Genomic DNA, 232,518 nt, shown 5'->3' with positions numbered 1-232,518 from the left:
CTGTATTCATAAAAAATCTCAAGCTTTAAATATAATATAGGATAACAAAGGTCATGTCACGTATAAATAACTCTTAAAATGGATAAACTAAAAAAAATCTTATGCTTTCTTACTCTAACTAAAAAAACCCAAAACTTTGAATTATTAAAATTAAGTTAGAATATCCGCTGTTGCTCCTCAATATTATCCTTCTACAAAACACGAGGCGAGCATAAAGAATAAACAATTAAATTTTAATAATTACAATACATATATATATCTAAAAATGTTTATTGCAAATCTCCACGAAATACTGATACTGTAGATATGTGAAAGCGTGTAATTGCTGGTAAGTATTTAAATTACACCTCACAACAGTACCATCGGTATATAGTACGTGACAGCCGATAGCCAGCGGCGTTACAGACGTAATAAATACAGATAATAGTGTTTAATCGACGCGTATTGTCGGCGATGATGTGGAACCGACAAGAGGCTGCCAATGAATGACCAGCTAATAGTACGAGCCGAACAACAATTAACTATCGACATATAAAGGTAAGCGGTGCCGGGAGCTTTTCTTTGTCGATGAATTAAAATGTAACGATGACTGTATGGTATCAATCTCATCAGACAGAGCGGTTATTGAACATAATTTTGTACGTTTAGAAATAGACAAGTGAAAATAAATCTATATGGTGTGCTATAATTAAGAATTATAAAGAATTTATAGTAACATAACTGTAATGTAGATAAAAAAAAAAGGTGTAGTTATGTACAATATACTGAAAAGGCATCCAAATAGTGATAATTTAAAATTCCAAACAAAATAGTAATTACTACTAAATAAACTTGATATATTTTTCTAGAAAATATCTAGCTACAAAATCTGTATAAATAAATATTTAAGGACATAAGTTAAACTTACGGTACAAATAAGGACCCCATTTCTAGCAACTCGGAACTGCTTGAACACTTCCATTCTCTGCTCGTGGGGCATAGAGCCATGAAGACTGAACATCTCCAACTCTACTGGCACTAGGCCACCCTCAACCGGTTCTTCATAATCTATTTCAAACTCTGAACTTGACGATGACGATTTGTCCTAAACGAAAAAATAAGTTTGTATATAAATTTTAATTTTATAACGAAAAACAGTTAAAAGACTCTAAATCCCTTTAAGTAATTGTAATCAATGGTTTATAATGGTAAACTTTAATTTTGTAAACATTATGTGTTTTATTACCTCATCATTATCATTTTCAAGTTTTCTTTTCTTCATTATAGATTTTTTTGTTGAATTCTTTTTCTTGTTAACTTTAACATTTTTCCCACATAAAACTGTCTCTATTAATTCCGAATGATAGTCCACCATTTCTAAAGTTGCCATAAAAACAATCATTTTACCGCCCTTTTTATTCAAAACACAATGTTCCACAATAAGAGAACATAAAGTAACCAAACGTAGTTTCATTGGAACAATAAGGAATGTCTGATTTACAGTTGACGGCAGAATCAATTCATCTTCAACTATTGCTGTTTTTACAGCTTCTTCAAATGTATTACCAGTATTAGATGGTTTAACATCTTCTTCGTCGGATTCTACTTTTTTTGTTTTCTCTGCTAATTCTTTTTGGACTTTGAAATATTCGTAATCGGAATCACTATCGGATTCTTTATTAACATTTGATTGATTTATTACATTATTTAATATTTTCGAGTCACTAGTTTGGGTTTCATTATCATTTAAAAAATAAATCTGAGTAATTTAATCCAGAAAAGGCTTTCAAACCTGAAAAAATCTGCATTTAATATCTATAGAACAATTATTTAAGGATTTGCATTAAAATTAAAATATTACTATTAAATTTATTAAATTATTTAAATTAATTTTTATTACATACCTTTTTTAGTCTCTGGAACATTATCTTCAGGAATGATATTATGAACCTTATCATCTAGCACAGGCTTGTTTTTACACTTTAAATTATTTTCATTGCTTGTCACATTCATGTTTGTAATATTTACTTGATCTAACATACTATCATCACGCTGCAATTTAAGTGAGTCAGCAACAACTGCTCTTCCTTCAGATGTATCCACAAATACAGGATCCACCAATGTAATTCCAGCCAAATTTTCTACTGCCTATGAAAAAAATATTTATTATTAAGAATATATTATTTGTAATGACTTTAATAATATACGCTAAATTAATTTGTGAGTTTATACCTTAGTAAGTGTAGCTGATAACAAAATAGTCTGTCTCTGTTTTGATAGAAACACTTCTGTCAAATGATGTTTGATTTCGTTTTTTTCCTCTGGTTGTTTCTCTATTGTTTCCTCTGCATTGTCTTTAGTTAAATCTTTTTTTATATTTTGTTTTATAAGTGCCATAGGATCGTATGTAGCAGCTTTTTTATGATCTTCTATAGATTTTACTATAGCTGCTACATCTTTTTCATAACCCATGTCTAGTAATCTATCAGCTTCATCTAGTACTAAACAACTAGAATAAAATAAAAAAGTAACTACTATAGTAAATAATCTAATATTGATAGATAACTTAGACCTTACAATTTTAAATAAATAAAATTTAATGCATTGTCAATAAATTTACATTCTTGATTATAAATGAAAACTTGTCAAATAAGGATTAAATAATAATTAAAGCCACCAATATTTTGCAAGCATATTCACAACTATAAGCAACATATTAAAATAGAAACATCTTGTCAACAAAGTATATTTGCCTTTGTAGCAAAGCTTACAAATATTATGTTTGTTTTATTCTGCTTTATGTGAAAACTTGAAAACATTCTTTGTAATCATTTCAAGATTTAACTTACCCAGTTTTAGCAAAATTGAGAGATTTGGTGTGTCTCAAGTGATCATTTATCCGACCTGGTGTACCAACTAATATGCTCAGTCCTTTCCTAAGCCTCGCCTTCTCTGCTTTTCTTTTTTGTCCCCCACTTAATAAACCAGGAACTACCCAAGTAAATGGCTAAAATAGAAAATAATCCTTTTTCCACTTACTACTATATTGACAATTACTTTGACATCATAATGATAACTAAAAACCATAGTATTAAATGGTGTGTGACTCAAATTATTTAAATATAAATATCTTATTCTTTTGTATTGTTTAGCATTGTTATAAAAATAATTTCCTATATACAATATATTATTAGTAGCAATTAGAAACACTAACTTGTAGAAATAAAAAACTAATTCAGATTGTTACCTGTAACTCTCCAGATACCATTTTACCAATACTAGTTTTAGGAGTATAAGATAAAAAGTTTCAGCATAATGGCACAAATACAAAAGCAGAGTGATTTTAAGATAATTTCTAATGATGTCAACATCTATGAGTACTTTTGATTCATCCTTTGTCTTTATAGTATATATTACTAAAGTAATACATACATACATACATAGATATGTATGTATGTAGTAGCACGCCTGTCTCCCATTAGGGTAGGCAGAAACAATGGAATGCCAAATGCTTTGATTCAAACAAACCTCTTTCGCTTCTTCCACATTCATCAATCTTTTCATACATGCTCGCCGGTTACTTTTAATTACTAAAGTAATTTTCATCTTAATTCACCTACCAGCTTGACCATGATAACTCTAATTTCATAAATATCTATCGATATAAAATAAACATTTGATAACTGAAAATAAAAATACCTTGACCAATTTTAAGAACAGTTCATATGTCTGTACAGCCAATTCTCTGGTGGGTACAACAACAACCACCATTATGCCATCATGCCTGTTAATTTTTGGCCTTATCGCCTGCAACCCCTCAACAATAGGCAAGGCATATGCTAGTGTTTTTCCTGAGCCTGTTTGAGATCTGTACAAAATAATAATAGTAAAATTAAATTAAATATGTTTAAAATATTAGCAAATTCAATTTTTAACATAATTTAATAAAATAAACTGACAAACTTCTTAATACAGATTAATACTACTTCTTAAATAGTTAAATAAATAAATGATATTCTAATATGAAAATCATATACCAATATTTATTGTGTGGAAAAAATTTTGAGAAGCTGGGGTTTGCTTCTAGACCTTTATTGTAGGGTCAATACTCATTAGTTAATATTGTTGCTCTGCTATGAGCAGAGCAACAATATTAGCTAATGCTAGGAATTCTAAATTAAAAAAGTAATCCAATGAAATATATTTTTTTTTATAAATTTCTAAATAAAATTTTAAAATTATTTATTAATCATGAGTGTAAAATTGTTTAAAAAACTTATAGTTTTAAAAAATAATTTCTTTTTGTTCTTAATTTTTTTTTATATTTTGAAATGAAATACAATTATCTTATTATTTTAGAATTTTATTTAAAAACAAAACGTAAAAATTAAATGGTGATTAGATGTTATGTTTAGTTATTGAATGAATAAACTCTTTATTCTTCCCTTCAAAGCATGATATAGATTATCATTACATATACAAAAAATGAATAATTAATTACATAAAATCAAGGGAGCAAGAATGAGCGGCCTTATCACTAAATAGTGATTTCTTCTAGGGAACCTTATGGTTCTATTTAGATAATCCTTTTTCTTACCTCTTTTACAAAACCACCTTAATATATTACACACCTAAGTACTTTTACTCGTGTAAAAATATTTAAGTATGTAATATTTTACATAGAATAATTTTTTTTTATTTGATTATTAAGTTAATTAAAAGGTAAACAAGGTAGATAGTAACAATGAAGATTTAAAAGTAACCAAAGCTAATAAGGATAATTAACAAAATATTTTAATAATGTTGCACCCTATGAAAAAATGTTGTTGTATTATAAAACATATTTTCAATCCGACTTTTAATAAAAATTTTATGTACAAACTAAGAGGTACATAATAGTATTACTGTATTACATTTTTGTACAAAAATCTTAATCAATGAAACATACCTAATTAAAATATCTCGACCCTGCAATATAATAGGTATGGCATTTTGTTGAACAGTCATCAACTCTTTCAGGCCTAAATTTTGTTGTAAATTTGCCACACTGTGAGGATGTATATCTAAATCTGTAAATGTTGTACCAGCAAACACTTTCTCTGTTAAAGGTTTTACAGCTCTCTGTCCGATACGTGGAACATCTGGATTATTTTTAAACAAAGATGAGATCCAACCACCACTTCTAGGTTTTTGTTTTAGTTGCAAATCATCATTTATTTCTTGATAGTTTTTTCCTTGATATTTCCCTTTATTTTCACTGAGATCACGCAAATTTGTAGATAGATCAACATTAGTGTTTGGTTTTGGTACCTTCTTTTGTGCCTCGCCTTCCAACTTTTTAATAGTTTGGCTCAAATTTTGTGGCCTTTTTCTAGCTATGGTTTTACCAATAAACTTAGGTTTAGACATAAACTTGTATTCCGGAGCATTTTTATTATCTACACCAACTTTCTTCTTAACCTAATAAAATATTAAACCATTTAGTGAAATGCGGTTATAAATATTGTTACATCACAAGAATAATTATCACTCACTTTTTTTATAGCAGAAATATTCAATTGTAGATCTTCCATTTTACAAATCCTTGGATATTATAATCATTTATAGGTTACAATTAAACGCACATTTGTTGTTGTCTTGAAATATTTTGACGTGATTTTGTTTTGACATATCTTTAGTGTTGCCAACTCTGTATCTGGTTTTCAATCTAAGGTAAGGCGAATTAAAAAAGTATAATATAATGTCTGAAAATGTAAAAATTAAGTACAATAATTAATCAATAATGTTATATATAATTAATGGATGGTTGATATTATTATAATTCTTTATTATTTAGTCTACTTACTAAATAAACTACAAAATTCTTCAATAATAAATAAATATGCTCCCGGATGTGATCCCTTTGGTAATGAGAGGCATAGTGAACGTGACATGACATCCCAAAGTGGCGATAGAAAAAAAACCACCATCGTTTCTCAAATTAATATATTTTCTATATTTGTAATTAAATTTAATGTAAACAATAATAATAATGTAAATAAATTGTCTAATAATATTAAAAGTTTAACTAAAATACAATTTAAAAGAAAACTATTTGACTACCTAATTAATAATTTATGATGCTGCTTGACACTGTAAAAACATTACATGACTTATTATTCATAATTGTAACTTAAAGTAATAAATTTTTGTTAATATTATTATGACTATATTATTTTAATAATTGTAAAAAAAAAAACTTTTACACATCTATTGTAATGGTAAAGATTGCTGATAATTAATTTTAAGATCTGCTACTGGCAATCACCAATATTTAGTAAATAAAAATTTATTCATTCATTCTATACTCAGTAAATTGTTAAGTTCTCAAATAAAAAACCAAGATCTACATAAAAAAATACTATTTTAAAATCTTTTGTAAAAACACATAGTCCTTTTGTTTCATCAGGTTTTAACTTTATAAATTATTAACACCTTAATAAAAAAACGTCTATGGCATTTATGCCCGAAAAGACAGAAAGATTTATGTTGGCAACATTAACTTACTTGGTGCTTGCTTTGCACAAACGAAAAACAATTAAGGTCTTCCAACTATATTCGATTAATTAAATATTAGGTTAATAGTACTTATTACATAGATTGCAGTATAATTAAATATTTTTCAGGAAAAGACTGTATACAAAATCCAGCTGCTTTTTCATTTCTGCACCACTCTCGTGTTGTGGTTAAAAAGGTCTGGTGTGGTAGTGATATTACAAGGTACGAAAACATAACCATAAGAAAATTATCCTTATTCTTATGGCATAATATTATAGTCTGCGTAATTATTAGTAACAGGAACTAATGGAGCATTTGCTAACAATAATATACCACATCAGAGTAATGTACGGACAAACATTTATCCCCTATAAAAAGCATCGTAACAAATTCACCAAGAATAAACCTGATAAAATTAGTTCAGATGACCTATTGGTCTAACTTAATCTTCCCACATTTCTATCATCTCCCGCCATCATTTACCGTTAACGCAAGCTGGGTATTTTTTTAATGAACAAATCGTAACCCCACCTTCGCTAATGGTATACTCTGGCGGGACACCAGTGAGGAATCATAGGTGCGAATGAAAAGGCAGATTAATTATTACACTGAATTTCGAATGATGGTTTCCAGGTGAGACCACGTGGAGGTCGACCTAACAGGGTATATTGCTAGCAATGAAACTAGTAATCCGCATTACTAACAATCCTCTTCTCTCGCAGACGGGATTACCATTGGTAGGAATGGCAACGCATGAGTGATAGATACCTTATGGATACAAGAGAAGATTACTACTTTCAATCAAGTGGGTGGTCAACTTATTCACCAGTCAGTGTCAGTCAAAAAAAAATTATTACCGACATATTTTTTATAGTAAAATCAAAATTATGCATTTTATTCATATGCGTATATACAATATTCGAAAGCTCACGCCCAGAGTGATTCTATCTATTCTTATAGATTTACATTACGATAGTACCGAATTGTCAATACTATGCCTGTACTTAATCAAATTTTGTAAAAGAATTAAATATATTCTAATTTTTTTTTTTGTATTATTAAACAGAAACTTTCCATGACCCGCACTTTATCTGTGGGGGGACCATTAGTGTTAATACCTATTTATTAAAGCACCATTTATTTAGTATCTGGAAAATAAGTCACTATAATTAGTGTCGTATCGTTTCTATTACCACATCTCTATATAATTTTTGTATATTACATTATTTCTATTACCTAATAAGAACCTATAAAATTATGTTCTCTAAATTAGTTACTTGTAGATATACCTTGTAATAAATAGGTAACCACCTAAGAGGTTAATTCGGTCTGACTTAACTCTAAAAAAACTGTAAACAATCTCACCATAAGAAATGTTTAAAAAATTATATGTTATTTATTACCTACATTAAGAATGATGCTCGATATTTTTTCCTTTCCTTTGAGCTAAATTCCTAATTCAAAAGAAAACGATAAAACATCTAATTAAAATTCGTCACAAAAAATAATACAGTACGTTTTGTGGCACTCCATCTTTCTGAGTATGTATATTCGTATTAAATTTTCTCATGAATACTTGAAATGTTAGTGGTAGATTTATGTACACGTGTCGAGCGGATACAGAATTTGAAGCTAACACGTGCCGGCGCGTGCCTTCAAAACATTGCTTTATGATGCCTATGGAGTGGAATAAATATTTGTAATGTGTAAAGCCATGTTTGTAAGCACTAAAACCCTTATTTATTGACAGTGAATAGGTTAATTTAAACGACTTATCTGAGAATGAATTGGTCACAAGTTTTTACACAACGAACACAAACAATATATATAGTATTAGTACATAAGACTACAAGACAAAAGACAAACAGACGATACAAGGAACCAAGATTCGATCAAATAATCTAATACCTCACCCTAAATAATCTAGTATACTCTTAGATATGTTTTTGTCTATAGCCGAAAGCTCCGCTCCTTATTCTGGGGTAGTTATCAGACGATTCTGGGGTAAGCATTGTCAACCCAGCGGGGAAAAGAATTGTTAGTGATGGGGTCTAACAACCACATTGCTAACAACGTAATAGGGTATCTTTTACGTCGACTAAAAGCGTTCCCCCTGGAAACCATCGTGGTTAATTTTTATTGAATTTAACACGATGGGCTTAATGATCTCTTTTATCCTCACTTGTCATCTCTCATTGATGCCCCACCAGTGTATATCAATAGCACAGGCGAGATTACTATTTCACTATCACGATAAAAAAAAACAAGGTTACCCAAGGACCTTTCAATACGTCCATGCTAGCGATAAATACCATAAAACAAATATAAAATTAATACTCAATGTACAATATATACCTACCTTTATTTTTAATATATACATTTTTTATGGGTAATAATATAAGAGCGAACCCTTAACGATATATGCTGGCGGAGCTCCAGTAAAAGATGATAGGTGATGTGGCCCATACTGAGGAATTCATCAAAGATTAACCACGATGGTTTTCAAGAGAAATCGCATGGAGGTCGAACTGATTGGGTAAATCACCAGCAATGAGACAATTTGATCCCATTACCACAAACCCATATATATATATATATATATATATATATATATATATATATATATATATATATATATATATATATATATATATATATAAGAAGATGCAGGAATTCTACGTATGACGAAGGTCAAGTCTATCGTAAAAAACCGTGTTCTTATCCTATAAAATTGAGTCTTGAAGGAGGGTCCGTTCCAAGTTAATTCAAACAACGAAATGTTAACCTAACCCTCCTAAAACGAAACGTCAAATCAGTGCACTTGAAATTCAGAGAGCACACACTGTACACACATGAGGTACGAACCATGGAACCCTGGGGAGGTGTGAGGGCGCGACGTGATTACCCGCGTCCGAGCGGGACGACCCGACTTGCGCCCCTATTGTACAGTGCTCCCCTGGCCCTTACGAGACAAGATGACGTGTCATCAGTGGTAAGAAGAAACCAGTGATAGCAACATTAGAAATCCTTACGATCTCTTCAAATTTTTCAAAAATATTTCCATGACCCTATAGCAAATTTAAATTTATTCAACCCAAAACTAGCGACGACTACATATTTACTAAGAACAAGGCATATTTATTGATATTAATTTTTAAGTAAGGTTAGGTCTTAGATTATATAGATAGTGTCTCCATACAAATGCTTTGAGAAAAGCGGGTTAACTTTCTCATACAATTTTGCGTGATAAATAGTTACGAGTGATTCCTTTAGAACTTCTATTTTTGTTTTGTATTATAAATTCTGCACCTTTTTAATGCTCAAAAACTCATTTATTAAATTATTACACATATAGACATTGTGTACGTAAATATACAAAACATTAATAATAAAACGAGTCAGCTCATTGAAAAATTAGCTGACAAAAAGTTGACTCGTTTTAAGGCTCGATGTTCTACCTATATGATCTAAGGTTTAGGTACAGATTTTCTTGTAACGGGATCGTAAGTTCTTCGTATATAAAATCCTTAATATCATTTATAGGAAATAATAGGAGATAAACAGTAACCAAGGCAACATATAAACAATTTGTCATATAAACGTGATTTTGTTGTAATAAATATTAGTTTTAAGTAGGCGCCTACTACCGAAATAAATTGAAAATGGCATTAAAACCGACTACCTGCAAGGAAGCTATAGCAAGATGGGAAAAAGAAAAAGGAGAGAACGCCGCTGATGCCAAAGTGATAGAGTTACAGTTCCAATGGCCACCGATAGAAAAAATGGATGGAGCTTTATCAACACTTGTTGCTTGCGAGTAAGTTTTCGAATGTTTTTATTTATTTAGAGATTTTTGTAAGTAAAATAATAATGTCAATTCGATGAAGTGGTAATAGAACTTATTTATAAAAGAGTAATTAATATAATTGTGATGCATAAATGCATACGTATATAGTATACTATAATACATATATACGTAATATCTAATAGCCTTTAACTGTCCACTGCTGAAAGCCTCCCCCTGGGGGATCCTGCCAATAGTTGCTGTTAGAGTTGCAGCTAAATACCTACCTTGTTAGGAGTGGATATACATGGAAAGATGACCCGCATGAAAGTAGTAGTAGCACTTGTCTTGAGCACTATAAATTTAGTTCTTTGTCCAAGTAATTGACAGTTTATTTATAACACAACACAACACAAACTAAATACACAAAACACTATATCACACTATTATATCAAAATATTATTTAATTTGTAAAGACAATTTTAGACAAAAATCAATTTAGAGAACACGACAAATATTAAGGTTACTAGGCAATAATATTTTTCTTTTTCTATTTTCAAATTTCACTAAAAAGTTTATTAATACCTAATTTACACCTTAACAGTTGCCACGCTTGGCAGACGGATTGGTAACCGCAATTTGGCTTTGAAGATGTTTTAAGTGGGACACTGCTGCCCATCACTTTCCCTTAATTGCGACACCTACAAGAAGGGGTAGTTCTATGCCGGGACTACACAGACATATACGGCCTATATATACGGTCACTTATCAATCATTAATCAATATATACAATAAAATCGTAACTGCTCGCTATCTGTGGAAGATATATAAAAAAAACTATTATAAGGGGGGCTTTCTGAATGCAATAGAACCCAAAACAATGGTTTTTAGAATTTTTGTCTGTTTCTCTGTATGTTTGTGCACACTAATTTCAGAAAAAGTTTAACCGATTTGAATGCGGTTTCCTCTAATGCGTCGCGCTTTGCTCCACTTAACATTTAGTATTTGTTTTATTTCAATCAGTTCATAAATAAAAAAAAAATATATTAATCTAAAGAATCATATATAAAATGTTATAAAGTAACCGATCAGTTGAATTGGCTGAAACTTTTTTTTATTATATGTATTGATTTTTGAAAATTCTGTCTACTCGTGCGAAGCCGAGTCGGATCACTAGTCCGTTATATAACTAATCTAAATTCTCATTTATTAATGTTAATTAGATACAAGGACACACACACACACAAACTAGATCTTCTACAGACCTACTGTATTCAACATACTCAATAATAATACATTGCCAGAGTTAATTTCTTCCCAAATTTCAAATATTGTCTGTTTAAATTGATACGATTTCCTTCACTTTTATCCAATCACAAACTTGTGTCGGTTTTCATTGTTTTACCATTTAACCCTCATGATGAACGACGAAATGCCGATATCTGCGCTGACTTCTTCACTAACCGTCTTCCCTCATGTACGTACCTTTATAATATATTCTATGGATTTTGTACTAAACGATTTACAAATACCAAAAGTGTCAAAAAAAGGGAAAAATTATCAAAAAATAAATAAATAAAAGAAAACATCACTAACTACTTATAGTAAATACTTAGTACCTAATAATAATCTACACTAATATTTTAAAGAGGAAAGATTTGTATTTTTGTGTGTATGTTTGTAATGAATAAACTCAAAAACTACTTTGCCGATTTCAAAAGTTCTTTCACCATTAGAAAGCTATATTCACCCTGAGTAACATAGGCCATATTTATTGCTAGAAAAGATTAGGGATCCTTACTAAAGCTTTAGTAATATAACTCAAAATGTTAAAAAATATCTTTCGTCGCGTGCGCTGCGGAAACTATTGGTAATAGAACAAAAGTATGTTGTACAATATTGAAGAAAATATCAATTACTACAAAAAACTTAGCGATACTATATGCCCAACTATGACCGTTGTCACAATAACCACTTTTTAAAACGTCGTAAAAATGTAAGTAAGAAAATAATAGTTGCCATAAGGAACATGAGGCCTATGATCAGCGGTGAACAGATAATGGATGATATGATGATGATGATGAATAAAATTACAGCATAAGTAATATAATAGCGTTGAGAATCTTGATACCTTCTTTAACACGAGGGATTCCGTTACGGAAACACATTCATCTCCCCTGGGACGAATGAGTTTCCATAACATACTTCTATCAGCTGAAACCCTATAGTGTTACGTCTCTTTACCATAGTGATGGTGCTACGAGTTAGCATTCGTATTTTACTGCAAATCTGGTGTTAAAAACTAAGTATCTACATACTTACTAATAGGAATTATTTTCTTTGCGCGGAGATTTTAAAATTTCATTTTCCAGAAAGCTAAGCTTATCTACAAATATGATTGACAAAATAGCTGGTATCGCCGGTATGAGAAGCCTAAAGATCTTATCTTTGGGTCGGAACTATATTAAATCTTTGGCTGGAATAGTAAGTTTTGAGTATAAGACATAACACTTTTTAAATTTTTGCAATATTTTCCTTTATAAAGGGAACGAAGGGTTTCTACTGAGATTATTAATTTGAATGTACCAATAACTGTGGTACGACCTGATTGCAAGCATGACTCTTGCAAAGAGATAAAAATAGCAACGCTTTAAAAACACTTATAAATAGTGGCAAGAATGTGACAACTATTTTTTGTGTCATTTAGAATGCCAAACAGGCTGACGATGCACCTAATTGAAAGTGGTAACAGTCATATAGATGACGGTTACCACTTTCGATTATGGTACTCGCACAGCTGATATTATCACAAAATATGTTGTAATGCTCATGGTGTCCATAATGTATTGCCATTCCTGAGAACTTAGATTTTATGCTCCCATATATTACCGTTAAAATCATTGTATAAAAGGTATAATACACGCTCTCTGCATTAATACTCTCGAGCTGATAACTAATCATCATTTATTTAAATACTTTTTTATGAAAATATACCACTATACATTATATTTCCAGGAAACTGTCGCGGAAACACTTGAAGAACTATGGATAAGCTATAATTCAATAGATAAATTAAAAGGCATTGGAGCTCTAAAAAACTTACGAGTGCTCTATATATCCAACAATTTGGTGAAAGAGTGGGTCGAATTCAATAGATTACAGGTAGATTTTAATTCAATTTTATCATTGTTATCAGCCGCTAATTGTGTACTGCTGGACATAGGCCTCCCCCATAGGGGAGCTTTTGCGAATAGTTGCCACGCTTAGCAGGCAACCTCAGATTTTGAAATTACTTTGGTTTTTTTAATCATTGTATAGGTTTTTTTTTGATGGGTGAAAATGGTACGGTAACCCCGCCTGCGCTAACGGGATACGCTGGCGGAGCACCAGTGAAGGGTGATAGATGAGAATGAAAACAGGCCAGTTAGCCCATCATGATGAATTCCTCCCAGAATTAACCATGATAGTTTCCAGGGGGAACCGCGAGGAAGTCGTCCTGGTTAGGTATATTGCTAGCAATGAGATTCTCAGCCTCCGTTACTAACAATCCCTTTCCGCCTCATTGTATAGGTAGATATTATTATTTACCTTAAATTATCTCGTTCCAAAGCAAAACCTCTCCATCCTCTTCTGTATATCATTATCGATCTATCAATCAACCCCTCTTGGATAAAATGCAGAACCATGAAATAATACAAAACGATAATTATATTTACCAAAAATCAGCTTTGCGCTGCATCACTCAACTTGATGGTAGAAGGGACGAAGACTGGAGAAAAGCGGGCGGGTATAAATAGGTAAATCTTCGGGTTACGTGTAACACAAATTAAATTTATAAAAACAATTCGTACTTTCTTGACATATTAATATCTTCTTGATCTATCTACATACTTACAGGAATGCCCCGCATTGAGAGATCTTGTTTTTATCGGTAACCCTTTATGTGACAATCAGCCTGACGTAGAAACTTGGCGCACCCAAGCCTCCAATCGCTTGCAACAAATAATCAAATTAGATGGCATACCTATTGTTAGAGATACTGATTAAAAGACAAATAGGTATTTTAATAATTATTAATTAAATTATGTAACCATGGAATATCATTGAAATAAAGCTTGTTATATTTAAAACTGAAATTGCTCTTTTTCCGACATTTGAATGATCATAATTTTGTGTCATTATCAAGATTCCCATTCGTACCTAATAAGTCAATTACACAACTATTTCGGCCGAAACATCGTCCCCTGATTTTTTATTTTGAATTAAAGCTATGATTGCGTGACACTTTCTGTAACAATAGTTGATAGAGGCCCACTTGTTTATGCTAGGAATTGAAATGACGATAATATTCAACTTAATAGCCACGTCGCATCACCTCGCTCTCTTGACATTTATGACAGATTATAACTCTGGCAATACTAATAACCGCTGCACACGCCATCTATCTATTAGGTGACGCAACTAATATATGACAGCGTTAAGATTGAATTCCATTAATCGAATAATGATTGCGATAGCAGATTGAAGATTACCAAGTGATTCAAGTAATATCATAAAGCGATAAATTGTCTTGCTAACTGATAGAAAACAAATTATCGTTAATATTAGCTTAATGAAAAATAAAAAAAAATTCTGTACGCGTAACTTGAAATTACATTTTCTTTGAAAAAATAAATTACTGTCCTATCCATTTATTTTATTTACCCCTGACAGGTAGGAAGTCACTTCTGTTAGTAGAAGTGACTTCCTACCTTTCTATTAGTAGTATTTATCACCCATTTCCTGTGGAAATAGTCTCATAAATTTCTATAGACAAACATCTGAGAACCGTCATATAGTAACTACTTTGTTGGAACTAAAATTAAAAAGCTTATTTTATATCAAATCGTCAACTGTGTAACTTCATTGTGAAAGCGTAGCCATTGTCCTCTCGACTTTATGATTCGTCATACGTCTCAAAGCCGACTTAATAGCCTGCTTAATTCGTGCCAAAAGGAAATGCGAATCGGTAGGGGAAGCCATTGCCGACAGAAAATTCCCTCTCAGTAGATGCGTGGATGGCCCGCTATTGTGTTGCCACTAATAAAATTTAATGATGTAAACGGATAGCGCGAATTTATCTAACTCAAAGCGCTCTGGGAGTCGGTCGCTGAGGGGAAATCAATTAAGAACAATATATCAGTTGTAGAACAAATTAAGTTACTTCAATTACTATTGAGTTACACGATATTGTTGTAAACTTAATACGATTGTAGATAAATATTAAAATAGCAATGTTAAAAATTATTTTTCATCGATCATGATAGAACTTTAGCTATTTCAGTTGATAATTACTATTAGCTACATTCAATTCTACATATAGATACATAGCTACTCTTTATAAAGTAATATCCTAGTAATATTGAAAGAAATAAAATATTACTTTTCAATTAAGCTCTAATGTTACAATAATAAACGTGTGACTCCAACGTTTCGGTGACATGCCATGTTAGAATTTAATAATTTGATGGAAAGTTGGTCATTGTGTACTCTAAGTAATGGACCGATAATTGTCCGTCCAAACAGAAGTAACTCAGTTAATCACAATAAAGCACACACTACCCTACTCGTATAAATCAAATATATACCCTCGTTAATGCGCACACATGCCGACTGAACGTCACCTAAACCGTCATTATATAATTATTAACACTACAATCGACCTAATTTTGATTTCTATTTGACATTTCGATTACTCCGCCACGTAGCCGCCGGCGAGCGGCCATTTTGTGACATCTGTCCTCGAATGTGATACCAACTATAAAATTCAATTTCCCTCAATCGGCTAGCTCGACACATTTATTATTCATAGATCGGTACCTAGATGCCCGGCCACTAACAGATGTGATCTTTTACGTGAAGGAATATCAAAAAAGATGACGTCGATATAAAGAGCAGTGACTTTGAGGGACATGAATTTAATATAAGATCACGTGAATCCAATTTATGAAAGCACTGATATATCTAATGCATAAGAAAAAAGCGACCAATAGGATAACATAAAGCTACTCAATCGCGTGACAAGTGTAGGCGGCAGCGGGAAATGAGGTTTGATTTCAGTTTGATTCAGTTATACAATAAATTTTGCAGTATTTCAAGTCATACGTAGATGATTGGTTAGTAAGCAATACACTTAAGGTCACGCTACCAATCGCTTTTAGATACCTAATACCTGCCTGAATGTTTTTCCACTGTACATTCATTTTCATAATGACTCCATCGTAGCAGCTGATAGTCGTACGCATTTAAATATGGGTATGATTGAAATCATGTACATATATTGCAAGACCAATAAATCAATCTATGTCGCCAGTAATGCACAATCCATTTGCTCACTTGTAGTCTAATTGCTGTTAGCGCCGCCCAGTGACCACATTAGGCTGAAACGTTCCACACACCGCCCACTCGTGAGCTCTACACTACAGTAAACACATATGACGGCCTCACTTGACCTATTCGAGTGTAATGGCTGATTTTCTAGCTCACGAGACGTAACCGGCAAACGGCCACGCTTACGCTACTGAAAGGCAGAGAAAATGGCTTAAGTGCTTTCTCTATTATACTTAAGGTCGTTCGTGAAAAGGATAATTTTCAACTCTCCAGCGCCCCCGCCCCGTTTGAGTTTTGTTGGAATTGTGTGGATAAGATATGATCAACCACTTGGTTGCAAACAAAATGTTTAGTTAAAATATATTTTCCAACTAGATTAGATAATTATATCAGGTAAAGTAGAACAGAAATACATCTCTAATTACAATTTTCAATCAATATTCTGCAGAGATCAATATTCGTCTTAATTGAATAAGAAAAATTGGATGTCGTTACAAGCAAAAGACTTTATTATTACTATTGTAAAACATGTGTGTAACAAAATATGAATTTGCCTTAGGACTTATCGATTTTTTCTTTTCTCGATTCATTATTATCAAGTTACCTAACAAATCATTAACATTCCAATGTCAGCATGAATCTCTCCTAAAAAGAATATTAGCTGTTAGGTTAGGTACCTACTTCCTCTTTATCGGGCAGAGATACTGACGATGCACCATGGAGTTTTCCCATTTTAATAATTATTATCATATTTCACTGCTGAATATAAGCCTCCCCTTGGAGGATTTTGCCAGTAGTTACCACGCTTGGTTGGCAGGCGCATTGGCAAACCGCAGTCAGGGTTTATAGATGTTTTAAGAGGATCGCTGCTGCCCATCGCTCGCCGTCCCTTAATCGACTTTTACAACACCTACGGGATTGAAAGTGGTGACCTATTCTATGCTGGGACCACACAGCCTTCTCATCTTACTCTACTATATTTCACACTTACTATATTGCCTATATCTATAGTCTAAATAAGGAATAACACCCCTCTGGAGAAGTTTTCAACTTGATGGAATTTTAATTTTTATACAAATTAAAACATATCCATAATAACCTATTGTGTAACAAGATAATATATTTTTAAGTTGGGTAACCTATTGTCGCGGCAAGCGGCGAGGGTCGCAAAATAAAGCTTTCCCAACAAACAATAGTTCCGGCCCTTTGTCGCACACCGAGTAGAGTAAACATTAGTAGTTGAAGGCATTGTGAAGGGCCCACAGCGTCGCCAAGTAAAGTTGCGTCGCGGCAGTCCCGAAACGGCACAGTAAAAGGTTACGGTTAGATTTTAACTCCTACTTACCCCTCATTAAGTACCTTTTGTTCATGGGTTATATATTCTTTTAGACTACAGTAATTATCCTTTTATACGAGCACATACAATGGGCACTAAATATGTATATATACACATAATTGAAGAGTCAAATAGCTTTTTGTCTACTAAGAGCAAAATGACCTACGTTAATCACCTTAATCCTTAAATAAGTAAACTGAAACTGAACTGATCTGTTAATTACACTCTCTAAGTATTATATATTAATCTATCAGAAGTATTTGTACATCTTTAAATCGTCTCCGAAATCAGATGTGTCGAAAATTTTGTAGAAAAAATTTTGTTTTCAATAGACAATACAACTTACAACTAGGTACTATCTTTAAAATCAATGACACTTATACTGGCCTATATAAATATTCTACAAAATTTTTTAGGCGTCACAGAAATTTTGGTTTTTCTTACAAAACACAGCACATATTTATAACCCTAAACTGAAACCGTGAAACTTCAATCAAAACGGGGAAGTCACGATCGTACCATAAATTATGTACTGTTTCAACATTAACACCTACTTTCCATAATAGCCGATAAACCAAATTTAGTTTTCATGTTACGCACCCTCCGCGCTCCGTAGCTACTTATAATAAGCAATGATCAATGGAGAATAATCCCATTGTGTCGCACGCAGACAAAAAACCATGTCTGAATTATTCCGCTACGCTTTCGCGCTAATATCTCCATTACATTAGGCAGTGTCGAACCTCATTGTTACTGCCTCTCTACATCTACATAGAAAGGATTACGCGCTAAAATGTTGACAGTTGTCGATGAGACAAAAGAAAAGCGAGTGCATTCCGAAATACGCATAATAGGTTGTGTTTATTTAATTTAAGTCATTGGCAATTCAGAATAATGCCGTGTTTTCGCCAGCGGCATTCTGACTTGAGCCGGAGCGCCTCGGGGCAATAAAATTAATGAAGCGTGGAGATGGGACCATTTTACTTGTATTATTCGTCTCTTGCGGGCTGAGACTGAAGCGAATGTCCATTAGTTCTGTTTTAACATGTTAGCGAGGTTGAAACGTTGTAAATGCGATTTACTCTACAGAGAGGGTGCAAAAGTAGCCAGAGAGACTCGGTCACGATCAATAGATAAACCGATTGGAAACGGTTTAAAATATTTAACGATCCATCGAAACAAAGTTAGTATTTTTTTTCTGTTTTATTTATTTTTTCAAAATTGCATGGGGACTTATTTTTTTTATACAGTTACTTATACCTCCAGTAAATTAATTCGAAAGGTATGTACTCCTAGATACTTGATAAAATAAATAACTTACATAAGATAAGAGTTAAAATATACCCAGGCTTTCGCTAAGGGTTTCTAGAAGTTTGAGACTGCGTTTACCTTACCATATTTATTTAATACAGTAGTTAAGTAATAGTCGTCCTTCAAGATATTTCCATATTATATACCATATTTGATTAAATTCAGTTGAAAAACGGCAAAAATCTTATCTACCCGGATTTCATTAGATTTAAATAAAGAATATCTTATCTAATACATCACAGTAATTGCTTGCTCAGTGATCTTGCCTTTAAAACAAAATATCAAGATAACATTTTAATATAAATAAAATTGTAGGAAAACTCGTCATACTTAAACACCGCTGTTTGATTCTTAGTAATGGGTTCTAACAGCCCATTGCTAGCAATACATCCTATCAGGTCGATCTCCACGTGGTTCCTCCTTGAAACCATTGTAATTAATCCTTTATAATTTATTCACGATGGGCTAACTGACCTGCCTTCATTTTCACCTATCATCTATGACTGGTGCCCCGCCAGCGTATACCGATATATCAGACGGGGTTACCAATCCATTTCCACTAATTTAAAAAAAAAACGCTATTTTCTTACAGACGTTGTAGGTAAACATCAAAGTAATATAATAAGTAGTATAATATATAGCAGGTGCATATTATCACGTTTAGCAAATACAACATTTCAGTTAAAAGTAACAGAATCACTTTACACCCTTCACAAATAAATTTCAAAGTATTGGCATAAAATATCATCGAAACATGGCAACAATGAGAACAATAGGCGCATTACAACGCATTAGCGGTTAACTGATGATCAAATGATCGCACGATTCGCAGCTACAAAGCGTGGCGACGCGCGTCCAACAGCTACCTTTGCGATATCATCTTAATCCGCAAATTTGCTGGCCCCTGACGCTCGGTACCTCATAGCTACATTTGCGTGGAGAAAGCTTTTATTTGGAAATATTTTAAAATCCATAACCTCTGTTTGGGAAAAGTATTACCTACCGGCACAGATAGCTGAAAGATGCGGTTTCTAACTCTTTCAGCTATCAAACTGAAACTTTCGAAAGTTTAAATTTTTTTGCCTTACCATAAAAATTTTATATTTTGAACTTTTATGTTAATTCAGTAATATTGACAAGCTGTAGTACTGTGCCTATCATCTTTGGTAAATGCCATCTCTTAACGAACGTTTACTATCATAATAATACTTTCATCCACCACTATCCTAAAAACACGTCCTGAATAGTTCAACCAATCACAGTTTTTCATATTTGAGACCATGTACTTGACTAATTCGTTACTGTGACAGCAGTATTATATATTTCAGGCGTAGAAAGACAAATCGATAGCCAACGCCAGCTATCCTTACAATAACATCTGATGTTTACCTATCGGTTGTTACTTTAATTACTTTTAAAATGCTTGACAGAAATAATACTCTTATAAGTGCAGGGTTGCTGACATTTTTTTTAAATATTAAAAAAAAAATAATTATTATATATATATATATATATATATATATATATATATATATATATATATATATATATATATATATATATATATATATAATAATAAATATACTAATTGTCACATTCAATTTGGTATTGATATTATTGACTTATTGACGTAATTGTGTATCTTAACACAACGATGGCTGGCCTATCCGTCATACTCGTGAACGGGTGCTTCTAGTAGGGACTGATCTGTTCAAGAGTATTGTGATTATGTGTGTAGTTTGACAGCTTTTTATTTAAATATAATAGATATGAAACTTATATAACTCATATACAAAAAGCAATAGTTGTGTTTCTTGCCCGTTCTTCTCAGCCGAAATTGCATTCTGAACCGGGCGGTAGTTTATAAAAATTCAAAAATGCTTATTATTAAGTTTACTTGAATAAAAATTATTTAGTATTATTATTATTTAAAAATTTCTCTTTCATATACACGTCATTTTCAAAAACTAAATCCCAGATATTATACTATTCTATCTCATTATATCATGTTAGTACATCAAGCATCTTCCAACTTTACAGTGAATTTGTAGATAGGTTTGTGTTATTTATAAAACTACACGTTTGTATTATTCATAAAACTTACATTTTTCATTATTGAACAATAAAACATTTGTAGTTGTATCAGCCATTAACTGTCCACTGCTGAACATAGCCTCCCTCATAAGGGAGGTTTTGCCAGCAGTTGCCACACTTGGCAGGCGAGTTCGCAACCGCAGTTTGGTTTTTGGTGATGTTTTAAGAGAGACGCTGCTGCCCATCCCTCACCCTCTCTTAGTCGCTTCTTACAACATCTACGGGAAAGGAAGGGGTGGCCCATTCTATGCCGGGGCTCACACGGCGATTTACAGCGTTGGTTATATTTAAATTTCCATAACAAATTTACCTTACCTGAATTGTATTTGAACTAATAAAGAAAAAGATGTCAAAAACATATCAAAAGGAATTAAAAAAAAATTAATATTCCTACCCTTACTAGCATTATAAATGTGAAAGTGAGTTTGTTTGTTTGTTACCTTATAGTACCTTAACGGCTTAGCCGATCACTATGAGATTTGCTATACAAGTACTGGATATATGAGATAGAAATAACATAGGCTACTTTTTATCCCGATCATTAAACATGTTTTGGTCACCCGGACAAAGTCGCGAATAAAACCTAGAATGTATACAAGAAAAGACCGACTCGGCAAACTGCATATATTTATTATTTACATACGTCAATAATAAATATATTTTTAAGCAGTCAGTGACAGTCTTTTTTAATTTTAAATAAAGATAAATGCGATTGTTTGCAAGGATGGATGGATATTTGTTACTTTTTCACGCAAAAACTATTGAAAGGATTTAAATAAAATTTGGGTAAGTTATATCCTAGCTTAGCACTTAGGATATTTTATGTACTAATTCAGGCGGAATACAGCTAGTATTTAGATGTGTTTTACTTGGTAAAACACAAAATGTAATTTGGTAGTAATAAATCAAAAAATATCCATAAATGGCACACTATAGTTGCACATTGTTATCAAAAGCTTTCTCAACAACATTACAACTGAAGGGTATCGCAGGCGCTAAACTAAACCGTCGCACGCTCATTACACGAACATTTGCTACCACTATTAGCATATCAAGTGCCTTATCAGATGTAACGGCTGCCATGCACTCGGCCAGTGCGAAAGGAACTGAGACAATAACACGATTAGTGAAATAAATGCTGTAACTAGAGGCAGAATAAGGGATTTGACGTTCATCGATGCTTATCGCCTTCGCAATAATGGGGTGGAGGGCCATATCGTAAATCTCTTAAAATACTCAAATTATTGAATACAATGTGTGGAGTTCGATACAAAAATGTTGCTTGTTTTTAACTGAATAAATAAAGTCCTAGAAATTTTAATAGGTAATACAGTATTTTAACCACAGCGAAAAAGATTTCTTCAGACTGGTATTATGACTTTCGGTACAACCAATATACATATAAATATATAAACTCTATAATTATTTATATGTTGGTGTCAATCATTCTAAAACTACTGAAAAATAAAAATTTTACCATTTTGGCTCTATTTCCATCATATCACATATACCTATAAGCAAAATAACAATCACTCATTCACGGCAAGAATAGAATTAACACTAATTTAGAATTAGGTAAGTACTCGTAATATCAAATTTCATTTCATAATATTACATATTTGTACATATTTACAATTTACGTACCTACTTTTTTAAGTAGGTATACCCCCGAAAACATCCGAATTACATTTACATGCGAATGATAAACTTTTATTAGATAGTTACATAACAACAATAGGCGGAGAGCGCGCCCCGAGCTCGGAGGTTTAGTGCGTCCGATTTCCATACAAAAACTTCTATTTCCCGGACTAAATGGCACGTGAGAGGACATAAAACTGCGGGAAAACTATACGCGGCCTCGCTACGAGTTAGCTATTTTTTACTATTTGCTCTTTACACTAACAAAAGCTAGCGACTATTAAAATCGAACAATGATTTTACAATTTATGGTTTTGTTTTGTTTGATTCGAAAGTAATAAGTAATTAAATTATTAAGTAGTTTTATTATTTAGTAGCTTTTAATAATAATTAATACCTAGTAGCTTTTGTGTTATATATAGCACCTTTTTCAACCAAGTTCAAAAAGGAAAAGATTCTCAATCTAACTCTAGGTGCTTATTGTATGCATGGTACATGACATTTTTGCCAATTCCGGGACAATTTTATATTTTTTATTTAATTACTAACGACCCACTACGGTTTCACATGAGTTCAGATAGATAGAGAGGAAAATTAGCATATATTATTAGTGTTAATTGGCGAATTTTTGGTACTTTGATTAATATTATTGTAATTTTCGTAGGGAAATAATATATAGCTTAATTGTATCAACTTACTTGTATGTATGTAATGTAGCTCTTTATCGGTGAAAGAACTTAAAATTCTTTTAAAGTTTTTAGTTTATCCATTACAAACAAAACATCAAATATATAATAATATTAGTATAGATAATAGGATTCATTTTCATATAGATTTCATAATAATTTTTTGTTTATTATTTTTTAAAACATTTTTTTGTTAAAAAAAATATTTTCCAAGTCGACAAATACTACTCCAAATGTTATGATGGATTATTACCGTATTTGGTAACTATCATACATTTTTTGTCATTTGACTATATAGTTTCCATATTATTTATTACGGTGAATTTGGTAGGAAATTTCGAGGTTTTTTCTTACCTCGTGTAGCTAAAAAATTATAAGAACCGATATCTCATAAAGTGAAAATCGGTTTAGGACAAAAAGTGCAGAATCTTGTTGAGAGGGTTGAAGCGATTATCTATCAAACATACCTCCAATTCCAACATCCTTTTTGGCTTCAAAATTCGGATTTCCTATTAAATCTATATATATATATATATATATATATATATATATATATATATATTATTAGACAATGTCGTAAAAGTCACAAAGAGATGTCGTCGGAGCCATGTATCCAGCACACGTCAAACTCAACTCGAGCTCACCGACTTACGCCATCTCCCGAGGAAGTGATTTGTCAGGCCGCCCCCTCTCGATTGAATAATTCAAATAATCGAGGTATTTATATGTAAATAGCGGTCCACATCTCCATACGAAAGGGCCGATCGGTACATAAATTTGGCAAGACGACGAGAAAACTGCGACGCACCAACGATCTGATTTATTCGCCAAGTTTTGGAAAAAGTGGCTCGTGTGAGGAAATGTTTGTCTAATCGCGTTTATTGCCCGACCCGGAATTTTTCGCCCCAAAGCACATAGGGGTAAGACTGTTTCCCTGCAGCCACGCTAAGATCAAAACAACCTTTTTTTTTAATTTCATTTTATATTATTTTTCTATCAAGTTTTGTAAGTATGTACTCAGTGGAGTCAATTATGAAGGCCTCTTTAACTTATCATTTTAATTTTATATTTTCGCGAAATTACTGTTTTATGAACCATTATAGAATAGCTTTATAATCATTTTCACTTAAATTTCTTTAAAATTTAGTTCAAATTGGTCCGTAGAATAAAGATTTTAATAAATCCCAATATTTATTTATAGCTTTCCATCAGGTGGACCTTCAGCTTGTTTGCCATTCTAAGTTGCATAAACAAAATATATTAACATATATATGTATCTAACATTACACAATATTTTTAATTTAGATATATTAAGTTATATTTGCATTATATAAGTTGCACCTAATTGTTAAATCTATAATTTGAATTAAAATTATCTAAACTTAATCTATATAAACGTACATATATACGTTGACATTATGAATAGAAATATTATAAAAATAAAAATGTGAGCATAACTATAGCTAATTTATATATGATAAAAACATATATTTTTTAAATGATTAAACAAATTACAAACCTAATAATTTAATAGACACTTAAATACGTGGGAATAACTGTCGTATTCTAAATGTTTCGAAACGTTTCGAGGCAATGAATATCATATGTTTGTGGCACTCTATTAGTCATTGGGAGCTGGCAGCCTCATCAATCATGCGAGGAGCGGGTTAGGTAAAGTGTTAATAATCGCCGCTACCACAATATTGTTCATTATTTAGGACGCAATTCCCGTCTGGAATTGATACTAATGACGTAGGCTACTATATAAGCTTTGAGCGTCCAATAATTCTTTTATCTCTTATTAATGTGTAGATTATATTTTTAAATAATGTAAGTTTCCATTTATTCCAATTTACTTAAATTTATATAATTTTTAGAATTATATATTTATATTTTATACAGTATTCAATTTACAATAGAGACACTTTGTACAAGTCATTTGCTTAGGTGCCTCTGTCGCATTCATATTTCTGCCGTGAATCAGTTGTGTTTGCTGTGTTTCGGTTTGAAGGGTAGGATATGATAGTGAATTTACAGGGTACAGAGGAATAACACCTGAGTCCTCAGAAATGGCAACGCATAGGGGGTATCATGGGCGAAACAGTATATTCTGTTATGTCCGTGGTACTGTTTATGTGTATAGGCGATAGTTACTACTTTCTATCAAGTGGATTGTCAGCTTGTTTACCCTCTGCAAAGCTACTGTGATGACATGTATATAGTATCAATACAAGACTACTAGCACATTACAGGTACTACTTTATACAGTTTTTAGTTTAGCCGTTTCCTACTCCTTCCTTAAGTTGACCTCACCCGCTCTCTGTAATTTAAATGTGACCATTAATAAAGTAACCTATTGCCACCATCATACATGGTTCTCATCATACACATTTGCTAACTATTTTGCTGTTAACATTGCTAGTTATATTACTAAGGCACAAAGAGGTAGGTTGATATACAAACAAAAACATTTTTACATTAAAGTATACCTAATATTAATAAAGATAGTAAGAATGTAATAATTTAGCTCTTAGCAACAATACACTTTTTTATCGCAATAATAGCAATAATACACCTAAGATGCGTATCTTGTAACACACCCATTGAAAATCCGAATCAGATTATAAGTACTTAAATTATCCATTAAAAACAGGTGGAATAAATCGACGTTTTGTGGGAAACTCTAGAATATTAGGTTATTTAGAATAGAGAAATAAGTAAGCGAGCAACAAAACGCACTTTATCAGGTGGCAGTCGCTTTATCCCGCTAATGACCAACCCCTCCAGAGTAATAAAAGTCGATATCAACCCTAAGCCTTGGTCAACGACCAAATAGTTTTGATACTAAACAATAGATTATTCTATGTTTATGTATATTTATTTAAATCATCATCATATCAGCTTTTGACTGTTCACTGCTGAAAATAAGCCTACCCTAGGGGAGGTTTGTCAGTAGTTGCCACGCTTGGCAGGCAGATTGGCAACCGCAGTTAGTTTTTGGAGAGGTTTTAAGAGGGGTGCTACTGCCCATCCTTCGCCCTCCCTTAGTCGTCTCTTTCGACACTCGCGTGAAAGGAAGGGGTGGCTTATTCTAGGCCGGGACCACACTGGTATTATATTTCTTTATATGTACATATATATTTATTTATAATTATATTTATCTTTTGTATATGTATTCAATTATTGATTATATAACTATTAATTATTTATTGTGTATGTACATTTGTGTTAAGAATTATAACTTGATACATTTCGCATGGCAACGATTTAAAAAAAGTTTTGTCGGTAATAGTTGGAGTTTTCGAGAAAAACATTGTCGTTCTTATCGTTATAATTATATTTTATTGTTCATCATATTATTTATGCACCATATATGTTACGCTTTACATACAAACTTTTACTTTTTCCTTTCGGTTTCTCTTCTTCTCCTTCCGCCTGTGTACCTTGTCGTTTTTTTCATGACTTGACATATATATTGAATGTGAATATACAATAAAACAATGTAATAATGGAAAGAAAATACAATTAAAATTAAAAATTACTAGTTTATAACCCGCGTTTTAATTTACATCGCGCATGTGTATGATATGTGTATATGTTTAGATCACACTCCCGCAATATGTATTCATAACTTCCTAATAACCATTAATATCCTGCATTTATAAACTCAAAAAATATATTTTTAACTTTGATTCTCAAATCATAACTGCAAATCCGACATCCACTTTTAAAAGTGCAGGTAAAAAAAATTTAAACAGGGTAAATATTTGTGCCTCTAGTCAAAAATAATATAAGTCATGTTGTAATCTTTTTCTTTTTTAGGCTATTTTAAATAAGTAAGTTTTTCTCTTTTTAAAGTATAGTAAATATGAAGATACCTTTATAAATAATGAAGATCCAGAATGTGTAAAAAACTACAATTATCTAAATATTTTCGTTCCAAAAGAATTCAAAGTAGAACGATAATATTTATTAAAAAATACCTGGTACCAAAAGTAACAAGTGACTTAGCCCCGAACGTTAAATATTTTCTTTTTTATTTTCTTTCTTTATATCAGTTCAATTTGATTTATGTCCTTTTACACTATTAAGTCTGGATCATTTCATTACGCCAGTAAACCTTATTAATTAAACATTAAAGATATAACAACTTTTTGGACCAAATAGTTTCTCTTTAATATTACATGAAAATAGTCGAAAATTTGACTGCGACTATTTACACACAACAACTGCAATATGTTAAGCTCTAAGAACACTAAATCTTTGGTTGAACTATTTAATTGGGAACTATTCAATTATTTCAAAAACTATAGGCTATGTACAAAATCAAATAATTTAATATCAAATAAGATGCAAAATTTAATGATGACATAAAAATATAACTAGAATTAAAAGAAAATTAATAGTTTATTGACTGTCTTAAAATGTAGCGATTTTGAATTATAACATTTCTTACTGGAGGCACAGATATAGAATATTCATAGAATACAAAATGTAAGTAAGGTGGGCTAAAGAATCCTACTTTCCAATGTTTTTTTCTTTTTTATCTATTGCTTCATTTACTTTCAAAACTCTCGTCTCATATATTTATTTTAATTTTAAAAACAATTGCAGCTGATTTATGTATGAAAATAGTAAATCCCATAGTATCAACTCCTGCCCTTCGGCGTACAATGTTCAGCGAACCGCGGCTGAGAATTAGCGGCGGCGGGAAAGAAAAATGATTGTGACAGTCCGGCGAACACCACTAATGGAGTCTGCGTCTGCGAAATGTTCCCACTTAGACCAGAGAGTCGCTACTTTACCAACTGTATACATTCACGTTGCGACTAATATTGGCAACGGCGCACACACTGAATAGTTTATGTTAGGTATTTGTCACACGTTAGTTATGTTATATTTTATCTCAACCATTTTTCGATAACTATGTTTTATAGATGTCCTATCTTTTCTCGATTAACGGCTACTAACACACCATCTTTTTCTCTTATACCGTCTATGATTTGAAGGGCTTAGAAAGTCTGAATGAGGTCATGATAGAACCCCACATAATTCAAACCTGCAACACTCGTCACGTGTATGTAGCCTAACCATTGTAACATAAGAAAACAAAAGCATTTTTTATTGATTGCATTGGAAAATTTAAAATCGAATTCAAAAACTCATCTCAATATGACCTGGCTCCTCAGATGAAGAATGGTAACTGTTAACTTTCACAAAATTCACTGTTATACGTCTCTCATTGTTGTAATTTCAATTAATTACTTCTAACATTAAGAAATTTTACAAATTATGTAACCCATTTAATCCTAATTCTTAATTTAAAGATATCTAATAAATTATAATTTCACGTGACGGAATTTCAAGTAAACCTGGGATAAGTACCCGTTATAGACAATGACTATCACCAAACTAAGCTACAGTTTTAAAGCGATCATTCAATAGATAGTATTATAATAGGGTAACTAATAACTATCTGATGTATATATCTATTTGAATTCAAATTGTCACTGTAATGCATGGGGACAATTCGAAACAAGTTGCAAAACTCGTGGCAATAGCAGGGCTCCACCCCTACAATATAACACTCCCCTCACAAATTAAGTGTAAAACAAACCTAATGAAATTTAAATATCTCTCCGGCGACGCAATAACTGCACAAATAAAATCATGTCGCGGGGGAGAGTAATCGCTTCCATTGTGTACACATTGTACGAAATTATTCTAGTAGGGAACTCGGGGGGCATAATACTTTGTCACAATAACGGATGCTGTTCTCTCGTATTGACTTGCCTAGAAAGCGGCATCGAATGAGTGTGACAGGGTTGCAGGAGTTAGAAGTAATGTAAGGAGGGGCGGGATTGCTCTCTAGACAGTAATAGGCTCTTGGGGTGATAGGCAAACCTCTCATTGTTAGCTCGTTAAAGGATAATTCGCTATAACGCGTTTAGGTCGCCGAATATGCGTAAAGGAAATCTGCTTGTGGTGTATTAAGTAATTGGAAATTTTACTAATAATATTAGATAAATTAGGTATTTACTTTAATATGTAATAACGATTTATTGTGAAACAAACATAAACCTTATTATTTTTAAGTTTATATTTATTTAATATGATATTGTAAGTAGGTAAGATTATACCTATATAGATAATATTATTATACGTATCTCTATATAAATACCTACCAACGTATAAATAGCACTGTATTACACCTAATATAAATATATACCATAGTTATGTAGAATTTATACTCATTATTGTAACTATTATTTGAAGTTGCAATAGCCTGGTCACATAGCTCGAAGAACCGACAACCGATAGGAAAAAAAAGTTCTTGAGTGGTGACCCCGTACGATCAATCACAGAGTAGGATGTCCCCCCACTAGATGAAGTGACGACCTCAAATGCATTGATGTTGATGAAGTTGATGAAGTGGATGCTGATGGTTCAGGGCCGTTCCTTATGTCAATGTATGGAAAAGGCCTATGTTCAGCAATGGACACATAACAGCTGATATGATAATGATAGGTACCTATAATAAACTGTAGGATACATTGTACATTATGTATTATTTAATCTCGTTTTTATATGTGTAGGCACACATATACGTTCGTTTGTATATGTTTGCCTGTTATACTCTTCTATAACACATAGGTACACGAGATGTCCCTGACACAGGCGTTCGTAGCGATAAATGTTTATGAAAGGATATACTATTGTTGTCTTTTAAAATCGAAAATTCGAAGTCCACACTAGGTATACAAATGAAACTGTAATCACTGCTAGTCTATCATTATAGTTGGTAAGTAAGTAATAAAAAAGTAATTTATAAACCACAATGTTTCTGTGCAAGTAAAAAATCCACGTAACTACGCTAACTTGTTTACTCAACAACGAAAATATAATTATTCTAGCAGATTGAGTCGAATATCCAAACGAATCTCTTAAAACACATTCCCGCCCCTCAAAGGGAAGGATACTAATTTTCTTTTAAGTTTAAAAGAAGCTTCCTTTCAAGAAGTGGAAAAAAGTTACAATCGAAAAGGAAATTTGCGTTTTAAATCCTCTAATGAAGCTGAGAAGTTTGTAATGGAGGGGCGAAAGGCTGCACGCAAATTGAGGAAAAAGCTTGGGAGCTACCAAATCGCGAGGTAAGTAGCAATCTACTTACTGAGAAGTTACCACAGATAGAAGAATGGACATGAAAAAAGCTATTTAGTAAAAGGAATTTCACCTGTTGTGATATTAAATAAATATATACGTGGTTATAGGTCACATAGAAAAAAACTACCTTTTTATTTAAATCTTAGATTATAAACCAAGTACGTTATACTACGTCTATGATTTGAACACACTAAATTGTCTACCATATACTATATCAACCGTTAACTATCCACCGTAGAACATAGACCAACCGCTTGAGGAGTTTTGCCAGTAGTTGCCACGCTTCATAGGCAGGTTGATAACGCCAGTTAGGCTTTGGTGGTTTCAAGAAAAGAAGGGGTGGCGCATTTTATGCCCCATACGACCCATACTAAATTGTCCGATAATTTATAATTATTAGTCCTTGCAAGCTGAGGTTGAAATAAACGCATAATAACGTAGTTAGAAAAATATTAGAATCCCTAGTACAAAATATTATTGGAATATGTTACATTTATAATAATTGCAACAATATTCAACATTCGCACTGCAATTACAATTTTGCTTTTTTATAACCGAGTTTTTTTATAAAGAGGAGTTCCGAAGCCTCCAAAATTGAAATGAAACTTGATCATTATCAATTTTTCTGAAATATGATAAGATAGATAGATAATTTATTTACATTACTTACAGCACACAAATTACAATATAAACATACACATAATACACAGTAAAAGAAATAAAAAATTGAAAATAAAAAAGCAACAAAACAAAAAGCAAAATATATAAACCAACAACTTCCTTTCTTTCCCTTCCTTCATGCGTGTGCCATAGTAACACAAAATGGTCACAACTCAGTTTATTGCTTTGCCCTCAAAAGAGCAAAACACTGATATTCTGTTGTGGCCAAGAGTCAGTCGCGAATCTCCAATGATTTCAATGCATCATATATCATCATCATATCAGGGGGTGTTTTGCCAGTAGTTGTCATGCTTGGCAGGCGGGTTGGGAACCACAATAAGAATTTGATGATGTTTTAAGAGAGACACTGGTGCTCATCTCTCGACCATTAAATTTCCTTATTGAATTTATACTTTCAATAATTGGATATAATGACAGTGCATTATTAACAAGGACATTTTCTAAATTGTAAAAAGACATTGAAAAATTTCATTTATAAATAAATTCATCTTCATTAAACCATTTTGTACTTATATATACTTTGTCCCACGTTGGGTGCCAATGAAATATTTAAAGTGATTCTAAAGAACAATATTTCAAACAATAACAAGTGAAATAGGTAACTTATTGAAAGAGTATTCTACCAATTATAACCCCCTTTGCCTTTTAAAATATCATCTCGACCATTATAATTAGCTATTTTAAATTAGTATGGGAGTACATAGTTGTTTTGGCATTATAATTTTGGTTACAGAATCGGTTATGTATAGAACATATATGAACCCACGTTGGACGTTCATTGTAATATGTAAAAGTTCTAAAAAATTATGGAAAAAATTTTATGTATAAAATACAGTACAGAAAAAAAAACGTAAGATGCGTTGGACTCCAGCTATATATTAAAAATTGTAAAAAGCTAAATAAATTATTGTAATAAAGAAATACATACAGTCGTCCATGTTGGATACCAAGTAGGATATACCTGTGTCGAATTTTATTACAGTTATTTATTATATACATCGATTTATCAACGTCTATATCATAATTTTTATGTGATTTTGATAAATCCCGTTATTTTTCGATAACGACAGCGGCTAATATTGTTTACCTGATAGTAAAGGGCTCTCACGCCTGCAATCCTAACAGAAATATCACATTAGGGGGAAAGGGATTGTTAGTAATGGAGACTGAGAATCCCATTGCTAGCAATATACCCAATCAGGTCGACCTCCTCGCGGTTCTCCCTGGAAATTATCATGGGTAATTCCTGATGAATTCATCATGATGGGCTAACTGGCCTGTTTTCATTCTCATCTTTCACCCTTCACTGGTGCTCCGCCAGCGTATTCCGTTAGCGCAGGCGGGGTTAGCGCAGGCACAATAATCAGTAATTTCACTGCCATATTTTTGTATTTTTTTTTTCGATGGGCAACTGAAAATGATATGTTGAAGATTACAATGTATCGATAAAATGTTAAAAATGTTCCTACCCAAATAGATAATTATAGTGTTACTTATTTACAACTTCAGATTTAAAGTTGCGTTTTTTATTACGTGTTTGGAATTCGAAGTTGAACATAATTGTATTATAACAAGCATGTGTTATCTTATCCCTTAAAAGCCTGGTTTTTTAAATCAAATTAAAAGATATATAGGTGTACCCTTTACTGTGTTTACTAATGGGGAAAAATAGTATAAAATTAAAACGATATTTCTCTATATTTATTTTGAAAAAAACATTTGGTAACATGTAAACAGCCAAATATTGAAATAAAATCGATTGTAGGCGCCCAATGCGATTTACAACCCGGATTTAAAATATGAAACTTCAGGTATTTAAGGGTTATAATCTAGAATCCTTCAAACATAGTGCGGACAGCCATTGAGAGTAAAATATTGTCTTTTTGGTACATTGATGTAATAATTCAAATATCGCATTGATGGAATATATTTGTGTTCGCTCAGGAAGACATGATCACATTACGTGATATTATAAAAATTATTGATATTTCTTACAGACACATTTATAGATAATAACTATCAATAATAGATATCTACTTAGTATACTTAAATATAAAAAGGAAGGGTTTATAATGAAAATCAAGTAATGATCTTGTAACAAAATTTATTATACAATATAAATACTTTTACATATTTTACAATAATATTTAATGAGAATGTTATAACAATAATTCGATTGCAAAGTAAAGACATCAATGACGTTGCTTGTTTTAAGTATATGTATAAGTATACTATAATTCTAAATACTGAATATATTAAAATTTATTTGTGGAATAAAAAAATTAAATAGTACAAATAAAACAAAATATTCAATTGTTTCCTATTGTTAAAATACTATAGCGTTGATAGAGAGTAGTTACTTTGACGGAATATGTTTAGTAAACATTCGAGATACTATACATTATGTAAGGAGAACTTGTGAAAAGTAAATTATTATATTTATTGCCCACTAGAAACAATTGTTAACTAAAATCCACTTTGTAAAATATAATTGGCTGTATTCTGCGGTTGTTGCACATAAATTACCATAAAAATTTTACTATGTTAATCTAAGATAATTATGGTCCTTTGGTATACCAAATCCTATCAAATACACTCAACTATTTAAGCATTAATAAAATTTATTTATAAATTTCATTTATCGTATTAGTAGAATTTTTAAAAGAAAAAAAATATTTTTTTAAAAGAAGAATAATTCTGATTTGTATAAGGCCAGTCCCTCTTAAAGATAGTAGAAAATAGTCCATTTTTTCCGACCAATAAAGTTATTTAAATAAAAAAACACGGGGGCATACCATTAAAAAACTATTCACAATCAATTCACAATGCGCGAAGATATCGCATAACATACACACAAAAATACAATCGAATAGAGATCTTTTATTTTAAGGGTCGATTAAAAAGAAAATTCCCCCATACATATTATACAAATTCGAATATTTTCTAATGTGTTCCCCTTACACTCTGTATATATACGAAGTTTACTGCTGTACAGCCGCATTAGCAATGATAGACGGTGAGTTGATCGTTTCACCCAGACTCTCCAATAGTTCTTTGCGGTAGTCGTCGAAATCGCCGTCGACCTAGAAACCGAAAAATATAAAAATATACAAAATCAAATTCAAGTTGGGAAGATAATAAATAATCTTTGTAGACTTCATGAAAGTAACTCAGAGAGAGTTAAAAAGGAAAACACATTGCAGCGACCTTAGAAATTAAAAAACCCACTTTAGATGAATCGTAATAGGATATGCTTTGGATAACTCGCCGAATTAAGTAGGCTTCTCATACTGAGTGTGTTCGTGCTATCAATGGGCTAGTATATTTACTCTTACTTCACCAGATTATACAAAATAAATCCTATTATGATACGTGTAAAATGGCGTTTTAACCTTTTGGTTTTTTTTTAACCAAATAGTATCTGGATATTATAATACAACGACAAATCTCAATTGGTCTCAATTGATGAATATATATATTTTTTTTAATATATCTATACTAACATTATAAAAAGAAAAGTTTTGTTTGATAGTAACGTATAAACATAGATACTTCTTAACCGATTTTAAAAAATCTTTTACTTATGAAATCACATAAACTATATTATTTTCGTAAATTCTAATTACCCATGCAAAGCTAAGCCGGATCACAGACATACAAACACTGAGGCTAATATAAAAATACTTATGAATATATACAATAATTTATATTGTGAGAATCTACATGGAAAGTGAGGCAGTATGTTTAACCGATACGCTTCCAAATATATGAAAAAAAAAAAGAGAAACTGTACAAAAGTTGTTTGCATGTTATTTCAAACAGAAACACAGCCATGTAGCAATGCTTGCGTGACTATTTCGGTTTAAAAAATGAAATATGGCACTGACATGACTGTACTGAAGGTTATTATGAGTGTCACAGTGTATTCTGTGACGTCCATCATACCATTTATGTCTATAGGCGACAGTTTCTTTTTTTCATAGAGTAAATTATCAACTTGTTTGTCACTTCCACGTACATAAAAAAAGCAAAGTTTATGTAGTTAAGGTAAATTTGACTCCTCTTTCCGCACTAAGTCTTACTTAACTTCTGCATTACCAGAGGGAGACTTTGTACAAAAGTCGATTGCTTGGGTACCTCTGTCCCATTCGTGTTTCAACCGTGAAGCAGTTGTGTTTGCATGGCTATGTTTCGGTTTGAAGGATATGGCGTGAATTTACTGAGTACAGAGAAATAACACCTGAGTCCTCAGGAATGGCAACGCATGGGGAGTATCATGGGCAAAACAGTATACTCTGTTATTTCCATGGTACTGCTCATGTCTATAGGTAACGGTTACCACTTTCCATCAGGTGGGCCGTCAGCTTGTTTGCCATTCTAAGTTGTATAAAAAAAAAAGATTTGGTAATAACTAGTTTCAAACGTGTGATAGTATCATACCTCATTAATTGTCTGGTCCTCTATGACGTAGAGCGCGCAGTCAGTCTCCCTGATGAGACGCTCGTCGTGAGACACTATCACTACGCCACCTTTGTATTGGTTGATGGCCTCCGCTAACGCATCTATACTCTCTATATCCAAATTGTTTGTCGGTTCATCCTACAACATTATATTATATATCAACAATGTATCAAACTGCTTACATTTTATTTTAAAAAATCTTACGACATTACGATACTCGTTATTCTTTCATTCTTTATTCTTTATTGTACACAAAATACAATGTTAACCACAATTCATTTGAAACATAATGTACAAAGGCGAGCTTATCTCTAATAAGAGATTTCTTCTAGCAAAAACCTTTTCATGTAAATTGTAAGTTATTTTAAAAATAAAAATAGGCAGTCATACAATCTGCATACATTGTATAAACACATAAGATATGTTAATGCTAATCTCCAAAACTCTTCAAACAAGTTTTATTATTATATATAATTATATAAAACAGTTTTTACGGATCAACCCCTGTTTTTTAATCGCGATTTTTATATTCGAGGGTTGCAAGATGGCGATCATGCGATAAATTTTCATGTATAATTCTCACCTGATGGTTATTATACTCTATATATATCTATAAATATGTGACTACCGCCGCCCATGATCACTAAAAACACCAAAGACATAGCCGCTTTGCTGCCAGCCTTTTAAAAAGGAATATGCCCTTTTCTGTTATAATCTATATAAAATATACAATATTTAATAATAATTATTATTAAATATTGTAACCTATTGTATAACAATGATTGTAATTTATTATATATATATATATATAAGAAATTTTGTAAATATGTATAGTATAATTCATTAAGAGATAAATAATTTTTATCCTGTTAAGAAAAAATTTTGCCAATATGTGGCGGTATTAAAACAGAACAACGTTTGCCGAGTTAAGAAAAAAGCATCTTTCTAGAAATAAATAAATAAGTATTTACCAATATAACAACATCAGGCGCCATCAGAGTTAACTCCGCTAAGGCGACCCGAGCCTTCTGCCCTCCGCTGAGGTCTTTCATCTTGATGGTGTGCGCGTGACTGGCCAGCCCGAACGTGCCCAAGGCCTTACGCGCCTTCTCGTATTGAAGTCCGAACAGCCGCTGGAGATATTCCGCGGGCGACTCTTCAGCTGTCAAGTGCTCACCCGAATGCTGATCGAAGCGACCAATCCTCTGAAGTCAAAATCATTTATATGAAAATCCAAAGTTTAAAAAAATGCTATGGAAGTGCAGTAAGTAATAACAAATAAACATAAATGTCAGTCAACAAAGCAACTTATAAGTAGTGAAGTTACTCCACTGTGTTAAAAATATTAGTTTTCTTTTTTTTTTTAATATTATGTTGTACAATATTGTCGTGTTCATACAAGAGTGAATGTTGCTACTCAAAACTATATTTTCATCTAATAATCTAATGGCCGTATGGTCTCGTTATAGAATAGACCATCCCTTCCTTTCCCGTGGGTGTCGTAAGAGACGACTAAGAGAGGGCGAAGGATGGGCAGCAGCGTCCCTCTTAAAACGTCTCCAAAACCTAATTGCGGTTGCCAATCCGCCTGCCAAGCGTCGCAACTACTGGCAAAACCCCCCAAGGGAGAAGCTTATGTTCAGCAGTGACCAGTTAAAGGTTGATATAACGATGATGATGAATCTAATATTTAAATACAATAAAGAAGCGAGTATGTATGTACTATTTACCTACAAAGGTAAATTTTCATCACGTTAAGACCCGATTGTGTATTTAGAATATGTGTAAACAACGCGAAAGTTTAAAACGAACTAATCTAATATTTTAAATATTTAAACATCATCTCTTTCTTTCAAATTTTTAATATTAAAAAGTATCAAAACACTACTTGATATTGGTTTATTGCAGGTGTCATGTTTTATAAACAAGTCAATAGTATAGCATTACAAAACTACAAACTTACCAATCTATGATTCCTAATTAATTCACCACGAATTGGACTCAGTTCACCAACGAGCAGTTTTAGGAAGGTAGATTTACCGACACCATTAGGTCCGACGATGGCCACGCGGGAATTAAGATCTATACCGAAGTCTACATCCTTGAACAGCGGCTTCTGACCGGGGAAGTTGAAATCCACATCTGTCAAAGTTAATATGCTATTTAAATCAATAAATCGATCAACATAAAAAATGTACATATACTTTTTTAGATGAAGGAAGTACCCTTAATACATAACTAACTCCAAATAAAAGAAAGAGGACTTATCCTCTCTTAGTTCCTATTTAATCGATTTACAGATGAGTTGCTCGCTGCTATTTCTAGACATATAAAAAAAATAATTGTAATATGTGTAATATAAAAAAAATAGAACATACTGTGTAAGCCAAGTATAGGCGGCTGCAAAGGCGGAGGGTCCGGGAAGCTGAACTTGACGATATACTCCTTGGGCCGTTGCAGCAACGTCACCGGCGCAGAGTTCTCTTCGGCCTCTTCGCGCTGAGATTTGCTGCGATTCTTTTCTTGTTTGCGAGTCAGGGCGTCCTTTTGTTTTTTCTCCTATTATATAAAACACAGTCGATTGTGAATATGATTGTATTTGTTTTTTTTTATTTGGGTAAACTAACAACGACAAAATAAAGAATAATACATAATATTAATCAAAGAAAACGTTGAGTAAATTTGCTATCAACACCGTTTACCACAGTTTCAATATAATAAATAAAAAAAAATATTTATATGTAAGTACCCATGATTTGATGTCCATAACGGTCAAATAATGCTATAGCCAGTGCTCTGTAGGTCTCTTTGGCCTACAAAACACAAATAACTAATAAAAAAATTATTGAAGACAGAAGTTAAAAGTAAATATACAGTATAGTCTGTGTATTATTTGGTATTTATTATTCACTAAATGTATCTCGCAGCTTTAAGCGTGAATCAGTACATAAAGTATCCTATATGCTAAGTTAGGATATATCCTACCACAAATACCAAATTTCATTAAAAACTGTTCAATATTTTTGTGTAAAAAGTAATAAGTACACATATGTCCATCCTTACAAACTTTCGCATTTTTTAATATTAATGTCTAAAGTAAGCATTATCACTTTTACATTACAAATTATATTTATTATCTTTTATGATATTCCCAATAAGATATAGGTATACAAAACTTACTGCTTGTTTCTTTGACTGTCCATGAGCCTTCAAATCCTTTAATCTCTTTTCTTGTTTCTCATACTCCTTTATCATTTCTTTCCTCTTTTGTGCATACATTTTCTTAAACATTGAATAATTACCCTTGTAATAGAACAACTTCTGTTGGTCCAAATGTATAATTTCATTACAAACATTATCTAAAAATGACTGGTCGTGAGATACCACTAAGAGTGTTTTTTTCCAACCTTGCAGATAACTGAAAAAATATATCAATATTAAATTCAATCATTTATGTACATTATAGATATATCATCCTCTTCCAAGACTCTTCGATTATTTTGGTTCACTGACGCTGTTTACAATGATCAGAGAATTTATTTATTATTGGTCTTGACATTATACCCAAATCATTGGGATCTATCGTGATAGTGATTTTAGAATAGAAGTCCCATTATTTAAACGATAACATGATGATGTTATATAAATTATTTCCATAATACACATATAAATCATACTCACTTGTCTAACCAAATTACGGCGTTAAGATCTAAATGGTTTGTCGGTTCATCGAGCAACAACAATGTTGGTTCTACATACAGGGCTCTGTAAGAATAGAATAAATACATTATATTATATTGCATATAATCCATAAAACCTTTATCTATAAAAGCAACTTCGAAAAGGACGCGCATTTACAAAAATTTTTAATATTTCAGTATAATGAAAAAATTTACATTGCAAAAATGATAACAGCATCTAAATTCAGGAACGCGAGTTTCTTTTGCCATAGACAGCAACCTTAACTTTTTAAAATTATTTAAAGACTAGATGATTAATTGTTTATTGCAATAAAAATTGTTGCCATTTCATGTTAATTTTGCCAGTCACATGTTAACGGATATATTCTTAAGTCTTAAGGCCTCTTGACTTACCTGGCAAGCGATACTCTCATACGCCAACCACCAGAGAAGTTTTTAGTGGCTCGATCCTGCATTTCCCGGCTAAAACCCAAACCTGCCAATATACGACGAGCGCGGGGCTCGGCGGAATCCGCACCTATTGCTTTTAATTCCGCATATACCTGAAATAAAATATTAATATGAATTATTGCCATCATTAGGTTGAAATAATTTATTGTGGTATAGTGAATATGAAAGATAGAAAAACATTTCTGTAGATGCATGGTTCTGGTGCTTTGCAAATATTTATGGTGTATCTATGGTAAATACAGTAAACATTACAATTACTCACCTCATTCAACCTATCTTGTTTGCTAAGATTTCCTTTTTCCGTTTCGATTTCTAACTGCTTGCACTCATTCAACAATTCTAAAAGAAAAAAAATGTTAAAAAATAAAATATTAATAAGATTTACAAAAATTTGTTTAATTATATACTTACATGTTATTCTCTTTTGTACTTTATAAAAATATTCATAAAATGATTAATTCAAATTAGTAATAATGAGTATATTATTTAGTTTTAAGAAGAACCATTCACATCTTTTATATTTCCAGACGAATATTATTAAATAGCATTTAACACATATACTTACTAATATTATATACTATATGAAAGTGAGTTGTCTCTTTTTTACCTTATAGCATCTGAATGGCTGAACCAATCACTATGAAATTTGGTAGACACATACTATATAAGATGGAGAAATATATAGAATTTTATCGCGATCAGTAAATATATCTCAGTTACTCCGTGGGTAAAAAAGTATATAATAAAAATAATATTTGACACAGTAAAAGAATTTCATATTCAAATTACAATAAAATAACCAGACAATATAATATTTATTAAGTGATTTTTTTTATTATTATTTCAGCCATTAACTGTTTACTGCTGGACATAAGCCTTCCTCATAAGAGGAGTTTTGCCAGTAGTTGCCACGCTTGGCAAGCAGGGTGGCAACCGCAATTAAGACTTTTACAGATGTTTTAAGAGGGACGCTGCTGCCCAACCCTCGCCCTCCCTTAGTCGTCTCTTATGACACCCATGAAAAATGAAGAAATAGTTCATTCTATGCCGGGATCGACACGGAAATGTATGTGAACTATGTGAATCCACAATAAAAACTAATTCGTTAACTAAACTCACCAGTTCGCTTGACGTCAGCCTCCAAGATCGTGTCGACAGCACTTTTATCACTGGCTGTGACCTCCTGCTCGCACAACAGTATATCTATATGTGGAGGGAGAGGGAAAGCGCGCTGCGCGAGATGCCGTAGCAACGTTGTCTTGCCATGACCGTTGGGTCCGACGAGACCGTACCGACGTCCATTGGCGATCAACAAGTTAGCATTCACAAACAAATCCTTCCCTTTAGCACTAATGGAGAAATTTTCCACTTTAATGTCCACCGCATTCTCTAGTGCTGCCATCTGACCTATAGTACGAGAAAATTATAATTAATAACAGTCATTACCTTTGATACACGACGAATCAAGACTAAAGGCAAATTTATAAATTTTCGTTCCGTTTTGCTACAATGAACACTTCCCGTCAAGTGAGGCCATAAGTTTGTTTCCCATTTTATGTTATATAAAAAAAATACATAATCAATTTTAAAAATCGTAATAGAAAAGTAAATTAGTGAGTCATTTAACATTTAAGTAAAAGAAAAGCAGAAATACTAATATTAATCCATATATAGAGTCCCTGTCTCTGCTTATTTATTTATTCTTTATTGACTACACTACAAAGAATGTTTGATACAAAAAGCGGACTTAATGCTAGATATATTCTTTTCCAGTCAATCTTAGGAAAAACAGAAATGTATTAATGCAATAAATAACATTGAAAATTGTTGTGAGTAAATAGTTATTTGGAATACTTCCGTTCACACAGAAAAAACCTTATAGTCATTTGACCATATACATAAAGTAATAAGGGTAAAAGGATTAAAGGATTTTTATGACCAAACATTACATAAATTGATTTTCTGAAAAATTCTAATGAACTACAAATCAATAATAGTTAAAGATATAGATTTGTAAAAAAAAAAAAAAACTTTTACCAGCAGATTTCTGAGCTTGGCTAACAGTGAAGTTTGCATCCAGATCACTATGCCCTTGACCACCCTTCTTAGTCAATAGTTCCACTTGTTTCTCATACTCCTGCTGCTTTTTTAGCTTCTTCTTCTCTTTGTGACTTAATTTCTTTTCCGCAGGTTCGGTAAGTTCTTTATTTGGCAATTCAGTAGGCTGTAAAATTTATTATCATTATTATATAATACAAAATTACAAATAAAAAACAATTTTGGTGAATCAATTCAGATTTCATCCTACAGCATCATGCATTGAGAATATTTATATTGAAGACTACCTTATCATCCAGTTCCATTGAAGCCTCATCATCCGAATGTCTACCCTCGGATACAACATCCTGGTCTTTAATTTTAATTTTCTTATCCTGTATTAAAAATAATACTATTGTAAAATTTACAATAATGGTTACTATTATTGTATTAGCATTTATTTAAAGAATTGTTCATTATCATTGAATATCATTGAATATTAAACTCAAATAAATAGGGATTGAAAAATGACAAACAAATTTAGAATCTTATATTCTAAATTAGCAACTAATAGTATGGAAGGGTCCAAATTTTTTGTATACAAAAGTACCTTGGATTTTTTAGGTTGTTCTTCAGATTCTGCAGTCTCTTTAATCTCAAATTTCTTGAGTTCTGCTTCAATGTCGTCTATATTGTTCTTTTTTTTATTCTTACCTGTAATTATGATAAGTTACATTATTATTATTATTTTAAATAGGTAAACAACCGTTCATTATAATAGAATAAAAATGAATTATCATTTTCATACCTTTATTTTTAACAGGAAGCTGAGGGAGGTCATCATCATCGTCGTATGGTATATTTAATTCCTTATCACTATCTTCATCAGGCCAATCATCTTTTTTACCCTTACCTGAAACATAATTAAAATAAATCTCAAAACATTATAGTTTGTAGATAAATTTTAAAACAGATTTAAAAATGGCATCATAATGCTGATCGTTCAAACAAAAACAAACGTGATTCGTAATTATTCATTAAATTCTATTGAACTTAATGAATAATTTAAACAAAAAAACAATTAAACTAACCATTTACAAGCTACTGATTCCCAATAGTTGTACAAATAAAAAATAGATTAAATACATGTTTCAACTTGTAACTGATTTAATTTAGTTAGAGAGTGTCTTTATGATAATTTCAATGTTACTTGATTACCTTTTCATTGATTTCTATCAAAAGAAATTATAACATACCTTTTTTGTTCTTTGACTTTGCTGCAGGTTTAGCTGTATTACTAGATACATTGCTAACTACTGATTTTGAATCATCATAATCTTCATCATCAGAAGATTCAACTGCTATACTTTTCTTTTTATTTTTAGCTGTGACCAGAAAATAAAATATAATTACATATATGCTTTACTTTGCATGACATAATTATTAATTATTTTATCTAGTAACTAAGAAAAATAAAATACTATATGTAATTTAGTTAATAAAAAAATTTAGGGTTTGATTCTTGATAGATTGATGGCATTGCCCTCAGCATACTAGATTGGAGATCAAAAGTCTAAAAAGCCAATTCAGATATTTTGTAATAGAAGTTTTATATAATTTATAGCCACAGTTTATCTAATTGATATTATGATTTTATATGAGTACAGATCACAATGATATACATAATAGAAGTAAATTTGACAACAATTTATCCTGATATTTTCATCAGTGAAATACTATTTTGTATGTCTAAAGGTGATTATAACTTAAGTTATGATTATTTACTATATTTGTATATTCTAATGTGAAATTTAAATATACTTCTTTGTACTTATGTTCTTAATAATTAAAACATACTTTTCTTTTTGGAAACAGGTTTTACAACTTCATCTTCTGACACTTCCTTCAGTTCTAAGTCACCGCTGCCGTCAGACCAGTCATCATCTTTTTTACCTTTACCTTAAATAAAAAAAAAACAAATAAATATATATACATCTTCCACATGTTGATACATGATTAATTATTAGATTGTAATAAATATATGTTACAACATTTCACTTATATAAAATGTATGTATATAAAAAAGTAAAAAAATATAATTTGGAAACTGTTCTTTCTATTTTGTTATTTCTTTGAAAATAAAGTCATGTGTATATATTTCACTTAATATATAAATGCTACTATTTCATAAAATAGCACTGAAACATTTTAACAATAATACAGATACACAGAGTGATCATTTAGTATAATGCATTCTACTTACAATAAAAGTAATAAATTGAAAAATACTATAATATACATAATATACATTACAATAGACTACCATCTATCAGATCCATATTATCTTATAGAGATAAAAGCATCATGTCTCTCGATTTGGAGCAAACAATACACTTTAGAATTTTTTTTTTAAATTAGTTGAGCTGTTTTGAATATACAAAGATTAACATTTGATCATAATATATGACTGTATATTATGATGACATTGACTAACAATATTGGCTATCTCAGATTTAAAAAAATTTAAACTAGAATATTAATGTTTGTTTCACTACATCTTATTAGATAACATACTTTTCATTATATAATGATACTAACCGTGACATAATATAAAATGAATAATATAACTTGACATATAGTAATATTATATTCCAATGATTTTTTTTAATGAAAAACATTTCAATGTGGGCAGTGTTTGAACTCACACATGCAAAGTCATAAGTAAATGTACTAAATATGTGTAAACATGTTCGAATGTTGTGTATGTACACAACATTCATACATACCCTTTTTCTTTTTACTGGCTTTAGTCGTAGATTTTGATGCAGTACTTGTGGTATTACTCACTACAGATTTACTATCATCTTCATCATCAGAATGTTCACCATCCTTTTTCTTATTTTTAACTGTAAATAACCAATATTATTATAATAATTATTTTAGTGGCATTTTTCTTTAACTACTAACTTTACAAAAGTGTATTTCACATTGATATCAAATGTATCAATAAAGTACTAAATACAAATACCTATATAGTGGCTATGCTTTTATAAAGCATAAATAACTATATACAAATCAAATAAATCAGTCCGAAAACTCAATCATGACTTTAATGTTTATAAAAACGACTATGTTGCTAATTTATTCAATAAGGTTGATTCTAAGACACTACAAATCTAAAGTTATCTCAAAAATTTTAGTTTGATATAATAATAGTGAAATGTTCATTCTAAAGATTAATATAGACTAAATATCGAATAACTTAAAGTCTAATAAGTTAAATTTAACGCATAATGCTACCTAAAACAGTTATTTTTGCGAAACTGTCAAATTAAAACATTACAATAGGGGTATGTACATTATTGGTGTAAATAATAAACAATAAAATTAGACGATCACACAATTTTTTAACTATTCGTAGAAAAACTTAATGCTTATGCAAATATTTCTTAACATTGCATTATTTTTGCTCATTTTAGACAAGGATCATTCACCTTACCTTTTTTTTGTGACTTCTTTACGGCTGATTTGATATTTTCTTCTTCTTCCGACAATTGATTTTTCACAGGAGCATCATCACCACTTTCACTCCAATCGCCTACGTTGCCTTTACTCTTTTTTTTACTTTTTCCTTTATTTTTTGAGGTTAAGTCGTGACTACCAGCTGTTGTTGACTTTTTTTCCTCAAACTCATCATCAAAATCTTGATTTTTCTTGTTTCCCTTTTTCTTAGACATTATGATATTAATATATTATGCGTATATGAATATATATAAAAGACACTGAAATATATTAAACAAACTTCAAATATAATTTTGATGAAAGTGTAAGTCGTGAAATTCTTACACAAAGACAGAAATTAAAACGTTTCCAGTGTCAAATGTCAGTTTGGCAGTGAAGTCAATTAACATTGACAACATAGCCATAGATTAAATAACTAATATAGTATAACCATAGATTGACGAATAAAGTATTTGTTTTAATATAACAAAAAGTTAGAGTAATTATATCAATTTAAACTTGATAAGTCGACACTATTCTGGCCTTTCAATTTAACTGAACAAACAACACACAGTGAGATTCGTCTTTCACAGACAGATACTTCCCACTTGTCTTTTTTCAAGGGTGAAAATGAAATGGTAACCCGTCTGCTCTATCATATAAGTTAAGGGGGCACCAGTGAAGGGTAATAGGTGAGGTTAAAAAAGAGATCATTTAACCCATCGTGACAAATTCATTTAGAATTAACCATGATAATTTCAGGAGGAGCCATGTGGAGGTCGACCAGAAAATAATCCTTTCTTCCTCCGGTTAGGCAGTAGGTATCTAACTGGGAAGTATGGGCAGGAAACGATTGTTAGTAATAGAAACTACCAGTGCCATTCTTAGCAATATACTCTGTCAAATCGACCTTCACGTGGTCTCCACAAGAAACCATCGTGTTGAATACCAGGGATATTAATCACGATGGGAAACCTATCTTTTCATTCTCACTGGTGCCCGGCCAGCGAATAGCGTTAGCACGGGCGGAGTTTTATTATCATCCATTAAAAAAAATCAGGGAAGTGTGGAGGAAAGGGATTGTTAGTAATGCAGACTACCAGTCCCATTGCTAATAATATACCCTATCTTTCATGGATCATAATGGAATAGTAATCCTCCCTGCGCTAACGGTATACGCTGACGGGGCGCCAATGATAGATGATAAGGGAGAATGAAAAGACAGGTCAGTGAGCCCATCATGATGAATACACTTGACTTCCGGGGTACTTACTCATCACAATAAACTAACTGACCTGCCCTTTTGGGGGAAAAAGACCTGCCCTTTTAGGGGAGAAAGAATTACTATTATAACAATTGGTTCTATCTTTCGCAAATAAATCTTAAATGGCGCTGTCTGCCGCAGAAAAGGGCATTTAATTATTTTACTAAACCACATATCATATTTTATGTCGAACGACCAAGAAATACGAAACCAAGTCTTATTTATAATAATATATTAATTTATATTAATACAATATCCGCTGCACGAATTTTTTTCGCAATATGGTCATCTACTTTATAGCGCACAATACGAGTATATATATATATATATATATATATATTTTTTTTTTTTTTTTTTTTTTTTATTTTGTAAAGAAGTTAACATAAGGTAACTAGCACAATGGTCGATTAGTAAAAACCCCCCAAAGAACCTTCAGATTAAAACAAACATTAAAAAAACGGTCAAGTCCGAGTTGAACTCACACGCCAATAGATATCTGTAACGGGTATTTATTTTTCTTTATACGAAAAATAACTATCTGGTACTCATTACTAACAACATACCAATATCTATTTAAGTGATCAAACTTTACCCAATTTAGCTAAACCTAATTATAATTACAAGCTGTAAACAATTTTTGGGTTATTAAGAAAAATTTTTAAGAAATATTATTTGTTAGGAGTTATTTTATTCAAAGTATTATTATATTAAGTAATTACATTTTAATTTATTGCGCTTTTTTATACGAAAAAGATTGAATATACGATTACATATATAAGCATGATAATCACGCGTGTTCAATACTTTTTTTGCATCCCAAAAAGGGCCTAACATGCCTTAAGAAATGTTTAGTAAAAAATTTCTAAAAAATATTATTTTGGATTCTTTAAGTATCTCCCATATACAGATATTCTCTAGTTCAAATTTTATTATATTAATAAAATATACTTATTTAAATGTAAATAGAAAATACTTCACAGGAATCAAAATTTATTAAATCACAAGAAATTTAACATAATAAGAGTCATGTAGTTCAGAATATTGTAGACACGAAAAACGTAACAAGAACAATTAACGGCATAATAATAATGTTATTACCAGCACTTGTCATTTTATGAACTTGTTTACGTAGAACGGGCTTCGAGGGATAAACTATAAGAGCGGTCTCGTCTTGCTCTTCGTTTTTCTTAATTTTTTCATCTATCCAGGCCTTAAAAGTGTAAGTTGGTAAAGCTTCCACCATAAATTTATTAACTGCATAAACAGAAGACATCTCTTTTGTACACGAATCTTGCCCCTTAGTAATAATACCTACCAGTTCATTGTCGTAAATCACTGGCCCGCCAGTATCTTTAAAACAAGTTATTACCTTTGTTTCAACACAGTCAAAATATCCCTTCAATATATCTTGATTGTCATACAAAGATCGATGCTCTAAGCCAACGTATTGCAATTCTTTCAATTGGCCATCATCAGAATTCAATCCAAATCCCAAAGCATTTATATCAAGTATGTTACGGACGCTAGTGTAGTTGCTCAATTTAATTTTAGAAGCAACAGTACTATTAAATTTTTCTGTATAAATCAACCCGACATTTTTTAAAGAGTCTGATCCAGTATATGAAGGAAATTTATCAGATTTTATCACGCGGATCATAGTCGAAGCGTCATCTTTTTTAGCCTTCGTTGTATTTAATAACACATAACTAATAGATTGTTGTGTACATTGTGCAGTTGTAAGAATCAGGCCGTTAGATACCACGGATCCGGAACATAGATATTCGTTCTGATGAGACATAATAGCAGCCATGAAAGGAAATTGCTTAGAACTTGCCTTTATAATTTCATGCATTAAGCTATTTTGCCGTCTTGCGCACGTAATGTTGTTGGATTCATTTTCTGCGGAGATGTCCATGCTATAGGGTTCTTCAGTGTCGCCATTATCCTCTCGATTATCATCTATGCTTTTTTTAACGTTTTCTGCAAAGCAAATTGCAAACCCGAAGGTAACAATAACTATAAAGAACACAATTCCGTTCTTCATCATGAAAAAGCTAATACATTGAAAAATAAAATCTGAGATCTTAGTTCTTTTTTCGCTTCTTTCATATTTATATGCAGATCTTTTTTTGTTCTTAGCTATTATTACGAACTGCCAGTAATAACAACTCGTTTTATAGAGTTTCCACATCTACGTAGTATGTACTTTAGTATGTATGTATTAATTTTTAATAATGGCATCAACAAACAAATAAATAAAATTAGGTAATAAAAGTAGTACTTTCAAGAAGCTGCCGACATTACCTCTTAACTTGACCAGCCATTTCTTGAAAAATTGTGTGTTCTAGAACACCATGGATTAACTCTCATTAAAATAAATTATCTTTTTTTATAGAATTAGCAGTATCCCGCAGCGTCGTCCGTGGTTGAATACTAATGTTCAATAGCTTAATAATTTCCTCAAGAAATGATCTATGAAATGCGAAAATAATTTTTCAAATCTAACTGATATTTCCAGAAATGTAACATGTTCAAACAAATTAACGAACACTTCCACTTTATTATATTAATTCGTTTCTTTATTTCCTTTAAATATTCATTTGAAATAAATAATACTGTATTTTTAATTTTAGAGTTTTAAAACCAACGTTTATAAAAATTTATAAAATTATTTTTTTCTTGAGGATGGAACCGGAATTTCCGTACACGTCCCTGATACGTCATTGAACTATTTTCTCCTAATAACGTAATAAACAGACAGACAAAAAGAATTTGACAAAATTTTGATTTATGTTATATCGCATATTTCTTAGAATCTCCAGTTAATTTCCGTAACTAACGACTTTTCAACCTTTACTATTTTATATATAAGATAGTCGTATATATATCTATATATATAGATATTGCTTCCTAAGTCGCCGCCGATACAGAATCTATGCCCACAGGATTTTCGGAATTAATTTATTGTGCTCATTGGTGCGCATAGCTCATACTTACTGTAAATCTACCCTAAGAATCTTTAATCAATATGTCACCACTCCGTTTCGTGTTCTCGATAATCATAAGAGACTACCGTGACCGGGACCAAGTCCGCATGACCAGGATATTTTCACTGACTGAGATAAAAAGTAACTTATATCTAAGCTTATATCTTTCTCCATCATATATATGTATATATCAAATTTCATAGTGACTGTAATGGAGCTGGTAAATCCCCATTGTTAAGAATTCTATTCCTCTCCATAGTGACTGGTTAATTGCTATAAGGTAACAAACAAACTCGCTTTCACGTTTATAATATTAGCAAGGAATATTGGCAGGTAATCAATAAGTATATAGTTATTTTTTTCCTATTTACCGTTTAAGTCAAGCCCCTATAGCATGGCGGTTTATTTCAACCGACTTATAAAAAGAACTCCGTCAGTTATAAATCGATTTTAAATAATTTTTTTTCATCTGAAAAGACATACTTAAACATTGTTCTCACAGAATTTTTATCTAAATCGGTTCAGAGGTTAATTTTTAAATTAAAATAATTGGTTTTGTCACAATTGAAGACGGCTTTTTTTATGAAACACAACATTAACTTTTTTTACAGCACGAAAGTGACAAAAATCTTATAACCTATGTGATAGTAAACGGTTACTATACTGCATTAATGAAATAATAATGAAATGGTAACACTGTCTACGGTATCGGTGTATGCCCGAGACCACCAATGCGGGACAATAAGTGAGATGAAAAGCCAGAATAATTAGCCCATTTTGATGAATTCACCTGAAATTTAGTACCCAGGTTCTGTACTTCCTGCTAGATCGCGTAGAGGTCGATTTAATAGGGTATATGCCCATTACAAAATTGTCTGATGCCGCTGTAGGCAGGATGCGAACTAATTAGTAGTTCGCATCCTACCTGCAACGGGCACCATTAATTTCCCTTAAAAAATATCTTTAGTCTATATAGAGTTTTCTAACTAATCTGTGGTAGATATACCTATCTTGCACGTCTTCTGTAATTGTCAGATGTCATTATTAGGAATATTTTATGTTTTTATTTTCACATTGTTTTGCGATATCATTGTTTTCTAGGTACTGTTTCATGAAACTTAGAGAATAAAAAAATATATATAATCGTTATTCTATTAAGTTTACCTACAAAATTCAGTGATACCTTAAATAGTTACACTTATATAGATGTTTTATCACCAAAAGTGAAGCTTAATCTGTCAAAAATAATGAGAAAGATTTTTTTTTTTAGGTGACCGCCGAATAAAAGTTGTAGATTGGATTAATAAGTATATAATTAAGTTGGTCTGAGATAATAATTGTAGTAAACTCAGAGTGGATTTTAATAGTCTAAACATCTAATGATTGATGAGTACGATGGAGTGAGTTTTATGACTTTTTGTTTTTACAAACCACTACATTATTCAGAGGTTTAATATTAAAAAAATAATCCTTATAAACATTATGTAAAACAATCTAGTTTACTTTGATTTTATCTATCCTATGCCTCCTTTCTTGATGTTTTTAATGATATAAACATAGAATGGTAACTTCGCCTGCATTATCGGTATACACTGGCAAGACAATAGTTGTGGATGAAAGCATTTCAATTAGCTCTTCGTGTCGAATTCTTTATCAATTAACCATGAAGCATTCCAGGAGGCACTGCATGAAAGTCAACCTAATAGGATATATTACTATAAGACTGCAATAAGACTTTTAGACTTATTACTAAAAATTCCCTTCCTCTCTTTCTTGACATTAATAAACATTCCAGTTAATAAAAAGAGCTGAACAAAAATTATTACAATTAATTATTGCTTAGAAGAAAAAGAAATCATCTATCGACCCACTCTTGTTTATGCTGTTAAGCCATTTTGCATGTGTAGCTATGCCTCAGTTCCAAGAATAGGAAATGTCAGTGAAATTACTGGGAACAAATGCTTAATATCTTAATCCTTAGAAATGATACCACATAAGGGATAATATGGATGTCACAGTATGTTTGTGTTGTCAATGGTCTTGTTCATCTCTATAGGTAATTGTTACCACTGTTTATTAGGCACACCATCCATATATCCAATCAGTAGATACCCTTACATATCTTTACACAATTTTTCATTATTTTTTGTTGTTTTAGACTGGGGGGGTTTCTATAATACCATCAGCAAGGAAGAGTATTCATAATCACGCAAATTGCCCATTTTTACATAGCAATAATATGGGTAGATATGGTTTGAATAAGACTCATAAAGGAGATACACATGCAACTGCACAAAATACTCAAGGATTTGATGTGGTCGACAATGTTATGAGGTACTGAATTTTTTATTTTCTATTTTAACATATTATTAAATAGCACATAGATCTGTATTGATAATGTCCTTTTATAAATTAAATGAATTATGAACAAGGAAGTTCATACAAAAATAATATAGCTTTTTTTACCAAGTACACATTTTTGTCTAGAAAACTTGCAATCATATTCTGTTTATTCAGGAAGCTAATATATATATATATATATATATATATATATATATATATATATATATATATATATATATATATATATATATATATATATATATATATATTGTACTTGTTGATAACATAACTTTCTATTGTAATCAGTTATTTTATGTGATTTTTTAGATTGATATAACTTTATTTATAAACTTAATGAAATAAAACAAACACTAAATGTTAAATAGAGCCAACAGCAATGCATTAGTGAAAACTGCATTTAAATCGTTTAAGCCATTTCTGAGATTGGCTTAGAGATAAATTGTATAAATCATTGTTTTGGGTTCTGTTAATCTAATAGTTTTTTTTTTTTTTTTTTATATATCTTCCATGTACACCCAGTGACCAGTTATGATTTTTATATATAAAATCATCAAGCAAGGGTTGAATACTAAATCATTATAATATAATTTTCTTATTCTAAAAAAATAAACCTTGAAAATGTCTATTGCAGCAAACCAGTTAAGACATCAAGTCCTTTACAAACTCATGTCAATCATAAAAATGCATACAGAAGACAATCCTTAGGCACTCCAAACAGTGACGACTCAGATGATAACTCTGATGCAGAGTAAGTATCTTTATATATTCATAAAATTTGTTATCATTGTAACTTGAAAATTGCAATAATTAACTTACCATTGTTAGTTATGATTGCTCTTATAGAGGACTGTTGTCTGCAGCTTTGCATGTATCATATATTATTTATTCTTTAAGTATTTAAAAACTAGATGCTTGTGTTATAATCTTCAGCTTTCTAGACTTAGCTGTGTGTTGACAAACAATTTTATAAGTATAGACTGCTTATACAGCCCCCTTATTCATAAAAATCTGACCTATTTTAGCTATTGTTTTACCGTTTTTTGTGCCAAATTATTAATTTTAAAGAAAGTGACTAAACACTACAGATTTGTAGTAAGTTTTAATTTTTTTGATTAAATCATATGTATTAAACCACTTATTTACATATTCTCTTCTGATTTTTTTTTGGTTGTTAAATAAACTGGAAAGGAACTGCTTTTGCTTTACCTTGTCTTTAATTCATAACTACTGTTACATAAAGCTATATAGATATAAATAAACTATAGCATCCATATATTTATTTATATTCTGATCAGTGTTTATTAGTGCAAATAGAGAAAAGGGAAATTGTTAATAATAGGGGCAGTTTCCTTTCACTAAGTAATAATATACCCTGTCAGTTTGACCTCAGCACAGACCCTCCTGATTGTCGTTATTAATTCTTACTGAATTAACCATGATGGTCAATGATCAAGGAGGTCGACCTCTACATGGTCCCCCCTGGAAATCATCGTGCTAAATTCCAGATGTATACATTATGATAGACTTACTGACCTGCCTTTTCATTCTAACGTTAGTGCTGGTGAGGTTACCATTCTATTATCATCCATTAAAAAAAATATTATCCATTAATCTATCTGGCAGGGGAAGGGATTGTAAGTAAACTACCAGTCCCATTGCTAGTAATATACCCTATCAAATCGACCTTGGTCCGAGGTCCGCCTTGGAAACCATCATGTCGAATTCCAGATGTTTTCATCTCAATGGGCTAACTGACCTGCCTTTTCATCCTCACCTGTCCTGTCATGTACACCGTTAGTGTATACCATTGGCGCAGGCGGGGTTAGTATTCCTTAAAATTTATAATTCATTAAAAAAACTGATCTGTCTTCAATCTCATCGTTTTATTCTCCTCTAGAGCCCCACAATTGTATTTGTCAGCATAGGTGGGTGCAATATTCCATCTTCATCCTCTAAAAAAAGACGCAAATAAATATTGAAGCATACAAAAAAAATAGGCTTTTACGCCAAAATTTTACGCTGACGGGGTGCCAGAGGGATGACAGGTGAAGATATAAAGCTCATGTCAGTTAGCCCATCGTAACGAATACCATATACTAGAAATTAATCACGATGTACACAACGAGTAGCAATGGTGTTGCTAGTCCCCATTATTAACAATCCCTTCTCCCCCATTACTTAAGTACTCGTACGTTATACTAATTATGATCTTACTGTACTGGCTTCTTATATTTCTTTAATATTACCATTGCATACCGAGGGGGGAAGGGGTAGTTAATGATGGAGATGTTAGACTATTGCTAGCGATATAGTCTCCCCGCGGCCCTTCCTGGTAACCGTCATGGTTAAATTCTAATGAATTCACTCTGATAGCCCAATTGACCTGAATTCATCGTCATTGCATTCTTCATCGGCACCTCTCTATTGTATACTATTAGCATATCTACGCAGATGCATCATTCCATCTTCACCTATTAAAAAAAAAACAGTACATTACCATCCACTAAAACCATTAAACATTGCTATTATACTTTTATTTTTATAAAAGTTATAAAGTTATATAACCTACTATTTTCATTAATATCATTCACTCATTTTACTAGTTCTTGATAAATTATGGGCTGGTAATGACTGTTTCGTTACAGTGATACACTTGCTAAGTCTGTACCGGCAATTCTTCCGTCATATTGCAGAGGTGATTTTAATTATTCAGCGCATAGTGATCGGGTGAACCAAACATCACATGTTTCGTCGTCAAAACAAAATAGACAGAAGTCATATAGTTTTGAAAGAGAAAGATCAATCTACCATGATCGAAGTTTTGACTCGCAAAGTAATCAGAAATCAAACAACTTTCAAGACAAATCTAAAAGCCAAGAAGCCACTCAAAAAGTTTCCATATTCTTACTGCCCTTAGTAGGATTTTTGATATATACAGTGTTAGCATATTGTAAAGAAGCAAATATGCTCAATATATTTCAAGGAGGAAGCAGTATTGTTTATGATGAATTAAAATTCCATACTGATATAAATAATCTAAGAAGAAAATACAAAGTGACTGATGATACCATTTTACAATTACAAACAGGTAATAAAAACAGTTTTCAAACTATCTTATATAATTTTTTTTATCCATATTTAATTAAAAGTTCTGTCTTAATTTGGAACTTCGACACTAAAGGATACCTATTTAACAAAAAAATAATAAAGTACATTAATATTTAAATGCCATAAATTTTTCGATTCCTAACAATAAGTAGATACGTTTATATTTAAATTATATGCCTAATATGTGTTCGTAACTGAAAATTTAGAAGAGATATCTAGTCAGTGATCGTAAACGTAAATTATTCGCCGAACACATTTTCATCCAGAGATACAGAGTGAGCCTTCTCATGACTTTCATCTCTAATATCAATTTTATTTGTTAATGGTGCACCTATTACTGCTATCAGAGATATACTTGACAAATTTTATCGACAAGTTTCTTAACGTCAAGAAATCTCATGTAAATTGAGATACAAAATTATTGACCATAGTGTTTTTATTAATGCTGTCCATTAGTATAAGAGTTGCCTATTAAAAATTTATTATGGTTTTCAGGTATTTCAACAATATATAGACGGCAAGATACAGGATCCTTCATATTTATTTATAACAGTAATTCAAAAAACTTTGATCCAGCCGAATTAAACAGGTTTATGCACGATGTTTCGACAACTTCTGCACATTATTTAAGTGAGACATTTGTTTTTATTGCTAGAAAATTAAATAAGTATTTAACAAAATGTTAAAATGAACAAGGTATCTGTCTAATTAAACATCTAGTGTACCCAACTCCAGATGAGTTGGGTACGCTACATGGTTAGTTACTTGCTAAATTGAACAAAATTAATTGTATTAAATAACTAATAATTCTTAGAAATATTCAACCTACGTTACATATTCGTTATTTAGTTGTAGATTCTATTCTAGTCGTAAAACAGTTTAAAATAAAACAATGAGCCGTCAATAACCATTTTGACGAATCTAAATATACTATAATTCCAAAATATATAAACGTGCATTCTGTTATTATTAAAGATGAAACTTTAATAACGAATGTATTCCGTGAACAATGGGGCTACCATGAAATACTTTCTGAAATTTTGGGACCAAACGAAACACGAATTTTTATATTAAAATTACATACTGTTTAAAAATATTAAAATATCTTTCCTTTGGACTTAAACTCCATTTACTGGGGTGATTTCAGTATGAACATAAGTACGAAATTAAGTTCGAAAATTCGGAATTTAAATTCATTATAGATCCCCTGGTCTTAACATTTTTTTTTTTTTTTCAGGAAATGACTCTACCTCAGTTCAACACATTACAGTACAGGGTACAAATCTTAACATGAATACTCACAATGAACTAATAAAGAAATATAGAGATGATGTAGACAAATCTGGAGTAATGCTTATTACAGAAATCGATAAAGTCCCTTCTAGTCTTGCTATGGCTTTTCATTATTACTGTGATGAATATAATCCTTTAGTGAAAAAGAGCGCCATATTCTTTACATTGAATTTAGCGCAATGTTCTGATATACCATCAGGTATGTACCATTGCTGTTTAACCTATGTTGTCTTGTGTAAAATACCTAATTCGTTGTATGTTTTATCTTTTATTTTCGAATGAGATCAGCTAAGCACATCGACCCATTGGTATCTTTTGTGCTACCCCTGCCCTTATACTATCATTATTTATTTATTTAAGGACAACCAACAAAGCATACATTTATATCTACTTAAAAAATTCATTATACATATAATTATATAATATATATAAATTCTATGTGTTATCCTTTGCGATATCCTGTGTCTATGCTATATCTACAATTTCATGTGAAATTAATGTGGCCAATGGTGATTACTTACTATCAGAATAATAGTAAACTTTAACTTAAGCTTTGCTACTTGAGATATTGCATATACATAACTCAGAAACTTTTTGTAAGGCAATAGCTTTACAAGCTTAAAAAAATATTTTGAGTATAAAAAATATATTTATATATTTCCTTATTTTCGTATGATCTTGGGCTCGATCCCTGTTTCTTTTATGTATATACATACAATATACATAGGTATTTACTAAAAATTCTACATCTTCTCACTATCCACCCATACTGCAAGCTCTGCTTTGTACTAATACTGGATGGTATTGTATGATATAACCAGTATTATCCAGTATATTTGTGTTAATTAGGACATTTTAAGAAAAAAACATATTAGAATACTTATATATATATAGTATATATTTATATTTAGAATATTTGTTTGTTCCACAAAATATCTATTTTAATAAATTAATAGCTGTTGTTTAAATGCTATTGTAAAAATAATGTGTATTAATAATTCTAAAACTCGAATTTGATTGTATTTAACTGTGAATATATGTAACTAGCTACTGTCATTCTGATGCTCATGAGTGATAACAATAAATTTGTTTGCCCATTGTCTAAAAGGAGCTGATGGCAAGCTTAAACTGTTTCATAAATATGTTTTATTTGATTCATAGTCTCAATAATTTAAATCCTTTCCAGATCAGACCTCTATACATGCTCTTATAGAAAAGTGCTTGGAAAATAAATGGTACAGTGGCGTCCCAAAGGTTAATATGGCACCCCTACTTACAAGAGTTGTAAATATTGTAATTGACGTCACCAGTATTGAACCCAGGGAAACTTAATATTGTTGATAACAATTCTATTTATTATTGTAAAGTATAATTATTAATATCCAAGAGGTTTAACTTGTACTAAAAAGTCCATAGTATTTTTTGTTTTTTTTTTTTTTTTTTATTAATGTATTTGCATGCTAATTAAATAAAAAAAAACTTGTAAAGTTTGTAATAAGTACTTTCATAGTGCAAAAATTAAAAAACAAGGCTCTTTTTCCATGTCAGTTATGCCAAAGGGGCTAATTCCCAGTCTTCTAAGTTATTTTGTATTACAATAGATGTTAAGTCATAATAAAAAAGTTTTGATAAATAAAATGGGTAGAAACCAACCACTTTGGGTTACAATGTAAAAAATGAATGAATACATATTGTGATACTTCATAATAATAAAGTTAATTAATGGTGTAATATTTAATAATTAAATTAATATTATATAAATTATTTTTATATGATTAAATATTTATTTGTTAAAAAGTGGCTAATAAAATGGCCTGTTGTCTTTAATGTGTATTGTTTTGTTCTGTAGTTGTGATTAACATTAATTCAATAACAACATTGCCAATCCATGTATTGGCACAAACATATACAATATTTTTATTTGATAATATATAATAAAATTATTTTAACACTTGCATTAAATATACATGATGAGAAAATATCAGAAAAATCAGTGAAATTTATGTAATATTTAGAACTGATTTTATTTAAGCCTAATAAAAAGAATTATGTGAAACTTAAAATGCATGTAACAATTACTTCCTCAGCAGCATCCTAGGGTATTAGATTAAGGATATTGTTAATGTCTATAAAACTTGTCTAAGCACAAAAATAACATACTATAAATGCAAGTCCTCATATCTTCAATTAAATATTAATAATATTAACATGGAGAGGTGATCTGTTCTCATCAATAGACAATTAATAGTTGTTAAGGAAGGAATATTAACATATTGTATTTAGATAATCATAGACTGATACAATGAAAATAAAATTGAATATATTGTTTTCAATTAAGCTTTTATATCCAATACAGTTAAGTGTTATAAATAAAAGTATAAATAACATACAATATATTTTTTTATTAATTTAATCAAAAACTGGTCATTTCAATAGAGTGACATCATTAATCTATTCTCTATTTTTCAGGAAATTCAGTGTTCATTTATCACAGTGAACAATGCACTGCTTTGTCAATTAATTTACTTAATCAATTGCTGTATCAATATATGTTCAATACATAGCACTTTGGTCAGAAGTGTTCAATTCTGAAGCATCATTCAAGTCATCCAAGCTATCAGGCTCCAGTTCATTGTTATTCCTAGCTGGAGAATATGATGTTCGTAACTCTTCTTCCTCATCTTCATCATGTGACTCTTCTGATTCATCTGATTCATCATTACCTAATGAAAAAAATCATTAGAATTTTAAGCAATAATTTAATAAAAACTAATATGTAAAGATAATCAATTATTTGAAATTCTTTCAATTTATTATTTTCTTAAATTATTATTGCTAGAAGAGTATTCAATTATTACTAATAATAGTCTTTTATAATCCCTCACAAATATGTCTTTTATAGATTAATTGCAAAAGAAGTATAGTAATAATATATCTTTACAATATTGTAAATATTGCGACAATTTAAGTTTTTAAAGAATTTTACTATAATTACTATGCCAAGTACACAAAACAAGTTCTACAAACCTTCTTCCTCATCAGTATCAGCCTCTTCTTCCATTGGCTCAGGATCAGTCTTGCCAAGAGGAGCCCGTTTCATATACTGCAGCCCAATAGAACTCAACTAAAATAAAACAATATCTATTCGATGTAATTTTATTAAATACTTTATTTTTCAATTAGGTATTAGTTTTCATGAACATAAAACTACGATTTTCATCCCAAATACTGTTTAATGAAAATTGGTTAAACAGTTATGGTATTTAAAACTAACAAACACACTTTCTCATAATATTGGTAAAGACTAATCAAATAATACTACATTGATACTGCTGTAAATGCATTAACAAACTGTTTTCATTTTATCAACCGCTGAATGAACTGAATTCTATTACGGACGGTAAAACAATGTTCTTTGAGATTTAATTTGACGGAGGATCACTTGCAGTCCGGGGCTCCGAGTCATCATTACTTTTTACATGTTATACATAATGGTGATAAATAGTTTATATTAATAAATATTAACCAAGCATTAAAACATTTAAATAAATAATAATTATCACTTACCCACTGCTGATTTGCTTGTTCTAATGCAGTAAGTTCTGCCTCCTCATCACAAGGGCTATCAGCGTTGAACCATTTCGAATCTACTAAACGTGGAGTTAAAACAGGAAAGGGTATATTCATTTCTTCCTTTGATTTTCTCTAATTTTAATAAAACATATACCGATCAAAATGCTGACTTGTCACATTAAGATAAGAATAATAGTTTTAACAATTCACAACACAGATTACAGAGACTATACCAAAGTTTTTTTTTTTTCATTTATTGTGACTTTGGCGAAAGCCATCAGCCAAAAAGAAACAATTACAAGGTAACAGAATACCAAAGTTTTCTTGTTCTTAAGACTTTTTTTTTTGATAGGTGAAAATGGAATGGCAACCCGCCTGCGCTAACGGGATACGCTGGCGGAGCACCAGTGAAAGGTGATTGATGAGAATGAAAACAGGCCAGTTAGCCCATCATGATAAATTCATCAGGAATTAACCATGATAGTTTCCAGGGGGAACCACGAGGAGGCCGAGCTGGTTGGGTATATTGTTAGCAATGGGATTCTTAGTCTTCATTACTAACAATCCCTTTACCCCCTTGTTCTTAAGACTATATCACTATACCTCTATGAACAAGGAATTACATAGAAGGAATGATTAAATAAAAACTATAAATCATGTGGTTGCTCCTTTCTTCTTATGCAAATGTAATTAGTAAAAAGAGGACGAAAGATACACCCTCAGTTGCTATTTTTCTCAATTTATAGCAAGCTAGTGTTTAGAAAATGTTTGATATGTCAAATATTTGACAATAACAAATTTCACATTACTACATTATATATTGGACACAGTTTATGTTGAAAGTATACAAGCAGGTTATATCTGAATTTGTTAAACTTGTACGGCCGTTACCATTTTCTATACACTAGCCTGCTATAATTTGATAATTTTATCACTCCTTCTATGTAATTCCTTGTTTTTAAATTCATACCAAGGTAGTGTATAGAAAATGTTTGATATATTCATTATTTATCAATAACAAATTTTACATTACTAGGTGTTACAACCTCATCGTATACTCTTTTTAAAAAACATATTAACCTCTGACATTTTTTACTGTCTTAGATTTAAATATATACTCTGTCATGTGAAATTGCATTTTATTAAATTGGCGACGAGGATTTTAAAATGAATCCGGAATTAATGGAAGAATTCCTTAAGGTACAACAAAACCAACAAACACAAATAACTAAAATACTGGAATTACTTACACAAACAGTAATACAAGTAAGTGGAACGTCACAGACCCCTACTACGAGTAACAGACTCGAGCATATTGACAACATCGTCAAACACAGTCTTAAAAAATTTTAAATGCGATCAATTCAATCCCGCAACAACGGATATACATAATTTCATAGACTACTTTGAAGTCAAATGTAACATATGGGGTGGAGACACTGACAATGTGAAGAGACAATTACTTTTCACATGCCTTAGCCCTGAAATATTCCATCCAGTTTAGCACATAGTTTTACTGTAGTAGTTTTAGTCATTGGTCGTACTTCAATCCATTTTGATAAAGCATCAACAACTACTACCCAATACTTTCCTTCGAAAGGACCTGCGAAATCAATATGAATTCTTTCCCAATTTTTTTCTGGGATAGACCAAGAGTAAATAGGGAGTTCTGGATCATTCGGCCTGTTTTCTTGACATTTATGGCAAAGTTTAATATATCTATCTATATCTTCGTCTATGGAGGGCCACCAGACATAAAATCTAGCCAGAGCTCGCATAGCAGATGTGCCTGGATGGCCGCGGTGGAGGTAGTGTAATACAGCTTTTTGTATCCCTTGTGGAATTACAATTCTTCCGCCCCACATTATAATTTTATTCTCGATGGCAAGTTCTTCACGTTTTCGATAGTAAGGTTTTAGGTGACTATTACATTGATTCTTCCAGCCAAGTTTAATATGATTGGATACTTCCCTTAGGACGGGATCTTTTCCTGTTTCTTCTTTAATCAGTTTCTCTGAAAGTGTTAAATCAATCATTTTTATCGCTTGCAATCGCGTGCCTATTTTATGTACAGTCAGTTCACCTTCAGACGGTATTTGGTCAGGGTTTGGCATTCTTGACAAAAAGTCTGCAAGAATATTGTGTTCTCCCTTTCGATACTCAATGTGATAATTATAACACCCAATTGCTAACGCCCATCTCACCAATCTGTTATTAACAAGTATAGGCAGATTTCTTTGTGGGCCTAAAAGGTAGATTAAAGGTTTGTGATCAGTAATTAATGTAAAACGGACTCCTCTTAAGAACTGATCAAATTTTTTGATACCAAAGTAGATAGCTAATGCTTCTCGGTCTATTACAGAGTATTTACTTTCTGCAGGTTTTAATTTCCTAGAAGCATATGCGACCGGTTGTTCAATATTGTGTTCTTTGTGGAAAAGAACAGCCCCAAGTCCTTTTTCGGAAGCATCACATCCTAGATAAAGCATTCGTTTATCATCATAAGCTATCAGAGGTCTTGTTTTTGTTATGCAGGTTTTTACCTTTTCAAATGCGGTTTGTAATTCTTTCGTCCATTTCCATTTTTTTCGTGAAGATGTTAAGTCGTGCAAGTCTGAACAAAGTGTATGTAAGTGCGGAATGAATCGCTCGTAAAAGTTGACCATTCCTAAAAAAGATCGTAGTTCTTTAGTATTGTTTGGCGCTGGAGCTTTAGCGATTGCATCAATTTTTGTTTTAGTTGGGCGTACACCACGTGCGTCAATTATGTGTCCAAGATATTCAATTTCGGGTTGGAGAAAACTACATTTTTTTAAGTTAACTTTGAGGCCAGCTTCTAGCAATCTCTTGAGTACTGACGTCAGAGTACTTAGGTGTTCGCTGTAATTTTTTCCTGTTACTGCAATATCATCGAAGTAGACGGCCGTATTCGGGATGTTGTCTAGTAGTTTTTCTAAATAATGTTGAAAAATTGATGGTGCTGTTGCAATACCGAAGGGCATTCGATTGTATTGGAAATATCCTTTATGTGTTGTTATTGTAAGATACTTTTTTGATTCAGGGGCAATTTCAAATTGAAGATATGCATCCTTTAAGTCAATTTTGGAAAATTTTTCACCATTTGCAAGCTGTTGTCTTAATTGGTCAAAAAGTGGTACTGGATGTAGGTGTGTTATTAATGCAGGGTTGATTGTGACGCGATAATCACCGCAAATACGAATTTGACCATTAGGTTTTACGACATTAACTGTTGGAGTTGACCATTCTACGGGTGTTATGTTAGGATCCACTTTTGTGATAATCCCTTCTTGCACTAATCGATCTAGTTCCAGTTCAATGTTCTTTTTGATACTGAATTTTACAGGACGTGGTGGAAAATGTTTTGCTTCTGTTCCCGGTTTAATGTGAATGTTGACCTGATAGTTTTTTACTTTACCAAGTTTGTTGTTGAAAAGTGTTGCGTAATTTGTTAGGATGTTTTGTAGTGTCTGTTGTTCATTAATTGCTTTAATAGAATATACAGCTTCCGGAAATTCCATTCCAAACATTTCACTCCAGTCTAATCCAAACAGCATAGGGTCTGAAGTCTTCATGACAATGACAGGATAGATATATCTTCGTCTATGGAGGGCCACCAGACATAAAATCTAGCCAGAGCTCGCATAGCAGATGTGCCTGGATGGCCGCGGTGGAGGTAGTGTAATACAGCTTTTTGTATCCCTTGTGGAATCTACAACAGGTAAATCTCCAGCACAAATAATGTTTGGCCATCAACTAAATTGTGTATTTGACAATCTACGCCCAGATTTAAGAAAAACACTAAATTTCAAACAACTTCAAACTAACTTACATGGAGATCAGCCTTTAAAAGAATTTAAGAGTGGTGACCCAGTTTATATACGCACGCGAAATGAATCAACTTGGCATCCTGCTACTGTAACATTACGTACTCACCGTTATTCGTACCTAGTTCAAACACCTGATGGTGTGGAAAAACGAAGACATGCAGATCATATACGTTCTCGAGCAATTGATGAAGCTGAAAGTACCAAAATAGGAGGAATGGTTAAAGAACCATCTCAAGACTCACAAGCGAGTATGACTCCATTACAGGCCCCAACATCAGAAATTCAGGAACCTTCTCCAGAGCAAACTCAAGCAAATGCTCCAATTACACCATTACAAACATCACCCTGTGAGCTACCACAAGAATGGCAACAATTGACATCAATACCACTTACTAAAGAGGCATATTCTACGGCCGAGGAAACAGCCGTACCATTGCGTCGTAGTGTACGTACCAGACGCCCTCCGAGACGACTACTTTATGATTAAGAAACATTGTAGAGACAGACAAACATTGTATATAAATCATATTCATTGGGGAGTAATGTTACAACCTCATCGTATACTCTTTTTAAAAAACATATTAACCTCTGACATTTTTTACTGTCTTAGATTTAAATATATACTCTGTCATGTGAAATTGCATTTTATTAAACTAGGTTATATATTCGACACAGTTTATGTAGAAAGTATGCGAGCAGGTTGTATTTGGATTTAGTAAGGTTATACGGCCATATGTCATTTTCTACTGCAGTGCTATTCTCTAAGCAAACAGGCTAGAGATCAGCAGTGCTATTCTCTAAGCAAACAGGCTAGAGATCAACAGTGCTATTCTCTAAGCAAACAGCCTAGATATCAGCCTTGACGCAGCGATGAAATATTGAAATGATATTCACTAATTCCTAATACGCGACACTAGCGTCCAAAGACGAGCGGCGTAAACGGAAACTCTTCAAGGCTGTGCGATTTGACATTTTGTCATAGTATTTGGTATTCACTAATAAAAATCAGCCTCGCCTTCGCCGACAGCCTAGTCTACAGCCTCGATTTTGTATGTCAAAATCAAAAGCTTTCTTTTCTACGCTGTTTGCAATGCTGGGCCTTAGACCAAATCCGCCACTGCATATTTATGCTGTTTGCTATGGCTGTTTGGATAATAATAATACTGAATAATATATTATTTATTGAATTAATAATAATTTTTACAAATTTCACATCTCCCCTCTTAAGGAGAGGAGATGGCAACTAACCGTCGGCAGAAGCACAGGCGGCCGGGGTTTAGGGCCCCAGGGAGAGAAACCGGCGTACAATGCGGGCAGAATATAAGAGCACCACTTTCTGCATCTTTCCCGGGAGTGAGTCGCCTCGAAATCCCAACTGACTGAGATGTTGTTCCAGACTAGTTGAGATTGAGATAAGACCGTTCACCGACAAAACGATTAGAATGATTTTGGTGGACGTCACCTACCGCCCCTGCATCCGTTCTGAGTGCTAGATAGGATCTTATTTTCGTTTACATGACGTGAGATCTCAGCGCTCAGAACATATGTTAACGTCTTAAATATTGTTGTAAAACAAGTGATGGGGCGATATTTAGATGGATTCGCGGTGTCGTCTGTCTTAGGAGCTAAATGAGTGATCCCGGTTGTAAGGAAGTTCGGGAGCGCTCTGGTTTCGAGGGCACTCTAGAATTGCACGGCTAAAGTCGCATGGCTAGCCAAGAACTCCATTAACCAGTAGTGCTGCAGTTCGTCGATCCCCGGACTTTTCTAGTTTGGAGCCCGACGGATCGCAACAGCCACGTCTTCCTTCGTGATGGCAATGAAGTTCATCGGCGTTATTCAAGCACATGCTTCCTCAATATCGTGTATCCACGCGCCCTCCTCATGCACAACAAGTTCAGACCAAAAGGGGGGTAAAGAGATTTCTTCAGGGTCGGCAACACGCGCGTAATACCCTTTGTATTGCAGGGGTTCATAGGCTAAAATAACTACTTACCATCAGGTGGGCCGTAAGCTTGATTGCCATCTCAGTGGTATAAAAAAATATATGGATTATGTAAAAAATACTATAAATATAAAAAAAATTCTAACTCTTTACCTATTAACATAATATGTTTTATTAACTGTATTAATTACGTAATAAAAATATGCATTTTATATTAATGGAATATAAGAAAAATTGGTATGAAGTCAAAACAATAATTGTTAGAATTTTTATCTGTCTGTGTTTTTATCTTTATTTCGGTATCATGCATAAACTACTCTATCAAACATGAAAATCTAACTTTAAATTCAGTGTACTTATATTTTTTTCCTTCTCAAGATCTACGTATATGAAGTTCCAATAAAAAGTTAATTATATTATAGACATGTAACAATATTAGGAAAAAATTGAAGATGTACTTATTTGAAACTATTTATGAATGCGTTCATTCGAAAATTTAGATACCTATAATAACAAACTACGATATGATAACGATCGATTTTTTATACATTTGAGAATCCCAAATAAGAGCGTGAAAAAATTTCTTCTGAGGGCAGTTACTACTGAAAGAATAATTTCAGTTAACAATACACATAGTATCATTTCCGTGACGTAATTGGAAATGCCCTCAAATCATCGAAAACCCATTACTTTTTTTATGATTAGTACTTAAAATGATAATGGCCCACTTGATGTATAGTGATAACCGTCGCTTATAAAGAACACCATAAATAATACAGAATTTACTGTAATACCCATGGCACCGCTTACACATTGCTCTTCCTGAAAACTACAATATAATGTGATACTTTTGTACCCTTTAATTTTACTGTTACATTCCACGTTTCAAATCGAAACAGCCATGCAAGTAGGTATAGCTACTCCAAGAAAGAAACACAATGGAACAAAGGACTTTTTTACAAAACTTACTTTTGGTAAATAATATTTAGCCTTGGAAATTAAACTGTAATGGCATACATGAAATATAAAAAAAAGATTCAACTTTTTGTTACAACACGCATTCTTATCAACGGTAAGCATAAACAAACTTTTAACGAGCACTTGTGCATTGTTAAATTCTATCTGAGCATTTAGAATAGCTAGGTAGTTATTTATTCATGAAAATTATAGTTAACGTGTATAGTCATGCGTGAAATTAAATATTAAATATAAGAAGTTCATGATAATTCTTGTGAAATTTAAACATGTGTTTACGTTTTCTATTTTCATTTGGTTTTTCTTTATTTTGGGTAAGCTACTGATAGATATGATTAGATAGATTCTTCGTTTTGTAAAATACTTATTTTCGTAGGTCCCTATTATATTTTATTTTAGAAATAAAATAATTTAATGTAGTCTATATCTTATTTTAGATACAAATGGTTATATCAATGTCTATGCTGAAAAATGAACGTTCTTATTTTATGGATAATTTTGAACCAGAAAATGATCTAGCGAACATTATATACTCCAAAAGTTATATGCCAGACGACAGGGAATTACCTAAAATTTCTTTAATAAAAAAAGCGGGTAAATATCTAATTGTTATTTATTGTTATTTATATCTTGTATTTATTGCTTAATACTGGAAATAAATTCAGAAGTTGTACATTTAGTAAATTTTAATGAATATGTATAACTCGGAGTTTCTTTGCATGATAGAATCCGAAACGAGGATATATAACTAAAATCATCGACATAGTTCGAAAGATAAGCGAGCTGAAGTGACATTGAGCTAGTCATAGCTCGAAGAACCGAGAACCCTTGAGAAGGAAAGGTTCTTGAGAGACGACCCCGTATAGATACACAATGAAGGACAGCCTCCCTACTAGATGGAGTGACGACCTCAAATGCACTACAGAGAGTCAGTGGATGCAGGTGGCTCAGGACCGATTTTGTGACAGTCTATGGGGGAGGCCTCTCTTCAGTAGTGGACAAATAATGGCTGAGATGATGATGATGAGTGAATGAATGAATGAAGTGAGTGAGTGAATATAGAAATAAATAGTTTTATTGTCTTGTGTAGGTCTGTAATACACATTATAACATTTTAGACAATGATGTTACTTACCTTCTTTCAAAATTATCAGACGAGGAACTTATAAAATTATTAAATACTCAACCGAAGAAAAATGAATATGATTTAAATGATTTAGTAAAAATTGCTTTCGATTCCAAATCAGTATATGAAGATACTTTTAAACACAATGAAGATCAGGTTCGACAGCATAACATTTTAAACGAAAACAATAATCAAAATAACAAGAAGCTAAATTTTAAAGCAAGAATTGAAAAAGACAATGACCCAATAGCCGTTTTTAGATTAGAAAATAAAGAAGTCGATCCGTATGTTAAGAGTGATGATTCGAATTACATCGCTGTTAAAAAATTAAATAATCTCTTAAGTAATTATCAAATTAACTCAGATATAGATAGCGTGGATGACGATAAAAAGGAATTATTATTTGATGTTCTTGTTTCACAGTTAAAAACATTATGTTGTAAAAAAAAGAAACCAACAAATCTCAGTATGATGTACAATATTATAACGAAACATGCACAGAAAATGACACGTGAATATATATTTCTAGTAGTGAACGATGAAATAAAAAATAATGTCAGTGATGAGCTCATCTCTGTGGACCCGGATAGTCTAGATAGAAATAGTAGTGTATTATTATTAGGACCTGTTAAAACTCCACTAACAGACATTCAACTAAAACTTGTCGTAAGTATACTTTGTATAATATATTCTTAGTATAATATATTTATGTTAGATGTATATCTATTTAATTTATAAATAACTTAGATATAATGGCTGAAAAAATGATGGTGATGATAGATATAATATCCGACAATAAAACGCGTCTAACACATTGAAATTTTCAGATTAATCGTATATCAAATGAATTATCGAAACCAGAATATCTTCCACTTTTGCAACAATTATCAGATGGAACACTAAATTACAAAAATATTAAATTATCGAAAAGTTTTGTAAGTGGACCAGAAACAAGAAGATATATTAAACCACACAGATGCAATCATCAATCAAAGTTAGCTAAAATTTACAGTGGACCAAAGTGGCTACTTTGCACTGGTTATTTAAATATTAATGTACCTAGCCTGTATGATTGATATGAATAAATAAATATTATATTTTTCCATTAACTTTATTATAATAAAATCATAGTTCTTACCTACATTACAGAAAAATTATATATTTTATATATATTATATTATAAATATTACAAAAAAATAAAAAATGTAAATACATTATAAGCGTTCCGAAAATAAACATAACACTGTATAAATTCGCATCTTTAAAGCTAGGACGTGTCTCTCTGATTGCGCCACATTGGGCGTTTTTATACTTTTCCATTGAACTTCATTGCTTATCTTTCATTGCTTATGTCATACATTAGGCATTTCTGCTATTTAAAGTTATAGTTTTATAAGGTTGTGAGGATTCTTTGTATTAAAATTGCAGAAGTCACTCTTTTTAAATAAATGCAAATGTTTTCTGATGAAAATGCATACTTCATGTACAGACTGTAACGGACAGGTCGACAAAAACTGAAGCAGACTATTATTCTGAACTGAAAACCAGCGAAAATTTTTATCAGAAAATTTAAAATTTTTCCTGGAGTTTTTTTCTATAAAAATCATGTAATCCATTTTATTATGTCATAATATAAAGAAATAATAAATAATTTTATAGTGAAATGGGTACTATGAAATACCGAAAAACAGCAATGTAATATTCGTATTAAAATCCTACCGTGACGCGCGGAATTAGCTGTATCGTAAATGTAAAGTCAACGCCACAAGCGTACGAAACTACCTATGAACAGAGAGAGACTTTGTAGAAGTCATCTATACTCTATAACTATTCGTATTTTTGTCATAAAACAGACGTATTTGCATTTCTCTGTGTCAGTTTGAAGGGGAAATTTGTGAGATATAACAGTGAAATCACAGGATACAGTCATAACAGCTTAATCTTCAGGAATGGCAATGCATGAAGGGTATCACGGGCAACATAGTATACTCTATTATGTCCATAGTACTGTTCGTATCTACAGGAAATGGTTACCACATATTATTAGGAGGGCTGTCAGCTTGTTTAAAAAAAAATTCAATGTAATGTCATACCCTGAAAACCAAAACACAAATAATATGACAAATACAGAAGTATAGCATTTTCGATTAATAAGAGACTTATCAAAATCGACTCATAATAAGCAAAGATTGTTAATACTTTTTGGTTGGTTCCAAAATTTAAATGCGGTGTGACACCTATTGCGTGTGTTGCCTAGCAATTGTTGACTGTCGTTTATTACGAAAATAGAAAATTAGTAGGTGATTTAAATATTATTTTTATTTAAATATCAAGTGATATTGTGTGTTCGTTTATATATATTTTGTGTTATTTGTTTGGACCTTATAAACTGTATAAGTGAAATCTACTGACAATTCTGCTAATTCTTACTACCAATCTTTGAAGAGTTCAGTTACTGTTCAAGGAACAAGGTTCAAGGTACGAATATCTTTAAGTGGTTATGGGCCCAGATTGCTGAAGATGGATCTTGCCAAGATACAGATTACCAAACTTGAAAACCATAACTGGATACAATGGAAGTATCGGATGACCGCTTTGCTAAGGGGTATCGACGGACTTCTTGATATTGTTGAAGGTAATATACAACGACCTTCTCTGCTGGCAGAAGCTGCTACGCAAGTGGCTGGAGCTGCTGCATCAGCTGATGGAGATAGGGTTAGCACAGGTGATATCACGAGTCTACAGAATTTTCTCAGGTTAGAGAGTACAGCACTACTCTTGATAACTAATAATATTAGCGACGAAACACTTGACAAGGTGATTAGATTCTCCACTCCTAAAGAAGTATGGGATGAATTACACAGGCTTTATGATGGCGTTAATGACAATAAAGCGTATGATTTATGTATGGAATTCTTTCGGTACAGTAAAGATCCCTTAGACAATATTACAACTCACATTACAAAACTGAAGAATATATGGTTCAAACTGGTACAGGAACTTGCAAAAGCAGAAAATAATACTAATTTACCGGATCTTTTACTGATTTGCAAAATTCTAGACACACTGCCTGAATCGTATTTCTCTTTTAAGTCGAGTTGGTTGTTGATGTCAAAAAAGGATCGAACAGTGGAAAATCTAACTAGTCAATTGTGTGCTCATGAACGTGCTCTTACAGGAACAGGAGGTACTAGTGAGATTAGTGGGCAAGCACTGGTGACCAAAGTGAAGAAAAAGTTTACTAAGAAAGAAGGTGAAACTTTAAAGAAAGAAGGCGAGACTTCAAAGACTACTGATAAAAGGAAATGTTTCTATTGTAAAGAAGTAGGACATCTTATGAAGGAATGTTCTAAGAAGAAGTCTACTCGCTTAGGAAAAGAGACTGTTTCAAGCATGAACATGATGTTGTTGTTGGTAAATTCATTAGACACGGTTATCGACAAGGATGGCTGGTATGTTGATAATGGAGCTACCAATCATGTAACAATGCGTCAGGATCTCTATCAGGATTTTGAATACTTTGGCGAATCTCACACTGTTACAACAGCGGATGGTAATATTATCAAAGCCGTTGGTAAAGGCACAATCAACGTTATAGCTGATGTTGATGGTAAGGAAGAGAATATATATCTTCGAAACGTCTGGTATGTACCTCAAATTAGTAAGAATTTATTTTCGGTTCTATCGGCTCAGGACAGAAATCCTGATAGTCTGTTTGAGTCCCGTGTAACATCTTGTAATGTCCAAATCAACGGAAAGATTGCCGTAAAAGGAACCAGAGAAAGGTATGGTGGTTTATATAAGTTGAAATTTAAACCTGTATTGCCTGTGACTTGCATAAATCTGGTAGACAAGACAGATAAATTGCAACTATATCATGAGAGATTGGGACATCAGAGTAAAAAAAACACGTAAAGGGTGTAATCGAACGTGAGTTGGGAATTAAAACAAACTGGTCTAATGAAGAAGTCTGTGAAGGCTGTATTTTCGGAAAAGCACATAGACGGAAGTTTGGTGTACGTGAAAGAGCAACTGCACCTGGACAACTTATTCACACAGATGTTTGTGGACCCTTCCCAAGTTCTACATCAAAATATAAGTATTTTGTTTTATTTAAGGACGACTACACACGATTTCGCTATGTCTACTTTCTACGTGAGAAATCAGAAGTATATCAGAAATTAGAAGATATGCTAGCTGAAGCTAAGACAGTAGGACATACAGTCAAGGAACTGCTCAGCGATAACGGCGGAGAGTTCGACAACGAAAAAGTAAAAAACATTCTAAAAAGGAATGGTGTTAAGCAACGGCTGGTGATGCCATATACACCAGAGCAGAATGGTTGTTGTGAATGTGACAACAGAACCATTGTTGAGTCTGCTAGAGCAATGATGCATGCGCATGAGGAGTTGCTTCAATACTTGTGGGCTGAACTCGTGAACACGGCTGTCTATATTTTAAATAGGACTGGACCGTCGAGTATAGAGAAGAAATCTCCCTATGAACTCTGGTATGAAAGAAAACCACAAATTAAGCATTTGAGAATAATTGGTTCTTTATGTTATGCACATGTACCAAAACAAAAAAGAAAGAAATTGCAAAAGAAAGCAGATAAATGTATTTTGATTGGTTATGATAACGATGATGGCTATAGACTTTGGAATAAAGCTTCGAATTCTTTAATAAGGTCTCGAGATGTTGTTATCAATGAGAATCCAATCGAATCAAGGTTCATTGATGTGTCAACTAAACAAATTGAAGAGAATGAGATAGAGATTCCTCTTCAGAAAGCTTCGATCGCTACAAATGATCGTATTAATACTGCAAGAGAAGAAAGTCCTTTGATAGAGACTTCTCCAAGCTCGCCTATTGATGATGAAGTATTTGATGATACGAGAAATGATGTTCATGAAGAAGAAATTGAACTGGATGAAGCAAATGGGGAAGATATTAATAATAATATTCCAGAAGGTCTTCGAGATCTTGAGATATCTGAGCAAGGTGCTAGAGTATTGAGAGATCGTGCATTACTTAGACTTCCTGCTAAGTTCAATGACTATATTATGAACACCGAATGGACTGGTTACTCAGAACCAAGTTGCTATAAAGAAGCGATACAAAGTCCAGAAAGTAAGCTATGGAAAAAAGCTATGGAAAGTGAAATTTCTTCTTTAAAAGAAAATGGAACTTGGATTTTAACAGAACTACCGAAAAATAGGAAGGCTATTCCATGCAAATGGCTCTTTAAAGTGAAACTTAATGCAGATGGAACAGTTGATAAGTATAAATCTAGACTTGTCATAAAGGGATTTCGACAGAAGAAAGGCATTGATTACTATCAGACATTTAGCCCAGTAGCTAAGATGGCAACGATTAGAGCTGTCTTGAGTATCGCGGCTAGTGAGGAAATGTATATGATGCAATTCGATGTTTCAACTGCTTTCTTGTATGGATCCTTGGACGAGGAGATTTTTATGTCTCAACCAGAAGGTTATGACGATGGCACTGGACGCGTATGTTTATTAAAAAGGAGTCTGTACGGCTTGAAACAAGCTCCAAGATGTTGGAACAAACGGATACTAGATTTTTTCAAAAGCGTAGATTTCAAAGCTTGTGATGCTGATCCTTGTCTCTTCGTACGAGACAACGATAAGGGGAAGATTATTGTAGCTTTGTATGTGGATGACGGCTTGGTGGCAGGATCTTCACAGATGCTAGTAGATGAATTTTTTGAAGATCTGAAAGGTACTTTCAAAATTACTATGAAGCCTGCATGCTATTTTTTGGGAATAGAGATAGAAAAAAGAGAAGACGGCCTACTGATAGCTCAAGCTGGTTACACAAGAAAACTTTTGAAGCGTTTTGGTATGGAAGATTGTCGACCTGTTATGACGCCCATAGTTAAGGATGATGTGGAACAAAAGCACAATACGTGTGATTTAACTCCAATCCTGGAAAATTATCGGCAGATTGTTGGTGCATTAGCTTACCTTATGGTTGGCACACGTCCAGATATCGCCTATGCTGTAAGTGTTGTATCACGGAATTTAGAAAAACCAACTGAGACAGATTGCGTTAGGGTGAAACGTATTATGCGTTATCTCAAATATGCTCCTGAAGCTGGAATTTTGTACAAGAAATATTATAAGAACAAAATTTTGGAAAGCTATAGTGATTCAGATCATGGAGGTTGTATTACAAGAGGAAGATCAACGTCAGGAGTACTGTGCCTCTATGCGGGTGGTCCTATCTCATGGTTAAGCCAAAGACAAACTAGTGTGGCAATTTCTACAACGGAAGCAGAAATAGTCGCTGCTAGCGAAGCAGCTAAGGAATGTATCTGGCTAACTAGGTTGTTTCGAGAACTGGTAGGCTTGAAAGAACTTCCTGTGTTGAATGTGGACAATGAAGCTGCTATTAGATTAGCTGAGAATCCGGAATTCCACAAGAGGACTAAACATATTCGGATTCGTCATTTCTTTGTTCGTGAGCTTGTTATAGCTAGAGAGCTAGTGATAAAGAAAGTTCACACTGGACTACAGTTGGCAGATATATTCACAAAACCTCTGCCTAGACCTCGTTTGTGGAAAATCCTAGCGTCAATAGGTCTCCACACCGAGAGAAGATGTTAATACTTTTTGGTTGGTTCCAAAATTTAAATGCGGTGTGACACCTATTGCGTGTGTTGCCTAGCAATTGTTGACTGTCGTTTATTACGAAAATAGAAAATTAGTAGGTGATTTAAATATTATTTTTATTTAAATATCAAGTGATATTGTGTGTTCGTTTATATATATTTTGTGTTATTTGTTTGGACCTTATAAACTGTATAAGTGAAATCTACTGACAATTCTGCTAATTCTTACTACCAATCTTTGAAGAGTTCAGTTACTGTTCAAGGAACAAGGTTCAAGGTACGAATATCTTTAAGTAAGATATTGTTTAATATAAACATAAAAATATAGTCTAATTGATAATAATTCATATCACCAAAAAAATAATAATCTAAGTAGTCTGTGGTCTCTGTAATCTATGGTCATATTGTTACCTTGTAATTGTTACTTTTTGGCTGATGGCTTTCGCCAAAGTCACAATAAATGAAAAAAAAAAAAAAATCTATGGTCACTATACTATCTTATTTATTTACCTATTTTAAATGATCAATTATTTTTTTGAAATTTAACATCATACAATTTTCACATTGTTACGGCGATTTGATATAACCAACTCAATACAAAAAAATAGTACAATACAAATCTTCTGTTTAGTTGGTAAAACGAAACTTGAATAACAAGCTTGCTACTTGTTATTAGGTACTTATCCAGTTTAGAAAACTAATCAAAATATTCTATGAAACTAAAAGCTATTTGTGATTCCTCATTCCTGGCTGAAGCCCAGTCAATGTAACTTGTCATAATTAAGTAGGTAAGTAGGTACTTATTATGAAATACACTCCACATCTAATTATTTACCGTATTTATTTTCTGAAAGATTAATACACCGTAAATATTTATTTAAAAAACAAATTGATAAAATAAGTTAATTTTTTTTTATTGTAGGTAACTATTATAATTACCTATTACTTATACAATTTGATGTAGAAATAATTTAAACAATGACAGAGCATAACTTGACAAGATGTGAATGGGCAAACAAAAATGACTTATACATTAAATATCATGATGAAGAATGGGCCAAGCCTGAATATGACAGCATTAATTTATTTGAAATGTTGTGCTTAGGCGGACAACAAGCTGGACTTTCATGGATCACAATTTTAAAGAAAAGAGATAATTACAGAAAACTTTTTTGTAATTTTAATCCCTACAAAATTGCAAAGTTTACTAATAATGATGTTAAGAAACTATTAAATGACACTAGTATATTAAGGAATAAAAATAAAATTGAGGCTATAATTAACAATGCTAAATGTTTTATAGCAATGGAGAATAGAAAAGAAAATTTTTCTGAATTCATTTGGAGTTTTGTCAATCATAAATGTGTTATTAATAATTGGCATAACATAAATGAAATACCTACTGAATCTGAAGCATCTCGTGCTCTTGCCAAAGCTTTAAAAAAAAGAGGATTTAAATTTGTTGGATCCACTATCTGTTATTCATTTATGCAAACATGTGGATTAATAAATGATCATATTGTGGATTGCTTTTGTCGTCACAATATATAAAATAAATGTTAAATGTATTTTTTAATACCATTTCAATTTTTATTTTTTATAATGAGTATGTCATGGCCCTGTGATATGTTACCTAGACTAGACTAGACAACAAAGGTCATGAATTTGAATTTGGCCAATATATTTCTTTGATTTTAGGTAATCTGGATATGTCAGAAAAAGAATCTAATGGAAATGTTAGGTGTCAATGGTTAACCAAAGATCCTATTTACATCACATATCATGATGAAGAATGGGGAAAACCTGAATATGATAATCTACGGTTGTTTGAAATATTATGTTTAGAAGGTCAACAAGCAGGACTTTCATGGTTAACCGTTTTAAAAAAACGTGAAAATTATAGAAAAGTATTCTATAATTTTAATCCTTATAAAATTTCAAAATTAACACATGATGATGTGAAAATAATATTAACCAATACCGGTATCATAAGACACAAGAGCAAAATTGAAGCAATTATAAATAATGCGAAATGTTATATCAAAATGGAAAATAATTCTGAAAATTTTTCAGATTTCATTTGGAGTTTTGTAAATAATAAACCTAAAGTAAATTATTGGCATAATATCAAAGAGATTCCAAATGATACTGAAACTTCTTTAGCCCTTTCCATTGCTCTAAAAAAGAGAGGTTTCAAATTTGTAGGTTCAACTATTTGCTATGCATTCATGCAAGCTTGTGGTTTAGTCAATGATCATGTTATTGATTGTGTATGCCGCAGAAAAGCTTAGAAAAATAGAGCTATATCTACTATTTTTATTTACCTACTTGTCTAATTATTTATCAAGTATCACATTTTTTAAATGGATGATGATGTAATGATATACCTGCCTGCACTTACAGTATACATAGGCGGGGACCCAGTGAGGAGTGGCAGCTGAGGCTGAAGCAGGTAGTTAGTCCATCATGATAAATTCAATAATAAATCAATCACGATGGTTTTCAGGGGTGACAGCGTAGTCGACCTAATAGGATATATTACTAGCAATGGGATTATTAAGCCCAATTACTAACAGTCTCCTCTCCCCCAAAGAGGGGGATTATAAGTAATGGGGTCTGATATTGCCCCATTTCTAGCAATATACATGCTTAACTTCCATGTGATTCTCACTAGAAACTATTGTGGTTAATATTTTTTTAATTAATCACGATGGGCCAACTATACTGTTTCATTCTCATCTATTATCCCTCACTGGTGCCCCGCTAGCGTATGACGATATTGGCTATCAGTACCGAGTATATTTGCATATGCTCAGGTCAAAAAGTATATAATAGTGATACTACCAGAGGGACACTTTGTACAAAAGTCGATTGCTTGGGTACCTCTGTCCCATTCGTGTTTCAACCGTGAAGCAGTTGTGTTTGCATGGCTGTGTTTCGGTTTGAAGGGTGGGATATGGCGTGAATTTATTGGGTACAGAGGAATAACACCTGAGTCCTCAGGAATGGCAACGCATGGGGGGTATCATGGGCGAAACAGTATACTCTGTTATGTCCATGATACTGCTCATGTCTATAGGCGACGGTTACCACTTTCCATCAGGTGGGCCATCAGCTTGTTTGCCATTCTAAGTTGTATAAAAAGAAAAAATAATATATAAAAATCCCGTGTTACAGTGTTCATTTAAGCCATCTTCTAAGAATGATTTAAAACAATTTTAATTATAATATTATACACACAGGATACAGAGGAATAACACCTGAGTCCTCAGGAATGGCAATGCATACTCTATTATGTTCATGGTACTGCTCATGTCTATAGGTGACGGTTATCACTTTTCATTAGGTGGGCCGTCAGCTTGTTTGTTATTACGTTGTATAAAAAAAAAAAGTACCAATCCAACTACTAATTCAACTAAGCAAATCATTCAGATTATTCTACCAATTTATTCATCCAACTGTTAATGTCAGCCGACTACTAATGTCATTCATGCAAGAGTATTGCATTTAAATTTAGTTAAAATTTTTGATAAGAGTAATGAAGAAAAGTAGGTACCTATAGTTTTAGAAAAAATGTATACGATAGTTATTGTTACATTAGTAGGAAAGTAAACAAAAAAATATTATTATATATATTATGACAATAATGTATTTGTTGTTCTTTTTTCGTTGTTATTTTCACCGACATAGAGATAGTAGTAGTAAATGGACTTGGTAGTAGCAGATACAGGTAAAGGACTTTGTTGTATTAGTTACTACTTAGTGAAGTGAAGAATACGATAATTAATGTTACTAATCTAATAGTCGAATTATAAAATTAGTAATTACTAATTATTTGAATAACAAAATCATTCGTAATCACAGGAAAAAAGATAACATTTTATACAAATCACGTAAAACGACTAGGTCAGGGATATCTTACCAATCTACACAAAATCCTCCTTGTTCTTGTTATGTTGGCAAGCCTGATCTTCAAAATTGAAACGAACAGGGTTGTAATGATACTAAAGTTATATTTTTCGATAGTAATAAAATGTAAATATTTCTCATTAGAACACGAATCATGTGATAAAAAGAAATTTTTAAATTTTATGTTAAGTTGCACGTTCCAATAAACATTTTTTAGCAAAAATAAAACGAACGGATAACATTCTTAAATATATTAGTTTTTTTTTTATACATTATTACATTAAGATCTTTGTTTCGTAATATTATTGATAGTAAATATAAATTTTAATACTTGCCATAACATCTGGTTAACTTTTAGAGTAGATATCATAATAGAGTCAATATTAATTATACAAATGACTACAATAAAATAATAAATACAAGTGTTTGTTTACATGTCCATTGAGATGGAAATTAGCTTCATCCGCAAAGAATATGTTGGTAAACGTTGAAAAGCGCTCAATCATCTGATTTACGAAGTCAACCCTCTGCCCAGCATCCTGAGACTATGCACGTTTAAAGCATCAGCACGCTTCTGAATCAAAAGATCTGGGTTGTTACGAACAGTTTGAGAAACACTATGTTTTCTAGCGCTCTCGAAGACCTTGAACGTCCGGATTTTGATTGTTCCTGCATTAAACCAGTCTTTTCAAACTTTTTGACCCATTTATCAATGAGTTTAGGACTTGGCGCGTCATTTAAATGTTAAATATTGCAAAATTTTGTACGCGCTACAGTCGCCGAATTACCGTTTTTGTAAAACTCGCGTACGCACAATGCACGGTCCAGTCCCAAGAAACGCTCCATATCAACAAAATTCCCAGAAACTAGGCTACCGAATAACATACCCCCCGCGCCCCTCAGAATAGTTGCGTTCACGCAATAACCAAAACAAATGTCACCTTTCTTTTGAGACACCTGTATATAGAGTAATTCCTACGTCAAAATAAAAATAAGTATTAAATACAAATCTAAAACTGTTCCACGAATAATTTAGACTAGCAACCCGCTTCAGCTTCGCAAGGTTCTTTGCATAAAATATAATACACCTATCCCCCGATTTATACGGTAGATACGTTCCTGAGAAAAACGTGTAAATCGAAAATTAAAAATTTTCAAGTCAAAACCGTGTAAATCGAAAAGCTTGCAGAAAATGCATAATTTTGCTATTTAACAGTTGTGATTTTTTTCAATATTTTTAGGTGTACACAGAAATAAAAATAAAATGCATTGACAGGTTAAAATATGTAATATATTACGGAAACACTGTTTTTTTATTTAATTACAATACATTAAACGATCCAAAGCGATCCAAAATTTCGATTTTAGTTTCTAAAGAAATAACTTTTCTTTTAACTTCTTTCGACATTATAAGCCTATAATTTTTTTTTTAATTTATGTTAATTTATAAAAATCTTAATTATGCACCCACTTGTAATTTACGAATATGAAAAATTAAATCTTTCTGACACTGTGAAACTTTCACTCAAATACAATTTTCCGTAGATAAAACTTTAATTTTATGCGAAGAAATACAGACACAGTGTGCATGTGCAGCAAGTCAGCATATAAGCTCGGGATTCCCCGTGAGATGTGTACACAGCGCACGTGTTCAAACACAGTAGCATTTAGTAGAGTGCAATAAAAACAAAAAAAAAAAACTTATTTGGAAAACAGTGTAAAAGCGAAAACGTGTAAAACAAGTACCGTGTAAATCGGGGGATAGGTGTATAGCTTATGTTACTCCTAGGAGAAGTAGTTTTCGGTAAAATTGGTTGAGTAGTTTTTGGATTAAATCGTAACAAACAGAAAATAAATTATCTTTTGTTGTTATACATAGCATTTACATTGATACACTATTATTTTGATTTTGCTATGTCTCCTAAGGTATTCATTTATATATATAGCTATAATTTGCATGATGTAAAGGGGAAAAATAATCTTCATGAAATGCTCAAATCAACTAACGTATTTAAAATGATAAAGATTAATACCATATTTGTGTAAATAGCTTTTCAATTACCGCTTTATAATTGCATATTTTTTTAAAGTCTTAAAATGGATTTAGTATGTTATTCTTAAGAGATAAACATGTGCCATTACGGACTTTTCTATAGACCTATATAAGATTCACAATTTCACCATACTTTATTTTGATATATATCAATGGATTTAGGCAGCGTTTTCGTTGAAACCTTTCCGAAAAATTTAAAACTTTTCTGTCTTCAACAAATATTGTTACATTTTAGCAAATGTATACAAAAACTTAATAATTATATATTAAAACTTTCCTCGAGAACCGCTCTACTCATTAGGGAAAACAGCATGAAAATCGGTCCAGTAGTTTTGAGTCTATCCTGAACAGACAGACAGATACGGCGGAGGGCTTTATTTCATATGTAACGATCGTAGCCATTTGCATTGCATTTGGGACTATATTTATTAAGTTGGCACTATTGTGACTTCATAATTTAACTAAATGTTGGCATGCTGTTTTCTGATTCAAATCTATACATTTAAAGCTAGTATGAAAGTTACGCAAGATTCAGCGTGTTTCCATTTATTAATATACAAAAACTAAAAGGACAATAATGAAATTGTCCCATTGGCACTGATGCACACCTACGTAAATTTAATTTGATTGAATTATAACTTCTAAATATATAATAAGTCGGAGAAATGTTCTTTATCTATGCTTCTTCTAATTGCGAATCAATAACGAAAATACCTACTCTGTGGTGAGGTGGGAGGGACAGGGATCTGACTTTTGTGTAACTTCCTTTTTCGCGTCCTTCATGATTGCCACTTTGTCCATACTCATAACCTATTTCACACGTATTGTTCAATCGGTAGCAAATATCATAATGGCCGCACCACGTGAAAGAACTTTCATTATGGTTAAACCCGACGGCGTCCAGCGCGGTCTTGTCGGTACCATTATTGAACGATTTGAGAAGAAAGGCTTTAAACTAGTAGCTTTGAAATTAACGTGGGCATCTGAAGAACTTCTGAAGCAACATTACAGTGACTTGGCTTCGCGTCCATTCTTCCCCGGTCTTGTAAAATACATGAGTTCAGGACCAGTTGTTCCCATGGTTTGGGAAGGACTCAATGTGGTTAAGACCGGCCGTCAAATGCTTGGCGCTACTAACCCTGCTGATTCTCAACCTGGAACTATTCGTGGCGATCTTTGCATACAGGTCGGTCGAAACATCATACACGGCTCTGACAGTGTGGAGTCCGCTAACAAGGAAATTTCACTTTGGTTCTCCGAGAAAGAAGTTGTGGGCTGGACACCAGCTGTTGAACAGTGGGTATATGAATAAATATAGATTGTTTATTCAAAATAATTTTCCATTTTTATTTGCTACTTATTTCTAAGATTAAAATAAATTGTAATTAAATTTTCTGTTTTTTATTTTATCACTGCTATTCTATGATTTTAACCTTTGTTGGTTTAATCCATAATTCCTTAATGTTTGTTGTCAATAAGTATTTTAATAGTTTTCTTACTAATTAAATATGTTTGATAAAAATAATACAATCAAATGGTTATTCTATCTCTGTAGTGACACCTATTTTTTTTTTATAAAGAAAAATGAGATATTGATTTCTTTATTTATATATTATATAATGATACAACTGACTTCAGCTTATTCAGTTATTGTTCAGCGCTCAATATATATTGTTTCCATCCTTGAACCACCTGCACCTAATGTTTTTCATATATGCTCTTATTATACTTATCAGATGTAATCTTACTACATCTGATAAGTACAATAAAACTATCTACCCACAAGGGACTTGGTGTGAAAATAGGCAGAAATAGTTTTTGTCTAAATCCCTTAAATATGTACAATAAGTATAAAACTATTCATACAGCATTTGTTAAACATATAAAAAAATTAATGGACACCAAAGGGATATCACATATTGGTTTATTTTTACAACAAAAACAGTTTTCTGAAAGAAAACAGAGATTTTTGACAATTTATCAAATAAAATCACAAAGTTTTCTCATTTTCCTTTGATTCTATATATATAGATTATAAATGTCATTATTCATTTTGGTAAATGACCATATTTTCTTTCCTTACTAAACAAACAAATTGTCCATATGTAGACTTGGTTTCATCAATATCTGAATGATATTGATGAAACCAAGATTTCTCTATAATTTCAGAGCCTGGATATATTTTTCATGTATATATTTTTTATTGCACTTGTAAGTTACATATACAATAATGTATTTATAAATGTTGTGAGCAAGGGTGGACTTATCTCTCGCAGATCTTTTCCATGAGAAGTTCCATCATTTAATCATAATAATTATTATGTAATATATGATTTGATTATGTATAGACCTGCTAAGCTCTCTATTTGAGAAACTAAATACAATTTATACTTTTGTCAATTGATGGTATAGATATAATAAGATATACATTATTACTCAGACTACCAATACATAAGGCATGCCAATGGGTGTCACAATGTATTTTTCAATGCCAAAAGGAATCGTGTCCTCAAATTATTTAATATTAGTTTTATCCGCAACTTCGTTTAAGCGACCAGGATATGTTTAATGATTGGATTAAAGGTATTCCTATATCTATTTTCATCCTGTATAGTTCGTGTATATTAAATTTCATAGTGATTAGTTAAGCCGTTAAGGCACTATAAGGTAACAAACAAATTGATTTTCACATAATATTAGTAAGAAGTCTGTTATTAAAACAAATATGTAATAAATGGTAAAACTTCACAAAATGCATCATATTAATTACAAGTATTGGATATGGTATATGCAAATCCAACTTTTGCATACCTATAGCTCTTTGGTAAGTTCTTAAAAGAGCCACTGCTCCTGACGCCCTAAAAAAAAATTGAGGCCCTTTTTGGATATTGGCGCTCCCGAGCGTATTACGATCTTCTCCTTAAGGTTGATACTGAATGTATCTAAATAAAACTAATCATCATTCTAGACAAATTTTACTATAATATATTCAGTAAATATAAATTCAAATCCTAACTTATTATAACATCACATTGATGTATGTATGGGATGATTTAGGATGAGTTGTACTTATAATGTAAGATTAAATAAAAATATTTCATTCAAAGAATGTATTCCTAACTTATTCATTTACTGATAAGTTCAACCCATCCATTATAAATAAAACCTTAATTTAAGAGTCATTGGATATGCTAAAATACTAAATCACATAGGCTTCTAATATATAAACTGATCAAATATATTTACAATGTAAGAAAAATGTTACATCATGCTATCTTTTATTATTCATTGACCACAATTTTTTTTTTTTTTTGCTAATATTAATATGTACACAAATTTAATCTTACGGGCGTTTCATTAGGTACATGTATATTCACCAATAAATAAAGAAAATACATAAAGAAGTACGTCGCCACAGCCGATATGATTAAGATTTTCAAATTAAAAAAATAAGTGAAACTGTTCTTGTAAATTATTGAGGCCAATTATTCCATAACTTTGGCGATAACATCAACATTTTCTTGTTTCATAAGACTCAACTGTTTCTATTTTTAGGCGATTTCAAAAAGATCTCAATTCGTCTTTTGTATATTATGTGATTATATAGCCAGCTCTGAACTGATGTTAATGTTTTTAGTCGATACTTTTTTGTTGGTCCCATATTAATTTTATGACGTTTGAGTTTCCGTTTTTCTTTAAAGAGCAAAAAAAGATACTACCTATTGGAAAGCAAAATATATTTGTAGATACACGAATTTGTGTTCTGAATCAAAATATTTAAAATTTAATGTCTATAAAATAGCATACATCAGTAGGTTTTATGCATTTTTAAATAGTGCGATTATTAATTAATATTAATTTTGTTATAATATTGAAATCACTGCGTTAGTGGAACAAGAGTGATATAGATCACTTTGATGCTTGTTTATGTTCAAAGTTTTACAATATTCAGGGTCATTCTCGCAAACATTTTCTCACTTATCTATATTATTAATGTGGCAGTGTCAGTTGCTTGTGCAACGTCGATAAGTGATAGGTTAGGGTCAATATACAATGTCTGTGTGACCAAATGAAAAAAACTGTAGGTTTAACAAACGGGGGGTTTTTTTTTTAATTGGAACGTCCCAAACGCACCCTTGCATATTCGAGTTTGGTCACCTTATATAAGTACAGTATCAAGCTACTGCGTCTTCACAGCTCGTTCTTCATCGATTTACTGTTCATTCTGCTGACGAGCCATATCGCTTCGTCGTCAATCTATGTGCGCTACAACGCTCAGGATTTCACTCCCAAGTTGCTTCGTGTCACAAAAATATTTCAAAATGTGTGCCAACAGCTAGTTATAACATTCCAAACATAAAGATTTATTTGACTTCACATTCATGGTGTTCTGGGTAGGTAAGTATTCTAAGAAACCCAACGAGTTATTTATACTCAAAGAGTTTGGTCACCTGTTTCTACTTCCACTGCTGGTTGACTGTTTTGTTGTTCATTACTTTGTTGATTTGATTGCTGCATTTCTTGTTGATTTTGTTGTATTCTTGAAGGGAGAGGTGTGGTTTGACCTAAATAAAATCAAATAGGTCAGAGAGGTTGATTGTATTTCACATTAAAAAAAATATATTAGGTGATTAATTTAATTTAATCTTAACTTTATTATCTATTATTTAGATATAGAATCAAGTCTAAAAAGAACATAAAATATACAAGGCCAATGTTTTTAAAAATCTGTATTTTGAAAAACAATACGGAATACATACCATATTTGTCATGAATTCCCCTATGTCGCTTGAGAGCAAACCGATCGGCGAATGCGGCCGTACATATATCGCATTTGAAAGGTTTCTCTCCGGAATGCACCTTTGCGTGGTTCTTCAGATGTGCCGCTTGGCTGAACGCTGACCCACACGTTTCACATCTATTGTAATTATAAGGAGAAGATTATAATCGTAAGGAGTTTAGAAATCTGATTTTATAAATATACTAGCTTTTATTCACGACTTCGTCCGCGTGACCGAGAAATGTTTACTGACCAAGAAATAGCCTATATCCTTCTTCAACCTATATAGGTATTTTTTATATTAAATCCACTACACAATCTCACCTGATTATAAGTGATGATGTGGTCTAAGGTGTTATATGCAAATTCAAATAATGCCTATTCACTACGTATGTACCAAATTTGATAGTGATTTGTTAAGCCATAAGGCGCTATACGATAACAAACAAACAAACTCAGTTTCACGTTTATAATATTAGTAATAATAATAATAATAATTGTGTTGTGGTCCAGTGATAAATTACAGATTTCAAATTGTGAGTTAAAGTACACCATAAATTTTGTGTGCAAATATAAATTACCAATTAGTTCTCCGATAACGGAAAATATCATTAATAAACCCAATTAATGCAAATGATGATGGTAGTCTATCTCATTGCCATGTTGGATTTCAATATATTTGGCGATATGTAGAACATATCCAATATTATTTTTCAGAGGACAATAACAGACAAAAGTCTCTGATTAATCCATTATGGATTAATTAAATCATGTACTTATAATTTCAATGGGTACATTTCTGCATTATACTGCAAAAGTATAAAAATATCAATAGAATTACATTTTGAGCTAACACTCTATCCTATTAGGTCGATCTACACGCGTTTCCCCTTTAAACGATCTTAGTTAACTCTTGTGGAATTCGTTATGATGGGCCAAATAACCTGGCTTCATCCTTACTTATCATCTCCCACTGGTGCCACAACAGTGTATACCAATAGCTCGGACGGAGTTACCGTTCCATTATCATTCATTAAAAATAAAAAATCCTACTTAATAAATGTTTGTAAAGAATCTTAGACAGATAAGAGTACATAGCATATTCTACTACTAGTACAGACAAAACCTTTAATAAAATAAAAATAGTTATCCTTGAAGAATACATGCAAGAAAAAATATTGTCAAGGATTACATGCAATTTATATATATTACTTACTTATAAGGTTTCTCCCCAGTATGTATACGGCGATGATTCCATAATGTTGCATGTCTCGCGAAACCTTTGTCGCAAACCTGTTATTATATCAAAAGTTTATAAAATAGTAGTTTCTATTGATTTTATCTAAAATCATAGGATATTGAGAGTCTCATTATAATTATTATAATCTTACAATTTTTGTTTCATATGTTTTCAAGGATAATACATATTTTGTTCTGGAGCAATTTTAATGCGGTAATTATTGTATACATTTTGGCAGTTTTTATTATAATCAAATCACTCTAAAAATCCCCATAAAACTAAATGGTAAGTTTATTTTAGAAATAATTAAAAGACGGAATTAATTAGTAACGACATTACGAATGAATGAAACTTGAAGAATTAACGAAATAGGTAAATTAGTTTAATGCTGCAAATGATTTACCTCCTTAGCATATTTATAACTCATAAATGATTGGGGGAAAGGACTGTTAAATGGGTAACTAATGATGACTAATGGGTAGGTTAGTCCTCATTGCTATCAATACACCCTATGCGGGGGAAGGGATTGTTAGCAATGGAGTTTGACAGCCCCATTGCTAGCAATATGCCTTATTAGGTCGATCTCTACGTGGTTCCCCCTGGAAACTATCGTGACTAATTCATCGTTGAATTCGTCACGATGGGCTGACGGATCTGCTGCCTTCATCCTCACCTATCAACCCTCACTGGTGCCCCACCAGTGTATGCCGATAGCGCAGGCGCGATTACTATTACATTATCATTAGTGTCAGACCGAAACTGGTTTTACAGCCGAAACCGAAACTTACTAAAATATATTTAAAATTTCTCTTCTATACTGAAATCTTAGCATATTTTTTATACACTTATTTACACAAACACACAGATAGTTAAAGGGTAATAATAAACACTAATTAAAATTATGACTTATTCTTGGAGGTAAACTTAAAAAAAAAAAAAAACTTTCAATTACACACACACACACACAGTTTCGGTGCGGCCGAAAGTTTCGGCTAATTTTTGTCCGAAAGTAGAATTTCTGGCCGAAACCGAAAGTTCGATCGGACACTAATTATCATCCATTAAACTCATAATGATTATTGTTTTGATTTCTGTTGCTCTCATATTAGTTTTTCTTACATATCTTCTACGTACAGACATCTTCTAGTTACAATTTTATTATTTAGTAAAATTTATGACCAAATTCAAACAAACTTTCGTGTAGTTTCCAAGATAATTATAATAAACGAAGAAGGTCACTCGGTTCAGTAAAAAATGACATACATGCAAACAGTACTGTTAAACAAATAGACATTGAGGTCGATTCTGAGGCGTCACTCTATCTCTAAAATTGTTGATGATATTATTCATGTCTATACACCACAATTATCACTTTGTTTGAAATTTATTTAAAATTATTCAAATTGCTATAAGTAAATAATCTATTAGTAGCACAATTAAAACATGACCTACCTCACAAACATATGGTTTTTCTCCAGAATGCGTTCGCTCGTGGTTCTTAAGATGTGGTGACTGAGAAAATTGCATACCGCAAGTGTTACATCTGCAAGAATAAAATTTAGTTTAGAAACATATTAATATATTTTTTTTATTGCTTACAGTAAAATATATCATTATTTAAATGAGACAATCATATAAATGACATTATGACAAATAAAATATAATAACAAAAAGTATTATTAAGTGATGGCAGTATGTTTGCCTCCCCCCCTGCCATGTTAGATTTTAATATGCTTTTTAAAATTTTCAAAATGTATACCATTATCATACCATATCACAATAGTACAGTGGCGAATGATGCTGACTACTCCATTTGAGATTATAGTTGAGAATATTTTTTTTAATTGATTAAAGTATATTTAAAGTAAAAAAACTATCCTCACCTGTATGGCTTCTCTCCTGTGTGTATCCGTGAATGATTTTTCAGATAAACTGCTTTAGCAAAGGCAATACCACATATTCCACATTTAAAATTTTTCTCTCCAGAATGCAATTTTTTGTGTGACCATAGTGAAGAATACCTAGAGAACGACCCACCACAGATATTACAATGGAATGGTTTGTCCATGTTAGATTGGTTTAATTTACTTTTATTTCCACCAACAAAAATAATACCAGATCCATTACAGTTCTGACATTTTGTTACAGCAGCTAAGTTTCGTTTCTTCACAGGATGGTGACCAGGCACTGCAACAATGGATAAAATTTAATTAGATAATTATTTTCATACTTTAGGTATTTTTAACTCCATATAACTACTAGACTGTTATACTTTTTCCATTACGCCTTCAATTACTATCTAGAACAATGCAATGAATTTTCTACAAATCTAGAACAATTTTCTTCGAAGTGAATAATAATGTGTTATGATTATCTTGAATTGATAACACAAAAAAATGTAGTTATAAAATCCATCTGTTAATTTTAACATGATGCTTATACAGACAATCTATTAGCAGTTTTGCCATATGTGTATAGATTGTAAGAGAAAATAATTATTTGACAGTTAATAAATATAAAATCTTACAAGGTTTTTGCTGCTGTTGAGACTGTTGCGTGGACTGGGAGGTAGCTAGAGGATCACTCTGCGATTGAATACCGCTGACGCCGCTCACTTCGAACTTCACGTTGTCTTCTGATGCAACGAAAATTTGTGTTGAGTTCACTGTCAAATTAAGGAACACAATTAAATTAAATTTACATAATATTAAAGTAAAATAAAAATTAAAGAAGGTGATGTCTGTTTCAGGGATAATAGTTGATAATAAAAATCAATTTAAGAACAAAAGTAACAGACTTTATTTGGAATATTTTTAATTTGTCTTTCAAAGCTCCTAAATAAAAATGTAATTTCATTTTTTTTTATACAACTTAAATTGGCAAACAAGCTGACAGCCCACCTGATGGAAAGTGGTAACTGTCACCTATAGACATGAGCAGTACCATGACCATAACAGAGTATACTGTTTCGCCCATGATACCCTCCATGTGTTGTCATTCTTGAGGACCTAGGTGTTATTCCTCTGTACCCTGTAAATTCACGCCATATCCCACCCTTCAAACCGAAACACAGTCATGCAAACAACTGCTTTACGGTTGAAAAACGAATGGGACAGAAGTACCCAAACAAATGACTTTTGTACAAAGTCTCCCTCTGGTTTTTTGCTAAAACATCTTCACTTCTGACTTTCAGCATCATATCAGTCATTAACTGTCCACTGTTAAACATAGGCCTCCCCCATAGTTATACATAGTATAGGATTTGTAGTTAGGCTTTTAATGATGTCTTTAAAGGGAAGTTTTAAAGAGATCCTGGCATAAATTAGACCACCATCAAATAATTACTTTTAGGTTATTTTAGTGTTTATTGAGATTGCTATAAAACTCCAAAGATTCATCAAATAACAAACTCTTTACAATTAAACTTTTGCATCATTTCATTATTTCCAATTAACACTGTTATGTATTTATATATTATTATTGTTTAATTATTATATTATACCTTGTGAGTCATGTTTTACATTTATTTTTTCTACCAAAATTATTAAAATAAAAATAATAATACATACTCTGATTATTTCTCTGTTCAACAGAATCTTGAGCAATACAATTTTCACACCGTATAAGTTTAGGGCCTTTTCTTTTAGGATTGTTAGCAATAGGGCCTCCACAAGTGATGCATTTCTGAACTTTATCTATGATAACTGGTTTTGCTGAAAATAAAATAGCAATTTTAATATACAACTTCTGTTATTAGCTGATATTAAAAAATTAAATAATAATTGTAGATTTTTACCCCTCACCAATCTACTATGTCCATAATACATTTATATTACAGATATCAGAAAAAATATTATTTACATGTCAGGGTTTTTCAATGAGTGAAAAACAAAAGTGTACTCACTTATCTAAACTATTGTGCAAAATATATATATTTTTTAATTCTAACATATGTATATCAATATGCACAAATAGACAAATAAATAAACCAATAAATTTTGTATATTTTACTGGTATTAAAGTTGCATCTGTAGAATTTGATTTAGCCATTATGTAATTACAATATTCTTTATATGCAGAATGCAGTCTACAGGGACAAAATTTTTGTACCATTATTACTCTTATCTCTTATTTGGCCTATTTAGTATTTAATGCATTTTATTATCATAAAAAAAATTATTTTAAAATAGTATAAATATTTAGAATTAAAAGCTTTTGTGTTGATTGATCATATATTATTGCATTATCATATATTTCTAGCAATGCCCCCATTACTGGGCTTCTAGCCCATTACTAATAATCCCTGTCCTCCCCCCTGCTACCCCATTTGATTTTATTAATATACTCTGCCAAAGTTTGGAAAAACAGAAATAAATATGGAAAGTGGCCAAAATTGTTTACCAAAGAATGTTAATTAATATAGTATATTATGTAGTCTGTTTGAATAGACTCAACCATATGACAAATTGTAGATGTTTAATAGTAATACAAATCAAAAATCAATTAATCAATTAAAAGTTTAGGTTTTTTTTATTCTAAATTTTGTTGAGGTTTCAGCACACCTGGGTGACTATGCCAGCTTCATAGGAAATGTCTGAATGTTAAGTTTGTTCTGTTAATTCGTCAGGGACAACTTTAGCCACAAATATAGATATTTGATATTGCAAAGTTTAGATTTATTATTAATTTAATTTTCAGAGTGTTTCTGTGGTAGTTTCAAAACTTGGTTACTTTTTAATTAAATTCTATTAAAAGAAAAAAAAAAAAACTAGTTTCCATATTACATTAAAACATTAAAGTAAATAAATATGTATTACTGTCTTGGATTTGGACATGATGTTGCTGCTGCTGCTCGTTGGGGTCAGACGAAAGTATCTGAATATGTGGAGGCATAGCCACTTCATTGCTGGCACTCACACCAGTTGCTACTACTGTTATATTGCTATCTGAAACATAAATACAAATAATATAATTATTTCTACAAAAGTAAACACCAAGTTTGACTAATTTGTTACGGGTCCAAATGGGGAGTAAATCTTTCGATTAACAGAAGAACTATTAAAAAAATAGTAAAGATATAATATACATAAAAAATACAGACAAATTGAAAATATTCTCCATTTTAAAGTAATTTTAAAAACTGAACAAATATTACAGAATATAATGAAGTGTATTAATACAAAATATTTGGCTTCTATAAGGTCATTTCAATATTCTTGGAACATAATTTTAATCAAGGGTTATTATCAAATATATCCCTATACATAAAATAAATTAAAGTGAAATAATTTTATTTATAATCACCTGTATCTTGAGCATGTATTCTTTTGTGAGAGTTGAGTAAACTAAGATGCCCAAACATGAGACCACAGACATCACACTTAAAACTGATATTGGATATTGTATTTTGGATTCCATTGGGTGCAATTTGCATTTGATTAACAAGTGCATAATTGTAAGAGAATGGTTGCGCAATGTAACATGTTTTATCATCACTTGTGGTTAATTGTGCTATATTAACACTGCCAGTAACTCCACCAGCACCACTGGTTGCACCCGTGCCAATCTTGCCAATCATGTTTACATTTGTTGTGTAGCAAAATGTGGGAAATTCCTGAAAATAAACAATACAAAATTATATGTAGCTTTCTTATGTATAGAATTATTATTTTTCATATTTATAGATTTATAAATTTTTGGGATATAAATAGAGAAAATATTAAGTATTTTCTTTAAAACTTTGAATGGAAAACCAGTGGATCATTATATATAGACACAAACAACATCATCGGAATATAACACATTGTGTATACAGTATACCTCATGTGAATGTATCATTCAGGAGAACTAAGGCATTTAGGTCTATATCCTGTAATTCCACTACCATATAACAATTCCCTCAAATAGAAATACAATCAAACATGCACAGCAAGTATTTGAATGCCTGATGCTATTAGAGCTTATATATTATAGGAAATAAAATACAGCAATATGTTTCTAAACAATATAGTAATATAAATCTACCAATAGATTTTTATAGATTAATAACTTTTTTACATTAATTATAAATAAACAAGATGTGTGTGTACATAAGGAAAAGTATTTTTTATAATTTTCAGATTTTAGATTTAAAAGAAAAGTTGATATCTAGGTGCACTTATTTGCATAATGTGTTATCTACATGTTAACCAAATATTCATATAGACAAACCTGCTGTTGCTGCTGATTTTGTTGGGTTTGTTGTGCATTTTTCTGCTGTACAGTTTCAATGTTCTTTCCTTGAGTCTTTTGTGTTGGGTGCTCTTGATACTGCAGGGTCGGCACTGTGCCGGTTTGCACAGCGTTGGTGGTGAACATAATTCACAAATATATACACCTACTTCATTACACTTTTTATTCATACACTAGATGTGCACATCTGCAATGAAACAATAGTTCTTGTCATTTTAAAAGCGCGGCTAATCGTATTTAGATTCATACACGAAAGAGAAACTCCAAAACAAAGTGTGAAGGTAACGGGGAATATTTCTTATCAGTCTACTCTACTCGTAAAAAGATCGTTCGTTAGAAAAGCCGTGTCTCCTGAATAGTCGATATATGTAAGAAAAGGATGACGGAATATATTTAGACGCGCTTCGAGTAAACGGACGCCATTGCACTCTGACAAGAGATTTCAAAGGAAGAGACGCCGAGAACACAGAATTACAAAGACTATTTTTTAATTATGATCATTATTTTCATTAAAACTTACTTGAATAAGATTTTAAGTAAGTATTTAATCACGTTTTATGTAGAAAATTTGTGTTAAAAACGATTTGAAGAAGTTTATTTCTATCTCACTTTACAATATTACAATTCTCCATCTCACGACAGAAATGAAATGGCGATATAAATAAAATGGCCGCCCTTTTTTTTAATTTAATAATTTTCGGCTTTAGAAGATTGGTATTTTACATCATAATCTAAAATCAAAATTTAACTTCATTGCAATGAAAAGTTGAGGGGGGAAAGGGATTGTTAGTAATGGAGACTGAGAATCCCATTGCTAGCAATATACCCAAACAGGTCGATCTCCTCGCGGTTCTCCCTGGAAACTATCATGGTTAATTCCTGATGAATTCATCATGATGTGCTAACTGGCCTGTTTTCATTCTCATCTATCACCCTTCACTGGTGCTCCGCAAGCGTATACCGTTAGCGCAGACGGGGTTACCATACCATTTTCACCCATAAAAAAAAAAAAAAAAAAAAAATATGAAAAGTTGAATTTAAATTTTTTTTGTGTCATATAATAACATTAAAATGATATTGATACATATCTTAAATTGATAGCTTTATCAAATAACTAAAAACAAATCAACAAATTTTCAGTCTAGAACTATTACAGAAGAATTAATCTATTTTACAATAGAATAGGAATTAAAACTTTTAAAAAGGGAGAAATTTAGCTTTTGTTATTTTTGAATGTTCAACATTAGATTAACTAAGTAAAGTTATAAAACTAATGCCAGAAACGCAGCAAAGCACTATTCATATCGTCATAATTTTTGGTTTATCATCACCATCATCATCATATCAGCCCTTAACTGTCCACTGCTGAACATAGGCCTCCTCCTATTGAAGGGTTTTGCCAGTAGTTACCACAATTGGCAGAAGGATTCGCAACCGCAATTAGGATTTGGTAATGTTTAAAGAGGAACGCTACTACCCATCCTTCGATCATTAAGTTGCCTTAGTCGCCTCTTAGGACACCCACGGGAAAGGAAGGCGTGACCCATTTTTTGCCGGGACCATACGGCGCATTTTTGGTTAATCTATCAATATTAAAATCATTAACGTAAATTAAGTATGGGCTAAGAATAGACCTTTGAGATACATACTTTCGCTCAAGGAATCCATTGGATGCAGGGCCGTAGCTAGACCCAAGTTTAAGGTAGGGCAGAAGCAATAATTGTTTTCGAAAAAGCGAATCTATCTATCTAATTTTCTTGGGTAATTTCATTTTAATTTCCGCCTAGCAACGGCCATGGTTAGATGTAGTCGCATATTTCTGTAGAATAAAATTTCTTTCTTTTTAATTATGATTTTATTAAGTTTAAAGCATTGTCTTTTTAAACAATGTTTCATGATCAAGATAATTAAAGGCCTTAGAAACGTCACAAAAACTTTAACGACATCTATTTTTTTTTAAACAGCAAAAATGTGTCTTAGAGGACATTCAAGTATTACGTAACGCTTTTTTGAAGATTTTTGACTCTCTCTTCTTACTCTATGTAATACACTGTAATAGATTTACAAAATCACCTCAATCCCTTCAAATAGCATTACGTTATACTCGAACGCCCCCTAAGTACTTTCGCACCCGCATACGTAGTTGATCACCCTTTTAAAAAAAAAAAAAAACAAATTAACTGTTATTAACAAATAGCATGTCTAAAAGCATAAATGCGCCATTTTCAAAGGTATAAGCCTATTCATAGAAATTAAATGATAAATACAACAATGATTACCTTAATTGGTACTTTCCCAGGATATATTTATAAGGGAAATGCAAATTCCATTTTTATCTCTTAAATCTTATCAAATATACCTCCATGCGGTTGCCAGATGAAACTATCGTAATTAATTCCTAGTGTTATAAATCACGATGGGCCAAGTCGTTTGTTCTTATCCTCACTTACTAGGATCTGTTCAACCCATAAACGTATTATAACGTACTCCTTACATAGCCTACCAGTATCAGCTTTTAAGTAGCGTAGGCACATTAGCAATAGATATACTGCCCGTCATATTACTACACTTTGCAATATACCTTTTACAGCACCATTGCTAGCAATATAACGTATTACGTCGTCTCCTTTGTTGACCCTTACGCCCCCCCCCCCTCAACCATCGTGTTTATTCTTGTTGAATTTATCCCGATGAGCTAACTGAGCTGTTTTCATCTTCACCTACTCGTATTACCTCTCACTCATTTACAAAAGAAAGTATATGAGTCACCAGTTTACATATTTTATTTTATTGTTTTGGTGAGAAATTATATTATACCAGTTTCAAATGAAGAGATTTTAAGCGATAAGATTCGTTTAATTCTTAATAATCATTACATGCGTGTGCACCCTTAATATGTATTTTGTAATTTTTTTTTATGCAACTTAGAATAGCAAACAAGCTGATGGCCCACCTGATGGAAAGTGGTAACCGTCGCCTATAGACATGAGCAGTACCATGGACATAACAGAGTATACTGTTTCGCCCATGATATCCCCCATGCGTTGACACTCCTGAGGACTTAGGTGTTATTCCTCTGTACCCAGTAAATTCACGCCATATTCCACCCTTCAAACCGAAACACAGCCATGCAAACACAACTGCTTCACGGTTGAAACATGAATGGGACAGAGGTACCCAAGCAATCGACTTTTGTACAGTCTCCCTCTGGTGTTATATGGTTATATAAATAGGGTTTAAAACAATATTTCTTACTCTAAAGGTGTTACTTAATTGTAAATAAAAAAAAAAAAACAATGTAGGTTGGTATTTATATATTTTATTTACATAAATATGGTTAAATTAGCACAGCTAGGTATTTAGATATTTACTAAACAGTTTTATTATTTAATAATCAGCTCATTGTGACAAGTTGACTGTAACACCTGAGTTCATGATATTAACACATTAGTTTTCTTGTTAAATATTACAGTTACAGTACTCAAAGTATTATTTGCTGTTATGGTATGCTGAAAATAATAATTATTGAGAGTACGCCTAATTTTGATAAAAGACTGAATACAATCATCATCCATCTACTCTAGAACCCGTAGTTCTTTAGACAATTTGCTTTCAACCTGCTGATCTTTCGTGACATGTCCATCAAATTAGTTTTGTGAATATTTTCGTAATTCGGATTATATATACCTATAAGGTAACGAAACTGTTTTAGGACTGGATTCAAAATGAAATCTCTCTTGTTTAAATGTTTGTTTTTCAAAGTATTGTCTTATTATAGAAGGATTTTTTTCTTTATTTTTTTTTATGTCGTTAATAATATAAGTTAGTCTGTTGCACCAATTCTCCAATGTTTCTTCTTTAACTGTATTCAGAAGATTATGTCTAGGTGACCAATAATTTTGTATTTCTTTTTTCCTTAATTGATCTCTAAGTATTTCCATCATATAAAGCACTAAAAACGAGAGAGATTTCCTCCAGAATTTACTAGGTTTCCTTGTAATCTCCCATATAAATAAAGTTTTAATGTAATAACTCGCCAATTTATTGAATTCTTGTGTATCCCTTAAAAGCTTAATTAGCTTCACAGCACTTTTAAAATTGTTTTTATTATTCATTATTGCTTTCTCCTGATATGGAAATGCTAGTCTCCATATATATTCATCATCAGTCGGTTTGGGAACAATAAAATATTGTTTTTTAAATTTAAATATCTCCATCGAAAAGTCAACTGCACAATTTCTGGGCTTATTTTGTTCCAAATTAAATTCAAATGTAGGAACTAAATCTACGTCAATGATGGAATTATTGTCATATATACTGATAGTATTAGCAGGGCCCGATAACTTTGCTGTAATTAGAAATATTTTATCATTTACTTTTATCGAATATTTATCATTTGTTTTAGGTAATGTACTAAGTGCCGAGTCTAGAACGCTTTGCATCCATGATCGGAATTTCTTGACCGATAGACGATGTAATTTATCACACCAGAATTCAGTTTCGGTGAATCCGTTTGTTGCCGTTATTGGAATTTTACACAACCTTCGAAATTCGGATGGCATTTTAACAACAGTATAAGCTTCCTTATTGCTTGCATCTAATACAATATTTTTATAATTAATTGGCAATTTTAAAACTATATTAATATCAAATTCTGTGGCATGTCCAACTCGTAAGCCGTCATAATAGCTACCTAAATATGCTATTTTAGGGTTCATACTCTTGAATAGATGGTTTTTATCTCGCATTATCTTTAGTATTTTCTCCAGAAGTGCATGTACTACTTGACTGTTGTAAGTTTTTTCGTACTGATTAATTCTTACATATTTACGATTAATCTCGTTTAAAATTGGATCCATGGCTTTCCGTTTTCTTTTCTTCTCTTATCTTATCTAGAAAATAAACATATATATATATATTAATATAAGTGATATTATTGTCACAAAAATAACGTCACAGTATATTGTGTGATCCTTAAAGTGCTGTTTAGTTAATATACGAGTAATTACTACTTTCCATCAGGTGGACAGTCAGCTTATTTGGTATTTGTATATTTTTTATCCAACTTGTTTAAAAAATATATATACAGGAGTCCTGACATTTAAAATCATAATTATAAGAATACGCAGCATAAAAATAAATAAGTCAGTTTAACAAGGTAAAAATGAAGTCCTTTCATATGATATCCCACTTGAACTAACAAATCAATTTTGAAATTTTAGTACATACCTACCCATTTTGAATCCCGTACCAAAAAAATCAAAAAATAATTAAAACATATTATTTCCATTGTAATATATGTGAACCAATGATAGGTAAAACTATTTCAAATTCATAGCATTAATAGCTGCCGTGATATAAAGCTGTGACAGATAGAAGGACGGACGGACAAAGTCGTACCATAAGGGTTCCTTTATACTTACCTTTTTGGTACGGAATCCTAAAAGCGAATTCAATAATGAATACACAGACAGAGACACACACACTGATAAATGACGAAATGTTTATAATAGATAGTAAATAACTAAATTTGTAAATATTTTATAATATATATCATAATTTTTGTAATACTAAATACGCATTCGGTGTCAGCTGCTTTAGTCCATTAATAATATTCCATAGGACTATATTATGAAAAAGTCTACTATTAAAAAACTAATCTCGTAATCCCAAGATTAGATTATAATGTTTATTTTTTATTTTAATTAGTTATTATTGTAATTTTAATTAGATTATAATGTTTAGCCCTGCGTACGCCACCGAACTTAATTTGGTGGCAAGGTTTTGAATGTAGGGAACCCTTGAAATCTTCTTATTAAGAATGATTCCAAGAAAGACAGTGGAATGTATAAAATAAAGAAGTTCGTCATTTAATTTTATTGTAGACAGATACTCTACTATAAAATTTTATTGGTCAGTTCAGACATAATGGCGTAACAAATAGACGAGATAATGTATACATACGCAGCAGATATCATTAAATACATCCTATATTCTTCTTTCATTGACAGTCGGTTAAAATATCTAATCTTACTTTATAAATAATCCGACTATAATATATGGGTGAAAGATTGTATAGAATTTTGAATATTTAGATGCAAGTATGTTATTCAAATGTGCTTAAAACACTGAAGAAATTACCATTATGTACGGATCGAATTCGAATGAATTTTTTTACATATATGTATTATATCCTAGATAAACATTTATGATATTTTATACCATAAATCACGCGAACAAAAACGCGGTTTAAAACTAGTAAAAATATTTTAGTACGCTAAGTGACTGACGTCAACATTGATGTAGTGTAACGTACTCATTTTTAATCTAATATGTAATCTAATTATATAAAGAGATTGTAAATATGTTATGTTAAGAAAGAATAATAAAATAATTATGTACCTACTATAAACAAAAAATACTAATACAGAAAAATAATATTGTTAGAAATAATTAAAACTTACCGTTAAAATTACTAATTATTTATTATTAGACACTGCGAGATTACTTTATAATAATATAAGGTACTGATCAGACCTACACTGAAGTCTGCGCGAGACTGAACTGTACACTAACTGTGTGAGCGTTTTGAGGTCTACGGAAATCCCCGAGAATGGACTGTATGTACTGGATTAATCACTTCATTCTAGGGGCTCTCGGCGCGTTCTCATTATAATCGATTCCGAGATAAAATATTTTATAAATAATGTTGGCCTCTAGTTGTTCTATTAAGACCCCTCATAATATTGGATCCTAATTATCTTATACGTGCAGACATCGTTTTGTTACAATTTTATTATATTAAGTAAAATAAGATTCGAAAATACGATCGTATTTTCGAATCGAAGGTTAAAACACATAATATAAAAAAAGTACATCACAGATTTTTTGTTTGGGATTTCCGCATACAGTGCTGCTGTTACTTTCAAATATTTGTTGAAATGTATCGTTTTTCTACGATTTTTGAGAGAAAGAAAGTTTCCACAATTTTTTTTTTTTCTAATTTTACGAGGTATGGATAATAATAGAATGGAGACCCCACTTGCGCTAACGGTATATGCTGGCAGGGCACCCATTAGAGAAAGGGCGGCCCATTTTATGCCGGGACCCTGCACGGCGACTTAATTATTTTTATATAATTACTTACACTATAAACTGGAGACATCTTCTGTTATATCACTTTGCTCAGATGTAGTTGGTATTGGCTTTGATTCATAGTTTGATATACTTTGAAACTTTTGAAGAGCTTCTTGTAAATTTTTAAAATTAACAACTTGAATCTCATCATCAGGTTGACAATCTTGACTGTGCATACTCTGTTCTGTTTAAATAAGGGCAAAAGTCAGCATACCTATTAATTATTACTAGATATTCTAGATACATAATGTGATATATAAAATACTGGTGATCCAGCCCAGCTTTACACGGACAATTTTCGAAAATAATTATTTTATATCATATGAGAATCCCAAGCTCAAAGGCAGTATCGAGCCCTTAAGTCTAAGGTGAAACTTTGCCTCCCTTTGTACCCTACTATTTGTACACTTATGTTCAGAGGAACTGTTTAAAATTATGCCTACAGCCACGTTTTAAATCAATTCAATTCAATCATTTATTGCTATTACATGTTGTAATAATATAGGTCTTAAGTTATTAAAAGTAAAGAATCAACATGAACCCTGGAAGGGCACAGCAATCACATTAATAAATATTTCATAAAGTACATAACTAAATTTTTACATTATATATATGTATCCTTGATTAACATAAATAAAACATTAAAAACATCGCCATTGAAAAGGAATTAATCCTCATAAGCTTGAACATAAATAGCTACTATTTAAGCATAAGCTTGTAAGCATATGAGTACAGTGTAATTTCAGAGGAGTTTTCTCGCATGAAAACTCAGACTGCAGAATGAGCTCCCTGATGAGGTTTTCTCTAGAGACTACAATGTGAAGTTCTTCAAAATGAGTGTATTAAGGTTTCTTCGGGTTGGCAATGCATTGACACAATGACACCCCTAGTGTTGGAGGCGTCCATAAGCTAGAGTGACCATTTAGCATCAGGCAGGCTGTATGCTTGTTTGCCACTGTATAGCCTATGTCACTCACAAATAGTGAAATTTTTTAAAATTTGTTGTGTAGTTTTTAAGTTTAATCATTACAAATAAACAAACAATAATAATCAAATTTGTCCTCTTTATAAGTATAGACGAGCTTTTATCTGTAACTTCATATAAGTATATGACTAGGATTTTTTCATTCAATCTGAATTTTACAACATACCAATCCATAATAAATACCCAATTATAAAGTTTATTTTAAAATTTGGCTACTAATCAAGAATTGAACACTAATCAAGAATCACTCAGTATGTTGGTAATAAGTATAGATTGACTTTATGACTTACCACCTCCTTCTTTTGAACTAACATAAGCATGCTCCATAGTAAGATATTTCTGTGTCTTACACACATATTTCAAACTTTTTTCTGGCAATTTATCAAAAATAGGATCACAACTTTGTGCGGTTGGATCATTTTCAAAGAACATAAATGTGCCTAAAGGTTGTTCAAATTTGCCTGAAACAAACAACATTATTTTTGAAGAAAAATGGCTTGCTAAATTGAATTTAGTGAAATTTTGTCTAATTGTGAATTACCAAATTTAATAAATACTGCCTAATATAAAATCAACAAATATTATAGCAAACAATAAAGTCTAACTCAACTTTGCAAATTTAGGTATAGCAGAATATAGTTAGGTTAAAACTTTTAATATCCATTTGTATATATACAATTATGTAAAATAAAAAAAAATAAATACATTATTATGGTTTTGATTGGCTGATGGGTCATCTCAGCTCAAGCTAAATTCTGTCAATTTGGCTCACTAAGATTTGATAATTTACTAAATATAATTTTCAGATATGTTTTAAAATACAGATATCACTAAAATAGGTAGAACCATTACACTTTGTGTTTGGTAACTATATACTATGTGGTAGTTAGGGGCAGTGGAGAATACTTAAGTACAGTAACTTACCTGTAAAAAAAGTTTCATCCATCTGAACAATGGGATTATTTTGGTTGATGCCCAAAACATGAATGCTCCGATATTGGTCAATATTGACACCGTCTCCAAATTCGGCGAAAACTAAAATTTCTTCTTCGGAATTTGAATCAGTTTCGTTACCCATTTATTATTATTTACTTTAACTTAATAGTGGTTATTTTCTAAACTTCCCGTGATAAAAAGTATTATAAATATCGTTAGTTAAGGTAAACGATACAAAATTTTAGTATTTTGTTTATTATTGCTCGTGTCAAAACACATACAAATTAGATAGACTACGACAGAGCAAAATAATCACTACCGAGACTTGACTGAAGCGTAACTCTATAACAAAGAATTACATATTTCGTTTAAACAACAGAAAACTAAAAGGAGAATTGTCTATGAGACCATAGATTAATTATTAGATTTAGATATCGGGGTCGATTCTGAAACATCATTTCTGTAAACTTTTCTCTAAAATTAAATCAATTTGATATCATAGCGAAAATTTCGCAATTATTGTAACAGTAAATATGAACTAATTTTCTAATAGATTTAAATCAAAATTATTAAAATTTAGTTAATGATCGTCCATAAAATAAAGACCAAGGCATTTTGTGAAATTATTGAAATAACATGTTAGGTTTAAAATTAACTTTAAGAAATGGATGCGTTTTTATATATCTATTCCTCTCTTACAAGTATGACAAGATTGATGAATGTGGAAGAAGCGAAAGAGGTTTGTTTGAATCGAAGCATTTGGCGTTCCATTGTTTCTGCCTACCCTAATGGGAGACAGGCGTGACAGATATGTATGTATGTATGTTCCTCTCTTACGCATTGGCAATGTCATAAATTCAACGAGCAACACACTATGTGAATTACGCATCCCATCTATTCTAATTCAAAATCTTTGACTTAGGTCTATATCTTTGAAATCTGTGGTTCTGTCATTCTGTGGCGAGTGAAGTGAAGTGAGACACAGAACAGAGAAGGTGAAGAGCCTGCTACCACCTGCTATTGAAGATTGGAATTCATCAAATATCACTTTAACATTTCTTTGTCGGCAATACGAAATAAGTAAATTCTTGTAATCACAAAGTGATATCTTCATTTAGTAATTCGTGGAACCAGTGACTACAGAAATTTAAAATGTCTGATTGGGATACAGTCACAATTCTTCGCAAAAAACCACCTAAAGCATCCGCATTAAAGACTGAACAGGCTGTAAACGCTGCACGCCGTCAAGGTTTACCAGTAGAAACTCAACAAAAATATGGTGCCGGAACCAATAAACAACATGTTACTACTAAAAATACAGCTAAACTTGACAGAGAAACTGAAGAATTGCGCCATGAAAAAGTATCACTTGATTTGGGCAAGTTAATAATGCAAGGTCGGCAAGCCAAAGGCATGAGTCAGAAAGATTTGGCTACAAAAATTTGTGAAAAGCCACAAATAGTAAATGACTACGAAGCCGGCCGCGGAATACCAAATAATGTTGTTTTGGGAAAAATTGAACGGGCAATTGGCATAAAACTACGTGGAAAAGAAAGAGGCCAACCACTACAGCCTCCTGGAGGAAAGAAATAACGGATTCCCTGGGAGGCGAAGACTATACTCCGATTTGTTTATTGCATAATAATTTAATCTCATTCTCATTTTGCTGCTGATTGAATGACAATTAACAATGTGTTTGTATTCTAGATAGCATTGTAAAAAAAATGACGTAAGCATATTAATTTTTTGTCTCGAATGTTCTGTTTGCTATGTTACCATCTTGAAAAATTATGAAGATATTTTATTCAGACTATTGGGCAACTGTGGATGTGATATGCAATAAAGATAGTTTATTTGAGTTGACTCAATTTTTTTTGTAAAATTTATAATAGTCTTATGTTTACGAATAATAATTATTTAAGAGTCGACACTGCTCTTTCATTAATGCTACGGGAAGGTAAATGAATGTGTCAAACCACCTAGTACTACCAACACAAAAATATATTCATAAAACACATTCCGTAACATGTTATGCCTCTCTTCAAAATTTCTGTAAATATGATACTCCTATATCTTTTATGATGTCAATTTTTTAAATACAATCAACTGACTGCATAGATTTCATAGAAACCTAATTTGTTTAGGTTCGTAAATAAAAAATACCTAAATAGGTAATGAAACATAATTACAGATTCCGTACTCTGTTAGTAATAGTACTAGTCAGTTGTTGAATATTAGTAGTTACACATAGTAATGGTAGCGGAATTAAAATAATTCTAATCATTAATTAGTTATGAACTTCCGCAAAATTACACAAAGACAGTAAAATATAAGTAAGGTTCTATAACGGAATTTTCCTAGTCGGCCATTTTCCAGACATGTAGGTGTTTTTTTAAAGGGCGAGAGTGGAAAGTAATCTGCACTATGGGTCTACGCTGACGGGCCATAAGTGAGAGATTATAGGCGAGGATGTAAGCAAGTCAGCCTATCCTAAATAATTTTTCTAGAATTAACTACGATGGTTTCCAGTACCGCGTGCAAAATAATGGAATGGTAACTCCATTTGCGCTATCAGTATACGTTGGTGGGGTACCAGTGGGTGATAATAAAAACCCATTATCTCCTCTTTTTTTTAATGGATAACAATGAAGTAGTAACCTCGCTTGCGCTAACGGTATACGCTGGCAGAGCATCAGTGATAGACAACAGATAAGATGAATAGGCAGGTCTGTATATTGTGAAGAATACACCAGGAATTCAGCACGATAGTTTCTACAGGGGCCTACGCGCTGCTCGACCTAACAGAGTATATTGCTAGTCCTTATTACTAACAATCCCTTTGCAAATTTGTTTTATTGGCAAATAAATTTATCTTTATCTTTACCCTTCCTCCCTCGTTAGCCTCTTGTAACGGATTCAACAAGAATGAATCACAATGGTTTCCAAGGGAACCGCGTGAAGGTTGATCTGATAATGTGTATCACTAGCAAAGGGGATTAACATCTCCATTACTAACAATCCTTCCCTCATGAGCAATCTCCAAGCAACTTAATCTTCCCAGGACCATGTTTCAGTTCCATAAGTCATCACTAGCAATACGCACTGATTAAAGATCTTAGTCTTCAAACTTTATATCTGTCGAGGCTAGCTTGGCTCCATTTTTTGTGTAGTCACTTTTGGAAGAAAGAAATATTTATAAAGGATTCCTCCTTCTTCATGAATTTAGCAAATTGCTATCTTCTAGGACTTCTTTGCTCGATATGGAAGTTCATCATTCTCGTTTCATCATCTTTCCTTTTGCCCAGTTTAGTGTTGAAGTCCTCTATCAATATTGTGTATTGAGTATAAAAGGAATATATGACTCATGAAATGTCTTCATACATTCCCCTCCACTTCATTGTCGAAGTGTGTTACGGTTCTGTACTGTTAGACTGACTTAAATTAAATTTTGCATGGTGGTACCTTACATTCCCGGTCAACATTTTAGATACTTTTAATCACGGAAAATTAAAGAGTCTCCGTGTGATATTAAAAAAACTATAGTAATTTATACAGCTTATTATACAACTTACGTAGTCATTTTGACCTAAGGCAAATAGTGAAAATTACACATCATTTGGTAATTTTAGTCCAGTATTCTCAGAGATAATAAATAGGTACATACATCGATACATACTAAATAGGAATAATAAATACCACGCGGACAAAGTCGCGGATATTAACTAGTGATGGAATATAGTTTCATAATATTGGCTGGGGACGATAACATAGATATAACAAGAAAACGTTTGTTTAAAGTGACATTAGCTTGCATTAATGTGATACTAACAAAGTAGCGATAAATGAAAGCATTAGTTTTTATTTAATCTTTTAATAGAAATTAAAAATTTAATTTAGGTATCTATCAACTTATCTGAATTGTCATTCTTCCTTTAGCTATATTGTTTTATTTCTCTAAGTTGTAGATTATATAGCTATTCTACTGTCATAAGATGTGACCAAAAAGAACGTGAAATCAAATGAAGTGTGTGGTTAATATTATTCAAAATTTGAACCATGCGCTTGTTTGATTTCAGCGTACTTCAGACCTACGTTCTTATTATGCCCGTGGTCCCTCGGAAACTATTCTCAATTATCATTTATTAGTACCCAGCTACCATATACATAGCACAGATTGGGTCCATTCCATTTCTATTGTATAAGAGAACTCAAGTGTAACGTATTAATGTACTATTACAGGAACTTTAACGAGAATTATCCCTCTTTGTGGAAGAAATAATTGCATACCAGCACTAGATACAAATAAGTCGATGTCATTAAACACTAAGATCAGAATTTAAATGATCTTATAGAATTGTTTACTTATTATCATGTCTTTTTCATTTGGCTCAAATACTACTACACAAAGTACTGCATTTGGTTCTGCAGCCAAACGTAAGTAGTTTTTTTTAGTGGTGATCATTGTGATAATCCAATTAAGGTTTTAAGAGAATGAATAATTGGAATACTTGACTGAAATATATTTTGGTATGCACTCTTGAACAAAAATGATAACAGAAGTAATATATTTAGTTGATTTTTGTGTCTGTGGCATTATACAAATTCATATTTTAGCAAAATGTAATTTCTATAAAATGTTTGGTTTGCACATTTCTTAAAATTTATTTTAAAGTGGTTTATTATTTCAGCCACATTTTCATTTGGAGGTACAAATACAGCAACTACGAGTACAGCCGGATTTGGTGGATTTGGAACCTCTACAACATCATCAGGGTTTGGAACGTTTGGAGCACCAACAAGCACAGGTAGATAGTATATATTACTGGTAGCTTGCGTCTTACAGATTATAATATTAATATGTTTTTTATATTAGGTAAAATGAAATTTTATATAGTGCTTTCAGAACAATGATACTTCTCCCTATTCTTAGTTTTAGAATAACTATTACTGTTTTAATGATTAAAATTTGTCAATCATTTCTTAGCAAGAAATAATATTCCACCTATTAATATTATAAATGTGAATTTGCAACAATGGATAGATTGTTGCTTGTTACTCTTTTGATTAAACTTTACAATGTCTTTAGCACATAGACTATAATAATGAAGCATATTGTATAATTTGGTTGAAATATAACCATAAACATTAAGTATGTCTATCTTGTATAGACTTGTTATATCTTCTATGTTAAGTAGTTACAATTCATATAGAATTATGTTGTTTGAGCGAGAGTCATTACCTTGCTGTAACACAGTTATGACTAGCATGAAAGGTAAAATTTTCATTTTTGGTACATTTTTATTGTGTAAACCTTCTATATGTAGTATATAATATATATATATATATATATATATATATATATATATATATATATATATATATATATATATATATATATGTAGTATAGAATAAGTTTACTATTGTAATATTTTGGAGGAAACAATAAAGAGTATCTATCTCTCTATGTATTATAAAATATGTCTGTGCATAGTTAAAAACTCTGCTCTCATCCTGGGGTGGGTATCAGATAAATCAGAAGTGGACAAACGCCACTCCACTGTTGTTAATTTTTAAAATTTATATTTTGTAGCTACGCCTTTTGGTGGACTAGGTACTACTCCAGCGTCAACAGCACCTAGTTTGTTTGGAGGGACTGGATTTGGATCTACTGCTGCTAAACCTACTACAGGTGTGATTATATATTCTTACCCATTATGCATTGTTATTTATCAGTATTAGATCCTTGCTTTTATAGTGGTCAAGTCTAGGAAATCTACTTCTAGTTTCTTGTAGAATAAGAAAAATATTTTCTTTGAGAGAAATCTTTTGTCATTCATTGCACTTAAAGAATGTTATAGACTTTTGAGAATGTGATAAAATTATTATTACAATTTCAACTAAGCTAATTTCAATTGTAGCATAGTTAAAATGAGAAGGGAGTAAATTATCATTTGTAAGAAAAGGATGGGATTAATGATTTTTTTTTAAACAATTGAATTATTATTAATACTTTTAAAAGTGTTTTAATAATAAACTATAATCAAAGAATTAGTTGCATATGAAATTACTTTAAAATTTTTTGCACATAATATCTATTTTCTCAAGTATTCAAGTACCTTTTAGTCTTTGAAATATTTCTTTTTGTGATAGTTTAACCATAAGCTTAATTAATTAACATTATATAGTTGTCTATGGTGTATTTTTATCTAATTATCAAATTTAAAATTCAAATGATGTTATTCAATTGTCTTTTTTTGCTTCGGTATGAAAGTTTAATTGGTCCTTATCCAATGCAATTATTTGAAAGGGTATTTTAATATGAATAACTTAATTTTTATTAATGTTACAATGTTTAATCGTTTTAGGTTTCGGTACCAGCAGTTTTGGAACGAATGCATTTGGTACTGGCTCAACTTTTGGTGCTGGAACATCCACATTTGGTAGCGGCGCAACAAGTTTTGGTACTAATACTCTTGGCTCTAACACATTTGGTGGATCAACTTTTGGTACTGGTTCTACATTTGGATCGACTTTTGGCAATAAACCAGCAACAACCGGTTTTGGTGGTTTTGGGACTGGACTTGGAGGTACCACAGCCTTTGGACAACCACAACAAGTATGTGTACACTTATAACCATATAACAATAAGGTATAATCACGCCAATGGATTGGATAAAATGCTAGCCATATTTCCTCTTTATATGGCAACTGATATGCTGATGGCCAAAAGAAAATTAAATAAATGAAATAAATACTATAGAGGCCTATGTTTAGTAGAGAACAGTTAATAGCTGTATAATCAACATCAATATATTAAAAAAATGCTATAAGTATACAGTCATTAGCATATATATATTTTTATTTGTAAATTGTTAAGGGTGTTTATACAAAAACATTTAATGAAGTATGGCAACATTGGAATTATATATTAACATTCAAAAACAATTGAACAAATTTGAAATTCATTATTTAGAATATGTTCTGCTAGTGAACTGAAATATTCATCATGCAATAGTATCCTTATTAAGCTGTTCTTAGTAGATGCAATTTTTTTTGGTTGTAGATTTATATGTAACGTAAGTATTATGTCTTTGATATTTAAGTTGTTAAATAATTCTTTAGAAATATTATATTAAAATTAATTCAATTGTTTTTGAAAATTGACAGAAAGGTGTGCTAGGTACTCTAAGGCTGGCCTGTCAGACAAGAAAATATATTTAAACAAAATATTATTTTGAATTTTAGCAACAGCTGCAGCAGCAGCAACAGCAACAACAGGGTCCGACAACTGCTTATGAGGCATTAGTGGCTGCTGTGTTCAACTGTTCTGTATTTGGTGACGAGAGGGATCAAGTGCTCGCTAAATGGAACTTACTACAAGCTCAATGGGGGACTGGTGAGTCGCGTACATTTAATAAATTTAATAAAAAAAAATCAGTTACATTAATATATATTCAAATAGTCTAAGATTAACCTATCCACATAAACTATATCCTGTGTGTACATTCATTCTTGAGTCCATCTCCTATATACCGAGCTGGCCCCTCGCCTGTATCCAATAGCGAGGATGGTTTGCTGTTAATTACGCAATCCTGAAGTACTAAAAAAATGATGAAGGATATAGTGATATATCACGTGTATTTATTTTTTTGTTAAACACACGATTTCTAAACAAAAAAGCGGCGCGTAATCCTAATTCGCCCTTGCAACATTAATATGTCTGGTTATGTTTTCACCGTAGTTTATTTTCCATAATTAAATTAGATTATACCTCTATTTAAAAATACCATTATCATTACCTTTCCTTTTTCCATTTATTTGGTGTCGGCGTAATATGTCTTCTTATTTCACAAATCTCTGTCAACTGTCATTGCCGAGCTCACCCTTCTTTTATGCATATCATCTTTCACACAGTCTATCCATCTTTTTTTCCGTTGTCCCTTTTCTTAATTGTATTTAAAGGTAATATTCTAATAATTTTTAAGATTACTTGATACTAAAAAATACACATGATTTTCGCAGTTTGTTAGTCTAAAACAGGGGTTCCCAACCTTTTCTTGGTTGGAAACCATTTTTATATTATTCTTGTTGGTAGGAATCACCATGTGGGTATAATAAAAATACACTGTAATAATTAAATTGAAACTGTAATTAAAAACTCGATAGGAAATTACATAAGAAATAACTCATTGCACGGCGACCAATGACTAAATGCCCGCTAAATTTAAAATCGTTCACGGACCATATTTTAGCTTCTGCGGACCACTAGTGGTCCATGAACCACTGGTTGGGAACCACTGGTCTAAAACCTGACCATGTATCACCAGTCGGGTTAAAAAGTTGCTCAAAAATATCACCTGATTAATGGATGACCTCATAGGATAGACGACCCTCTAAAGATCCAATTGATAATCCTTAAAATGCATTATTATACTATATCATATTATTATAGGTGTGTACACAATAAATGCCAATTCGTATTATTCTTATTATAGTTTTTAGCACAATTATTTTTTGTTTTAGGTCAAGCTTATTACAGTCGAAACGCACCGCCATTAGAATTGAACGAACAGAACCCATTATGCCGTTTCAAAGCAGTTGGTTACTCTAGACTGGGTGGACGAGAGGATAAGGATGGACATGTTGCTATGTTGTTTAATAAACCTGAACAGGAGATAAAGTATGTTGTATATATATAACATTTGTGTAGTGTAAATATAATCAGGATAACTTATAAAAGATATTGTGATTGTTTGCATTGATGATTTTTTTTTAAATAGAAAATTTAATTTAGTTGATGCATACAACAAAATATTTTTTTAAAATTTTTATATTTTCGTTTGTTTATGTAATGACTTGTTATTAAGCTATTAGAGCACTTTATTGAATTTTTCCTTATTATATTTTTTTATGTAACTTAGAATAGCAAACAAACTAACGGCCTACCTGATGGAAAGTGGTAACCGTCGCCGCCTATAGACGTGAATAGTACCATGGACATAACAAAGTATGCTGTGTCGCCCATGCCCTTCATGCGTTATCATTCCTGAGGACTAAGATGTTATGCATCTGTACCCTGTAATTTCTGTATATTTTAACGCAATCGAATTAGTTTCAAATTGCCAACCCAATAGATTGCCAGAAGCATATATATATATATATTTGTATATTTAGAGGTTAATTTTCTTGCGTAAATTGTCTCTCGAGACAATTTTGGTAATAAACAATTTCTAAATTGGTTTAGGTTTATAACTTGTAGCTTAAGGCTGCAATATGTATTAAATGTTCATCAGCTCGAGGATTATTGTCATTGCGTGGGAACAAAATAGTTACTTTAACATTATATAATATTAATAATGCTTTGCTCTAATTAATTATTTAATTTGTATTATATAATTAATAGATGTTATTATCTTTCCAGAAATAATCAGCAAGCATTAACAAATTCCCTATTTAATTTGTTGGGAAATAAACCTCATTTGGCTGTCAATATTGATGCTGTAAAGGCTGTCTCAGAAACGAAAACTCAGGTAATATATTGTACAATACCCATTTGCAATTGCGATTGATTTAGGAACTCAAATATTACTTTCCGAAAGTCCATATCATTGGTTAGTTGACTAGAATTATTTTGCTTAATTCTACTAATATGAGGATATAGAGGATTGACTACTAAGAGATCCTATAACTTTTTCTGTTATGCCGGATCTACACTATAATGTACAATATATAGTGTAGATCCGGCATAATAGGGAAAGTCAAGAAAAAGACAAGGGAAAGAAAGCTGGTCTTGTTCAATAGTTTGCTCTCGTTATGGTCAGTAGAAAAAACAGTTCGAGGTTAATTGTAGTTGCAACCAATTTTTCTGGAATTCGTCACGATGGGCTAACTGACCTGTCTTCATCGTCACCTATCATTTGTCATTAGTGCCTCACAGTGTATACCGTTAGTGTAGATGAGGTTACCATTTTATTTTCACCCATTAAAAAACGAACTTACTGTAGGTTTTTTTTTAATGGGTGATAATGAAATGGTAACCCCATCTGCGCTATCGGTATACAAGGGCGGAGCATCAGTGAAGGATGATAGGTGAGGATGGAGCAGGTCAGTTAACCCATCGTGACAAATTCAACAAGAATTATTCACGATGGTTTCCAGGGGGACCCACGTGGAGGTCGACCTAATAGGGCATATTGCTAGCAATGGGGCTGTCCAACTCCATTGCTAACAATCCCTTCTCTTGAAGAATGAAAAGGCAGGTTAGTTAGCCAATCGTGATGAATTCAACGATATATTAGTCACGATGGTTTACAGTGGGAACCGCATGGAGGTTGACCTGACAGAGTATATTGATAGCAATGGGGACCAGCCTCTCCATTACTAATAATCCCTTCCCCCAACTTCGTATGTATGTATGTATGTGTACGTGCAGGTGGTAGTGTACGTGGTGGACAAGAACGCGGGCGGTTCGCGTGTTGGCGCGACGGAGCTAGGATCGTTCCTGGGCGCGGGCGCTGCGCGTGCGGCGCTGGCGGGCGCCGGCTGCAGCGCGCTCGCGCCCGCCACAGCGCCCTCTCCCGCCGCGCGTGCGCACTACCTCGCCACGCCGCCGCCCGGTACGCACGCCACTTCCTTGCCACCCTCGCCACTCTGTATACATTCTGCTAATCAAACAACGCGATCGTCCTGCCGAAAAGGATTTTTTTTAATTTTTTATACCACTGAGGTGGCAAATAAGCATACGGCCCACCTGATGGTAGGCGGTTACCATAGCCTATGAACGCCTGCGATACTAGAGGTATTACGCGTGCGTTGCCGACCCTGAAGAAACTTCTTTACCCCCCCTTTGAAGAACTCCATGCTGTAGTCTCTTGGGAAAACCTCGGCAGGGAGCTCATTTCATAACCTGAGTGTTTATAAAAAAATATAAAAAGCTGGCTTTGCCTCATATATTTAAATCTGTTCAAACATTAAAACTTATAGTGAAGTAAGAAACTTACATATACTACTTTTTTAGGCAGTCATGAATAAATTTGAATGATATTTTAGACAAGGTTTTGGTCCAAAAATCGTAATCAACCGATGAGTAGAATAATACCTATTGTTAAATTGTCAAAATACTGTACTCAGATATAAATTGAACTCTCTATTATTCTCCTAAACTCCTAAACATGCTAAGGCTATACACAGTACTAAACTTCTCTTCTACATGGAATCAGTGTTCTTAATTTTTAATTAGGAATTAATTTATTCTAAATTAATTCTGAATTTTATTCTGAATTAACCATTTTATATATATTTACATTTAGCTTTATTGACTACTCCAAGAACACGGTAAAGGTGAACTTAGTGCCCATTACCATTCTTTTAGTTTTTTTTAATGGGTGATAATGGAATGATAAACCCATCCGCGCTATCGGTATACACCGGCGGGGCACCAGTGAAGGATGATAGGTGAGGATGAGGTAGGTCAATTAACCCGTCATGACAAATTCAACAAGAATTGTTCACGATAGTTTCCAGGGAGAACCACGTGGAGGTCGACCTAATAGGGCACATTGCTTGCAAATTGGGGCTGTCAAACTCCATTGCTAACAATTTCTCCCCATCATTTTTCTAGTTAATTTTAGAAAAAATTAGAAAATTTTGTATATAATATGGAAAATATCAGTTAGACATTATACATTTTTTTTATATAATAATATAGGCAAGAATACCAAGATTTTAAAGTTTATACATTAATGTTTCAAGTAGTTCTGTTATTTATGTATGTTTGATCCTCCGTCTCAAGTATAAATAAATAAATTTTAGGTATGGATATGCGGTTATGGAAGCAAGCTCAAGCGGACAACCCTGATCCTGAAAATTACATCCCAGTACCGATCATCGGGTTCACAGAGGTAAATAATGAACTCGTTTCAGAAGAATACTATTGCAATTTATTTTTGTTTTTTTATTTGTTTAATTAGGTATACATTTTACAAAGTTGTCCGCCCAAAATATGGGTGGTAGAGCCTTCTGTTTATATTTGTAATTAATAAGGCTTTTGTAATGGCCCAAAATTTTTGTCACGATTGAAAACACTATTTTTTTTTATGCAACTTAGAATGGCAAACAAGCTGATGGCCTATCTGATCGAAAGTAGTAACCGTCGCCGGTAGACTTAAATAGTGCCATGAATATAACTGAGTATACTACGTCGCCTGTGTGTGTTATGTGTTTTTTTACGCATCGAAATGTACTTGTGGTAGATTAAGTTTCGCGCGCGCTGCCAGTCGGAGGAGGCGCGGCTGCAGGCGAGCTGGCTGCGGCGCGCCGCCGACACGCTGGCCGAGCTGCGCACGCGCCGCGCCGCTTCCGCCGCACGCCTCGCGCACATGACCGCGCGCCTGCACGCGCTGCGCCACACGCTGCTGCAGGTCGCGCTCCACCTTCCATTTACTTTATTTACCCTTAAACCAAATTGTTTTGTCAAACTACTTTATTCAACTATTTAATTTCAAGATCAAGCATAAAAAAGTATGTGTGATCGGCTCCAGGGCGGAGAAGCGATTGTCAAAACTGGGGATTAGCAATCCCGTTGTTAGCAATATACCCGATCAGGTCGACCTTCGTGCGGTTCCCCCTGGAAATCATCGCTATTGATTTATTGTTGAATCCGTCACGATAGATCAATGGACCTGTTTCAGGGCTGGTGGGGTTGCTATTCCATTATTATCCATTAAAATACGTTGACGGGGCACCAGTGATTGATGATAAGTGACGATGAAAGCAGGTCAATTAGCCTATCGTGACAAATTTCACTAAAATTAATCACGATGGTTTCCGGAGGAAACCGCGTGGAGGTTAACCTGATAGGGACACACCCTATCAGGTTAACCTTGTAGGTTGTGTCTTACGTGAATAGGTCAGTTAGACTCCATTACTAAAAATCGCTTCCCCTCCCATATCAAGGTATAGGTGTTAGTATAAAAATTATAGATTGTAAATTTATGTGTGGTGTTATGTGGCAGGTGATATCGCGGCAGGAGGTGACGGGCCGCGTGGGCGCCGCGTTGTCGCCGGAGGAGGAGGCGGCGCGCGCCCGCTTGCACGAGCTCGCGTCGCAACTCGCTGCGCCGCCGCTATACAACGTAACTATACTAATACTTCTTCATCCTTTACTTAAATAAGTATTAATTAACGCCGTGTGTGCCAGGCATAAAATGGGCCACCCCTACTTTTTCCGTGGATGTTGTAAGAGGCGACTAAGAGAGGGGAAGGGATGAGCAGCAGCGCCCCTCTTAAAACATCTCTAAAAGCCTAACTGCGGATGCCAACTCGCCTGGCAAGCGTGACAACTACTGGCAAAACTCGCCTTATATAATAATAATAAAGCAGTTGTGCTTACATGTCTTTTTTCGATTTGAAAGGAAGACAAGAAAAAGAGAAGGTAAAGTAAGGCGGTGAAGTTACTGGGTATGCAGAAGCATTCTTTCAGGAATTGTACTTATTAGTTCCATTCTTTAGGAATTGCGCTATATGAGGAATAGGATGAGATATTGTTAAATCTTAGTACATCGATAAATCAATGTATGTGATCTTTGATTTTCTTCAGCACAGTTTTAACCATGACTGTGTGCTTTAATCAGAGTGATGTGACATGTGTTTTTCTATTTACATTTCCTAGTACTTAAGGTTATATTTTCTTGTGCTTCTATCACTAAGCAGCTATATGAACTATTAATAGTATATAAAGTTAATTAAATGAAGTAATTTTTGTGTTAAATTCCCATTTTTAAAGGAAAGTAACAAAAAATTTTGATTTTCGCATTGCATGGTTTATGGTTTATGAAAGATAATTAATCTGGAGGAGCGGCCGATGTAACTTAGTCGATAGGTCGACTATCGACTAAGTTACATCGGCCGCGGTTACGAGAGACTGATGTAGTACTGTCATGTCCTTATTTCCTAAGCAGATTTTTTTTTCATCTACCCACTTATTTCTATATATTTATAAATAAGCAATTGAAAATGTAATACGAAGGGGAAAGGGATTGTTGGTAATGAAGACTGAGAATCCCATTGCTAGCAATATACCCAGCCAGGTTGACCTCCTTGCGGTTCTCTGGAAACTTTCATGGTTAATTCCTGATGAATTCATTATGATGGGCTAACTGGGCTGTTTTCATTCTCATCTATCACCCTTCAGTGGTGCTCCGTCAGCGTATCTCGTTAGCGCAGGCGGGGTAACCATACCATTTTCACCCATAAAAAAATATACGAAATGGATACCATGTTATTATAAATGAACCACTTTAGAATCGAGGGTGAAAAAATGAATGGTTTTAACGATTGAATAGATACGATGCCGTAGTGTCATTATGAGATTGTAACACGCTATCACGTGCGCAGGATATGAATATACGCATATATTCAGTGTATGTAATTATTAGAGATCGATATGTATTGTTTCTTTTGTGTCTGCCAGATACAGTGTCTGTAGATATGTAGCTTTATCTATATCGTTGATACCGCAATAAGGCATGTTTGAAACATGACCTATGTGCGATAAATAACTTGATAAACAAAAGGACTTGGATAACATTTCCTAGATTATAATGTTTTTATCAATAATATAAAAATAGTTGAAACTTAGATGTCGTAATGGTCGTCACTCTAAACCAGTTAGGTCATGTGATCTATTTAGTATGACAGGTATAAAGCTTCCTATTTCTACTATCAAGCGGTGGGGAGAATGGAATTGTTAGTAATGGGGTCTAATTGACTCATTGCTAGCAATACAGCCTATCAGGTCGACCTCCACGTGGTTCTCCCTGGAAACCATCATGATTAATTCTAGTAGAATTTGTCATGATGGGCTAACTGACCTGCTTTCATAGTCATCTATCATCCCTCACTGGTGTCACGCCATCGTATACCGATAGCGCAGGCGGGGTTATCATTACATTATCATCCATTAAAAAAAAAAAAAACTCAAGCGGTTACTGTCAGCTATTGCTGATAGGTAGTAAGTTGCTGCTAAGAGCATAGCTTCGTGTGATTTGATGAGTGAGGTACAGCAGTTATTTTTTTAATGTCTGTGCTATTGGTATACGCTGGCGGGGCACCAGGGAGAGATAATAGGTGAGGATGAAAGCAGGTCAGTTAGTCTTTCAATGATAGCTTAATAATATTACTGCATGATATATATGGTACTTATGTTCTTAAATACATAACAAACGTAGACATGTCGGACGGAGTTTTGGAAACCGTAAAGTAAAGAAGTAAAGATATAGATTATGTTTGTGTATAACTGAAAGCTTCGTTCACAAACTGGAGTTGGCACTAAAGAGTGACCACCCCACGAATAAATTAATTCCGATTATTACCCGGACAAAGCTGTAGTCACAATTAGTATTTACCATTACCATGCTAGAAGACTTGTTCGTGTGCATGGAGTAACAGATTTGTTTTCATTTCATAATTAATTTTATTAGCATAATAAAATTGGAATTAAACGAGGTTTGTACATGGGGAAATATTTAAGAAAAATTGATATAAGGTGTAATAAGACCTAAGTAACCAAAACAAAAATTTTAGGAAGTTTTGTCTCCATGTCCATCTATAAGTTTGTTCTGGTATCATGCAAAAACTACTGCACCGAATTGGAGATGGTTTTCATTGCTGTTCCTGAAAGTTTAACTTAAAAACCGGTGTGTGTATGATTTTGATACGATATTTAAATGTGGTTTATTTGATTGGTTTTTCTACTTCCGAAATCCACGCTTACGAAATAGTGGGCGATAATCTAGTAATGTATATTGACATATGTGTATAGTCTGTTTCAAAAATGTGAATAAACAATTAATTAACCCTATCATAGACAATCTGCTAAAGTCCAATAGAAGTACAAATAAAAAAATATTGATTGTTTCTATTTGTAATTAATTTTATTTAGAAATTATATTATTTTTATTAAGTTCTATTCAAACAATGTTGCTTATTTTTTTATACAACTTAGAATGTCAAATGAGCTGACGGCCCACTTGATTAAAGTGGTTACTGTGGCCTATAGTCATGAACAGTACTAAGGACCTAACAAAGTATAATGTCTCGCCCATGATACCTCCCATGCACGAATGGGAAAGAGGTACTCAAGCAAACGACTTTTGTACAAATTCTCTTTTTTAAAAAGACTTTTGCAAAAAGTTTGGTCTTTTCAGAAATTATAGTATGTCATCCGAAATTTCATAATTTAATATTCACATATAACGAATGTACCTACTAATTTATAGTATCGTAGATCAAACAAATTTTTGCGATATTGCGATTAAACAGTAAGTAGTGTTTGACTTTAATATAGGTATATAGATTATCATTTACCTTAACAAAATCACGCATAGGCCTCGAGTACATTACCATAGGACAATTCATTATCTTTCGTCGCGATTACGGCTGACCTTGTCTGAATGTTTCATAACACTCGTCCTGTTCGTGCTGGCTTATCTGTGAATTATCGGCTTATCTCCAGACATCAGACATGTAAAGGTGCTATGGTGGTAGTTCCGTTATCACGAGCGCTGATCGCATCAGTAACGACAACGGAGGACCCGCTTTGGATTATACTGTTAAGTAGTCATATATTATGTGCCCGCGACTTCGTCTACTTTACGAACATATATAATTAATCTGAATAAAAAGTATCCTCGTCCTCCCTACTCAAAAATTACGTGTATATCAAATTTCATAAGCATTAGGTGTTAAAGCACTAAGAAGTGACAGTTGTTTTTACCTTTATAGAATTAGGTCCTTTTTGATGATTATTTTACTACTACATTTTCAATATATTGCATAAATAAATCTTTTGTGACGATTTGTTTGACTACGTGGTAAATTGTATAAGTAATCACGCAACCATTAGTCTTTTTTTATTCTTTTGAGATATTTTTCTGAGACCGTTTTGCGTTGCGGTCTCAAGTTATTCGTATCAGAGGTTTAGAAACCCTCGTGTATAATGAACGCGGTTTAGAAACCCTAAACGCTAGAAGCTGCTCCTTTATATGATTTCTAGTAGTAGTATTATGAATAAATACTTTTTATACCAGAGGGAGACTGTACAAAAGTCATTTGCTTGGATAACTCTGTCTCATTCGTGTTTTAACCTTAAAATAGTTGTGTTTGTATAGCTGTGTTTCGGTTTGAAGGGTGGGATATGGCGTGAATTTACTGGGTACAGAGGAATAACACCTGAGTCCTCAGGAATGGCAACGTATGGGGAGTATCATGGGCGAAACAGTATACTCTGTTATTTCCATGGTACTGCTCATGTCTATAGGCGACGGTTACCACTTTCCGTTAGCTTGTTTGCCATTCTAAGTTGTGTAAAAAAAATTATTGAGAAGCATTTTGCCCACAAAAATTTGAGATTACCATTTTCAGACAGGTATTATTTAGTTTATTTGTCATTCCATATAAAGTATATAACGCATAGGAATACTCACAGAAGAAATAATCAATTTAATTATTTATGGATACTGATTCTGTGTTTTAATTCACCTGCGAAAATATAAAAATAGCTTTTATGATAATATACACTTCAAAAATAACGATATCTTGGAGACCTACCTGTCTGAGTGTCCAGATAAGCAGTATTTCAAATGCCTGATGGCATGCGCGATAAGAAATTATTGCGTCGATTGCTGACATATATTACGTTTTGGCAAGGCGAATATAATAATATAGGGTATTAGGCATATATTATAAATATATATACTGTGATATACCCTTAATTGCCGCGTGTTCTCGGCATAGAATAGGCCACCCCTTCCTTTTCTGTGGGTGTCGTAAGAATCAACTAAGGAGGGCGACGGATGGGCAGCAGCGTCCCTCTTAAAACATCTCTAAGGCCTAACTGCGGTTGCCAACCTGCCTGCCAAGCGTGGCAACTACTGGTAAAATCCTCCAAGGGGAGGCTTATGTTCAGCAGTGGACAGTTAAAGGCTGATATGATGATGATGATGATGATGATACCCATAATAGACTTCCAGTCATAAAAATAAAAAGATGTGACAATAAGTCATTTTACTTTTAATATATATGCCTACTCATATCTACGATGTCTACATACACGCACAACGGGAATTTAACAACTTGTTTCTTACAATTGTTTCATTTCGACTTAGTTAAATTCCCTTTGTACATGTATATAGACATTGTATTAAAAAACATAAGTTATAAAAATAAAAATATTTTATATATATTATAAAATATTTTGCAAATAAAGATAAAATGTACGAGTAGCTATCTAAGACTATTATATATTATGTAGGTATCCCTAGGGATTTTTATCAATCGCATCTGATGGTACTATGTAGGTACAATATTGTTGACATCACAAAATGTCTTCCATGGCACCCCTCGTGCATTATCGTTCTTCTAGAGTACTAAGGTGTTCTTCGTGTTAGATATTGTACTGAGTGATTGGTTTTTATTATGTTCGAGCTCAAAGTAACACTCAAGCCTCTTATAACGGGGCTCCCATTTGTGCTTCTTATTCTGACCGGAAATTTTTTTCTTCTTTACTTTTCTCAATTTTGACCTATGTTGAAACAGAAGTATTATACATTAACAGAAAATAATTTTGGAACTCATTGTTTTCCTCCTCACTTACCCTGTAGACATGGCCAATAATAGCGAGACTTCAATTAATTATAGGCCTTTGTAACTGTAATACACGCTATCATAATATTTTTGCATTGGGGTTTGACATCTTATCTTTAGATATAATCCTTTGAAAAGACTCGTTATCACTAAACATTTTCGGAACCAGTTTAAACTGGTTATGTTTGTGATCAAATATACTATAATATTATCATGTTGGAAACGAGTGAACGTGAAGGTAAACTTCACTGCTTATAAGTAGGTAAATAGGTACAGTACTAAATACAATAGGAGACATTAATGAAGTTAATTGTTTTTAGTGGAAAGTTTGACGCGCTGCTAATTTCTGTACCAATTCTTATTAAATTTATATAAAATATTTAGCACTTGTTTGTAGCCGTGTGGTCCCGGCATAGAACAGGTTACTATTCCTTTCTCGTGGGTGTCGTAAGTGCCGACTAAGGGAGGGCGAGGGATGGGCAGCAGTGTCCCTCTTAAATCATCCCTAAAGCTTAATTGCGGTTGTCAATCCACCTGCTAAGCGTGGCAACTACTGGCAAAACACCCTCAAGGGAGAGGCTTATGTTCAGCAGTGGACAGGACAGGTTCATATGATGATGATGATGATTTAGCACTGTGATTTATTTGAATTTCATGTTTAACTGTTTATACTGAAAGATAAATAAAAATTTTGGGTATGAGTGACATATAGCCTATAAGTAATTTTTGCCCAAAATTTGAAATCAAATGAAATGAGTTTATTTGCATTAAACAGTTTAAAATTATTGCAAGCCACGTGGTATTATTTTGGCACCTGTTTTATTGCCTTAAAAGATGTAGGCATGCAAATATTTTACATTTTGTATAAAAATTTGGTTTTAGTATATATAGAAAATGAAAAACAAAAAAAAATGTAAGCCTCACATAATTAAGCGTTCAGCTATTAAGAGTTCTTTGCGAATTTTTTTCTTATTTTTCAATTTTTAATTAATGCAAATTTTGTTCTAATACTTTCTATAGCATGGGTAGATTTTTACTTTTACGTATGGCTAATGATTTCGATGTTATCTGTATTCATAGGTCCTAATTTTTTTTTGTCTTTGAAGCAACTGAATAGAAAATCAGTGTATCGTTATTAAACTAAATATCGTTCTTTGTTCGGAGTAGTTTCAATCAAAAAGAAAAAAAAAACAGGTACATTCTATATTTAAAGTTTGTAATTGTTATTTTCAACCGAATTCAAAAAAGGAGGTTCTTAATTTGGTGTGTTGATGTGGTATTTTTTTTTTGTTTAATACCTCATAACTCCGGCATAACCGATTTTGGAAATTAATTAATATCTGGAACTTTCAGATTGGTTCGATATAAATTTTATCAAAATCAGTTCAGTAGATTGGTTTTAAAATAAATAATTGGACTTTTTAAATCAAAATAATTGATATTAATTGTGCTCGGGTTTTTTTTTGTGGAATCATATCAACCGTTAACTGCCCACTGCTGATGGTCAGCAGTGGGCAGTTAACGGTCTCTCTCATAATGGTTGTTTTGTCAGTAGTTGCTACGCTTGACAGGCGGATTGGCAACTGCATTTGGCTTTAGTGATGTTTTAAGAGATACGCTACTGCCATTCCTTCGACTATTAAGTTTCCTTAGCCGCCCTTATGTGAAGGGAAGGTGTGGCCCATTCTATGCCGGGATCATACGTTTTTTTTTTATGGAATACGATCTGAAATTATTTTAATGCGCAATATTCTAATGCAATGCGCAGTACAAGGATGTTAACTTATACAATCGTTGTGTTAAAACTGATAATAAGTTGGCAATAAAAATATGTTTATAGAGTAAAATATGTCGTATAAAGTCTGTCTTTCGGAACAATTCTGGGGTAGTGCATCACCGTTTCATAGTTTTACTAAGACGTTTCCGTTGGAATATCCATGGGGGATGGGCCTATATCATTGAGGCAAGGATGATAGCATAGCTTTTTATTAGTTTTCAGCGACTTGGAATAGTAAACACGGCGAAATAAGAGGTTTAGAAGAGGCGCGCGCGCGTTCGAAGTATTGTCAACACATTGAATTTTTCAATATGTTTTTCATCAACATATTGTAAAATTCAATTATTAATCTATTGTGGACCTTAACGTTGGAGTTTTGCCAATAGTTGCCGCGATTGACGGGCGAATTGCCAACCGCAGTTAGGCTTTGAAGATGTTTTAAGAGGGACGCTGCTGCACATCTCTCTCCCCTAAAATAGTTGATAAATTATAACAATTGTGCAATAACTATTAATTGATATGACAAATGACGCTCAAATCATGTCTGGCCAATGTTCAAAAAACCTTTTGATAAGATATTAATTCGATAGGTTTTGACACCTTTGAAATTTTTAGATATAAATAAATAACTACTTATATCTAATAATTTTTCAAACGTAATATTTTTGATTTTGAAAGGATTTTTGTATCTCATTATCAGCAACAATTTTTGTTAATAGTTATAATAACTGAAAAAGGAAAAAAGGTTAGGATATATGTGTACCAAGTACCATGTACCCATAGGGTCTTTTTCAAATCCAATAGCACCTTATCTTGCTAATTTATTCGATTTTAGATTACTCTCCGTATAGTACTTATTGGTAGACGAACCACCCCCGCTACACATCTGCCTTTGGTCTAAAGTCGCTAACTGAACAATGTACTGATATTACATAATTTTTTTTATGGATGATTATGGAATGGTAATCTTGTCTACACTATCGGTTTGGCTGGGTATTAGTGAGAGATGATTGGTGAGGATGACTCTGTGGACCCAACGTAAAGAATTCGCCTGGAATTAACCACGACGGTTTTGCCAAGCCATATTCATTGTATCGGTAACCAAGTATTATATTATCTTTTATATATATTATATCTATTATAGATATGAGCAGTACCATGAATATAACAGAGTATATTGTTTCGCCCATGATACCCCCTATGCGTTGCCATTCCTTAGGACTCAGGTGTTATTTCTCTGTACTTTGTAAATTCATTGCCATATCCCACCCTTTAAACCGAAACAGAGCCATGCAAACACAACTGCTTCATGGTAGAAACACAAATGGGACAAAGGTGCCCAAGCAAACGACTTTTGTATAAAGTCTCCCTCTGGTTATCCTCCCTCTTATCTGTCCCGTTATTACCAGTATTTTATTAAATTAGTATATCAAAAATTAAAAAATTAAAAATATTATTTAAAACATTAAGTCGACCTCAAATAATAATTGGGATATGGTTTTTTTTAATGGGTGAAAATGGTATGGTAACCCCGCCTGCGCTAACGGGATACGCTGGCGGAGCACCAGTGAAGGGTGATAGATGAGAATGAAAACAGGCCAGTTAGCCCAACATGATGAATTCATCAGGAATTATCTATGATAGTTTACAAGGAGAACTGCGAGGAGATCGACTTGGTTGGGTATATTGCTAGCAATGGGGTTCTCAGTATCCATTACTAACAATCCCTTTCCCCCCTTGGGATATGGGTTGGAAGATGATGATGAGTATTTCAAAAAAGGTGAATGTTTTCAATTCCCCTGTATACTTTTGAATGAATGGTACGCTATATTTTCTTTAATTTTGAACCGATTTTGGTGATTGTTTTGTAATCTATGGGGCTTATTCTGTTATTTACCCCCAATTAACCTCGTTTGATGAAGTTTTTTTTTTTAAATACGAAATGTTAATTAATCAAGAGTGGGCCGATAGCTTGTTTACCATTCATAGTTGTAGAAAAAAGGTCAATAAGAAAAATGGACGTGGTAGATGGTGGTAGGGGCAGAACAACGTTTGCCACGTCAACTAGCTAGTTTAATAAAAACTATAATATTTTCCTTACTAAGCTTTTCTTACTAGAAGGGGGTCTACGGTATCATATCTTATCGTTGCCCAATCTAAAATAGATAATGTTGTTTTTTGTACTCTGCACTTTGTGTTCAATGTATAACAATTATTGTTATTGTATTATAGCGCTATAAATAGAACAAAGTAATGTGGTTAATTATCTAAAGCACTACTATTTTAAATTCCCTTATACTAAAACGTTACATGAGCTAGAGGCAATTTTAGACTGTTAGCGTTATAGTGAATAATTTCACCATAAAATACTATATGGAAGAAATAGTAATATAGAGCACAGCTATGAAAATCGCATTCAATTTGGTGTTGTAGTTTTATCGTGATACCTGAACAAACATATACACATATAGAAAAAAAATTAAAAATTATTTTGGCTTCTATTGGTTTTATTAAGGACTCCGTATATTTTTTTTTTAAATATCCTCTAATATCGTCTATTAGCATATTACGATATCTGTGGTCATAACCATTAGCTTACGTCTAATACTCTCGTTTCTTATCGTAAAAAATGGTTTTTAAAATTGTTTTCAATATTTTGTTTTAGGGTCGTCTAAACGAATTGCTGTGTGCTGTGAGGCTTCAACGTAGTGCGAGCGCGGGCGCATCACACGAACGTTATCATCTTGACCCTGGTAAGTTATCATGTATTATTTGTATGACTATTTTTTACATAATTCTATAATTATACGAGACTGTAGTTGATTGCAATCAGCCGGGCCGTTTGCCAGTTTGTGACATAAAAGCTATTGATTATAAGCATGGGACGGATTAAAATGTTGGCTTTCATACAAAATCATGGTTGGATTTCCTTATTGATGTTTATTTACATGTTTTTAAGTATACGATAATATATTGTAGCGTAAATCATATAGTTATTGGTATAAGTAGCAGGAATAGGGTTTATGATTTTCAACATTTATACACATTTCTTAAGAGATTTGAAGTATTTAAGAATAACGGTTCTTTTCAAAATTCTTTAATGAAGACTTGTCACGAGGAACATCTAATAGGCTTTATGACTTTGTAGGTATCACGATTAGTTAGTGGTATTTCGCTGTATATGTTACGTATCAACGTATCTATCAATTATCAAGTTATGGTGAACAAAAATACAACAATTTTATATATTTTGTCATACAGGTGCCCAAGAAGACGTGAAGCAATTTCTCACACTGCAACAGCGCGGTATGGCGCATTTGTTAGACACCGCTCGGAAGGACCTCGCCGCGCTTAACACTATCGCCGATGGCATGTCCCGTCTTGTACGTGCTTAGAACCAATATATTTTTCTACCTTACTGGATTACGCATGTCTTACTCATATGAATTGTATATTGAGATTCTAGAAAATTCGACCCGGAAAGCGCGTTGAAAAAACCTTTGACCTGCAGAAAGTTGTTTGTGAAATTATGTTGTTGGAGGGACCATTGGAAATTGTTGAAGTATTTCTGGAAAATAAATACTATTTAAGAATATATTTAACATAGTTATCACTTATAAACACCTATTCAATATCCTGGATTTTATCTAGGATTATCCCTAATTGGGTGATTAGCATCCTATTAAAGAAATAATCTTTATGGAAGGTACGAGAATACATGGGGGGCTAGTGGTTTATTAGTCTGATTCGAAAGAGTGATTAGTTGTTTGAATTTCTATCAATTTGAATTTTTGACTGACCCACTTCAGTATTTTTTATGCAACCTGAAACGGTAAACAAGCTGACGTTTTATTTCATGGACGGTGCTATCTGTAGTATATCCACATAAATTGGATCATAAACATTACAAAAAACATTGAGATGCTTCCGGGCACTCATGCGTTGAAGTTCTTAAGAACTAGGGTGTTAAGTTTCGTTGTATTTATTAATTTCATTGCATTGTTCCTCTATACTTAAATATATATACATAGTCGAATAGAAATACCTATGCAGTCGCAGTATTTGCACTGTTTTGTATTTTTTTTTTTTATTAAAGTTATAACAAATTTATTGCTATAAAATTGCATGTAGTAATCTACTATAAGAAATTGTTGTTTGCATTCGAGCATATCTTACTTATTACCTATATAATAGACAAAGTTGTAGGTATGTTTGTTTTCAGAAAAATGTCAGATTTTACCTATTTAATATTAGAAGATATTGAAATAAATTGATAAACTATACTACATATTTTTCTATATCTTATACTTAGTGTTGATTTCTAATACCTTTAATTTACCTACGATATTGACGAAGATAATAAATAATTAGAGTTATTTCATTATTATGTAGACATGAATTTCTTTATATCTGTTTTGTAATATGTAATCAAATGTTGGCACATAATATGCTGAACTATGTGCCAACATTTGATTGGACTTTTTATATTATTAAATTTTTCTATAAATTATTATTGTGAAATAATTGAAATAATACATAGAGGTAGTAATAAATAATTTAATAAATAGTTTTAACTCTTAGTACTTAAATCTAAAGGTAAGTCACGCCTGACGAGCTCTTCAATAGGTTTGCACTCAATTCGTTTGGTGCATATTAAGTTCAAAGGCATGTCTTCAGCTGGACTATAACTTTCTGTTGGTTTGGCCTCTTTAATTGGTACATCATCGAATGGAGGCTGGTCCTCATAAGTGTATACTTTTTCGTTTACACTTTGCCTTAATACCGGATATGTGACACTACTTGAGTAATAACTTCTATGTGCTTGTTCATACATTTGCGTGTACTCAAAATATGACATTTCGTGTGTGGGAACCCTTATGGGATATGCCGTTTCAACTGGTCTTATGTATGTTATGTGATTAATCAAAGGGGAGTATCCTATAGGTGGAGAGATCGAAGGACTCATAGTGGGCAATATAGGATTGTAAGGAGGTATGGTCGGTGATATAGTATTTCTGTTTGGACTATATGCCGGGTTTTGTAGTGGTGACGAAGGCTCTACATTGTAGGACGAGCTGTTCTCTCGTGGCGGTGAAAATGTTTCTGAACTTTGCACTTCGTCAGATGATTCGCGACGTTGTGCCTCCTCAGTTGTGAAGTGTTTGTTGGTTTTGACATGTTTCCTTAGGCTGGATGGATCCGTGTACCTCTTGTTGCAGCCGGGTACTTTGCAGCAATAAGGTTTGTCGACTGTGTGAGTGCGCGTGTGTTTGAATCGGTCGCTTGAGTTTGAGTATGCTTTGCCGCAGCCCTGTAGACAAATAAATACATATTTTAATGTAAATTTAATTACAAACTGCATTCGTGTTAATCGATTGGCTATTGTAGGTACTTATATGATGATTAGTAGAACTATAGAACCGAGTTGTACCAGTAACATCATTAAGTTTGTTGATTTACAGTTATTATTAATTAAACGTATCGTGATTCATTTTGATAATATCTAACCGTACTTTCTATTAAGGAAACATAATTGAAGACAATTATGTTTTATGCATTATAGTGACTATAAGCCCAAGGGTAGTCAGAGGAATATATTGACTGTTTTAAATATGCATTCATATATTTTAAATAATATTGACATGACTAATGAAAATTTAATAAGGAAGCAATAAATAGATAAATGTGGATATTTATTATGAAAAAATATATATTAATTTTATTAGAACTTACCTCATATGGACATATATAGGGTTTTTCTCCAGAGTGGGATCTTAGGTGAATTTTCAAATTTTCTGCTCTGGAGAAACTCTTGTTGCATTGATTGCAAATGTGCGGGCGCTCATTCGTGTGAGTACGTACGTGTACTAACATTTTGTATCTGCAGACAAAAGAAAAAATAGGTAAGTTTTTAATATAGTTTGTTTTAGTAGCAAGTTTGTTATCCATGGTACACGGAAGTAAAGCCTTTCGATTATAAGTGAAAAGAAATGTTCACAAATGTAATTAAAAAATGTTCACAGTTATAACATCAAGTGGGCTTGTAGTTTTGCTATTGATAATCATATAAAAATACTTGTACACAAACAACGCAAATGTTATAGATTAAAACCTCCTTTTTGTAGTTTGTCAAAATTAATTTAGAATATAAAATATTTAGTTACCGAGCATTAAATCCTTTTTGTGGTCTTAGGCACCCCTTCCACCCACAGTAAAAGAGTCCATCTCTGAGCGCATGTGCGTGCGCGCGTGCGACGTGTGCCGACAGGCGGGCCACGCTCGGGAACCGATCGCCGCATCCACGCCATCCGCACACCGTTTCACCCCCGTCTACACTAGGCTCATTCGTGTTACGTTCAGGGGATGAACCACCTGATGAATCTTCGTCTTCCGCCTGCAAAAAGGATAAATTCTGTCTTAGTAACTTATAGCGCTTTGTAATTTTTTTACACATTTAAATATAGTATTTGTTTTATTCCTTTTTTTTTTTTAAATGTGTTCGCACCTGAGGGGGAAGCGGCGGCAGCACCACAGGTCTGGCCAGGTAGGGCGCGAACCTGTCCACAGGCATCCATCGTTGGATCCTACACCCATCGTTGGGTATCTCCAAATTCCATTGCGGAAACGCTAACATCGTAACACTTATCCACTGTCTGCGAGCTAACACTAGTACTGGTCACTGCGCGGTCGCTACGGACAATGATGGCGGTCGTACGCTTCGCTTACTTATAAAACGTCTCGGAATGACAACGCACTGATAAGCTTGCCAGTCCCCCGCGAACATGCTGTCTCTACTCACATCACGCCCTTATCAACTTAGAAAACATTTCAATTTGTTAATACAAATTTTCAAAAGAATTATACTTTTATTTTTCTATTTTATGTTTTCAAAAAAAAGTTGTGTAATAACAATAAAGTTCATATTAGTGTGACAGACAGCAGAATTACGCCACTGAGTGTAGATTTGTGTGGTACAATATGGAAACGTTATCAGGAGCCGCTTGCCGCGGCCGCTGTCCAGTTATTACCGGTACAATAGGCCACGGTTCAATAGGCGACTGATATGCCGATCTCGTTGTAAAGCGACCCCTTACTGGTTCTGTTGATGTAAGCTTCAAAACTTGTACCAATGTTAGTGTCTCTGGTGTGTATTCGGCAACGGAGATGATTTTATCGATTTGTTTGGTGTGCCATGGAGCCAAATAAGTGAATAATACAGATTTGTTGCAATTTAGTAATATAGTTATTTTAATTAAGACCTTGTGTCATTTGGAATAGTGTCAATTTTAAATTAACAGTATGACAGTGTATTTTTAACTTAATCTTTAAAACTCATTGATATCTTTCTGTCAAGAATGGATCCTAAAGAAATTATCGTGATGAATACCTGATGAATTCGTCACGATGAACCAACTGACTTGATTCTACTTTTACTTATCCTTCAATGGTACCCCGCCAGGCGCTCGCCAGTATACCAGGCGGTTTGGTATAATTAGACTTTCTTTTTTATGGTAGTCGCCCCTTACAACAATTTTATAAAAATAAATAGGATAGAGATGGAATGGCGCACTTCTCTATTTTTTAATGGAATGGTTACCCTGCCTGCGCTAATGGTGTACGTTGGTGGGGCACCAGTGAGGGATGATAGGTGAGATGAAAAGGCAGGTCAGTTAGCTCTACGTGAAAAATATACCAGGAATTCAGAACAATGGTTTCCAGGGGGGACTACTTGGAGGTCGACCTGACAGGATATATTGCTAGCAATGGGCCTGGTACTCCGCATTACTAGTTAATCCCTTCTTCCCTTATAATCTCTATATTTGTTATACAATGACGGCATATCAGTGGAGTAAAATAGTGAGGAAAAAGTTAGGTCATTTGGTCATTATGACGAATTCAGGGGGGCCGCGTGGAGATTGATATGACAGGTTATATTGCAAGTAAAAAGAGATACAAGTCCCCATTACTAATAATGTTCTCCCCCTTCTCTCCCTCAGTTGCCTAACACTTGTGACGTAACTGACGAGACGTTACGTCATGATCTATGTCCATTCAACACGGAATGGATATAAAACATAGCCTTTATCTACAACATAAAGGTGATAAAAATATCGGTGCACGTTGATAAAGCGAAACTTTGTACAGAAATCAGCTAAGTACTTGTAAACAAGCTGTTTCAAATAGCTTGTTTGTTGTAGTCTATTTCAGGTTTGGAAATATGTTATTATATTAATTACATTTTAAATATTCTTTTACTTATAGAAAGCTACATTATTAGCGAATAATAATATTATTTAAAAAAATCTATAAGAAGAATCAGGGCGGATTGCTAATTACAGATAAGATTTCAAATTGCAAACACCTGTAACCGGAGTTTTATATTCATTCATTTGAATTAAATTTGTTGCATGTAATAAAACTATTAGTAATAACTACTATATACTCATTGTGATATTACAAGTGCTATATTTTGATAGTAAACCTCTTAAAGTGTCAACAGGTATGTAGCATTTGAGCCATATACATTAACAAATAACATTCCGTTAATTAAATCGAGTGAAAAAGCAAAAAATATATAAAATTGACATAAAGCTTATGTTTGTAAATCAAGCTATTATTTGAAAGCGTAAAAATGGGTTCCGTAGTCCATATCACTTTGTTCGTAAGCCCTGATTTAATAACATGAAGTAACATGCTGTTTTTATTAAATGTCTAATATTAATTTCCTGTAGAACGTCAGATTTTATAAACTAACATTTAAAACTGTCGTATGATCGCGTTGCAAACATATTGATTTCTTATTATTTGTAGTATTTATTACCTATAATATTCGCATATTTTTTTAGATTTAGCATACTGTGGCCATTCGTAATAAAAAAATCCTTTTTTTTAAATTAATATCCGTGGCTTTACGATTCTTAATAAATATGGTCTTTTAATTTACGACATCACAAACTGAGAACAAAAAAATATGTACCTACATATGCAATTTACGTTGTGTAAGGTCACAGTAATTCTTTTAGGATTGCCCACCACTATTTGGAAATAATAAGAAAAGTTTAGGTACTAATTTGAAACTTGCGAAATTAGAACATATTTCTTTTTAAAATACCAGCAACACATCTGCAATTTCTCTGATGGTGCCTATGGGCATGCGGTAATTACCACTAGGTGAAGCGCAGACTTGTTTGCTCCTAAATTCCAAAAAAAACAATTTGAATGTTTATGAATGGATTAATAGTAAATATGGCTTCGTATCGGAGGCATTACAAGAAATAAATACACTAAACTTTGGAAATTTAAGCAGCTAGACTTTTTGGTCTGTATTGTGCGTGGCGCGTTGCGTACTTTTTGCGCACATAATATTATGTGCGAATCACGATGTCTGCAATCGCACGGGCTAAGTTATCACGCGGACCGCACGCGCGGCGGGTACCTAAATATTATCAAAGATATAATTTTTTTCTGATATTATCATAATGGACATCAACACCCTATAGAAGTAAATAATCCGTGTTATATAAAAATCACACGGATAATCTACACGTAAAAAAACACTGAAATTTTCCGAACCTAATGTAATCAACGGTTGCAGTGCGTACGTGTATCTGTCATATGTGTATGACGTAGTTTTTTTTTTTTATGCAATGTTATGGAAATAATACTAGAGGGAGACTTTGTACAAAAGTCGATTGCTTGGGTACATCTGTCCCATTCGTGTTTCAACCGTGAAGCAGTTGTGTGTGCATGGTTGTGTTTCGGTTTAAAGGGTGGGGGATATGGCGTGAATTTACTGGGTACAGAGGAATAACACCTGAGTCCTTAGGAATGGCAACGCATGGGGGGTATCATGGGCGAAACAGTATACTCTGTTATGTCCATGGTACTGCTCATGTCTATAGGCGACGGTTACCACTTTCCATCAGGTGGGCTGTCAGCTTGTTTACCATTCTAAGTTGTATAAAAAAAAAGGAATTGTTTATGAAATATAATCTCAGCCATTATCTATCTACTGCTGTCCATAGACCTCCTCCTTAGACTACTACAAGAAAAGTTCTTGAGTGACGAGCTCGTACGTTAAACACAGTGTAGGACGACCTCCTCACTAGATGGAGTGACGATCTCAAATTTATTGCAAGAAGTCAGTGGATGTAGATGGTTCAGGACCGTTCCGGTGAGACCTATATTCAACAGTGGACAGATAATGGCTGATATAATGTTGATGATACAAAATCCTACAGAATTTTGTTACTTTTACTAAGAATATCAGTTTCGCGAAAAGTGAATTCTGTGTGAGCAGTTATTACAATGTGATATAGACTTTGTGTAAGAAACTTTCTTAAAGTCGTTAAGATTTAAATCAAAGCACACTTTTTTTTTAAATAGACAACTAATAATAATTTATTGTATTGTTTACTGCATTGCATGTACTTAGGTATAATATTTTTAGCAAGGTAATATTTATGATAAAAATTGTTTTGCTATATTGCTAGGTACCTAACCTAGTAACTGTAGTCTCTTTTTGCTAAGATTTTACTGATAGAATGATAAGATATTATTGTTAGACTATTGGAAAATTTCCGTTTTAATCTGTGTCGCTAAGCTTTTATCTAATGTTTGGAAATTGTATTGCAGGTTGTTATAACTCACATCACTTTACGATTTAGGTGTTACATCTACCTGTTATATAATGCAAGTAGCTTTCTTTGTAGTGGTTTCTTTCTTTGTGATACATCTGTATAGGTTCGATTATCATCGTCCTAATTCTGGTGTGACGCGTGCGCTGTTGTGTCTAATGTCGATAATTTAAATGGTAAATAGGCAATACAATTAATTGTTTTACAGAAGAGACAACATAAATTTGGATTAAGGTTGTTATGGTACTCTGTACTACCGTAGCTAATCGTCATGATATGGTATACTGAAAATTTGCCACTATGAATAGCGAAAAGAAATTTGGAGATTATTCAAGCTTTATATCAGGTATAAAAAATCTCTTACAAGTATATTATTTATTTAAATATATAAATTTAAGAATTGGGATAGTGTTGGAAAATATAGTATTTCGGTATATGCCTAACATTTTTATTATTTGGATCATCAGTCACTCAGATTGATAGATACCCCCCTTGCATTTGCTAGCCAAGTACTTACGTCATTGGACCACCTACGGTGAGTGCTAAATGTTTACACAAATAATTCTCGGAACTCATTCAAACGGAGTAAAGCGTAAACAAAAAAATGTTTATTAAAGCTTAAGAATTGGAGAACAAGGTAAAAACAGTATTTTATGATGATACATTGAAGCACGTGCTGAAATTAAAAACTTGGATTAAAACAAAAATGTTGATGTTAATTCTTTTCGTTTTATTTTTACAAAATGCATATTATTATTAGGTATATAAAACATGAAGGTTTTTGTAAACAGTCAATCGTCATCATCATTCGTCGCGAAGTTCCAATACCGGAGATGGGCGAGACCAATTCTATAATGGAGCTTAATTGCATGATGGCCAAATTTTCTTTTACAAGACATTGGGCAAACGAGCATGCGGCTCACCTGATGGTAAGTGACTACCGCTGCCCATGATCACCCACAACACCAAAGGCATTGTAGGTGTGCTGCCGGCCTTTTAAAAAGGAATATTCTTTTCTTGAAGGTTATGATAAAATTGTCCAACTACCTCGATGGCGAAATAAAATACATAGCTCGAAGATCATGTGGATCAGGCTAACGATAATGAAGTCAAGTTGTATATCTCAAACTGATGGGTAATAAGTCGTATAAGAATATACAAATACCGAGCTGAAATCCTAGATTACCACCTGGAAACATGATTTGTGTCCTTTTGAGTTATTACCACTGCACCCAGTAGGTATAGTAGCGCCATGAGGGATATGACCGTTGCTTTGTGTAAATATGGAAATTCTTGAAGATAGAAGAGTTGGAATTCGTCTCATTCATAGAAATATGAAAGTCGTCCTCTGAGTACCGAAGATATATTAATTGCAGTTGCAGAACTGCAGAAACCTTGTAGAATTCTAGGTCGTTTACAGATTCTACAATGGAATGGTGTATTTCTGACAATTGATTGATTGTTTGTAATTGATAAACTCAAAAATTCCTCAACTGATTCTAAAAAAAGGCTATATATTATATTCGAAAATTCCATCAACTCGCGCAATGTCGGGTTCGACCACTGGAACTGTTTAAATTTTTATTTTATCGGGAAATGAATTTTTCTTTTTTCTCTTTTAGCTCTTTTTTGCGTTCTTACTGCTTAGATGTCAGTAAACAGTAAGTACCTATATAAAACAAATTACTGTACAACTTACGTTTTCAACCGACTTCAAAAATAAGGAGGTTCTGTTTTCGACTGTACTTTATTAATGTTTATTACCTCATATCTCCGTCGGGTCTAAACCAAATTGGAATTTTTTTTTTGTTTTAATTACTTACAGATTGATCCTATAGAAATTTCAAAAAATTGGTCCAATAGTTTTTAAATCAATATTTTATATAGATTTTGTCACAATTGAAGTCGGTTTTTTGTGGGGCACAATGTTTAATTATTCTAGGGCTTAATTATAAATAACTTGAATATCTATAGTATTATAGTGGATCGAGGAATATTATTATTAGTATTCTTAGTAACTCACTAAGAATATATGCAATTACATATATTTGTAGATGTCCATAAGTATATTTATTATTTATTTATTTATTCATTAAAATAATTACAATATGTACAACTACATGTACATGTATTGTAAATAGTACAATAGTATGGATTATTCTAGCTTGTTTAAATATAACTAAATATTATTAAATTATTAAAATAAAATAATTGTATGATTGAAAAGTGAATGGTGCTTGCATGCTACGACGTAGAATACGCCGTCTACGTCAAAATTAACTAGATTTTTTCTAGTAACAGACTCCTTATTTATGTAATTAGATATATTGTGACATTCTAGGTGCTGAGGAAAATAATTGTGACATACAAATGTACTGCCAACAAAACACTCGCTACAAGGGTTCTTTCATAAATTTTGGACAGAACCCTTAAAATATCTCATATTTTCTATGACAGAATTTATAAGTACCTAAATGAATTATCCTGGAAAGAATAAGTAAAAAGCTAGACGAAAACCAACCACAACAGTAAGACGAATTTAGACAAAAATACTCCACCATAGACCGTATACACAAAGTAAAACAAAGTATTTCAGAGATAGTATATTTAAGAAGAGTAGAGGACTCCAACAAACAAGATGGGAAGACGACCTAAAACTCATAGCTGGATATCATTGGATAAGGGTAGCGCGTAACAGGCCCCAGTGGAAATTGTTAAAATAGGCCTATGCCAAGAGGTAAACTGAACTTAGGGACATACCGTAACAAACAAGATGTATTAAACTTAAAAGTTCAGAATAAAAAGGCTTATTATTATTATAAATGGGTTACAAAGAAAATATTATTATTCTGTTTTTATACTGTCTGGACTGCATATGATAAGAATAAATCAATTTTATAGATGACGTCTGTAATATAATACAGCGTATCTACGTTAATTACAACGTCGTTTCGGCATAGAATAGGCTATCACTTCCTCACCCGTGGGAGTCGTAATAGCCGACTAAGGGAGCTTAATAGTTGAGGGACGGGCAGTAACGTCTCTTTTAAAACTCCATCAAAAGCCTAACTGCTGTTGCCAACCCGCCTGACAAGGGTGGCAACTACTGAAAAAAACCCTCATATGAGGGTTCAGCAGTGGACAATTAAAAGCTGATATGATGTATCTACGGTATGGCGCAGTGTTCGACTTGAAATAAGTATGGAAAGAAGTGTTTATTAGCACCTGCTTTTTGTTATTGACATGGCTACCATTTATCGTATTACTAGTTTTTCACCACGACTTCGTTGATATTTTATTATTTGTATTGATCTATTGATGATAATAATATTGTTGATGAAATGTTACCTAAGAACCTTCTCCATCTCAATTAGTACATGCATATTGAATTTCATGATGATGAATGAGCTGTTAAGGTACCAAGAGGTAATAAATAAACAAATATACTTTCACATCACAATCGGTTTTGATGAAGTAGGTAATAAAAAATTTAAATGTATTTGAGAATCTCTTCCTTTTAAAATAAGATAAATCTACAAATAAATTCAAATACATTAAAAATATGTTTATATACGAGTATCATTGAAGTTGAAAAGTCGCTCAAGTTGATCGAAGTCCTTTCAAACAAAAGTAAACATCAATTTATTTATCAACTAATAATAAAAATATTTCTAATTTTATTTTTTTATACCTATTGCGACTAATTTTAATACTTATATAAATATTTGTTTAAAAGTATCTAATTATGTGACAATATGACAGTATACGGAACTATACTGTGTAACTATTTCGATGATGATTCGATTAAATAATTTTAAAATCGGCGGATGTCATTCGTTCAAGGATGAGAATACGAATAAAACAGCAGAGAATATGCGATATACGAGTATATAAAATATGAACGATTTATATATACAAGCATTTCAAGAAGATAAAAATATTCTCTTTACAGAATACTACTTAGGTATTTAGTAATTAGTAAATATCTACCGGATATGGACTTCAAACTTGTTTTGTGCAAGTGTTCATAGGTATACTCGTATACGTTTTATTAATTACGAATTTACGAAGTCGGCATTTAATATAATAGGTATTCAATAAGGATACGTTGCAAATATGTCCTTACGTCATTCCACTCTTTTGTAAACGAGTATGCGACGGCGTTATCATTGTGTTTATGTGTGTGTGAACACGTGTTTACATGAAGTGTAAATATGATTGTGTGCACGGATACGCGGGGCCCCCTGCGGCCGGCGCGTGCGCCGGTTTCAGGCGGTTTGTTATCATTACGTTGTTGTCGTATGGGCTTCTCGTTATCAGTAATAAAGTTAATAAAACATTAAAAGGTTTAATACCGTTATTTTGCTTTGTGTGAGTAATTTTGTTGCAACGTTATACTATTAGGTACTAAAATTTTTTCTCGATTTTCTTGGATTGGATGATCTTGGATTTAAGTTTAATTACACTTCTCTGGTATATGAGAATACTGCCTTTAAAGGATGATAACGATTTGGATATACATATGTATATATAAATATACTGCTTCTATTGAATGCATTTGGTATTAGTACCGTATTAAATTATTAAACACTTTTAAATATGTATTATGATCTTATGATCATTATCTAAATCAATTTAATAAGTTAATGAATGTATTTTTAGAAAAAGTAAAATATTTTAGAATATCTTGCACCTATTGTATTTTTTAAAAATCTAGAATTTAAATATCTAGTGAGATCAAGTTTGCTTTCCAGTCTTGTATATAACCCTAAGATATATATGTATAATAATGTGCCAACATATATTCAATAGTACAATATGGTGCTTTACCAATGTACTAGATATTGCTACGACTCCTCGCAGTGTTTGTTCATTTCTTATCACAAGTATAGGCGTATGACGGGTCATAACATCTGGATCGAACTGGAAACATCGTATCAGCACTGAATCCAAGCAACAACACGAAATGTTTTCCATTATAACGCAGTTATAATATTTTTACACATTTATTATATGTTTAAATGCTTAAAAAGACTTAAGGGGTTTAATTTAAAAATCTATTCCTAAGTATTTTAGTGTAGGTACTTATACGTTATTAGTTTCATTTGAGTTACGCCAACCGAGCAAATGCTTGTTAGTAAACACGCATTCAACAGAGAGTCTCAGTACGGTACCTGATTTTTTTTAGTGCTCAAGTTTATTTGCAATTTCAATTTGATAGTTTATTTTTCTTTTGGTCATCATCAACCTTTTAATCTTTTATGTTCTAACTCTTATTATATGCTCATTGTTTTTTCATTGCTCATTTAGTCTATCTCTACAGTATTGTTTACCATAAGCCTAAATGATTCTCTTATATGTATCTCATCTTTGGCTCTGTTTTACCTTTTTCTCTGTCGTTTGTTTTTTTTTATTATTAATTCCAATCTCACTGAAGACTCTAGCTATTAGCATAATTTGTGTAGATATAAACTTGTAATGTGATGATTTCTATACACCGTGATTAGATCCTGATTCATATGTAGGTCTATGTCAGCCAATTAGTCATAGAGACCTATTAAACGAGCTATTCTCGATTGTGTGTTACTTTGTTTTATTAAGAAGCTCTTATGAAAGCGTATATTATACTCACAAGAGCTATAGTATAAGCTATAATGTAAGCCAATTGTACATTAGGAAGTAGATGATTACTCAGAGGAACAGGTGAAATGTAAAAAATTTGTTAATGTATTCTTTATTGTATTGTTTTTTAAGGTAATGCGTAATCGATATTAGTTCGTTTGGTTTAATTCATTTAGCCTTAAATTTGCTCACGAAGACAACTCCATGAGTATAAGGCTGACGCGGTGATCTTATAATTTGTTTTCTAATAATATTTTTTTTTACAGACTATAATCGTTTTTTGTAGTAATTAAATAGGTAGCTTCATGTGGTTCATATGACCTAATTTTCAAGAAGGAGAAAGAATATAAAATGTCATCACTCTTTATGATGAAGTGTATGTTATAAGGATGTTGTAAGAGGCAATTAAGGAAATAATCACGGCGCCATCGTTAGGTGATAGCCTATATTATTGTACTTTTATAATGGTTGAGGGAATTTAATGATCGAAGATGGGTAACAGCGTTTCTCTTAAAATATCACCAAAGCCTAACTACGGTTGTTAATTTGCTTGCCAAACGTAACAACTACTGAAAAAATCTGTTTATGGAGAAGTTATTGGCACATCTTTAGCAGTGGTCAATTAATAGCTGATATAATAAATAGTTGCCTTGTTGGTCCTCGCCGTGTCGTTCCTAGTATAGAATGGGCTACCCCTTTCTTTTCCGTGGGTGTACTAAGAGGCGACTAAGGGAACTTATGGTTGAGGAATGAGCAGCAGAGTTCCTCTTAAAACATCTTTAAAAACCTAACTGCGGTTCCTAACCCGCCTGCCAAGCGTGGCAACTACTGACAAAACTCCCTATATGGGGAAGGCTGAAGGAATGTTCAGCATTGGACAGTTAACGGCTGAAATAATTAAAAAAAAATACTAAATAGGTTACTTACATTTATATCAACCGTTATCTATTGATAGAAAATATTTATTTTGGTAATGTCTGTTCTAGTCATTAGCGTACCTACAGGCGGTATGCTGTCTGGTGATAACATTGATATTTGATAATACCAGATAAGTAAGTTTAATTTAATGTTTATTTTTATCACTGTTTTAATATGCAATACAAGTATTATTAAAAACAGTTTAAATAATTAGACCCTGTTATACAAAACGGCCACATTATCCGAGATGTCCACATAAGATGGTTATTTTCACCATAACTGCACTCCACAGACATATGATGATATCTTGAATAAGAAAAAGACTTTCATAGTACTGATATATAATATACCATTAAATAAACTCGACCATATATCTCGCGGCTATCACCTAGAAATTTTTTAAGTTTTTTTTCTAGTTTCCCACTTAAAAAATATTTAAGACGTTTTCAAAACTTTGTTCCGTGCATAATAAAACGGTTATTTCAAAATAGTTTACATTATATATAATTTGGTTGATATATAATATATATGTCGTATTTGGAATGGAGAGGCCCGATTCAGACTTGAAACAGGGCTAGACTTAGCTTATCTCACGCCCTGTAGCATATTGACGATGAGACTGACGGCATCCTTCGACGACGAAAAATTCTTTCGACTAGTATATATATCTGATACAAGAATTCAGAAATTAAGAAGAAAAATACGCATTTAAGTTTGAGTAAAGATGTATTTTCCCTCCTGTTTTGGAGGAGTAAAATAATAACTTTTTAAGCAGGTGTAGTATAAAATAAAGGAGTATTAGCAAATTATAATTTTACAGCAAAAATACCTTCCAAAGTAGGATATTTTTAATAAGTTTACATTTCTATGTATTTGTATATTATGCGATTAGCTGTCAGTTTTAATCAATTTCGATGACTTGCATTCGATAGAGTTTATTTCTTACCAACTTGCATTAAACATTTTTGACGATTCGAGCTATTTTTCTGTTACTAAACAAAATTTTTTGTAGACATGGTTTCGAGTTTTAAATTAATAATCATAAGGTATATTTTAAAATAAATCTGTCTAGCAAACATTCCGTCAGTCATTTTAATAAAATGTTAGTTATTTTGATAAATTGTTAAACAATATTTTTTTGTCACGACTGTTTTTTTTTATTGACTTTTTTTTATAAAGCAAAATCTACTATTACTAAGGTAGTTTAGGTTAAACTATTGTTTAAACACAATTATTTAATTGTGTTGGGGGGCACTACATGATTTTTCAGTCCTTTTATTTTTTTCCTTCCATTATTTTTTCTGCCATTTTTTGGTTTTAAAATTATTTTTATTTTTGTATATTTGTTGAGCAAAAGCCGTAATCTGTCAGACTGAATATACCTATGTAGAATATGGAAGTGCATTTTTTTATGATAACTGTTTTGTGTAAATATGCAAGTCATATTATTATACTGATAGTCATAAACAATTTAAATGAACTGTTTATGCTATCAGTTGTACAATAATTCATAATTCTATTAAAAGGTTTATTATTAAAAAATGGACTTCAATCTGGACTTGACCAAATTACTATGGTGTGAGTAAACCAATGTCTATATGTTGGAAGTAAACCAATTCGATTACAAAAATAATTATCAAAACTTGTAAAAAATTGCAATCATAATGCGTAAAACCATGCAACTAAATAGTACAGTCTAATCGAGAACTTCCTCTTTTTAAAGTTATTTGCAAATAGGTTATTATTAAATAGCAATCAAGACTCACCATTAAAGGATATGTTGTAGGTACTTCTGTTAAAATTATATGTGTTCAAATGGATATTTTTTATTGTAAGTAAACAATATTATTGGTTTAGCAGCACCTGCACCGATGGCTATCGGCAGTGACTGTGAGTTTTCCCGCCAAAATATCATAGCGAGTTCGACCACACGCGAACTACGCTAAAATAAAAACTCGAAAATAGCCGCCGCGATTATGCCGCGGCGAAATTAAAATAGTCATACGCTGTGTCCGAGTGACGTGCGTAAACTCGGCTTTCCCCCCAACAGAGTTTTCGTAGAGTAATAATATCTACCGGGGCGACGATGTACCGATCAGACAAAATATCTAAACGAGTGCGATCTTATAAATACAACAAAAAAGATTATATTCCATAAAAAAGCGACATTAAACGTGGCAAAATCAGTTATATTGATTTAGAACTGATATTTAAAAAAAAAAACGATGGCACCAATCTAAAAGCATGTCCTTTCAGATGAAAAAAAAAACGATTTTTCAAATCGGTTTATAAGTTAAGAGGTAACAAACATAAAAAAAAAATATACCATCAGATTGAGAATCTCTTCCTTTTTTGTATATTATAACCTCATCTTATCTAGCAGCATTAGCAAAAGTTGCCGGATCTAGAAATTCGAAACATACATATCTAGGTCTTCCACTGTTCAGCTTCTATTAGAAATAGCGTAAGGATATGTATCCAAAATCCTTCTCTGTTTCTTGCTTCATATACATACATTATTCACTATGAATTAGGGGGGAAGGGATTGTTAGTAAAGCAGACTATCAATCCCCTTGCTAGCAATACTCTATTAGGTCGACTTTCTAGTAGTCCCCTTGGTCCCATCATGCTGAATTTCAATTGTATTCATCACAATGGGCTGACTGATCTGCATTTACATTCTCATCTATCATTGCTTACTGGTGCCTCGTCAGCGTATACTGTTAGTGCGGACGGGGTTACCATTCGTTATCCACTATGAATGATTTTTAGGAATTGGGTCAAAACGCGTATTCATTAACAAGTACCTGGTAAATCTCAGTTAGATCATATGTCGCTTTGTCGTTGCTTCAAGGACTGACGTTTATAGTATCATCATACAAAGGCCAGAACATCAGATTGTTGAAGCTTTTCTGATTCCAGAGAAAAAATTACAACGCTCTTTTCATTGTGGCATATTACAGAAGTAAAGAGCTGAACTTTAGATTAGGCTGCAAGATTTTCTGTCTGTTTCTGAACGTCGTTTACATTACTTATGTTTATATCTAGACAATAATGAAATTAGATTTTCATAAGTTTAAGTATATAAGATTAGATTAAAGGTATAAAGTTGTCTAACGTTTGAATTAACTCCACAATGCTCTTGTTTTCATTAAAATACTATATTGAGACCAATGCCATAATCTAAAAATAAATAATTTTACCTACTATTCTTATATCAACAAGTTCAAATTTTAGTTGAACTTGTATAGACTTCAATTAGTAGTTTAGTTAATGTCATTGGCGTTTTTAGATTAGCTGTACCCCGTGTATTCAGACACGTCCACGTGTAAATATATATAGTACTTGTGGTCAAATTTATGAAATGACCTATTGATTTTCTAAACTTTTTTTATACCACTGAGGTGGCAACAAGCATACGGCCCACCTAATGATAAGCGGTTACCGTAACCTATGAACACCTGCAATGCCAGAGGTATTACGCGCGCGTTGCCGACTCTGAAGAAACCTGTTTAATCCTTTTGAAGAACCCCATAAGAGACTACAGCACTTTGAAAAAGTAATTCATTCATACACTTCATAATTTTTCACGTTTATAATAGGATAGAATGATTTTACATTTGATTTCTTAAAAAGTTACATGTGTATATTGTATGTCTTTGCGTATAGCTGAAAGCTCTACTGGCATTCTGGGGCAGGCGCAGTGATATCTTTTAGTAATATTTCTTGGGATAATTTTCTCTTAGTAAATGTATTGTTCGCTCAGTAGTTTTATTTAACAGGCATCACGCACCCTGAGCTTATTTACGAATGATATTAAACTTCGACGTTACTATACTTCTTATTTTTAATTTTTTTTGCATAATAATAGTATCTATGGATATAATATAATCAAAGATTGTGTCCCACAAAAAAGACTAATTGTGAAAAAACCAGTTTTTTGGTATAAAAATGAAATTACTGAACCTATTTTGATAAACTTTCCATGGGACCAAATTGTAAGTATATTCTTTTAGATCAAAAAGAATTTTCCAAATTGGTTTAGAACTGTCAGAGTTATGAGGTATCAAACATAAAAAAATACAACCGAATTGAGAACTTCCGTTTGAATGTCAGTTGAAAATATACTATTGTAATTTTTTTCCTTCTTTCTTAATAATTATTATAATAAATATGTCAATTTAAATTGTACCTGCTTTATGTATTTATATTTAGCGTTATATTTCGGTATGTGTCATAAAGTCGAGTGACTTTACAAATAAAAGACGTTTTTCTCTTAAAAATGCAATTTATTAAAATCCGTTTTAAATAATGAACATATGTAATACCAAATATTGAATTATTCTAGTAAAAATTGTGTACGTAATACTTGAGGTATGCATATTTTAGAACAGTATTATGTAAATAATATTACTTTTATAACAGGAGGTAACAATATGCAGAATTACTTTGTCAAATTTGCACATTGAAAAATATATTTTATTTAAGCCAAATATTGAAAATATTAAACTAAATGGTGAATAAAAAATAATATAATCTACTTGAAATACCGGCAAGTTTCTTAATTTTCTAATATTATTTTTTAAAGGTTTCTTTTAAATGGCGGTTTCGGCGTCGCTGTAATGTCGCTGCCAAAGCACAATTTGAAAAGGTCCCCTTGTCCCAATGAGGAGCAATTACGCGTATATTATAAAGTTTTTATAGTTCTATAGAAAAGTAGCTATGTTATTATTTCTGCGAAATACAAATGTCTCGCTTTAAGTTTTGGTAGAGTCGTCTACATTTTTAATTAATATCTTGGAATATCGTTGGAGCAACTTTTAATCTTTTGACCACTTGGGTTTGTAATGGTTACCATGCCCTCAGCATTCGACTCAAATATACACATTGCATATAGTAGTTTTGATACATTGGTTAGAGGTAATATTAAAATATTTTAAACTGTTGTTTACCATTTATCTTTTATTTTACTACTGTATTAATGTAGCAGTAATTTAAATATTTAAACGGAAAAAACAAGCATTCAAATATCAGTTCTGTGAACCACGCGCACCCGGCACAACATCTTTTGTCGGGTAAATCCGATTGGAGCAGTTAAAAGGTTAAACAATTAAGTATTAACTGGGAATCGTAATAGCCACTCAAAACATTGCATATTATCATATCTAATAATAATTAAGTATATTATCTAATACACGCTATAATTTCGATGTTCGAACACAATATCGTATACTTAAGTACTGGTACTAAATTGAGCTATTAAGCTATCTCACAGATTACTTAATTATAATAATAAGTAATTGTGGATATCGCAATAAATATGTACTAAATAAAGTGAAAAATAGTAGCAAGAATGCAAGGTACAAAATGCGTTTGAAGCTGATATATATAATACTAATCACGCCGCTAATTGCTATCTTACTTTTTTTAACAACACACGAGTAGTATATTGGCAAAAAATATAATATAAAAAATGCATAGAATACTTTAATATAGGTACTTACATTTGTCTTTCAATTTGACTTTTTACATTCGTCTTTGATTTAGACTTCAGACTAGGTTAATTGTTAAAAATATGCGGTTGTAAGTAATTAGTCCTTAAGATTTGTATACATTTCTCTATTATGACTTTCTCAGTGAGCATAGCAATACATTAAATACATTATAGTTAAGTAGGTATGCGTATATAATATTTGATGCTTCAATAATGAAACATATACATAGTCAACAATTTCATGTTAAGTAAAAGTTTCATGTAAGTACAATAACAGAATACAACAAGAAAAGAAGTACATATAATGTACATTTATGTATAAATAGATAAGTATATAGTGTTTTAACAAAACGGTATGTAGATATATCTACTCTAAAATAAGCTAAAGGAAAAACAACACACAATAAAATGCCAATTTCTTCAGGAATGATACAGTACGAGTCTATACAATACTATTGTCTAGTCGACTCATTTTTCAAAGATTTTTTACTGGCGGTTAGACACTTGGCAATTTATTAATTATAATGTTATTATTAAAATAAGAAAATCATATTTCATATTTTTATTACACTGTGTGATTGCAAACATTTCTGAGAAGGTGGGGTGCTAGTAAAGCACAACTGGCCATCATAGCACAGAACGTGCGGGTTTAAACTCCTTTCTGCATCGAAATTTTTTCAGTAACAGAAAATTATTGCTGGAATATGATATTATTATTTTAATAATATTTGCACACCATTCACTTTATACGCAAACGGATATTTTTAATTCAATTATTCAAACGACAGTTTTTAATTGTCTGCTTTATATAGCACGGGAAATATTGTCATATTGAATTTATTGATAGTTATTTATTATGTAAAAAATAAACCGAAGTTAGCATATGTCTACTTCAATTTAATACTTACGTATCTACATGCGATGGTGGCTAGATTATAACTACAATTAAAAGTACAGTAATTATAGTTATTATATTTTTTTTATCATCATTATTTCAGCCATTGTTTGTTCAGTGTTGAACACGAACCTCCCACAGAGTCACAATGAATGGTTTTGAAACCGCTTTGAGATCGTGGCGCCACCTAGTGGGAGATTGTATACTACCTTTGCTACATGCATCAAAGTCTCGAGATCTTTAATTACTTTAGAGAGTTTATTATATACGTATATGTACCAATTTATCAATGATCAAAATACCAACATAATATTGTACATATAAAGAAAAATACCTTTTTATGAAATAGGTATTCAGTAATTTATAACATGTGTAAAAATAGATACAGTTAATAAATGATAAGACTTTGCTGGAATTGTGGATCGTGGAAAAATTAAATTAATTCTTATGAAGTCAATTCAAACTTCGTGTAAATGACTAGGGTTCGGCTTGGTTTTATTATAGATATCAAAATTTGATACCTGTGAGCTTCATTAGATATTATAATAGCCATTTAGTAAGAAATAAACCCTTTTTTCATACAATTTAAAAGAATGATGAAAACTGATTATCATGAACCTATCAAACAAATTTTATAATTATCATATAACTATTTAAATTTAAATTGTTTCATTCGAAATATTGTTTTAAATTAAAATGACAAAATAAATATAATTTTATTTAAGAATGTTTTGCACAAAAAAGGACTTCAATTGTGGCAGTGAAATCGGTTATTTTGATATAAAAACTTAACTTCTGAACCGATTTTGATAAAGATTTTACAGGACCAATTTGTAAGTATATTCTTTCAGATAAAAAAGAATTTTCCAAATCAATTTATAATTGCCATCAGTTATGAGGTAACAAACATAAAAAAAACATAAACAGTCGAATTGAGAACCTCCTTTTTGAAGTCGGGTGAAAAGCACACGATTGTATTTCTATATGGGGCAGACAGAGGTGTCTGTTGAATACTGCCATTGTAAATGAACCACAGTTTACAAAGCATAGAATTCAACGTTGCCGGGTTGTTGCCTACCGTCGTCTCTTGAATTAATTTAGTTTCATAATGTTTCGTAACACCAGAGACTTAGTTGCTTTAAATTCACACGCGCAATTATTAGCATGATTCAGATTCGAACTAATGACCTTTGGGTCTATAAGTAAAGGCAGTAACCCACAAAGTCACAACGCTTTCATTAAAATTTCTTTTCGTACAAAAAATTTTCATATATATGTATGTTTTTTTTCAATAGAACTTAATGTAAATGTAAACAAAGGAATTTACCCGATCATAAGAATGTCTGCAGATGTCCAAGTAAAGAGTATTAATAAAAACATCGAATTATTGATTGCATGTTTCGATTTGTAACTAATTTCATTTAGAGACAGTTTCTAGGATAATTAAAATAAAAATTGATTACCTTTTTCATAAGTTCTATTGAAATACATATTTTTATACAGTAGAACCTCGATTATCCGAACATCGATTATCCAGACTTATTCTCTACGGCTCTAATAACCAATTTAGAAATTGTATTATGTAATTCATTATCTTTATAGTTCGTAATTTTTTTAGATATCATATTGTCTAAATGCCGTATGTAAAACCGTTTAATACGTTTAACCGTTTGTTTGATTGGATTATAAAATCCATTATCCGGATTTTTGATTATACGGTAATAGCACTGGTTTTATTTGTTTCGAATAATCGAAATTCTACTGTACTTTAAAAATGTAAAAATTTAATTTATAAGATACGTCATATATATTTATATTTTAATCTTAAAATATAAATGGATATATTTTTAAGACCACATTATATTGTACAAAATCAATGTGAGTCTTAAGGTTTTGTTAAGGCGCGGTGTGTCGGCGAGCTAACGGAGTTTTCTCTACTTTGCTATCGTGCGCTAGTCACGCATACGTTTCCCTGAATCGCTTCTGGATGTGGTGAGCCGCGTTGAGCAGACGGTGGTGGAAGGTAAGGTGCGTGTGGGGGGTGAAGGTGGGAGGCGCGGGGATGGGGGCGGCGCGGAGAGGCAGTGTCGGAAGGGCGGCGTCTTTGTCGGGGTGGCAGAAGAAGGCGACGCAGTGGCGACCGCGGGCGCGCGCGTACGTGCCGGAAGGTACGACCACACGGTGCATCTGAAATGGTAAAAAAGAGTAATTCATTGTATTGTAAAATCTTTATTGTACATAATTTATATTGGATACATTAAAAGATTTATTTCTGTTCTTTGTATATAAACTGTATCTTTTTAACGTTCCTTGCCATTTCCAGTGGGTAGTATTTTAGCCACTTGAAAATATTAGCTACATTCTCGTCTTTTTCTATGTATGTGGGAAGGTGAAATTAAAAATTATACTATATGTTGTAAACGTGGACAACAGTGTCTTATTATTATAAATATGCCATTTTTTTTAACAAAACATTAAGAAATTGCAGCAATTTTAAGAATTGCAACGTTATAATCGCTTGTCAAATTAGATTCCAAAATTGCACTAGAACCGAGTATGACAGTAACATGTATACTGAGTATGAGAGTAGACATGAAAAACGTTAGATATGAAAATAAGAGAGAGAAAATATTTCATTAACTATCATATTCATATAATCCTTTTACACTCCGGAAATCTGTAGACCTCATAGGAATCATTTAAAAAAAGGTATCGTTGAAGGACTAGATAATTCCTGTATGCTGTAATTTCATTGCTATATAGTCTAGCTGATTAGCGGCAATATAGTCGCATGCAAACTTTGAACAATGAACAGGTAGCAGGTAACAGTAGGTTTGTACATTTCATTAACAATATATCTAAATGTAATTATTGAAATAAAATTATTAGACTACTAACAAGTGCCGGTAGAAGATTTGTAGTCCAGGCAGCGAGCAATTGGCCGGTCTGCACCAGAATAGCGCCGGGTAGGTGGCCCACGGCTTGCCACTTGTCACTTCCGTTCAGTTTTACCTGAATATAAAAAAATAGTAAGTACGAAGATGCGTATATGGCATCTTCTTCTGTTGGCCGATGTCTAGTTATTTGTAGAGAATGATTGACTTTCAAATAAAGGGAGAAATAACAAAATAAAGTAAATAAGGTTAGGGAAGCTTTAAAAAAGACATCGCTAGTCGGAGAACTGTGTTTGGGATATTTGTGCGAGTTTCTTTTACTTGGTTGAACAATATTCCGTAAGAAATATAGTTTTATATAAAAGAAATGCAACTTGATTGAACTGTTCCAATGACCGAATGGCTTGTATGATAGACGTTTATTTTATGTAATTTATAATGGCAAATATGCAGTTATATCCATGTTATAACAAGCTCATGGCCCATTTGATGAAAAGTGGTAACCGTCGCCTATACAAATGAATAATATCATGGAGATACCCATTATACGTCATCATCCCTGAGTTGTTTCTTGATTTGTAATTGTCATTTTCATTGGAAAAGTTCAAAATATATCTAAAACTTTCTTAAGTGGTCTACTAGGTTTACGAGTACTCACGGAGAGTGTATTGCAACTTACCTCGAGGCCTCCCTCAGAATCCTGTGCCAGCAGCGTGAAGGTGCCAGAGTCGGCGTGAGCTCCGCACCGAGTGTACGGCACTCCGTCACCTTGGCAGCACGGGCCGACATCCTCAGGCGGTACTGGCGGGTAATACAACAGCCGCATAGCGGAAGGGTTGCTGCCGTCACCTTGTAGCATGCCGGAGTGACAGGCTAGAAGTGTAGCTGGCGTAAGACCTGTAAATATATATCGTGAAGTTTGTTCAGTAAAATATTTAATTCTGCTTAATAAGTAGGTACAAAATAATGGAAAGGGATCCCATTGTAATAAAAATTAGAAATCATGATAATGTATAGCATTAATTGCAGCTATTATTTTATTTTTTTATGTAACTTAGAATTACAAACAAGCTGACTGCCCACCTGATTGAAAGTGTTATGATTTTGAATAATTAGCTACTCAAAAGGAAACATACCAGTATTTTCAATGGTAACAATATTAATTTATATATATATTCTCTATTGCACTAAAACATATAGTAACAACAATAAGTTAATAACAATGTTAGTAAAGGCGAACTTATCTCTAAAAGAGACCTCTTCCAGTCAACCTAACACAGTGGCATATATTAGGCCAACATACAATGGATGTCGTAAGAGGCGACTAAAGGAACTTAATAGTCGAGAAACGGGCAGCAGCGCCTTTCTTAAAACATCATCAAAACCTAACTGCGGTTGCTAATTTGCTTACCAAGCATGGCAACTACAGGCAAAACTCCCCAATAGGGGGAGATAATGATGAGAACAACAAGAGAATAAACTTTAAGTAACTATATCGATTATAACAAGAACTATCAAATGCGGTTCAAAAATGAGCATGATATAGCGTAACATACACACAAAATAAACGGCGTAATATACATATAATAAAGTAAGAGTATAATATGTTCATTCCTTTATATTTCTAGGATGTCGTAAGGTAAGAAGCGACTAAGTATACAAATCACAATACCAAACCCAAGCACAAGTGTATAAAAAGGAACTCGAAATATCAAGTTGGCTAACCATCGTTGTTATAGTAGGCTATATTGTAAAATATCAATAGGTGATAGGTTTCAAAGAGAAAGAGAGAGAGAGATATATTTTCTTGAACTGGTTCAGTGGTAAATTACCACAATAGTAGTTGAAGCCAGAGAATAGTGGCCGTAGTCATTCGACTCTTTTACGTGAATCACATAACGATAGGTACAAATAAATTCATATTGTCAGATGAACAGTATAAATTTTGCTGTAACTAGCGATTTATTTTCTTTTATTAAAAGTACCTAAATATGAATTATTTTCATTATTGTCTATAATATGCTCTTTAAAAAAATATATACGCAATATATTTGTTATTGTAATATGGATTCTGAGTTATATAACACGCGTACGTAGACAATTGATATAATATGATGTAATTATGAAACGTGTGTAGATTGATTAATAGCTGATAGGTCTACCTACTTAATTCGATTACTTAGCAATTATATACAGAAGTAACTAATATAACTTATTTTTATATTTTACAATAATTTTAAGATTGTTTGTACCAATAAACATTATATTTTTGAAAATTTTCCTTAGGTAGTGATTAAGTTAGGGTCAAGCCCTTTAATTTTTGTTTCAATTAGAAAGAAAAGGAACTTTTCTAGTTTGGATATTTTTAATTGTTTTTGCAGTTTTTACTATTAAAAAAAAGAGTAATTTTTTTTCGCGTATATCTACAGCTGAAAGGACTTACTATTTAGTTTTTGTTTCGCCTACATACATACTATTAGTTGTTAGTTCAATTGCATTTTATTGCATTATATAATGTATGGTAACGTATAAAGCACACAACCTTTTATACAAGGTCTTCTACGTACCGAAAGCGTAGGCAAGAGCTTGCAATAGCACTTTGGAAAGATTGGTAAGGTCATGGGCAAGAGGGAACGCGTGCTGGGTGAATTCTGGGACCTCTTCTTGAGCTGGCATCGCTGCTGGTGACAGTGTCGTAATGTTGTAGCAATGGCGGAGTTCCTGGAATATACAACGTTGTTTTTTTTAATACTGCACAATCACGTTAAAAACTTATTTACTAACACACATGCGCTATATATAGTTTGTGTAGTTACGTAACATTTTAGGCAGGAAGCCTAAGGTTAGAGTGTTTTCAAAGACTGTTACCTAATAGAAGCAAGAGTTAGCTTTCGAAATGCGAAGAATAATAATACCTTTTTGTGTATTAGGTACACTAGTATCGAAGTCTGTGCGTCTCTTTGGCTGTCTATTTATTTGTTCTATTGTATTTGATTTTTATGTTAATATAACTCATATATTAAGGAAGTAAGTAAATAATTTTAGCTATACGTCTTATTAGTACAATGCTGATAAGTCTATTCTAAAATTTCTTCTTGAAACTTTCCCTAACTTAAACTCTACAAACATTATACCTATGACAAAATTGTAATGTATAGATAATTTTCTATCTAGTAAAGTTATAATGATGGTAGTAATAAAAATATTACTGGGCTAACAATATATTCTGGGGGGAAATGTTGTCAGCAACGATGCTTAATGATCTTGTTGGTAGTCATATACTCGTAAATTCCTAGTGAATTCGTCACGATAAGCCGACTGATTTAACTTATTTTTACCTATCATCCCTTACTATCCCATCCTCACATAAAATTTAAAATATTCTAGCACTGCACATCTTCTATAACCTATGTACTTGAACTTAAGTACACTTTATGGTAATGATAGTTTATAAATAGAAAATTACCTTTTTGGTAGTGTCAAATTGTTCCATTCCGGGGCGCAAGTAGCCGTGGTTGCTGTCCGGTTTCCGCAGATACTGTGCTTGGCAACCTTCTGGTAAGGCGCAGAAGTTATCCAAGTCCGAATACATTGCCTTCAACTGTAATAAGATGATATCTCAAATATATAATTGTAATTCCAATTTGAATACCAGAGGGAGACTTTGTACAAAAGTCGATTGCTTGGGTACCTCTGTCCCATTCGTGTTTCAACCGTGAAGCAGTTTTTTTTACATGGCTGTATTTCGGTTTGAAGGGTGGGATATGGCGTGAATTTACTGGGTCCAGAGGAATAACACCTGAGTCCTCAGGAATGGCAACGCATGGGGGTATCATGGGCGAGACAGTAAACTCTGTTTTGTCCATGATACTGCTCATGTCTATAGGCGACGGTTACCACTTTTCATCAGGTGGGCCATCAGCTTGTTTGCCATTCTAAGTTGTATAAAAAATAAAATTGAATAGGATAAAGAGAAACAACACCAAAAAAATTTAACTTTTTTGGTGTTGTTATCGTTGTTACAATTATTATCCCCTTATAAAAACTTCAAACCTCCACCAATATATTTTAGCTATTGTCTCTTTCATTTGGGCTAAAATATAAATTTGAACGAAAGTGACAAAACACTATAATAGTTAAAGTAGATTTGTTTTAGTTTTTATGAATAAGGAGGTAGAGTTTATATTCATAGCTTCCTGGTTTCATTCCGTACTACGAGGAAATTTAAATCTATTCTTTTTTTATAATATAATATTAATTCATCATGTATTATTAATATATAATCTTACATAATGTTCAGAATTAAAATATTTAATATATAGTGTGAAATGGATTGATATTACTGAGTCTATATTATATTATCTTTGTGAACCCATCACACATAAATACGTCAAGGGTTGCAATGTGTAAATATTAAATCAATCTACAGTTTTATGCATAACTGGAATTATCGACAACTTGTTTATCACTGTAAATAGGAAAAAAAAACAACAAATTATTTCAGGACGGTTCTATAACTTTCCTGTCACAAAATGTAAGTCAGGTAGAAAATATTTATTATTGCATTTACCTTTTCTTCTGCTATCCCGTGGTTCACAAGCATTGCGAGGCCTTTCGTACTGAGAGCTGAGAACAGTTGCTGTCCGATGCGCCTGACCACTGATTTCATGGGACATACATCCGTACCTGTAACAGATGCAATTGGTATATTAATATAATTTTAATTAGACAATATTTATAACAAAAGGTACGACAATACATATAATAGAAATTTATTTTTTACTAGATATTTTAATTAAAGTATGTAAGTATCAATTAAACGCCAAACTTAGTTTATTTCTTTATTTACAAAGTGTAAATTGCACACGAAGATTACATTAATGTAAATTATTTTGATCAAAGATCGAGACATACAAGCTTCTGTAAGAGTTCTCTTTTAGTGCAAAATAAAATTTCTATTTTAACTCTATAATTTTTTGACGACAATGAAACGATTGAGCAGTTTCTCAATGTTGAATTTCATGGAACACTTATGCCATACTTCCAATGCTTCGGTAATTCATTTGTGTATAAATAATGTTGAATTTATTATGTATGTCGTTATTCATACACATTTCTTATTCACGCTAGTACAGTCACTGGGAGGTACGGTAGGTAAGGATCTTTAGGTACTTTTTAATAAAAAAAAAGTATCATATTTTATTCAAGGATATTATGGTTTATTTGTGTACCAAATTTCATTCAAATCAATTCAGCCGTTTAAGTGTGTTTGAATAACATATATTCAAATGTCTTATATATATTATTTATATTTATTTATGTGTGACTCATGTAAAGAAAGAGTGATTGTTTCCTGTTGACTCTTTTGTCTAGCTCTACCTTTAGAATAAAAAAGGCATAACAATATTTAATATTACTTTTTTGTTCGCTACTTCGTATCAGAAGTTGTAAAATCACTTAAATAGATTACGTCTAGATGGCATCAAGATAAAATACACCAAACACACCATTTTAAGTTACACATTCAGGATCATAAGTAAGAAAACTGTATCCAATTTGGAGAAATAGTTTATATGTGATGACGGAACAAACATACAGACAGAAAAAAATCTAATAATTTGGCATCTATTAGTTTCATATTGATTTTTCTTAAATATCTCCCATGGACAGACATCGACTAGTTACAATTTTATTATAAGAGTAAAATAAGGTAAAATAGATAGAATAAAGTGGATTATTGTATCTCTGAAAGACGATACATGCAAAATGGTGGTTCACCTCGTTTTGCACAATATGAATAAAACATACGGTCGTACCCCGAGTTAGCTGAAGGTCTGGCCCTGACACTATTTTGATGATAAGTAGCATTTTTAAAATACATACAAATTATTTGTCGTTACAAAAAACGTTTTAAAACTGCAGGTATTTAAGTAGCGACATTAGAAATAGGAATTTATTACATTTTTTTTTTAATAAATGAGGCAATAGAAGAACTAGGACGAATATTATAAATACGTACGAGTGTTATCAATAAGTACTTATTTATTAAATTCTTCGCCTATTATAAACCACATAATTTTTTTATTACGGTTTACATTTCTAAACATTTTTAATCATTATGCCTATTATAGTCTGAATGTATGAATAAACAAAAGATACAAAATAAAAATAGATAAGAGTTTCATAATATAATGAAAGTAACGGTAATCTGAAATGGACAATCAAAAGTGTTGATGTGATAACGAGACCGTTAACAGTGACCACATTATCGCCTCGCATCACTGTCATGCCGTCATACTCGTGGAAGTTCGTTAATCGCATATGACGTCATGTTCAATCAAACTCGCCACGCAGTGTTTATTGTATTTTCGGCTATTATGGATTCGTTATATGTTATATTATTATATACCCACTACAATGGATGTTATCAGGTCATTACTATATTGACACGCTAACCGTGATTGACTGACATCATTAGATATTTCAGGTAAGTAGTCGGTAATACTCAGAAATCCATAAGGGTTTTTGAGTATAACAAATATAGCTATATTCTGAAGACAGACTTTTTTGAAACTTTGTTTGCTGTCAAGAAAAGAAAAAGATTTTCCTATAATATAATAGGATAATCTTTTTTCAATATCGTTGTTCCATGTTATGTTATCGAGTCTTTTTGTTTTCTAACTTTTTTTTTTAATACGTAAATAATTATATGTGTTTTTACGTATCGGTTAGCAGATACACAGGTATTTCTAGGGTGAATCGTCAGCTTATTTGCATAATAAGTCTTTATGGAGTTAAAAAAAAACACTACAATTCATACTGAACAAAAAAAGTTAAAAGGTAAATTAACTTGTTCTATCAACACGTTTAGAATAATGATCTGCCAAATTCAATGACTTTAATAACACGGAAGACTAGTTTAATTTTCAACAATTAACATACTAACCATTAACCATGGTTCGGCCATTTAACAAGTAACGAGCGCACATTTAAAAATGCGCAAATGGGTAGATATTGTGAATTATTAATATGTGACTCTATTCACATCTATCTATAATAATGTAAATACAGTATAAAATATGGCTGTTGGATTTGCCCATAATTTGTCGTTCTGTCAATGAGCAGTCTTATTCTAACTAGTCTGCAACAACAATTTAGACGGTAGGGATTCCGACGCAGCTCTCTTCCGGGAAAAATGCAGAAAGCGGTGCTCTTAGATACTGCTTTCATAGTACTCCGGCTCCTCCGAACCCCGGCCGACTGTGCTTATGCCAGAGATTAGTTTGCCATCCCTCATAAGAGGGGAGATGTGAATTTTGGAAATAATAATAATAAAAGAAATGCAATAAAAATAATAATAATAATATATTTAAAACAATAATATTAATTAGTTCAGTTAAAAGATACTCTAATCTTGTAATTTACTTTTGATATAAGTTTTATATTAAATTAATTTAATAAGGAATTAATTTAAAGCGGTCTGAAGTTATATACACGCAACAATAGATTATAAATATGACAGTGACTGTGGGCTTTGAGCTAAATACCAAACGTTTATAATGACGAAATGCAAGCTATGAGTCATTGTAGTATCTGGTACATAAATACGTAACTGGCAATGATCAGGCACCATTTTAGCTTAAATTAAGTGTAAAAACCTAAATTTACATACAGAAAATATTCCGTACAATTAATTTATTTCAAATTAAATGTATCCATCCCAGTCTCAGTAAAATGTTAAGTATTTAAAGACGTAAATGTTATTTAAACTAATTGAAAGATGAGTTAATTTTTCAATTTAGGTAATCACTAGCGACCCGTCCCTGCTTCGCACGGGTGCAATGCTGATGCTAAATAGCGCCGTCGGCCCTCGTTGCATTAGAAACCTCTAAAATTATCAATGTTTTTCTACTATCTTATGCATGTATTATACATATTACCTACTACCTACCGGTTGATTTACTCTATTTATTAAAAAAATCAGCATTAAAATCCGTTGCTTTAAAGATCTAAATATATAATATACATAAATACATAATATAGGGACAGACGGACGGGAAGACGACTTTATATTTTGTAGTTTATGTACCATGGATATAATATTTAATTTTTAATACAATATTGATGATTTATAATTTATGTAAATATTTATTTTAACTTCTGTTTAGCACTACTACTGCCCACTCACTACTTCCTATGCCACTGTGCTAGGTTGTCTGGAAGAAATCTCTTTTAAAGATAAGTTCGCCTTTGCTAACATTGTTATTAACTAATTGTTGTTACTGTATGTTTTAGTGCAATAAAGAAATATATATATACTATATATATTAATTTGGTAACTCAAGATGCAATGTGATTTATGATGCAATGTAAGTTAAATTGCTTATCATTAATTTCATTGTGTAGCAATTATAATGCATAATGCAATAAAATGATTTAACATCAGTAAATTTTAGTTCAATGATTTCGTATATTTCTAAGAAATAAAGCCAGCGCTATAAAAACAGATATTTATAAGGGATGATAATGGAATTCCGATTCCATCTGTGTTAACGGTTTACGTTGGTAGGGGATGAGTGAGGAATGATGGGTGAAAAGGTAGATCAATGATTTCATCATGATTAATTCACCTGAAATTAAGTACGATAGTTTCTAGAGGGGAATCACGGGGAGGTCTACCTGGTCTACATTGATAGCAATGGAGCTGGTAGTCCTCATTACTACCACAACAGGCGAGCTTAACTCTGTAAGAGTAAAAATAACTATAAAAAATAATAACAAAAATATAAATTCCGTAAAGTAACTACGTAACAGTTAAATACCTAACTTAATCATAAGTACTTGATAGTCTCTGTGATGTGAACAGTAAGGATTAAGTTAATTATAAGTAGGTATATTGTGAGTTTTTATGATTAAGTTACTGGTGGATTCATAAATAAATAAATAAATAAAATGTATGTATATCGATGTATGTATGCGATGTACAAATGCAGTGAAAATAACACTATTTAAAGCGTATTGTGCATCGTTGTATTCGGCGAGTCAGTGGTTCCGGTATACTCGGGGGGCCTGCAATGCTTTGCGTATCCAATTTAATAATAATTTCAGGTTCCTGTTGCGGCTCCCGTGCTTCTGTAGCACCTCAGCGATATTTGCCAACGCTCGCACAGATAGTTTTGACGCAGTCTGGCGTAAAACGAAGCTGTCTTTAGCTTCGTTTTTACGTCGAATACGCGGGAGTAGCAACAGTATCCTGAACATGTTTGTTAATAAATTAGATAGTCCTCTCGTGAAAATGCTCGCCGAGAGGACTAGATCATTATTAGTAATTAAGTATTAACATAGTTTTTAAGTATATTGACTAACAAAAATGGATCCAAGTTATCTAAAAATAAATAAAATAAATAAATATCGTTTTACATCAAGTTTTATTCTTCTACGTAATGAGATGTGGTGCAGTTCATGAGAACGCACATGACGTGTCCCCTTGATTCTCGTTGCGTGTGTACAATTAATTATCTCAATATCAAGTTGCTGGTAATTCTACACTGGTTTTCCTATAAATATAATGTTACAATATCCTTTATCTACATTTAAAATTAAAAATGTTTACACCACACGCTCTGGTATAGATATTTTATAATAATTACGTATCGTCTACGTGTGTTGTTTGTAGTGTATTTTTTTTAGTCTTGGCAGATGTTTAGGGATGATAACCATTTTCTAAAATATAAAAAAGTATACAAACAGTGATATTAAATATAAGTTTTATATATTCTTCAGTGCTCTTAATTTTTCCATTATCTCATAAATAAGACAATAAAGATCACGAGCATCAGATACTAGAGTTTAAAGTCTGTGCCGCTACTATTAAAATAAATATTCTGCACCACTTTATCAAGTTTTTATGATGGCTGGACCAGTTTATTTTCCGTTATAAGTTTTGATAATAATTTACAGTCATAATAACTCCTGTCTAGAGGCTTCTGCCCTTTCAAAGTAAACAATTTTTTATAATAAAATATTCAATCTACTATCAATCAATTTATTTACTTATCACGGTGTGTAGTGAGTATGAAATATCCATTGTAAGGTTATCAAGTCGAATACAAGGGCTAAGTAATACGTATATGACTAAGTTTATTGTAGGTTTATTCTATTTCATTTGATAATAACCTTACGTCTATTATAAAATAGTGTATTGTGCAATGTTATTACTTTAAATGATTCCGCAATCCATAATGCGATGATAATTTAATTTATTATAATCTTTAGTTTGTTTTAATGTATAATTAGCTGTTTCTTTTTTATTTTTTGGGATTTGTTTTTGTTGATAATATTTATACAGTTATTAAAATTTGAAACATAAATGTAATTTCGGTTAAGATAGGACTCATGTCTGAATTTATGTACATATTACATTTATGTATACATTAGTTGTACTTGTGACTTTTTCGAATGGCTAGAATAAGAATTAGCCTATATCCTTCTGCGTGCTGTTTATTGCTTATCGACAAACATATGTTTGTTGAAATCATTAAGACCTTGAGTAATTTCGAAAGATTAATTATTTTATAATAATCCCATGCCCTTATTAATATTATGAACTGGCTTTTGTTCGCAACTTCGTGTGTATTTTAAAAGTAGGAAAACCATGACATCTTATGAGTACATTTCTAGATGGCATATTAGGACAAAATATCCTAGATTTGGCATTATAAGCTGCGTCTTCCCGGCATACAATGGACCGCCCCTACCTTTTTCATGGGTATCGTTAGAAGCGACTAAGGGAACTTAATGGTCGAGGAATAGGTAGCAGTATCCCTTGTAAAACATCATCAAATCCTAACTGCGGTTGCCAACGAGTCTGCCTAGCGTGGTAACTGGCAAAATCCACTCTTATGGGTGAGATATAATAATATATGATTTTTGAATGTAACTTGTAGAAAGAGTTTTTTGTCTGTCACGGAAGTCTAAAGATATAATCAGATTATGAAATTAAGAGTTACATAAGGACTCCCTAGTTACAAAGCTTTAGCTAGTTACTTTTATTAATTTATATTTAATCGCGTATTACATTATTACTTTAACAGAGAAGTATACTTACCATGTTTTTAACAATTTATTTGTGTTACATAATTATTACAAATTTATGAGATTCTGCAAATTCATAAATTCATAAGAATTTGTATAGATGATTATACAAGCAAGAACAAGTCTGTTTGAAAACAAGTTTTCAGGCTTCATCATTAGAGGGCTATTAAACATAAATTTGATGTTTACATATTGTTTAAAAATATTAAAATATCCGTTCCTTTGGGCTTTTATAGTAGGATTTATGACAAACAAAACATTAAGCTCCATTTACTGGGCTGATTTCGGTATGAAAACACGAAATTGAGTCTGATAATTCGGAATTTCATTTCATGGTAAACCTACAATGGCGATATCAGACCCCATTACTAACAATCGCTTTTCCTCACCCTCCAACTACACAGGGTATTAGATTGTTAAAATAAATGAAACGAGGTCGAACGCGACATCATTATTATGTGCAGTTTATCTTTCGTTTTCATCATCACACGAGTTCGATGATACCATAGTATTATATTGTCATCGAACTTATAAACTACGCCAAATTTCAGCACAATCGGATGTCAGTAAATAGTTAAAAAATAGACTCCAAATTTGAAATGAAAGACTTACTAAGTCAAGTCCATATTTTATTTTATTTTAAAGCTAGTAAAAAATCAAGTAAGACCCGTTTCTGCGGGAAACGAGTACCTATTAGAAAATCATAGACAGCAGAGTACTGTTAGATTTTCTGTGACAGCGGTGGAGTTTTAATCGAGTAACTGTGAATAATGGTTATTCACATAGCAGCTAAGAAGATAAGATTTTTTAATAGGCTCTATGATCCATAAACACAGTGACACATGGTTACGACTTGACGCAGATGTTTAATCGTGTTCCGCTTTTGTTTTGAGTGAAGGAAGTCGATAAGAGTATGGAGTCCATATGTTGCTGAACTGATTTTTAGTTTATTTTTCTAATAATTTAGCTGCTTTTTGGCATGACTAAGCTTACACGGAATCTATCGTATCACGTTTCCGTAGGTATTTTAGAAAATCTCTTATTAGAGCTCACTTGCATTGTGACAAAATTGGGTGTGCAATGCAATGATAAGCAAAATTTTAAGTTAAATATTTTATGAACTTATATAACGGTAAATAACTTAATAATTGATTTTTGAATCATGTGAACTGAAGTAATAATTTGAGTCTTTATGAGCTTTCGAAGAGCTAAAATTCATTTATCCAGTCTTTTGAAGATTTGTTGGTAACTTTATGGTAATTTTTTTACTGCACAACTTCAACAACTTAAACACATATACAAATAAAAGAAAAAAAAAAAACCAAAAAAACAATTTGCATTTATTTTGCAGATGTATAAATATAGTTGTAGACATCCTTAGACACAAAAGAAGGTCAGACTTGTGTTATAGTATATATAATATAAGTATGTTCTACATCGGATAAACTTAAATACTAATGAATATTAGATTTTACAATATTAACAAATTGATTGTGAGGTATATATATAGGTATGTATGTATGGTTCGGGTGTTTGTGTGTGTATGTTTTTTGTAACGCTTAAATACATACTTCAAAAGAGGGGAAAAGAGGTTTCCCAGATACTTTGTTTGTATAACACGATTAAGAAATGGACCGTATCATAGATAGTTATATTCATATGTACAATTATAAACCCGAATATCACAGTTAGTTTTTTGTGTTTTTTTATTTACAGAAAAAGTAATGTTTTTACATTTACCAATATTTAATGAGAATAAGTTTTTGTTTAGACACAGCACAGGTAATACAATACTATACTATGCCATAGTAATTATAAATTGCAAATGAGTGTCTTTCTTTAATTGTGTAGCTTATATTATCTACCTATTTACTTTTTTTCGTATTTTTGTAGTAATTTCATGACTATGGGTAAAATTAATGAATTTCTTTGTTTTTGATCTAATGGTAATAAGGTTATTTATTTATGAATTGAGTTTGGATTATTCAGTTATTTATCTATTGTTTAATATTTTGAAAAATGAATATACATATTACTATTAAATAATTGACATTGATTAAAGCATTAAGTATAATAATTGAAACCTAATCATAACCGTCTCTGACGAAAAACAATCAAATAAAAATATTTAGAACAGGCTTTACCCTTTCACTATTTGGAATTCGATGGTCTCGAAACTTTCACAATTTCAGTAAAAGTCAAATTATCTTTATAATTTTAACTGCTAAGAATCCATTTGGAGAGTTTAGTAAGTCACTGTAGTACTGCTCTTCAATTCCATTGGAGTTAATTTATCCGTTTTTGAAATAATTGGCCTAATTCGGAGTGATACATATATCTATTACGCATAATATTAATTATCATAATTCAAAACAGAAAAGGAGAATACAATTTATTCATAATAATAAAGTTTTTTTTAATTATGTTATTTCATAAAAAAACTGTTCTCATAAATCAAAAGAATGCTGAATATGGAATGGGAAGTATTTAGTTTTTATTATTCTTATTATAATGTAAGTTTACAACATGGTTTAAATGCTATGTGATTATAAATTCCTAGTAACATTTTTCTCATAAATATTGCTAATATTTCCTATTGTAATAATGTTTAATGTAAATTGTGTCATAACTTATAGAGTTTATGTAGCGACTAGTTGTAATTACTTATTATATTGATTGTTATACGATATATACATTGTTAAAGTATAGGTAACCTAATTTAAAATTGTTCTCTGACAATGTACAAAGAGGTGACTCTTAATTTGGATAAAAACGTCTAGAAAACCTGAATGCAAAAAATACACCGACGTACTTTTTTTGCCGGCAACTTGGCTAGCCGGCTTTTTCTATATACATATTTGTATTTTTACATGTTTTTTTTATATACGTTTTTCGAAGTTTTTCTTTATTCGTTTTAAAATATACACAGTTTTACGTGACGTTAGTTTCTGTTGTTCTCTAGTCACAGTACCAATCTAGTTCAGTACTTTCAAACAGCTAGGTATGCGTTATGTTGTTTGTCGTTCCATAACTGGAGTACAATGGACTAGTTAATTTCACTATTCACACAAATGATTGTTTTTGTTACCTAGCACACACGTGTAAACGTTGGGAATTGATACGTCATATACTGCACGTGTTACACGACAACGTGATTCCTTATCGAAAATCAGAGAAAAACTATGGAAAGTTCATTGTTTTAAGTTGGTAGTTGTTGGTACTTCATTGATCCAAAATTAACCAGTTTCGTGAGAATGATTAAGACGCAGTTACCTTATCTGCAGACAATTAAAGATACCCATAATTTATATGTATATTAGCATTAATTTCGTATAGAAATATTTATATATATTTAGTTTCATAATTAGGTATGTAGACAGTGCTTAGCTCGGGTTTTTACCGCGTTTACTTTTCCTACCTCATACAACATTATCCTTATTCCCGGCTTCTTTGCGTACTTTAAGCACATAGCTAATACGGAGTATATATTTGAAACACGTAAACTTTTTCAAGAAATCCATTATCAAAGGAGTCACAAATAAGGAAAGTTATAAAGTTGGTGGTTGGTTGACTAATTTCAATGGTTGATTCAATTATAATTTCATTCATTCAGACAGACAGACACGTGAAGTGAATACAAGTACAGGTACTTATTGTAAATGATACATAAGTTCTTATAATAAAATTGAATAAATTTTTGCTATAAATAAAGTTTGCTGTTATTATTTGGTCAACATTAATTTAATTAACTAATTACATTACTAATTATAATAACTGTAAAAATGTTTGTATAATTTTTTCTTAGATCATAGGTATACGTTGCAGAGTGACAGTGACGGGTTAGCTATTTGGAAAAAATATTATATTGAAAAAAAATCACTTCTAAGAGAAATTTTAACATAATCATCCATGCGGTTCCGGGTAGGTACAAACTGTTACTTCTGCATAATAATTATGTAACAATATCTTTATCAACCAGTGACATTCAGATAAGCATAAAGAATAAAAGATAATATTGAAATAAAGTTTATTTTATAATTCAACTAATTTTTCATTCGCTACTTTGCATGCGTGGATTTCAAAGTAGGAAAACCAATAAAATAATACCACTTCTAGACAACATAACATAACATTTTTAGACCTTCAGAAATACAACTGTGGAAACTTCATGCTATTTGGTGCAGTAGTTTTTGTATAATGCTAGAATAAATATATGTACATACAGACAGATAGACAAAACTTTTAAAACATTGTTTTGGAGTCTATGTACAGACATCGTCTGGTTACAATTTTATTATATTAGTAGGACTAATCTAGTTTTTAATGTTTATGAATTGGGAATTTACCGTTTTGATTGTTATTTTCCTTATAGGTAGATAGATTTCGTGTTATTATGAAATTATTTTTGAGACGTATATCGTATAATGTATAAGGATAATTCTGTGTATCTATGTGCAAACAATAAGTAAATATTATGTACAAATTCAGATAATTAAAATATCTTACCTAGCAATAAAGCAAAGAATATTATTATATTATTGACTTGTTATGGACATAGTGCTATAGTCGCCTATGATGTAGAAATAAACTTAGAATTTTAGTTGAAAAAAAGCAACAGCTGTGTTTCTTGCCCGTTCTTCTTTGCTAAAATTGCATTCTGATCTGGGCGGTAGATTAATAAAAAAATAAGTAAAGTTAATTTAAGTCACTTAGATAGATAGATAGATACTCTTTATTGTTTCCTTCAAAAGATTACAATAGTAAACTTATTATAAATATAAATAATTACAAGAAATAATCACAATGAGAAAACAATGGGCGACCTTATCGCTAAGAGCGATTTCTTCCAGGCAACCTTTGGATGGAGAGGAGTAATTATTAACGATTTGGTGGGAGGCATGATGAAAAATTTTGTTAGTTCTAAATATGGGAGATGTGATACATATAATAATATAAATATTATCCCTACTCATTATTATATTTACTTGAATAAAAGTTAAATTATTATTATTATTAATAAAACTTAAGTTTACTTGAATAAAATTATTTAATATTATAATAAGTAAATCTCTAACTATAATTACATTAAATATTCGCATTTATACAAATTACGGGAAAAGTGCTAAGTCGCAATCAGATTAGTATTTTTTTACTGTACATTTGAATAGACACAGACTAAATACTCTATGGTATAGGGTAAAGCTATTAATTTGACCTAAATCCTTATCTAAATTTTATTACGAAGCGATTGTACATATGTAAAGTATCAGTTCTCTATGTTCTGACATTCACGTGGGTGGTCTATGAACTAGAATTTAAATTATAATTATTAGAGAAATATAATTAATTCCATTTCATCATTTTCATTTTATCTTATTCATCGTTCAGTAGAAGAAGTACATCTCTGTAGTTCTACATCTAATAGGTACCACGTTTATGTGTTGTGTTCTTACATTATGCGATTCTTCGAACCATAACAATCAAAATATTTAATAGAACTACGACATAATACCTATAAATTATATTTTCATAATTCGAACGCCGTTAAGTCTCTGTATATTCTAAAGGTTGACTTGGTAGGGAATGTTTATAGCATTAAGTTTGCCTTTTGTATCACATTTTATTGTTTAATTAAGTTTAAATAAATAATAAAGTGTAGTTAAGTAAATAAGGTTAAGTAGTAGATTAATGCAATGTATTCTGATTAGTTTTATTGTTTCATGAACATTTATCCCCTATTCATAAAAACTAAAACTTCCAACAAACTTGCTTTAACTATTACAGTGTTTTGTCACTTTCATTCAAATTGAGACTTTAGTACAAAAGCAAGAGACAAAACAGTTCAATAGCTAAAACATGTTTATGAGAGCTGTGAATTTTTTATGGAAAGGGATGGGGGGGGGGGGGGGAGTCTTTTTATCTGTAAAACAACGATATAGGACTGAATGTTTACAGATAATTATTGCGGGCAAAGCTGCGGAATATTATTTATACATATATTCTACCTTATATGTACGAGTAATAACGGTAAATAATTTGCGAGTATTGTAAGGAAGAACAAGAAATCTTTGTCTTGTCTATTCGTCTTCAAGGTGAGACGTGCAAATATTGACAGACGCTTAAACTCTTTGTCAAATGTATTCTTTGCAAATAGTCTGATATAATAGGTAGATTTACTTTAATGTATTCAATTATTCGTTTACAATACTATGTATTTAATTTATATATTAGATAATTATTGTTTTTTTTTTTTTAGAAAAAAGAGAACATAAGGGACATACATTTGAAATTGCTGTCATTGATACAATTTCACAGAAATTGGTTCAACTGTCTAGAATAAAGTTTCTTTTTTACTTATCTATATTTGGCGCAATTTAGCAAGATATTTGTCATACAAAACTCTACGTTTTTACTTATCTAAGTTTTAATTCTATGGAAGTGAGTATTTACCTAATAAATACTCACCGTAGTTACTGTATCAACTGAAGAACATTCGTTTTTAACAGCTTACCTGGAAATAAGAAAAGATTGGTTTTTATTAAAAATTATAGTTTATTTTTACACCACAATAACATCAGTCTTGTTTGAAATAACATTGTTACTACAATCGCTATTTTCAGAACATGTACCTGTTAATATTCTAGTTTTTATTTCTGGGTAATGGATATTGGCTCTATTGTAATGCTCATACCATAAATACAAATAACAAAAAATGCCACTGGAAGGTCGAATATTTCATAATTGAAACCTAAATTACTTACCTATTTAACCACAGATTATAGATGTCATAACGCAGTTACATCAGCATGTAAGTATTTTGCGTGTTTGTTTTTGGCCGTAAATTAATTTTAATAGAGCCTAATTGACTCAATCTAAACTCCAATTTGGAGTTCTTGCGTAAAATTAATGTCGAATAAAGTTACGAGGATTATAAAAAAAATTACAGATGATAAATTATTAGAAGAGTTTAGTGTGGGAGCTTGCTATCAATTTGTCACATCAAGGCAGCAAGCAGTTTGGTGGTAGCGAGTAGAAATATGTCATAAGAATAAATACGAGTATATTTGTTATTCTTATACTTAGTTTTTACGTAAATTGAGGTAGGTAATAGCATCATCTATCTCTATCTATATGTGTATATATAACGATATAGCGTTATTCCATCAAAAGGTGTAAACTTATATAGTAATTTTTCATTTGTACGTTATAAGTACTTCCTTCTCAGTTACGATACTTTTAAAAAATAGAGGTCTTTAATATCTATTTTTCTGCCTTTATACGTGTACAAGTATATATCATACTCTATCTGCAAAACGTACCTTTGGATTATTATTTGCAAGTACAGTAATATTGGTGTAATATATATCTATGAATGAATTTCGTAGATATATATATATATATACATATTCTTTATTGCACTTGAACAAAAGATACAGTGATTAGTGTTACAATTTGTTAGCAAGGGTGGGCTTATCTCTAAAAGAGAACTCTTCCAGCCAACCCAATTATTTTATATATTATTATAGTATATTGCTATCTATAAATAAATATACTATATGTTTTAGATAATCTTGTTTGTTTTTAGTGTCAAATACTTATAATGTCTAGTCACTTTAAAGCTTTCTAGGTGTCGTAAAAAACAACCAAGGTGACGATGACGTTGACAAGGATAGAAAGTGAAATCTATTTAAGGTGCCGTTCACTGATTGCACTTCAAGCTAAAGTTGTATTTGTACTTATAGCAATCACTTTTTCATGTTCTTTTTGTCTGCACTGAAGTTTATTATTCTCAACTGAATAGCCTTTTACAATTTATTTAACGATACGACGAATATCCAACCATAATAGAAGTTATTTTAGGCAATGAAAAGAAGTATACGAGATTTGAGTAGGTAATCATTATACGTAATAATGCAAATTATCAAATCGATTTCTTTTATGATAAGTACATAGAACAGTTGCGTAGTTTATTTGCATTCTTATCTCAAAAAATAGACTACATGTATTGTATAATAAAATTGAAAATATATAATAATCATGTGTCTTTTTTTATTTTTACTATTAGGCACCTAATAACAAATATCGGGGAATTAGGATTGTTAGTAATGGAATCAAACAGCCCTATTGCTTACTGCCCTTAGTTGCCTCTTACGACACCCATGGGAAAGGAAGGGGTGGCCTATTTTATGCCGGGACCACGTGTCAAGTTACTACCATTATTACCCATTAAAAAATGACTAATACCTAAATTTAATAAGAAAAATAAATACATAGATTCGTTTTCTTATGCTATACCCAGAATAATTTGGAGCCAGTTACTGTAATTTCAGGTGGAATATATTATCTTCTTAATTTTATTATTGGTAATTTGATATTTCTTTATTAGAGGATAAGAATAAGGATTAATCTAGTCTATCTTTGATAAGAGGACATTTTTGATAGTGGATTTTATACACTTGACGAATTGTATAAAGCGTTGACATTCATACATTATTTTACTGTTTTTCACGTTGATGTTACATTTTAATTTATCAGATTTCAAGGTATTTTAATGGAGTAAAATATAATTTCGTGGAATTATATAGTATTTTTATGCTGAAAATATTCGAATTCAAAATGGCTTATATAAGGGCTAGCTGACTGTACCATCGTTGTCATCGTGGTAGAGTCAGTTCCCTCTTACATGGACCATTTTGAATTTTAATGTCTTCAGCATAAAACTGGTAAAGTAATATTATTATTGTATTTCATTGTTATTATTAACAAGTCACATGATTTTATAAAATATTATTACAAAAAAAAAATATAAACTTTACGTTGAAATTGCCGAATCCGTCCGTGATAAAAATAAAATTTATCGATGATTGATGAAACTCTATTTATCTAATCGAGAACCATTTTGACATTGTTACGATAATAAACATTAAAATTTACAGCGTTCACTTATTGCGTTGTTAGTGTACATACATATATTTTTACAGATGTTCTTACTTTATTGAGTAGGTAATTGAATATTGTCTAAAATAATAAGTATATTTTACATAAATCTGTACTTATTTTCAATTGTAATTAATGCAAAATTGGCGAATGTCTTGATTATCTAGGATTTTGGGACAGGTCATCAAGCGGTATTCTAACGGAGTTTAGACTCATTCAACCGTCTTCTATTGTGACATGGTCATGGATGAAAAGTAAATACAGTACCTACCAAATTTCTTAACATTTAAAGTACTTTAGTTATCATTATTTATTATATAAAGATCAGTTATTTAATAAACAATTAGTAAAAACCGGTTAAGTATGAGTTGGACTTACGCAAGGGATCTAAGTACAGTATAGACGTGCTATAAAAAACATGTTTTTATTTTTATGACAAGATAATTGAGTAATTATTTATTTATTCTGTTTCTTATTTGAAACAGATACCTAATAATAATTATTAATATTGTTATTGGTTTTTTTTCTTATAATGGATCATAACTGGCGGTCATCATCAGAATCTAACCACGTATAACTAAATAATTATTATTCGTGTATGACTTTTGATAGTTTCTTAAAATTTGTGTGTACTTATTTCTCTTTTGCAGTTTACTGGAAAGAATAGTATTTTTTTGGTATATGCAAATTTCATATTCGTAGTCTTATGAGTAGAAAATATGATGCATCGCTACTTTTTTTATCTTAGGGATGTTGTAAGGAGTCACTAAGGAAAAGCACAATACATCAGTCCAAGAGAAGGAAATATCGAAATAAAATGTTATATCATAAGATATTATGTCTATATGTGGTAGGAGGTCTAAGATGTGGCCTAAGATGCTGGCTGGAAACAATGCATGAATTAGTTGAACGGACAAGAATTAACTTTTAAATGAAAAAAGAGATGTAATGGAATGATAGTTTATGTTTTTATATTAGTACTGTGTCTATGGTTTTACGATAGTGATTGTCATCATCATGCTTTCATCAGTAATGTTGGGGATGAGGTTAGGGTTGCAACGATGATTAATTTGGAGGTTATTTTAAATATTGGTAAGCGGCTATTTGGAGTGATGTGATGTTTATAAATTTTTTTTTTCATATTCAATTGTTCTTTGATTAACAAAGCTGTTAATTTGTATAGTTACGTAGACTCATATAAGAAAATGGAGGTAGATACGACAGGAACGTGGGCGGTCTGGAATAATCTAAGTGGACCTTATTATACAAGACTTTCTCAGGTTTGTCTGACTTTCTAAGTAAAAGTTCCTATCTTGGAGTGAAATATATACTTCATTTATAAACAAACTTAAGTAATATCCACTCTCTATACCTGTGAATGAAACAATAAGAACATGGCTGGCCTGATAGTAAGCGGTAACTAGATTATGAACGTTTGCTTCACTATAATTTAGAGGTGTCAAATACACGTCTAAAAAAATTTTGGGAGAACAAATTTTACTAATATCCATTTCACAATTTCGCCTCACTACCACTGTTTCCTTGGTACCTACATCCAGAACGGAATTGCCTATGCATAAGCAATAGCCATAGGCTTTGTTCTGGATCATATAATACTTGAGGAAGATTAGTCCTAGCTTATATAATCTGACAGAGAAAACAGCCAGTTTATAATAGGCAAATCAAGAAACGACATCGATAGTTCAACAAGGAGGTTGCTTTCTGCTTACCTAACTCTCAATAATAGTTTTTTATTGTACGGAATTACACATAAATATATCTTTTGTATATTGATGTATCTATTGACTGAGGTTGGTTAAATACCTATATTATAAAACTTCTATGTAAGGTACTTCAATTTCTAGAATAGTTGTGCCTGCTGACTGTTCTTTGAATCAAGTATCAGCATAAAAATATTAAGTTTTATATACGTACTTCTTGGAATTGTACATGGTGCGCTATTATGTATTCTATGACATGGATGAATACTTTGGATGCTTCTTCGAGGTTGAATTAGGGAAGAACTATCTGTACATTATACATAAGGAAGATCCATTGGCCTGCATGGTTTATTAAGTATGCGATAAGCATATTAATTCAATATAATGTTATCAGATATTTTAAGTACTTACTTCCCAGTTACGATAATTTAAAAAATAAATCGAGAATTTTTATATGTATTTTGCTTACATATACAAGCATTTACAACAAACCTGCAAAAAGTTTAACTAAAATTCATCTTCATTCAATTTGTTATTTTAAATTATTATTAAAGCATATACTGTTGTTTTAGCTCTATAGTATTCTGGCCAACTATATATAGTGTAAGTAGCTATGTGATAATTATGTAATAGTGTTTAGAAATGTCTATATATAATAAGCATATTATGGAGAGTTCTCAGCTGTATTTAAACTTGGATTTATTCTAATTGGTTGGTATCTTATAAAGCTATTATAGCCTGCTATGTTTTGTGATTGATAAATATATAATGATTACTCTTGTATTTATTTAGAACTTTTGCCCCTACAAAGAAACTACAAATTAAAAAAAAAAAATATTTAACGTGTTTAGCAAGTATTTAACATAAAATGTTCATGAATAAGACATCATAAACATCTCATAGCACAATCCAGAATACTCAGTCAATTTAGAAAAGCATTTAGATATGTACTATATTTTTTCAGTCGAGAATCAAATTCGGCTAAAGTAATACCAAATAGTATATAACAATAAACGTGCCAACGATGGCGCACCCGTTCCGGCTAACGCCGATAAAACCGACCGCGATCACGCGGGGAAAGTGAGGCCTCCTCCTCCTATAATCATCCAGGACAAGACAGCCTGGAACAGGGTGTCAGCTGCGCTGAAGGAAAAGCGCATATCCTTTACCCATGCAAGGGTAACCTCACTAGGAATCAGAGTAGTGGTTCCCACATCGGCGGATCATCGCCAGTTAACTTCCTTCCTCAGGACAAACAGTGTGGGTTACCACACTTATGCCCTCGAGGAGGAGAAACGACTGCGCGTAGTAATACGCGGCGTCCCTAAGGAGCTGGACTGCCAGGACATCCTCGCAGATATCCGCTCACAAAACTACCCCGTCCACGAGGTACACAGGATGTACCGCAGCAGGGCCAAAACGCCACTAGACATGGTACTAGTGGTACTAGATCTCTCCCCAGAGGGGAAATCTATCTTCAACATCCGAAGTGTCTGCCTGATCTCAGGCCTATCAGTAGAACCGCCAAATAAGCGGACCTACCCCGGGCAGTGCCACCGCTGCCAAAATTATGGGCACTCCGCCCGAAACTGCTACGCGCGCGAACGTTGCGTCAAGTGCCTGGGAGACCACGGCACCAAGCAATGCACTCGCGTGAGTGGCACCCCGACCCCACCTAGCTGTGTACTCTGTGGCACACAGGGCCACACAGCTAACTACCGCGGATGTCCCCGCGCTCCCCGTCCCGGCCAAAACAAGGCCTCCGCAAAAGCCACAAAGGCTCAGGCACCCCGCGCAGCACGCCCCGCGCCCCCTACTATCCCGCAGCCCTCAGCTGCACCACCTCCCCCGCCAAAAAATGCTTGGGTGCGACCTCCGGTCGTCAAGGCGACCCCCTCACCCACCATGCCATCTGCAACCGCTCCCACGCTTGCCAAGATTGTGGCATCGCCCGCTCCTCCGCGCCCCGCCCCGCAAACTGGAACGAACATAGGCTCAAGCTTCGCAGCCGACTTCGCACTAGTAGCGAAACTCGCCAGCTCCATCGACGCTGGCGAGATTACGGCCCTGGCCTCCAAATTAAGGTCAGTCAACGACCCACAAGAAAGACTCGCAGCCGTCTGCGAGCACATCGGCGTACTAGTCGCCATCCTCAATTTTAACAATTAATTATGGATCTAAGGGCGAAAAGATGCAAACCTCGGTCCGTTAAGTTAGCGTTTTTCAACGCTAACGGACTACAAGGGCAAAGAGACGAAGTCCGTGAGTTTCTCACCGTCCATCAGGTGGACGTTCTCCTACTACAGGAGACCTTCCTCAAGCCTTCAACACGCGGTCCAAGAATCGCAAACTACAATATCGTACGCAATGACCGCATCAGTCGCGGCGGCGGTACGTTAATTTATTACCGAAGGTCCCTTCAGTGCATTCCGATCGACACGCCTCCGCTCGTAAACATGGAAGCCTCGATATGCCTCCTCGCGATGACAGACCACCGACCGATCTATATAGCATCGGCATATCTCTCTCCCTCCAAAAAGCTACTCCGGGCCGACCTCCAAGCTCTCATGGACCTGGGGGATTCGGTAATTATTGCCGGAGATCTAAATTGCAAGCACAGCCTTTGGAGCTGTGCTTATCCGAACCCAAACGGTCTCACCCTGGAACGCCTTTCGCTCTCCATGGGTTTCGACATCCTTCCCCCAGTGCACTTCACGCACTATCCGGCAAACACTGCTCATCAGCCCTCCATCCTCGACATGGCCCTACTAAAGAACGTAGCCTTAAGGCTGAGTTCTATGGAGGTCCATGCCGAACTCATCTCCGACCACCGCCCCGTCACATTCTCGCTAGGCCCACCTGCAGACGGGGCGCCTCAATTTAAAACGGTCACGGACTGGAGCCGGCTCGAGAAAGTCCTCGAGTCGACTAACTCTCCGGTACTGGACCGCATCCCGGACGTAGTCGAATCTATCGAGGAGACGACTACAGCCATTGACGCGCTAACAGAGCACCTGCAGTCGGCAGTCAAGGACTGCTCCAGGGAGGTTCCGGATACGGGCGACCGTAGATGGAACCTGCCTGATGATGTAAGGGCTCTGCTGCGCACTAAGAATGCAGCCACACGAGCGTATGACCGCTATCCCTCAGAAGAGAACCGAACCCGCCTGCGAGATTTACAGCGCGAAGTAAAGAGTCGCATAGCGGAACTTCGGCGAGACAGATGGGATAAGTTCACCAAAGAACTCACCCCCTGCCATACCGCGTACTGGCGAGTAGCCAAAACCCTCAAAACAGACCAGTGTTACTCCGACCTTCCGCCCTTAGTCCGAACAAACAACAGTCCGGCCTTATTTGATGAAGAAAAGGCTGAATGCCTAGCAGACAGCCTAGAGGCCCAATGCATGCCGAGTACCCTTCCGGTGCCCGATGATCATCTAGAGAAGGTAGAATCCGAGGTGGAGCGAATCCTGTCGATCCCTCCAGTAGAGTCAATCCCCCCGTTACACTGGATGAGGTGCGAACACTCATCAAAGGAACCCCCAACCGAAAGGCACCCGGTGCCGACGGTATCTCTAACAGACTCCTTAAGAGTCTGCCAGAAACCATTCTGCTACTTCTAGTAGCGATCTTCAATGCGGCAATTACCAATGCCATCTTTCCAGATGCTTGGAAAGAAGCCGATGTCGTAGGCTTTCCCAAACCTGGGAAAGATAAGTCCCTTCCCACCAGTTTTCGCCCCATCAGTCTCCTCAGCTCGCTGGGGAAGCTGTATGAGAAGCTAATACTCGCACGCCTGAAAGACTGGCTACAGTCCAAAGGCATCCTGATCGATGAGCAGTTCGGCTTTAGAGCCAAGCACTCAGCTGTTCATCAAGTACATCGTGTAGTAGAACACGTCCTCAACGCCCGACACCTGAAATCCAACGGGGTCACATGTGCCCTGTTTCTCGACGTAGCGAAGGCCTTTGACAAAGTCTGGCACAGCGGCTTGATTTTCAAACTGCACAAGATGGGAGTGCCAGACAGGCTCGTGCACATCATACGAGCCTTCTTGTCCAATAGGTCATATCGCTATCGCGTCAATGGAGTGCGTTCCAGCGCACGACCGATTAGAGCCGGCGTCCCTCAAGGCGCTGTCCTCTCCCCCACCCTCTTCTCGTTGTACACCAACGACATCCCGCGTCAGCCCCGAGTGCAAATCGCCCTCTTTGCTGATGATACAGCCCTATATGTGGACAGCACGTCGGCCGCCTGTGCAGCCAACAGGCTTCAACGGGCGGTGGACGAGCTGGCCTACTGGTTCAGAAAATGGCGCATCGAAGTCAACCCAGATAAAAGCGCCGCCGTGCTTTTCACGGCCAAAAGAAAACCATCCCTTCCCGCCTCTATTCAGCTGTTTGGCACGCCCGTCCCCTGGACGAACGAAGCCAAATACCTAGGCGTGACACTAGATTCCAAGTTGAGTTTCGCATCTCATCTTAAGCGCGTCCGAGGCCTGGCCAATTTTATACTGGGACGCCTCCATCCCTTTATTAACAAGCGCAGCCAATTGTCGCTTAACGCAAAGCTGACGCTCTATAAAGCATGTATAAGACCGGTGATGACGTACGCTAGTGTCGTCTTCGCCCACGCCCTTCCTTCATTACTTCACCCCCTTCAGGTGGTGCAAAATAAATTTCTGCGACGGGCCACGGGCGCCCCGTGGTACGTGCGCAACGTGGATCTACACCGCGACCTCAAAATACCCACTATAAGGCAATTTATGAAGCAAGCGTCTCGACGCTACTTTGCCTCAGCCGAGTCCCATTCAAATCCGCTCATAGTAAGAGCGGTCAAATACAAACCCCCCATAGAGAACGTCGCTCCAAAACGTCGTCGCCCGAGGCACGCACTCTTGGACCCCGATGATCCAACTACGACGGCAAACGCGTCTCCCTCCCTACCTACCGCGGAACCCTCGACAAGAGCCCCTACAAACACACCCACACATCGCACACACCGCCCCCGCCGGCGGGGGCGAAGAACCCTCGCGACACACGGTCCGCGCGCGATCAGGTTTGCGCCCGAGCGCATAACAACCGCGTCGCAATCTCACCCACCCAGACGTACCGACCCTTCGCCGTCCCTCGACGGGGGTCGAAGTGCGGTGGCCTAAGCCGAGGCCGAGCCACTCTGGCGCCTTTAGGCGCACACACACACCGCAGTCCATAAGAAAGAGTCGACACCTCTGTCGCTCCCCTCTCGCGGGCTTGGAGTGCCATCAGCACTCGCCCCTGCATTCGCGTCCGGTGAAGCTGTAAAGGCCACACACGGCCAACAGCAAACACATTCAGAAAAAAAAAAAAAAAAAAAAAAAAAAATATAACAATAATTTACAATTTTAATGTGGTTCATATACTGTGTATAAATACGTAATCATTGCGAATTTCGTTTACACAGATGGCAAGGCGTTTGTGTGGCATACAATGAATGCCATACCGTGCGTCATTAGGATGTAGCTACGTTTGGTAGAGGACAATGGCAGACATTCCATTTCGAGGTGATACATGATAATTTGAATTCATCAAATATGGAGGCTTTTGTGATTATATATTGACGTGCCAGTTGATGTCAGCCTTGGTGTGCTATGGTGTGGGCTGTGGTATAATATTTAGCGTACCGTACTCGGACATTATTGCCAGAAAATGAGCAGTGAATAGTGTATTGCCTAACTGTAAAAAATAACCAAATTTAGTGGAAATTCTCTCAAAAAGAAATTAGTAACAAATCGAAACATTCAGTCAATCGATTTTTGTACTATTGGACATGAGCAGAATATCGGATCAATTTATTATTATGTTTATTTATGTATATTATGTTGTTTTTGTACGCCTCGTGGAAACTGGTGTAAAAAATCGCACAATACTTTACCTGAGTAAAGTTTTGTACTCTCGTCTATTTAGATACTTACAATGTCTTATCTATTTCCTTCTGCCATAAATCAGTAACACTATACGTCTGTTGTTGTTTCGGTTTGAAAAGAAGGGACTTTACCTTATACAGCCGATGCAATTTCTGATAGGTACAATATGAAAAAGATTCAATATATAAGGGTTGCCGTAAATATAGTGTACACTGTGACGTCTATTTTATTTATAAGTCAGATATTGTTCACCATTATTAAATTTAAAATAAAAAATGAAGTTATATTTATCTATACAAATACGTATAATGTGTTTACATAACAAACAATACTCGTATCTAGAATAAGATACTACAATTATAATGATGCTTATCAGCACTACCATTCGTGATTACCATTCCAGTCTTCGTGATACCTACATATTAATAAGATACTCTAAGCCAATTTATTATTAAGTATATTGGTGTATACAACATTATGTAATATAACTAAATTATGCAATAACAGATTTTCTTTCATGAATATTTTACAAAATCAATCAAGAAAGTAGTTATTCCCTCGTGAACATTTACAACATAGCAATGTCCGCAGCTACGTTGCTTCTCTTTTAGAAATTTAGACACGATTTTTTGTTGTATCAGTACTGATACATCTTTATTACTTCTTAATAAACTAAACAGTTGTTAGGATGAATTTGGTAAAATGCTTAAACATTTTTTGACACATAATATGGAGGTAACATAAAAATAATGTCGTGTGGTCCGAGCCAATGGGTCACCCTTTCCATGGAAGTCGTAAAAGGCGACTAAAGGAACTTAATAATCGAGGAATGGGCTGCATCCAGGGCCGTGCCTGACGGGCGTTCATTGCGTGCACCGCACGCAGGCGGCCGAAATTAAGAGGCGGCCAAATCGTTACAAGTTGTTTACTGGGCCGATTTCGGTTAACCAAAAACTGATTTTTTTCCCGGTTTGATGCCCTGTGTATAATAATAAACATTAAAAATTAAAGTAGTTTTTTTTAATGTTATCCTGGGGGCGGCCATACAGACTGGCACGCAGGCGGCCATATACCCAGGCACGGCCCTGGCTGCATCTATCTACGGTTGCTAATCCGCCTGTCGAGCGAGGTAATTACTGGCAAAACTCCCTTTATGGGGAAGGCCTATGTTCAGCAGTGGGCAGTTAATAGCTGATATAATATAAAAAATAAAGAATATGGAACGAGATTTTTACTGAACTGATTTTTCGATAGTATTAACAAATCTATGGTGTATATATTACGCGATATCTTCGCCAATTGAAAATCGATTTTACCGATTGTTTTTAATTGAAATATTATTTACTTTTAGGGTACCTGAATACTATGTACTTTATTACATTCCTTATATGTATTAAAAAATAGTTACTTTTGGTCAAAATGTATGCTCGTTGGAGTATAAAACAATAAAATAACTTTAATTTAAAATCGGTCGAGTTGTGTGTAAAATGGAATGGTATAAATTGATAACTGTAGAATAAATAATGGATTTTCGAGTAATGACAATGACGAAACATGCGCCAGGATATCGTGAACTGACTCACATTTGGCGGAAAATAACTTTGCACTGCAGCTATACGTGTACAGGAGTGTTTAATCAGCACAGCGGCGCCTTGAAATGAGTCAGTGCAATGAACTTAGAAATAAATATAGGAAGTATAATTCTATTGTCTATCTTTAAAAATAGCCGCATTTACAATATAACGTCAGTTTATATAAAAATGGCAACGTGAGTATTTACGTCACTGTATACAGCAATCATCCATTATCAATTGTTGCTCTAGTTTGCTGTGTATGAAGATATGAATGAATATTCATATAAGGTCTTGGACACTTGGATCTCTTTGTTAATTTTATGTCTTGACACGAAGGAAGATAAAAAAAATTCAATTAGTTAAATATTAATTACTAATATCTACAAGGGGACGGAAAATCCGGCCAGCACACCGATTGTACCATTTTTTTATGGATAATAATGGAATGGTAATCCCGCCTGCAGTAATGGTATAAGATGGTAGGTTACCCGTGTTAAAATATAAGTGAGAATGAAAAGGCAGGTCAGTTAGCTCATCGGAATAAATACACGTGGAATTCAGCAAAATGGTATCAAGGGGGACCACGTGGAGGTCGACCTGATATGATATATTGCTAGCAATAGGACTGGTAGTCCGTATTGCTAATAGTCCCCCTCGATTGTACTATTGTAATCAGTAGTCTTCCTTCAATAATATGAAAAGTATATCCATGAGGACCCGAGTTACGATTGTGATGAAGTTTATACTGTGCCTGAGTCTTGTGCTAGATAAAGTTTTATAATGTCTTGTTATTTACAGAAGGCGTGATAGGTAGATTGTAGTATTTGGAGTTGCTTATGCTCATCCATCCAAAATGCAATCAAAGTTGCTAGTAGTCGCTTGTTTTTTTATTGTACCAATTTTCACATCACTAAACTATTCAAAATTATAAATGATACCAAGTTAGATAGAGACAAAAAAAAATGAAATTAAAATTTTATATTAGCGGAAATAAATAAAAATTTATACAAGCCACTAATTAACCCAATCACAGAAAGTCTTTAATGATTCTGATACTACAGATTAAAAATTGATTAATTAATTGGACTTTTTAATTTGTAACTAATTTCATTTAGAATGTTCCTGTTATAATGTCCAACAACTAATGATTAAAAATATTCACTGTATATAAATATATATAGGTAGGTATATGATATTTATTTAACAATGTTTAATTCTACACACACCTACACGTAAGTATAAAAAGAATTTTATGATTTGGCAATCACGCACTACAATGAAATCCCAACGCGTCATTATCGAAGATAGCTTGACGTAATCTATATTAATTAATATAGTAAGTAATTATAAATACCTTTTATCATTTGAAATGTATGAACGTATCGTATGTCAAGTTTGATAAATAGTTACATCACATAAAGTGGAGTTAGACCAAGGGAGTGAATCCACAATCACAATTTGGTTTAATGTAAATGTGTTATGAGTTTATTAGAAATTAATATAGTCATATATTTCCAATCTAGCAGCATTCTTTTGTATTTAGTTCGACCACTACAATTTATTTAAGAGCTTGTTTCGTGCTCTTTGGTTTTCAAACTAAGTCCACCTTTGCTCCATTGATTGACTTGGCGAGGGAATTATGAAATCAACCATTTCTAATGTTACCTATACTCGTATATTAATAAATTCTTATCACCCAACTTAGGCGTAAAGGGATTATTAGATTATGATCTAACAGCATTATTATTAGCAATGTACCCTATTCAGTTCGGTACCTCCAAGCACTTTCGGAAACCATCTCTCATTAGTGACCCGCACGCGTATGCCGATAGCGCAGGCGGGGTATTTAATCTTTACCCATTAAAAACCACCCAACTTTCCATCCCTCTTTCTACTATCGTTTTTATAATATGGTTTCTCGTAAATTAACGAAGCTATATAAATGTCCTCGTAATTAGTATTTGTATCGTGGAATCATAGGAATTTCATGGGGAAAACATACTTATTTATGACGTTTAGATTGGTTTTTATAAAACGATACTGAAATGCATCAGTTGTCTTATTATTTTATTTATTTACACTTTATTGTATCAATTGAAAATAATAAATGCAGTAAATTTTAATCAGAAGTGATACAAAAGCCGGCCTTATCGCTAAGCAATTTTCCAGACTACCTATGGGTAGAGGACATTGAGAAAAGGACAAAGGGTAGGGTGGCGCACTATTATATAGATATATAGATATGATGTCTTGCTCTTATCTTTTATCAAGAATATAGAGGTTCATAGATAATAATTCCATTCATGATATTCCTGTGTGGTTAATTACAGGTCATTCCAGCTGAAACCGGTTGATGCAGCCTCTTTCTTAAATGATGGCTTTCAAGTGGTTCTAGAGCTGTTGGGGCTTTTCTTAGCATTTGTTTACCTGCATAAATAATTGACAATCTGGTCCCTTAGCCGATGGATTATTGATGTACAATTTACTAATTCACGAAAAACTTTATAGAATTTGTTTTTAATCTAAGACGATTATGATAGGTTTATCTATACTCAATCTACAGAATTAAGTACAATGATACCATTTTGCAATCAAACAAAGGTTTAAGTCATTGTTAACAAACAAGCCGCTTACTTAACGATAACAAATACATTTCCTGTAGATATGGGTATTGATTGAATGACTTCGTCCTGCTGACTGGGACATATTGATTGACCTGAGATAACAAGCAAGTAGGTGCATGTAGTACGCCAATGCTGCAATTTGATACAGCATCGTAGCTACCTGCCTGTTCTGTGAAGCTTATTTATAGTTCTAGATAGGTTGTTTAGGCTGTACTTATACTCAAAGATATCTTCATTTGGTACTCTAAATACTCAGATGTAGTGTAGGTATATAAATATAAGACCTATAAGCTATGTTTAGTATAAGCTATATACAAAGGAACTATATTATAGATAAGGTAAAAGTAACGAGATCCTTAATAAAGGCATTTCTAATCTGACAAATTTGAATGAGAAATAGATCATCGCCATCATAGGACAATTCGGTTTGGCCGGGCGTCATGTTCGACTCGCGTGGGTGACACCATCTATTACTGTCTGTCGCCCCACTAACACAGTTTTTAGATGTATTAAATGTATGTATAGTTACTTCTCACATTACGATAAAAGATAATATGGAAAGTAAAGAGATAATTGTGTAAAGTTTTTAAATCATCCCAATGGCAGAGGTTTCTGCGAATGTTAGGGAATAGGGGACAAAACTGACACTTAATCTGCTCTTACCTCCAAAACCTTTACGCTGATCTAGGATGTTGACTCATTTTCTGATATTTATCTGTCCACTGTTATTTGTAAATACTGAGCACAAACTTGTAATAAATAAATAAATTTCTGTTCCTAAATTCTATTAAATATGTCATGAGGTACTTTCGCACTTTTTTGTGAATGGTGAACGGGTTTCAATAAATTAACTTATCCGCATAATGGGGAAACCAGCGCAAAATACGATACACATGCCATTATATCATTTGCTTAGCTACGCAAGTGGAATAATTAAAATGTTATGAATAATTGCAGTGGGATAGGCATTTCAAATACTTTATACCAATAGTAACTGCTTACATAGTTGGTCAATAAGTCAATGTATATAATTAGCGGGGTGAACTTATAAGGAAATAAGAAAAACTAGTACCTAAATAGTCTCACAGTTATATGTATAAATAATAGTGCAGGTCAGTGATGTGATAATATGCGGATAATACTAAAACGTGAGACGCCGTAATATGTAACTGTCCAATTATCAGGTTGACTGTCTATGTTGAAACGACTTCCAAACAAAGAAGCTCTCAATTCGCCTTTCTTTTTTTTTTTGTGCATACCTGCACAAAAAAGTGAGCGATCTCTTTGCCAATGCTACACCGATTATAAAAATGCCTTTTGATCTTGAAAGGATTTATGACCCTGAAGTTCAGCTTTGCTAGATTAGGTATTTATAAATTATGATTAAAACTTTTTCGAACCGAAATAGGTTTGAAAAATTTTGGGCAAATGTTTGGAGAAAAGTGAGACGGGCTTGGGAGAAATTTATGTAATTATTTTTATGGATACCTACTCTGTTTATTATTATCATTTCAGCCATTCATTGTTGAATGGTTGAATACAGTCGTTAGTTTTATATAAAATGGGTGACAAGACTCTGTGGGTTACATATTTGCGTATAATATAGTCATAAATCAATAACATTAGTGACTATCGACAATATACCTATTAATTTATCCTTTTCAGAGTCATTTTACATTTACAATAGATTATTTTACTGATCAGTGATTCTATATTAGATGCGTGCCTCCGCCGATTAACAGAGCACTCTTACTTTGAGTTGGAAAGTATTAGTACGTATCACAAGATATTAAGAGGTACATGACGATAATGACCTTTTTCCCTTTCCCGGGGCTCCATTCTTCCTAGTTTTTATTTTTGTATTCCCTTCCCGCGCAGTATCTTTTTTTAAATTATGTTTTGTTTTATTTAGGCAAAGTATTTTTTGTCCTTTTAAGTAAAACATATCAATTGTAGTTTGATGAACCGTTTAGGCGTGTTTAAGATAAAATATAGTATATTTATACAACTGTCAGCAACATGCTCATTTATTTCGCTAGAATAACAAGTTTGACGTATATTGTCGTAAATACACTATGTAAATATCTGGTTTGTAGTGTGACTACACTCATTCATAGCTTTTGAGTTTTTGTTTGTGATAGAAAAGGACAAGCTGAGCTATAGATCTGATGGAAAGTGGTCGTTGTGGCCTATAGAGGTAAAGGTATATAATCGGTAATAAGACATAACAGTCAGATAATATAGTTAAATAAAAATCCATGGAACTTGATTTAGTACCGCAGAAGTGTGTTCTAACTTACAAAAATGAATGTAGAGTCGTTATTTAGAAGTCTTAAACTCAACAGAATGGTAACACTTGAGAAATACCTCTATTAGATGAGGACTTATAGCCGTAAGCATATTTTATTTATTATATATATTAAGTATTTATTAGTCACGATTTTGCGTACAAAAACGAATGTCCGATAAACCACGCGACAGATAAGTTTGTATAAGTAGGTATTATATTTATATTGCATGCGACAAATACTGAGTATTTGTAATGTTTAGAGTAAATAAGTAATATAAAACATTAATTTAAATTAGTACTTGCAGACTGATAGGGTATCAATTGTACATTTTGGATTGATTAATAGCCAGACTAATATTCCTACCTACTCTACCTTTCCTACCTACACCAACACATTACTAAAAAGATATAATACTTAGATTTACATTTCCACTCTATTAGTCCAATTTTTAAGTTAACAGTATAATGTAGCTGGTAGCTACTTACAATGGTCGAGTAAAAAAAGTACATTTGAAACTTTCACTGTACCATAATACTTCAGTTATTTATACAAATATTACATACATATAAAAGGAAGGCTTGCTTGTGCGTTTGTAACGATTAAATTACTTAAATTGTAATGATAAACTCAACAGACTTTAAAATGATTTTGATCAAAAGAAATCTACATAATTAGCGAGTAAATCGAAAATTCTATCTTTCCGTGCAAAGCCGAGTCAAATCGTTAGTAAATTATAATCATGTTGACATTAGCAATTGATTAAAAGACTTTATTTAATTTTTTTTTTGGTTTACTGGATTACTCGTACTTGTAATTCTTACACGAGATATGAATTTGATTGGTTAAATTAGAAAACCCGGGAACTACAAAGGGTCAACCGGTCACTGATCCCGTGTTGCAAGATTTTTTTATTTTTCTTGCTCCACACCAACTGTAGGGCTGCCTTCTCTAAAAAAATCTAATAAGTAGTTATAATAATTTGTTATATAACTTCTTATTTATCTATATGTTATGAATAAATTAGTAAAAACATTAGAATTATTTCCATTTGTATTACCTATACATATAACAATTGTCGTGTTGTGCCACCGATATTATATTTTTAAACATTACGCTGTTGCTGTCTTTATTTTCAACTGGCTTTATAAGGAAGGAAGTTCTCAATTCGGTTAAATTTTTTTATGCTTGTTACTTTATAACTCTGTCAGTTGCAGGCAAACCTATTTGGAATTTTTTTTCTTTTTTTTCTGAAAGGACATACTTACAGATTGGTCGCATAGAAATTTCATATATATATAGTTTTACCATACTTGAATTTGGTATTTTTGTGGTACACAATCTTAAGTCATCATAATATATACTAAAATCCGACGTATATATGCGCTTTTTAGAAGACAGCCCTATAGTAATATTGTTATGTGTATGGAACCATTATTTCCGTCATGGGCCCATGCAATAACAGCGGATGCGCCAAATTGCTGCAGTTATTAAATACCTAAGTAATTTAAATGTTTAACGTGTTTTTTAGCCATAACTTTTTATTCTGTAGAGGAAGAATTACTATTAATTTACCTACTTCTGGTTAGTTAGATGTTCGTTAGATTAATGACAAGGCATGTTTTTTATTAAGATTGACAAAAATTAGAATCCTCATAGTAACCTCTAATTAATAGTAAGCAAACTAATATGTTAAATATTATGTCTGTGTGTTTGCTTGACGTATAGAATATACGGCTCGCCTGATGGTTTACGGTTTTCGTAGTCTATAGATACCTGCATTAGGTATAGGTACTTACTTATTATATTAGGCTATATTATATTAGGTTACTTACTTGACCGTTGTCAATCTGGACTTGTCATTCTCAACAGTAAGAAAACGCTAGAAAGCAGCATTATTGCTAGATTTTGACTAGATACATCTTCTCATTTGCAGTTACAGTTATCAAACAAGAAATCTTATAATCCTGTATTTTTCTCTATTTGTTCTAAGGCTTGATTTGAACGAAATTTGGCCAGTAATAAAAAAAAAGAATGGATATCTCAGGGTATGTGATGTCATTAGGTAAGTACGCAGTCGTGAGTAAACAGATACTCTTGATGATGACATTTAGAATAAATTTAATCTATTTGTCATCCTATTCTCATTTCAGATTCTTTACATGATCGTCAATTCCTGATTTTTGTATGATTATATAGTTAGGTAGATTAAGGTCTGTTTACTAACCATTTTCAGCTTTTTATCTAGATTTATTAATGGTAAACACAACTCTAGACGTTTACATTTAACTTAGCTACTCATGCATTGGACTACAAACCTTAATACGAGATATTGGTACCATTACTCATCGTTTCAGTGAACTCGGTCTTTGTTTATATTTAGTACGTAGCCATTACTTTCACCGCGCATTCACTCATTGTTTGACTAGTATTGATTGGTTAAGTTTTATGTTACAAAGAGATCGGGGTGAGTGAATCCCGATCTGTTTGAATCACATGAGCGGTCTTTGAACTTCTCACTTGAGTGCAAGATGGATGCGGGGATCGTGTTTAATAACAAACAAAGCATCTATACACAGCTGCTGTCAGTCGTCAGGTAAGCTTAGTATAATAGGGACCGATTCAGGTAAAATTTACTTTTGTAACTATAGATATGAACAATTTGTAATGTTTTTACTAAAGTAACGGCTACAACTTTTATTGTATGTAAGGCAGTTGATCTTTTAGTTTAGAAATAATAATAGCAGAAATAACGCATACCTACTCGTAAATTCTTGTGGATAACAGAAATCTGATTATTTTTTTATGTTAAGATAATATTATTGGCATTAAGATCAATTAACGTGCATATGAGCACAAATGGGTAACAAGGCGGACTGCTCACCTATATGCGCAAGGTCGATGATGGGGATCTCGCAGCGCGAGAGCAGCGTCTCCTCCTGTTGCGCAGCCATTGTTGTTGTCAACTGGTTGTGCTCCGACTCTGATACGCTCATTCGGCTACCACGATTTCTTATCACTGACTCCCACAGTAATTAGCAATTAGCGATCGCGACGCCGAAAGATAAGTATAGGATAGGGAAACGAGAGATAAGCACTTAACAACACTGTACGGTACAACCTAAACGTTAAAGTTTATTGAAGTTATGAATGGTCTTTTGATTACCCCTGGTATAAAAGCGTTCAGAACTCATTTGCATAACCTTGTAGTTCCTGCTCGAGGCGTTCAGCGATCTGACGTAGCAGCAATAAGCTATACTGACTTGACACATTAAAAATTGGTATCCGTTGCTCTCACAGTTAAGTATGTGGAAACGTTGCTCCCGCGTGTGCGACCCGACGGCGTCACGCGCCCCCCGTCCCTCACAGCTGTAGAGTTTCGAATGTCTCTCACGAATAAACTGGCTCACCGTGCGCGATGAGCGTTACCCTGGCGTCCGAAGTCGGCTCTCACTTGTATATCATCGCGCAGACTTTCGCAACCGAGTGGCGTGTCGAAATAGCGCTGTCTGCTATGAGCACGTTACGTGAAAGCGTAAGTACTATCGACGAATGCGCGAACCGTTCGGCGACCGAAGTAACACTAGCGCTCAGGCAGCTAACCGACTGTGCGAGACTGAACGCGCGGGGGCTCATTCGCTGCTCACTTCGCGCTTGTCTTCCCTTGTTGCGTGATGTGATGGTGCTGTATAACCTTCGCACGCCATTCACTTGAATAGACACACACACGGATATACGGTCACCTCGAACAACAGAGGCAGACATGACGATCCACTTGTGTGATTTACAATATTTCAACATTCAGAAACTTTACATAAGTGTATTTGTGGTAGCGCCACCTATACTTATCAAGCTATATTATATAGATACTATTTAGTATAAGCGCCCTCTATCTTTAGAATTATCTGCTTTTACTATAAAAAATAAATGATAGAATAAATTAATCAAAGTTCTTAAAGAATAAAGTGAGATTGTTTTATTTATATAGGGTTGGTAGCATTATTTTACAGTATTGTTTCATGGTTCACTTGAGGCACCGTTCGAAGTATGAGGCGCCGACGTATCCACCGCGCATAGCTCGCTGCACGTGCTGTTCAAATAGCCGTCGGTTGCTTTGGAGTTCGTCTGCCGCTTCTTTGTTTAGTGGATCTTCTGGATTTGGTTCCTGCAATTAATGATGTAGAATTTTTTTTTTTAGATTTTATATTGATCTGAAAAAAATTAATGGAGTTATGATATTTTCAATATGACGTCCTGAGCACTTTTACTCTAAATATAGATTAACAAATGCTTTGACTTGTCTTATATTGTATTGTGCTATTTTCTGATCCGTAAATGATTTACGATCAGTGTTCTCTAAAAAAGTAAGATCCATGACACGACAATTTGTGTAGCAGTGTAAATGAAGTAGGGTTAAGTGTGCTACTATTCTTAGGAACAATTGTCATTTTTAAGGCTTACAGATATGAAAATATTAAAATTAGAAGAAGTGAAAATTTTGGTTAGATAAAAGTGAAAGGAAAAGTGGAATGAAGTTTGAATCTTTACAGAATAGCTGCTGGTGATATGTGTAGATGGATATTAATATTTTAGGTTTATTACTTACCAAAAACAAATATTGTAGACCATACACTATAGAATTTACTGTGAGCACAGGTTTCCAGTCTTCCCTGAGTATGTTGAGGCAAACATTGCCTTCCAAGTCTATATTAGGATGGTATACTGCTGTTTCACATTTGACCTTGGGAGGCTCGTGAGGATAGTTTGGACCTACCTATAAAACAGAACAAAAGCAAATTAAAAAATAACCTGAACATTCATTGCAGGAGCATCCCTTCATATACCATCCAGGCTATAAGGTATAAGGGTGAACTCTTGGCGAGCTATACTATATTTTTTTAAAGGATAATAATGGAATGGCAGGGCACTAGTGACGTATAGTGATGAATTAACCTGGAATACAGTGTGACGGTTTCCAGAGGGGTCCCCTCTGGAAACCGTCACATTGTATTCCAGCATGGAGGTTGACCTGACAGGGTATATTGCTAGCAATGGGGCTGGTAGTCCACATTACTAGTAACTCCTTCTCTCCAGTACTATGCCTTTTTATCCTACCCTATTCCATTCTTCAAACATAGCCATGCAACACCATATATACTGCTTTGTGGCAAGAACGAGTGGGTGAGACTTACTCCTATCTACCAATTACCTAGGTAGGTGGACAGGTATCCACCCACCCATGCCAGCTACTCTTGATTAAAGTATCACTCTGGTGTGTTATAGTTATTATTAAAAAATTGAAAGCCAGATTTAATATAATAACATGTTTATTGTCTTTTACTAATGACCAGTGTTTTATTAAGATAGGGTTTTATTAAAATATAAAGTAGAAGTAAACCAGTCAAACTGAAGTATTTTTTAATTTACAGAGACTTTCCTTTAAAAGATTTTTCTTATTTATAGTTTACACTGTCAGGACTCATAAAATCGTTTTAGCTAGTAACAGAATAAAATTTCATAAATTTGCAGGTTGGATCCCCATATAACATAAACCTGAACCATCTGTCGATATTGGTCTGGGTATTTTATATACACTTTGAATGTATATGCTTATGTTTTCTATGGAACTATTGATTTCCAGAGAAACTATGTATATGAGAAAATTTATATTTTATTCTTGTGGATACTGAGTCAATATAAACATTACTTCACACTAATTTCTATTAAGTGTCAATGTAAAACAGCACATATAGGACTATGAAATTTCAAATAGCAATTTATTGACTATGGTGAAATTTATTTATGACAATTAGTTTAACACCTAGACAAAAATCTATGGAAGCACCAGTTTGGTTTTAGGGAGGGACACAATACCATCAAACAAGTCCATTGTTCAGTAGACATCATAAACAGAACTCTAGAAAACAAAAAATACTGCTCTGCTATATTTCTTTATAACAGTTAGGCAACATTCACATTGAGGAGAAAAACATGTCCACCTATCCTGTTACACAATAAACAAGTACTCTAAGCAGATTATGTTAGGTACTTAGACCACAGACTTGCCTGGTAAAAGTATATATGGACTGAACACAAACAAGTAGACACCAAAATTCATAGTTTGTACTGGCTGATAGGATGATAATCCCAAATGAAATATGATTGCAAAATAACCATATACAAAACCATCATTAAACCTTATTGGACATATGGTATACTTTTTGGCTTTGGGGCTCAGCTAATAACAGTAATGTAGAAATACTGGAAAGGTTCTAAAGTAAGAGAATAAGAAATATACTTAATATACTACAATATATAAGTAATAAATTTATGTATATGGACATCAAACTAAAAAGGGTAAAATAGGAAATTGAGACATTTAGCAAAAATATTCAATTCAGATTGAATAGACATAGGAATGAATAGGCTGCTCAAATACAAAGGTCGGGAAGCATTAGTTTCTGTTAATTATAAAAATCACAACATCTAAGGACTGATAGAAAGATTTAAAGAGACTGATTGAGAGCTGATTAATGGATTGATCTCATCTAATAAGAAAATTCAAACAGCATATTGGATTATTATTCTATAAGAAACAGATTGCCAATGAACACATTAGAAAAAAGAAAAAAAATATTAATTAGTTTGTTCTGTAAAACTGTTTGCTATCAGTTTGTACACCTAATGCAAAGTGGTCTTTGTAGTCTATAGACATGAACAGTGTAATCTGTGATGTCCATTTATAGTCCTAAGGTATGGAAATACATGAGGCATGCATTGGCATTCCTTAGGACTATAAAATTACGACTTTGTACCTAGTAATTTCACTACCATATTGAACCCTTCAAACTAAAACATATAAGAGTTTGATAGAGGTACCTAAGTAGACGACTTTTGTAGAAAGTCTGGTCTGTATAGTATAGGGAAACTGCAAGAGTACCTTCTCGGAGTCTCCCTATAGTATGTGTGGATTATTACTTACAGTTCTGAAGTATGTCATTTCAACTAAAATATTATGACAAACCTTAAAACTAAATATAAATCTGCCTCCTCTATAAAAACCTTCATCCGGGCATATGATTAGTTTGAAATTAAGTAGGTCATCTGGATCTGGGAATTCTGTGCTACATGTTTTGGGCAGGTTTAATTCATTCAAATCTGAAACAACAAATACTCTGTAATAAATTGTAACAGAAGATATGCGAATGATGATAAATATCTACATATGTAAGTATTCAACAAAAACACTTTACAATTATCGAAGATAGAACTTAGAAAGCATTTTGTTTATAAGTTCAACTACCTACTTTAAATGTTTTAATTGTAAAGGTATTATAATGACAGGTAAGTAATACGGGAATGAAATGACAAGTATGATTTTATTGCTGATACAGGTATAAAGTGCAATGTGATTTATTTTAAAACTATTATCAATCATATATGCATTACTTATTATGTGTACGATACAAACCTTTTGTAATTCGCAATTGCGCTGCTGATGCTTTCTTTTGTGAACCTCCTGCTCTTGCTGAACCTTCTTCATCTTTTTTTTGTTGCTTTAATGAAAACAGTTTGATCATTTTCCTAATCTAATCGATAAATAGAAATTAGAAATGAATCCACGATTTATTTTGACAGATCAATTTTGTACTTGACATTGTTTAAGGACCTAACATGATATGACATTTGTATGACATCTCTTTTTTTCTTTGTGAGATATCTCTTTTTATATCAATTTTATATTTATAATTTATATTTTTTATATAGATACCAATAGACAATATTTTAACATATTACTCGTAAGCTTAATAAATTACAATTGTAGTAAACAGTTGTAATGGCCGAAATTGCACGATATCTATATCAATTTACATTTTTGATATGTTTTTGGCACCTTAATTAAATATAAAAAAGCTTTTAAATAATTCACTAATTGAAAAGCTATCATCTTGCTTAATACTATTTTTTGAACAGTTGCCTTTTTTGTAGTGTTTACTTGTTTATAGTTTTCGCGCAATGTCTCTATCTATGATATGATATAATTTGATCTGTGGATATCTGGATGACAGTTGAAGTGACATTTGTTTTGCTGAAAATAATTTCTTTGATCTATGGCTATTTCTGTTCTTTGCATTTGTCTTTACGCGTCCATTCCATTTTCATAGAAATTATATTTCATTTGAAGTAGAAGCAGAAAGTTTTGTAATTATACTTATTTTATAAAACAGTTCTATTAGTTGAATTAGTGCTAATAATGACTTTATAGTTCAAAGTGATCGTAGTATTTGAATTAAGTGGAAGGAGAAGATCGAAGAGATCGGACAAAATGGCTAGTGAGGATGTAATAGAATTAGGGTCTTCTGACGACGAAGCTGAACCGGCTCCAAAGAAAGTGAGTTTATCAACGGATATTAAGGGGAGGGTAATTATTGTTTATATGATTTTCATTGTTAATTTTTCTGTTTTAGATAAAACCTAGGCCAAACGCAATGGTACACATACCTACAAAACTACACGGAGTAACCATAAAACCGGCGACGTCTGCACCGTTTGCTATTAAAAAGAACCCTAAAGAACTTGTAACAATGACTAAAATTCAAAAAAGTAATACAGTATGTAACCCATTTTCGAAGGCAGTGAAAATAAATGGTATACCACAACAAAAGATTCCAATTAAACAAAATATCAAAATGTTACAAAGACCTGTACATTTACCACCTAAAGCAGCTGTCAATCCTGTAAACATATTTAAGAAATTAAATACTCAAGTTGTTGTAAATAAAATTCCTACTTCTGGAGCTATGTTAAAAAATCCTATTAGGATACATAGTCCTCAGTCAATAAATAGTTTGCCACCTGGTATCACAGTAAAAAGAACATCAGGCCCTGTTAAGCGTCCAGGATTTTCTCAGACAATGAGTGTTGCTAGAAAGAAGATTAAACTAAATCATAATATAAAAAACCCTAAAGAAGTATTAACTGTAGAACTTGATGATGATGATTCATCTGCAGCTTCTGCTGCTAGTCCTCAGTGGTACTTGAGGCCTGAGGATTCAATTGCACCATCTGTAGAAAAAGAGAATAACAAAGAACCAGAGCCTAAGAATTTAATAGAAATAACTATTGAGGATAGTCCTGTAAAACCTACTTCCATAAAACAAACATCGGTAGTCGGGGCTCAGTTTGAAGTCACTATTGAAGATAGTCCTGTTAAGATTACAGAGGAATCAAAACATCTTGCTGACAATGGTAGCGAAGAAGAAATGTCTACTCCAAACAAGGTACCCCATAGTAAGAAGAAATTGGAATATCCAAAAGAATCTAATGAAAATAAAGTAATAGAAATAGAAATTGAACCTGTAACAGTAATGGCTGAGGAAACCAATCTCACAGCTAAGAATAAAAATAATGTTGCACTTTATGATGTTGTGGAAATAGAGGAATCTCCTATTAAAGAAATACAACAACAGACAAGCACACCAAAAAAAGATCATGTGAAACTGCAAGTGCAGTTTTCTGCATCAAGATCAAGTTTGTTGCAAGATCAAACTGCAAAGGAAAGTGATGGTTTTCATCCTGTGTACCAAAGATTTATTGATTTGTGTTTTGAATTAGAAAACTCTGAAGACATGAAAAAGATTATAGACAAAAAAGTAAAAACATATTATAAACAAGTTCCAAAGGAATACACTGAGTCAGAGGAGTTTATTGATATGGTATCAAGTAAAATACTCGCTATGAAGGCTGGACCTGAGAAAATGTATTTGTATATAAAAGATATAGTTGATGAACTCAATATGCAAAGGAAAATGGCAAAGTCACAGGTGTCCAACAATGAAAACAAAGCACCAGGTAAGATAAATTGATTTTATTCTTACTTTCAAAACCTTATACATTTTAATTTTTCATAATTAGTATCAATATGAGTATAATGTGTAATTAATTTATTTTTAATATTTAAATAAAATTAAAAATTTTTTTTTGTTGCCATTTTGATAATAGTAATGTTTCGTTAATCTTTTCAATGATAAGTAATGTTTGAATATTATTTAATAATTTGCAATTAAGTAAATAAATAAGCGTGGACAGTATTAATTACACAAAAACATTTAGTATTACATTAAGTAAAGCTTGTCTATATTTTATAACTGATAAATATACACATATAAGTTTTTATATATGTATAATACTATATCCCAAAATATTGGCTGTGCAAATCTTATATATTGTATTTTTATAAATATTACTTGGATCCAAAGATTTCTGCTGTGCTTGTTTTTTTTTTTATAATATGTAGTATTTAGGTTTGTGCTATAAAATGTGGATTAATTCTATGTGCTCTTCCCTAAACTGTGAGTTTAGCCTATGTAAATGTTTTAGCTTTTTTGAATTAATTTGGATATAGGTGTGGATAATCTCTAAAACTACTGTATGATTCTAAATTTTCATTAGTACAGAAAGCTATTTGTAAAATATACCATGTATAATGTAGTTACACCACAGAGTTAAAAATATAAACTGACTTGGATTTTGTTGGCATTGACAGATTTGAATTTGACTTAAAATTTGTATATACAATAATGTATAATATCATTTAATTGTTAAACATTTAGTTTTTTAATTTTTTAGACTACAATTTGATCCATTTTGTTAGTAACAATTTATTTACAAACTATGTTAGTAAAAAAAGAAAACTAATTAAAGTGAATTAACTAAAGCAATTCACTCAGATGTGACCCAGTCGACCAGATCAGCATCCGAATGAAATGCCTAATTATAGGCGAGTTGTAAATTATATATTTTTATATAGAGAAAAAAGTAATATTTAATATATATTTATATATTATTATGTTTTTATATCAATATGTATATATTTTTTATTATTTATATATATTTTAATTAAGGGTTATTAAAGTAAAATATATTTATTATATCCAAAAGACAGGGTCAATAGAGAAAATTGTTTGTCAGTGGCCTCTAACATAAAATTAGCTTAAATATTTTAGAAATAAAACTTTATTTCTTATAGAGACTGCATCAGATAATTTCCTATATGGTGAAAATAGTGAATTTGATTCGAAACGGCAAAGACAAATTCGTAAATTGGAGAAGACACTCAAGAAATTACATAGAGCCATACAGAAACTAGAGGAGCAAGAAGTTGACTTTGATGATGACGAGGATTCTGTATATTTACTAACTGAAAGGTATTAATTGCATTATTAATTTTTAATTTGATTCTCCTATGATCAAATGGGGCAACTGGCAGAGAACAGAAGTTGTCCTCTCAGAGGATAATCATATATCTATCTTACTAGTATTCCTTGGTCATCCATTCTTAATTCATGCTCCCTCCTCAATAATTGTGTTGCACCTCAATTAACACAGTACACCTATCATAAAAGGCACCCTGTTATGTCATTTAGTAAACTAATCGGCGAGAAATCTTTACATATTAGTAAGTATAAATGTTAGTTTGTTAGATACCTTATAGTTATCAACTAATCATTATGAAATTTAAAATATATACATATATATAGGATACTTTTATCCAAGTTAGCAAATATATTTGATTCATGCAGACGAAATTGTGGGTAAAAGCTAGTTGTATAAAATATTACATTCTTCTTTTACCAATGTCTGTAAAATTGTTATTCATTTCTAGCTAGTGAAGAAAAGATGCTAGGTGAATAACATGTTATTTGGTTTCATTATATCTTACTAATACATATAATAAAATTGTGATTAAATAATGTCAAAAAAAATTTTTTTTTCTTAAATATCTTATAATAAGGTCAATAGAAGACAAAAAATCAATTTTTGGAATTTTATCTGTATGTTTGTTCTGGCATAACACAAATACTACTGCATCAAATTAAAATAAATGTACAATTAGAATATTTTCTGTAAAACTATATGTTAGTTTGGAGATATTGGTGGTTAACCATTAACATTTCATTTCTAAATACTTATAATATTTCATGAAATGATATATTATTCATTTACGTTAATATTAATAATGATGAAGTAGGTCTGTATGTTATGTGTATATACCTGAATTTCTGTACTGATTTGAAGAAATAAACAGAGATAACCCAGTCCATATACCATGTTTTATGTTGATGGTTGAGTTATATTTTTTTTAATTTATGTTAATAAACTAGCGGCCATTATTTAATCATTATAATAGTGAGCGTTCAGGAGCAGTTAATTTTGTGGTAGCACAGATTCATGTAGAGCTGAAAAATCCGTCTACGATTCATAATAATTAAATTAATTCTTTTCTAAACTTTATATGGGAACTTTTATATAATTTTTCTTATGGACTCTTTCAAAAACTAGATTAGGTTAGGAATCGAATAAAAAGTCACATGTTGAGGTTGTGTTTCATGTTCGTTATTTTTTTTATTACAGATATAAAGAGCGAATGGTCAGGGTTCATGCAAAATTTTGTCAGTTGACAAACACTAAGATGCCATCAGAACCGCGAGTACAGATAGATGCACGACCCGGTCAACCCCCAGGCCCTGCTAAGCGTTTAGAGAAATGGATTAATAAGAAAGTACCAATAGGCATGCCATTGCCTTTTCCAGATTTCCATGATGTTTTACGTTGTGTTAGAGAGGCCAATGAGAGTGACAAGCTTGGATGGAATGAAGCTGATATTATGGAAGAAGGTGAGAACTAAGCTTTTGAGGCAGGACTAGTGAATTAAAACAAGGGAATGAAAATGCGTATTACCTTTGATTTAATTATTTTAATTTGATTGAATATATTCACGAATGTAATCATAGTTGAGATAATTAGAGATATTATTTTAATTTTTACCATTATGATCAATTTTAATACCACAAATTAAATTCGCATAATAAGATAACTGAATTATCATTTAGTCATTTTTAAATATTTTCTTTAAAACCAGCATTATTCATAATCATTATAATATTTTAGCTCGTGATTTATTTACAAGATGTGGTAAAAAGCTGCAAAGGCGTAGACAAGAAAATGAGTGGAGATTAGCTGCTTCAAGAATTTCGTCAGATATGGATCCAGCTGAAAATAATGATGAATTGAAGCTTAAGTTAGAAAATAATCGTCAATTAGCTACTAAGAAAGAAGCTGAAGTTTTCAATAAGTAAGTTTCATGAAACATTATACAAAGTCTACAAGTATTGGTTCCAAGTTATGAAGGTATTGTAAAGTTATTTGTAAAACTTATTTCATTTCATTGCTCTGTGTATTGTGATGATATTTTAATTGTAATTACAATTTTTATATTATTATATTATACAAACTATTTTTATATTATTAAATTATACATTAATTTATAAGATACCAAATCAAATAATTTTATTATTAATTTTTTGGTCATCAGGTGTGCAGTGTGAAATACTGTCGTACCAATAAGATTACTTATTGTCATTAATCTTATTTCAGTCTTAAATTTTTCCTTACATTTACTTAAAATAGCAAAAAATTAATTAACCAGACGCACTACATCGCCATGACAAGTTGAGCGTCGCTCGGAATGCGTTATTATATTGCACACTAAGTGTGTTATAAACTCTGTATAATTAATACCATAATTGGCTGGTGTAGAAAGCACGACAATAGGATTTAAACAATGTCAATTTGACTAGCTTCGAACCGTGGGTAAATCGTCTAGCCAGTATATTGCTTCTACATACAATTACGCCTTTGTCTCTCCAGATCAGTATCATCTCTCACATCTTCTGTTAACATATGTCTGAGATATTTAAATTTACTATTTTTAAAGTCTTCCTACATAAATTTCGGCAAGATTTTAGGTCCTTTGCGATGTTTAAAAATAATAATTTTCGTATTATTGTCATTACATGTGTGTCATTATTATATTTTCGCATATTGTTCACATATTTCTATTAGTTTTCTAAGACCATTGGCTGACGGACTCAGGAAGACCATGTCGTCCGCGTAATTGATATTATTTAGATTTTCACTACCGATATGACAGCCAACTCTGGTCCTCTTGAGTCGGCCAATCAAATCATTAACATATAAATTACACAGAACAGGTGAGGTCACCTTACCTTGTCTTACTCCACATGTAAGTTTGTGGCGCTCCGACAAAATGTTACCGCATCTAACTTGATTTAACTGGTTTTCGTACCAGAATTCCAGAATATTTGTAATATTATATAGAACCCTTGTCTCACGCAATTTATTCCAAAGCAAATTATAACTAACTGTATCAAAAGCGCGGCTGAAGTCCAAAAAACAGGCATTAACAGAAGTTTTTCTGGATATGGATTGTTTTACAGTATTTTTTAATGAAAAAATAGTAAATCCGTAGGTAATCCCTTATGAAAGTCAAATTGTGCATTATTCAGTGGTAGGAATTTTTCGGAAAGGTATTTGTTAGTTACGCATTCAAATAGTTTAAAAATAATTGTAGCTAATGAGACAGGACGATAATTTATAATACTAGAGACATCCCCAGTTTTGTTCTTTACTATAGATATCACAATAGTCCTCATAAAATCTCTTGGCATATAGTCATGATCCATACACGCATTGAAAAATAGGGCAATTTTCTCAAAGGATTATGGGCTAGCATACAATAAGTGTGATTTGCCACACAAAGATATGAAATCTTTTACGCATTTTAGAATATCCTTCGCGGTAAAGTGGAGGGCGCTCGTGTTGTTTGACTGCCATGTATAGGAAAAGCTCGGGCCACTACTCATTATTATCCCTGCTATTTTAATGCTATTGATGATCGGATTGTAGTAAACATCGATCACTTTACAATGTCTCTTGTTTTTACAAGAGGAACCACTGCATGAAATAGCTGACCATTCATAGGAGTTAATATATTAATCACATTTTTTATTTGATCAGGACTATGATTTACCCAGATAACTTTATTAATTATATGTATATGTTTAATGATACTATAATTATAATTAATTTGAATATTTTAATAATAAAAAAAAATTATATTCAAATCATATAATTTTCAGGTATGCTGACAAGCAAAATCAGTTGAAATTAGAACCAGAAGAGATTGGTGACAAAGAAGCAGAAGAATCGCCAATCGAAACCGAAGATGACGAAGCTGAGGCAGCTGATGAAGCTTTGTTAGAAAATAAAAATAGAAGAAAAGAGAGATTGAAAAGATTGCTACAGGAAAAATCCAAAAAGACTGGTGAAGAGAATCAAGAAAATAACACAAAACTTCCTAAAAATTCAATGGATGATAAAGAAAATTCACCAATTGAATCCCTTGGACAAGCTGAAGTTGAAAAAACAATGGAAATGGTGAGTAAAAATCAAAATAGTGTAAAAGACTCTATAATAGACGAAGAATTAAAAGATAATACTAACAAAACAAGTACTTCTTCTACTGTGCCAGATGATAATGAATCTAAAGTATCGGATAATCAAAAGTCATATAGTGACTATGAAGATGTCTTGGAATCTGACATAGATGAGCTACATCTCTTACAAAAATTGCACTCTGAAAATGAGATTTATTCTTCAAGTTCTGAATCTAGTGGTTCTGAATCTCCAATTGCTATCTCTGATACATTGGATGATAGTGATGATGAGAGAAAAGACAATAGTGATGTAATTAGTATTGAAGATTCAAGTTATTCCGATTCAGAAACTGATAGAAGTGCCCAGAGCAATATAGTAAATTCTGAAATAAGTAAAACTACAGAAAAAATTGTATCTGAAAATGTAATTTCTAATGATATAGAAATGGAGTCAATTGCTGGCATAGAGAAGAATGAAATTTCTACTAACAATAATGAATGTACTGAGTCTATAGAAGATGTTTTACTTGCATCTACAGATGATGAAGCTGATGCGAATGTAGAAGTAAATTCGGAAAAGAGTCATTGTGTTAATATGGCGGATGATCATATGTCAATCGGAGAGACAGTTATTGACGGTATAAATAAGGATAATGAAACCATTAATGGCCAGAATCATCAGACTAATATTGTCGAGAACAATGATGAATCTAAGCAAGATACAGATGAAATAAATAGTCCCAAAAAAACTGAGACAATTAATATTTCTGAAATTTCTCACGAAGAAAATAAATGTTTTATAAATCAAGAAACCATGCAGCAATTAGCCCAATCAGAAAATCGGACATTAACCAAAGACTTGAATAGCTCTTATGAAACAGTTAAAGAAATAACTCTTGAAGAGAAAGAAATCATACCAGTAAATCAAGAAAGCGTAACAGTAAAATGTAAAGAAGGTGATAAGTTAGAAAAAACAAATGAGTTAAAATCTCCCGACACATGTGACTTTAGTAATGCCAATCATATGAATAGTCATAAACAGGATATTACCAAGAAATGTTCTGAAACAAAAATGTCTAACATTATTAGTGGAGAAAATAAATCTGTTGATATGAACGTCTTAAAAGAAAATTGCAAAGAAAATCTGACTGAAAATGAAAGTGAAAAATCTAAAATTAGTAATGAGATAGTTGAAATTTTGCCTAGTAATCTAGAAGAACAACAGGAAAATTTGTCTGATTTAAATAATGTAGATGCCAGAATACCTGTTGAAGTTGACAACCATAGTGAAATGTTATAGGAGATCTAGAAGGGGTTTTTGTTATATGCGGTATTTGTATCTAAATGGGCAGTTACAATAGTACTTGATATCAACAATACAGTTAATAGATTTATCATACACATTTAAGGATGTCAATTTGTGCTGCTTAAATTTCCTTGACTTCTTTATTTAATAATTCGTTATTAATTGTGAACAAGAAAGACCGGATATTTTTATTTAAAAGACTGCTAATGATAATGGCTTTAGAGTGGTGATGTTTAAAATTATCTTAGTAGCATAAAACAAATAATATTTATTTTAATTTATTATGACAAAGTTGCAGGAGAATTAATACACATTAAGCTTTGAAAAGTTTTAAGTTCCGAATTTTGCTACATGTTAGAATCTGGAAATGTGCTGATATTCGCAATATAATGAAAGAGGCCTATAAGCTAAAAGATTTAGTAAAATGAAACCGCTATAGGCTGGACACAATTTGTAGAAGAATTGTTGTAAAAGAATGATTCTCAAGTGGCGATCTCACGCGTAGACACAGCCCTGCACTAAATGAAGTAATTACTTCAAATACGTTTATTATAACTAGATGGATGCACAAAGTCGATGGTGGCTTAACACACAATTATTGTCGCAGGCAAAGGGGCTGTATCTAAAGTACCATTTCCATAAACAAATTCTCTAAACTTTATATTTTAATTAATAATTTTGCGAGGTTACTGTTTTATGAGCCATCATAAACTAAAATTACACTAGATTTAACCTTAATCATTAGAAATGGTCCTTATCATAAAGATTTCGCTGTGATATCAAATTGAAATTTTAATTTTAGAGTTTTGGAGAAATGGCGGTTTAGGATCACTTCGTTTATGATATATGCTTTTATACAGCAGTGGATGTGTACTTGGATGATAATAAGGACAATAAATAGCTCTGAACAAAAATATTTTACTGAAGTGAAAATGAAACCAAATACGACCTTCTCAGGGATATTTACGAACTTATATATTTGGATACACATAATTATTTTTAATATATAGGTGCATAAATTATTACATAAGAAATACAAATAACAAAGCATGGTTACAGATTTATTATGCTAAGTTAATTTCCCGATTTCATGTAGTAAAATAAATTTTTAAATGTTTTACAAAATTACTCACAAGTATTTATTAATTTTATTTATCAAAGTTAAATGCTTTTAGCAATAAAAAAGTACTTCTTTTATTACTTATTCGGTATACGACACAAAAAACGCGAATTGGCGGTCTTAATGTATCGTGTTTAGTACTGCTTTTGTTCCATTATAATTATATTATTTATTTGTATTGAATAATGTATGAAGTCATTGATGTTATAACTTATATTATTTTCGAAAATATAAAGTTAGTAAAAGGCAAAGTCATCGTAGCATAAGCGTATATGTATATAGCCTGTTAAAATAAAATAAATTCTTTAAGAATTTGGTATGATGAAGTGTTTCGAAGCCAAAGGTAAGGCTGAGATGATATGGGACTATTGAATATACTATAAAACTATATAGAATATCTTGTATAAAAATTAGCTTTAACTGCATTCAAAATACAATGATTGTGTAACAAAATAACAATTAGATTAAACGTATATCATTTAAGTTTTAAGTTCTATTAATTATATTTTTAAATTGTCTTTCGGGTATAATTGTGTACGATTACATAAGATAAATTTATCATAATTTTTATAAAACTACGAATAATAAATACGATCAAAAATTTTGGCTTTTAATTATTATTTATATGAATTGAGTAGTTATGTGATATTTACAGTGTGTGAGAGAGAGAGAAAGAGAGAGAGAGAGAGAGATAAAGAAAGAGAGAGAGAGAGAAAGAAAGAGAGAGAGAGAGAGAGAGAGAGAGAGAGAGAGAGAGAGAGAGAGACAGAGAGAGAGAGAAAGAGAGAGAGAGAGAGAGAAAGAGAGAGTACAACAAAATTTTATAAAATTAACAAAAAAAATTAATAAATCACTGAAAGGATAGTGGTTTTTCAGTGACTTGAAAACAGAGGACATCATTTTGTAACAAGACGCTTTCTCCCACGCACAACCACTCTTTGGAATCCACTTCCAGCAGCAGTATTTCCGAACCGATACAACAACATAACCTTTAAGAAAAGAGCATATTCCTTTTTAAAAGGCCGGCAGCACACCTGCAATGCCGTTGGTGTTGTGGGTAAGTGACTACCGCCGCCCATGGTGGGCGGCGGTAGTCACTTACCATCAGGTGAGCCGCATGCTCGTTTGCTCCCTGTGTTGTAAAAAAATAACAAATGTGATGATATGATGAAGACTTTCACAATAGATATGCTGTATACACCTATGCGTTTATATCATAATGCATTAGGCATTTGCGTGAGCATGTGTTCCTGTTTGAAGGGTGGTAAGTATATGGATGATTGGGCAAAGTATTTTCAGTCTCATGATGTAATGGAGGGAACAGTAACAATATTCAAGAATCATCGAGTTGGAAAGAACTATCAGAAGAACGTGAACAATTCTAATGTATTGAAATATTAGGTATCTTTTATTTTTATATGGTGTGCTTTAAATTACGCATGTACTTTTTAATAGGTTCTTTCGCATCTCCTAATTATTATCTTCTATATATTGGTATTGTTTTATATATTATATTATGCAGTATTTTATTTTAGTTATGCATGTAGGTTGGTTCCATTATACATTTTATTGAAATCGAAAGTAAATGCAAGTTCAGTGGCCGTAACAACATTTATTTACAATATTTACAAAGGGTCAAGTCTTCGTAGGTACACAATGATAAATATATTTCATGTACATATTTACATTATTTTATAGGGTCGTTGATTTCAGGAAAAACATACGGGTCCCACTGTAAAAGTAAATTGATGGTCCGCGTCTGCAAACCCGAGGGTTTGGAAGTCACTTATAGGGAGCCGCTCAACACGCGATGTTCGTACTTCTAGTACTATTTCTCCAGATCCCGACTGTAAATAATAAAAAAAAAATCAACTTTAATACCGGATTGTCTAAATAGAATATATTGGACTATAATAGAGCATTTAGTGTTTTTTGTACGTTATTGGTAAACGCTAGCATGGCACTAGTGAAGATGAAAGTAAAGCAGATCATTTGGCTCACAGTGTCGAATTCAACAAGAATTAATCACGAAGGTTTCCATGTGGAAGCCGATCTGAGAGATTATATTGCTAGCAATGAGGTTGCCCCTCCTTACTAATAATCCCTTTTCACAGTATTTAGCATTATCACAGTGTAAAGAAACTTCGTCGTCCAGAACTTCTAGAAAGAACAATGAGTCCCGATTTGTAATCGTTTGGGATATGCCAAGGCGCAGGTCCACTAAATGTACCTTATCCTGGCATTAATGTCTTGTTAAATGAATACGAGTAGATATCTAAATTTAGTCAAAGTTAATCGTGTTTTACCTTGCAATCATCTATTAGAATTTGTGGTTCTTTGAATTCGGCAGAATTGTAACCGAAAAGTTTGACATTGTTTATTCTCGTTAACTTCGGTGGTATATCCGATCTGAAAGAAATTGAGTTCCAAATTAGTGTTTATTATGTTTATATTTGTCACTGTAGGTACTTGATATTTATCATTAACAGTAGTAGTAGTTTTTTTGTAGGTACCTTTGAATACTTCTAGTATCGATGCATGTGTATGTGAAATTCTGTCTAACTGAATTTGATAATAGTCTTAAAAATCGTAGTTGCACCGAGCCAGAACCGTCGCCGTCATACGTTATCTGTAAAATAATATTATAAATTTCTTTAAATATGGGTAATATTTTTAAATCAAGGTTATCCAATTTTAGATTGCCCCTATTTCTAGGTGACGCAGATGAAAAAAAATACTGGTTATTTGATTAGAATTATTTTGTTTAAATCTGCTACCATTTACAATTATACATTAGTTCAGTAAAATATTTTGAAAAAAAAAAATTAAATATAAAATTTAATAAAGTATGCGATATTACCTGACTATTACGAATCGATTTCGATTATTTTTTTGCGATTGGACTTATTCTCGTGATGATCTCGTATTACTTTGCGGTACAAAATCTAGGTACTTAGGTACTGGGGTGTTTAAGAGTATTTCTAGTTAGTTCTTATGTCCATGGATTTTTAATTTTTCGCTTTTTGTTATATACAAATCGTCATTACAATTTGTACAATTTACATAAATAAAAGTAATTAGCATTTATATGGTTCTTAAAATAACAAATATTAGTCTGTTTTTATTGCCTAAGATTCTTGGTATTCATTTGTCCAACAACTCTTATTGTTCCGTAAAGACATAATGACTTTAATTGAAAAAAAAAAAAAAAAAACAAGTTGAGCTCAATACGAGAAGTAAATCTCTTCGTTGATTTACAAGCGGCAATGATACATATAAAAAAAATACATAAAATCTACAGACGAATTGAGAACGTTTTGCTTATGAAGTTAAATAGGTTATATACATTACTATTTATATATTTTGCTCACCGGATTTCCATTATGAATAGGCTTCAGAGATGAGTATATGTACATCATTATATATTTTGCTTACCCGATATCCGTTATCTAGTTTAGAAAACTTAATAGTGTTGCCATCTGTGGAGTAAGCCGCTTGTTCTACAATGTCAGGGTACACACAAGTGTTATGTCCCTTGCAGTAGACCCGCAGGGGACGCCCGCCGCCGCGTGCGTCGATCCAGTAATATCCTGAAGATAAATTAATGCACCTGAACATCATAGGCGTATTTAAGAGGGTGCCGCGTAGTCTGTGCCACTATCACCACCAAGTGGTACCTTGTCAATGTATTGACAGTTCGGGTGGGGTTATCATTCCATTTTTATGACACTAAAAAGCCTCAAGAGGACCACGCTGGCTTGACAATTTATTAAAGAGTTTTAATCCTAGTTTTTCTTTTTGGCGTCGTGGTATATTTCTTAGTCGCCTTCTACTACATTCTAAGGATGAGAAGTAGGGGTGACACTTGCTTCGTCATTCCAAAATTAATGACGTGATCATTATTAATATATAAGCCATTTTTTGTCCACTGCTGAATATTGGGGATTTTGCCAGTAATTATCATGCTTGATAGGCAGTTTGGTAACCACAGTTCGGCTTTTGGTAATGTTTTAAGAGGGATGCTGCTGCCCATACCTCGGCCATTCGTTAATGACGTCATGTTGAAATATTATTATAAAGTTTATAATTACCATCAGTTAAATTGGCATGTGCATTGCGCAGATCACGACAGGAAAGTGCGGGGTGTGCTCGCGAGCCGCGCGGTCTTGCAACCGCATCCAGCTGTGCGCGGGCCGCTATCACTCCGTTCATTATCTCTTGTACCCACTCTATTTCATCATCTGAAGAAATTACAACTTATTATTAATAATTTTCTTTATATATTAAAATCCTGTCACGATGTTTACTCCGAAATCGTTTAATAGATTTTAATGAAATTTTGTGAATGGATATTGTTTACTCAACTTGAGAGATAGGTTATTTTTTTATCTCGATAAGTGACATATGGAGTCAAACGGATGCCGGGTCAGCTAGTAATACTAAAATAACAGCATTACGTAAAATCAGATGATAAAAATTTAACTGTAAACATTAAAAATGTTCATTTTGATTTAATTAGTATAATTATAACATAATTAGAAGATATTAAGGTACCAACACAGGGGTAAATTCTTTTGATTGACAAATATTTATAAAAATCTTACATATCGAGCAACATAAAAAAAAAATAAGCTTTCTCCTTTTAAATAAAATAAATAGAGCAAGAATTTTTACCTTCGTAATTGTCCTCTGTCGTGGAATCAAAAGAGTCCATGCTGACACTACGCCGACGTCTAGAACTGAATAGTTCAGCTGGTAATTGTGGTGGAGGTGCTGGCAGACCTGGCGGACCAGGTGCACCTGGTAGACCTGGAAGTCCAGGTCTTCCCTCAGGGCCTGTATTTCCTTTTGGTCCGATAGGGCCTTCGGGTCCTGATAGTCCTACGGGGCCAGTATCTCCTTTTGGCCCTGGTGGTCCAATGGGACCCTGCAATGAGATGGTTAAGAGCGTTCATAGTTGTTTGGAGCATACCAAAGTGTGAGCAACGTTGGGATTATGTGTAAGTAATCCAAATAGGATCATTAATATTTTACTTCATTATTAGTTCACTTTTGATATAAGCAGTAATATTAAAAACTGAGAATTTAGACATAACTTTAATGTTGCCATATGTCGATTAAGTTTCGATGTAAACGTTTTTAAAATTAAAAAGAGATAATTCTACAATATTCTATAATAAATCTATTTATTATAGATATTTCTTACCATATCTCCTTTAGGCCCAATTGGCCCAACTGGTCCTGGAGGCCCTTGTTTACCTATTTCACCTTGATCACCTTTTAAACCCATCGGACCAGTATCTCCAATGTGTCCTTTTGGGCCTTTATTGCCTTTTTCACCCCTTGGCCCTGGTGCCCCTACGGGTCCTATTTTTCCAGTTGGACCTGGAGGCCCCACAGCACCTGGAGCTCCTACATCACCCTAAGGAGATAAAATTTGCATATTATTTTTAGTATTATGTGCATGAGATTCCTCTTAATAAATTAAAATTATGAGCAGGATAGTAATGTAATACACAACTCTTTGCAAGTTTACTTTTTACAGCATGACAAAAATGTTAAACCTTTAAAATGAGAATAATATACGTTAAAAAATGGTGAATAACTAAATTTTTTTGTGAAGAGGAGTTCATATAAGGTTATCGAGTTAAAAGAATAAAATACATTTGGTCCAGGTAGCCCTCGTACGCCACGTTGTCCTTCTTCCCCAGGAGGTCCGATAGGTCCCACAGGACCAGTTTCGCCAATTGCACCTTTTGGTCCCATATCACCTTTTTCACCAGGAGCACCTGGACTACCTTGGGCACCAGCTGGTCCTTCGGAACCCTAAAATATGTAAGTATTCTTTACGTAAGAAAGACGGATTTGCAACATACAGATAATAGATAGATAGATACTCTTTATTGTTTCTTCCAAAAAATTACAATAGTAAACTTATTCTAGATATAAACAATTATAAGAAATAATCACAATGAGAAAACAATGGGCGACCTTATCGTTAAAAGCGATCTCTTCCAGGCAACCTTTGAATAGAGAGGAGTAATTATAAACAGTTTGATTCAATGACTGCAATGATTCAATGATTCAATGATTTGATTCAATGATGGCAAGACTCATTATGGGTGCTTTAACTGGACATATGCCAATAAGGTATATATTACACAAGATGGGGCTATCTTCAGACACACAGTGCAGACTGTGCGGGGAGAAATCGGAATCCATGGAACACTTGATGTGCAACTGTGATTCGTTAGCAAGCATGCGCATGAGTCTATTGGGAACTGCTTATACAGAGCCATGGGACTATAGATATCTTAAACCGTGGGATATCGTTAAGTTAACACATAGGATCTATGAAATGATGGTATAAGGCAGGGGGAAGCACAAAAGATCCCGATGGGTCGACGTGCAACGGCTTAGCTGATCCCATATGCGAATGTAAGTTTAATTGGAGACACGATGAAGACCCTATTACTTTTAAATAGGCAGATGTAATACATGTAATAATGTAAATATATACCCCTACTGACTATTATATATATACACACATATATACTTACATACATACATACATATACATACACATATGCATAAAAAATAAACATAAACACCTACACAAAGTTATAATATTTTATATATCTGAAGGAAAAAGTAACCTGACAAATAAATTAAGCAGACATTATATGTTTCGAACGGATATTTATGAACAGAATTATGGACGGAGTAAATATAAGGTGCGGTCATGTGTTTTACATTATCAACGGATATGATAGCAAATTTATAATAATTATATAATAAATAAAGTTGCTATCAAATAACCTTGTAAGATTTTTTTAAACTTACAGGATTTCCTGGCACTCCAGTTTCACCTGGTTTTCCAGGTGGTCCTGTAGGTCCGGGCGGCCCAGGAGGTCCAGTGCTGCCTTCAGGACCATCTGCTCCTGGTTCACCCTTAGTGCCTTGAGGCCCGGGTTCACCCCTCTCTCCAGGTAATCCCATTGGTCCCATATCTCCTTTAGGTCCCTCAGGGCCTGGAAGTCCTTTTGATCCTGGCTCTCCTTGTAGACCTGGTGGACCATCTTCACCTTTAGGTCCAACGGGTCCTCTATGTCCCTAAACAGAGTAAAATTTAATGAGAAATTAGTTAATGAATAATACATATGCAATTATACCTACTAATGCAATTTATTTACGAGTACATACATACAAAAGTAACTGTAACACTCGGCTTTAGCCAGAACGAATCTTAATTTAGAATATGGTCTATCTAAGTGCCAAACGTTTAGCCATTTAGGGATGGTTGAGCACCAAACATTCAAACATCTTATATACTTCTGGATTTATATTATTTTATATATGGAAAATGTGTGTTATATACGAGCAAATAATATTATTCCAAAGTAATGCAGTTAATATAATAATTACCAATTTTCCTTCAGGTCCTTGCGGTCCTGGTTGTCCAGGTGCACCAGGATTTCCTACATCTCCATGTTGACCTTCTGCTCCTCGAGGACCTGGTTCACCTTGTATACCTTTTGGTCCACGTCGCCCAGGTGGTCCATTAGGACCAATAGGACCAGTGGGGCCTAAAAGTATAGTATACGTGATAAATAATGGTTGCGCGTTATTTTTAATATTTTATTTATATCATCATATGAGCAAAGGAAGTTAGATATATTTTTTAAATTTAAAGTAGGTTATATTTTTTTTATATAACTTAGAATGGCAAACAAGCTGACGGCCCACCTGATGGAAAGTGCTAACCGTCGCCTATAGACATGAGCAGTACCATGGACATAACAGAGTATACTGTTTCGCCATGATACCCCCCATGCGTTGCCATTCCTGAGGACTCAGGTGTTATTCCTCTGTACCCTGTAAATTCACGCCATGTTCCACCCTTCAAACCAAAACACTGCCGTGCAAACACAACTGCTTTACGGTTGAAACACGAATGGGACAGAGGTACCCAAGCAAATGACTTTTGTACGAAGTCTCCCTCTGGTATATATAAAAAAATATACGAGTATGTCGACTCATGCATACGTGCTGCTTCATATTATCTCTAATATCAAGAGAATAATCTGATCATGGTAGGTAAGTCTTTCTTTGAACTTGCAACTTTTCATTAACACATTGTATATTTGTTTCGATATACTTTCATATGTCAATTTTTTCAGATGCCTGTTTCATCGTAGTATATGTTTTATAATTTTAAAGCTTTTTTTCCAACTAATAGTTCTCATAACGTATTTTGAAAGTAATTAGTCAGCCTTTTCTACAGATTTAGTTAGATACCGCTTAGTCTTCGCAAAAAATTCGTCGTTATTAAAATAAACATTTACCCATAGGGCCTATATCTCCTGTATCTCCTTTTGAGCCTTGTTGACCTTTCTCTCCTTGAGGGCCAGTAGGTCCTGGTGGACCAGGTGGTCCGCGTACTCCGTCAGCACCTTGTGCTCCTGGAGGTCCTGGATCACCTTGAGGACCTTTATCTCCAGGTAAACCAACAGAACCAGGTTCGCCTCTTAAGCCTTGTATTCCTGGTGAACCCGGAGGTCCCTATAATTCATAAATTGATAAAGTTCATAAATGCAGACAGGGCCGTGCCTGACGGGCGTTCATTGCGTGCACCGCACGCAGGCGGCCGAAATTAAGAGGCGGCCAAATCGTTACAAGTTGTTTACTGGGCCGATTTCGGTTAACCAAAAACTGATTTTTTTCCCGGTTTGATGCCCTGTGTATAATAATAAACATTAAAAATTAAAGTAGTTTTTTTTAATGTTATCCTGGGGGCGGCCATACAGACTGGCACGCAGGCGGCCATATACCCAGGCACGGCCCTGAATGCAGATAAGTAGTGAAGATGAATTTATAATATAATTTAGTAGAAACATATTCTTCGTATAGATTCAGTAATAATTGAAAGTAATAAAAATATGAATATAATCTATTTGAGATAGATAGAAACTAAAAATCTACTTGCTTCTAAACTAATATATATTTCTTGCCTCATTTAATGCATGCTTGTATAAAGTTAAAGGGAAACTTACTGGTTCTCCGGTAGCTCCTTTAAAGCCTTTCTCTCCTGGTGGGCCAGCTTCACCTTTGTCTCCATCTTCCCCTGGAGATCCGATAGGTCCTGGAGCACCAGCTAATCCTCGTGGACCGGGTAGTCCGTCTCGACCAACAGCACCTTATGGAGATTTATTTATTTATTTTAAAATTGTAGTCCAAATTAGATTAATCTTAGCTTCAGAATCAGAACCTCATAAACAAAATAAAAAATATGAAATGCTATTTCTTTAGTTTTACTAACCGACTGGGCCTGGCTCTCCTACTTCTCCCTTTTGGCCTCCTGGTCCCGGATATCCTCTAGGACCTTCGCGACCTTGGGGTCCTTGAGGTCCTTCATGACCAGTTTCCCCCGGTTGTCCTTTATCTCCGCGTATCCCAGGTGGTCCGGAAGGACCTATATCACCTTTTGTCCCAGGTGGTCCCTAAATATAATTATCGATTTATTAAAAACAAAGGCAATACAAGATAGTGTAGTGCAGATAAGTATATTACGACTTACCACTACACCTGGTTGGCCTTGTTCCCCAGGTTGACCTGGTGGTCCTGCTGATCCAACAGGTCCAGGCTTGCCCTCAGGTCCTGGTGGCCCAGGTGGACCTTCTTTTCCAGTTTCGCCAGGTGCTCCTACATCACCAGGTGTACCAGGTATACCTGATGATCCTGGAGGTCCCTGTGGTCCAGGTTCTCCAATTGGCCCTTGTGGACCAATGGCGCCTACAGGGCCTTGTTGTCCACGTGCACCTGGTTCTCCCTGAAATACCAAATTTTATGGATTAAACACGTAAAGTAATAATATTGAAACTATTATTATCTTAAGTATATAATTGCAATTTTTTATTACCGTCGGGCCTCGTTCACCAGGTGGTCCAGGTAAACCCGGTTTTCCTTCAGTTCCTGGAGGCCCAACAGCACCAGGAAATCCACGTACACCTTCTAAACCTTGTGGTCCTCGTTCTCCTATTGGGCCAGGGGGGCCAGGTTGACCCGTATCTCCTTTGGGTCCTGGAGCACCATCAGATCCACGGCGTCCACGCGGCCCTCTGTAACCCTGAAAATATTAGTTCTTCATTTGTTACTTGTATTCATTTAGGGAACCTAGCATATATATAAATAAAGTGTGGATTTGATTATTTTAAAAAATTTTTGTTTATTATTGTTTATTACTACTTACCCGGGGTCCATTTTCTCCACGATCTCCAGGAGTTCCAACCATGCCCTGTCAAATTAAAAGTAAAATTGAATGAAAAGTATAATATAATAAAATATTGGTAGTACCAATTTTGATATAACTTTAATTACCATTACGCCTTTAGCGCCTCTTCTTCCCCGTCGTCCGGATGCACCTTTGTCTCCTTTCTCTCCTTGACTGCCTGGATATCCTTGTGGACCTGGTGGTCCAGCGGTACCTTTTTCGCCTGTTGGACCAGATGGGCCGGTTTCACCTCTTGGGCCTTCGGCTCCCTAGAAAGTTACAGTTTATTTAAAGAATATTTATTACAACATTTCATAATAAAATACAATTGTTGAGTTTCTTGCTCGTTCTTCCCAATTAAAATTGCATTTCGAACTGGATGGTAGTTTCATAAAAAAATGGTTATTTAATAATTTAAGATTTTGTTCTGCAAAAAATCGACTATTTATGGCAAAATCAATTAAAATCCAATACGGAATAGATGTTGATAAAATTTCTATAGGACTAATTTAAAAGTATATTCCTTTAGATAAATAAAGGATTTTCAACTCATAAATACCGAACTTATGACGGAACAAACAAAAAAAAAAACCGAATTGGGAACCCCCTCCTTTTTAAAGTTGGTCCTAAATGTTTATTGTAATGCAATGGAATACCTTTTGTCCTTCAGGTCCTTCGATTCCTGGAGGACCAGATTCTCCTTGCTGACCACGTTCACCTTTTGGTCCCATATCACCTTTTTCTCCATCAACTCCTGTGTCATAATTATTGATGACATTATATACAAATACAAAAATTGATAAACATCATCATTGAAATATCCGCGAATTTTGACAATGGTGTTATTTATGTCTTTAATCTGTCATTTTTACTTTCAATCATATTTTTGTCCATTTATTAGATTATTACAGATCTGTTTGGCTATATTGTTGAAAATTTTAGTAAATAACAATATAAATTAATAACACACCTCTAATTCCTTTATCTCCTTTATCTCCTGGTAAACCTCGAAGTCCAATATCACCTTTCAATCCACGAGTTCCAGGGAAACCCAACATGCCCTGGTAATAAATTTTGTTATAAATAATTATATTACAATCTATAAATCAAAAACAAGAAGTGTGGTTACTATAGTAAAAGTGGTAGCTGTATACCAATTATTTGTATACTTTTTAACTTGCAACGAAAAAAATAAACATGCCTATTTTCCCTACTTATTTCTGGAGTCTGGTCGCAATTCGTAAAGTATCCACTCAAGAGGGTTTGTCAAATAATTATGTACTTATATTACGCAGGAAAAATGGAGAAATGTTTTCAAAAGTTTTTGAAGAGTTGATAAAACTTTTGAAAAGGCACCGATTAGAGGTACTTAGTATCTTAGAAAATAAAAAAAAAAATTACGTATACTAGTTCAATGGAAGTTAGACTTGCTTTTAGAACAGACCAGTATTTATTATTTTTATATTAATGCAGTGGCATTTAATCATACTTGTGCTCCTTGTGGTCCGACGTCACCAGGTGGCCCTTGTTGCCCAGGATTGCCAGGTGTACCAGGTGAACCCTCTGGTCCTGGCAGCCCTGACATCCCTGGTTTACCTTGCGGACCCTGCAATAAATGTAAGTTCATATAAATTTAAATTATAAAGTAAATAATATTATTTTCGGGTTGCTTACGCATTCTTTATTTACTCTTTTATTAATTTTTAACATTTACTTTATTGCATAGATATATTATAGTTTATCTGAGTATAATACCAAGCCACTTTTGGTATCTGAATGCTTTTCGTTTCGTATTGTAATTTGTTTGGTTAGATTCAATATTTTTTGTACACACAGTCACCTTTTATTATCGTACAATTTATTCGGAATTCACAAGTAAGAAAATTTACTAACCTGGATTCCGGGAGCTCCAATAGGTCCTTGGGGCCCGGGAGACCCTGCTGGGCCCATTGGGCCTGGATGGCCCTGAGGCCCAGGGGGGCCAGGCTGGCCTGCAGCACCTTTTGTTCCTTGTGGTCCTTCAATACCAGGTAATCCGGGATAGCCGATTAGTCCTGGAAATCCTCTGGGCCCCATAAAACCTCGTGGACCCTAAAAATTTTAATTGTAATTATATTAAAAGTATAGCACAAAGCTTGTTCCTAAATATAATATCTAAGTCAACATCAAAAGTCGATAAATATATCAAGATTTCCTAAACCTTCTACGAAGTATTATTATTTTATGTATAGTCATATATAATAAGCCATTGTATTATAATTTTACTTTTTAAGACCCACATCTAATTCTGGCAATAATCTTATTGAGGGATTTTTGGAACAATGGTATTTTGTTTATGTATTTTAAAAACTTAATCTACTTTATTATGAGTACGTACGGAAATCAAAAGAAGCTATTAGTTGTATTTATATATTTAGCGCGTTAATGTGTGAAAAATGCTTACGTTTAAAACGACCAAACTTTCCACAGAATAAATAAAAAAATCATAACTTACGAGTTCACCTGATAGTCCTGGTGGTCCCGGAGGACCGTCGTCACCTGGCGGTCCATCTTGTCCAGGAGCTCCTGCTTCCCCTTGCAACCCTGGAGCTCCACGTTCGCCTTTATCACCAGGTATGCCGGGAAGACCTGGATAACCTTGTTCACCCTTGGGACCTGTCGGTCCCGTTGAACCACTTTCCCCGTCTCTACCTGCATGCCCACGACGACCTAGTCTTCCAGGAGGGCCTTGTGGTCCTCGAGGACCGGGTGGACCCTAGAAAATATTGAAACTCACAATCTAGAAGCCTATTTTGGTAGTAGTAAGGATATCGTTACATGAAATGTTAACGTGCGTGTTAATGTGCGATCCTCTCTGGAAGGCATCGTTATTATTTCCTAATGAATTCACAACGATGGCCTAATGAAATATACTTATAAAATTTTTAATCAAATTTATTACTTTTCAAATTCGTTTAAAAAATGTAATTACAATTTAATATTTTTATATAATTGGTACATACTGGCTCTCCTTGTTCTCCTTGCTCGCCCTTCGGACCTTCTGGACCGATTTCTCCCTCTGGTCCAGGTGGACCGCTCAAGCCCATAGGCCCCTCGACACCTCGCATTGCAGCCTAAAAATATGTCAGAATTTAATTTTAATTACAAAAAAAAAAAAAAATATAAAGGAACCCTGTGAACGTGAAAATCCTGAAAATAATATACCATGTGTTGTGTTAACATCTGACGTAGAGCTTCTGATTGAACATCAGGTCCTTTTTCATTAGCAGACTGGTGTAGCTGGAAAAGAAAAATATGTGACAATACGAGATACAGTGAAAGACAAATTAGTTTACAAACATACCAAAATTACGTAATTTGTAAGTTAAAAGAATCGTTTTAAATTTACGTCCATTTTTTTCCTAACGCATAACTTTTTTCTTCTAAAGCCAACTCGTCTGCCAAACGTGGCAACTACTAGCAAAACTCTTCTTTAAGGAGACGCCTATGTTCAGCAGAGGACAGTTGACGGCCGAGGTGCAACTGATTACTTTTTAATTTCTTTAAAAATCAAATATTAATATTTACATGTGTAGTTTTGATTTTTAATTTTTTTGTGTAAATTTAGTAAATAAATAATAAATTTAGTAATTTTATATTATAAATATTATAATATTTTTATAATATAAATATGAAGATAATTTTTATATGTAATTTAATATTTATATATGTAGGGAGATGTTTGAAGAAACTGTTCGGGTGTAACTTAATGACTGGCTAATAAATCAGCAAGCACGCCGTTACACTAATTGGTTATAATAATCATCTATCATAATGACAAATGGCAGTTTTGGATATTACGAGTATTTATGTCTATTTTTAACCGACATTAAAAAGAAGGAGGTTCTCAATTCGGTATGTAATTTTTTTATGATTATGATTTTATGTATGTTACCTCATAACTGTTATTTTTAAACCGATTTGGACAATTCTTTTATTATCTGTAAGGATTATGGTTACACATTATTCTCATAGGAATTTTATCAAAATTGGTAGTAGTTTAATTTTAAAATAAAGAACTGGTTTTGTCACAATTGAATTAGTTTCTTTTGTAAGACACAATCTTCTTAAGTAAACAACATAAAAGGAAAAATATGTATAAATATACATGAATGTTTATTGTACATATATATATATATATATATCTAACTGTTGTGATACTTGCTGGGAAACTAATTATAGGTTGAAACATTTTAGGATTAATTGTCATCGAAACGAAATGGAAATGTATTCTATATTTACGAGTATATTCTGCGCTAGCAGATCAGATAAATAGAAGTGTTAGAGTTTTAATTATGTTGATGCTATTGTTGATTCTTTGTATGGTTATAATAAAGTAAGAATACAATTGTCATCTCTTCTTTTCAAAGCTATGTTTTAATAGGCGAATAATGCACATCCTGACAAATCATATTATTATTATTAGGTATTGTTGTTTTGATGTTTGTTCGCTTTTGGTCACAACAGAATATCAGTGTTTTGCTCTTTTGAGAGCAAAGCAAACTGAGTTGTGACTATTACATTGTGTTAGTTCTTTTATGCATTTTTCTTTTTCTTCGTATATGTATTCTTTTATCTCTTTTTTTGTGTGTATGCCTATCTATATCTGTTGTTATTTGTGTGCAGTAAGTTAAGCAAATAAAGTATCTATCTATCTTTGTAATCACTACATAGTATAAAATAAAGTCGCTGTCGCTGTTTGTCCGTCCCTTGTATGCTTAAATCTTTAAAACCAGGCAACGGATTTTGAAGCGTTTTTTTTTTAATAGATAGAGTGATTCAAGAGGAAGGTTTATATGTATAATACATGCATTATATTGTAGAGAAACACTGATAATTTTAGAGGTTCCTAATGTGATGTCGTAAATAATTTTTATTTGTGTGTTTTTTTTTAAATGTAGTGATGATGTATACTGTAGTACAATATATTTAGTATCAGTATTGCACCCGTGCGAAGCCCGGAACAGGTCGCTAGTCGATTACATTTGGTGCATTTGGAATTTCTCTTAGTATGCTTTATTTGGATGCAGGTGGCTCAGGAACGTACCTTATGGCAATCCATAGGGAAGGCCTATGGTCAGTAGTGGAAAGATAATGGCTGAGATGATGATGATGATGCTTTGTTTATATTCATTGTGATGCTTTAGACATCACATCATAGTTTTTAACTTCAACATCTTAGCGTATTTTGCTGCTATTAAATCTGCCTACATAGAATGAAGAATATCGATTGGAAAGTTATGAAATACTTTTGAAATTAACTTATAGAGTTTTGTATTCTGCGGAGTCTGGGGCTTGGTGTTTAGTATCAAAAGTTGGTGTGTTGGTGTATTTTAGCTTTTATATCATAAAATGTTTTTTTTTTATTCAGTGTAGAGTTCATTTTCTTTGTAATAAATTGTCGTAACTGTTACTCGTAAATATGTAATATGTACTTACTGGCACAACAAAAACGTGTCCAGGTGGACCCGGAAATCCTTGTTGACCTTCTGCTCCCTGCTTTCCTGGTTCTCCTTTGGGACCTCTAGGCCCTTGTGGGCCAGGTGGCCCGGGATATCCACGAGGACCCATATAGGTTCCTTGGCCCCCATAATCGTAATATGTTTCCGAATCGTACCCAATTGAAGCGTTGCCCTGAAAATATATATATTTTTTTTTACCTTAATCTTTTTTTCCTGCAATATGGAAAATCAAAAAGGCTTTTGGCCAACCTGATGGAAGATAATTATAAATGGCTAGACATATAGATGAGTGGTTATTACTTTGATTGTGTACAAAAATTGTATATAAAGATTGATTTTGTCTTATTATTTAATTTTATTAATATTGTTTGGTTATTAATACTTGTGTACATATTTTAATATTTGATATAAGAATACAATTCTAGAAATTATCAAGTCATACGTTATCGTAAATATTTATTTAGCTGCTGATGTTACATAAAAATTAAGTGTATAGTCAGACGCTGATAGATAAAATCTTACAATATCTTAACTGTTTATAACAGTCTTTTTTTTCATGGAGGTTTGCCATGAATTACAGATATATCATATATTAAAAAAATATTTACAGAAAAAACAAAAAGCAGAGGCAAATTTTTGCGATATCATACTCGACCATAATCCGGGGGATGTGTAAGCCATTCGTCGTCTTCCGTCGTTGTCATAGGACTGTAGGCAGCTTCGGTGGTAACAAGAGTCGTTTCCGTTTCGTCCTCGTCCCCTCTCTTGAGCTGGAAAATTCGCTGCCATGTAAAGATTAGGCGCGATATTATAATTTAAAGTTGGTTTACATTTATATAAAAGTTATACAGATAAGTATTTTTATATTCTTTAGGAATAATTCATAATACATGTACAATAGGAATGTAAAACAAATTGACAGTCTACCTGATGGATAGTGGTTACCGTCGCCTATAGTGATGAACAATACGATGGTCATCGCTGTGTAGAATGTTACGCTCATAGTATCTACCGTATATTATTATTCTAAGAATTACGGTGTTAGGCTCTCTGTAATTTCACTGTCATATCTTACCCTTCAAACTTTAACACAGCCATGAATGCATAGCTGCTTAGCGGTAGATACTCGAGTGGGATACAAATACTTATACCGAGGATTATTATACAAAGTTTCACCCTTATAAACAATATAAAGAAATAATTATTTTAGGTACATTTTTCTTATTTGCCCCATATTTCTTATATGCCAAAATGGATTTTGGAGTATATTTTTAAAAGAATAATAAATAAAAAGATGTTAAAATCTTACTCTGGGCGTGGTGATTTCCAATGGTTCGGGCTGTGTTGATAACACCACACTCGGTGGTGCTGGCACGTACTCACTTTCGTCTGTAAACCGGCCGAAGATGCTGTTTTCATCTGAACAAAGGCACAATGAAATATCAATAAGAACAAAGCAACTTCAAACTGAAGTAAATTAAAAAAATTACCAATAATTTTAAAGACAAAGTTGAACAAATAGTAGCTGATACCTGAATCAGTCAATGGCAGATATGGTCCGGTTACACCGAAGGCGTTAGCGATTTGCCAGTTAGGTCTTGTTGTTGTCAAATCTCCTGCAGCAGGCCAATGGTTATCAGATCGGTTTCGTCCCATCCACCTCCTTCTACCGAAATGTCCATATTGTCTATTACCATTTTCATCCGCACTTAGTGTATTTTGCATAGGATGAACTGTTGAAGCTTCTATTTCAGGGTCGTAATCTGTATATTCGTCTGGCAAATCGATATTGTCTTTTGGGCTAACGGTTGTTCTTGTATCATAAGATACAGAAGGTGCACTGTAAGGTTTATATCCAACGCAGTCAGGAGCGATCGAAGTACACATTTCATATGCTGTGTCCGGTTTGTTGGTAAATTGCAGTAACTCGATGTCTCCCTGTGATTAAAGATAATTAATTAAAATAAAATTGTACTGATTGGTATTTATGCAGTTCTGTCACACCTCGGACACTTCAAATAAAACGCTGCGATCCGTGCTTTTCACAACTACAGAAGCAATTAACGTACAGATGTTATGACATATATACATATATACTGTACTTTAGTGTATACTTATACTGTGGTTTTGTGGTGTGGATACTGCTTAGAGTTAGTTTTCAGAATTGACGCAAATGCATGAGGCGATTATAAAAATTAAGAAATAGATAAGCATAAAGATAAATAACGTTTGGTTTTTAACTGTCTATCCTTGAACCTGATAGAAAAATATACGGACATAATACAAGCATACAGAGTTTTATTCCTAGGTTATAGTATATTCTCATTCTGGTTACAGTTATAAGCCAAGAGAACTCAATGAGGTTTTAACTCAAAACTAATCGTATAGTTTTCAAGCCACTCGAAACCCTTTGATTCTACTTGGCCCTTGTTATTTATTGACTACGATCGATTACATCGATGACTTGTGCCCTTTTGGGTCACCTTTATTGGTCGCTGTTGAATATTATATGTTATGATTGTTGATTAATTAAATTTTACTAATATTATAAGTTTGCAAAGATATTTGGTTATTTGTTATTCTATTACGATGGATGGATAAAGGATTATAATGAAAACAATTTTCTAGATAGACCATTTACAAATTAATACATAGAGTACTTTTTTCCTAATTAACTAATGCCGTAGGATACAGCAAGTATAAAATAAGCATGCAAAATTTAAAAAAAATTATGACAATTTGATATTTTAAGTGTTCTATCATGGGAATATTTTTCTTATTACATTTAATTTATAAATATCATAAAGTGATTACTTCGTAAAACTGATCAGGTGTAACCTGGGTGCCCATGACCAATGCTCCGGCTAAGTTGAATGTGCTTCCTGGCTTGCGGTCCAGGGGTAGTGTTTCTTTAATATTGCAGTCAACTAGTAAAGTCGCCGAGTCTCCTTTTATGCTGAGTCCTAGCCGATGCCACCTTCGGAGATGTATATTAGAAAAGAACATGAGATGATGAGTTTTTTTTAATTATAACGATACTCGGTCATTAATGTAAATAAAATTGTTTATGTACAACATCGAAATTCTAATAAATAATAAAAAAAGAAATTATTAAAACAATTTGATTTTGATTTTAAAAGCACAATTTTTTTATTTTATAAAGTTTTTTTTATACATCTTAGAATGGCAAACAAGCTGATGGCCCACCTGATGGAAAGTGGTAATCGTCGCCTATAGACATGAGCAGTAACATGGACATAACAGAGTATACTGTTTCGCCCATGATACCCCCCATGCGTTGCCATTCCTGAGGACTCTGGTATTATTCCTCTGTACAAAGTATTCTGAGTCTATTATTTTAATGATTTTTTTACAGGCTTTTATTATTTTAATGAGGAATTTTATTATGATGATTGAAGATTCAGACTTTCCAAACATATACAGTTTAAAATGTAAAAGATAGCAGATCCAATTATTTTTATATATAGAGAAATGGAGGTACATTATTATATTATAGTACATTATAATGGTGCTATACTCCACCAATGTACATTTTTGAGCCGGATTTTACTCACATTCCATCGGCGATATTAACACGAAACGTAAGCAGTTCATGATCAGGAGGATCCCCTCGGGTATCCTCATAGTACAACTCTACTAGTTCACCCACTACAAGCTGCAACTGCTCATCACCAGCATCAGAATATAACACGAATATCGGATTTTGATCTGAACCTGCATAAAAAAGGTGTCTTTAAGAACAAAAGAATAATTATTGAAATATATTCCATTCAATTTAATATTATAATATTTAATGTCGTGAAGCAGCTATGCTCCCATGACTATCATCATCATCATCATCATATCAGCCATTATCTATTTCCTGCTGAGTATAGGTTTTCGACATAGACTGCCACAAAGAACGGTCCTGAGCCACTTCCATTCACTGACTCCCTCTGCAATGCATTTGAGGTCGTCACAGCACATAGTGTGTGTCGCCACTTAAGAATCTTTCTTTCGTATTGGTTGTTGGTTCCATGACCATGTTTTAAGTTACAGGATGAGATATAGTAATAAAATTACAGGGTACAGAGGTATAAAAATATAGTCTTTAGACATTGCAAAGAATGATTAAAACCATTCATCTCATTCAAGTAACGCAGTGTCTTCTGTGATGTTCTTTGTTGTCACAATCTACTAGATTAGCCGTTAATTTGTTTGTCATTCTAAATTGCATAAAAATGTACACGTACACTCTTTGTTGTTTGATTGTCACAATATAAAAAAAAAAACATGTGTTTTAGATTTTTATAATCGGTTGCGTGGGTTGCGCCTGTCTCTGCCGAATATATCCCTAATAAATAAGGGAGTTTTGATTACTTCATATTTCATTTTAACAATTATGCGATTCTTTATTATTATTGCTTGAAAAATGGTGTAACTCGTTAAAAGCGGGGCATCTGGCAATATTAATCCTAAATAACTTATCTGTCTCAAAACCGACCCTAACTTTATATTATAATTTTAGTATGTATAATAACTGTTTACGTTGCGGCTACTTTTTAATTAAGATATTCATAAATATTCATAAAAATATTATGCAGATTCCTGGAGTAATTTTTAAAGAAGTAAATTTTAAATTTACCTGGCAGTCGCACTACCGTGAGCACCGAAAAGTCTTCTGGGAAAGTGTTATAAAACATCCCAGCGGCGAGTTGATGCAACGTAGCATTTTCGTGAAGGCTATATGCTGAATATTCAGAGGGAGGTGTTAATGGGGACTGGCATCGGCCTGGGGTCCGTGAAAGTCCGTCGGGCAGTTCTCCTTCTCGCACCACGGACAGAACGTCGAATACCTCTAGGTCATCTGAAATCGGCAATTACCAATATATCATATGTTTTTACATAACTAAGCAGTTAAAGTGCTCTATGTATTATATATTCTATATGTATTATATATTATATTCAAGAGCAACTTTTACCTATAATTGAATTATTATAATTAATAATTTTAAAATGTATTCATAGTTCTTAGATCATCTTTATTTTCTCATATATATATTTTATATCATTCATCGAAGAATTAAGGTCGACGTACTATAGAAGGGCAAGTAATAAAAAATCGCAATTGTGTGTTTACAAAATCGCAGTACCTTATATTTAAATGTAATATTGTATTTCTTGCAACATTGTTATTTTCATTTGTTATATTGTTTTTTATATATAGATATATAAAAATTAATCTCTAAATGAGTCGCTTATCGTAAAAAACGAGAACGGGTGGACAATTCGATTAATTAATTTCTAAAAATACTTGTTGAATTTTCAGGAAGGTTCTTATAAATAGAAAAATTGGAATATGGCTTGCGAAATTATAAAACCTCATTTTTTCCAGACAAATTGTTCTTATAGTTAATTTTAAATCTTCGTGTTGTTTACACGTATTTTAAAACACTATCGGGAGTAAACGTGATGAAAAATTTTTTGCAGGTTATTTTTTGCCGTCAAACACATCTTTTGACCGAACGATGTCCGCCGGGTTAGTTTCGCTAGTATTTAATCTATTAGCTAGGTTAACAATAAAAATTAAGCGATAAAAGTATCGCGCATCCATCTCATTTATTTACATAAAATCGAAAACTTAAGTGAGTTTTCTATCCCGTAGATAAATAAATATTTGTCTATGGAATTTAAAATTCTCTTGACTGAAGACCGAAGCTGAATTTTGTATTAGTAGATAAATTCCATGTGGTACGTTCTAAAAAAGGATTTTTGAAAAACTCACGGGTAAGCATTTCTTATTGCACGCGAGTAAAGCTGCGGTATTTAGTATAGTGAAATATAAATAATGTAACTATAGACGTATCGATTAAATAAATTAATTTATGGATATTTAAAATGTCGATCACCTTTAATCGGATTTAGGTTCTTTGCCTTTCTAGACTTATCAACAAACAAAAATACTTTAATATAAGTACGTACTTATAAGTATGTGTATTTAGCGATCTTTGGCCCCGATCAATGTCGTTTATATTTTAAAAGTAGACATTTCTACTAAAATTTATGCGTAGGCATGCATTCGAAGGCTAAAATAAAAGTACATAGAATTAAATGAATATTATTTACTCACCATCTGCGTTTCCTCCGCTGAGTACGCAAAACAATAAAAGGAGAAATTGTCCACTTGTCTGAAGAGCCATAGCGGCTCAAAAAATATGTTAAAGGAATTATATTTACATTTGATCCCATTCCGGCAGACGCATAAATAGAGTTTAGGCCGCGAGAGGGTATGAGCAGCCTCTCGCCGCCCTCTCAGGACAGGCTAGACATGTCCGTGCGTCTGTTAGCGTGGAAAATACTGAGTGGCCAACACATTACTCCACCATATTGACTCGCATCTGCACAATTATTACATTGATGTCAATATAATGAAGATCAATGAACTAGAGTTCAGTGAGTGTGCTCGTGCACGTCGCGTTGATGACCCATTTGAATCTCGGTTTCAGCAGTATCATAATTGAACGAAATTGAGTAAAATTTTATGATAATTTCTTTTTATGAAAATAGAAAAGACTAAATCCTTTTATATCCTATAAATTATTATTATATTATAAATACTGAACGTTTGTAACAACGGATGTACGGAGAGATGGATGTTTGTCATTTCTGCACGTAAAAACTACTCAACGAATTTTAATAAAATTTAAAACATAGGTTAATCCTAACTTAGCTTATGAGATACTTCAACTATTGATTTACGCGGGATTTAGATAGTTTTTCATAAGATAGGCGGTATAATAGTTTAACAGACTGCTTCACCTTCTAATGTTTACGAGTTCTGAGTATGTCTCATTTTGTTGGGTGTTATCTAAGTGTATACGACTGTATACACTTTGAATATATTTTAAAAAAGCCAGTCAAGTGTGAGTCAGACTTGCGCAACGAGGCTTCCGTACAAAATCATTGTTTAATTTTTTTGTGAAATAATTACAAATTTACGGTTTTTGGATTTTTCCTTTACTTGTGCTACATGATATTGCTTCTTGTCACATTTCATGATTCTAGGTCAATCTGAGTATATGATATTAATTTCAACTTGATACCTCCACGCTTTTCTAAGGAAAAAGGTCTTGACAGACGGACATACAGACGGACAGACAATGCAGTGATTCTATAAGGGTTTCGTTTTTTTCTTTGGCGGTACGGAATTCTACAAATGTGATTTGTTTGACCAATATTCTATTTTCTATTAGATATCTTAACAAGAATACGGCTATATAAAACTATATTTTTATGGTATGAGTATTTTTCTCTTCTCGTCTTTCATAACTAAAATTCCAATTATAATTAATCATTGATATTTAAGTTTATTGGATGTCAACGCTCTTTTGTTCCAAGCGTTTACAAAGCCTAAAAGAACATTGACGTGTGTTTATTTATGTACTTACTCGGGGAAATCTCTACGAAGTCCCCATAATATACTCGATCGAACTTATTCAGGCCGATTTAAAAAATATACGCTAGTGTATCAACAAGTAAATTTTTTTTATTACATTTTACTAGCTATTTTTTGCAGCTTCATCTCGTGGGCGTGGAACTCGTTATCTCCCGTTCCCGTTGGAATTTCGGGAAATCGTTTCTTAGTGGATGCCTGCGTCATAAGTAAAAGAAACGCAAGTACATTTTTTCATTTACATTGATGGTGAGATATGGACCTCATGATGGGAACAGGTTAGCATCGCCCAGAGACGTGGGCGTTGTCAAATATAAAGAAAACTTTTGACTTTTTTTATGAATAAAGTATCTAAATTCTGCAGTTTAGGTTTTCATAGCTAGAACGAATCTTTTTATTTACTAGTATACTATATAGTATACTACTTTTTAGGTACTTATATATAATATTATTGTGTCATACTAGAGGGAGATTTTTTTAAAAATCATCTGCATGTTTTTTCATGGGTGAAAATTGTATGCTAATTCCGTCTGCGCTATCGGTATACAGTGGAAGAGCACCAGTGAGAGGTGATAGGTAAGGATGAAAGCAGGTCAGATTGCCCATTGTGACGAATTCAATAAGATTTAATCACAATGGTTTCTAGGGAGAACCGAGTGGAGGTCGACTAGATATTTAGTTGGCCGGATAACGTCGGCAATAAAGAAGCAGGTATGTAGGCACTATTTACGTGCAAAGACATTTTCGTTGCCTGATTGTGTATTTAAAATATGTTAGACACTTGTCTTATTTTAATGGGTAGCGCATGCCAGAGTGAAGAGTGTGAAGAGTATAGAGACACAAGGCCTTAAGAGTGAAGGAGTTAAAATAAAAATAGAGCTATATACTGGAATAGAGAAAGCAAGAGAGTTATTAGAGTGAAGTTCGTCATTTTATGTTCTAAAAAAAATATTTTTTATTTCCAAAAATACTTACTACCTACTTGGAGAGAGAAGCTTAGATACTCTCCAGGTGTCCGTTTTATATTTAATTTGCTGTAGCTAATACGCGTCTGTAGTAGGCTCTATATGTAAGGGACGCGTTGGGTTGCGCACTGAAGCGTATTTCAGACCCGACCTTCATAATAAGAGGAGGATATCGCGTGTACCCACTTCAATCAGTTCCAATAAAGTAAATTAAGACCGTTACTAATAAGGACTATGTATCCAATAAGGGCCTTTACATTTAAAATTGGAAAAAAAATATATTCATAATTGAAACATTAAATAAATAAAACTATGTATATTGGGAGTACAGATAAAAGACGGAGTTATAGATAATTCAAATCGCCTATTTTAATGTTTATTAACTGAATGTATTAAGGCGTAGTCTTTACGTTCGATATAAACTAAAAATTTTTAGCAATGTACATATTATCTACTGAATCTTCTTTTAATTTGAATTGCAAAATTCTAAAACTCATATAAATAAAAGTGTAATTTTTGCTTATTAAAGAAGATAGTTTTGATTAGTAAAATAATTTTGGGTCGAACTCAGCTGTCTATGCATCAGTTGATAACTATTTATTTATTCCTTATTACATTTTATAATTATATGTAATATAAATCGCTTATTAATAAAGAGAAACTCACCAATAATAATATGAGTCTCCCAATCTTCTTTCCTGGGTGCGTTTGGTAACTTGAGATCATATAGTTCAGAGACAGTCAGAGAGTAAGTAAATAGTCGGCGTTGCTCTTATATTGATGGAACTCAAAAAAGAATTAGTGTAACCATCTACAACACTATAAATAGTTTATAGTGTTGAAATTTGTAGATAGTAAAAGATTTGACCAGTGTTACCTTGTTGTAACAAAATAGCACTAGTCAAAAACAAAACGTTTTTTTCATTATAGGCTTTGCGCAGAATTCATCTGTTTAAATACATCTGTAATGTAACCAGTATCTTATAAACGGTGTCTCGATGTAGCGTCTTGAAATGTTTATATGAGATATTTTGTTAAAATTTAGTAAAATAACTACTTACTTTTAGTGTCACTTATTTTTAGTTTACTTTATTTGGTTCCACGGTCTAGTTCTTGTTCGATGCTCTAATTCTTCTGAAGTGGTGCTTTGATTCGAGGCGTCCCTTGAGATTTATACGAGTAACAAGTAAATCAATCATGTGCATAACGTAAGCGGGGTTCGATAGATATTCTATGGTGGGTGAATTATCGGTAATAGGCATGTTGTATACGTATATACAGATAGATTATTGACGGTTTATATAACGCAAGATACGAGCATGTATAAAAAGCTCTACGTAAACAAGGATTTTATAAATGACAAAAGAAAACAATATATGTTTTGGCATTAGTTTTTTAGCTATATTATTTTTTCTTGTCATATATTGTAGGCAGTTTATGTAATGATTTTTTTTTTAGCTTTACGTGATTTTTTGCTTCTAAATTGATTCAGAGTTGAGCATCTAAAGGACAAGAATTTCTTCACTTTTAAAAATTTTACAATTTTACTTTTTATAGTTGATAGATAAGAGATATATTTTACTTTTTCATATTTGACGACCTTGGTGGATCAGCGGCTTAGCACTCCACAATTTTTATTCATATGTATGTTGTTCGTATTGGTGTGGGTATTTTCTATGTATAAAATGTATGTATATATTTACAAAAAAAAAAGAGTATTTAAGTATGTTTATCATTTTTGGTATCTATAGCACGAGCTCTGCTTAGTTTTTTTAATGGGTGATAATAAAATGGTAACTTCGCATGCGATATCAGTATACACTGGTGGGGCACCAGTGAGAGATGATAGATGAGAACGAAACAGGTCAGTTCCCCATAGTGAAGATTTAATAAAGAATTTATCAAGATAATTTCCAGGAAGAACCGCATGGAGGTCGTCCTAATATATGATAGGACGAGTGAAGATCGACCTGATTGGATATATTGCTAGCAATGGAGCTGTTAGATCTCCAATGATAACAATCCCTTCTCTCCCGTTTCACTTAGAATTTAGATGGCGCTGTTTCATAAGTAGCAAAAAAATATGGTGTCTTTAGGACAAGGCGATTAATTGCATTAGTCGGGGTACGTGTCCAGTATTCACTTCACAATTGGTATGATTGTGTGGCACGTACGCAATTAAGTATATACGTACGTGTTATTAGTACTATAATTAACTATAAATCTATTTTTTATTGTAAATTTTAGTATAATTTAGTACCTATTACTTCTTATACTAAAGCTTGGAATATCTATACATATCTAATATATATACTTATTCGTTTGATGGCTGTAATTGTCAAGGAATTCGATTTGTTAAATTATTATTGTACACGAAGTATTTGGTGTTAGACGACGTACTCCAAAATGACACCACTTCTATAGTTTCACTAGTGTTTTTTAATTTATTTACATATTAAATTTATAGTTATTAAACATTACATCAAGAGATACAAGAACGATATGAAAAAATTGAATAATTCTTTTTCTTTTTTTTTTATATATATTATATGGCTTCTTTCCAGCCATTACCAGGAATGAAGAAAGACATTGGTTGCTTTTTATGTCAGTCAATCAATACAGCACAACACAGCTAATGGAAAAACAAACAAATAAAATTAATTTGACCGAGAATATCTAGTAAATTTTGTACATTAATTAGGTAGGTTTATTATAATGGCTTTGTTGCAGTCGCATTTATTAGTAGATCATGCTGTGTGCACATGTTGTGGCAAGTTTACCTGATCAATACATTATGTACTTGCATATTATAATTTAAGTTTGTATTTGTAAACTTCTGTTATGTGCGCCTAATAAATAAAATAAAATAAATAATGTTACAAAACTAAGTTGGTGAATTAAAACTAATGAAATTTTATTAAGTGCTATTATTTCATTTAATTGCATTTATTTTGAGGTTATAATAAAATATTTACACAGTTGCACTTATGAGGGTATTTTGTAATCCTTTTAGGTAGCTTTTGGGTCTATATGTAGATTGTATTGTGTTTCACATTTTTGATAAAAAATTAATAAATTAGGTGGCACAAACAAAAATTTAAAAACTGTTTTAGAACATTGAACAAGTTTTTTAGTACAAATAAAGTTCTTGTCCTTTTATATAATAGTGATGATATGAAATGGGGATTTGGCCTATTACGGTCATTTTAAAATTTAAAATGCTTCTTTTGTATCCCCCAAAGAAAAAAATATTTTGTCATTTATTTCTTTTATAATATATCTACATAATCAATTTTAATAAAATAATCAATGATATCTAAACTTTAACATGATAATATTTGTAGTTGCCGAGATAAAGCGCTCTAACAGTCAGACGGACGGACGGATGGACAATGTCGCACTATATGCGTGCCATCCTAAATTTTGGCCCGGAACCCTAAAATATCTGAATTTTAGAGTGGGTAATCTTGTTGAAGATGGAATTTTAAGCAGGTATCATCTACGTAGGAGTAATATTTTCTTAGAACTATTTTAAGGTAATATTATTTTTTAGTTATTTAAAAAAAATTGTAACATCACCATTTTATCGCCATTTAGAGTGACGATTAAAAATAGGAGATATATTTGAAGAATTATGTGGATATATATGTATAAAAGTTAATGAAATAATTTTATTATTTTTAAAACTTCCGTAATTTTGTAATGATGTCTATACCTTTATATAAGTTCATAAAATTTTCCATTATACATATAACGGAAAATTTTATTATTTAATATAAAAAATTAAAATAATTTTTCAAATGACTTGTATAACATATTTTTCTTACTTGATATGTGGCATCACATAGCGTATATTTAAACACATTTTTAATTATTTTATTAACTACTTCTTCATAAAAATTAAAACCTTTTAGAAATATATGTATATTAATGAAATTGTTTTCTCACTTTCTTCAAAATTGCGAATTTAACTTAAAAAAAGAGACAAAACAGTTCAATACCTACAATAGGTTTCTGAGAGGTGTGATGTTTTTAAAAATAAGGTAATTTTTTAAAAAGAAAGAAATGGAACGCCGTAGTTATATTGTCAGATTTTATGTAGACCATTTCTATTTTGCTCTATATCGTAAAAAGTAAAACTCAAAAAGAATTTCTGCATATTATTTACCATGTCAGTATGTATATAAAAATAAGTATAAAGAACAAATATTAAAGATGCTGATTCAAAATGCTGTTTGTAAACTGCAAAAATATAAACTTTTTTAATTTATGTGTTGCTAGCTTTTACCCGCGTCTTTGTCCGTATGACCGGGATATGTTTATCGACCGAAATAAAGAGAAGGCAATGTTTTTCTACTTATACATCTCATATAGTATGTGTATACCTACTAAATTTCATTGCGATTGGTTAAGGTACAGGTAACAAACGAATAAACTCACTTTCATATTTATTAGTAAGAGTAACGATGTACATATTTAAATAATAATTATAAAAAAAAAAACTAATTAATAAAAGATTTGGTTGTTTGTTCGTTTGTTTATAATGGATAAACTTAAATCTACTTTACCGATATAAAAAATCTTTTACTTTACTTTTCAGAAATAACAACGCATAGAGGGTATCACACGAATGCGAAGTAGTATACTCTGTTATGCTCATGATACTGTTCACGTCTATAAGCGACGGTTATCACTTCCTATCACGTGAGCTTATTTGCTATTCTAAATTGCATAAAAAAGTTACATTACCAACGAGTAATATAGTCTATATTATTTTTGAGAATTCTATCTACCATGCGCAGCCGGGTTGTGTCGCTAGTATCTTATAATTTAAAATTTAACTTACGAGTACGATGTAACGACACAGAGCCCTCAAGGCGCGAAATATACTCGCATTTGTATAATTTTAATATCATTAAGGGAAAGAACTTTTGTCGTCGTTAAAAACTTATACTGTTTCATTTTAAGTTTAACCATAAGAATAAGGAATGGTTCAACTTAAGTATTATTATCCAATATTGAAGAAATTTAATAAGTAGCGAGTTGTTTAAAACTTAAGTTATGACTTATTTAATGACGAATAAAGTCTGAACTGGGACCTTTAGGTTTGACCTATTTCCAAGTAATACTAATAAATATAAACTAACCATAATCCAGCGGCATTGCTTACGTGAAATAGTAATAGGTACTCTATGTAGTAATATAGGATGCATTTTATCTACATATAATCATCATCATCATCATATCAGCTCTTAACCGTTCACTGCTGAACATAAGCCTCTTTGGGGGGTTTTATCAGTAGTTGCCATGCTTGGCTGGCAGATTGGCAATCGCAGTTAGACTTTAGAGATGTTTTAGGAGGGATGCTGCTGCTCATCTCTTGCCTTTTCTTAGTCGCATTTTACAACACCCATGGGAAACAAAGGGGCGGCCTATTCTATGCCGGGACTACACGGCCATCTGTATATAATATTAAATTTCATTTCAACATACAAACGATCAATATTTCACATTTATATACTTTACTAGTATTATAAATGTGAAAATGAATTTGTTTGTTACTTCTTGGTACTTTATTGGTTTAGCTAATTATTATTAAATTCGCATGTATGTATTTCTAGGGATGAAGACAAATAGATAGATATAAAGATTAATGTATTGTTTCCTCTAAAACATTACAATAGTAAACTTATTATAGACTAGCGATCCGGCCCAGCTTCACATGGATAGATAAAATCTTCGAAAATAAACTAGTTTATGTTATTCAGAGATAATTTGGCAATCTAATGGGTAAAGAATTCTTTAAATCGGTCCAGTAGTTTTTGAGTTTATTCATTAGAAATATACAAAAATATAAATATTTCCTCTTTATAATATTAGCGTAGAAACAAACAATTACAGACATAGTTTACTTTTTATTTTGGTCAATTATTTTATTCCGAAGACGTTAACGTAGTCGCAGTTAAATATTGGTATTATCTACACTAATATTATGGATGTAATAGTAAGTTTGTCTGACTGTTAGTACCTTTTAATGCCTAAACCACAGAACCAACTTTGATGAAGTTTGGTATATGAAAATTTATTAAATATAGTTTGGACCTTATGTCGCAAAAATAAAACTTGAAACAGTGGAATAGGAGACAAAAGTTGCGGAATCTCAATTCCACACAGAAACTTTACTTGAGTAAGGGACATAAAAAATGACAAAATTTTTAGTAAGAAATAACGAAAGCGTTTTAAAAAATCGACTACTCAAAGTATGAAATATTCGAAGTAAGAATTCTTGTTTTTTGTTACGCATATCTTTCACGTTTCGAAAGTTAATGGAAATTAAAAAAAAGAATTGAATTTGTTTTAAATTATTTCGTATTACATTTAAATATTAATAAATATAAAATACTAATAACTTGATTTCGCATGAAAAGTGGTAAAAAGGATATAATAATGACTGCTATCTCACTTTTACCTGTATTTAGTAGTAGGACATTAATAACCTATTAATTACCGCTATTGCTGTTATAAAGTAGTGCATATTTATTATAAAACTGTTTACAATATTGTTAACTTCTATGTTTTCTCTCTTCCCATATAAACTTATATTATAAAGAGGAAAGATTAGATTTTTTTTTAATGTTTGTAATGGATAAACTCAAAAATGACACAACCTATTTTAGAAATCCTTTCACCTATTGAAAACTACATTATTAGCAAATAATATACTTTATCAAAAAATAAACTGTCTAAAGCCAGGCGATCGCTATTAATACATATCTTACTATTATCATGCTGACCAAGATTTGGTACAGGTTTTATTCCGAGTTTTCTTCCTCTTGTTCATTTATTTTAAGTACATTGAGCATTGTTCCTTTAACTTTCTCTAACGACGTCGTGAAGAAATAGAAATAGTAGTTGCTATATTAATTGAAACCCAGTTTCTATGTTCCTATATAGAATATAGATACAGATGAACATCTGTGCTATGACCTAAATTGGCATCGCAGAGCGCAATTTAACGATATATGGTGATGTGATAACTATTAATAAGTAGGGACTGTACAATATCTAATGGTATTCTAGGAAATCTTCGGCTTGTTACTAGTTCAGATTTAGTTATTAGCAATAATGAAGTATGCGATCTGAAATTATAGAAAATTTATTCAAAAATTGATCTGGTTGAGAGTATTATGTTTACTATATTTGCAGTAAATACTTGGAAATACCCATATATCTAATCTATGAAAACAATATGTGCTTATAATAAAATTTTATGTTATAAGTATATACCCATTTTCGCGAGACTTATCACGGAAGATTAGGAGACGGGGTATTCGTACATATAAGATTTTTATTAGATTAGATATAACATACTAAGAAACAGACATCGATTTTAAAAATAAATTTGTAGAATTGATTGATTATATTATAATTCATTATACGGTATTTATGGGATATACGTATA

General features: G+C 32.7%; 20 protein-coding genes across 33 annotated transcripts; 9 read left to right on the top strand and 11 right to left on the bottom strand.

Moving 5' to 3' along the window:
- Window positions 1-907: 907 nt before the first annotated feature.
- Window positions 908-5,698, bottom strand: LOC128201273 (probable ATP-dependent RNA helicase CG8611; the record flags this gene model as incomplete). Its single annotated transcript, XM_052897742.1, is given in 9 exon segments — window positions 908-1,084; window positions 1,226-1,732; window positions 1,734-1,771; window positions 1,884-2,127; window positions 2,212-2,488; window positions 2,829-2,986; window positions 3,679-3,847; window positions 4,928-5,439; window positions 5,514-5,698. Coding segments are annotated over 9 exon segments (2,121 nt in total), but the record flags the coding sequence as incomplete, so codon positions are not given.
- Window positions 5,699-10,178: 4,480 nt separating this feature from the next.
- Window positions 10,179-14,355, top strand: LOC128201297 (dynein axonemal light chain 1-like). The gene is made up of 4 exons (XM_052897852.1): window positions 10,179-10,333; window positions 12,673-12,784; window positions 13,316-13,462; window positions 14,198-14,355. Exons 1-4 carry the CDS (start codon window positions 10,179-10,181, stop codon window positions 14,345-14,347), a joined length of 564 nt encoding a protein of 187 aa, XP_052753812.1. The 3' UTR covers window positions 14,348-14,355.
- A 20,116-nt stretch (window positions 14,356-34,471) lies between these two features.
- On the bottom strand, window positions 34,472-46,099 carry LOC113522721 (ATP-binding cassette sub-family F member 1). 2 transcript variants are annotated; one of them, XM_052897840.1, is made up of 18 exons: window positions 45,728-46,098; window positions 45,015-45,134; window positions 44,086-44,187; window positions 43,485-43,613; window positions 43,037-43,141; window positions 42,839-42,942; window positions 42,537-42,623; window positions 42,229-42,415; window positions 41,311-41,598; window positions 40,454-40,530; window positions 40,135-40,283; window positions 39,722-39,805; window positions 39,221-39,458; window positions 38,419-38,599; window positions 38,004-38,182; window positions 37,012-37,245; window positions 36,020-36,178; window positions 34,472-34,662 (listed from the first exon to the last, which is right to left on the bottom strand). In XM_052897840.1, the coding sequence occupies exons 1-18, from the start codon at window positions 45,963-45,965 to the stop codon at window positions 34,561-34,563; spliced, it is 2,763 nt and encodes a 920-aa protein (XP_052753800.1). In that variant the 5' UTR covers window positions 45,966-46,098; the 3' UTR covers window positions 34,472-34,560. The 2 variants fall into 2 exon arrangements, with proteins under 2 accessions (XP_052753800.1, XP_052753801.1); XM_052897841.1 differs by lacking the exon at window positions 42,537-42,623 and having other exon boundaries at window positions 45,728-46,099.
- A 1,923-nt stretch (window positions 46,100-48,022) lies between these two features.
- Window positions 48,023-49,086, bottom strand: LOC113522943 (arginine esterase-like). Its single transcript, XM_026908798.3, has one exon. The coding sequence runs from the start codon at window positions 49,038-49,040 to the stop codon at window positions 48,027-48,029; it is 1,014 nt and encodes a 337-aa protein (XP_026764599.2). The 5' UTR covers window positions 49,041-49,086; the 3' UTR covers window positions 48,023-48,026.
- A 1,878-nt stretch (window positions 49,087-50,964) lies between these two features.
- LOC113522522 (uncharacterized) lies at window positions 50,965-59,137 on the top strand. Of its 3 annotated transcripts, none has more exons than XM_026908227.3 (8): window positions 50,965-51,081; window positions 51,251-51,380; window positions 52,139-52,314; window positions 52,976-53,092; window positions 55,038-55,432; window positions 55,948-56,082; window positions 56,690-56,944; window positions 57,932-59,137. In XM_026908227.3, the coding sequence occupies exons 2-8, from the start codon at window positions 51,360-51,362 to the stop codon at window positions 58,075-58,077; spliced, it is 1,245 nt and encodes a 414-aa protein (XP_026764028.2). In that variant the 5' UTR covers window positions 50,965-51,081; window positions 51,251-51,359; the 3' UTR covers window positions 58,078-59,137. The 3 variants fall into 3 exon arrangements, with proteins under 3 accessions (XP_026764028.2, XP_026764027.2, XP_052753744.1); XM_026908226.3 differs by having other exon boundaries at window positions 54,990-55,432; XM_052897784.1 differs by lacking the exon at window positions 50,965-51,081 and having other exon boundaries at window positions 51,105-51,380; window positions 54,990-55,432.
- LOC113522750 (anaphase-promoting complex subunit 15B-like) lies at window positions 59,128-60,878 on the bottom strand. Of its 2 annotated transcripts, none has more exons than XM_026908556.3 (3): window positions 60,313-60,878; window positions 59,773-59,869; window positions 59,128-59,468 (listed from the first exon to the last, which is right to left on the bottom strand). In XM_026908556.3, exons 1-3 carry the CDS (start codon window positions 60,430-60,432, stop codon window positions 59,299-59,301), a joined length of 387 nt encoding a protein of 128 aa, XP_026764357.1. In that variant the 5' UTR covers window positions 60,433-60,878; the 3' UTR covers window positions 59,128-59,298. The 2 variants fall into 2 exon arrangements, with proteins under 2 accessions (XP_026764357.1, XP_026764358.1); XM_026908557.3 differs by having other exon boundaries at window positions 59,773-59,848.
- Window positions 60,879-61,793: 915 nt separating this feature from the next.
- On the bottom strand, window positions 61,794-62,526 carry LOC128201272 (uncharacterized protein K02A2.6-like). Its single transcript, XM_052897741.1, has one exon. It carries the CDS (start codon window positions 62,430-62,432, stop codon window positions 61,794-61,796), a length of 639 nt encoding a protein of 212 aa, XP_052753701.1. The 5' UTR covers window positions 62,433-62,526.
- Window positions 62,527-66,920: 4,394 nt separating this feature from the next.
- Window positions 66,921-69,321, top strand: LOC113522944 (uncharacterized). Of its 3 annotated transcripts, none has more exons than XM_026908799.3 (4): window positions 66,921-67,183; window positions 67,524-67,680; window positions 68,205-68,878; window positions 69,040-69,321. In XM_026908799.3, the coding sequence occupies exons 2-4, from the start codon at window positions 67,530-67,532 to the stop codon at window positions 69,286-69,288; spliced, it is 1,074 nt and encodes a 357-aa protein (XP_026764600.1). In that variant the 5' UTR covers window positions 66,921-67,183; window positions 67,524-67,529; the 3' UTR covers window positions 69,289-69,321. The 3 variants fall into 3 exon arrangements, with proteins under 3 accessions (XP_026764600.1, XP_031769900.1, XP_031769899.1); XM_031914040.2 differs by lacking the exon at window positions 66,921-67,183 and adding an exon at window positions 67,208-67,400 and having other exon boundaries at window positions 68,241-68,878; XM_031914039.2 differs by lacking the exon at window positions 66,921-67,183 and adding an exon at window positions 67,212-67,400.
- Window positions 69,322-75,389: 6,068 nt separating this feature from the next.
- On the top strand, window positions 75,390-76,430 carry LOC116412621 (DNA-3-methyladenine glycosylase-like). Its single transcript, XM_031914133.2, has 2 exons — window positions 75,390-75,525; window positions 75,772-76,430. The coding sequence occupies exon 2, from the start codon at window positions 75,828-75,830 to the stop codon at window positions 76,398-76,400; it is 573 nt and encodes a 190-aa protein (XP_031769993.1). The 5' UTR covers window positions 75,390-75,525; window positions 75,772-75,827; the 3' UTR covers window positions 76,401-76,430.
- On the top strand, window positions 75,507-77,172 carry LOC113522790 (DNA-3-methyladenine glycosylase 1-like). Of its 2 annotated transcripts, none has more exons than XM_031914132.2 (2): window positions 75,507-75,633; window positions 76,548-77,172. In XM_031914132.2, exon 2 carries the CDS (start codon window positions 76,559-76,561, stop codon window positions 77,138-77,140), a length of 582 nt encoding a protein of 193 aa, XP_031769992.2. In that variant the 5' UTR covers window positions 75,507-75,633; window positions 76,548-76,558; the 3' UTR covers window positions 77,141-77,172. The 2 variants fall into 2 exon arrangements, with proteins under 2 accessions (XP_031769992.2, XP_026764404.2); XM_026908603.3 differs by having other exon boundaries at window positions 75,511-75,637.
- A 4,399-nt stretch (window positions 77,173-81,571) lies between these two features.
- Window positions 81,572-82,205, top strand: LOC113522524 (nucleoside diphosphate kinase). Its single transcript, XM_026908230.3, has one exon. It carries the CDS (start codon window positions 81,593-81,595, stop codon window positions 82,121-82,123), a length of 531 nt encoding a protein of 176 aa, XP_026764031.1. The 5' UTR covers window positions 81,572-81,592; the 3' UTR covers window positions 82,124-82,205.
- Window positions 82,206-82,990: 785 nt separating this feature from the next.
- Window positions 82,991-93,734, bottom strand: LOC113522802 (zinc finger protein 502-like). The gene is made up of 11 exons (XM_026908620.3): window positions 93,583-93,734; window positions 93,042-93,249; window positions 92,136-92,445; window positions 91,649-91,777; window positions 90,401-90,544; window positions 89,359-89,496; window positions 88,715-89,018; window positions 88,284-88,374; window positions 86,808-86,884; window positions 85,572-85,729; window positions 82,991-85,376 (listed from the first exon to the last, which is right to left on the bottom strand). The coding sequence occupies exons 2-11, from the start codon at window positions 93,186-93,188 to the stop codon at window positions 85,246-85,248; spliced, it is 1,629 nt and encodes a 542-aa protein (XP_026764421.1). The 5' UTR covers window positions 93,189-93,249; window positions 93,583-93,734; the 3' UTR covers window positions 82,991-85,245.
- Window positions 93,735-96,361: 2,627 nt separating this feature from the next.
- On the bottom strand, window positions 96,362-102,491 carry LOC113522804 (cyclic GMP-AMP synthase-like receptor). 3 transcript variants are annotated; one of them, XM_031913949.2, is made up of 4 exons: window positions 102,109-102,491; window positions 101,475-101,645; window positions 100,210-100,383; window positions 97,687-97,954 (listed from the first exon to the last, which is right to left on the bottom strand). In XM_031913949.2, exons 1-3 carry the CDS (start codon window positions 102,260-102,262, stop codon window positions 100,211-100,213), a joined length of 498 nt encoding a protein of 165 aa, XP_031769809.2. In that variant the 5' UTR covers window positions 102,263-102,491; the 3' UTR covers window positions 97,687-97,954; window position 100,210. The 3 variants fall into 3 exon arrangements, with proteins under 3 accessions (XP_052753733.1, XP_031769808.2, XP_031769809.2); XM_052897773.1 differs by lacking the exons at window positions 101,475-101,645; window positions 102,109-102,491 and having other exon boundaries at window positions 96,362-97,954; window positions 100,210-100,359; XM_031913948.2 differs by lacking the exons at window positions 100,210-100,383; window positions 101,475-101,645; window positions 102,109-102,491 and adding an exon at window positions 99,527-99,656 and having other exon boundaries at window positions 96,362-97,954.
- Window positions 102,492-103,075: 584 nt separating this feature from the next.
- On the top strand, window positions 103,076-103,983 carry LOC128201281 (endothelial differentiation-related factor 1 homolog). The gene has a single exon (XM_052897775.1). It carries the CDS (start codon window positions 103,273-103,275, stop codon window positions 103,711-103,713), a length of 441 nt encoding a protein of 146 aa, XP_052753735.1. The 5' UTR covers window positions 103,076-103,272; the 3' UTR covers window positions 103,714-103,983.
- A 1,876-nt stretch (window positions 103,984-105,859) lies between these two features.
- On the top strand, window positions 105,860-126,136 carry LOC113522800 (probable nucleoporin Nup54). 2 transcript variants are annotated; one of them, XM_031913926.2, is made up of 14 exons: window positions 105,860-106,017; window positions 106,360-106,554; window positions 106,809-106,925; window positions 107,711-107,809; window positions 108,486-108,736; window positions 109,366-109,516; window positions 110,644-110,800; window positions 111,542-111,650; window positions 112,553-112,736; window positions 113,932-114,020; window positions 114,372-114,539; window positions 115,134-115,253; window positions 125,205-125,292; window positions 125,801-126,136. In XM_031913926.2, the coding sequence occupies exons 2-14, from the start codon at window positions 106,491-106,493 to the stop codon at window positions 125,932-125,934; spliced, it is 1,731 nt and encodes a 576-aa protein (XP_031769786.2). In that variant the 5' UTR covers window positions 105,860-106,017; window positions 106,360-106,490; the 3' UTR covers window positions 125,935-126,136. The 2 variants fall into 2 exon arrangements, with proteins under 2 accessions (XP_031769786.2, XP_031769787.2); XM_031913927.2 differs by lacking the exon at window positions 105,860-106,017 and adding an exon at window positions 106,073-106,144.
- Window positions 126,137-127,082: 946 nt separating this feature from the next.
- Window positions 127,083-129,262, bottom strand: LOC113522803 (zinc finger protein GLIS3-like). The gene is made up of 4 exons (XM_026908621.3): window positions 129,045-129,262; window positions 128,704-128,933; window positions 128,273-128,420; window positions 127,083-127,850 (listed from the first exon to the last, which is right to left on the bottom strand). The coding sequence occupies exons 1-4, from the start codon at window positions 129,171-129,173 to the stop codon at window positions 127,110-127,112; spliced, it is 1,248 nt and encodes a 415-aa protein (XP_026764422.2). The 5' UTR covers window positions 129,174-129,262; the 3' UTR covers window positions 127,083-127,109.
- A 14,722-nt stretch (window positions 129,263-143,984) lies between these two features.
- LOC113523090 (uncharacterized) lies at window positions 143,985-186,859 on the bottom strand. The gene is made up of 7 exons (XM_026908958.3): window positions 186,027-186,859; window positions 153,570-153,685; window positions 152,466-152,600; window positions 151,567-151,720; window positions 149,679-149,896; window positions 149,004-149,117; window positions 143,985-148,292 (listed from the first exon to the last, which is right to left on the bottom strand). Exons 1-7 carry the CDS (start codon window positions 186,136-186,138, stop codon window positions 148,062-148,064), a joined length of 1,080 nt encoding a protein of 359 aa, XP_026764759.1. The 5' UTR covers window positions 186,139-186,859; the 3' UTR covers window positions 143,985-148,061.
- Window positions 186,860-187,100: 241 nt separating this feature from the next.
- LOC113522698 (NEDD8-conjugating enzyme Ubc12) lies at window positions 187,101-190,819 on the bottom strand. Its single transcript, XM_026908475.3, has 4 exons — window positions 190,614-190,819; window positions 190,167-190,300; window positions 187,749-187,916; window positions 187,101-187,307 (listed from the first exon to the last, which is right to left on the bottom strand). The coding sequence occupies exons 1-4, from the start codon at window positions 190,720-190,722 to the stop codon at window positions 187,167-187,169; spliced, it is 552 nt and encodes a 183-aa protein (XP_026764276.1). The 5' UTR covers window positions 190,723-190,819; the 3' UTR covers window positions 187,101-187,166.
- Window positions 190,820-191,231: 412 nt separating this feature from the next.
- On the top strand, window positions 191,232-201,469 carry LOC113522611 (daxx-like protein). Its single transcript, XM_026908355.3, has 6 exons — window positions 191,232-191,534; window positions 191,611-192,994; window positions 194,172-194,349; window positions 195,557-195,819; window positions 196,094-196,277; window positions 198,145-201,469. The coding sequence occupies exons 1-6, from the start codon at window positions 191,469-191,471 to the stop codon at window positions 199,739-199,741; spliced, it is 3,672 nt and encodes a 1,223-aa protein (XP_026764156.2). The 5' UTR covers window positions 191,232-191,468; the 3' UTR covers window positions 199,742-201,469.
- A 977-nt stretch (window positions 201,470-202,446) lies between these two features.
- On the bottom strand, window positions 202,447-225,123 carry LOC113522553 (collagen alpha-1(I) chain-like). 4 transcript variants are annotated; one of them, XM_031914009.2, is made up of 33 exons: window positions 225,067-225,123; window positions 222,769-223,036; window positions 221,284-221,505; window positions 220,214-220,373; window positions 219,453-219,615; window positions 218,171-218,576; window positions 217,948-218,057; window positions 217,289-217,420; window positions 216,616-216,810; window positions 214,342-214,416; window positions 214,140-214,250; window positions 213,632-213,892; window positions 213,031-213,228; window positions 212,627-212,743; window positions 212,108-212,198; window positions 211,794-211,891; window positions 211,245-211,406; window positions 211,117-211,161; window positions 210,787-210,993; window positions 210,445-210,696; window positions 210,187-210,367; window positions 209,921-210,063; window positions 209,213-209,429; window positions 208,293-208,453; window positions 207,711-207,980; window positions 206,532-206,693; window positions 206,074-206,289; window positions 205,542-205,794; window positions 204,959-205,108; window positions 204,303-204,457; window positions 203,381-203,496; window positions 203,174-203,276; window positions 202,447-202,714 (listed from the first exon to the last, which is right to left on the bottom strand). In XM_031914009.2, the coding sequence occupies exons 2-33, from the start codon at window positions 222,836-222,838 to the stop codon at window positions 202,577-202,579; spliced, it is 5,340 nt and encodes a 1,779-aa protein (XP_031769869.2). In that variant the 5' UTR covers window positions 222,839-223,036; window positions 225,067-225,123; the 3' UTR covers window positions 202,447-202,576. The 4 variants fall into 4 exon arrangements, with proteins under 4 accessions (XP_031769869.2, XP_031769870.2, XP_052753838.1 ...); XM_031914010.2 differs by having other exon boundaries at window positions 217,948-218,027; XM_052897878.1 differs by having other exon boundaries at window positions 217,289-217,408; window positions 217,948-218,027.
- Window positions 225,124-232,518: the final 7,395 nt, after the last annotated feature.

Source organism: Galleria mellonella, unplaced genomic scaffold (genome assembly GCF_026898425.1).
Source record: "Galleria mellonella isolate WM207_F2 unplaced genomic scaffold, CSIRO_AGI_GalMel_v1 utg38, whole genome shotgun sequence".
NCBI lineage: Eukaryota > Metazoa > Arthropoda > Insecta > Lepidoptera > Pyralidae > Galleria > Galleria mellonella.
This window is presented reverse-complemented; position numbering and strand designations above follow the sequence as displayed.

Coding starts and splice junctions, on each gene's coding strand:
- LOC113522800 (XM_031913926.2), top strand. CDS start 106,491: ATGTCTTTTTCATTTGGCTCAAATACTACTACACAAAGTACTGCATTT. Junction 106,555..106,808: donor ATTTGGTTCTGCAGCCAAAC/GTAAGTAGTTTT, acceptor TTATTATTTCAG/CCACATTTTCATTTGGAGGT. Junction 109,517..110,643: donor ACAAGCTCAATGGGGGACTG/GTGAGTCGCGTA, acceptor TTTTTGTTTTAG/GTCAAGCTTATTACAGTCGA.
- LOC113522944 (XM_031914039.2), top strand. CDS start 67,356: ATGTGTTTACGTTTTCTATTTTCATTTGGTTTTTCTTTATTTTGG. Junction 67,401..67,523: donor TTGGTTTTTCTTTATTTTGG/GTAAGCTACTGA, acceptor ATCTTATTTTAG/ATACAAATGGTTATATCAAT. Junction 67,681..68,204: donor TTCTTTAATAAAAAAAGCGG/GTAAATATCTAA, acceptor ATAACATTTTAG/ACAATGATGTTACTTACCTT.
- LOC113522803 (XM_026908621.3), bottom strand. CDS start 129,173: ATGTTAGCGTTTCCGCAATGGAATTTGGAGATACCCAACGATGGGTGT. Junction 128,421..128,703: donor CAAAAAGGATTTAATGCTCG/GTAACTAAATAT, acceptor TTTTGTCTGCAG/ATACAAAATGTTAGTACACG. Junction 127,851..128,272: donor CCTATATATGTCCATATGAG/GTAAGTTCTAAT, acceptor ATTTGTCTACAG/GGCTGCGGCAAAGCATACTC.
- LOC113523090 (XM_026908958.3), bottom strand. CDS start 186,138: ATGAGCGTATCAGAGTCGGAGCACAACCAGTTGACAACAACAATGGCT. Junction 153,686..186,026: donor CATCGACCTTGCGCATATAG/GTGAGCAGTCCG, acceptor CATCTGTTACAG/GTACGGATGTATGTCCCATG. Junction 149,897..151,566: donor AGCTCTTGCCTACGCTTTCG/GTACGTAGAAGA, acceptor ATATATTTACAG/GTCTTACGCCAGCTACACTT.
- LOC113522804 (XM_052897773.1), bottom strand. CDS start 97,921: ATGGATCCAATTTTAAACGAGATTAATCGTAAATATGTAAGAATTAAT.
- LOC128201272 (XM_052897741.1), bottom strand. CDS start 62,432: ATGCCAAACCCTGACCAAATACCGTCTGAAGGTGAACTGACTGTACAT.
- LOC113522553 (XM_031914009.2), bottom strand. CDS start 222,838: ATGGCTCTTCAGACAAGTGGACAATTTCTCCTTTTATTGTTTTGCGTA. Junction 206,290..206,531: donor GAGGGCTACCTGGACCAAAT/GTATTTTATTCT, acceptor TTATCTCCTTAG/GGTGATGTAGGAGCTCCAGG. Junction 205,109..205,541: donor GACAGAGGACAATTACGAAG/GTAAAAATTCTT, acceptor TAATTTCTTCAG/ATGATGAAATAGAGTGGGTA.
- LOC113522611 (XM_026908355.3), top strand. CDS start 191,469: ATGGCTAGTGAGGATGTAATAGAATTAGGGTCTTCTGACGACGAAGCT. Junction 191,535..191,610: donor CTGAACCGGCTCCAAAGAAA/GTGAGTTTATCA, acceptor TTTCTGTTTTAG/ATAAAACCTAGGCCAAACGC. Junction 195,820..196,093: donor AGCTGATATTATGGAAGAAG/GTGAGAACTAAG, acceptor ATAATATTTTAG/CTCGTGATTTATTTACAAGA.
- LOC113522790 (XM_031914132.2), top strand. CDS start 76,559: ATGTCAGAAAAAGAATCTAATGGAAATGTTAGGTGTCAATGGTTAACC.
- LOC128201297 (XM_052897852.1), top strand. CDS start 10,179: ATGGCATTAAAACCGACTACCTGCAAGGAAGCTATAGCAAGATGGGAA. Junction 12,785..13,315: donor TTAAATCTTTGGCTGGAATA/GTAAGTTTTGAG, acceptor TTATATTTCCAG/GAAACTGTCGCGGAAACACT. Junction 13,463..14,197: donor TCGAATTCAATAGATTACAG/GTAGATTTTAAT, acceptor ACATACTTACAG/GAATGCCCCGCATTGAGAGA.
- LOC116412621 (XM_031914133.2), top strand. CDS start 75,828: ATGACAGAGCATAACTTGACAAGATGTGAATGGGCAAACAAAAATGAC.
- LOC113522802 (XM_026908620.3), bottom strand. CDS start 93,188: ATGTTCACCACCAACGCTGTGCAAACCGGCACAGTGCCGACCCTGCAG. Junction 89,019..89,358: donor TCAACAGCAGCAAAAACCTT/GTAAGATTTTAT, acceptor CCATTGTTGCAG/TGCCTGGTCACCATCCTGTG. Junction 88,375..88,714: donor ACAGGAGAGAAGCCATACAG/GTGAGGATAGTT, acceptor TTATTCTTGCAG/ATGTAACACTTGCGGTATGC.
- LOC113522524 (XM_026908230.3), top strand. CDS start 81,593: ATGATTGCCACTTTGTCCATACTCATAACCTATTTCACACGTATTGTT.
- LOC113522522 (XM_026908226.3), top strand. CDS start 51,360: ATGATTGATGAGTACGATGGA. Junction 53,093..54,989: donor GATGATAACTCTGATGCAGA/GTAAGTATCTTT, acceptor GTTTCGTTACAG/TGATACACTTGCTAAGTCTG. Junction 56,083..56,689: donor AACTTCTGCACATTATTTAA/GTGAGACATTTG, acceptor TTTTTTTTTCAG/GAAATGACTCTACCTCAGTT.
- LOC113522698 (XM_026908475.3), bottom strand. CDS start 190,722: ATGATCAAACTGTTTTCATTAAAGCAACAAAAAAAAGATGAAGAAGGT. Junction 190,301..190,613: donor GCAATTGCGAATTACAAAAG/GTTTGTATCGTA, acceptor TTGTTGTTTCAG/ATTTGAATGAATTAAACCTG. Junction 187,917..190,166: donor GATTTATATTTAGTTTTAAG/GTTTGTCATAAT, acceptor TCTGTTTTATAG/GTAGGTCCAAACTATCCTCA.
- LOC113522721 (XM_052897840.1), bottom strand. CDS start 45,965: ATGTCTAAGAAAAAGGGAAACAAGAAAAATCAAGATTTTGATGATGAG. Junction 40,284..40,453: donor AACAAGATAGGTTGAATGAG/GTGAGTAATTGT, acceptor ATTTTATTTCAG/GTATATGCGGAATTAAAAGC. Junction 37,246..38,003: donor TAATTAGGAATCATAGATTG/GTAAGTTTGTAG, acceptor TTTTGACTTCAG/AGGATTGGTCGCTTCGATCA.
- LOC113522750 (XM_026908556.3), bottom strand. CDS start 60,432: ATGAATATACCCTTTCCTGTTTTAACTCCACGTTTAGTAGATTCGAAA. Junction 59,870..60,312: donor AACAAGCAAATCAGCAGTGG/GTAAGTGATAAT, acceptor GTTTTATTTTAG/TTGAGTTCTATTGGGCTGCA. Junction 59,469..59,772: donor TGATACTGATGAGGAAGAAG/GTTTGTAGAACT, acceptor TTTTTTCATTAG/GTAATGATGAATCAGATGAA.
- LOC113522943 (XM_026908798.3), bottom strand. CDS start 49,040: ATGATGAAGAACGGAATTGTGTTCTTTATAGTTATTGTTACCTTCGGG.
- LOC128201281 (XM_052897775.1), top strand. CDS start 103,273: ATGTCTGATTGGGATACAGTCACAATTCTTCGCAAAAAACCACCTAAA.